This window comes from Sapajus apella, unplaced genomic scaffold, assembly GCF_009761245.1.
Source record: "Sapajus apella isolate SASKATOON/1434 unplaced genomic scaffold, GSC_monkey_1.0 scaffold139, whole genome shotgun sequence".
NCBI lineage: Eukaryota > Metazoa > Chordata > Mammalia > Primates > Cebidae > Sapajus > Sapajus apella.
Genome location: NW_022437079.1, coordinates 314,190 through 601,957, shown reverse-complemented (window position 1 = coordinate 601,957; position 287,768 = coordinate 314,190). Strand labels below are relative to the sequence as shown.

The 287,768-nt window shown below is 47.1% G+C and overlaps 2 protein-coding genes across 5 annotated transcripts; both read left to right on the top strand.

Annotated features, from left to right (window-relative positions):
• Nucleotides 1-28,439: 28,439 nt before the first annotated feature.
• ABHD17C (abhydrolase domain containing 17C, depalmitoylase) lies at nt 28,440-85,604 on the top strand. The gene is made up of 3 exons (XM_032263885.1): nt 28,440-29,336; nt 79,152-79,331; nt 84,146-85,604. Exons 1-3 carry the CDS (start codon nt 28,753-28,755, stop codon nt 84,363-84,365), a joined length of 984 nt encoding a protein of 327 aa, XP_032119776.1. The 5' UTR covers nt 28,440-28,752; the 3' UTR covers nt 84,366-85,604.
• Nucleotides 85,605-107,620: 22,016 nt separating this feature from the next.
• Nucleotides 107,621-283,018, top strand: CEMIP (cell migration inducing hyaluronidase 1). 4 transcript variants are annotated; one of them, XM_032263840.1, is made up of 33 exons: nt 107,630-108,854; nt 110,184-110,357; nt 111,019-111,232; nt 119,623-119,705; nt 199,912-200,199; nt 203,126-203,235; nt 207,619-207,765; nt 208,616-208,754; nt 209,784-210,020; nt 213,799-213,978; nt 217,114-217,184; nt 218,257-218,352; nt 219,031-219,152; nt 224,921-225,053; nt 225,800-225,991; nt 237,990-238,165; nt 240,640-240,849; nt 252,038-252,243; nt 252,944-253,013; nt 253,906-254,034; nt 256,603-256,688; nt 257,635-257,766; nt 261,273-261,308; nt 261,390-261,545; nt 264,142-264,322; nt 265,499-265,714; nt 268,821-269,032; nt 269,959-270,144; nt 274,614-274,818; nt 274,986-275,072; nt 275,728-275,885; nt 278,219-278,319; nt 280,082-282,909. In XM_032263840.1, the coding sequence occupies exons 6-33, from the start codon at nt 203,142-203,144 to the stop codon at nt 280,207-280,209; spliced, it is 4,086 nt and encodes a 1,361-aa protein (XP_032119731.1). In that variant the 5' UTR covers nt 107,630-108,854; nt 110,184-110,357; nt 111,019-111,232; nt 119,623-119,705; nt 199,912-200,199; nt 203,126-203,141; the 3' UTR covers nt 280,210-282,909. The 4 variants fall into 4 exon arrangements, with proteins under 4 accessions (XP_032119732.1, XP_032119731.1, XP_032119730.1 ...); XM_032263839.1 differs by having other exon boundaries at nt 107,630-110,357; XM_032263841.1 differs by lacking the exons at nt 110,184-110,357; nt 111,019-111,232; nt 119,623-119,705; nt 199,912-200,199 and having other exon boundaries at nt 107,621-107,873.
• Nucleotides 283,019-287,768: the final 4,750 nt, after the last annotated feature.

The following is a 287,768-nucleotide window of genomic DNA, read 5'->3' as shown; positions in this document are numbered from 1 at the left end:
GTCCAAGTCACCCATGACTGGTGTTGTTCTGTAAACATGGGAGAATCAGACTCCAGGGCTGGGTGTCTTGAAAGAAGGAATGGGCTTCGTGGATCTCTACTCTTCGCTGTAAGATTATGGAGGGTGGAAATCTCCCTTCCTAGAGTGCCCATTTCAAAATTAGAGCAGGAGCCATTTGTTAGCCATAAAGGAGAAATTTCTGACTATCCGTCTCCAAATACTGCAACACTTTGACAAGGCGAAACATCGACATTCTGTGAAATAGGAAACTGACACATGGCTAGGGAAGCATGTCCCTCAAGAGGATTGAGATTAGTATTTGTGTCCTGGAAATAGGGTGACCAGATCAGAAGGGCTTTCGATTGAAATTAGGTAAGGAGACAAACACCTAGATAGACCTGTCAAACCAGTTGCTGTGGAAGACAGATTGGACTTCTGCAGGAAGAGCCTTGTTTTCTAGATGATACGTGCAACCTCCACTGCCTACAAAATACCATGCATCTCACTGGTAATGATGTGGACTTGAGACTATAATATAGTATAGTACAAACAATCTTATGAGGATAAGGTTACTTGGTATGGTAGGAATTAAAGAGAGGAATATGGGAATTAAAATACATCTTTAGGTCAGGGGAGGTGGCTGAAATCCCAGCACTTTAAGAGGCCGAGGCAGGTGTGGTGGTGTGTGCCTGTAGTCCCACCTACTCAGGAGGCTGAGGTGGGAGGATCACTTGAGCTGGGGAGGTTGAGGCTGCAGTGAGCCAAGATTGCACCACTGCACTCCAGCCTGGGCGACAGAGTGAGACCCTGTGTCAAAACAAACAAACAAAACAGCTTACAAATACATCTTTAGGCCAAGAGAGGTGGCTCATGCCTGTAATCCCATTGCTTTGGGTGGCCAAGATGGGAGGATAGCATGAGAAGGCCGGGAATTCAAGACTAGCCTAACTGGCAACATAGCAAGACCCCATCTCTACACACACACACAGACACACATACACATACACACACACACACGCACACACACAGAGCAGGGCATAGTGGCGAGCTCCTGTAGTCCCAGCTCCTTGAGAGGCTGAGGCAGGTGGATTGCTTGAGCCCAGGAGTCTGAGGCTGCAGTGAGCTGTGATCACACCACTGCATTTTAGCCTGGGCAACAAAGCAAGATGCTATTTTAATATATTTTTATAAAGTAAAAGTACATTTTTTATAATGACGAGTGAGAAGGGAAACTGCAATGCACCACAGACCCACAGACCATGGCCATGTTTCAAGGGCCAGATGCTATATTGGGCCCTAGGAATGTGATGATAATGGAGACAACTATCCTTCCTGTCCTCGTGGAGTCTAATGGGGGGAAGGGTAGAGAGTGCGGCCTGTTTAAGGGATTGAGAGAAGGTTCTGATGAGGTGGGGAATGGCTAGAGATAAAGTTAGAGACAAGAAAGGACTCAGAGGCCCTGTAATGGAATTTAGACCTTACCTTAATGTCAAGGGGATATCATTAAAGGATCTGAAGCAGGAACAGGACGTGAACAAATTTTTTTTTTTTTTTTTTTTTTGAGACAGAGTTTCACTCATGTTACCCAGGCTGGAGTGCAATGGCGCGATCTCGGCTTACCACAACCTCCGCCTCCTGGGTTCAGGCAATTCTCCTGCCTCAGCCTCCTGAATAGCTGGGATTACAGGCACGCACCACCATGCCCAGCTAATTTTTTGTAGTTTTAGTAGAGACGGGGTTTCACCATGTTGACCAGGATGGTCTCGATCTCTTGACCTCGTGATCCACCCCCCTTGGCCTCCCAAAGTGCTGGGATTACAGGCTTGAGCCACCGCGCCCGGCCGACGTGAACAAACTTTTGGGGGAATAAGAATTGAAGCAGAGCCTAAAAGCTAAGACGACAATCTATGCAAGAAAGACTTGTGGCCTGAGCCCTGGCAGGTGACTCTCGCCTGTAATCCCAGCACTCTGGGAGGGTGAGGCAGGCAGATTGCTTGAGTCCAGGAGTTCAAGACCAGCCTGGACAACATGGCGAAATCCCATCTCTACTAAAAATACACAAAATTAGCCAGGCATGGTGGTGCCAGCTTGTAGTTCCAGCTTCTCAGGAGGCTGGGGTGGGAGGATCACCTGAGCCCAGGAGGTTGAGGCTTCAGTGAGCCAAGATCACACCACTGCTCTCCAGCCTGGGCAACAGAGTGAAACCCTATCTCAAAAAAAAAAAAAAAAAAAAAAAAAAAAAAAGAATTGTGGTAGGGATGGATTCAATTATAGTCAGGATTAAAATTAGCAAGACCCAAACCAACTGGAAATAGAGGGTGAAAAAGGAGAAGGAATCAATGATAACACCAACATCTCTAGCTCTGGCTTCCCGGGAGTGCCATTTGCTGAGCTGAGAGTGTGGGAGGAGGGCTCAGGTCGATGAGGTGGGGGCTGAGCTGAGCTCCATTGCAGAAATACTGAGTAGAAGGGGCCTGCGGCTCACTGGAGTGGAGATGCCTAGGAGGCAGGTGGAACTGCAGACAGAAGATGTGGGAAAAGAGGTGGGCGGGTGTTCAAGATTTACAGGTTGAGATTATCCAGGGAGAGGCCCAAGAATGAAATTATTCATCTGCACATAAATCTGTGAATGGTGTGGTGGCTCACACCTGTAATCCCAGCACTTTGGGAGGGCAAGGCAGGCAGACTGCTTGAGCCTAGGAGTTTCAGACCAGCCTGAGCAACATAGCGAGGCCCTGTCTCTACGAAAATTACAAAAAATTAACTGGGAATGGTGTGTGTGCCTGTAGTCCCAGCTACTCGGGAGGCTGAGGTGGGGGTATCTCTTGAGTTTGGGAAGTTGAGGCTGCAGTGAGCCGAGATTGCACCACTATGTTCCTGCCTGGGGGGTGGAGAGAAACTCTGTCACAAAAATCAGACAAAACAAAGAAAGAAAACCACACTAAATCTGTGAAAAGATACAGAAGGAAACTGCAGAGTACACACATATTTTTACATCAATCCCTTCTCTACTCAGTACACAACAACATTTAAAAAAAAATACGTTTATAATGTGGAAGTTTTAAATAAATAAATAAATCTGTAATCTGGAGGTTTTCATCTGTCAAATTAAAAACGTAATAGTCTTATTATGGGGGATCATTTAGGAATGCGGCTAACATCAAGATCTGAATGAAGAATGGGGGTTTAAAAAAATTATTCTTATATTTTTAAAGGTGGGATCCCACTATGTTGCCTAGGCTGGCCCCAAACTCCTGGGCTCAAGCAATCTTCTTCGCCTCTGCCTTATAAAGCGTTGGGATTACAGGCACGCACCACTGCACCCGGCCTCTGTTAGCATTTCAAGAAAAGGTAATGTCAGTATTGTAAACACTGGAGTCCCAGTTATTGACTTAGGAACTGTTTGACCTTAAGAGTGAAATCCTCATTCCTGATTTTTCATATTTTTTTCTCATCTATTCAGGTCAGAGAAAAACTTTTCTAGTTGTTTCACACTCAGATGGGTTTGCCAAGAGCCTGAGGTACAGCAGAGGACCCATTCTCTTTTAGAAGTGCCAGTTGATGACTGGGGTCCCATGCCATAACTTAGGCTGGTGCCTAAGTCGAACTCTTAAGAATGCTTAGCATCATTTCCTAGGTTACAGCTGTATCTTAGACGTTAATGGGTTGCAACATTATTTGACTTGTCTCTTTGCAGAAAAGATCTTTGCCATGCTTCAGGGCATACCAGACACAGTCACTCACTCCATAATTATAGGATAGCTGTCAGGACTGGCTTCAATTAACCAAGCTGCTTCTCAGCTACCACTATATTATCCATATTTATAGCATTTGACATTTTCACAGTGTTCTTTAATCAGATTGTACGTAGGTTGACTTAATCTAAATCTCTCACATACTTGGGATACCAGATGTTCCTGTTCTCTGGACCTTCCGGATGGAGAAATAAGGCATGAATCAGTTGTCCGATGACGGCACCTGGGGGTTACAGTCCCAAGTCACTTGGGCCGGTCAGTGGTGGCTGAGATTTCATACTAAAGCCAAGGCCTGCTTGGTAAGGTTGGGTAGGTCAATGAGACACTAAGACACTGTGCTAAAGATAAGAAGACCTTGTCGTGGGTTCAAAGGTCTGAGGACTAGATGAGCCCAGCTAGTTCAATGGAACCTCAGGAGCCTAGCATCCTTACCACTACCAGGCTACAGAGGCAATGAGACAGAGCAAGGTTGCCTCTTAGCGGCCTGCCAGACACCCTCTCACAAGCATGGAAGTCAAGGAAGATCTTGAGTTCTTTCTAGAGAAATCCCAGGCACCTAGCTCATCCTAAGAAGTAAGTGAGTAACGTGAGAAGCAAGAAGGTAATACTAACTTAAAACTGTGGCCAAGGAAGTTAGCATCGCGAGATGTTTGGTTCCCTATAAACTAAAGATAACATCTTACCATATGTCCCTGAGTTCTTTCAGAAACTTAGACCTCCAACAAATGGAACCAGTGGCACAAAGACCTCAGATAAAGGGGAACTGAGGACTGAACTCTGACAAGAGTTATTTTTTCTAAATTTCTTCCTGAAGGGCCTGGAGGAGGTCATGCCCACAAGCCAGAATTAACATTCTTTTCTGCCAATCACAAACTTTTAGACAAAGCTCTGCCTCCTGAACCAACTGCAAATCAGAAAATCTTTGAATCCACCTATGACTCGTGCCCTCCATGACCCAGATGTCCTGCCTTTCTAGGTCAAACCAATATAGAGCTGCCAGGTATTGATTTATGACTTTGCCTGTAACCTCTGCCTCCCTACCTTTAAAAACTCTTACCTGTAATCCATCAGGGAGTTCGTCTTAAGCATGAGCTGCCTGATTCTCCTTGCTGGGTGCCCTGCAATAAATCCCCCACTTTCTCTGACTGCCATCCAGTGCCAGTGTTTGGCTTTGCTGCACCTGGTGAGCAGATCCCAGTTTGGTTTGGTAACAGCAAGAGCTGTGAGTGGGCCTCTGCTACCACCATTTTAACTGAGCTAACTTTGGTTTCCCTGTTCTTTATCCCCTGGGTATAACAGTTTTCTAGGCTCTGCTGGAAGTTCCTTCCCTTGTGACTGGTTAGTGGCGATCAGGACACAGAATAGAAAGTTGTCTGAATCTGAAATAGTGAATATGGGATGCCATCAGCTTACGGGCATGGACTCTGATCAGGAAGATTCTGACAAAGTTTTATATCTATGTGTGAATGGTTACTTTTACCATTCTGATTGATAGCAGCCCCAAAGAAGTGCAAATCACAATTGCCAGCACAATCCCATCCCATGTGATTTCAATCACATCCCACGTGACTGAAAAGATAGCTGTACATATATTATGCTATCCCATAGATGCATAGCTATATATGTAGATACAGGACTTTTGTTGTCTTGCTATCCTGGAAATCTATAGCAGAATCCATATGGAAATGATAACCCTTTGTCATTCTATATCTGATTCATCTGCTCCTCCTAGCCCTCCAAGACGTCTTTCTTTCATTATAAACCATAAATCCTGTCCTCAAGTTTGTAGAGCTGGAAGTCATTTGAATTTGCTGGCTGGATTTATTAGAAATGTTTTTTTGAAGTACATATGAAATGAGTTGAATGTTAAATTGTGCAGTGTTTTTTTCTTCCTCTGGTTTAATGGTGAATATTATGCCTACATCTTGCTTTCTTTCATTAGATGAGTCATTTTAAAGAACAATGACCTGTCCTGAGATTCTTTTCTAAAGTTCCGTATTTGACCAAGCATGGCTGGTTTTGTAAATGTCATTACTCAGGAAAGTTCTTTTTCAATGAGTGGCTTTCTGGTAACTCAGCTGGGTCCTCGGTGCTGCTCCACACATGGTCACACATTGTCACATACTCCAAGACAATTCTCCAAACCTCAGCATTCCTGTTAACCCAGCCAATCTTTTCTACCTTCACTTACTCTCAGTAAATAACAGCCCACACAGTTCAGTGACCAGGCGAAAATTTCTTCAGCTTCCCTACTGACAACCTCACACTCTTGATGTCTTCACAACTGGCCTTGCAGGTGAAACGTTGTCTGTGGTCAAGCCTGGTCCTCTATTTGTACTTTTATTTCTCTACTGCCCTCCTTCTCTTCTGGGCACATCACACATTCCCTCCTGAAGTTTCCATTTCTTCTCATTGTCTCCTTTCCTGCACCTGCAAAGCCACAAAGTCTCTTCTATCTTATCAAAAAAATACTCTTCCCTAAAAACAAAATATAATCACATTTCTCTTCCACCCTTTGCCACCAAGCTCCTCTGAAACATTCTATACCCATGTAGTGAGCTGAATAGTGTCCCAACAAAGTTCTTGTCCACCCAGTGATACAGAAGGAGACAGGGAAACGCTGGGTAGAAGAGAGCGGTTCCCCAGCAGAGGCCCTACCCTCAAGGCTGAAGACTCGTGGCCCTAAATGAGGACAGGCACTTCTGTTTTCATGCCCATATCTTGCCTTTTGGCTTGCCACTCTCCCTATCCTGCTCCCGTATGAACCTCAAATCCCAAGCTCTAGATGAGCACCGCAAGTGAGGAGATGAGAAGGCAAGTAGACCAGCAGACCAGTGACAGCAAAACAACATGGCAAAGAAAGAGAAAAGAGGAAGGATGTCTGGACACTGAGGGGAGTTTGGTCAGGGGAGATCAGAGAAGAGTCTAGCCAATGGGTGGACTGACTCCAGAGGTAGATCACCTTCCCACTCCATCCCGCTTCTGGCTCCCCATGCATCTCTCTGAGAGCCACCTTCACCATTCAGTAAAACCCTGCACTCATCCTTGGAGCCTGTGTGTGATCTGATTCTTTCAGGATACTTGTAAGAGCTTGGGATACAGAAGACTGTCACACTAGCCCTCTAACCTTGCGATAAGGCAGAGGGGCCATTTAGCTGATTAACACACAAGCCATATACACATGGCAAAGCTAAAGGAGCGCAATGTAACACATGTCCACTTGGCCTTTGGGAGTCACAGACACCCACCCCTAGATGCTACCACGGGGCTGAGAGCCCAAAGCTCTCTCCCTGGCCTCTGCACCTGTCTGTCTGCATGCTCCCTCTAGGGGTTTGAGCCACAGGGTGACCAAACAATCAAGCCACACCCCTGTTTGGTGACTCCACACCCAAATGAGGGAACTTTCCCATTTCACTAGAGCCTCAGAATGTGAGCTTATTTGGAAATAGATTCTTTGCAGAATGAATTATGTAAGAATCATTCGATTTCAGTCATCACGGATCTATGGTGGGTTTTCAATCCAATGACTGGTGTCTTTATAAAGAAAGGAGAAGGATATTTTGATATACAGAGAGGCACAGAGAAAGTCGTGTGAAGACAGAGGCAGAGATTAGAGCAATGCAGCTGCAAGCCAAGGAACGTCTGGAGCTCCCAGAAGCTGGAACAGTTGAGGAAAGATCCTTCCTTTGAGTCTTCGGAGAAGAGTCTGATACCATTATTTCAGGCTCCCAGAAGTGCGAGAGAATAAATCTCTGATGATTTAAGCCACCCAGGTTGTGGCAATGTGTTATGACAGCCCTAGGAAACTAATAAAATGCTCTTTTCTCCTGCCTGCCAGTTGTTTGAACAGAATCATAACTGATTTTTTTTTTTTTTTTGAGACAGAGTCTTGCTCTGTCGCCATGCTAGAGTGTAGTGGTGTGACCTGAACTCACTGCAACCTCCGCCTCCGGGGTTCAAGGGATTCTCTTGCCTCAGCCTCCTGAGTAGCTGGGATTACAGATGTGCACCACCACCTGTAGCTAATTATTGTGTTTTTAGTAGAGACCGGGTTTCACCATGCCGGCCAGGATGGTCTCCATCTCCTGACCTTGTAATCCGCCTGCCTTAGCCTCCCAAAGGAGGCTGCTGGGATTACAGGCGTAAGCCACTGCACCCGGCTTCATCACTGAAATTTTATTGAGCACCTAATATATTCCTATTTCCAAGTTTCTTTTCTTTTTATTTTACTTTATTTTATTTTATTTTAAATAGAGACAGAGTCTTGCTCTGTCTTCCAGGCTGGAGTACAGTGGTGCAATGATAGTTCACTCTAACCTCAAATTCCTGGACTCAAGTGATCGTCTCATCTCAGTGTCTCCAGTAGCTGGGACTGCAGGCATACATCACCATGCTCAGCTAACTTCTTAAATTTTTGTAGCAACATGGCCTCACCTTGTTGCCCAGGCTGGTCTTGAACTCCTGGGTTCAAGCCATTCTCCCACCTCAGCCTCCACAAGTGCTGGGACTGCAGGCATGAACCACCGTGCCCAGCCTATTCCAACTTCTTTATACGTATATCTAATTTGATCTTTAGTCTCTTAGAGGTAGGGGCCATTATTATCCAAATTTATATAGATGAAGTAACTGAAGCTTACAGTGCTTACAAGATCACGCAGCTAAAGAGGAGAGTTTGGGTTCAGGCCCAAGTCTAGCAGATTCCATAGTTCAAACTGTCAATCATAATCACAACTGGCCACTATGTGATCCCCAATTTCTTGCACTTTGGGTTCCACTCAGAATATGACAATGGTTCCTTAATGTTTTTCTGGTCTACTCTAACATTTCAGGGGAATTCCACCAAGATGGCCGAATAGGAACACCTCCGGAGCACAGTTCCCAGCAAGAGCAACATAGAAGGCGAGTCATCTCCACATTTCCAACCAAGGTACCAGGTTCATCTCAATGGGACTGGTTGGACAGTGGGTGTGGCCCAAGGGGGGAAAGCCGACGCAGGGTTGGGCACTGCTTCACCTGGGAAATGCAACAGGCCAGAGGGCACTCCCTCCTACCCAATGGAGGCCATTGGGGACGTCCAGCCACTCCAGAGCTCCCATTCCGATGCTGCGCTTCTTCTGCGGTCTTTGCAGCCCACAGACCAGGAGATTCCCCCTTGCTGATGGTGCTGTGGGTTTCTAGGGCAAATCTGGGCAGCTGATTCAGCTGGCAACACGAGTTCCCAGCACAAATACCAGCAGCCGTTTTGACTGGTGCCTGGAGTGCCTGCAAGACAGAGTCACCCATACACCTGAGAGAAAAGGGGCTGAAGGTGGGGAGCCAGGTGATCTGGCTCCAAGGTACCAGGAGACCAGCAAACTGAATCCCACTGGCTTGGGTTTTTCGAGGCCAGCACAGCAGTTTGAGCTCAACCCTAGACTGTTGAGCTCTGTTGGGGGACAAGAGTCTGCCATTACCAAGGCAGCTCTAACCTTGCCTGTGTAAACAAGAGCCGTTTACACAGCAGCTCAACAATGCCTCTGCAGGCAGACTGAGACTAGAATCCCTCCTTGCTGAGCAGAGCATCTCTGAAAAAAGGCAACAGCTTGTCAGGGACTTGTAAATAAAGCCACACCTTCCCGAGACAAAGCATCTGGGAAAAGGATTGGTTGTGAGTTCCACTGCAGCAGACTTAAATGTCCCTGCCCAGCAGCTCTGAAGGGAGCAATGGAGCTCCCAACACAGCACTTGAGCTCTGACAAGGGACAGACTGCCTCCTCAAGCGGCTCCCTGATCCCTGTATATCCAAAGAGGCACCTCATACAGGAGAGCTCTGGCTGACATCTGGCAGATACCCTTCTGGGATGAAGCTACCAGAGGAAGGAATAGGCAGCAACCCTTGCTGTTCTGCACCCCCTGTGGGTGATTCCCAGGCAAACAGGGTCTGGGGTGGACCTCCAGCAGTCCAGCAGCAGAGGGGCCTGACTGTTAGAAGGAAAACTAATAAACAGAAAGAAACAGCCTCAACATCCACAAAAAGGACACCCACTCAGAGACCCCATCCGAAAGTCACCAACTTCAAAGACCAAAGGTAGATAAATCCACAAAGACCGGAATAAACCAGTGCAGAAGGGATGAAATCACCGAAAACCAGAATGCCTCTCCTCCTCCAAGGGATCACAACTCCTCACCAGCAGGGCAACAAAACTGGATGGAGAATGAGTTTGATGAATTGACAGAAGCAGGCTTCAGAAGCTGGGTAATCACAAACTTCTCTGAGCTAAAGGAACATGTTCTATCCCAATGCAAAGAACCTAAGAACCTTGAAAAAAGGTTAGATGAAATGCTAACTCAATAACCAGCTTAAAGAAGAATATAAATGACTTGATGGAGCTGAAAAACACAGCACGAGAACTTCGTGAAGCATACACAAGTTTCAGTAGCCGAATCGATCAAGCAGAAGAAAGGATATCAGAGATTGAAGATCAACTCAATGAAATAAAACGAGAAGCCAAGAATAGAGAAAAAAGAGTGAAAAGAAATGAACAAAGCCTCCACGAAATATGGGATTATGTAAAAAGACCTAATCCAAGTTTGATGGGTGTACCTGAATGTGATGAAGAGAATGAATCCAAGCTGGAAAACACTCTTCATGATATTATGCAGGAGAACTTCCCCAACCTAGCAAGGCAGGCCAACATTCAAGTACAGGAAATACAGAGAACACCGCAAAGATGTTCCCCAAGAAGAGCAACCCCAAAGCACATAATCCTCAGATTCACCAGGGTTAAAATGAAGGGAAAAATGCCAAGGGCAGCCAGAGAGAAAGCTCGGGTTACCCACAAAGGGGAGCCCATCAGACTCACAGCAGATCTCTCAGCAGAAACCCTACAAGCCAATAGAGAGTGGGGGCCAATATTCAACATCCTTAAAGAAAATAACTTTAACCCAGAATTTCATATCCAGCCAAACTAAGCTTCATAAGCGAAGGAAAAATAAAATCCTTTATGGACAAGCAATTGCTGAGATATTTTGTCGCCTTTTTCACGGCAACATCTGCTTAGCTTTCTTCTGCTTCCGCGCTCTCTTCTCCAGAGATGTGGGTTACCTCCACAGCTTCACTTGTCACTTCTACCTCAAAATGCTGCCCTCCTTTCAGGGACTGGCTTCAAACCAGCATTGCCACCTTCTTCCTCCAGCCCTCTTCCCTGAGGTCCTGCAGCAGCCTCACTCAAGTGACCGCCCTTGCAAAGGTGCCTCTCATTCTAGATTTGCTCTGATTATAGAACTCTCTCTACCCTGTGAGGCTCATGGCCACATACCTCCACTTCTGTGCTGTTCTGACAGATATATACCTGGTTTTCGTCAATGATTCCCAGGTCTCAGCCCCAGTAGCCCTTGTTACTTCCTAAGTGACTAGTATAATAAGAATATTTGTGTTAAAGTATTTAGACTTTTGGTTCCTAAAGTAGCTCCTGAAGGATAAAGGTGGAAGACAATCTTTAATTATTTACAAGTCCTTTCAAATACACCTGAGCTTATATTAATGAGGCAATGTTTGGAAAGTCCCTGAAACCACTGGATGGGGGTTAGTTGCCAGAGGAAGCGGCCTTGTGCCTGAGTGGTTTAACTTTCAGCGTCACCCACCAACCTGCAGGGAAGGGACCGGGCCAGTGGCTTTATCAGTCATGCCTACATAATGAAGCCTCCTGAAACACTCAAAAAGACAGAGTTTGGAGAATTTCCAGATGGCTAAACATGTGGAGGTTTCTGGAGGGTGGTGCTCCAGGGAAGGGCTAGAAGCTCTGTGCCCTTCCATACACCTAACCCTATATGTCACTTCATCAGTATTCTTTGTAATATCCTTTAAAACATGAAAGGAAAATAAATCTCGAAACGCCAAAATCACTAAGCCAAAGGGGAAAGTCAAGCTGGAAACTGCTTAGGGCAAACCTGTCTCCCGTTCTATTCCAAAAAAGGATAGCTACCGATGTCAGAGGTGTGTGAACTAGAGCAACTCCATCTCAAATAGGAACTAGGTAAGATGAGGCTGAGACCTACTGGGCCCTATTCCCAGATGCTTAGTTAAGGCATCCTAAAGCCATAGGATGAGTTAGGAGGTCGGCACAAGATACAGGTCCTAAAGACCTTCTGATAAAACAGTTTGCAGTAAAGAAGCCAGCTAAAACCCACCAAAACCAAGATGGCCACAAGAGTGACTTCTGGATGTCCTCACTGCTCCATTCCTACTGGTGCCATGAGAGTTTGCAAATGCCATGGCAACGTGAATGTCAGGAAGTTACCCTACATGGTCTAGAAGAAGGAGGATGAATAATCTACCCCTTGTTTAGTGTATAAATAAGAAATGCTCATAAAAATGGGCAACCAGCAGCCCTCAGAGCTGTTCTGCCTATGGAGTAGCCATTCTTTCACTCCTTTCCTTTCTTAATAAACTTGCTTTCACTTTACTGTATGGACTCACCCTGAATTCTTTTTCGGGCAAGATCCAACAACCCCCTCTTGGGGGCTGGATCTAGCCCCCTTTCCTGTAACACAAAGATTAAAAAATAAAAAGTTACAAACCTCTGTCACAATTTGTGGGCAAAGAACAGACAGAGCACAAAGTCATTTCTCTGCTCACTGAGATAAATACATGTCTGACTGCTTCCTTTGGAAAGGCTAATCAGAAACTCAAAAGAATGCAACTGACCTGGAAGCCCTCTCCCCTCTTCGAGTTGTCTTGCCTTTCTGGATTGAACCAATGTACATTTTACATATATTAATGGATGTCTCATGTCTCCCTAAAATGTGTAAGACCAAACTTGCCCCAACGAAGTTTAGGCACATGTCATGGGGACCTCCTGAGGCTGTGTCACGGGCGTGTCCTTAACCTTGGCAACGTAAACTTCTTAAACTGATTGAGATTTCTCTCAGATTCTGTTTGGTTTATGATAATAAACTGGTTATAGAGTTTATGAGCCACTCGAGCAAATTAATCAAAAGTAAGGAGGGGATCATGGGAATCCCAAGTCATAGCCAGTCAGTCAGAAGCACGGGTAAAATAATCTGGGGCTTGCAACTGGCGTTTGACGTCTTGTGGGACTGAGCCCTCACCCTGTGGGATCTGATGCTATTTCCACGTGGGCTATGTGAGAATTGAAGTAGACAACACCCAGGTGGGCCGGGTGCAGTGGCTCATGCCTGTAATCCCAGCACTTTGGGAGGCCGAGGTGGTCGAATCACAAGGTCAGGAGTTGGAAACCAGCCTGGCCAACATGGTGAAACCCCATCTCTTCTAAAAATACAAAAATCAGCCAGTGTGGTGGTGGGTGCCCATAATTCCAGCTACTCGGGAGGCTGAGGCAGGAGAATCGCTTGAATCTGGGAGGTGGAGGTTGCTGTGAGCCGAGATCGCACCACTGCACTCCAGCCCAGGTGACAGAGTGAGACTCCGTCTCAAAGAAAAAAAAAAAGAGAATATCTAGGTGGTGTCTGCTGCAGCACTGCCTGCTTGCTTGGTGTGGGTGGGAAATGTTTTGCATCATTTGTGACTTCCTCCCCGGCCCTTGACATTTGGTCACAGAAGTCTTCTGTATGGATTGTCGTGGGATGAGAAAATAGAAAAAACACATTGGGTTTGTTATTTCCACACTCCACCCCCACAGAGTTAGTGTATGAATCTTATTGTTGATTCCTCTTTCTCAATCTCTTTCTCTGCCCTATTGTCAATGGTTGAGTCTGGCTCTATCTCTCATGTGGTTTGCTGCAATGGCCTCCTACCTCCATTGCCTCCATCTCCAGTCCATGCTTCACACTATTGCTCCTGCCATATATCCAAAACACATGCTATTTCCCTGTGGAAAATCCCAAATGGGTCCTCATTGTCAAGAGAGCAGGTCCAGGTGCCGCCCCTGCATTTTCTTACTCCTTCATAATTTTGTCTCAATGTGTAATACCTATGTAAACCAAAAATAAAATTCTAAGCCCCCCAACCATATGAATGGACCCCTCCTCTTGTCAAGGGCATTCCAAAGCTAACTTGAAAAACTAGTTCAGGTCATGACAGGCAGGGGTGGTCAGACATGCCTCACTATACCCTCCTTCCTTTTGGAATTACTGATAAAACAGACTCTTTACGTCTGACAAATAACATTTACAATGTTTTCCCTCTGAAGCCTGCAACCTGGGGGCTTCACCTGCATGATAAAACTGTAGATTCCATATCCCTTTATCTTAACACAGACATTCCTAAGGTTTAGACAATAATAACTATTTCAACCAATTGCCAATCAGAAAATCTGTAAATCTACCTTTAACCTGGAAGCCCCTCCCACATCCCTCTGCCCCACTTTGAGTTTTCCCACCTTCCTGGACTGAACCAAAGTGCATCTTACATGTCTTTGATTGATGTCCCATGTCTTCCTAAAATGTAAATAAAACTAAGTTGTACCCCTACCACCCTGGGGACATGTTCTCAGGATCTTCTGAGCGCTGTGTCATGGGCCATTGGGCACTCATATTTGGCTAGAATACATCTCTTCAAATATTTTAGAGTTTGACTCTTTTCAGAGACACCTACCTTTACCTTGTAGCTCTTAGCCCCACCTTCAATATTCCCTAGGGGAATTTGTCAATCTATTTGTCATTACTGCCTTTCTATCACATCAGCCTCCTGTTAAGCCAAGTTTAGCCTAAAGCTGCCTCTGTACGTATTTTAAGTTCAGCCTAAAGGTTTTTCTGTACATTGTGAACTATGCCAAGCGGAGGTGTAAACAGGCAGCAACCTTCACTTGGGCCAGTCCCCTGGTTTTGGCCAATCAAATGTAGCCGACTGTTCAAACCATGTTCAAATAAGGCAACACCGCCCTGTAACCAGCCCAGCTGTTTCTGTACCTCAGTTTTTTTCTTCTGCATGTCACTTTCCTTTTTCTATCTATAAATCTTCCACCACATGGCTGTGCAGGAGTCTCAGAGCCTACTCTGGCTTGAGAAGCTGCCCGATTCATGAATCGTTCATTGCTTGATTAAACTCCTTTAAATTTAATTAGGCTATAGTTTTTCTTTTATCACTTCTTTGATATTCTTTCTCTAATTGTTCCTCCTCATGAAATTGTAATATAACAGCACAGATATACTGTCTATGTGTTTATGTTCTGTGACCCTCTGAAGGTCACAAACCCTGTCATATCTAAGATCATTTTGTACCCCCCAAAAACAGTTTTTGGCCAGGCGTGGTGGCTCATGCCTGTAATCCCAACATTTTGGGAGGCCAGAAGGAGGGCATCATTTGAGGCCAGGAGTTTGGGACCAGCCCAAATAGCATAGCAAGACCTCCACCTCTACAGGAAAACTTTTAAAACTTAGTGGGGTGTGGTGGTACATGCCTGTAGTCCCAGCTACTTGGGAGGCTGAGGTGGGAGGATTTCCTGAGTGCAGGAAGTCGAGGCTGCAGTGAGCTGAGATTGCACCACTGCACTCCAGCCTGGGTGACAAGGTTGGAGAAAGAAAAAAAGAAAAAAAGAACAGTTTTACACCCTTGAAGGCAGTGTCATTCCCTGCCCCCATATCTGCCATTAAGAATTCACATCCTGGAGAAAGAATGAACTTTGGAATCAGAACCAGACTCCAGTTTCTGCTCTGAGATGTGTAAGCTGTGTGACATGTGACATGAAAAAGTTATTCAGTGTTCTCTCTTATCTTCGGAGTTCCCTGTGCTGGCAGCGAAGACCTGCAGTGAGACCACATTACAGCGCAACTTTCCTTCCGCCCAATCCTGACTGCCTTCCTTCCTAACATCGACAGATGTCGATGCCAAGGTCACTCCCTGATAAACTTCCTGCACATTGATCTCCGGCTCAGAGTCTGCTTTCCGGGACACAGCCTTTCACAGTGCCCTGTTTGCCATAGGGCGAACCCCAAAACTGCAGTTCAGCCTGGGAGCCCATGCGGGTTCTTGGGCTTCGCGCAGGAAAGAATTCAAGAGCGAGCTGACAGAGTAAAGTGAAAGCAATTTATTAAGAAAGCAAAGGAATAAAAGGGTGGCTACCCCACAGGCCGAGCGGCAGCATGGGCTCCTTGATGGGGTATACTTACGGTTATTTATTGATTATATGCTGTATGCGGGGTGGATTATTCAGTCAGGAAAGAGGTGAGGAGCCCCTGGAACTGAGGGTTTCTCCCCTTTTTAGACTATATATGGTAACTTCCAGACATTGCCATGACCTTTGTAAACTGTCATGAGCTGGTGGGAGTATCTTCTAGTATGCTACTGCATTATACTTAGCATTTAATGAGCAGTGAGGATGAGCAGAGGTCACTTTCACTGCCATCTTGGTTTTGAAGGTTTCTGGCTGGCTTCTTCACCACATCCTGTTTTATCAGCCAGGTCTTTGTGAACTGAAGCATGTGATACCGGCCCTGCCCAACTCCTGTCCCATCCTGTGACAAGCAATGCTTCACCTCCTGGGAATGCAGCCGAGCAAGTCTCAGCCTCATTGTACTCAGTCCCTGTTCAAGATGAAGCTGCTCTCGCTCAAGCGCCTCTGCCATGTTTACTACTGCCTGGTACAGAGGTAGGGCTCCATAAATGTGAATTGTCTCCCTCCTGCTTCTGACCAAGCTTCCTGGGTTGCCACTTACACGGCTTGTCGGTACATTCTGAACACTTCCCTCTGCTCAAAAGTCACCTTTGTGAAGCCTTTTCTGACTGATCACTTTCCCAGGAGTGGAGAGTAACTGCTTCCTGGATGCCCCGTAGCATTTCCTATTTGCCTCAGTTAACACTTCACTGTGCTGGCGCAGTGCAGACATGGAATGATTGCTGAGTTGAACAGGAAGTTCTGCCCGTCTAGCAGGACAATTTTCTGTTGTCAGAAGCTGGGTCCACCCACCTGGTGCCCATCCCAGGACAATGAATATGTATCATTTCTGGATTCCTGTTCCTGCCCCACTTTGTTTATTATATCCCCAAACACCTACTTATGTAAGCAGGGCAAGGTTCCAATTTTATTAGAAGCTATTCCATAGAAGGCTTTGCATGCTAAGAGCGTATACCTAGTTGGTGACCAACAATTTCCAATGCTTTAGGAAAATGGAGCAGGATAAAGAATAAGAAGATAGTGGGGTGCAGTGCTCTTGCCTGTAACCCCAGCATTTTGAGAGGCTGAGAAGGAAGGATCCATTGAGCCAGGAGTTTGAGACCAGTCTGGGCAACATGGTGAGCCGTCCATCTCTACAGAACAATTTTTTTTAAAATTAGCCATGTTTAGTGGTGCATACCTGTAGTTCCAGCTAGCGGGGAGGCTGAGATGCGAGGATGGCTTGCACCCAGGAGAGGTAGAGGCTGCAGTGGCCTGCAGCCTGGGAGACAGAGCAAGACCTTGTCTCAAAAAATAAAAAATAAAAAAATGATAAGAAGAATATAACATTAAACTTTGCTTTTAGTGACCTTCAAGGGAGCACCCTGGAAGGGTTATGGCAGTCATTTCCAAACTGGTCCACACAATGGAATTACTTAGTTCGTCCTCCAGAGACTGGGATTTCTGATCTAGAGTATGACCGGGTGTATTAGTCTGTTCTCACACTGCTATAAAGAACTCCCTGAGACTGGAAAATTTACAAAGAAAAGAGGCTTAACTGACTCACAGTTCCTCAGGCTGTGTAAGAGGCATGGCCAGGGAGGCCTCAGGAAACTTACAATTGTGGCAGAAGGGTGAAGGGGTGGCAGGAGAGAGACAGAAGGGGGAAGTTCTACACACTTCTAAACAACTAGATCTTGTGAAAACTCACTTGCTATCGTGAAAACACTAAGGGGGAAATCGCCCCCATGATCTAATCACCTCCCACCATGTCCCTCCCCAATACTGAGAATTATCATACAATTTGACAGGGGATTTGGGTGGAGACACAGAGCCGAACCATATCAGCAGGGTTTGGGAAGTTTTGAAAGATACTCAGATTGTTTTAATGTGCAGACAAGCTTGGAAACCACTGGGTTTACTTGGAAACCAGTGGGATTACTGGGAACTGACAAAATGGTGATAGTGAGTATAGATGACCCTTCTCAAAACAGCTGGGCAATGAAGAGATCAAAGTGCACAGAAGGCAGGAGGGAGGAGGATACCAGGAAGGTGAGGGTTTATTTGTTTACGATATGGGTCAACTTGATAATCCTTATCAGCTGAAGGGAAAAATCCAAAAAGCAGTGGAGACTGAAGCTTCTAGAATAATCCCCGATGGGTCAGTGGCACTAATGGAGAGATTTATTTTATTTTATTTTCTATTTTTGAGTCAGGGTCTCTCTCGGTCGCCCAGGCTTTAGTTCAGTGGCACATTCCTGGCTCACTGCAGCCTTGGACTCCTGGGCTCAAGCAGTCCTCCCACCTCCGCTTCCCAAAGTTCTGGGATTACAGGTGTGAGCCACCATCCCCACCAATAAGCAGATGCTTTAAAAAGACACCTCTCCAAGGCACTGGAGACATCCCTCCCAAACCAAATAGGATTATTACCTTCCTAAATACCCCAATGTCTCTCTGTTGCCTACAAAATGAAATAAAAACTCTTTAGTGTAGCACAGAAGGCATGAACAAATAAAATGTATTTTTATTCTCCAACATGCCAAATGTAATTATGTTCATCATAGAAAATCTAGAGACCACAACAGAAGAAAACTTAAGTAGATAGACATTACCTACAGTCTTATAATCAAAGACAACTGCTCCCCATATTTGGAGATACTTCCAATATCTCTCCCCACTACACATCTCTCGTTGGTTGTAGATGTAGCTGGGAACATGCTATAAGCATGTCCAAGAAACCAGTGCAATTTTAGGCAGCATTAACAGAAGCTGTGCGGAATAAGGAAAAGAATGGTTCCCCTTTGCTCTGCCCTTGTCGGGTGCTGCTCTGTGGAATGCGAAGTTTGTGTCTGAGTATCCTTTTAAGAGGAGGACCAATGAAGTGGATCACATGGAGGAAGGGAACAAGCCATATGAGGCCTCTGTTAATTTAGCTCCAACTTCTGAGTTTCTTTTCATTTCGTGCCATATCTAGCTCTGAACCTGTGCAAGCCATTATCACCTGTTGGTTCCCCAGGCTTCCAAACATTTACACTCCTCTGTGTCCTCTGCACACTTCTCTTTGCTTTGAATTGCCCCTTCTTCCTTCGAAGTCCAGCTCTGGGAAGGCAGCTACCAGAGGCCCCAGAATGGAATAAATTGTTCTGTGTTCTCAGAGCACTTTCAGTATTTCTTATATTACTGCCACCATACAAATTACAGAATAAGCATAAGAGTTATTTTTGTATGGGTGATTCTTCCTGAGAGCCACACCGTGGCTGATTCAACTTTATGACCCTTTCATAAACCCTGCCCAATTCCCAGAAACTAGTCTATTTATTTATATTTATTACATTGTACCTTGTTATAGGAATAAGTTAAGAAAGCTTATAAGGAGACCTGAAATGTAAGCTCACATAAATTGTATGCAGGGTTTTTTCAGGTAAAAAACAGAAAGACAACAAAGTAAAATAAAGAGCAAGCTCTGACCGGAAGTGATTACAATCACACCAGCTTCAAGAAGGGCAGCGCTTGGCTCTGGGATTTCTAGCAGCTGAAGTGAAAGGGTCAGCTTCCAGGCCATACAAGTCACAATGTCCGTGTGGATGTGGGTAGGTGAGTGCAGGATGGCTAATTACTTAACGATTTTTGGCATCAAGATAAAATAGAAATTTCTCCTAAGAGATCCTAATAAAGAGGACTTCATGTGGCATGATGAAAAACATTTTTGTTTCAGTTTTCTATTGCTACATCAGAAACTGCTCCAAAGCTTCGTGGCAAAGACAAAAATTTATTATTAGTATTGATGGTTCCGAGGGTTGATAGGCTTACCTAGGTGGTTCCCACTGGGGATCCTTCATAAGGTTGTGGTCAGATGTCAGCTGAATCTGACCATTCACTTGAATGTCTGACACCTGGGCTGGAACAACTGAAGAATCTGGGAGGTTGATCAGACTCTCAATGCAGACCCTCCATTTGAATAACTTGAACTTCCTCACAACAGGCCAGCGGGTTTTACCCGAGGAAGCATATCAAGACAGTCAGATGGAAGCTGGAAGCTTTGTAAGATACAGGCTTGGAAGTCGCACAGAACCACTTAAACCACGTTCTGTTAATTAAAGCAGTCACAGGCAAACCCAATCTCATAAAGTAGAGGAAGAAAACACATCTGTCAATGGAGAAATTGCTTGTACAGGGAAGCACTTCGGGAGGCTGAGGCAGGTGGATCACTTAAGGTCAGGAGTTCGAGACCAGCCTGTCTAACATGGCGAAACCCTGTCTCTATTAAAAATACAAAAATTAGTTGGGTGTGGTGGTGTGTGTCTGAGATTTCAGCCATCTGTGGGGGCTGAGGCATAACAATCTCTTGAACCTGGGAGGTGGAGGTTGCAGTGAGCTGAACTTGTGCCACTGCACTCCAGCTTGGGTGACAGAGTAAGCCTCAAAAAAAAAAAAAAAAAAAAAGTCAGCTAACAAAATGTAAGATGAACAATTAAATTCTTAAAAGAAATATTAGGGGCATGGATGCAGCAAACCACCATGGCCTGTGTATACCTATGTAACAATCCTGTGTGATCTCCACATGTACCCCAGAACTTAAAGTATAATTTAAAAAAAAGAAAGGCAATATTTCCCAAAATAGAAACAATTTTAAAAAATTCAAAATAAAAAAATGAAGTATCTTAGAATAGCTGGAAGGACATTTTCATTATTCGTGAGTACTTTCCTCCTTTTCTGTGTTTCACATAAAATGGCCTTTATTATTTCAATGTTAATTATAAAAATAACACGAGCTTAGAACTTATAGAATATAGGCATTCATAAGACACAACCATCAAACCAGAACAAATCCTCCACAATCTCACTAGCCTGTGATATGGTTTGGATTTGTGTCTCTGCCAAAACTCATGTTGGAAGAGAAATGTATGCCCCAGTGCTGGAGGTGGGGCCTGGTGAGAGGTGTTTGGATCACGGGGGAGGATCCCTCATGGCTTGGTCCTCTCCTTGAAATAGTGAGTACCTGCAGGCTCTGGTTCTTTAAAAGTGTGGCACCTTTCCCCCAATCTTTCTTGCTCCTGCTCCTGCCACATTAGACAACGGTTCTCCCTTCACCTTCTGCCATGATTGGAAGCTTCCTGAGGCCTCCCCAGAAGCAGATGCCAGCACTGTGCTTCTTGTACAGCCTGCAGGACCATATGCCAATGAATCCTCCCTCCTTATAAATGACCCAGTGTCAGGTATTTCTTTATAGCAATGCAAGAATGCCTAATAAAGCCAGTGATAGTGTTTTGGGGGGCTTGAACTTTTAAAGTATATTTACATATTGTTGTAAATACTTTGTGCTCTGTTTTCACTCGGCGTATTATGGATATTTTCCTATCATAGTAAACACGGTTCTTCAATTTCCATTTTAATGGCATGTATTACTCTATTGTCTGAATGCGCTATTATTTATTTTAGTTTTTGGTGTTCTCAAGTTTTTTTTTTTTTTTTTGCTATTATAAACTATGCTGTCATAAACATCCCAGTATTTAAAATCTATGTGAGAAATGAGTTATTTCCTTAGACTAACTTTCAATCTGAATTACTGGATTACCAGAAGGTATGTTGTTAAGCCTTTAGATATATATTGTCAAATTTCCTTCCAGGAAGTTACACCAGTTAACACATCTGCCAGAAAGTGGTGCATGAGAGTAGCTGCATTCCAGCACCATGTCCAACAGAGCACTAGCAGTCTTTATCCCTTCTCACAAAAAGATCTTTTAGTTGGGTTCCATCCAAAGGGGCAAAAAATATAGTTTTTAAAATTTGCTTTTTTAAAACTAATGACTCTAATCATTTTTTCATCTGCTCATTGGCCATTTGTACTCCTTTTTATAAAATGCTTGGTCACTTACTCTGCCAGTTTTTCTTCAGTGGGGTGTTTGAATTCTTTTAAAACATGAATTTAAGGCAAATATTTTTGCCTAGTTTCTCAAAATCATGAAGAGTTAAAAATATGTAAATTATATTATGAAAATTTTCAAACATATATACAAGTAGAGAACAGTATATCAACCCCCATGTACCCATCAACCCCTTATTTCACAATTATCAACTCATAGCTAATCAATCTTTTTTCTAATCTATCTTCCTTCCTCACTCACTCCTCACATTATTTTAGTTTTCTTTCTAAGACAGGGTCTTGCTCTGTTGCCCAGGCTGGAGTGCAGTGGTATGACCTCTGCTCCCTGCAACCTCTGCTTCCTGGTCTCAAGCAATCCTCCCATCTCAGCCTCCCAAGTAGCCAGGACTACAGGCAAGCGCCACCATGCCTGGCTAACTTTAGTAATTTTGGTAGATTTGGGGTTTTGCCATGTTGCCCAGGCTGGTCTGAAGCTCCTGGGCTCCAGTGATCTGCCTGCCTCAGCCTCCCAAAGTGCTGGGATTACAGGCATGGGCCAGAGAGCCAGGCAGATGATTTTTTTTTTAAGCAAATCCTCAACATTATGTCATCTCATCTGTAAACATTTTAGTATAGAAAATATTTAAAATTTATGTTATCAGTTTTTTTGTTTTCTTAGACAAGGTCTCACTCTGTCACCCAAGCCAGAGAGTGCAATGGTGCAGTCATGGCTTACTGCAGCTTCCTGGGCTCAAGCGATTTCTCTGCCTCAGCCTCCTGAGTAGCTCAGACCATAGGTGTGCACCACCACACCCAGCTACTTTTTAAAATTAATTTTTGTAGAGATGGAATCTCATTATATTTGAACTTCTGGGCTCAAGTGATCCTCCCATCTTGGCCTCCCAGAGTGCTGGGATTACAGGCATGAGCCACCACCTTCAGAACCTATGAATTTTTATCTAAATTGGTTTCACTAAAAATATATCTTTCACTTTTTAATCCGTCAGAACTGATTTTTTCCAAATATTTAGCTAATTGAATATGTTAATGTATCCTCACTGATTGGAAGTATCAACTTCATCATATGCGAAATACTTATACGCTGCTAGGTCATGTCGATTTCTCTCTCTGGTCTCATGCTAGCGTCGCTATATTTTGGAACATGCATTTAATATTTGTTATTAAAAATTTCCAGGAATAACACTATAATCATTCATGTATATTGCGTTAATGTGCAACTATCCAAAATTCTAAAAAAAATCTTAAAATTGATGCCATGATATTGTTCATCATCTTAAAATTAGATTTGCAAACTCAGCATATAAGAGGCTGTTCCTTCCCACTTTCCATTTAAAAAATTACTGGTTAAGTAAAAATTGACTTATCACTTAAACCCAGTCTATTACATCTTTGCATAGTTTTTAAGTGTTCAGAAATGAGCAGAAATTTAATTCCAATCAATTGACAAATGTGTTTTGTGTTCCCATTATGTACTAGGGTCTGATGCTTGGTGCTGACTATGCAGGGGTAAACGGGGTGAGCACCGAGCCTATCAGGCACTTTACCAACTTGAAATTCTGTCATCAATTTCAGGGACTCTGGACCCCCTGTTAGGAATCTATGAATAGGAGATAGGATAAGACTAGTCAGAAATGCAGGTTTGAGGACATTATTATCCATGGAATGACCCTGGTCATAGCAACTGCGAAAACACCTTTCTGTGGGTGGTTGGTGTTTTATTTCTTCCAATCCTTATCTCTGCAGCGCCTTCTCAGTGGTTTGTGGATCTCAGAGCTCTCCCCGGCTGGGTTCCAGTGACCTCATTTACAACACTTTGGATAAGGCCTTCAGACTGAAAAAGATTCTGGGAAAAGATATTTTGTCTCCAAAAGTGTTTAGCTGAATGGTAGGCCTCTTACCCCAAGTAATGCCAGCATAGAACTTCTGGAATAGCCTCAAAGTATCATTATATCTTATTTTAAAAATTATAAGCTTTTCATTTTTTTTTCACATTTCAGATTTGTTAGTTTACTGGTTATCTCCTTAAAAAAAATTTCCCATCTGTAGTCAGTCATCCTTAAATAGTTTTCCGTGGAGAAGCAAGCAGGATTTAGGCATAGTTCCACTACTGACCAACACAGCACGCATTGTCCTTATTGAGAAAGCGGCTAAGAACAATGCCAGATCTTTGCTTCTGATTCCTGAATCAACAAATAAACCAACTTCAACGACATACAAAGACTTAGTTTTTTCACATAAGAAGCCTAGACAAACGCAGGCCAGATCTGGGCAGCTATTAAACCATGTCATGAAGGAACTGGGCTATCTTTCTGTACCACCATCTTCAGCTGTGACATTTACCCTCATGCTTGCAAGATGGCTGCCTTTGCTCAAAAAACAGTGCCTGCAACCCAAGCAGGAACAAAAAGAAAGGGTGAAGAGAAACATTGCAGCTGAGCCTGGCTCTGTTAAAAGTCTCTGCAGAAGATCCTCCAATATTCTGCGTTTAGGGCCTATTGGACAGAATCCTTTCATGTGGCCATCCTGACGGCAAGGGAGGCTGAGTGACTGTGTGTCTTAACTGGGTACGTTGTCACCAGAACAAAATCTGAGCTCTACTGGTAAGAAATGCAGAGAGAATGTCACAGCTCCTTAGCTAGAGGACGCAGGGTGATGCTGGCATTGGCTCTGGAACACTTTGTGTTTTCTTCAAAGCCCATAACTCCAATAACACTGCCCAAAACAGAAGGAACAAGCTTGGTCTCTTGTATGCATTCACTAAATCACTCATTCATTCTTTGACATTTATTTTATTATTGAGACAGGGTCTCGGTCTGTCACCAAGGCTGGAGTATGGTGGCATGATGACGCCTCACTGCGGCCTCGATCTCCTGGGCTCAAGTGATCCTCCAACCTCAGCCTCTGGAGTAGGTAAGACTACAGGCGTGCACCGCCACGCCTAGTTGATTTATTTTTGTATTTTTTATAGAGACAGGGTTTTGCCATGTTGCCCAGGCTGGTGTCAAACTGCTGAGCTCGAGCAATCTGCTTGCCTCAGCCTCCCAAAGTGCTGGGATTACAGGTGTGAGCCCCTGCACCTGCCCTCTCATTCTTTAATTTAGCAATCTAATTAACATTTCCTGAGCATCTTCTCTATGCCAGTCATGGGGGAAACAACGTGAATAAAATAGACATGATCCCTGATTTCACTGAGTACCTAGTCCTAAATTCTTAAAAACAATGTAAAATGGGGCAGTGTATCTTAGATTCCATCTAGACAACAAGATTCTGTTTTTAAGCATGAGTATCCTTCTCTGATGGTCCAAAGTCGGTTCTACTTTTACAAATGAAAGTGGTCTTGAGCAACTCCATATCCAGCTGACTAGCATGGAAGCCGAAATTCAGTGTGTAAAGGGCCAATATTAAGCAATAGAGAACAAGGTGTTTAGTTATGTGGAATATTGCTTAGTTCATCAATCCTGGCTGGCTTGGCAGGATATATAGTTACTTAAGAGACAGATCATACAATGCACTTGTATGTATTAGCCACTTGTACATTACCAAGTCAACTCAGTGACCGACTCATGGTAAGCACCCAGCAGAGTAAATGTCTGCTGACCTGCACTCAAAGTTAGATCCTTCTCTACCAGGATGATCAGAATGACATAGAAATTATTTAAGGCTGGGGTCCCCAAACCCCAGGCCGTGGACCTGTATTGGTAGGTGGCCTGTTAGGAACAGGGCTGCACAGTAGGATGTGGGCAGCCGGTGGGTGAGCATTACTGTCTGAGTTCTGCCTCCTGGCAAATCAGCAGCAGCATTCGCTTCTCACAGGAGCACAAACTCTGCTGTGAATTGTGCATGCGGAAGATGTAACTTGTGAGCTCCTTATGAGAATCGAACTAGGATTTTCATGGAAAAATTGTCTTCCATGAAACCAGTCCCTGTGCCAAAATGATTGGGGACTGCTGCTTTATGGTCAAACTGGACAGCTGGTAACCCCGATCTTCACATTTTATAGGGCAAATGCATTCTTTCCGTGCTGTATGTTAAAGTTTTCCAACCAATATGACAAAGCACACTGACACATTTGTCATCAGAGATGTTGGATGTTAGAGACGTGCTGAGACATTTCACCTCTTATCCCCCGGGCAGCACATCTCGTGTCAGTGGGCCACACAAACTCTACCACGGCTGATATGTGGCAGGAGATAAGAAGGGCTTGGTGGCTCCACTGTATGGCATATAATCTTAGGGTCCCAAGTGAAAATTCACAGAAACCTGAGCCAACCTATTTTCCTGGGGAATACGTGCTCTTTCAGCCCACCTCTGTGTAGCCTCCTAATAGGATGAAAACGAAAGCCAGGCTTTTATTTATTTGCTTATTTATTTATATTAGACTGAATCACACTCACAAAGCCTTTGTGGAATGAGATCGGGTATAAATAAACACATATCTAGCTTTTAAATTTTTCTGACAATGCTAACACTGCTGCCAGACCATCCGAAATACAAAGGCTGCTTTTCCACCGGCAGCATGAAGACGAGTACTTGAGATTCTCATCAATCCCCACTTTCATGAACTAAGGGCTATTCAACTCTTATAAAAGGACAGGTGAGAGGAGTGGTATCTGAGAAAGACGGACTGAGGGGGCTGTGAGACACCCTTTCATCTCCGTTCCCAAAGCTCTATTCTTATTCTGAATTAGATTAGGGACTAGTGCACTCGACTATAACCTTAGCTCCGCATAGAAATATCACCACTGAACCAGGATACAAGACTGTTTTCTTCGCTTTTATGAGGACTTGATTTTTTTTAAAGGTACATAAAAACTGTTTTGAATCTTCTGCTGATGTCCTGGACTGTAAGGGACTTGAAAGCAGGGACAGTCTTAGTCACGAAAAACATTACTTACATAAATGTTGAATACAATAAAGTAACCAAAGTATACCAAGGTGTAGCAGATTATAAAGTTTTTTCATTTTTTAATGTAGTTTTGAGACACAGTCTCAGTCTCCCAGGCTGGAGTGCAGTGGCACAATCTTGGCTGACTGCAACCTCTGACTCCTGGCTTCAAGTGATTCTCATGCCTCAGCTTCCTGAGTAGCTGGGATTACAGGTGTGTGCCACCATGCCTGGCTAATTTTTGTATTTTTAGTAGAGATGGGGGTTTCACCATGTTGACCAGGCTGGTCTCGAACCTCTGACCTCAAATGATCCATCCAATCAGCCTCCCAAAGTGGTGGGATTACAGGTGTGAGCTACTGTGCCCAGCTGTATAAAGCTTTTTTTTTTTTTTTTTTTAAAGAAAATGCAAACCTGCAAAACTAAAATTTGGCTTTATGTGAATAGTTTCACCAAGTGTGAAAACCTTCGAAACAAATTTTAAATATGCAATCTGAACAGGCTTTGTTACCAGGTTTTTAAAAATCAAGTTTCAATAGTTCAAAAACAACTAAAATTGTTTCAGTGAAGCAATGGCCTTTTAAAACCCAAGTCCTAGCTGGGCAAGGTGCCGTGTGCCAGTAGTCCTAGCTACTTGGGAGGCAGGCCAGAGGATCATTTGAGTCCAGCCTGCACAATACAGTGAGACCCTCTTGAAAATATAATAAAAGTGAGGTCCTGAAGGTTACTGAAATCAGTATGGGCAATTCATTTAGATGAGGCTGCTCAAAATACTCCTTCTGTAGAAAGCCACAACAAAAGGTAACATTCTCAGGACATCTGTGAGTTAAAACAACAGACCCAGTGTAGGGATTGTGCCAACCTCCCAGTCTCTAGCTGCCCTGCTGGCAGTCCGGGAAGGGTATCTCCTGTCAGTTCCTGAAAGGGAATTCAGCTGCCAAATCGGGCGGGAAAAAGGAAGCATAGAAGGCTCTGTGGAAATTGGCACCAGAGCACAGTTTCAAGGTACTGAGAGTTATATTTGAAAAATCATGTAAAGGTGGCTGCCAAGATTACAGTGGATTTAAAGCAGTATAAGAAATCGTTGATGATTAAGACCACTTAAAAATCTAGACCCAAAGCAATTCTAGAGACATAAATACTGTAAAGGATACCTAGTATCTACTTACTACTGGCAAATCTGCCACACGTGGGACAGAAATGACAACCTCTACATGATGTGTTGCTAAATACAGTACCGTTCTGTTCTAACAGCTGACTTTTATAGATACAGAAATACACCAAGGGTAAAACCATGCCCTCAGAAAGGCGATGCTGTTGCTATCTATGCAGAAACAGCCTCTCCTAATAGGAAACACGCTGACGAGCGCTCCACCCCACAACCCCGTACCCCTGACGGCGCTGAGTGCTTTATTGAGCCAGTTCAGAAAGCAGCACACACGAGAGCCAAATATTTGGGGTATATTCCAACTCTTGTCCACCCTTAGTTTCCTTTTCAGGAGATTCCCAAGAACCTCCATCCGCCGCAGAAACTTGGGTTTGGGGGAGGGAATCCCCGCGGGGGCAGGGGAGCGGTCCACCCCGGGACACCTGCAGCCCCTCCTCGGTCCCCTCTGCGGCTCGGCCCAGCTGTCCGGGTGCAGCGCCCCATTCCCGGCGCCTCGCTCCTCCGGGCCCCGGAGCCCCCGGAAGCCCCTGTCGGCCGTGGGTCGAGACGTGCTTCTCAGGCTGGGGAAGGTGCCCGCACCCTCGTCCGCGGAGCCCCGCCCCGATGCCCGGCCCTGCGCCGCGTCCCGGCGGGGGCGCTGCCGCGCGGTAACCCGGAAGTGGCGGCGGCGGGCGCGGGAGCGGGAACGGGAGCGGGGGGCGGCGCGCACGAGCCGGCCATGGCCGCCGCCGCCGGCTTTGTGTGCCGCGCGCGGGCCCCGGCCGCCCGCGCCTCGCCTGGGCTCCGGGGCCGCCGCTGACCCGCCCGGGCCCCGAGCGCCGCGCCCGCCGGGCCGGCCCCGCCTCCTGCCCTCCTCCGCCTCCGCCTCCTCCGGCCGCCGGGCGGGCGGGCTGCAGCCGCCCTCCGCGCTCGCCGGCCCGCTCCCTCGGCGCGCGCCCGCGCTCCGTCCTCCCGGGCCAGCCAGCCAGCCAGCCAGCCGGGCCGGCGGCGGGCACCAGGCCGTCCCGATGCCCGAGCCAGGCCCCAGGATGAACGGCTTCTCGCTGGGCGAGCTGTGCTGGCTCTTCTGCTGCCCGCCCTGCCCGAGCCGCATCGCCGCCAAGCTGGCCTTCCTGCCGCCCGAGCCCACCTACACGGTGCTGGCGCCCGAGCAGCGCGGCCCCGGCGCGCCCGCCCCGGCCCCGGCCGCCGCCGCCAACGCCAACGCCGCGGCCCAGCCCGCACCGCAGCAGCCCGAGGAGGGCGCGGGCCCCGGCGCGTGCAGCCTGCACCTCAGCGAGCGCGCCGACTGGCAGTACTCGCAGCGCGAGCTGGACGCCGTCGAGGTCTTCTTCTCGCGCACGGCCCGGGACAACCGGCTCGGCTGCATGTTCGTGCGCTGCGCGCCCTCCAGCCGCTACACGCTGCTCTTCTCGCACGGCAACGCCGTGGACCTGGGCCAGATGTGCAGCTTCTACATCGGCCTCGGCTCCCGCATCAACTGCAACATCTTCTCCTACGACTACTCGGGCTACGGCGTCAGCTCGGGCAAACCCTCCGAGAAGAACCTCTACGCCGACATCGACGCCGCGTGGCAGGCGCTGCGCACCCGGTGAGCCCGCCGGGGTCGCCGGGCTGGCCTTCCAGTGGGGGGGGCGGGGTGGGGCCTCTTGGGGCCCCTGGGCTGGCCTGCCGGGAGAGGGGCCCCTCCTCCGGGGCTCTGGGCCAGCGGACAGCCTCCTGGCTGCCGTGGATTCGCGTTTCTTGTCCCTCCGTGGCCTGCTCCCACCCTCTCCAAAACCCGCGCCAGCCTTCAGGTTCCTGGAGAGCTCAGACTCAGAGGGTTGTGCCTGCTTTGGCTCGCCTGGCCTGGGTGCCGCCGGTCCACCGGCTGGGTCTTTTGTGGCCTCGGTCACCGACAGTGGCAGCGTGTGGGTGCTGAAGTACCGGGCGGAAAGAAACAACTTTGTTCGTGTTTCGTTTGTACGGGCTGAAGTGACCTTGGGCAGGGCACATGGGTTTCTAGACCTCAGTTTCCTTCCCTGTAAAGTCAGAACTCGAGACAGTATGGCCTCTGAAAGACTTTCGGGTGGTAAAGTGCGGGCAGAACAATGTCTGGGCAACCTTGGGGGCAGCTGGAGGGTCGGGTGGAGCGGGGAGTTTGCCTCCTGGTGGGGCAGAGTAGTGGCACTGTGGGGCAGAAGTTAGCTGGTAGCTGTGGGCTTGGCACACGGTCTCCATAACAGCCCGAGTTCGAATCTTACAGGGGCTGGGAAATCTCTGACCTTGAATTAGCATTCGCAGAAGGACTGGAAAGTGTTTAGAGTGGGCCTTCTGTGAGCCAGGCACAAACTGGGGGCATGGTTTAGGGGTTAGACCTGGTTGGTTTATAACGGACAAGCCCAAAATCTGATTTTTATTCTCAATTAGACGAAAGCCTGATAAGTGGGCAGGTCGGGTTACCTGTTTGTGCTCCAGTTTGGGTATATGTGACCTTTCCAACCTGCCTTATAGCAGTGATAGTGAAAATACCTGAGGCCATGTCTGTAATGAGATTTGATTTCTTCCGTTGAAAGAGTCCCCAGAATAAGTACGCCAGGCGTTACTGTCACTATGGATCCTTCTGTAGTTTTTATCTAAAACCTGTTTGCTTGGCTTCTGCATATCATCGACATTTACGATTTTTTTTTTTTTTCATTCGTATTCATGCTGTTCCTAAGTGACTCCATAGCCTGTCCAACTGGGAAGTACTTAGTATTTTCGCTGTTGCGTGTTTATGCTTTCCTGAAGTCCTGAAGGGGATGCCCTCATTGGGATTATAGCTTTTCGAAAGTGGCTTAGGCAAATGAGAATGTATCACCTGCAGATGCAATGGGCCAGAGTCTGTAAGGAGGGGTTAAAAGCCACCTGTTCCAGTAAAGGGTTTCAAAAGCATGTGTCACACACAGTAGCTTGCTAGAATTTGCTGTTGGCAGAAGTATTAAAAATAAGGTTGGCATTAGATCTTTAAAAACTGAAACATGAAAATCCTGCCGTGGCAGATTTTTTTATTTAAGAATTTCCATAAAACGTTGTTCCTGTGTGTGCACGTCTGCATTACAATGAAAGCCTTTCACGTGGCTGACCCTTTGCCCCAAATATGCAGGTGTGTCTGTGTTACAGCATACGTGGAACGTAGTTATTTCCTGGAGACTTTTTTTTTTCTTTTGGTTATATTTAGTTGAAATAAGGGTCGTTGTTTTGGATAATGTTGATTTATCTGGACATCGTTTTGGATAATTTTGAATTATCTGATGGTATGTCTAAAGATTGCCCAAGGTTTGTTTAATATTATGCCAGAACTCTTAGCTAAGTTAATTTATTCAACTGTAAAATAGGTTAGAATTTAAAGGCTGCATGAGAATCTTAGAATTTGAAGGAACGTTACAAATCCTCATGTCCTGTGCTTTTCAAACTGTTTTGACTGTAACCTCACAGTAAGAAACACATTTTACATTTGGATCAAGCACACATACACATCTGTATCTACACACCTGAAGCACTGCTTCACAAAACAGGCATTTTTCTGTGGGCAATACATGTAGCAGAATATGTTGTTTTATTTCAGTTTTATAAAAAAAAAAAAAGAATGATGGTTGTGAATTGCTAAATTTATTTCCCACCTTATGCATGGACACTGCTCACAATGTCTGGCAGCAAATCAGCGGTAGCTCTCTTGACTACCAGTTTACTACTCTTGCCACGGGACTATCGCCACAGTGGTCATATTAATGAGATTCTTCAAGAAGTGCATTTGTGTGTCTTGGTTATTCTGCTGACATAGGAGTTACCTACTTCTGAAGCCAATCAGCCCCTCAACCACCTTCGCCTTAGAGTCTTTCCTCTCTGGTTGTTCAGTATGGCTCTTCTGCCATTACTTGCCTGGAGCATACCCTATTCTCTGTTCTTTTACAGGCTCATTCAGGTCAGTGCCACAGCAGGAATGCCTTCCACCCCATGTACCCGTTCTTCTGTTACTGGGTCAGACTGTTTTCCACCCACCATCCCCATGTCGTCTTTGGGAATCTTTATCTTTCTTTCCCTCCTAGTTAACCACACTCCCCAGGACACCGATTGGAGAGCTTGCCCTGTTCTGAGTCATGTCTATGTCTGTGCTTAGGTTATTTCCCCAGGAGGACTGTAAGGTGCGGTGCCCTGCAGCCCCCAAAGCCCCATGTCAAGACCTTGCCCCACAATTCTGCTCACACCTAGCCTTTTTTATCTGCCCTTCTGCGCTGGGAATACTGGGTCCTGACTGGATGTGAATTGGATTAGGAGATCCCTTGTGTTCCCTGTGTACCTGGTACTCAGCCCCTTTGCTTGAGTTATCGTAGTGTTGATATATCTGTTATTTAACTGTATCTCCACTAAATTGAAAGATCTCTGAGGGCAGGGACATTCTGTCTTCTTTATTCCTGACAGTTGGCAAAGTGTCTTAGATAATAGGCACTCACTGGTATTTGTTGAAGGAATTGCACATAATGAGTGCCCCACAGATAAGTGGGATACATTTAATGTTTTCTAAGTCGGACTCTTATTTTATCTTCAGGATTTAATATCCATAGGTACAACCATAGACAAAAAAAAGTGCCAGTTGTATTGGCTTCAGGCCTGGTCCATTTGTATTCACTGTGTTGGTGTTCTTGTGACGTTGAAATGTCTGCACTGAACAGAAGAGCAATACTAACCCATCGTTTGTATGTCTCTGCCTCTTTTATCTGTTATCTGTCTGTGCTAGCCCATGCGCGTGCTAGAGTGAGCTGCCCAGCCCTTGAAGCAGATGTAAACACTACCAGCGTGCAGACCCCTCATGCATGGATAAAGAGAGTGAATCCCCCCAGATGATGAGTATTAAGGTGGGCATGTGATCCAGAGTAAGAGTTTCAGGAGGAAGTAGATTTGGTAGAAAGGTGGTTGTTGTCATTTGGCCAATAGATGATCATTTTAAACATTTGAAAAGTTACTGAGTCAGAGTGTAGAGGAGAGGCAGAGTTTGAAGGAGTGAGAAAGAGTGGCATGAACAATGAGAACTCATTGAGCAGCGTGGACAACCCCGAGATCAAGACTTGTCTTATGTTTACTCATAAGACAAACATTACTTGTCTTTGCGTTACTCATAAGTAAAATAAATGTGTTGTGAATACAAGTAATTGAGGTAATGAATTGAAATCACTTAGACGTATCTGTGGAAAGGACACTGAAAATCAGGGTCACCTCATTGGAGCGTATTGTCACTTGAGTTGGGGAGGTAAAGGGATTAGTTGGTGCAGCAGAGAGGCTGCCTGTTGATTAAGGTGGGTGTGGGCAGATTCAGCCTCCTCAACACACATCCTTCCAGGGGATCCTCTTAGGGTCGAGCAGTTTAGACTGTGTGTGCACGAGTGGCACCATGACTCCAGAGACAGTGAATCAGACTGATTTGAAACTATAAACCCAAACAAACAAATAGCCCAAGAATGAGGTGTAAAGGAGGCAGAGGATTTTAGCTGAAATACTTTAATCCAGAGAAACAGGAGAGTGGGACATTTGTAATTCAGTTTGTTGTCTGTGTTTGCTGATGCTATCCACAGAAGTCGTCTTCGATCCTTCTTTTTGATGCTGGTGACAAAGGCTGTGGAGGAGAGAGGCATTTGGTAATGTAGGCAGAGAAACGTTGACACAGTCAGAGAAAGCAGATGCAGAGGGAAGAAGAGAACTAAGACTTTTCAGTGCCTTGAGTATAAAAGGCAAATTACAAAAGACTTAATATTTCATTTATTCCTTCATTTCACCAGTAAACCATTAACCATTAAACGTAGGCTGGGTGTGGTGGCTCACACCTGTAATCCCAGCAATTTGGGAGGCCTAGGCGGGAGGATCACTTGAGCCCACGAGTTGGAGACCAGCCTGGGTGACATAGTTGAGACCCCCATCTCTGCAAAAAAAATGTTAAAAGTAGCCAGGTATGGTGGTGTGTGCCTGTAGTTCCAGCTACTCGGGAGGCTAAGGTGGGAGGATCGCCCAAGCCCCAGAGTGTGAGGCTGCAATGAGCCGTGATTGCACCACTGCACTCCAGCCTGGGTGACGGACTGAGATCCTGTCTCAAAAAACAAGACAAACAAAAAACCCCAAGCTATTAGACACACATTTATTTATGCTCTGCTTGTGCCAGACCCCATACTGCTTACTTTGAAGTATCGTTAATCCCAAACTCTTTCTTTTAGTTGTAAAAGGATGGGATAGATTTCAGAGGCATTTTGAATACATAACTATGATTTGCTGTTTTGTAACTTTTGTGTCTGTGATTCACAGGATCCGTAATGGGAAAATCCGTGTCACTGCAAAGCTGTGGTGGCATCTTCTCAGGCCGTGGGGCCCTTGAACGAACACCTTCTGCTGGTTGTGAATGGTGTTCACGGCCAGCATGCTCAGGGTGGAATCCTCCTCGGAGTAGCAAGCTACTTTCCTGGGCGTTTTAATAACCTAATTTGTTTGTTCTCAGCGTTCCAGGAGGGAATACTATGATGTCATTAAGGGAAGAAGGCTTAGAATTTCTGCTTGAGTTGGACCGATTAGGGAATAGAAAAACAGAAATGTGCCTGGCACGGTGGCTCACACCTGTAATCCCAGCACTTTGGGAGGCTAAAGCGGGCAGATCTCTTGAGGTCAGGAGTTCCAGACCAGCCTGGCCAATATGGTGAAACCCTGTCTCTACTAAAAATACAAAGATTAGGTGGGCGTGGTGGCAGGCACCTGTAATCCCAGCTACTCGGGAGACTGAGGCAGGAGAATGGCTTAAACCTGGGAGGTAGAGGTTGCAGTGAGCTGAAATTGCACCACTGCACTCTAACCCGGGCAATAGGAGTGAGACTCTGTCTCAAAAAAAAAAAAAAAAAAAAAGAAAAACAGAAATGTTATGAATGCTGTTTGACATAAGGTGAAAGAACAATGATATTTCTAGAAAGGAAATAGAACGTTGATTTGCAATTCAAGGCAGCCCATATGTGAATAGGAAGAACCTAACTCTTTTTTTTTTTTTTTTTCCCATTTATTTATTTTATTGCATTTTAGGTTTTGGGGTACATGTGAAGAACATGCAAAATTGTTGCATAGGAACACACGTGGCAGTGTGATTTGCTGCCTTCCTCCCCATCACCTACATCTGGCATTTCTCCCCTTGCTATCTCTCCCCAGCTTCCCACCCCCCACTGTCCCTCCCCTATTTCCCCCCAACTGACCCCAGTGTGTAGTGCTCCCCTCCCTGTGTCCATGTGTTCTCATTGTTTAACACCCGCCAATGAGTGAGAACATGCGGTGTTTGATCTTCTGCTCTTCTGTCAGTTTGCTGAGAATGATGGTTTCCAGGTTCATCCATGTCCCTACAAAGGACCCAAACTCATCGTTTTTGATGGCTGCATAATATTCCATGGTGTATATGTGCCACATTTTCCCTGTCCAGTCTATCGTCGATGGGCATTTGGGTTTGTTCCAGGTCTTTGCTATTGTAAACAGTGCTGCAATGAACATTCGTGTACACGTGTCCTTATAGTAGAACGATTTGTAATCCTTTGGATATATACCCAGTAATGGGATTGCTGGGTCAAATGGAATTTCTATTTCTAGGTCCTTGAGGAATTGCCACACTGGGAAGAACCTAACTCTTAAGAACAGACCCGTTGAAATTGGAGTAAGCACAGCGTGGTTTGGGGGCCCTGTCAAAGTAGTGGACCTTCTCTTTGGTCTACCTTCGCCCGTTTTCCGAGTGCTCTTTTGCTATTCCTGGCTCTTCCGGCTTGCCTCACCGTGTGGTTCTGCAGGTTTTCTCTCTATCGGGACCAGAATCAGCTCTCGCTCTCCTCCCACCACAATTTACTTACTCATGGCTCTGTTTTGAGGGGCCTTGCTTTTCTCCAGTAATCCAGTTGCAAAAGATCTGACAGATGATTTCATTTTCTGTATTAATGGGCAGTAACTCCTTAATGTGTTCTCTTCCAAGCGCATGTATTTTCATTTAGGGAACTCTTAGAGGCTCAGTCTTCCCTAAAGCGCAGTCTAAAGTCAGGCATGGTGACACATGTCTGTAGTCTCAGCTACTGGGAGGCTGAGACAGGAGGATTGCTTGAACCCAGGAGCCTCAGACCCGCCTGGGCAACATAGGGAGACCTTGTCTCTAAAAAAATAAATTAGCTGGGCGTGATAGCTCATACCTATAGTCTCAGCTACTGGGAGACTGAGGCAGGAGGATCCCTTGAGCCCAGGAGTTTGAGACCAGCCTGGGCAACATAGCAAGAACCTGTCTTCAAAAGCCAAAATCAAGTCTTAAAACTCTAACGATGCCATTGCATATTGGTGCAAGCAGCATTCTTTTCCCCTGCAGAAGTCACTTAAATCATACTATCCTGAGATGACTTAGAGCTTGCCTGTAAGGCCATTCCCCACCTTACATTACTGCGTCTCTTCCTTACTCTCCAAATTTAGTAACAACTCTCTTCAGTGTTGATAATCCCACATAGGACTCCAAAATCTGGCTTTAGGAATTGCAGTGTTCATTTTGAAAGCAGCTTTACCCTCTCTACTGGATTTCGCTGAGGCTCGTGTTGAAACTCTAAATCTGCTCTACTTTAAGAAGCCTATGCACAGGAATCCAAAGTATCAACATATACATCTAGTTAGGAGATTATTATTTGGATAACAGAGTAATTTTTTTGTTAAGGCTGCTTTAAATAATAGGCTTTCTAATTTCATCTAAAAGATGTGATTCAAAAAAGACAAACAAAACCTTTGGACTAGGCAAATTAGTTCTGACTCCGGCACTCCCACTAATTCACGATGTCAGTTTTGTGCGACTGTAATGAAGACCCGAGGTTGGGTAATTATAAGGAAAGAGGTTTCTTTCCCAATCTCTGGAGGCTGGGAAATGCAAGGTCCAGGCACTTGCATGTTTGGTGTCTGATGGCCGCCCTGCTTCCCGGCTGGCTTCTTGAACCAAAGCAGGAGGAAGGCTGCTGCTCAGAGCCTTCCCCAAGAGAAGCCAAAGGGCAAGCAAGGGAGGGGACGGAGGCACAGAGTTGCTCGTTATCCGGAAGCTGCTCTGAGATAAGGCGTTATCTGTTCGTAAGGGTGGAGCCGAATGGCCTGATCACCTCTTAGGGTCCCGCCTCTTCACCCAGTTCTCGTGGCAACTAAATTTCAACATGAATTTGGGAGGGCACGAGCACTCAAACTGTGGCTGTCTCCTTCAACAAGACACGTCACGCTTTTGGGCTTCACATTCCACTGTTTTAAAACCTGGAATAATGAAATGTGATCCCCCTGCATGGCTTCTGAGGTGTCTTTTGGTGAGTCTGCGTTTTGTGATTTTCAGGGAAAGCACCTAATGTTTTTGAACTTGCATTTTCTTGACTACATGGGGAAATACAGTGGACTCTCTCTGGTCAGTGGATCTCCACCCTCGCTGTACTTTAGAATCTCCTAGGTAGATTTTTTTTAAGTGTGCGATCGATGTGTATGAGTGTGTGGGTGTGCACACACAGCCAGCGTTGAGATACACTAGCCTAGAAATGTCCAGGAGCCAGTGAGCATGTCAAGATCAGCCCCAATTATAATTTGTTAAGACTTGAAAAGACTGGAATGTCAGAAATTTTCACACATTTATATACAGTCATCCCCCCTTACCTGTGGGGGATACATTCCAAGACCCGCAGTGGCTGCCTGAGCCTTCGATAGCACCAAATCTCGTATACGTGATGCTTTCTCCTATGTGTGCATATCTACGGTAAAGTTGAACTTACAAATTAGGCACAGTAAGGCATTAACAATAATAGGTAATAATAAAATAGAACAATGATACCAATATACTGTAATGAAAGGTGAGTGAATGTGGTCTCTCACACAAAATATCTTGTTCTGTACCGTGGATAAGCAAAACTGCAGAAAGCAAAGCAGTGGATGAGGGAGAGTAAGGAGGATGGTTTCAGATGAAGATCTCTGGTGGCCAGGAACCCACTAGAGTAAACCATAGGAATGGGCAGTGCTTGAAAAGAAATCATCACATTCCTATTTGCGAGATTCCAGGGAGCCTGAAGCTCCTGCCCCCTTCCTCTCTCTCTCTCTCCAGCTGCTGGGCTCCTCTCATCTGTCCACGTGCCTGTCCCATTGCTCTTTCTTCACGCAAGCCTTTTCCCTCATTCACACCTGCTGTACGTCACTGTGCGCCAACCCACCTAGCTTCACTCTGACCTGGCTGCCTGGAGCTGGCCTCCTTCATGCTTAGTTCCCATCCTTGCTCCACCTGGTTGTACCCCGGGGTTAGCGAGGGCTGGTGCCAAAGCAGCGTAAGAAATGCAGCCACCTCTTGGTGCCTGCAGGAGGGCGCAGTCCTGAGAGGAGGGGGCTGTGGCCGGGCGAGCATGTGGACACCCCCAGCATGCTGTCACTTCCGTGCCTTCTGAGTCAGGCTCCTGCCCCTGCTCTGGTTGTGGATGGAGGATTGCATGGAATTATCACTGCTCTCCACTGAGCTCCTTGTGTGACAGAGTTCAGTCTGACAAGAGAGCATCAACCTTGAAGAATAGACAACAATTAATTCTTAAATCAGGTCATTAGAGCGGTGACATCATTGCCTTTTTGAGACCACATGTGTGTGGTGCCCACTGCAAGCCTGGAAGTGAAAGGCTGTCGAAAAATCGGCCTGTCCCTTTTGTTGCCTCTGCTGTGTCCTGTCCTGCAGCTGACACCATCCACCATGGGGCTGTGGGGCTGCTGAGGAGAAGCGGTCTGTGGTGTGGACATGATTCTGAACAACCTATGGGGCAGTGGAGGTCGGGCCAGGTATCAGGTGAAGAAGGTGAGAGAGAAGAGGCAAGAGGAGGAGAACAGCCAAAACTTGATGGTGCCAGCAGACGTCTGTGTGACTTCGGTTGGAGGTTCCAGGCGTGAAATGGTTTTATGATTTAATTCTTCATTTAGCTGGTTTACAACTGGAACTGATTCTGGCTTTTATGTCTGAGTCACACGGGCAAGGTTGTCTCAAGGGTAACCTGGGGGAAAATGTTCCCCGCAGTTCTGAGCTTCCTATGATTGTGTGTGTGCGCGTGTGTGCACTCACACGTGTGTGATTAGGAGGATAGATTTTAGAGTCCAACACAGCTGATTTTAGGTCTTGCCTGTGATTAGCTGCTTTCCCTCATTTCAAGCCTCAGTTAAAATAATGATGATGGTTACAGTAGCTGCAACCACCTTGTCAGGTGCTCAGCACAGCTTTCCACATAGCAAGAGCATGGTATTGTTCAGGATTATTGATCAAATTGCTAGAGCTGTAATAACCTAATGCTCAGATCATGCTGGAAACTTGGTGCTTAGATCAGAAAGAGTGTTAAAGAAATTGCTTCTTTTCCCACCCTGTGTAAATACAAATACCCAGGTCAAGCCTAGTTTGGTGGGTGTGGATATGGAGGAACAGTAGAGATGCATTAGTTTTATCTGTAGCTAAGGGGAAAGTCTCTTTGGAATTGCTGTTTGTGGCCCAGAGAGCTTTGGAGAGTGGTATGCATTCGTATTGTAAATCTGATAGCATTTCATTTACGTAGGTGTTTATATCCCCAAGGGAGAGCTTTAAAGGAGAGGAAACCCTACCTGTAATCCAACACCTGCAGTTACTTTGCAAACCATTCCTGGCTTGCTCCCTTCCCTTCGACATTCCTAGGCTTAGCTTTGCGGAGGTAGGCAGGAATCAGACATCTGAGCAGAGTCAGAGATGGCAAGGACCAGAAGGCAAAAGTGTGTATTGTGTGCACCATTCAGGACGTTCTGGTTGCTCTTTACTTGTGAAACGATCCCTAAAAGATAGTTAACTTTCCCCTTTCCTAGTTGGCCAAGGGATCTGAACAGCAAGCTTCCTTTTAAAATATGAATGCTCCCATAATGCCTTGCACCTCAGATTCATGTGGCGTTTTCACGGCTCTGTGTAATGGAGCTCATTGATAACTCCCACATTATTGATTCACTTTAGAGTGTTAAAGGACCATGGCTCCACGGTGAAATTGGACAAGTCTGTTTTTCAGGAAGTCTAGGTCATTCAGATTCAATGCTCAGACCGAATAGTTAACCACTGTCCATCAGTTACTTGCTGAATCACCCAGAGGAACCTAACGTCAAGCCTGCTTATTAACAGAGCACGGTTTAAATTTCCCGAGGAAAAACGAGCATAGAGAACCGCCAGTGCTGAATATTCCTTTGCTCCTTCACTTTACATTTTTTCACAGTTACAGTGAAATCTGGGCAGTTACTTTGGGGGAAAAGTTAAAGGAGCCTGTGTTCAGAATATAGCCACAAAAAGTGAGTCTCCAGATGTTGCGTATAACTCTACTTGCTAAATTCTCTGTGATTATGATTGATGATCAGATGAGAATTCTTACCTAATCTCAGACTGTTTTTAGAGATTGTCATGGACATAACTAATCCCCGTGCAGTGATGATTATATGGACTGCAAAGATCTATGATGCCAGAACAAGATTTTTGTGTGCTGATCTAACGTAAATAATTTGATTTATTCCTGTTGTCATAAACAACTCAAGGGTATTTCAGTTTCTCCAGTATTGATTGTTGCTGTGATGTTTAACTATCACTGTTGTCCTTATAACGTGTAACTTTATGCTATTTTAATTTTAATATAGATATTAGGAAAGGATGCATCACATGCTAATCACTTTGAAGCATATTTTATAGTATACAGCTAGACTGGATGAAATAAGTACCTTAAAAAATGAACATGCCATTGTGGAGGCCAAGGGAAAACTTCCTTGTTGCTGAAGGTTTGCTGAAAAATCACTTGATAAAAAGCAGATTAATGGGAGAAATGGCATATACATTTATCTGTGTGTACAGGGGAGAAATTACAGAATAACTACCCAATATCTCAATGGGGTACCTGCGTATTCTTATATGCCCCACTTCTTAGTGGAAAAGGAAATGGGAACATGTGGGTGATTTTAGAGGGATGGTAAATGATTTTTAGGGGAATTTAATGGACTTGAAGAACACACTGAGATAATGTTGGACCCTCAGGGCAGACAGTGGTTTCTGACAAAAGTCTATGTAGGTGTGCTGACAGACTGCAGGCTTTCTTCCTGCCATAGGAGTTCAGTTAATGAAAACTTAACAGAAGGGAAGAGAAGTAATTGTTTACTTCTTTGGTGTCCAATCTTTTGGCTTCCCTGGGCCACATTGGAAGAAGAATTGTCCTGGGTCACACATAAAATACACTATTCCTAGTGATAGCTGATGAGCCAAAAAAAAAAAAAAAAAGAAAGAAATCACAAAAAATCTCACAATGTTTTAAGAAAGTTTACGAATTTGTATTGGGCCGCATCATCCAAAGCCATCCTGGGCCGAGGGCTGGACGCTGGAGCTTAATCTAGACTTAAGGCAGATAAGGGAGCTTCAGAGAACAACTTCCTGCTGTGCTTTGGGAGGGTCAGAGTTTTGGTGGGGAGGGGCAGAGAGGCCTCCCAAGGCTTCTGCAGCTTAGCCTCTCAAAGTACTGTATTTGGGGATATCCATTTTTTAAACCTTAACACCGTCATATGTTTAATTAGAATAAATTAGTTTTTCCTACTAAAAACTCCAAGACAACCCTAAAAAGGTTAAGAAGGTATTAAACTAAAAGTGTAAATGGTTTCCAGTTCCTGTTTCCATTCCTGAAGCTCAGTGGGGCTTGCAGTACAAGGATTCCAGCTGCCTCTGGCTGCACCCAGTGGACACCCAGGCCCCTGGCGCTTCAGCGCAGCTCTTCATGCTGCTGTCACTCGCTTCTGTTTATCCAGGTCCAAGCCACAGAGTCCTCTATGGTCGCTTTCTCTCCATCTGAATATCTGCTCAGCCACACGTTTCTATTATGATTTCCTCCGTCTTCCTTCTCCTTCTTCCTTATTCTAGCCTCTCGATAGCTTGTCCCCGAATTGCTGCATGGGCCTGTTCTCCCCGCCTCACATTCTTCTCCATTTTGTTTTTCGTTTTGTTTGGTTTTGTTTTTTGAGACAGGGTCTTGCTCTGTCGCCCAGGCTGGAATGCAGTGGCATGATCTCAGCTCACTGCAGCCTCTGCCTCCTGGGTTCAAGTGATTCTCATGCCTCAGCCTCCCGAGTAGCTGGGATCGCAGATGTGTGCCACCACACCCAGCTACCTTTTGTATTTTTAGTAGAGACAGGGTTTCGCTATGTTGGCCAGGCTGGTCTCGAACTCCTGAGTCAAGCAGTCCTCCTCCCTCAGCCTCCTAAAGTGCTGGGATTACAGGCGTGAATCCTCCATATGTTTTGTGAGTTAAGCCTGACTTCTCCAGTGCAGGAGGCAGGCTTAACTCAGCATGATCAGCCTCACTCCCTCCTTCCTCTCAGCCGCCTGGACTAGTGCAGCCTGGCGGGTAATAGGTGTTCATTGAATATTTGTTGAGTAAATAAACAAGTGAGTTGGTAATGACAGAGTTCACAAACTTGTGTGTAAGAATTACTGAGAGGCCTTATTAAAATAGATGCCAGACCCCATCCTCGAAGACTCTGATAGAACAGGGCTGGAGCGGGCCCAGATGCAGTCATCTTAAACCCGCAGGTCTGCTGGGGAGGGTGGGTTGTCAGTATTTTAGGAACCCGAGGACATGTAATTCCCGAGGGAGGCGGTTGGAGACCCCACATGGTGACCGTGCTTGTGCAGTATTACCTGCTCCTTGGAAGTTTCTGCAATTCCCTTTTGCTGGACCAGTAATAGTCACTGGGAAACTTGCAGTGTATATTATACCAGGGCTTTCCAAACTTTTTTTAGCAGTAAATGTATACTTGATAAATATATGTATATATTATAAATATAAATATATAGGTTTTAAAAAAAAAGCTACTGGGGCCCGGTGTGGTGGCTCATGCCTGTAATCCCAACACTTTGGGAGGCTGAGGTGGGCGGATCACTTGAGGTCAGGAGTTTGAGACCAGCCTAGCCAACACCGTGAAACCCCGTCTCTACCCAAAATACAAAAATCAGCCGGGTGTGGTGGTGCACGCCTGCGGTTCCAGCTGCTTGGGAGGCTGAGGCATGAGAATCGCTTGAACCCAGGAGGCAGAGGTTGCAGTGAGCTGAGATTGCACTACCACACTCCAGCCTGGGCAACAGAGCTAGACTCTGTCTCAAAAAAGAAAAAAAATGATAATAAAATTAAATAAAAAAGCTATTGGTGGCTGTTGGCCTCCGGGTTATAGTTGCATACTCCCCAAAGACTCGCACACCTGGATCACCATTTTCTTTACCCCCGACCTTCTGCTTTCGTCCTGCGTGACGTGAATATCCTGGGCTGCGACAGCCTGTTCTGCAGCCCCGCCTCACGCAGCCCCGCCTCACGCTTCCCCGGCCTCTCCCTCACGGTTCTCCTCCTCCACTCCGCAGCAGCCCATACCCGTGGCCACACCTCGAACCTCCTGATCACCTGGACTGCTCTACCTCCAGGATCTGCATGTTTAACAAACATAGTAAGTGTCTACTGTGGGCCAGGCTTTCTTCCAGAAGAAAACAAACAAAAGCCCTGCTCCTGTGAAGCTTTGTTTCACAAGTGCCCATGGAACAGAGTAATCATAATGATTATGTAAATGACAGTTTAGTATTCAAATATGATAAATGCTAGAGGAAAACACAGAACAGGGCAAGGGGATGGGAGTACTAGAGGATGGATGCGTTGGTTGCAGTTTTTAAAGGGTGATTAGCGCATGCTTCGTTCAGAGAATGACACGTGGCCCAAAGCAGTGAGGAGTTAGCTCTGTGCAGGAACGGGCTGAGGGACCAGGGTCCTAAGATGGGGTATGGTTGGCAAATGCAGAGATCATCAAGGAAGCCAGTGGGGGGCTAGAGCAGGGCGAGTAAGGGGTGCAGGGGTAAGAGGAGGAGCAGGAGATGAGGACTGAGTAATAGCGGAGGGGTGAGGACATCGGTCAAACAGGGCCTTGCAGACCATTGCAGGGGCTCTGGCTTTGTCAGCAGGATTGGGAGCCATTGGAGAGCTTTCGGTAGAGATGTGACACGATTTGACGTAGGTTTCAGAAGGGTCACCCTGTGTTAATGACAAATTGGAGGGGCTGATAAGTCAAGGGAGGAAGGTGAGAGACCGGTTAGGATTCAGATGCAGTATTTTAGATGAGAGATGCTGGTGGCTTGGACCAGAGTGTTAGCAGCAGGGGTGGTGAGATGTTGGATGTATTTTAAAGGCAGAATCAACAACAATATTTGCTGATGCAGAGTGGGGAATGGGAGTATCCAGGGTAACTCTAAGGATTTTGGCTTGAGCGGCAGGAAGACTAGAAACTGAAATGGATTTGTTGTCTTTTAGTTTCATTAACTGAAACTTATTTTTCTTTTTGTGGAAATGGGGTCTCACTATGTTGTCCAGGCTGGAACTCCTGGGCTCAAGCAGTCTTCCTGCCTCTGCCTCTGCCTCCCTAAGTGTTGGGGTTACAGGCGTGAGCCGCCGTGCCTGGCAGAATTGCTGTTGATTGAGATGGGGAGGGCTGTGAGTGGCTCAGGATTCTGGGGCAGGGCGTAGACAAGGAGTGTGGTTGAGCTTGAGGCGCTCAGCAGGCCTTTAAGTGAAGATGCAGAGTAAGCAAAAGAAGAGTTCAGGAGTGAGGTCTGGGCTAGAAATAAATTTGGGAATTCTCCCTTCAAAGAAAGAAAGACAAGTAAGCCAAAAACAAACTTGAAAGAATTGGCAGTTTTTCCTGGGATAGACCTACCTCTGCTTCTGTGCCAGAGTCACTCTGTAGGAGCTCTGCTCATCTGGCTCCGTGGCATCTTTGATCAGCATTGCCACCATGCCTTTAAAAGAAGCCAGTGTTGAGGATCGGATGTGAGCATGAATCACTGAGTGACAGGTCGCTCCCTCTAGGAAAGAGCATCCTGACATCAGGCTGTGACATCAGGTTGGGGCTGTGGCTCTTTTGTCGCTTTCTGCACCTGGAGAGTGATCGCTGATTTCTCCCGAGGTTTCTTCCCAGCACCCAGAGGAGCAGCAGGATAGCGCCATGCTTGCTGTAGCACCCCCAGGCAGCGTGAGATTTCCCCCCGGAGGTTCTGTGCACTGCAGTTTTGCCAGAGGTCTTGTCATTATTGCATGCTTTCTCGCTTCCACTAGATTATTAAAAAAAAAAACAACAACAACAACAAAAAAAAACCCTCCTACTCACTCGATGTGGACTAGTGTTTCTTGATTTGTAAAATGTGAGAAAATCATAATTACTTTGGCAGGATTAAGTGTGGTGAAGATTACAGTTTTGATTTGCATAATGCCTCCTGCCTGTTTCCCTGTATTTCCTCTCTGAACTGAAAATGGGACCAGTTTTGGGGGGACTTTTACAGGCATTGGATCTTCTGAAACCTCCTCTTGTAGTATTTCTGAGTTATCTTATTGACATTTGCTAAAGAACTGCGAAGCTAACTAATTAACGCCAAACAATTGGAGTCTGTATTTCTCAGGACTTGTCCTTTCATTTGCAACTGTTTTCTGAAAAGTTCTAGGTAGAATGAAAGACTGCTTGCTGCCTGTGTATTTTTGAAGGAAGAAAAATGCCATGGCTTTGATCTTCACCTGCTTCTCTGCAGCCGTCAGACAGTGGTATCCATTAGCCCTCCTGCACCCATTCATGTCTCCCTGGCCAGCAAGACAGACTTCCCGTTCTCTGCCTCCCATAGTTCTGATTATTCCATTGTTCCAGCCCTTATCTTCTGGTCCTTTGGTTATGGATGACTATGCCTGCCTCCTCTGTTGGAATGTGATCTCCTTGAGGACAGAGGTAGTATCTAATTCTTTAGACTCACCCCGAGCCCAGTATGGTAGTTCTTGTGCCTAAGGACTGGGGGTGGAGTCACTGTAAGAGGTGGGATTTGTAGGGAGAGCACTTTCTTCTCAGGTTCAGGATGTGGGGCCCTCGTCTCCTTTGATTCTTGGAATGGAGGCATCTGTCAGGTGGCTGGTGCAGCCCCTGCTTCCTGCTGAGGTTCCCCTCTAGGCATGGGTGTGAATGTGTAGCCCATCCAAGGAGGGGTAGGAGCCATCTGGGCCCAGGAAACTGAGGTCCCGGCCTCAGCCTGCCATCGATCCTTCAATTACCTGGCCTTCTGTATAGAAGACAAAGCTTCTTTTCGGCAGAGCAGCCTCCTGTCTGCGGGTGAGGTCCCAGAAGAGCGATAAGAGTGCTGAGAGGGGACGTTTGTTGTTCTTGTCCTGTGTGGGGAGGAGTGTGTCCAGCTGTCGGCACAGCCTGTCACGTGGATTGACAGCCTCTCATTCTAGTATGTTTTTACAATACTTGGCCAAAGTGACTGTGATCGTTCTTGTTGAAGGATTTGCCTGTACTTCAAATGTCACTTAATAATGAGGAGAATGCAGAATGTAAGCAGCTTTTTCTAAATCTGTAGTTTTACTGACTGCCTGTCTATCGGCTTCATCTCCTCAGATCCATGAGACCTGTGCATTGCTGTCTTTTTGATACTTTGCCATGTTGTTTATTAAAAACAAAACTTTCTAATGGAAAAATCTCAAATGATGTGCAATGCACAGAAACTATTAAGATAAATTCCATGGCGCTCTCATGACTGCAGCAACTGTGAACATTGCGGCAATCTGTAGCATCTACAGTTCCACTCACACTCCGCCATCCACAGTCTATTATTACTACTTTGTAAATCTCTTTTAAGGAACTATGTGCATGCATTGAAATGCACAAATCATAGCTCTCTGACATCCCCGCAGTGTCTTCTTGCTACCCACAGCAGCTCTCAGGCAGTGATGAGCCGGCTGCAGAGCCACGCTGTCCTTGGCGTGCCATGGTGACGGTGGCCTGCCGTTTTTGGAGTGTGGATTGCACCATGAGAATAGAGTTAAGGGAGGCTGTGGAGAAATTTCATACCAAATACTTACCAAAGGAAAGCCACTGAGGTCTTGTTCTTTTTTTTTTTTTCTCTTCAAAATCAGTCTTAGAAAGGAAAACAGAAAGATAGGGAACTCCAGGAGTGTGTCCCATTTATCCAGAATTAGTGGTTTGCTTAAATAGGGCACTGGTCTGGAGCTGGGAGAACAGTGGCTTTCATTAACATTGAGATACACAGCTGTGTGGCCTGGATGGTCTTATATCTTTGGGTTTCATTGTCTACACACACACACACACACATTTTTTTTTATTTTTTATTTTTTATTATTTTTCTTTTTTGAGACATGCTCTTGCTGTGTCACCCAGGCTGGAGTGCAGTGGTGCAATTATGGCTCATCATACCCTTGACCTCTCAGGCTCGGGTGCTCCTCCCACCTCAGCCTCCTGAGTAGCTTGGATTACAAGTATGGGCCACCACACCTGGCTAATTTTTTTTGTAGAGAAGAGATTTTACCATTTTGTCTAGGCTGGTCTTGAACTTCTGGACTCAAGCCATCTGCCCGCCTCGACCTCCCAAAGTGCTGGGATTATAGGCGTGAAGAATTACACCCAGCCTGTCTCCATTTATAAAGTAGGAAGTTTGCATAAGGTTGTAGTTCTGGTGTAACCAGTGTTCCTTGAACATTTCGTTTTATGCTAAGCACATTTCACATATGACATGATTGTAATCATCTCACATCTGTGAGGCATGAACTGTGTCTCCATTTCACAGATCCAGAAACAAGTTAAAAGGTGAGCCAGGATTTGAACCCAGGCAGCTTGACCCTGGATCCCATGCTCTAAAATTAGAAAATATTCACTGCATGCATAGTCTTCCAAGGTGGCAGGGCGTGGACATCTAGAAAATGCTCAAGGCATACACTAGGGATACAGAAAGACAACACCAGAACTTACATTTTAGCTTAATATTTGTCATTTGTGTGTGTGTGTGTGTTTTCAATTTCTGTAGATTTTGTAGTGTTTTAAAATACACACACACACACACACACACACACACACACACACAAATCGAGAGCACATGCTCTGATTTTTATGAAAAAGGGCGCATAAGTTTAGACCCATTGTTCTCAATTCATATTGTTACTTAATATATTTTTGGATTTCTTTTCTCAGAAATACAGTATCAAGAGCATGACAATAAATTAAAACGTTTAGAGATTGCAGTCTTTCCACAAATCGAGTGCCTGGTATATGTCAGGTGTTGGGCTGAGTGCTATGTATAATCTTCTGCAGTAAACAAAGTACTCAGTTTGCATTTTATTACTGTGTATATCCCTAGAGAGATTTTCCCCCATGGAATTCTACGTTATCTAGCCATTTTCTGATGAGATAAAATTTCTCCTGAATCTTTGGAAATCAATTGAAAGAAAGGAAAGAATTGCAGTGGACATTCGGGTTCCACTCACCATTTGGATTGGGTGGTTCTGACTGCTTTACCACTTTTTATTGTGGATTCTGATAAGAGGAAGATGCCTAAGGATTAGTAAACAGCTGGATAACTCTAGGTGGGCCTGGGTTAAGAGCAAGGTCAGTAGAGCCAGACCACCTGGGTTCGAATCCTGCCTACATGGTTTAATCCCTGTGTCTCAGTTTCCTCTCCTGTAAAGTGGGGAAATGATAATTGTGAATATACTTGGATTGTTATTCATAGTAAATGAGTGTTTGCAAAGTGCTTACACGGAAGTTGGATAGAATACATTTTTTAAAAACTGAAAGAAATGAGGGAAAGATATGAATGAATTTATAGTAGTAGACAGCTTTCAAAGATTTGAAGAGTAGCAACCCACCTATTTCTAGGTGGGTTTGTGATCTTCAAAGCAGTTTCACATAGACTCTCTTGGTTCCTAAGAGCGGTTCTGTGCAGCCCACATGGGTGTTCACTAGTGAGTGCAAGGTTTCGACATATTTCTTTTGACTTTTGCGTGTTTTCAGTTGCCTGGATTCACTTGCTGCCATTAGTAGTCACTTTCATCATTTGCTTTGTAGTCTTTTGTCAGGCTAAATAAAGCAGTGTGTCCAAATGGTCTAGCAACGTAATCTTTCCCTATTTGACCTTAAGAAAAAATGTAGAGCAATTGAATTGGAATTCTTACAGTCTGCTTGTGGACATCACTGTAATTGTTTTTTGAGCCTTGATAACCTGTATTAAATAATCTGGAGCAACATTTTATTCCTGATGATTTAAACAAGGACCAGTTTTTCCCACTGACTTGCATCCTTTTAGACAGGGAGTCAGAATCTTCTGATGTGTTTACGGGGTCTCTCCAACATGCCTAACTCTAAAAGGTAAGTCAAGAAGGGAGTTCTTATCTGCCAAGAGCTTGGAGTATCATTGCAGGTTGCTTTCTGGAGATGTGCAAGCTCCAGGGATAAAGGATTTTGATTGTAACTAGCTGCTCAGGAGCCTGGTCAAGGCTCTTTGACCGAATCCCAGACTAGGCTCCGACATGCTTCTGTCTCAAGACTGCAGGGACAGCCACGTAAGGCAAGTCCTGTGACCTTGTGTGAAACGTCCCTGCTTCGTGGATTCTTGCCAGTCTGTAGGTCCTCCACAATTTCTACAAAGTAAGAAGGTCCCTTTAATCTGAAAATGAGAGGGCCCTGGCAATAGAAGGGCCATAACCATATCCAGAGCCTCTGTAGGTTTCTTGGTAGATTGGATCTCTAGTGTAAGATGCCATTAATAAAGAAATCATCTTAAATCTCTCGCCTCTTATTTCAGTCCACTGAAGTTTAGTCTTCTTGAATTATAGCCAGATAGATGAAGGAGTATGGTCTCTGCTTGCTTATATTGTGCCCTGTAAAGTCCATTATATTTATGAGTGGATTATACGGTTTTAGCTCCTCTATTGCTAGGGAAACCATTACAGTATACAGTCAGATGATCCTCGGAAGGGACAGTAGAGTTGAGGTAATCCAGTGGATCCTTCATGCCAGTGCATGGTGCATTTTTACTTATCTGCAGAAAAACAGGAAAAACGAAAACCACGGATTTGAAGCCAAATCTATTTAGCAGGTCCAGTATTCTGATATTTTTGCCTTTTCTGCTTTTGGTTCTTCAAATAGTCTTTAAAAGTATTTTATTTAGCAACCCAAATCATTTCCCTCTTTTTACTGGAGGGGGGACGGGCGGGGAAGTTTGCAAGTGTATGAAAACCAGAAATACAGGATTTACTCATTTAGTCTAACTCATACTTGATTCAAGATGTTTTAAATTCCTTTTTTAAAAAAATACTAATGTCAAGTGCAGAATTTGACTCTAATCTTAGGTTATCGATATAGTTTAATGGCCTGTTAGCAATTTATGTTTGTTTAGCTTTTGTGTTTATTTGAACGATGTAATAAATCAGCCTCATTTCTAGGGAAATAATAATTTACCTCTAACCCTATGGTCTCTGTCTTACTTCCCACCCCCTGGCCCCGCAAACTCCCTCCAATACCCAGGCGGCTAGCCACCGAACCCTGAATTTATCTTGGCCAGTAATTCTTTTAATATTATTAATAGTCATTCAGTCTCAATAAATGTCGTTTGAATGCATAACTGAATTAATATTTGAATACCAACAGTCGAATCCTTCTAAGAAGAGCAATGTTTTCTCCTAAGTTCCAGTCTGTCTTTTAATTTTCTCTGCAGTCCTCATTCTTGGTTGTCATTCCACTTTACACCCTGTCAGATGTTTGGAAACTGCTAGTTAGTAAGCTCCATGAGGGCAGAGGTGGCGTCTCGTTGGTATTTGAATTCCCTGCAGAACCTAACATGAAGTGCAGCCTCAGCAAATCCTGGCTGAGGTAGATTAAGTTCTTCTCCTAATCATCTCTTTTGCAGCCTGAACATTCCCAGTTCTCTTGACTATTCTCTGTCTAAGGTGTTTCCAGATTCTTCACCATCCCTGTCCTTCTCTGTGGGGACATCCCTGTTGAGCAGAATTTCTGAGACAGGCCTGTGGTTCAGGTGAGGTCTGACAAGGGACAGTGTAGTGGATCCGTTCCCCCATGGCCTCGTCTCACCAGTTAATGAGGGCTAAAGATGAACAAGCAGCCTGCTATTGTCATAAACACATTTCTAAAAATAGTGCTTGGAGCAGGATGCTAGACTTGTTATAGGGAAGGTTCCATTCACTGAAAGCTTACTTAAAAATAGTTTCCTAGTTACATTTTTATTGACAGTTTAAATGGCATGTATTTCTAGGTTTCCACACATGTGCTTTACATGTTTTTGTTTTCCTTTACAATTGAACATACACTCTATCAGCCAGAGGCCAGTGAGCATTTAATAGGAGAAAAAAAAAAAAAATCAGAGCTTTGGTGTAGCTAATACTTTTCATCTTTACCCCAGCCATATTGTTTGCATCTTGTGCTTATTATTAATTTTAGCACTTTCATTTTTTCCATTTTCCATTCATTTTATAAAATTACAGCAATTTTTTTTTTTTTGTTTGAGATAGACTTTCAATTTGTTGGGCAGGTTGGAGTGCAGTGGCGTGATCTCGGCTCACCGCAACCTCTGCTTCTCAGGTTCAAGTGATTCTCATTAGTAGGGATTACAGGTGTGCACCACCATGCCTGGCTAATTTCTGTGTCTTTAGTATTTTCATCACGTTAGCCAGCCAGGCTGGTCTCAAACTCCTGACCTCAAGTGATCCACCCACCTCGACCTCCCAAAGTGCTGGGATTACAGCTGTGAGCCATTGTGCCTAGCTACAAAATATATTTCAACAGTGGTTTTAAAATCTTTATTTGGTAATCTTTATTTTTAAAAATTTGAACCATTAGGTTCCTGAGGAGCTTAAGATGCTCTGAAACAGAATGTGGAAATAGTTGCAATAAAATATTCACATGATTTCACAAGTACTGCTGACTAAGGATGTTGCTGCTGGCCTAACTGAACTGCTAGCTGGCAGCCCCTTTATCATGGAATACAGAGGTCTGCCTGGGGAGTCTCTGTGAACCTGTTCCAGTTCAGGCAGGCTGCCTGATTCTTCAATAAATAAAACAAAACAGAAGCCCACTTGAGTGTCAGGAAGGCGATGTAGATTAGGGCTGTAGGGTTGTTTGAGATTTGAACGTTGCTTGTGTAAGCTTCTATAACAACCCCATCAAACTCCTGCCTCATTTTAAGCTTTTGATCAATTATAAGATCCGCCCTCAAAAATTCTTCCCCCACGTAAACTACTGCCAAACCAGCCCTCCAGCTTGCTGTTTATTTTTTTTTAAACTGACTTTGAAGATTTGAAAATATGTATCTTTATTAATTTATACGTATTTTGTATATATTTATATTTATATTCTTGTAATTTTATTTTATTTTTAATTTTCCTTTTGAGAATGAGTCACGTACTGTTGCCCAGGCTGGAACACAATAGCCCAATCTTGGTTCCCTGCAACCTCTGATTCCCAAGTTCAAGTGACTCTCCTTGGTCAGCCTCCCCAGTAGCTGGGATTACAAGTGTGTGCCACCATGCCCAGCTAATTTTTGTATTTTTTCGTAGACACGAGATTTCACCATGTTAGCCAGGTTGGTCATGAACTCCTGATCTCAAGTGATCCTCCTGCCTCAGCTCCCCAAGTGCTGGGATTACAGGCGTGAGCCACCACGCCCAGCCATTTCTTGTAATTTTAAACCCCATGCTTTGCCCATCAATATCTCCTTGCCACTGACCTTATTAATATTTAGTCTTGATTTTTAGATCAGATTCTTAAATGTAATTACTGCAAATTAGCATCTGGTGACTTGGTCAACGGAAGCATCATTCTGATAGAGTGGCGTCATTTTGGTACAGCTGAAGAGACAGGGCTGATTTATGAAGGGCAGAGTAAGGTAGAGGAGAGGTATAATAACTTTGTGTCACTTTGTGAATCAGTCTGAATAATGCCTGCATTTCATATCCTCATACAGTGATGACGGGCGACATACAGGGTAGTAACTCCCCCTTCTGTTTTTTTAAAGAAGGAATGCCCTTGGGGTATTAATGGAGAATATGCCTTGATTAGCACAGTAAGGTATGTCATTAGGTTCTAAGACATACCAGCTCTCCAGTGAGAAGACTTAGTAATAAGTGACATGAGTAACATTTTAATGATAACATTTAATGTTTTACTTAAATAATGTATGCAGACAGTGTAACAAGCCAAACAGAAAAGATGATGCTGAAAAGCAAGAGCCACCCCTCTTCCTCTTGACTCCTAATACCCAGGAGCAATTTTAGACGTTATTAGTTGACTTTCTGTTAGAAGTGAGGATTTTTCTTAGTTAACCAGTCTTTCAGACTTCCTTTTACTGTTTCCAGTGTTCGATAGTTACTTTTGGTTCTTCGTTGAGAGTGTGATTTTTAGGTAACATACACAGGCTTTATTTCTTCTTCTGTTCCCTTGCTTGAGCACACGAAGTCTCCCCCGTTTCCTCACCCCCAGCTCTCACTTGCTGTCAGCCTAACTTTTACTACGACAAGATCAAGGCTGCAAACATTTGCATTCTTCCTGGTAGTCACAAGTGACTTTCCATTGATTTCTATCAGCTGAATTTATAAGTTTAAAAAATCTGCAAATATCATTACTGTTGATATTGATATTACAATAGAGTAACATTTTTACCCCTACACGTAGTTTCAGGGCTTCCAGCCCACTCAAAGGTTATGTTTTGCAGATCTTTCTGATTTAGGGCAAATGTGTACCCCATCATGGCTTAAAAACTGCTGTATGTTTAATTTCATCTTTGAATCATGATTTCGCTATACTGCACTTTGCATTTCCTGGATTTTGTGATCACCTTTTCTTTTTCCTTTCTTTTTGGAAACAGAGTCTTGCTCTGTCGCTCAGGCTGGAGTGCAGTGGTCGGATCTCAGCTCACTGTAGCCTCTGCTTTCCAGGCTCCAGCAATCCTCCCACCATAGCCTCCTGAGTAGCTGGGACTATGGGTGCACACCACCACGCCCAGCTAATTTTTTTTTGTATTTTTTGTAGAGGCAGGGTTTTGTCATGTTGGCCCGGCTGGTCCTGAAGTCCTGGGCTTAAGAAATCCTCCCACCTTAGCCTCCCAAAGTGTGAGATTACAGACGTGAGCTGCCGCAACCAGCCTCCTTTTCTTTTTCTTGTTTAGAAAAGGACCATGGGCTTTCGTCATTTGCTCAGATGTTTCCATCTCCTTTGTTACACCACCTTTTGCGAGTGCTCTCCTTTGTCTTCTGGAAGCTTTCGCTTTCTCTCACTTTAATTTGCTGCTTCCCTGCCCAGGACTCAGGGATCACCTGAGGCCTCTCCCCTTTCTTCGTGAGCCCCCTGTTTTCCGGATTCTACGTGTTCTTTCTTGGCTCTCTTTCTAGTTTTGCTGGAGGAAGTTCTTAATATCTTTAAAGGAGTGGAAATGTAGGAGGTGAACTTTCTAGAAGCCATTTTGTGGATCCATGTCTGGATTGAAGGTCAGTAGACCTGAGAACATGCACGGTATTGTCTTGTAGCACCTTGGATGCAGAGACTGGCGTTGGACTGGTTCTGGCTTCTTGAAGATGGCCTGAGTTTCTCCTAAGGAAGCTTTTACAATTTTTTTTTAAAATCTTTGTGTTCTGAGGTTTTAAAAAAGTTATTCCAAGGAAGGGTCTTTAAATGATTATTAGTGGCTAGGCAGGGTGGCTCACACCTGTAATCCCACCACTTTGGGAGGCTGAGGCAGGCGGTTCACCTGAGGTCAGGAGTTTGTGACCAACCCGGCCAACATGGTGAAACCCCGTCTCTCCTAAAAATACAAAATTTGCCAGGCGTGGTAGCAGGTGCCTGCCATCCCAGCTACTTGGGAGGCTGAGGCAGGAGAATCACTTGAACCCAGGAGGTAGAAGTTGCAATGAGCCGAGATCACGCCACTGCACTCCAGCCTGGCGACAGAGTGAGACTCTGTCTCAAAAGAAGAAAAATTATTATGAATTTATGTTAAATACTTAGTGCGGTCCCTTACCAATTGAAGACTTGGATCCTTTGGCCTCAAAGATTTTCTTTAATATTTCTTTTAAAATTTCTTTTCCCCCATTTTCATAGGTCTCTTTTATTACGACTTTACTACACTGGTCTCTGGATTTTCCTTGTTTCTCATATTCTTCACCTTTTTGTCTACTTTGATATTCTGAGAGTTCTCTTCAACTTTATTTTTGGGACTCTGGGTTAAATTTTGTGTTTACCCATCCTTTTTTATCTTTTTTTAAAAACTCCTGACTTCACTTTTTCGTAGCATCCTGCTCTTAAGGATATATTTTCATAAATCCAAGGGTATACTTTACTTACTTTTTTAAAGCCCTGTATGCTGGGCCCTTAACTTCTGTATCCTCTGTGAAAAATACTCGGGTCTTTCATGCTGCTAGCTTTCCTTATATGTTGGTAGGTTAGCTTGGTGATAAAGAGCTTGGTCACTGGCTCTGATTTGGGCTGAGTCCTGGCTTTTCCATTTTCTTGTTGTAAAGTACTTTAACAATAATGATATCCACCTGCTATAGATATTGAACATTAAATGATTTAGTACATGTAAAACTTTTAGAATTGTGCCAGACAAATAGCACATGTGCCATAAATGCTATTGTCATTGTCATCACTTTTGTTCATCAGTTTACGCTCAGGACGACTGGGTAACCAGGTTGGGTTTCCTCTGTGCGGTGTAAGCAGGTATTCCTTGCCAGGCCTCTCTCCCGAGAGGTACGTTGGCTGGGGGCTTTCAGATACGGGCAGCCAGTAGGGCACTGGGGGCCTCCTTCTTGGTTCTAGCAGGCTTTGTTTCTGGGGGGAAGAAGGCCCCCCAATGACAGAATAAGGATGACTTTCCTTGAGAGCACCAACTGAAAGTCTTAGCTCACCCTGGAGGGCTTTATACTCTGCGCTGGGGAAGGAAGTCGGATTTGTATAACTTCCTGTTCAGACTTCCTGTAATTTACCTAATTTTAGTTGCATGCTAATTTTGAGTCAGTTTCCATCTTCCCTGCAGCCCTGTTGTGGCAGTCCTGGGCAGAGTTCTCCGCTCGGTGGTGTCTGTCGATTTGTTTCCATGCACCTTCTGTCACTGAGAGGGGCACTGAAATGCCTTCCGATTTTTCCCTGTCTTCTGTTCTCTCTGCTGTTGCAGATTTATTTCTTTCTAATTTTATGCTGCTTTTCCAGTGGTGTTTGGATTGGTTGAGAAGTGAACAGATGGGCTCAGGTGATCATTTTGAACTAGAAGCCAAAGGAATCTTTTTTTTTTTTAATGTTTTCCCTTTATTTTCACTATGAGAAAGGAATCTTTTTTAAAGACCTGCTTTGTTGAGCTGTGATTGACATACAAAAAGCTGTAGATATTTAATATATACAACTCAATGTGTTTGAAGTTTACACCTATGAAACCATCAAACTGTCATCACTGTCGTGGCCATGAATTTGTCCATCACTCCACAAGTTTTCTCCTGCCCATGCTTTTTTGTTTCTCCTTTTGTGGTAAGAGCACTTTACATAGATCTTCCCAGTTGGTAAATTTTTAAGTATACAATGCAGTATTGTTAATCATAGACTCTATCCGGTGCGGTAGATCTCCAGATATTTACTTCACATAACTGAAACTTGGTAACATTTGACCAACACCTCCCCATTACCATCTCACCTAAACCTTGGCAACCACCATGCTCTCTGCTTCAATGGGGTTGCCTATTTAGATGCCACATGTGAGCGAGGTCATGTGGCACTTTTCTTTCTGTGTCTGGCTTATTTCATGCAGCATAAAATTCTGCAGGATTTTCATCTCTCTAAGGGCTGAATAGTACAGTCAGCTTCTGCATCTACAGATTCAACCAACCTTGGATGGAAAATAACAGTATTTAAGCGATGCACAACTCAGGGATACAGAGGACCAACTGCTGACATCCTTACGTTCTGCAGGGCTGTCATCCTGGAACCAGTCCCCTGAGGATACCGAGGGATGGCTGTATTCCATTGTTTGTATGTATTACATTTGTCTGAATGACACAAAGGAATATTTTTAATTATGGTTTTACAAGCCTGTGTTTTCCATTGTGAGCTGCCAAGGCTGTTACGAGTGCTGGTGATCAGGGCATCCCATCCCATGACCCGGGGGATCACCGCTGACTTCTCAGCTATGTGAACGGTACTCCTAGAGTGGCTGGGAATGCGGCCTGCACAGTTGCAGGTGAACTTCTCCACAGACGAGACTGTCCTGTCTAGCTGTCCTGACAGCTAGATTAGTTTCACTTGGTGTTCCATAGTGAAGGAACTGACCAGCTCACATTGTGAGGGCCTGTGCTCATGAGCTCTTGCTGAATTACCATAGTTTAAGGGGAGCTTTACCATGGATTGTATTCGGGATTCCAAAACTCAGTCTTATCAGAGTTTCACAGTTTATTAGACTCAGCTAGTATACATTAAGTGACTCTTAATAGATAGTTTATTAGTTTACAATGAGAAATATTAGGTCAAGCGGATATTTGCATTGTTATAATCACATTATCTCTGTATAAGCATAAAGAAAGCCACATTGCCACAGCTTTCCTGGGGCACACGGAATCAGTGCAGGAGGAGAGGCCGCCGCTCAGCATGGCCAATGGCATCAGTCCTTTCTAATCCGACCACCCCCAGTGGTATCATCCTCCTGCAGCTGAGGTGAACGAGGTACTTCCATCTGCTTGTCCGTATGGTCTGCCTCCTGTTGGCCTTTGAGCAGAATGAACTTAACATCATCTTCAGGCCGGGCGCAGTGGCTCACGCCTGTAATTCCAGCACTTTGGGAGGCTTAGGTGGGCGGATCACTTGATCAGGAGTTCGAAGCCAGCCTGGCCAGCATGGTGAAACCCCATGTCTACTGAAAATACAAAAATTAGCCGGGCATGGTGGTGACCACCTGTTAATCCCAGCTATTTGGGAGGCTGAGGCAGGAGGGTTGCTTAAGTCTAGAACTTGAGGACCAGCCTGGGCATCATGGCAAAACCCCATCTCTACAAAAAAAATTTTTTTAATTAGCCAGGTGTAATGGGGCACACCTGTAATTCCGAAAACTTGGGAGGCTAAGGTGGGAGGATTACTTGAGCCCAAGAGGTTGAGGCTGCAGTGAGCTCTGATTATGACACTGTACTCCAGCCTGGGCAACAGAGTGAGACCCTGTCTCCTCCCACCCACCCCTACCCCCAGAAAAAGATAAAAAAACATATAGTTTGTGATGAACTAGGCCTAAAATATCTTGTGTATTTATTTTCCATCCTAAGCAGAAAATCAGCAATGTAATAATTTATTAATGACTCAGAGTCATCACCGTGGAAGTTGGGAATTATACAGTGCAGTGATTTTTGACTGATGATTGATTTACATCTCATCTAGAATGATGTATAAAATATTAAGGGGGATAAATTCCCATAAGGAAAAAACATAAATAAGGCTGAAAAAATAAAATGGAGGTACAAAGGAGGTTTAGACATGCCTCCTGTAGTCAGCCGCTGCCAGGTCTCTGGTGTCTGTACTGGGTAGAGTTGCCCCCCAGCTCCGTGGGTCTGTGAGGGTGATGGACGCTCCTGCACAGAAGTGCCCTGCACTGCTGTTTTCTCCCCGTCGTCCTCTTTCTCCTTCCCCTCTCCCCTCCTCCGCTTCCTCCTCCCATTCCGAGTTTTATCAAGGATGGAGTTTTCTGTTCCTGGTGCTTTCCTTTCTTGGAATCTTTTTACTTGTGGTGGGCTTCAGTGGAGGAAAACAAGGTGACGTGCCTTTCCTTTGACAATTTTTATTACAAATCCCATCAAAGGTCTTTTAATCCAGAAGTAGTCCTTCTATGTTATCTTCATTACATAACCACTGTTGTTATGTTTTGATACCCTAGTGTCTTACAGAATGACCAGAGTCGAACAAAGAATTGCAGGGACGGGGCATGAACACCCCAGGGGAGTGTGCCTAACCAACACGATTTCGTCTGTGGGATGGTTTTAGTCATGGGTGTGAACGCCTCTTGGTCTTCAGGGTCTAGTCTAACAGAAAACAAAAATGAATACAACATCACGGACCAAAACTTACTCCGAACACTTAACCCATAAATACAGAAGATTTTCTCTGCCATTTCTGAGTTAGCAGACCCTTGGAATGGAGATGATCTGAAGTCTCTTCTTCCTCAGACATTCTCTGAGAGTGATGGGCCATTGCAGACATGGGATAGCTGCGAATTCCTGCCATATGCCGTTATCTACGGGTTCTTTAAGCTCGAATTTCGCATTCTAGTTTAGTATTAGTATAACTTTGCTTATTTTGATGGTCAAGGTGACTCTCATTATATCACTTCTCAATACCTGGTGTCATTATTTTTATATTGTTTATGTGTTTATTTGTATTCATTATGTATATTTTTAGAGACAGGGTCTCACTCTGTTGCTCATGGTGGAGTTTAGTGGCATGATCCTAAGTCATGGCAGCCTTGAACTTCGGGGCTCACGTGATCCTCCTGCTTCAGCTTCCTGAGTAGCTGGGACTGCAGGTGTGCTCCACCACGGCTAGCTGATTTTTATTTATTTTTATAGAGATGTGGCCTTGCTCTGTTGCCCAGGCTGGGTTTGAACTCCCGGCCTCAAGCGATCCTGCCTCGATGGCCTCCCAAAGCTCTGGGATTACAGGTGTGAACCACTGCACCCCACCGTTTTTTGTTTGTTTGTTTACATAGGCAGTTGTTGCTGTTTTGATTTCTCTTGACTCACGAGTAGTTTAGAAAAGATTTTTCTGCATCTTCCCCTCCCACCCCAGTTTCAAGGATTTTCCCTTCTCTCTTGGTTAATTGCTTCTTTTTCTGTTCTTAACCTTTGCATTGTGGTTAAGGAATGTGCCATAGCTTCCATTTACTTTGATTCTTCAGTTGGTCCCTTTTTAACTTTATAAAACCTTTTTACATGTCTGTGGTTTTCCTCCGATTGTCTGTTCCTTCTGTGTGTCTCTAGCTGCCTGGTACAGGGAATTGAAATAAGTTCTGTCAGAGGTCGTACATAGCTGTATTCAAATAGGTTATGTCAGGGAGAAAGAAAGATTTAACTTAAAGTTCAAAAACAAAACACAGTTAACTTGTCTGAAAGTGTTGTAGGGGGTATGATGAATTCTTAAGGAGACCTAACCCTGATGTCTTTTCCATGTCCTTGAACAGCTGGACTTTCAGTCTTTCCTTCTCCCACATGGTGAGAGATCTGAATCACTTAGGGACACTCAGTAGTTTAGTGCATTTAAGCAGAGATTGAGGGCAATTCAGCCAGTGGAGAGGGCATGTTAGAGTATCTGGTTGCTAGAGAAATTTAAGGTGAGAAATTCGAACACTCTGGTTGTTCGGCAGGTGGAACGGCGTGGCTCCGTGTGTATCTGATGAGGAATGTTCTGTGTGCCCTCTCCAGCCTTGCTATCCCAGAAGGTTTGCATAGTCCAGATTCTTTTGAGCCACTCTCGATCCTTTGGCTAACAATCAGTGTCATAGCATAGCATTCTTTTCAAATTAGAATATAACCAGTATCTAGAAATAAAGACAATTTATTGAGTGAGCAAAAGGTGGGGAAGAAAGGGAACAGTGTGGGTGAGGACTGTGGGCCAAACCTGGATGTTCGAGGAGGTGCACACAGTGGGGTCTGTGAGCTTCCCAAGGTTGAGGGGCCAGTGACCAGTCTGGTGACATGTGTGCTGTTCTTTGGCCCGATTGCTGCAGCACCATGAATTCTGAGGTTTTCTAGTAAGGTTCTGGTTCTTCATCATTTAAAAATGTGAGTGTGGCCTTAGGGGAAGGGCTGGGGTGACGTCCATGACGGATTGTCAGGCCCCCGCACCCCTGACACAGCATTGCTGCTGCCACTCCTCCTTGGGTGCAGCCGTCGTCGGTGGCTCCGTGGAGACATGGCTCTGTGCGGAGGGGCTTAGCTCTGGAGGCAGGCATGGACTTGGGCCCACAGCCAGGCTGTACTGCCTAAGAGCGTTGTGGCCTTGGGGGATTTACCTACCTGGCAGGAACCTTAGTTTCCTCATCCGTGTAATGGAGCTCATGATACCACCCTACAAATGGGTGACAGGATGAGACAAAGGGCATGTAAAGCGCCATCATCACTTTATTATAGTTAATTCTGTTGTGTGCCAAGTACCTTCTAATAGTGGACAAGAGTGAGCCCCTGCTATTGAGGAGTGTGACTGTGTGAACACATGCATGCACACTCACCCACCTACAAACTCACCACAATGGTTCCTGGCATCTTCCTGGTGTTCAGGCCAGGACTGCCATTCACACGCAGATGAGACCTCAGTGCGTCCTGGGGAAATCACCTTTGGTCTGACCTGAGCAAGCATGCTTTATGACCTGGTAGGGCTGAGCTTTTAGGGGAAAGTGACAGTGACCAGCTGAGAAGGACCAGAGGAAGCAGATCCAGGCCTCATCCATTCCCCTCACTTGAGAGATGGGAAATCTAAAGGCAGGTAAATCACCTTAATGCCTATGGGCATTTTTATTGGGCATTAGAGTTAGGACTAGTGACTCGTGGGCTCAGAGTCCTTAACCTCACTTTCTTTAGTACATCTAAGTCGATGAAACCAGGTGAACCTCTAGACTGTAGGGCATTCTGATGTCTCAATAAAATTGAGACTTTTTAGGAGATAAAATAGCATCTCCTCCGAAGTCAAATTAGTTACTGAAAAGCACAGATTGGAGGGATGGATGGATGCATTGACTGATTGTAGAGATGTGGTTTCACTATGGTGTCCAGGCTGGTCTCGAACTTTTTTGCTCAAATGATCCTCCTGGCTCAGCCTCCCAAAGTGCTGGGATTAAGGAATGAGCCATCATGCCCGACCTAAAGCACAGATTTTCTAGAGTGTGTATCTTTCTCAAGAGTTGATGAGGCACGTGAGTGCCAGCCATATGAAACGAATTGGCAAGACTTTAAAAGCCGCCATTCTTATTTTAGGCTACAATTAGCATTTATCATCAGATTATTAGACTATAAGCCCATGAGGGCAAAATTCAGGTCTTCCTTGTTCATTATCGTATCTTCAGCTTGTGGGCACCAAAGGTGCATTATGGGTGCTTGGTAACCATTGGAGGAATAAATTCTTCCTTTCTCTGTTTCTGGTTCCTGGGGGGCCTCACAGAGAGAACCTAGCCAGCATGTATGTGTGTAACAAGCAGGGCAGGAAAAAAAATCTCAACTGAGGTGTTTTATTATGTAACACCCAATTCAGATATTCATTGTATTTACATAAATTGTGCTTTGTGCCAAAGAACTAGTGGATATGAAATCTTAGTAAAATCTTAATATTTTCATAAATATTTTGTTCATATTGTTTCACATTTTTCAATCTGAGGAATTCTAATATGTGGTAGAAAAGGGTGAAAAAATGCTTTTTATGATTAAAAAAATGCATACAAATGGAGTTATGTCATGGAAAGCATTTGTTAATACTGTATAGAAGATTATATATCATTCTGATTGCTTTCAAGTTTCGGGTGAAAAAACTGTTCTTGACTACCTTTAAAATTATATAGTTAAAACTCTCCTTTTCCACATTGCTTTTCTTTGATGGGCACTAAAAAAGCATGGTAAATTGTCAACAGGGAGTCAGATGTATTAGAAATAATAATGCAGGAACATTCTAAGGCCGAGGAAAGGAATTTGCACGTTTAATATGTTCAAGTACCTAATGGCATCACGGGTAGAATTTTAGAGAGACAGGGCTGTTTGAGGTCCAGTGAGTTTAGAAAGAGGAGAGAACTCAGCCAGGGAAACAGATGTGGAATGAAGTGACTGCTGGAATTGTGTTAAAAGCTGGGAAAAGAGGCCAGGCACCGTGACTCACACCTGTAATCCCGGCACTTTGGGAGGCCGAGCTGGGAGGATCATTTGAGGTCAGGAGTTCAAGATCAGCCTGGGAGCTGACATGGTGAAACCCCGTCTCTACTAAAAAAATACAAAAAAATTAGCCAGGTGTGGTGGCACGTGCCTATAATCCCAGCCCCCTCGGAAGGCTGAGGCAGGAGAACTGCATGAATCCAGTTGCAGTGAGCCGAGATCACACCACTGCCCTCCAGCCTGGGCGACAGAGCAAGATTGCATCTCAAAAAAAAAAAAAAAAAAGCTGGGACAAGGAAGGCCCAAAGTGAGCACCTAGGCGTAGACATATGGTGATTATGGATAAGTCTCGCCCAGAGAAATGGAGTAAATTTCATGCTCAGAACAACTCTCCCTTGAGCCCCTTCCTTTGTTTTAGCATCTTAACCCCAGTATCTGGGGACCACCAGTTAGGGTCCGGAGGTTCCCTGCCCTGCAGCGCCCATGGAATCCACTTCTGGAGGCCAGGCCTCCTCCACCCTCCCTGAGTTCCTGCTGGCTGGATGGAGAGGCTCCTTGGTGTGTATGATAAATGCATCTAGATGTTGTCATAGCCTGAATTTTTCGCAATGACAAAACAGTTTTATTTCGGGATGAAAACGCAGCTCAGCTTCTGTAGCTGTTTGAGACATTGTTGGTGTGCAAACTTATATGAGGTCTCTCCATTTCTGAAATGATTTAAATGAGGAGACACAGTATTGTTATGTTCTGCTAAAGAAAAGTCATTAGCATGACAGGATAAATGTAAGACAGCAAGGTTGAGAATGTGAATTGAAACGTGGACTTGCAGCACAAGAAGCCTGTGAAGTGCTGATTTCAGATGACACGTAGTACAGGCTTGTGTGGTCTGCAGAAGAAATGGAATCTGCTATTTACGCTGCTGGGTCTCTAATTATTGCATTTTACTCCAAAAACTGGCTATAAGGATATTGTCACTGTTAATAGTAAAGTGAATAGGATGGCATGTGGCTAGCTGGGATTTTAAATTATTAATGTCATGGTACTCGATGTTTTTAGTGGCCAGTAAAGGCTTCCTGTTGATGATAAATCAGGGTGTAGGATTTGCTTCCTTATGTTTGTACGCTGCATAGTATTTTAATTAAAATATAATGTTGAAGTTACTTCAAGGCCTGATTTTAGACTGACTGAAGAAGGAAATGGCAGAGTCCACATGGTAAGGCCTCTGGGTCATACAGTCCCGTCGACTGTGGAGGCCATGGGACTCATGCCAAACTCCAAATCCCATGTCCTTGACAGACGGGTGGGAGTGATGTTTTCGAATGCATTTGACCTCTGTAATAGCTGCCCTTGAGTGTTCAAATATAGCAACTGGAGTTCTGTTACTATTTTGTTCAAACGAGAGGCACTGCTAAAAGAAGTGTTTCTGTCCGCCTGCTGCACTGGCTTCCTTTGAGAAGTGGTGTCCCTCAGGGAATCCTTTCATCTCCAAAAGAGAAAAAGGATGGCAGACTTGTTGTGGTTTTCCAGGGAGTGGTTTTCCTTTGTTATGCTTTTTAAAAATCCAGGCAAGTGGGGAGAGGTAATGGAAGGTCTTTGTGATGGGGAGGTCACCGTCATGTTTAAATAAAAGAATTCTTACAAGACCCCGGGGTTGTCACCACCACCAAGCTTCCCTGAATCTTCTACCTCACCTGTGAGATAGATCACGACTAGAATGTTCCACCAGATTTGCTAAAGAACGGTATTAGTGACACACATATTTTTATAATGTTTTTGGTAAATTTTTAATGCTCTTGGATTTTAGCGATTTTACAGTAAAACACCAATTTTACTGTTTATTGTTTTTACTTTTATAATAAAATCTCATTTCGAGTTCAGGAGAGCTGGAAATTTCCGGTACCATCTGATAAGAAAATGATGAACATGAGCCAGATTTAAGAGGAATGCTTACTCTTTTTTTTTTTTTTTTTTAATTGTGGTAAAATAGACATAACATAAAGGTTACCATTTTAACCATTTTAAAATGTACAGTTCTGTGGCATCGAGGCCGTTCACCTTGCTGTGCAACCATCACCCTTATCCATCTCTAAAACTTCGTCTTCCCAAACTGAGATTCTCACCCACTGTACGGATGTTCACATTTAAAGCCCATTGACATCTGCGATGCTCAGGCTGGTGCTCTGGACAGACTCCTTCCAAATTGCTTTTCCCTGTGAGCTAAAGATGGGGCAGTGATAATGAACGTGACTAGGCAGCTGCGCACCAGCCTTTTTAGGTCGGAGCCCCATTCCACACATGAGAGAACAGACACCCAGAGCAGGACTGGACCACTTGCTCCAGACTTGTCAGCTGCAGCGGTGGCATTGAGACGGTTGTGCCTGACGCAGAAGCTGTGCAAACTGCCTCAATTCAGCGATGCGTCTGCCAGCTTCTGTCATTCACAGCGTTCGCCGCGCCCCTCCACGTTCAGTCCATGTCCCAGACTCTGACAGGCGGTTTCCATTCTGGGTTAAAACAGTAACCTCTCTCAAAGCTGTAGTTTCCTTCTCTATAAAATAAAGTGGACTATTGTGTGATTCTCTAAGGGCCTTTTCATTTCTATCCTGTGTTTGGTATATTTCCACAATTGATGCATTGAACTTCTTTGTTTTTTTGAGATGGAGTCTCTCTCTGTTGCCAGGCTGGTGTGCAATGGCACGATCTCGGCTCACTGCAATCTCTACCTCCTGGATTCAGGCAGTTCTCCTGCCCCAGCCTCCCAAGTAGCTGGGACTACAGGTGTGCGCCACCACGCCCAGCTAATTTTTGTAATTTTAGTAGAGACGGGGTTTCTCCATGTTGGCTAGGATGGTCTCAATCTCTTGACCTTGTGATCTGCCCACCTCAGCCTCCCAAAGTGCTAGGATTAGAAACATGAGGATGGGATGGGGGGATGGAAGGTTTCTGATTGCAGAATGGAAAGTAGGGAATAAAAGGAAAAAAGAATGAAAGACAGGCACAAAGAGAGAATTAGGCCCAAGAGAACAGAACTGAAGATGCCATCAAGGAGGGGCCAGAAGGCTGCTTCATGGGGTCTGCCCAGCGAAGAACGTCTGTCTAACTTACTTCCATTTTGAATGTTTGCAGAACACATTTAAGGGAATAAACAGCAAGAGTGGGCAGTGCTGAGCTGGGGCTGATGGAATAAATGGGCCAGCGATCAGGTTTCAGTTCAGATGTGCCCCTGTGGTGTCCCCGGGCTGCATTGGAGCCCACCGAGGCCCGCTGTTTATGGAAACAGGAAAGCGGCCTGGATGGGGGCAGGACGACAGGTGCAGGAGAGAAGATTAAGGCTGGCCTGCCCCGAGCCTGGCAGCTTCACTCACTGGCTGTTTCATTCTTGCAGCAGTCCCAGAGGCAAGCCTTACTCCACCCCTCTAGGGCTGAGGAGAGGGTGCTACAGGTGCAAGGCAGAGCTGGGTTCAGACTTTGTGCTGTGTGATTGCAGAGAGTACTCTTCTTTTATGTCTCCTACAAATGTCCACCTTCCCTCCCCTGTCCTTAGCCTCCTCATGGTCATGACCACATACTCAGGTTGCTTACAGAATCCCTGTTTTAGTCCAGCCTTAAGAGAGAGGACTCCAAGCTCACGTGTCTGAGTGCAGGGCCTCAGATGATGGCGTCAAGCAAGCTCACTCCATCTCAGCTTTGCTTTCTTCCTTGTAGTAGTACTCAAGGAGGCCTTTTCTGTCTCGTGACAAAGGTGTCACCTTTGTCCAAGCCCCAGGCTCAGCAGAAGAGGGTGCAGACATCCTAGGGAGGACTTGGAATGACCAGGCTTGGGTGCTAGGCTTATCCCCTAAGCAGTCACTCCGGCCAGGAGGGTTCAGTCCTCTCATTGCCCACACCTGGACATGCGTTCATACCTAGAGTTCAGGGACTGCGAGGCAGAGAGAGGCTCCAGAAAGACGGAGCAGGTCACACACGTTCTCTGTCCCCAGTAAGTCACTCTCCAAGAACTTCCTGGCAAACATCTCAGCAGTTTTAGTGCAGGAACTAAATGTAGTGTGGCTGTCTCGGATTCACAGTCATTTGCAAGTCAGTGTCAAGCAGGCAAACTCACCAACCATCTGTGTCTCCTCCAGTATAGCACTTGTATTAACTCATCCTACAAAGAGATGACAATTAGAAATGAGACACTTGAGTTTCTAGTTCTAAGAAATATTTTTCAGCCTTGGCCATCAAATTGATAATGAAATTCAATTTTTAATTTTTTTTTTCCCTAGCATAGAGAATTTATGAAATCTGTACCTTAACTTTTAGCTGGGTTTCTTGGAAGTGGAATAGTGAATTTTTTTTTTTTTTTTTTGAGACAGGGTCTGGCTCTGTTACCTAGGCTGGAGTGCAGTGGTGCGATCTTGGCTCATTACAACTTCCACCTCCCAGACTCAAAGCATCCTTCTACAGATGTGCACCACCATGCCTGATTAATTTTTGTATTTTTGGTAGAGACAGAGTTTTACCATGTTGCCCAGGCTGGTCTTGAACTCCTGGGTTCAAGTGATCTTCCTGCCTCAGCCTCCCAGAGTGCTGAGATTACAGGTGTGAGCCACCACACCTGACCTAGATGTTTTACGTAAGTCAGCGTGTGCAATCTGCTCAAAAACCCTGTGAGGGAGGTGGCATTCTAACCATTCAACAGATGTGTGTGCAGTTGTAGAGAGACAGCCGCATTTCCTGGCTTTTCCAACATATTAAATAATTACAGAATGCCAAGACAATCTCCATTATGAATTAGAACAATTTCATGTGCAATTATACTCAGATAAGTTCAAGCAAATTATTCTGTTTTACTTGAAGCAGATCCAAAGAGAGTTGGTTTTATATTTAGGACTACAGCTTTTCCTCTGAAAGATGATTTTTAAAAAATTGAAGTCATTCTGTCAGGTCTTGTGTATTTTTGCTTTGACACAGAGAAAGGGTATATGGTAGGGGAGAATAGTCTTGAATATCATGAAGAATTACATTCCTTTGAAGGTAGATTTTGACCTGACACAGAGAGCCCTTCCCTGCACCACTATTTGGAAAGAATTTCAAACATCTAGGATAGAGTGAAGCATCATAAATTAAGCGTGGATGCTGCTTTACAAAAATTAGATAAAGCATGTCTTGATCTGTATTGAATTGAGTGAATAGGTTTAGGAAGAGCTACATTGATTAGCAGGTATTCTACCACACCAAGCTGTTTCGTAAGTTATGTTTTCCCAAAATGCCCTTGTTACTCCGTGCATTATGTTACCATCATATCACACGGGACCTGGGCCTTCCAGAGCCTCTTCTATTAGCTCTGCTCCTGTCTCCTTGCCTGGACCGATGTCCCCCAGGCTCCTACTTCCAGCCACTTGCCTTCCCCTGCACTCTGGCAGGAGAGAGAATGAGGAGAACTCAGGGACTGGTGTTTCTTAGCATAGATATCCAAACAATTTCAGGGAGATTTTTCTTTATAATTAACCCTGAGAGGTTGACTTTTTATGCCCTGCGTAGCATGTTCCAGAGTTCCCTGAAACTCAGTATATTTCCAAACTAATTTCCTTCTGAAACAAATAAAATTCCAACTACCTATTATCTCCTTCCCAACCTCTCAGTTTGTGCCAGTTTTCTCCACATTTACCTATAGAATTGTCTTTTAATCTCTCCCTGCGCCCCTCTGCCTGCTACGTACATGTGGGATGTGAGCAACTCTCTTCTGCAAAAAACTTCTTCCCGCCTATTGCCCTTCTTCCCATTGCCACACTCGCCACCTGCCTCCACCTTGTGGGACCTTGGCACATTCCCAAGCCCTTCCACACTCTGGCTTCTCCTTGCTTTTACCCCCTGCTGCTCCCTGACAACAAACCCTGCTCCAGCCAGGGCAGCCTCCAGTCCCATGTTCACAAGAGACCCTCCCTCCTCCTCTTTGAGAGAGGTTACTGCCATTGCCTTTCTTCTCTTTATGTTTTAAATCTCCTCTCCTTTGACTTGGCTTCAAGTTCCACCTTATAACTGTAGTTTTTTTCTGACTTCGAGGTCCCTATTTCCATCATTCTCTTTGCGGTACTTCAGTGAACTTGACCATAATATTAATGTTGCCTACATTTATACTTGGTTTTGGTGTTATTTCTCGGTTTGAATCTCATGTCCTCCATTATTTTCCCAAAGACCTGTAACCCAAGAGCATGTGATTTACCCTCCTTACATCCAGTGTTACTTGAAGGGACTGAGCCTACGTTTAATGCTGTATTTGGTATGTTTTATTTTATAACCACTGTTGAGAGAATACCTGGACAGTGCCCAGGTTTTAAAACTTCCAGGGGTTATAATGAACGTGTTTATAAGTGTCCCTTTAAAAGGAAAAATATACAGCAGACATCACTAACCTTTCAATTTTTATGTTTTCTCAAATAGCACCAAAGCAGCATAATATGTATTTTCTTTGTTTTCACCATTGGAATGAACCATCGATAGACATGTGTTTGTGACATTTTAATTAATATAATGCTAAAAATTTTTCTAAATCTACAAATTTTTTTTTGCAGTTCCTCAAAACAAAGGTGTATTTTAAGAAAAATAAACACATTTTAGGTGATTAATGCTTTTTTCCTCCTCTTCCTCATAATTAAAATATAAAGCATGTTTGTTAAGTTTTGGCTAAAAGGTTTGCCTGAGGGCAAAAGCATTCCACATGGCTGACTGTGTTTTCTAGCAGGTCTTATTTACTCACTGGCTTCCCCTTCGTAGTCAGTCTTTTTATTCTGAAGCTTTGCTTTAGCTTACTTTTTATTTTTTAAATGTTTATCCAAAGTTTATAAAGTTATTAGGATTTCTCAATATTCTGAGACTTCATCCTTCAGTTAACATTCACGTTACCTTGTGTGTTTATCTTTGTCCTGTGTCTTAAGATAGTTCCACTAGGAATTCTAGCTCTGAAATATTTAAAATGTTGACTTCAAAGTTAGTGGAACGGTGCCAAGCGTGCTTCTCTGAAGTTAAATGGGAGCGCTCCTGACAAAGGACGAAGTCAGGGCCCATTAACTTAAACAGGATGCAGTGTGTCTCAGGGAGGCCAGGCTTGTTCATGGTTACAGGAGGAAAAGCCAGCCTTACATTAAAACAAAAACAAGCAGATTTTACCCTTATAAGTGATCGTTCCCATGAGACACCATCTCCTTGGCGCTGTCAGCCTCCATCGCAGGAACTTCCTGCCTCAGTGCTTCCTCTCGTTCCTGAGGCGGCTGCCAAGCCCTTTGGGTGCTCTTGGGGGCATGTCCCATATGCTGAGTGGGAAGGGAAACCTAAATTTGTGCTGATCCACCTGTACTCAGCATAGCCTGTGACTGCACAAGAATGTTAGACATTGGGAGAGGCTGAGAGCCAAAACTTGCAAAAGGGGTTGCTGCACACATCGCACTGCCCGTGACAAAGAGTGATGACTCAGGGTTATGGCTTCCCCTGGTAAAAATTGAGAGACTAATTTCTTCTGCTCTGTTTTAAGAAAATCTTACATCATGCTTAAAAACGTTAATGCCTACATGCTTAGTAAATATTATTACGGTCTTCATTTTTGCTAGTTTGCATACAAGAGATTCTGTTCCTATCTAGGCCCCAAGATGATGGTAAACTTTGAATGGATTATATATCCACTGGAATGATGACTGTGTCTGAAATTTAGTTTCAATTTGTTCAAAAGCAGCTTTTGGCTAGAACTACATTCTGTTCAAAGCAAAAGGTGCCTCCAAACTCACTGGTCCCCTGAGCTTGGAAATTGTTAACTTACCCAAAGGGAGATACAGTTTTATCTCCCCTTGTGGAGCTGACATCGTCATTGGCAGCGTAGGGCATGCTGTAGCACCATTCATAGCATCCACCTGCCTGTCATTAGGCATCCAAGTGGATAGCTCGGGAAAGAAAATTCTGTCTGTAGACTGGAGGGGTTAGGAAAAGGGAAGACACAAGGTAGGGCCGGAATGGACACAAAGGACCCGGAGTTGTTCAAGTGATGACAAGGAGGGAGAACATTCTGGGCGGACGGTGTTTCTGAGCCAGTGAGGGAAGAGCCTGCACCACAGGAGCAGAGAGGCCGCTTGGAGAGAAAAGAAAAGGTTGGAATAGTTGGACGACGTTAGATTGTGGACGTGGACTTTTATCCTAAGCATAGTGGTTGCCTACAGAGTTTGATGAACAAAGTAGCAAAACAAAAAGAAAATTTTTGTTATGCATAACAAAAGTTTTCTTTTTTGTTTTGCCTTTTTCTTTTTTCAAGGAAGATATATCTGTTGGGAAGGATGGATTGGAGTAGGGAGTGGCATGAGTATGGCAGTTTATATAGATAGAACTGGAAGGAAAGCAAGTCTGGGAGAGAAGAGAAGTCAGGTGTGGGCGTTGATGATGCCTGGGGGATTCCCAGGTTCTGCCTGGGAAAAAAGGAGAAGCTGGGATGGAAGCTGGTAGGCTGGCAGAGTGTATGCTGTTAGCATGAGTCAGGGTATGGTAATGGATTGAAACCAGGTAAGTAGTCAGGAACCATGACACCTGCTTCCTTCTCAACCATAAGCTGACACATAGAAATCAGCAGGGTAGGACAGAGCAGGTGGGTAGTTTGAGCAGCCAAGATCCCCGTGGGGCAGGCTGAGCGCCACGGAGAGGGGTGTACAGGCAGCAAAAGTAAGGATTCCTGAAAGACTCCGGGTAACAGACCCTGGACACCTGGATGGAGATGTTCTTCACTGGGCAAACTGCACATTCACAGACCAAACAGAAGGCAGATCATGATCAGTGGTCCAAAAGATGCTGCCATTTGTAGCCCACCACAAAGCAACAGAGGTGGTCTCAGAGAATTGATGGGTCTGGAAAACATCTCAAAGATAGAAATGGTGGGACTTAGTGACTACGAGTGTGTAAGAGCCAAAGGGGAAAGAAAGGCGAAAAATTCATCCTAGTTCCCAAGCCCATGGGATACAGGATGTGGTGATTGGTAGAAAAGATTGGGGAACGAATATGAAGAGTCAGGTTTGGGAGATGTTACATGTGAAGGGATGGGGTGCTCGGGAAGAAGCATCAGAAGAAAGGAAAGGGGTGGGGAGGCTGGAGTTAAGATGAAATACTGGGGGCGAATGAACAAACTCTAGAGTCTGGCCACCCATTTATTCATTTAACGAATATTTATCACATAACCACTGTATGTCAGCCACTGTGCTAGATGCTGGCATTGGACAAGTTCTATTAATACAAGGAAATCAATTTGAAGATAAAAGATTCCAGCAAGTGGCGAGGATTGAGCTTTGAGAGATGCCCACTTATTGTGTGGGAGAAGAAAGAGGCGTGACCAGAGGAAACGGAAGAAGTGTGCCCAGGAAGAGCAGGGTAAATCTAGCCAATGTGGTATTGGGGGAACCAGAGGAGAACATTTTCAGAATGACATGGTGTAGTCAATAGCAAACATTTATTAAGCACCTTTCTCTGATGCAGAAAATGCTTTTCCCTTCACCTCATCCCTTCAAGGGTAGAAAAGCCTCCCCTGGCAGCTGAACTCACAAGCTACCTGTGAGCTCCCTTTCATCCTGACTGCCATGTTCCACAGGGAACAACCTTTAACATGCCTTCGCTACTGCCCTACGTGTTGGATTATCTGTTGTATATGTATTTTGAATCAGAACGCTTCCTGATTTTGCCCCAAAGTGGTTTAGATATTTGTCCCCTCCAAACCTCTTGTTGAAATACGACCCCCAGCGTTGGAGGTGGAGTTTGGGTCATGGGGGTGGATCCCTCATGAATAGCTTGGCACCCTCCCCGTGGCAGTGAGTTCTCTCTGTTACATTAGTTCACATGAGAGCTGGTTGCTTATAAAGAAACTGGCATCTCTCTTACTCTCCCCCGCCATGTGACACACCTGCTTCCTCCTTCTCTTTGTATGAGTAAAAGCTTCCTGAAGCCTCACCAGAAGTGGAGCAAGTACTGGTCCCATGCTTGTACGGCCTGCAGAACCGTGAGCCAAACCAACCTCTGTACTTTATAAATTATTCAGTCTCAGGTGTTTCTTTATAGCAACACGAAGTGGACCAATACCGCCCCCGTTGCTCTGTGTTATTTGGGTATTTCTTTGAATGTACAGGTGGGCTGCTGCCTGAGTTCCCTTTCCCAACTCAAGTCTTGTCCCTTTTGGCCTTTTCTTCTTGCTTTTTAAACCTCCAGTGCCACACATCTATTCTGCAGGTGTTTGTGTGTTCTCACCTTCGGGCTGCACCAGCTCGCCATCTTACTTCCTAATCCCCACTGCCCGGTCAGTGCCTCGGTTTGTTTTCATGTTTTGTTTCCTTGCCCTACCCTTTCCACGCATGCTGACTTCCTGATTCTATTGCTTAACTAAGCCCTTGATACTGTGTCCGACAGCTTTAATCTTGCCACCTGCTCAGACCCGTAGTAGACCTGACCTCATTACTTCCTGCTCTGTGACCTCTCCCTGCTGGTCTTCACTTGCAGCAGGGCCCTGCCTGTTGCTACAGTGTTAGTATCCTTTCTTCTGAGCTATGTCTTGAGTTCCTTAGAGGGAAGAAACACAGGTCCTAAGGCTGAATGCATTTTGAGCCCTTACGATAAACTCTGATCAGAAATATCATGGATTCCATTTTCTAGGCTGTACTTGCTTGCACTGGTCATTTATGGGCCTGTGGTTTTGGTACTGGGAGAACACCTCAACTGTCGGCCTTCCTGCCTTCTCCCTCCGGCAAATCCCCTCACCTCAGCCACCTCCCAGGACTAGGAGTTGGCGAAAGTAGGTTGGTCAAGAAGTCAGAGGACTCTGGGGTTTATAACACCAAGGGCTGAAGATGATGGACTGTGCTAAGGTACAGAGACACACAGCTCCCAAGTAAGTCAGATACTTCTCATTTCGGAACCACTGGCATAGAGGTCACTAGTCTAATACTCTGATAGAAAAAAAAATCCTAGTACCACAGTAGAAAGAGCTGCCTCACCTGCCAAGAGCAAGTGTTAGAACAGAAGCCTCTTACCATTCTCCTAAAAATCCCGATACTTTCACAGAATTACCCACCTCCTTGGTTCCTCATTTGGTATCAAACAGTGCAGTAAAGACAGGAAAAAGCAATGGAAAAGTCCCTAACACAGTACGAACGAATCTGAGTATTTGACTTGGCACGCTCTTGTTTTCTGAGCCCTTTCAAAAACATAAATGCTGGCAGTGAGCAGCAGGCCTGCTGACTCCACACGAAGGGACCAGCGACACCGCTTCCCTTTTTTCCCGACAAGTCACTGCCTAATAAGTAAAGGAAATTGGTCATGAAAATTTGAAAGAAGAACTACTCAGTCTCACCACCTGAAGATAACCATTATTACCATGTTCATGTATTGCTTCCAAGTCCCTGTTCCATACAGAGGGTTCTTTTTAGAAATATAATTGTGACCCTGTTTCTGTCAGCTGCTTTTTGTGAGTGTTTCCCCATGTTACCTCTTTATGAGGTATAATTTTTGATGGTCTGATGTTTCCTTATGAAGTTTGTTTTTAGCACAAAATCAACCATGAGTTGTAACAGTTTGGTCAGGGCTGCCTCCACATCTGAAGTATCTGGTGAACTTTTAAAGAATTTGTGTTTGTCATGAAATGTAGCTGCCATACATAAAAGTTCATACAACACAGATGTCCAGCTTGATGACTTATAAAAGGAACACTTGTGATGTGACATAGACCCTCGCCAGCATTTACAGCCTCCATGAAGGACATGCTTCTCTCCAGTGATGACCCTTTTCCTTCCTGTCTGTAATCGCTGTCCTGACTTTGGTGATTCACTTCCTTGCTTTTCATCATAGGCTTACTACCCAGTGAAATATCCCGAAACAATGATGTTTCCTTTTGGTGGGTTTAAGTTTTTTGTAAATGACATCACATAGTGTGTGTTCTGCTGTATCTGCTTTTTTCTTTAACAGCATTTTTTTTTTTTAAGAGGGTCACCCAGGCTGGAGTGCAGTGGCACAAACAGTGAGAACTGCAGCCTTGACCACCCGGGCTCAAGTGATCCTCCCACCTCAGCCTCCTGAGTAGTTGGGACTACAGGTGCTGCCACTTTGCCCAGATAATTTTTTTTTTGATGTTTTTAGAGATGGGGTACTGTTTGTTGCTCAGGCTGGTCTCAAACTTTTGGTCTCAAGTGGTCTTCCCACCTGGACCTTCCAAAGTGCTGGAATTACAGGCATGAGCTATCGTGCCTGGCCTTAACAGTGTGACTTTAAGGTTCATTGGTGGTGATGGGTGCACCAAAATTACAGAAATTACCACTAAAGAACTTATCCACATAATGAGAAACTACCTGTACCTCCAAAACTATTGAAATACATGAATATTTTTAGCCACGTACCTATTCTACAGCATAACTATACCACAGTTTATTTACTCGCTGTTGATATACCTTAAGGCTGTCTCTAACTGTGTAGACATGCACACACAGTCTAGTATATGTTTCTGGTATATGTAAGCACTTATTTCTGTGATGAATTTATCTGGGAGTAGAATTGCTAGGTCCCTGGGTATGTGCTAATAAATCATGTCACTTAATATTGCCAAACTCTTTCTAAATGGATTCTATCAACATAAACCCCATCAACAGTGAATGAACATTCCTGTACACATCCTTGCCAACACTTAATATTGTTAGACTTTTGAATTTTTGTCAACCTGATGAATCTGTAGAGTATAACATGATTTTTAATTTGCATGTTCCTTTTTACTAATGAAGCTGAATAACTCTTCTCTTGTTTTCTCTCTTTTTCTTTCTCTTTCTCTCCCCTTTTTTTTCTCTAGAAAAAAAATTTGTAAAGAAAGAAAAAAAAAAAAGAAAAATTTTGTAAAATTCTATTTTTCTCATTTGGTCAGCTGTCTTATAGATTTGTAGTAGTTATTTACATATGTTAGATCTAGTCTCTGTGGCAAATGTCTTTTCCCATGTGGTGGTTTGCCCTTTCACTTCCTTCTGGGTGTCTTCTGATGACCAGAAGTTCTTGACTTTAATGTAATACTTTCTGTCATTTATTTATTTATTTATTTTTTTAAGACGGGGCTTCACCATGTTGGTCAGGCTGGTCTTGAACTCCCGACCTCAGGCGATCCGCCCGCCTTGGCCTCCAAAGTGCTTGGATTACAGGCGTGAGCCACCGCACCCAGCCTTTCTGTCATTTTTTTTTTCCCTTTATGACTAGTGCTTTTTGTGTTTTACCTGGTGACATTTTTCAGCGAAAACCTCGAGTTGGTTATCACGAAGGATGTGAGTCTGTTGGAATCAAAGGTGGGCTTTGTAGAGACGGGTACCGGGTGTGTCCTAGTGCTGAGAACTGAAGGCTAAGAGCTGAGAGTCCTCAGGCACAATAGCTCTAGCTTTTCCAGAAGGCGTTTAAAGAGGGCTGTGATCTCTGAGGATGGCTGGTTCGGGACACTCCAAGGAGACAGAGCTGTCTGCGTGATGGCCAGGGCGCTCCCCTCTGCCTCAGCTGCTGGGCTGTGCCTCCTGGGCCCGTGCCTGTTCCTTCCTTTATTCAGTGCAGCCTCTGAGCTTGTAAAGTCCCATGGTGTGTTGTATAGAAGACAGGATTTTGAAAACATGTTGGACTCGTCATAAGAAGTAAAATTAACACTTCCTCCTAACTGTGATAATGTTATCCTATATAATCCTCTCAGACCAGATGTTATCAAAGAAGGTCAGGGTTAGTCTGGTTGCCATTTTTACCTGGAAGTCTTTTACTTTATTTTTTGATATTCAGGATTAATCATCTCTTAGTCCTCTGTGCGTCATTCATTAACTGCCTTCAGTTTTCACTTTTCTTCTCCTCTTATGTTTTCTTTGATTTATGATTTTTAAAATTAATTGATAGCAAAATGAATGACCTGTCCACAAGAGTGGCCATTGCGAGAAAAACTCATCCCCAGGTGTGGACACTGCGGAAAGAACTCATCCCCAGGTGTGGACACTGTGGAAAGAACTCATCCCCAGGTGTGGACACTGCAGAAAGAACTCATCCCCAGGTGTGGACATTGTGGAAAGAACTCATCCCCAGGTGTGGACATTGGAGGCTGTGTCTCCAGGTGCCTGCAGACACCCTGTAGTGCAGTATCTCGTGCTCCATATGCTTTTTGGGGTCATAGAGCACTTTGAAAATCTGATGAAAATGGAGGAGGGAAGAGGAGACCCCTGATGTTATTTATGCTCTGCCCCAAAGACTCCTTGGACTTTAGGTTAAAAACTCCTCCGAAGTCCATGAAAGAAGGATCTTGTTGGAAACTGCTGCTGAGGAAGATCCCTGACTGCTTACCTTCAGCAGTGGGCCATGAGAGCAGCGTTCCTTTCTGACCCCACTCCCCATTTAGTCCTCGGGGCAGGTGTTTTAAAATCTGTGGTCTCTGGTGTGGATTTGGGCACAGGATGCTGCTGGGTCCGTTGTTTCCTCAAACCTCCCCACCAGAACTCCCTGTGCGGACCATTTCTTACTAACCTGTTAAACCAACGGGCGTGAAGCCCCAGGCGAGACCGTCAGGCAAAACCTGTCTCTGGGGGCCTCTTCCCTAGACACGGTTGTACTGGATGGTGTCAAGCTGCAGGGCCACACAGACACTTCACTTTAGAAAGCGAGGATGGGTGTGGTTTTTGTTACCATCTTTTATTTCCTCTCTTCTGCATGATTCTGAATAGTCCCCTGCCGGATCTCCCAGCTTCCTTTTCATGCTGTCGTCTCCTGCCTACCATTGTCATCTTGCCCTTGGATACTCCAGTGGCCCTCATCTCCAGGACAGGCCGTAACCCTTTAGCTTCTGATTCATGCTATCCTAGTACATCCCCTGCCGGCCAGCCCAGTGCTTTCCTGCTGCCACATTGGGTATGCATTGCACATCTCCCATAGAAAGTCCTTCTCACCTCTATGTGTTTAATTCCTGTCTCCATGGCACAGCCCAGGTGTGGTTCCCTCCATAAAGCATGTTACAATGCCCCGAATTCTTAAGGGCTTCCATTTTTCCATGGAGTTTCGTGGAGCTTGAAGGGGAAGAAGTTGGGCTGAGATCCTGCCGTTTCCATCAGCTGTGGATTGATAGTTCTTTTCACTGAAGGCTATTGTCAGAAAGCATTTCATATTGCCCTGTAAGCTACAGTACGTATTTATTCCGAAAAGGAGAACTGTTGGCTCACTGGCTTCAACTTTCTCAGATAATGTTGAATTGTTTCCCCAAGTGCTTGTACGAATTTACACAGTAACAGCGTTCCGCCTTTGCATGTCCTTGCCATCTCTCAGCATTGTTTGGCTTCTTCATTTTTGCCCATTGTTTGGGTTTAAAATAATAACTCATGGATTTAATTCACATCTTCACATTCTAGTGAGATTATCATGTCTTTCTATGTGTGTATTACGCATTCTTGTTTCTTCTTTGTGCTGTGTCTTTATTTCTTTCACCTATTTGTCTTTTTCATTTCTAAGCATTCTTTAGATATTCTAGATATCCCTTGTGGGGTAATAAGAGACCATGTGTTTTCCCGGGTTCCTTCTATTTTGTTCCACCGTCACATCTGGGGTGCTGCGTCCTTCTACATGTGCTGAGGTAGCTCATTGTGATCTACTTGCCATGACCAGGAAGGCAGAAGGGATGGGGAAAGCACACCATTTGCTTTAAAGCATGACCTGGGCCAGGCGCAGTGGCTCACACCTGTAATCTCAGCACGTTGGGAGGCCAAGGAGGGCGGATCACGAGGTCAAGAGATCAAGACCATCCTGGCCAACATGGTGAAACCCTGTCTCTATTTTTAAAAATACAAAAATTAGTCCCGCATGGTGGTATGCACCGGTAGCCCCAGCTACTTGGGAGGCTGAGGCAGGAGAATCACTTGAACCCGGGAAGCAGAGGTTGCAGTGAGCTGAGATCACCCACTGCACTCCAGCTTGGCAACAGAGCGAGACTCCATCTCAAAAAACAAAAACAAAAACAAAGCACGACTTGGAGGTCATGTCACTTCTGCTGATGTCCAGTGGGCTGGAACTTAGGTCTCTGCACACACCAGTTTGCAAGGGAAGCTGGGAAATGAAGTCTGTTTTCCACACAGCCCTTTATCTAGCTAACAATTTGAAGAGAATGGATCGGAGCCCGCTGACGGATTGAAAGACATGGAAGTGTTTAACCCTGAGACAGACTAAAGAAAATATAATTATCTTCAAATTAATTGTCTCCCAGTAAATCTTTTTCTGATAAATGTTCATATATTTTGTATTATGAAAACTTTGCTTCAAGTTTAATATTGCAATTTGCCAAACCTGCTTTTTTTTTTTTTTAACTTTAGAAGGGTGTTTGTGATTAGCAAAGAAAATATAAAGGGGAAATAATAAGAAATGAGATGACTTCTGTATCTACTGAAACAAAATTTATAGAGTTAATTGGCCAGAAAAACGATATCATGTTTATTATTTTTGCAAATGTTGTGGAAGACAGAATCTTAGTTTGTTTTTGTCAAGCTCACATTCCTCTTAAGGTGTACAAGTTAGATATGGTTTTAAGCTGGTGGATGTGGGAATTTTACGGGTTTACGACATGGGTTTCTCTGTCTCTGTCTCTCTCTCTCTTCATACCTTAGCTAATGGTGTACGACCTTTGATTTCTCCAGGTATGGCGTAAGTCCTGAGAACATTATCCTCTATGGTCAGAGCATTGGGACTGTCCCCACAGTAGACTTGGCCTCGAGGTATGAATGCGCAGCGGTCATTCTCCATAGCCCTCTGATGTCTGGTTTGCGTGTGGCTTTTCCGGATACCAGGAAAACATACTGCTTTGATGCTTTCCCCAGGTAAGTTTGTGCTTGTACAACAAGTGGTAAGTCAGCCAGTGGCCGTGTTCATATCCGATGCTCTCATTAGCTGTGTAAATATTTACTGAATGAAGCCTACGTCAGACCCTGCCCCGGGTGCCACAGGGCATGTGGAAGCAGATATGACACACACTATCCAGAGATTTTATCCTCCCTGGCCTGACTCACTTGTGAAAATCTCCCAGAGGATGCATAAGGACCTTGAGTCTACTGACACCTGGGGTTAATTGATTCAGCTGTAACATACAGGATTTTTAACACCACAGCACCTGTACATCCTAAAGGAACTTACAGCTCAGCACTCGCTCATTCTTTCTGAGACAGGTCTTGCTGAGGCATGAGCTGTATGCAACATGTGTGATGGGGCAGTTAGTGGTGTAGACACTCAAAAGCTACAGGCAAGCAAGCGGGTTTGAAATTCCTCTTACTTTTTCAGTTGGACAGTACAGGTAAGGGAAAAGGTACCATGCTCAGTCAATCTTTGTAAATAGAAGAATAAAGGCAAAGTGAGTTACTTGACAAGCCCAGGCTTTGATCTCCGGTAAATAGCCACAGAAATGGCATAAATGAACAAACTCATCTGCCATCCCCTATTCTGCTCTGCCAGTTTAACCAGATCTCACCCCTACAGAGGTGCCAGCATCCACCCCCGAAAGCTAAAAACGAGAGCGTCTGCTGCACCCCCGGCTTTGCCGCCAGCCCACTGGAGGGAGCAGAACAGCTGCCAGCCTAGCTGCTCCTGTTGTCCAGTTCCCAGTAATAGAAGCAAGAAGGATGTACTGTAACTACAAAGCAACGAGCACACTGGCTTCTTGAATTCCTGTTTGAACATTTCTACTTGTTTTTTTCTTTAAAAAACAAAAATAAAAACAAAAACAAACAAACAAAACCTAAGCCAAGATGAGGAAAATATTTTTAAATCAAATTTTTTCCCCCATAGTCCTTGCTAAGGTGGCCTAGAATTGTTCCCCCCCGGACTGGCCAGCTCAGGTTGCCGTTTTATAGAAAAACCCCAGCAGAAAGAAGACACAGTTTTAGGGTTTTAATTGACCCATTAATTGCTTTCATTCTGCTATTGCTGGAAAAAAAAAACATAAAAGATCACCGTTTGGTTACATAAACTTCTGTTATACAAACTGTCTCCTTTTACAGAAAGGAACCTTTTGTTAACACCCTGGGTGAACTTCAGTTTTGTGCAGTTTGTACCAGGATTCAATGAGATTCAACGTCATGGGAAAGTTGTACTGCAAATTTCTAGTGGTGTGGCTGGGAATGCTAAGTAGGGCTAATGTGCCTCTCAAGTGTGGCCTTATTTGTGCTGAATTGGTAATGAGAGGTCAGTTTGCTGAAAGATGGATACTTAGCATGTTTGTGGGAAGCAATCCCAGGAATTACCCTGGTAACAAAACTGATAGGTTGTTTTTTTTTCCCCTGGCTCGTAAATTAGCGTATATACCCTAAAAGACAGCCATGCCAACGAATTATTAATAACAAATGAGCAACTAATCTTATCCTGAGTTTGTCTGGTGTGGCAGGTAGTGGGCTATGCATTTCGTCTTCATGTTCCCCTTCACCTTCACAACAGTCTTAAGAAGTTTGTCGGCCGGGCATGGTGGGTCGCGCCTGTAATCCCAGCACTTTGGGAGGCCGAGGGGGGCAGATTGCCTGAATTCAGGAATTCAAGATGGCAAAACCCCATCTCAACTAAAAATACAAAAAAAAATAATAATAAAAGGGCATGGTGGTGCATGCCTGTAATCCCGGCTAATGGGGAGGCTGAGGCACTAAAATCGCTTGAACCAGGGAGGCAGCGAACCGAGATTATGCCACTTCACTCCAGCCTAGGCGACAGAGTAAGTCTCTGTCTCAAAAAATAAAAGATGTTTGTCCCATTACTATGCTCATTTTACAGATTAGGAAACTGAGACTTTGAGAGGTTAAGTAATTCATTGAATTAAGGTCGATGATTGGAGGACAGGCACAATGGCTCACACCTGTCATCCCAGTGCTTTTTGAGGCCAAGGTGGGAGGATCACTTGAGGCTGTAAGACCAACCTGGATGACACCATAGCAAGACCTGTCACTACAGAAAAAATTTAAAAGTTGGTCAGCCATAGTGGTGCACATCTATAGTCCCAGCCCCTCAGGAGGCTGGGCTGGGAAGATTCCTTGAGCCCAGGACTTTGAGGTCACAGGGAGCTAGGATTACACTACTGTACTCCAGCTTGGGCAACAGAGGAAGACCCTGTCTCTTAAAAATTGTTTTAAGCAGGCTGATGATTGAGACAACTAAAAACGACTACTCGTAATATTTATGTCATTAATTATTAATATGATAGATTTCAAACCATTAACGGTTGCATTGCCTTTCATCATGAATTGAATTTGGTAAACATTTTCTTAATATGTCCATTGCTGCCAAACGGCAGAATCATCTGCGTCTCTTCCCTTGAAAGAGGATACTTTCACGTTTCCTTTTAGTATTAAAACAAATTTTAAAAAAGGAATAGGAATCCAGATTATTATTTCATTTATAGTTTATTTTCTTTTACCTCCTTTATTCTTGGGATCAGATGATGGCATTCAACTTCAAATACACCCTCCAGGCAGTGGAGATTCTCTAAAACTGTGCAGCACGGAACATAGGCCCAGGTCCATTGTAACTGCTGAGTACATATCTTTTTAATTGAGTATACTTGAACTCTCTTAAAGGAAGTCGTTTTAAGTGGGAATTGAACATTGAAAACACATGGACACAGAGAGGGGAACAACACACACTAGGGCTGTTGGGAGTTGGGGACAAGGGGAGGGAACTTAGAGGATGGATCAATAGGTGCAGCAAACCACCATGGCACACGTAGACATATGTAACAAACCTGCACGTTCTGCTTATGTATCCCATTTTTTTAGAATAAAGAAAAAAATATGAACCTCCCAGTAAAAATAAAACCCACAGTTTTAAAGCTAAAAAAAAAAAAAAATTAAGTACAGAGGAAAAGGAGGTTTCCAAATAAGATTTCCAATGTGCATGATTGAATACTGCCACAGTGCTCTGATCTTTGCAAATTACATGGCTGATGAGGTTTTGCAATCTTTCTGAGATGTCTTGAAGTGGTCTGCAGCTCCTTGAGTTTTTAATAAAGGCTAGATGACAGTTGTTTGTAGATCTTTGGAATGTGTAATTGATGTTAGAGCTCTTTATTATCTCCGCGACCTCATTCCTGATATTTAATAGTCTCTCTGAGCTTCAGTTTTCTCCTTGATAAAACAAGAGATGGTCATTCCTTTCTCATTGTGCTTCATTAAATATTAAACAAGATTTTGTGTGTTAAGGGCAAAGCACCTGTCTATGGTAAATGTTTAAAAAATGTTAGCTGTTACTTTTACCAAAAAGATTCCCACAAATATTACAAATTGGTATCCTTTTGTAACTTCAACTAGGATCAAATATGGAAAGAGAAGTAAACTTTAAGAGGCCCTTTGGCAGGACAGAATGGAGAGAGATCCATTTCTCTTGATTCATTTGTGGATGAAATGAGTGTTATCCCCATCAGAGAAGTCGCCTACACACCCAGCTCAACCAGTGCTTGAAGTCTTTTGGATTTCTCTTTGGGATGTGCCTTTGGAGGCTGAAGCGTATTCTTTTAAAGATCCTCAAATATTCATCCTTTGAGAATAGATCTGATTTTTGTAGAGAAGTCATTTGCAATAAGATCTAGGCATTACTTGCTTCTGTGAAATGGGATGTGAATCGTTGAGTCGATTCTGAAGGTAGCTCTCAAAAAAGAACTCTGAAGTCTTGAATGGCAGCAGATTAAGTGTCCAGCTTTCCAAAGAGACCTTCATTTGATATGTTAAGTTCTGGCCCGTTTTTTTAATACTCTCAAAAAATATGAATATATTAAAATAGTAGTTACTTGTTTGCTAGTTAGATGCTCTGAAGAGCTCTGTCTTTAATAAAATACTTTAACAAACACAACGGCCAAATGCAGTGTTGTATTCTTGACTGGATCCTGGAACAGAAAAAGGACATTAGTGGAAAAACCAGCGAAATCCAAATAAAGTCCGGAGCTTAGTTCATAGTAATGCACCAGCGCTGGTGTTTTAGCTTTGACGGATGTATCCTGGTAATGTATGGTGTCGTACGTTGTACTTTACAGGAAGTGGGTTAGGAGTATGCAGGGGCAATTTTTTTTTTTTTTTTTTTTTTTTTTTTTTTGACAGAGAGTCCTGCTCTGTTGCCCAGGCTGGAATGCACTGGTGCCATCTCAGCTCACTGCAACCTCCCCGTCCCGGTTCAAGCGATTCTTCTGCCTCAGCCTTCCAAGCAGCTGAGATTATAAGCATGCGCCACCATGCCCAGCTGATTTTTATATACACTCTTATTATCTTTACACCTTTCCTGCAGTTCACAATTATTCTAAAATGCAAAGTTGATTTAAGAAAAATAATAAATTACCAGAAAAAAAGCGAAGCAAGGAGAACCCAACCTGTTATGATGTGTTAATGTAGGTTCATCAAACGTACCACTGTGGTGGGGACATTGGTAACGGGGGAGGCTCTTCATGTGTGGGGACAAGGAGGTAGACGGGAAATCTCTGTACTTTTCTCTCAGTTTTGCTGTGGACCTAAAACTGCTCTAAAAGATAAAGTCCTTAATATAAAAAACAAAACAAAACCAAAAGTACATGGTGTTATTTTCCTGCCTGTGGAGATGTATAAACTTATCATTCAGTGTGATGTGTATTATCTGTGAGCCTAACTCTTTCTGCCTCCCCCTTTCCGTTTTGCAGCATTGACAAGATATCTAAAGTCACCTCTCCTGTGTTGGTCATTCACGGTACAGAGGATGAGGTCATCGATTTCTCCCACGGCTTGGCGATGTACGAGCGCTGTCCCAGAGCCGTGGAGCCCCTCTGGGTTGAAGGGGCTGGGCATAACGACATAGAGCTTTATGCACAATACCTAGAGAGACTAAAACAGTTCATATCTCACGAACTTCCTAATTCCTGAAGACGACAACTTGATCTTACCTCATTTACTGTGAACAGAAGAGTCCTCTGTTTTGCACATGCTTTAACTGGGTAGCTGTAAAGGCTTGATAACCAAGAAGAAGTGCCCAACCTTTAGGGTGTTCTAATCAAAGAGCTGATGAAATCTCAGTCTTTTGTATCTAGAGGTTGTTCTGCCAACTCACACAACACGTTAAACTGAGCAGTTGGGATTCCCAGCTTCGTTACCTTGCAGGAATGGGAATGAGAGCTGAATGTAGGGACAGTTTTCTAGTGCTGTATAAAGTAGCCTCGCATCTGTTTCTCAACCTGACCCATCATTTCTGGTTCATTCATGCAGTCCTCACCCCTGTCTCCACCAGTGTTCTCAGTATTTGACATGAAGCTCTCTTTCTGCCACTGGATCCATTTGTGAAGCTGTGATGGTGTAACTGGAAAACTTGTGGTGAAATTCTTTTATTAATTTTTGTCAAAATGCTGATCTATCCCTGGACAAATGAACTGAAGGGTAATTTACTGGAACTGTTGTGTACAGCTTCATCCACTGTAACCATATAAATATAACTGGAATATTCTTAAACAAAAAGAAATGAGGGGTTTTTTTAAGTGTAAATTTATTACTAGCCAACAGAGTTTTAATATTTTGATTGTCTGGGTTGGTTTAACAAAGAGCCTAGCTGACTTTCCTTCTGTAAAGTCCTCCTTGTAGGCTTTTTTAAAGTACTGTACATATTTGCAATCACATTGTGCATAGATTCTTAATGGTAGATATGATTTCTTTTGTCAGGCTACAACAATGAACTGCAAATTCCTTGTTTGTAATGTAAATGATTGAATACATTTTGTTAATATGTTTTTATTCCTATGTTTTGCTATTAAAAATTTTATAACATTTCCAAGACAAAAATTCCAAGTTTATGCTTTGAAGAATTTATGTAATTAAAATTTCACTAAACTAATCTTTTTAGTTTAGGAATTATTTGGGTTTTGACACTGGAGTTGCGCCGAATAAGCATCAGAATTAGAAGATGCTTGGAATTGCTACACTACTTGTATTGGTCAGGGGTTTGGATTTGGGGGTTCTTTGGTTTTAATTTGTTTTTTCCAAATTTAAAAGCCTTAAATGTACTGTAAGCCTCAGATCGTTGTACAGCTGGACTGCGCCTGATCGCCAGTTTGTGTACTGCTGCTTGGATGCAGCACAGTGGTGGAAATGGAATAAAGGATGCATGGATCAGAATGTGTGGGCCGGTGCAGTGTTTTTCTTCATCTCTCCATCAAAGAAAATAGTAAATACGAAAACAATTTTTGGTCTTAATGTAAGAAGAAACCCTTGGGGCTTTCAAACTGCACCGTCTTTCTCAAGGTATATGTTTTTGTTCTATAAAAGGCCTTAGATTACTTTTGGAAGAAGCCAAGATAGAAAGCGTATGGCAGTGAAGTGCACATGGTATCTAAATAGAAGATGCAGTGGATTCTGGCTATGAAACAGAACCGATGAAGGTGACGTCCTTGCGACCTGGCTCAGAGGGAGGACATGCCTCTTTTGTCGGGAAGCCTGAAACAGGTGTGTTCCGTAGAGTTTTCAGCCCTTTGACCACCTGAGGAGAAAAGAGCCGCCGAGGGGTGCTAGTTTTCAACTCTTGGAACACACTCTCCTGAGCGTGCAGTGGGAGGAAGTGGTGGTCAGGAAGGTGTGAGGACATGGGAGTGTGCACCTGCCAATGTGAGCGACATGCATGTGCAGGCTACTCCTTACTGATCTTGAATCAGGTGGGTGGGACTGGCTCACACATGAGGAGGGTATTTTCTAGTCTTTTTCAGATGAGCCTGTGCAGAGACAGGATTGCGACCATATCTAATCTCTGTCTTTGTATCCAAGCTTGTGATATTGACGTCATTCCCTCATTTCTCTGGGCCTCTGATGCATTTTCCCCGTTTTCGACCATACTTAGGGCACATAAGCATTAAATGAAATCATGGCTATGCAAATACTGTCCATGTTTAGCTGTACTATATTTTTTACAAAGGGTTTAACTGTTGCCCAGGCTGGAATGCAGTGGTGTGATCACGGCTCACTGCAGCCTCAACCTCCCAATCCTCCCATCTCAGCCTCCCTAATTAGCCACCATGCCTGGCTAATTTTTATGTTTTTTGTAGAGATGGGGTTTCACCATGTTTCCCAGGCTGGTCTCAAACTCCTGACCTCAAGCGATCCTCCCTCCTCGGCCTGGCAAAGTGCTGGGATTACAGGTGTGAGCCTCCATGCCCAGCATTTAGTGCATTATAAAGCACTGTAAATTGTACTACTGACAGCAGAGCTTCTTGATTAAGATGAAGGTCTCAAAAGAGAATAGAGCAATAGCATTTGGTGGCAAAATTAATCTTGAAACCTCAAGGGATTAAAGCTTTAGATTTGGTTTATTTAAAATATAAAACTTTCATATTAAAAATAGCAACTCTAATGACAAATTTGCGGTAAAACATTATAAAGCATGTGCTAGATAACGTAAAAATACATTTAGTTATTCAATGATGAGACACTCCATGTGTAAAGAGCATAGGACATGAAGAGACTTCATAAGAGATTGTAATAATCACAGATTTAATTAAATAATCAAATAGCTACAGATTTAAATAGTAAAATTCCATTTTATATTATAAAGTTGCTATAAATATTTAAAATATAATGTCTGTTGGTAGTGAAGGTATGGATAAATGGGTTCTCTAAAATTACACTACTAACTTATATATCACATAGGTACAAACTTTCTTTTTTTTTTTTTTTTGAGACAGAGTCTCCTGCCTCAGCCTCCCGAGTAGCTGGGATTACAGGCGCACGCCACCACGCCCAGCTAATTTTTGTATTTTTTAGTAGAGACGGGGTTTCACCGTGTTGGCCAGGGTGGTCTTGATCTCTTGACCTTGTGATCCGCCCACCTTGGCCTCCCAAAGTGCTGGGATTACAGGTGTGAGCCACCGTGCCCAGCTGATAAAAACTTTCTAAAGTGTACCTTGACTCAAAATCCTAACAATGTTCAGGAATTTAATCTAACTAATTGTTTCTAGGAATTTAGCCTTAGGAAATAATCAAGATAAGATAGACTTCAATGGGATAATTACTGATCTACTGTTAGTAACAGTGAAAGCTCACAGTCTGTTGTCAGCCATAGGGATTTAATTATTGTGTTTATACAACAAATTACTCTGTAACCGTAATAGATAATACCATAGAATAGTTATTTAGTGACATGAAAATATTTTCAAGAGCCAGGTGTGGTGGCTTACACCTGTAATCCCAGCTACTCAGGAGGCTGAAGCCAGAGGATCACTTAAGCCCAGGAGTTTGAGGCTGCAGTGAGCTGTGATCATGCCACTGCATCCAGCCTGGGTGACAGAGTGAGACTCTGCCTCTTAAAAAAACAAAAACAAAAACAAAAAAACGAAACGAAAAGAGGCAATTGAATCTCATCAACAGAAATGTGACTCTGTTAACATTTGGTGTGTAGCCAGCTGTGTGTCCAAGTTTGGGGCTGTGGGGGAAGCGTGGGAAGCAGTGGGGGGAAATCACACACATGAACTATTTGGTATTCACTTTTATCACATAACAATGTATCTTGAAAATCTTTAAAATAATTTTTTTGGGGGAGATAGGGTCACGCTCTGTCACCCAGGCTGAAGTACAGTGGCATGATCATAGTTCACTGTAGCCTCAAACCCTTGGGCTCAATCAGTCCTCCTGCCGCAGCCTCCTCTAGCTGAGACCACAGGTGTGTGCCACCACACCCAGCCAATTTTTTTATTTTTCATAGAGGTGGAGATCTCTCTATGTTGCCCAGGCTGGTCTCAAACTCCTGGCCTCAAGTGATCCTCCTGCCTCGGCCTCCCAAAGTGTTATAATTTTAGGCATGAGCCACCACACCCGACCTTCTAAGTATCTCTTTAATATACTTTTACAAAGAGGAATGTCCAAACCCATTCTTCCGGATTCATGTTTAGTAGTTGTTATATAAAATGATATCAGTGAGAGCTTTTCTTATCATAATTTGTTCTGGAATACCACTGGATGGCACTACCTAACTCCCCCAGAAAATGTTACTTTTTCTAAAGAGGACGAGTATTCTGGGTAAATCACCTTCCCCTGTGTGTGAGGGTTATGCAGCCAATAAATGAAGTGCATATAAATATGGCATTTCACTCTGTCCAGCTCTAAGACCTCCTACCTGAGGCTTTGTCCACTAGGATTTCAGTGGAAGACATGGCATTTCCCATTGAAGCTTTCCCACAGCTTGCCCTGCCGGATGGGTTCCGGGCAGAGGACCACAAAGCAGCCCTGCAGCAGGAGGCCCGCCTGCTCCTGGCCCTGTTCCTTTTCAGCCAGAGACCTGGCCACTGCCTGGGCCTCAGAATCCTCATGTGTGAGGTGAGGGGTCCATTCCATCTGCAGTTCTTTTATGTGTGTATGGTAAGATATACATAACATAATTTACCTTTTAAACCTTTATTAGGTGTGCCAGTTCAGGGGCATTAATGCATTCACATTGACATTGACATCACCACTGTCCATCTCTAGAACTTTTTCATCATCCCAGACTGAAACTCTGCACCCACTAAGCACTAACTCCCCATTCCCTCCTCACTCAAACCCCTGGCACCCACCATTCTACTTTGTCTCGGAATCACCCGCGGGGGGTGCAGAACAGCAAGGGTTGCTGCCTGTTCCTTCCTCTGGTAGCTTCATCCCAGAAGGGCACCTGCCAGATGTCAGCCAGAGCTCTGCTGTATGAGGTGCCTCTGGATATACAGGGCTCAGGGTGCCTGAGGAGGCAGTGTGTCCCTTGTCAGCGCTCCAGTGCTGTGCTGGGCGCCCCGGTGCTCCCTTCAGAGCTGCTGGGCAGGGACGTTTAAGTCTGCTGCAGTGGGGCTCACAAGCACCCGTTTTCCCAGGTGTGTGACCCGGGAAGGTGGAGCTTTTTTTTTTCTTCTTATTTTATATTTATTTTTTATTGCATTTTAGGTTTGGGGGTACATGTGAAGAACATGCAGGATTGTTGCATAGGTACACACGTGGCAGTGTGATTTGCTGCCTTCCTCCCCTTCACTTATATCTGGCATTTCTCCCCATGCTCTCTCTCCCCACCTCCCCACTCCCTCCTGTCCCTCCCCTGTTTCCCCCAAGAGACTTTTTCCCCCCATTTATTTATTTTATTGCATTTTAGGTTTTGGGGTACATGTGAAGAACATGCAAGATTGTTGCATAGGTACAAACGTGGCAGTGTGATTTGCTGCCTTCCTCCCCATCACCTACATCTGGCATCTCTCCCCTTGCTATCTCTCCCCAGCTCCCCACCCCCCACCGTCCCTCCCCTATTTCCCCCAACTGACCCCAGTGTGTAGTGCTCCCCTCCCTGTGTCCATGTGTTCTCATTGTTCAACACCTGCCAATGAGTGAGAACATGCGGTGTTTGATCTTCTGCTCTTCTGTCAGTTTGCTGAGAACACTTTTACACTGTTGGCGGGAGTGTAAATTAGTTCAACCATTGTGGAAGACAGTGCGGCGATTCCTCAAGGACCTAGAAATAGAAATTCCATTTGACCCAGCAATCCCATTACTGGGTATATATCCAAAGGATTATAAATCATTCTACTATAAGGACACGTGCACACGAATGTTCATTGCAGCACAGTTTACAATAGCAAAGACCGGGAACCAACCCAAATGCCCATGGATGATAGACTGGACAGGGAAAATGTGGCACATATACACCATGGAATATTATGCAGCCATCAAAAACGATGAGTTTGGGTCCTTTGTAGGGACATGGATGAACCTGGAAACCATCATTCTCAGACTTTATTTTTAAGTCCCTGCCGGGCTGCTGCGTTCTTTCAGAGATGCCCTGCCCGGCAGGGAGGGAGTCCAGTCTCAGCCTGCCAGCAGAGGCGCTGCTGAGCTGCGGCGGGCGGGCTCCCCCAGCTGCGGTGTAGACGCCTTGATACCTTGTTTACACACGCAGGGTTAGAACTGCCCGGTCGTGGTGGACGCCTCCCGCCGCCCCGAGCTCCACCGTCCTGGGTCGAGCTCAAACCTGTGCAGGCTGCGAAAATCTCAAGCCAGTGGGACTCAGCTTGCTGGTCTTTGTGGGGCGGGGTCCGCCCAGCCAGGTCACCTGGCTCCCGCCTTCAGCCCCCTGTTTCCAGGGCGTGGGTGGTTCTCCCTCGCAGGTGTTCCAGGCCTGGCTGAAACGGCTGCCCCGTTTTGTGCTGGAAGCCGCCGCGCTGGTGGGGTCGGCCCTGGCGGGAATCTCCTGGTCTCTGGGCCGTGAAGACTATGGGAAAAGCGCAGTATCTGACCCAGAGTGCTGAAGGGCCCGGGAAAGTCCCCGCTGGCCTCCCTTCTTAAAATTTTTTTATTTTATTTTATTTTTATTAATTTATTTTTATTTTTTAAATAAAGACAGGGTTTCACCATGTTGGTCAGGCTGGTCTTGAACTCCCGACCTCCGGTTATTTGCCCAACTTGGCCTCCAAAGTGCTTGGATTACAGGTGTGAGCCACCACGCTCGGCCACCCCCGCTGGCCTCCCTTGGCGAGGAGGGCGAGTTCTCTGTCCCTTGCACTTCCTGGGTGAGGCAACCCCCACCCTGCCTCAGTGTGCCCTCCTTGGCCTACACCCACTGTCCAGCCAGTGCCATTGAGGTGAACCTGGCGCCTCGGCTGGAAATGCCCAGATCACTGGCCCTCTGCTGGGAACTGCGCTCGGAGCTGCTCCTGTTCAGCTGTCTTGGCGGAACTCTACTTTCTGTTTCCACAAATGGGACCGCTCTAGGTAACTCAGGTATGTGGAATCATTAAGTGTATCTATCCTTTTATGTCTGGACTATTTCCTCAAGGTTCATTCATGTGATACATTTCGTTCCTTTTTAAAGCTGAATGATTTTCCAGTGTATGTATATACCATGATATTAGTCCGTTTTCATGCTGCTGTTAACAGAGACTGGGCACTTTACAAAAGAAAGAGGTTTATTGAACTTACAGTTCCATATGGCTGGGGAAGCCTCACAATCATGGCGGAAGGCAAGGAGGAGCAAGTCACATCATACATGGAAGGCCCCAGGCAAAGAGAGAGCTTGTGCAGAGAAAGTCCTGTCTTTAAAACCATCGGATGTCGTGAGACCCATTCAGTGCCACGAGAACAGCCTGGGAAAGACCCGCCCCCTTGATTCAGTCATCTCCCACTGGGTCCTTCCCACAACATATGGGGATGATGAGAGCTATACGATGAGATTTGGGTGGGGACACAGAGCCCAATATATCAGCCATATTTTCTTTATCCACTCAAGTGTTGATGAAAACTCTGGTTATTTACACCTTTTGGCTATTATGAACAGTGCTGCTGTGAACATGAGTGTGCAAATATGTTGGAGACTCTGCTTTCAATTCATTGGGGTGTATACTCAGAAATGGAGTTGCTAGATCGTATGGTAATTCTGTTTACTTTTTTAAGGAACCACCATATTTAATCTGTAATTCTTTAAACATTTTTTTATTTTTTAAGTTCTGGGATACATGTTCAGGTTGTGCCAGTTTGTTACCCAGGTAAACGTGTGTCATGGTGGTTTGCTGCACCTATCAACCCCTCACCTAGGTATTAAGCTCAGCATGCATTAGCTGTTTTTTCTAATGCACCCCCTTCCCCACCGCCCTCCCCCAACAGGCCCCAGTGTGTGTTGGTACCCTCCCTGTGTCCATGTGTTCTCATTGTTCAGCTCCCACTTATAACTGATAATGTACAGTGTCTGGTTTTCTGTTCCTGCATTAGTTTGCTTAGAATAATGGTTTCCAGCTTCATCCATGTCCCTGCAAAGGATATGATCTTGTTCCTTTTCATGGCTGCATACTATTCCATGATGTGTATGTATCACATTTTCTTAATCCAGTCTATAATTGACAGGCAAATATGCAATTCTTAACAGGAGTTTTGGGATCTGTGACCCCCCTTTGAAAGTGCATGCCATACTTTGGATGTCTGTACCTACGGGCATTTTTCTGGGGAGAAAATCCACAGCTCCAGCAGAAGGTATCAATGATTCTGAAAGATTAAGAACACGGAACTAGATGATATTTACAGGTTCTTTAAAAACCACTATTTTTGGCTTCTGAGAACTGTGAGAGCAGATTATGTAGAGGTTAAGGAGCTTGAATTTATCCCACAGTCAAGCCCAGGGAGAGGCATGAATTTGCTGAGTAAGGAGGGGGTTTCTGGATGTACCAGAGTGGAGGGTAGAAGCATTTACAAGCCCAGAAGAAGACAAGACAGTAATGGAGTCCTAGATGGAGAGACAGCAGGTCTAGCTGGGAGTTTTTGTGCCATGGGAACCGTGTGACCTTGGGCAAATCCCTTAACAGCTCTGGGCTGTCCCTTATCTCTCAAATGGTAGTAATTTCTTGACTACACAGTCAAGTAAGGATCAGATGAAATTCTGTAGGTAGAAATAAATGCATTACAAGAGGTAATGGAGGCTTGGACCCAGTCATTAAATGGATGGGCGAAGTCTGGGTTTAGAACAAAACGGAAAACACTTTGAACGCTCTTGGGTAGGACAGTTTATCCTGTCTGTGCCCTCACTAGGTTGTTACTTAAAATCATTACTCTGCTGCTCAATGATTTACCATTTGGCTGGCCCCAGCTTGTTCACACCTGGCCCTGTCTGGTTATGTCTGGGTGTGGGTGGAGACGAGCCCAGGACCTCCAGACTTAGAAAGATACTGCCTCCTGTCTGAATCCCGCCCCCGAGACCTCCCTTCTCCAGGCTCCCACGTGTCCTGCAGATAGGTCTGTGAGCATAGCTAGCTTCTGGGCCCCTCCAGCACATTCCAGGATGGGACCTGGAGGGGGCCAGGGTCCCTGAAATAAAAAACCCAGTTTGGGAAAGGAGTGGACCCTTTCTATGCTGGTCTCAAAGCAAGCGCCGGGGGAGCCAGCTCAGAAGAGAGCAAGAGAAGGATGTCTGATGAAGCCTGAGTTACATTTAAGAAGGGGGCTCAGAAGAACTTACAGGAAAGATGCCCTTTACACAACTTTTTTAAATTTAAAATTTTAACATTTTATCTACGGGAGTGGATAAAAGATATTTTTACAATTTCAGGGGGAAAAAACCAAAAGCCCATATTCCCGCTATTGAACCTGAACCCCAGAAACTCACTTTCTCCCATTCTCCCCCATCACATTCTCTTTCCTCCTGCATTCCTGAATAGCCTCTATCTTGAATTTCTTCTCACTCCTTTTCTTTCCTTATAGTAAAAATGTGTGTGATATATGCATATGTGTATATGTGTACATGCATACATCACATGTATATGTATGTATATATGTTATATAATGTGCTCTTTAAAATTTTGTACAAAGATATCATCCTACTGCTGTACTTTCCATTTGCTTTCTTCTTTCACTCCACATGATGCCTTTTAGATTTGTCAATATTAATCCATACAGCTGTAGTTTAGTTTTTTTATATTCGTTGTTGTGTAGCATTGTATGAATGTACTCTAGGCAATCTTTTTTTTTTTTTTTTGACACAATCTCATTCTGTTGCTCAGGGTGCAGTGCAGTGGCCCCATCTCAGCTCAGCCACAGCCTTGACCTCCTAGGCTCAATCAGTTCTCTCACCTCAGCCTCCCAAGTAGCTAGGACTACAGGCCCATGCCACCATGCCTGGCTAATTTTTTTGTATCTTTATAGACACAGGATTTTGGCATGTTGCCCAGGCTGGTCTCGAACTCCTGGGCTCAAGCTATCTGCCCTCCTAGGCCCCCCAAAGTGCTGGGATTACAGGTATGGGCCACTGCACACGGTGTATGCAATTTCCCGTTGGTGGACATTCAGGTTGTCTTCCAGGCTTTTGCTATGAAAGATAGTTTTGTACATCATCTCATGATGTAAGAGACTTCTGGTTGAAGGTTCTTAATCTTGGCAACATACTGAAATTACCTGAGAGGCATTTACAAGGGCTGATCCCTGGGGTCCAACCCTCAAAGATTTCAATTTAAGCAGCCTGGAGGGGATTTTAATGGGCGCGTTGAGACTGAAAGCCACTGCTCCAGAAAGGGCTTCTCAATTTCTGGTGTGTATACAAATCACCTGGGGATGCAGGTTTTGACAGTAGGTTCATGGTAGGACCTGCAATTCTGCATTTGTGAGAAGCTCCCAGCTGCTGCTGGTCTGTGGCCCCATTTGAGTATTGCTGAGTCATTGGGAATCTGCCTGTTCAACTTCACCTTCATTTTCCAAAGGAAGAGCACCAATTTACCTTCTCACCAACAGAGGATGGGAGTTCTGGTCATCCACACACAGCATCCTCTAACTTTGTAAAGTTTTGCCTAAATAGTGGATGTGAAATGTTATGCTCCTCGTTATGCAGGAGAGTAAGCGACTTTTCAGAAAGCTATGGTCATTTGTAAGTTCTGTATTGTGAAATGTCTGTGCTTGACTCTTGACTACTTAGCTGATAGAGTTCTGTATTTTTCTTTTTTGACAACATTTATATATTCTGGAAACAAATCCATGATGTATATATTCTGTATACAAATCTTTTATATATGATGAATATATTCTCTCCATTTGTCCTTTGAAGAGAATTTTATTTACTGATTCAACCTCTCAGTGGTATCCCAGCTGATATATTAGTTTCTAATTAGGAAGGAACCTTGCCATTCCCCTATGAGCCATTTCAGCACCATCAGCTGCTCAGAATCATTTAAGAAAGGACATATGTAAAGAGCTGACTGAGGTCAGGCACGGTGCCTTATGCCTGTAATCTCAGCCCTTTGGGAGGCCAAGGATACCTGAGGTCAGAGTTTGAGACCAGCCTGGCCAATATGATAAAACCCCATCTCTACTAAAAAAATAGAAAAATTAGCCGGTCATGGTGGCAGGTACTCCGGAGGCTGAGGCAGGAGAATCGCTTGAGCCCGGGAGTCGGAAGTTGTAGTGAACTGAGATTGCACCGAGCAAGACTGTCTCAAGAAAAAAAAAAATTAAAAATTTATAATTTAAACATTTTAAAAGAGCAGACTGAGGTCACTGGGCAATTGCTTAAGGCCAGGAGTTCAAGACCAGCCTGGGCAACTTAGTGAGACCCTGTCTCTTGGTGGGGGGGGGAGGGGAAAAGACCATTCGGTGCATAAATAATGAAGAGCAAAAAATATAATACACATTCGTTCTCTTGAAATGTGTGTATTACATACATTTTGTAATTCACATACTTCATAGTGTGTATTACACACATTTTGTTTTTCTCAACAAAAACATGCTGAGAAAGTGATGAAGGGCATCAAATCCTTAGGCATTTGGGAGGATGAGTGTGTGGTGTTTTGACATGTGTCTGTGGCCTTTGTTTACCTGAGCTTGAATTTTAGCTCCACCTGCTCTTAGCTGTGTCATGGGGTCATTATTTAACATCTCTGTGCTTTCCCACCTGTAAAGTGAGCGTAATTTATTCCTTACCTCATGATATTAATGTGAGGATTATATGAGCCTAGAAGATACTGAGCTCTCAGTAAATGCTAGGTATTATCATCTGGAGAAACAGAACATTTTATTCTCTACTGAAAGGATCTTCCACATGAGCATGTTGATAGAAAGCCTCTTGGAAATGTATGGGAAAATGACATCCTTCATTCATTCTGTACTGAAAATGTATTCATTCCACGCCCTGAGTCATGCATAAGAATGGCTTTCGTGTATAACAGTATGCCTTCGTTTTTAATTTTTTTTTTTTAGTAAGAATTCTGTTTGTAAAAGTTGTTTATCTTTACAAACACAGGAAGTGTTTTCATTTCTCTTCCACATACTTACGAGGGGCCTCCCCTCAGCATGTCGCAATGCAAACACGAGAGCGCACGGCTTTTCTTCTGAAGACAGCATAGATTTCTCCAGCAAAATGGTTTATTTTAAAAGAGCCCGGAATGGCCTGACAATATCCAGCACTTCAAGTGATGTAAAGGGGAAGAGTTTTAGAGTCATTTCTTAAGTCAGTCTTTCTCACACACACAGAGACATACAGAAACACAAACGCCGTTCACCGATTGTTTTGTAAACGTGCTTACCTCCTGTGTTTGCAAATTACATCAGCTTATTGACGTGGCTTATAATTTGACCAGAAGAGTTCATGTGCCCAGGCAGGATCTGTAACAATACAGAATCGCAAAACTAGGAGATTCCTTGACAAATACCTGGTATAAGATTCCCCAACTTGGAGCCAGCCACAAATTTCTGGGGGGATAGGCAGGTGGTGGGAAAAGGAGAGGAGGAGAAGAGGGGAAGAATTTTTGCAATATAGCCTGGAATTTATATTTTCTAACCATTATCTGTAAATGAAATAACTATATTTATCTTACATATTGACGATTCATTTCTAATGTATATGATTAGTAAGTCATTCTACAGATTCATTTTATAGCATTTTTGGACTCCGTAGTATCCTATTTTGTAAATGTTTACTTAACCGATAATTAAGTGCAAATCCTATCATGCTGGATTCTTGTGGTTCTCAGAGTGTGGTCCTTAGATCAGCAGCATCACCTGGAAACTCCTTAGAAATGCAGATTCTAAGGCTGGGTGCGGTGGCTCATGCTTCTAATCTCAGCACTTTTGTTACTGGAAAGGGGCCCTGATCCAGAACCCAACAGATGGCTCTTGGATCTTGTGCAATCCGCGCGGTGGCTCACACCTATAATCCCAGCACTTCGGGAGGCTGAGGCAGGTGGATCACGAGGTCAGGAGTTCAAGACCAGCCTGGACAACATGGGGAAACCCTACCTCTACTAAAAATACAAAATTAGTCAGGCGTGGTGGCACATGCCTGTAGCCCCAGCTACTCGGGAGGCTGAGGGGAGAATTGCTTGAACCTGGGAGGCGGAGGTTGCAGTGAGCTGAGATTGTGCCATTGCACTCCAGCCTGGACAACAAGAGTGAAACCTCGTCTCAAAAAAATAAGAATAAAAAAGAATTTGGAGTGAATCCACAGAGTAAAGTGAAAGCAGGTTTATTAGAGAAGTAAGGTAACAAAATAATGACTACTCCATAGGCAGAGCAGCAGCCTGGGCTGCTTCACTGAACATACTCATGGTGGTTTAATCATTACATGCTAAACAAGGCGTGGACTATTCATGAGTTTTCCTGGAAAGGGTAGGCAGTTCCTGGAACTGAGGTTTTCTCCCCCTTTTAGACTATGTTCAATGACTTTTCCATGTGGCCATGACAGTTGTAAACTGTACTGGTAATGGTGGGAGTGGCTTTTAGCATGCTAATGCATTATAATTAGCACACAATGCGGAGCAAGCAGTGAGGAGACCAGAGGTCACTTTCACCGCCATCTTGGTTTCGGAGGGTTTTGGCTGGCTTTTACGGCATCCTGTTTTATCAGCAGGGTCCTTGTGACCTGTATCTTGTGATTCCAGTCCTGCCGACCTCTTATCTCATCCTGTGACTAAGCGTGTGTAAGCTCCTGGGAATGTAGCCCAGCAGGTCTCAGCCTTATTTTACCCAGCCCTGTTCAAGATGGAGTCACTCTGGTTCAAATGCCTCTGACACTCCTGAGGTGGGCAGATCTCTTGGGCCCAGGATTTTAAGACCAACCTGGACAACATAGTGAGACCCTGTCTCTACAAAAAATTTTAAAAATTAGCTGGGCATGGTGGTGTGTGCCTGTGATCTCACACCTACTGGGATCGCAGCTACTGGGGAGGCTGAGGTAGGAGGATCGCTTGGGCTTGGGAGATCAAGGCTGTAGTGAGCTGTGGTAACGAGCCTTCCCAGTGATTTGATTTGATTCAGGTTCTGTTTAAATAAATAAGGCATCCTGCTGAGAATTAATTGCTCTAGAAATAGTTTTTAGAAGTCATTCCTAGAAAGGAAAAGAGTGTCCTTCGGTCGTAGTGATAAGTGAGAACCGGTTTTAAAGCCGCCCCAGTCAGTGCACATGCTTCTGAAGGCCAGCCAGTCAGCAACAGCTTCCCTCCAGGGTTTGCGTCTAAAGGTTTTTCAATCCCCAAAGGCTCCCACGGCTGAGTCAGACAGCCTCTGAGTCCTGCACGTCCTCAAAGCGCTACAGAGCTCAGCAGCGTGCTGTGTCCACTTCTCCCATTGATGGCTGCTACAGAGCCGTGGCTTCTTCCTTCCACAACTCCAGGCAAAAGGTTGGGTTCAGTCCAGAGGTCACCCTCTGACACGTACAGGGGTACACATTGTAAACACATGAGGTGGGCCAGATGCGAGGCAACGCTGAGTAAATGTGCTGACCCGGAGAGGCTGTCACACGGCTGTGACACATACACACACCACGTGGGCCAAACCAAGCGCACCAGCAGCCCTGTGACGCACAGGTCATCCGTCCACAGCAACTTCCCAACTAGCGCAACCCTTCATTTCATACATTTAATTCATTTTAGGCAATCCAGGAATATTTAGGATTCTCTGGAGAGACAGAAAATTAAATATGTACGTAAAATACAATATAAACAAAAATACACATGTTCCTCATAATGACGTTTTAGTCAATCGCAAACCACAATAGTGGTCCCATAAGTTTATAATTATATTATTATTATCATTTTCCTTTTGAGACGGAGTTTCACTCCTCACCCAGGCTGGAATGCAGTGGCATGATGTCAGCCTCCACCTCCTGGATTCAAGCGATTCTCCTGCCTCAGCCTCTAGAGTAGCTAGGATTACAGGCACACGCCTCCAGGCCCAGCTAATTTTTTTGTATTTTTAGCAGAGACCGGGTTTCGCCATGTTGGCCAGGCTGGTCTCGAACTCTGGACCTCAAGTGATCTGCCAACCTCAGCCTCTCAAAGTGCTGGGATTACAGGCATGAACCACCGTGCCCAGCCAGATTATAATATTATGATTTTCCTGGACCTCTTCTATGTTTAGACACATTGCCTACAGTATTCACTACAGCCATGTGCTGTACGGGTTTGTACAGCACGGTCCCCGGAGGGAGTCTGTTGCTGACTGGCTGGCCCTCAGAAGCATGTGCACTAACAGAAGGAAGTTGTCACTGAAGGACTGGAGAAGCTTTAAAAACAGTTCTCACTTATGACTACAACCAAAGAACAGGAAGTCGTTTCCTGTCCAGGAACTACTTCTAAAAACTATTCTGGAGGAAATAGCTTAGAGGGAAGCGACTACCATATAGCCTAGGTGTGTGGTACGCTGGCGCATCTAGGTTCGTGTAAGTACATGCTGTGATAGCCACACAATGATGAAATCGCCTCAAAGTGCATTTCCCAGAATGCTTTCCCCTCGTGAAGTTGCTGCATGATTTGGTATAGACATATGAGAGGGGATTTATGACGGGGATTGGCTCACACAATTATGGAGACTGAGAAGTTCCACCACAGGCTGTCTGCAAGCTGGTGACCCTGGGGGGGGCACTAGGATGCCTCAATCCAAGTTCGAAAGCCTCAGAACTGGGGAGACTGATGGTGTAACTCTCAGCCAGGGACTAAAGACCTGAGGACCAAGGGACCAATGGTACAAGTCCTGGAGAGACTGAAGTTCACATCTGCAAGGGCAGGAGGAGGTGAATGTTCTAGGTCCTGGAGACAGAGAGAGAGAAAGAGAGAAGAATGCTTTTCTTCCCTTTTCCACTTTAGCCGTGCCCCCAGCTGTCTGCATGGTGCCCACCCACACTGAGGGTGAATCTTCCTCACTCAGTCCACTGACTCATATGCCAGTCTCCTCTGGAAACAGCGTCACAGACACATTCAAAAGGGATGCTTTACCAGCTCCCTAGGTATTTTTTAATCCAGACAAGTTGACACCTAAAATTAAGCATCACACAGGGGAAGGGAATTGCCTGAGAGCAGAAACCGATCTAGTCACAGTTTCAACTCAGCCCATTCCCAGGCTGGTGCACTTTGTATGCTTTGAAAAGAAGGCAGAGGATTTCATAGCATTATAAAAAAATAACAATTATGTTGTCACTGAAACCATGAGGCATGCTTGTTGTAGCTGAGGGTATTGGCAAATCTATTCCTTGCTTGTCTATGGATCAGCTAGCGTAACAAAACAGCATTTTACCCATCCGGATGGCCCCTGAACAACCTGAGTTTGAACTACATGGGTCCACTTATACATGGATTTTTTTTTCAATAAATATATTAGAACATTTTTTGGAGATTTCTGTTGATTTGAAAATACTTTCAGGGCTGGGCATGGTGGCTCACGCCTGTAATCCAAGCACTTTGGAGGCCAAGGTGGGCGGATCGCCTAAGGTCGGAAGTTCAAGACCAGCCTGACCAACATGGTGAAACCCTGTCTTTATAAAAAAAAAAAAGAAAATACTTTCAGATGAAACTTGTAGACTAGAAATAATGAAAAAATTAAGAAAAAGTTAGGCATGTCATGAATGCATAAAATATGTGTAGATACAAATCTTTTATCATTTACATCTGTAAAATATACACATATCTAGCATAGAAAGTTAAAATTTATCAAAACTTACGCACACACTTATGGACCATACATGGCACTATTCAAATTAAAAGAAATGCAAACAGATATAAAGATGCAATATTAAACCATAACTGCGTAAAATTCACTGTAGTCCACGCTGCGCTACTGTAATAATTTCACAGCCACCTCCTGTTGCTAGCGTGGTGAGCTCAAGTGTTTTGAGTATCCGCTTAAAACGCCCTGTGACGCTCATCATCTCCGCATGAGCAACTGTTTCTCCAGTAAAGTGCAAATCTCAATAAAAAGTAATCTCTTGTGGTTCTTGCATATCTTTCATCCTGTTTAGTGCAATCCTGTAAACCTTGAATAATATCATGCCTCTGCTCAAGCTGGAAAGGCTCCCAAGAAGCCAAGTCATGACATTACAAGAAATAGTTGAATTGCTTGATCTGTATCATAGGTTGCAGTCAGCAGCTGCAGGTTCCTGACATTTCAGACGGAGGGTTCATCTTGTAAACAGACACGTAAACTTACGGTATTGATACAGTATAGTACTGTAAATGTATTTTGTCATCCCTATGGTTTTCTTAATAACATTTTCTTTTGTGTACCTTCTTTTATTGTAAGAATGAAGTATATAATACATATAAAATACAAAATATGTTATCAGTGAGGATTCTGGTCGACAGTAGGTTTTTGGTAGTTCAGTTTTGGGGGAGTCAAAAGTTATACTTGGATTTCCTACTGTGCTGGGAGTTGGTGCCCCTGACTCGGCATTGTTCAGGGCTCAACTGTATTTTATTTTTTAAGCCGAGAGTTCCTCCTTGGGAGGATTGTATGAATTGTCGTGAAGAAATGTTTATTTGTGTGTTTACTGAGCATCAACTCAGGATGTCATTGTGCCAGTCTGGGAACAGAAAGATCGGTAAGATTCATCCCTGTTCTCCAAAGCCCACAGCTGGAGGTGCGCAGGCAGTGGAAGGCGTGCAGGGCTAGGGAGATCAGAAAAGGTCTCCCAAAGACAGCGACATTTGAGTTGAGTCTTGAAGTGTACCTTTGTATTTGCCGTGCAAAAAGAAATAACTCTTTAGCAGCGCCCAGATTTTCCTGAAAGGCATACCTAGGAGTGTTCAGAATGCTGAAACCAGTAACAGGGGAGTGATTATATACATTATGTCCATATTAGAAAATGGCATAATACTGTAAAAGAATGCTGAAAGAGATTTAAGGCCGGGCGTGGTGGCCCAGCCTGCAATGCCAGCACTTTGTGAGGTGGAGGCAGGTGGATCGTTGAGCCCAGAGCTTCGAGACCAGACTGGGCAACATGGGAAACGCTGTCTCTACCAAGAATACAAAAATTAGCCAGTCTCATCATCCAATTTCAAAATAAATAGATTAAAATTTAGAAACAAATAAAAAAATTTCTTTAAAATGCTAAAACGTGAATAACACAAAAAAAATGTTTTAAAGAGATTTAAAATACAGGGAAATGTGTAGGATATATTACTAAGTAAAGAAAAAAAGGGTTATTACCATATACGATTGTGTCATTTAAACATTATTTACATTTTTCCTTTTTTTTTAAGAGACAAAGTCTTTTGATGTTGCTCACGCTGGAATGCAGTGGCTACTTACTGGCCTGGTCACAATGCACCACAACCTTGAATGAGTTTTCTGCCTCAGCTTCCTGAGTAGCTGGGACTACAGGCTCATGCCACCACACCCAGTTTTAAATTTTCAACTAGGTCATAATTCACTTGGTTCAAAAAGAAAAAAAATTACAAAAAAGTACATAAAGAAAAGTTGACCTCCCACCCATCTTCCATCTGCCCACCCCTTACCAAAACTATCAATTACCAAACAGGAAACCATATTATTAGTTTCTTGCATGTCATTCTAGATAATTTCCTATGCATCCATAAATAATTGCTAATACAGGGTGTTTTTCCTCCCCTTCCTCTTTGCACAAATGGTAGTGTGCAAATGTATTCCATATATATTGCTACACACTTTAATTTTTTATTTTATTACATAGAATTTACCCTATTCCTGGCCTGGCACAGTGGCTCATGCCTGTAATCCCAGTACTTTGGGAGGCTGAGGTGGGCAGATCACTTGAGGTCAAGAGTTCGAGACCAGCCTGGCCAACATGGTGAAACCCCATCTCTACTAAAAATACAAATATTGGCCGGGCGCGGTGGCTCACGCCTATAATCCCAGCACTTTGGGAGGCTGAGGCGGGTGGATCACGAGGTCAAGAGATCAAGACCATCCTGGTCAACATGGTGAAACCCCATCTCTACTAAAACTACAAAAAATTAGCTGGGCATGGTGGCGCGTGCTTGTAGTCCCAGCTACTCAGGAGGCTGAGGCAGGAGAAGGCTTGAACCCAGGAGGCGGAGGTTGCAGTGAGCCAAGATGGTGCCGTTGCACTCCAGCCTGGGCGACAGAGCAAGACTCTGTCTCAAAAAAAAAAAAATATATATATATATACACACACACACACACACACACACACACACACACATCCTTTTTTAAACAGCTGCATAGGACTCCATCATATAGATGCAACATTATTTAATTAGTCCTACTACTAGGCACTTAGTTGTTGCTGTTGTTGTTTTAATGTTAAAAATAAGGCCACAATGTATACCTGGTGCTATTCCTTCCCCACAGTATAGCTTTAAGATAAATTCCTGGAAGTGGAATTGCTGAGTCAAACATTATGTACATTTTCATAAATCTTGTCAAACTGCACTCACAGGTTGTACCAACGTAAGGTTTCATCAGTGACAAATGCAAAGGTCTATTTTCCACCCTTACTGGCCTCCCTCCCAAAAAGGTAGTGTCAAACTTTCAGAGTTTTGCCAGCCTGACGGGTATTTCAGCATAATATTAATTTGCGTTTCTTCATGTATGTGCAAAGTTGAGCATCTTTTCAAATGTTTGTAAACAACTTGGGTCTCCTTTTCCACTGCATGCATGTTATTATTAATTTTTTTTTTTTGAGATGGAGTCTTGCTGGAGTGCAATGGCACAATCTCGGCTCACTGCAACCTCTGCCTCCCAGGTTCAAGCAATTCTCCTGCCTCAATCTCCTGAGTAGCTGGGACTACAGGCACGTGCTACCACTCTGGGCTGATTTTTAGTAGAGACGGGGTTTCATCGTGTTAGCCAGGATATTCTCAATGTCCTGACCTTGTGACCTACCTGCCTTGGTGTCCCAAAGTGGGATTACAGGCATGAGCCACTCTACCCTGCCATGTATGTTATTTTTATAAGAAATGCTCATTCATGAGCCGAGATCATGCCACAGCACTGTCACCAGGCTGACAGAGCAAGACTCCGTTTCAAAAAAAAAAAAAAAAAAAAAAAAAGAAATGCTCACTCATGTATTCCTTCATTGACAGTGGACTACACGTGGACTTTCTGTTGGACGCTATAGGAGACACTACAGGGCAGATGAGTAAACTTGAGAGACACAGCCCTTCCCTCTCAACATGCAATCTGGTGGAAGAGAAGAATTTTGAGCTAAGTATTAACATTTATGGAGCACTTACATGCATTTATCTATTTGTGCAACTATATATGCATCTTATATGTGGAAAAATGTTTGGCCCTATACTGAAATTAAGAAATCATTAAGAAATGATCTTTGAGCAGAAGCGACTTTTTTCTTTCTCGTTTTTCTGTATTTTTCAAGCTTTTGGTACATACATTATGTGTGATGTTAGATAATTTCTTTTCTCTTTGTTTATTGTGTAAGTTTTTCAAGGCTGGTTGACTTTCTTTTTACAGAGAACATGTATGACTTTTTGCAATTAGACAAGTAGGAAATAAATAATATGGAGACATCATACACACACCGTTTACATATGTTTTAGACATAAATAAAACACAGGAAAGAAGAGTTCTTTCTCTAGAGTGATGGTGAGTTTGAAGAGGAAGAGGTAGAAATCCACTTTCACGGCTGGGACTTGCCGTCACAAATTCCAGCACAGGCCTTCACTCACCAGCAGAACTGAAGACTTGTCTCTCTTCAGCTGGGCTGCCTCTTTTTGTGCTGGAAATCTGGCCTCAGGGCCCAGGCCTGGGAATTTCCCTTTTCTGATGCCAGCTTCAGGCCCAGTGTCCAAGAGCGACCCCTGTTGGTGGAACTTAAATATGCTCATTATTTACGAGCTGCTTCTCCAAGGGTGGAGATGCCCAATTCAGTTTTAATTTTTTGCGGGTCTGCTGGAAAGCTGGAGACCCACAGCCCACTCACAAATTACCCTAACTACAACCTGCTTGCCTTTTCTCCTTGTCTCCACCCACCTACTCCAGGTTTTCCTGGACAACTGGGTCTGGAGGCTTGGTGTGTGGACACACAGGTGTGGCCAACCCTTCAAACTGCTCGCAGGCAGGCTGCGTTAGGGGCAGGGGCTGGCTTTTCTGATCAGCAGGTGGCGTGTGAAGGCCCTTGCTTTAGGAAGCAGTCGTGGCATCCTGCCAGCAGACGGAGGATGCCAGACTTGGGCAGCTTGAGGCAGCAGTGAGCAGGCGGGCCGTTCTACTGCACAAGGATGTAGCTGAGGGGGCTGCATCTCACCTGAGAAAGGTGGGCTGGAGGCAAATTAAAAGAATGGAGGAAGTGGCAGGTCACACCATTGATGGGCATTTCCCTTCTCTCTGGATACTCTCTGCTGGGAGATTTCGGCAAGAACCAGAAAACCAACACAGCCTTTCTTGACCAGCACCTACCTGTCTCTGCATTTATAAGAGCAAGACCTTGGACTGGGGAAGTGTGGGTAGTAAATCCACCAGTGTAATTTTGCTAATATTGCTCCATAAAGAATTACCCGGCACGCCCCGTTCATCATTGAGTGCTGAATGGCAGTGCTGAAGGGAGAACTGGCTGGAGAATCTGGTTTTAGACATGCGGAGCCTGTTTGTAATTCATCAGCATTGCTCTTTTCCCCTGGGTATTGGTCTGTGATAAAGAAAACTGGATACCAGAGGAATGTGTTGGGCATTTCAGTGCTTTGAGAAAACATGACTAAGCACTTCTCAGAGCCCATCCCTAGACAGGGCTCTGCCTTTACCACTTCATCTCCCAGATGCCTGTGGAGCCAAACCCCCACCAGAAAGGTGCCTGGCTCCACTCAGGCCCCAAATCTACTGTCTGTGGATGGAAAATCCTGCATCATGTCGTGCCAAGCCAGGCTGATTCCAGGCTGACCTTTCTCCATTTGGGCCAAATGCCCAGCACCCCCAATACTCCTAACACAACTGTTTGTGGGTCTAGTGTCTGGGGGCTCCTTAAGGAAGAAAAAAATAAACAGGAATCACGGCGAGAACTGGGAAGAGGGGTCTGGGGGGAGGCTCCATTTTATTCTGCTGGAAAGAAAAGGCCGGGAAGGAGGGCTTGCCATTGGATCCAGTTTGTTACTTCCCAATAAGTCAAAGAAGGGCTGAGAGTCCTGACTGCCATCCCCAGTAAGGATCAACTTCAGCTTTCTGGAAAAGGCCTAGAGGTGGAATGCTGGATTTCCCCGGTTTAACCAGGTGACCAAAGCCTCCTGCTTCGGCCCAGAAGAGATGGTCACAGACTTCCACAGCTTCTGTCGACCACAGCCTAGCCTTCAAGTCCAGATCTAGATTCCCAAAACTAGAGGTATTGCACAGGACGGAGACCTTGCCTGAGGAGCTGGCTTTCAGAGAACACTGGCAGGAAGGAAGAAAGAAATGTGTATTCTAGGAGGCCTCTGCTAATCAGGAAAGAGGCCTGAGTCACACTCTAAAAAGCAGAAGCAGAGAGCAGGTATCAACGCCCTCAATTTAAAGATGAAAACAAAACAAGAAAAACAAACACTCCTCACCTCCCTGCAAAACAGACAGACAGACAAAAAACTACCCTGAGACTCAGACAGGGAAAGCAGCTGGCCCTGGTCACACAGCAGTCTAGCGGCAGGGTCCAGAGGAGACTCCATCTGCCCTTCGGGACTTTTCCCACTGCTACTGTTTCCTCCGGCCAGCCGCACCTTCTTGCTTGGACCCTTCGGGACTTTGGCCTGCGCAGTTAAAGAGGCACAGAGCCCTCCTACCCACAGGGAATGTCTCTAACTTACCAGCACCCATTATGTGCTTAGAACCTGGACTTCCCCGACCTCTTTTAAATCTCACCATTCTGGTGAGGAAGCATCACAGAACCCATTTTCCTGATGAGGAAACTGATGCCAGGAGGGTTTAGGATCCTGTACACAGTCGCAGCGGCCACATCTGAACCCAGTGCCAGACCAAGGTCGCCCTCGCTGCATGCGCGCTCATCTTCCTCTCAGGGGGCAGGCTAGGCGCCTTCCAGAATCTCTTTCCAAGGCCACTCTTCTGCTGCTGAGTTTGAGACTCTGAGACCTGGCCTGGGACCCCGACTCGTGGCGACTCTGCGGCAGGCGCAGGCTTTTCTCCTGCCCTCCACCGCGTCTTCGCCTGTGAGGAAGCCCGGGGCGCGAGCGGGGCCTGGGCCACCCCTGCCCCGGGAGTCCCGGGAACGCGCTGCCCGGGCGCCGCGGCGGCTCCTCCAGAACTGGCCTCCAGCGCCCTCACCTGGCGGCCGCGGGCTCGGGTCTGCGTCTCCCAGAGCCGCCGCCAGGGCCCGTCCCGGTCCGGCCCGGGCGCAGGGCCCCCGCCCGACTTGGGCAAGGCGGGGGCACGTGGAGCGAAGCTCCTCGGGGGGCGAGGGAGGGAGCTTCGGGGCCGCGCGGGCGTCAGGGGCTCCGCGGGGGAGGAGTCAGGAAAAGTGGCTATAAAAGCGGCCGCTCGGCGGACTGCCGGGGAGCTGGCGCGCAACGGAGCCCAGCGCGGTGCGATTGCTCAGAGCCCGGCGAGCGCAGGCGGCGCGGGGAACCAGAGGGGTTGAGCACTGCCGGGGTCGGAACCCCAATTTCCCACTCGGCTTGCCCACGCCCTGGGAGCTCGCGGCGCCCCGCGGTCAGCGACAGACACCTGGAGCCGCTGCGCTCCTGGCCCGCGAGGTGTGGCACTGTCTCGGCCACCTACCCAGAGGTAAGAGGGCCTGCCTGGGGGCGTACGGAGGAGCTGACAGTCCATGCCACGCAAGGGAGGTAGGAAGCGGGGCCCGCGCCTCCACCCGGCATAGGGTAAACGTTACCCGCCTCAGTTTCTGTTTGTCCACCCTGTGCTGTGTGGTCCTCCTCTGTCTGTCTGTGTGTCCATGAGTCTGTTGATGGGCACGCGCCCCTGGCACTGCCCTCTGTGGGATTTCTCTGAGATCCTGTGATGCTTTGCAAGCTGCAGGTGCCGGGGGGCACTGGAGTCCCCAGAGGGCATCCAGAGGGCAGACTCCTGCTTTCCGTAGGTTTTTCCCCTTCTGAATGGCACCGGTGGGTTGCGCCCGGGAGAGTGTTTCGCCAAGTAGGGAGTACCCCAAGGGTCAGGTCTTGGGGTCCTGCTGCCAGGGAACCAGCTCGCACTGAGCGCTAGCGGGCGTGCGCCTAGCAACAGGTCTGCGCCCTGCTGCTCCAGCCTCCGCACGCTCTTCCTCCCGGTTTCCCTCGCCTTCCCGTGCCTCCGGGACAGCGCTAGGCACCCGGCGACGCGCTGGCGCGGGGCCGAGCGGAGGCAATTGCAATGTCAGATGACCCTGGGGGCCTCTGCTGATGTTTAGACTGAGATTCCAAATGTGACATCGCTGGAAGGAGGTTTGGTGGTCCCTGGCAAAGGACGTCTGCTCCAAGAAAGGTCGCGTTAGGTTGAGAGGAAAGGCAGCGTCCTGGCAGAGCGCTGGCCAGGTCTCCAGCTCGCCGCTCTGGGGACGAGGGCCAGTGATGCCCTGGAATGGACCCCGCGGGATGCCTGTGCTCAAGACAGAGGAGCGCGGTGCGCACTGGGTCCTCAGCCGCAGACTCACTCTCCGCGACCGCCGCCGTTCCCCAAGGGTCGGGCGCTACGGCAGTCCCAGGAGCTCCGCCAGCTGCCGGGTTTGAGGTCTCGAGCTCTTCTCCAAGGAGTCAACGCTACCCACAGGTGAGAGCTCCCTTTAAAAACTAAGCTTTTGATGTGTGAGCCACTGACTGGCTGCAGCCCCATCCCAGAGACTGCAAGCCCCGGAGCGGGTCTCTCCATCCCTGTGGTCTGGAAAGTGATCTAGGGCGCGCCGGAGGGCGGGGAGCCGGCGGCTCTGCGTGCCCAGGCGCGACGCCACCATGGACAGCTCCCAGCCACTTCCTCCACTCGGGGTCTGTGGCCCTGGGTCTCCTGGGAAGTTGTGCGCTTTCTTCCCAGACCCAGGGCGCTGGGGCGCTGGGAAAGAGGAAAGGGAATGAGAGTCCGCGGAGGCCCTCGGTATTACCACTCAGGGGGCAGCCCAGCCCTCGGGAGTCTGTGGTTTTTAACCAGGTCCTAGCTGAGCCAGCAGCTGGCTTTCTACAGGACCTCCCGGGGGCACTCTGTGCTTCTCTGGCTTTTCTGTGACACCACGGAGACCCCTCAGAGCTGTTGGGAAAGTGCGGCCCCTGAGAATCCGACCCAGGCAGTGAGATAATGCCAGATGCAATTACGCCAGATATAATTGGGGATCCAGCTCAAACCGTTTTTGTGTAGGTTCATGTGTTCCATTAAATTATGTAGTAAATATGGTATTGGGAGGATACGTTAATTTCACAATTAACGACAGAATGGAGAAGAAATCAAATAGAACAAGTTTATAGAGAATGCGGTCGGATGCGTTTGCAAAAGCAACTATGCTGTCTTCCAGTCCTAATAGTTTTGTTCAAAGCGCATGACATTCTTGAAGCAATTTCCAAAGGCTCCTCTTTAGCCCAGCAGATGACTTTTCAAGTTGGTTACTTGAAACAGGGTGGAAAACCTGTGGGGTTTAATCTGTGCACCAAATTAAAGATCTCCCTCCTCTGGCAAGAAATACACTGGATGGGGGCTCTTTTTAGTCATTTCCACCCATACAGAACTGTATATGTTCCTTTATTTTAAAACTGTAAGAAACCCAGGTCTGCTTTCTCTTTGTAACTGGTAAAGGCCCATGAAGAGTAAAAACAATTAAACACCTCTTTATAAAATTTTTCTTGAGGTAGCATCTGTGACTTTGGGAAAATTGCTCAAATGTTTTGTGCCTGTTTGCTCATCTGTAAACCGGGAATAATGCAATCCCATCTTGCAGGGCTGCAGTGAGAATTGGTGTAATTGGTGCAATGTAAAGCATTTAATCCAGTGCTGAGCACAGAGAAATCTTTTAAAATGGTAGCAATTACAGGTATATTTTAAAGACAGGTGTGCATTTCTTTTGAACTATGTTCACCATCCTTTGCCCTCTCTCTTAACCTAGAAACTGTTTGATAGGGACGCCATCTTCACTTTATTTTTGCATCCAAGAACTTGATGGAATTGACGAAAGTGCCGGAGTCTATCACAATGCAAAAAATTTATGATTTAAAGATAAATGGAAGAAATTTTATGTGATAAAAATCAGTCAGCTGTTTCCCCCTACCTATACCACTTGGAGGAAAGAGAAAAGTAAGTCATTTTCAAAATATTATCACAGTTTTCTGGTTCAGGTGATTAATTCTTCCTGATTGTTCTCTCACAAGCATGCAAGATCGTCTAAGGGTCTTTTGTCTTTGTGGGAGTGAAGTACTCTTGGGTGTTGATGGGGAGTGACCTCCAAGGCCTGGTTTCTGGATCACTGCAGGATGAAGTGGGGGTTAGCTTTATGGAGTGAGACTTGGCCCAGGGGATCACTAAGTGGCCATTGCCAAGCAGAAGCACCTCACTTCATGGTTGAGCCTTGCCTTGCTTAGGTGTGAGATTCTGACTAAGACAATTGCTCTGTCCAGAGAAGTAGGCATTTATTTGATCCCAGCTAGACCGGAGGGTCCCCTCCAGCTCTGCATTTTGGGGTTCTGCATGGTAGACATCACCAATACATGACACACCACAGCAGTTTGGATAATGGAATTGTATAATATCCAATCTTCCAGTTTGATTTTTTTCTCAGAAAAGTGTGTGTGTGTGCATGTGTGTGCGTGTGTGTGTGCATGTGTGCATGTGTGTGTGCGCGTGTGTGCGCGTGTGTGCGTGTGTGCAGTGTGTGTGCATGTGAGTGCTTTTATCCTTGTCAGTTTTACATTCTTGTGCTCTTAGATTTTTATTCTTCCCCTCCTTGTGCTCTTAACAGATTAGAAGGAATCTTAGCTTCTTCCACCTAAAAGGATTGGAGCTGAAGAATACAGTGTACAGACGCTCAGAGTCCTTCTGTGACTTTCAACCACCGGTGACATGAACGGAGCAGGAGGACATGGGCCCTCAGATGACCTTGAATTCCTGGCTATCTTCTGTGCAGATTCCACTCCCATGCAGATTCCAGTTTCCAGCATACACTTGGCTTTCTGGTGAGAAAACAATTGAACTACAGAACACTCTTGGAGTGAAGGACCAGTGAGGGGAGGAGCAGTCATGTGAAGTGATAGAAATGAGCATTCCATCAGCCCCGTGCTATTCTGTTGCAGCAGTGTCTCAGTCCTCGGGACAGACACATCCAATGGCTAGAGTGGCATTCAGTGGGGAAGGCCAGCAGGTTGAAAAGGGTGAACTCGATTACTCGCATCAGCCTCCTTTGAAGCCTGCCACTTAAGTTACCTCTTTTTAGTATCTTCCGTTGTACTCACAGAGCATCCCGATTTGATGGATTAAATGCAATTTGTGTTTGCAGTTATAGCTCAAAAGAGAAATGCAAACATGTAGGTTGGGTTCCTAAATGGGAACAAAGTCATGTTTGTGAGCTGCATCCACAAGATTGCGTGTCTTTGAAAAGTCTGGACGACACGTCTCTTTCCACGTGATGGCACATACCCAGTTGTTGGATCTTATCAGGGTAAAGCATCAGCTACCTCTCACTGCTTGGTTTCTACCATTATCTGGAGGCAGTTTCAGTTTCCTTTGAACAGTGAATAGAAAAAGATCACTTTCTTACTCTCTTGTAACTGGGTTGGGTTGGGAGGAGGCTGGAAGCGGCAGTGGGTACTGGGGGAGACTTCTCAGTCCTGGGTTCCTTTCTGCTACTTTGCAAGCTATTCAGCTGGGCCTAAACCTCCTTTCTCTAAAGGCTGGTGTGTGGAAACTTCACTAATTTGAGTAGGATGGTGGCTATCATGGTGACTTTTATTAATATCTGCATCTCTGCTTTTGCCACTCTCTTCAGGGGCCATCTTACCCTTTCTGGCAGGCCCCGCAGTCCTTCTTTTTCCTCTGTGTGCCCTGGCACTAGGCTTTGTTCAAGCTTGGTTCGTCAGAAGGGAGGCTGCTTGCAGAGAAATGTCATCAAATATACATTTACTGTCTGCTTAGTTCCGTTGGTGTCAGGAAACACACATGCCCACAGAGCAAGGGGCGCTGCTACGCCTCTCTGCCCCTGTTATCTTTCAGGGCCCGTCCCTAGGCTCAGCTTGGCTCCAGGAATCCAAATCCATCCTTCCTTCTCCACCTCTGTAGGTGCGTGAACCCTGGGGGACACAGGCAGGCAGGCCTTCCTGGCATAGGTGCCCACTCAGAGCAAGGAGCTGGGCAGCCCGGCTCCTTGCATTGGGAAATCTTTGCATCTTTTGGAAGGGCAGTCATATCAGGGGTTTAGATACAACTTGAATTTAAAGTCCTTTGCCCAGACTTTGAAAACCTTTGAAGACCAGGTCTTTGAAAGCCTTGTGAATTTCTTTCTCTCCTGTAAGTAGGAGAGCTGCACCGTTAGACGTCTTCTGTTATGGAGAAGGCACATCTAGATAGCAGTTCTGGCATGGAAGGCGTCCATGCCCCATTGCTGTCTCGCCTGTTTCTAGACATCACACAGAACGGGGAGGGTCACAGGTTTCCCCAGGAGCCTGCTTCACTCTTTGGCCCTCTGTGGGGTGAGGAGTTCATGCTGTTCACTGGAGTCTTTATAGCTGTAAGGTACGCACCCAGCCTTTGGGGCGAGGAATGTGCAGCGCCTGGAGCACAGGCACCCTTATCTGTGGCTCTGCCAGTCAGGAAAGGTGGGACTCACTGGGGTTTTCCTTGGGGACTGCTTTACGGGTGCTGGTCACGGTGACACTGCTCCTTGCCTGGACTATCTGCTAAAGCCTGGACAGGTTCTCTGGCGTATCTAGTCTTCTGTTTAGGAGTTAGGTTGGACCAGAGCTTCTCGGACTTAAACTATGCCAACAAATCACAGGGGCGCCTGTTAAAGTGTGCTTTCTGATTTGGCAGATCTGAGTCGGGGCCTGAGAGTCCACATTTCCAACACTCCCCCAGGTGATGCTGCTGGTGCACAGAGCTCCCTTCAAGTCGCGGGGGTCCATGTCATGATGACGTTCATGACTGTATGTGATTCTGATTCTAATTCTTCTTGATATGATTTAAGTCAGTTTCTGTTGTCCGAGTAGAGGAAGCCCAGCTGGTCTGCACCTTCCTGATGACCTTCTAATGACCCTTCAAATTCTTGGAGATAATTATTGTCGCTCCTAAGCCATCTTATCAGCAGACTAAATGTCTTGGCCCCCTTTAAGTTTCCACTTTTCCCTGTCATAATAAATTTTCCAAAGCTCTCTGGACCAAGCTACTTTTAAGTGCAAGATCGTTGTGCAAATGGCAGTTTATCTTCGCCTGGCAGAGGCATTTGAATGTAATTTTGGTGGTATTAAGAGATCACTTGGGGAATTTCATCTAACTCTGGTTCCAGACACTGAGAATGCATGTTTACATTTAAACAACTTTTTTAGACTCCAAAGATCACAACTTCTTCCTTTTTGAACCTGAAAATAAAATTTAAGGCTCAATTATCTTCCTCAACTCCTTCCCTGTGGCACTCCTGGGAGGATGAACTGGTCATCCCCAGTGCATTCTGGGTAGCACAATTGCGTTCTGTCACCCCCACCATACTTGGAAGCAGAAACTAAGTTGTGTGCAACTTTTTGACCATCTTCTATGAGGCTGGCCCTGAATGAGTCACTGAGTCACTGAGAAGGAGTTGAATACATGGTCCCTGCTCTCAAAGAGCTAGGAGCCTGGTGAGGGGACAGACATCCAAGTCAGAAGTTGTCATACAGAATGAGGGGGACTAGGACAGATTAGTTGGGAGGAGTGAAGGGCAAGGGACCTGCTGGAGAAACGAAGATCATTAATTCAGCCAGAGGACATCCGAGGAAGCTTCACTGAGGGCATATGAGGAGAGTCAGAAGCTCAGAAGGCCCTAACCCCCTTACTTCCTGCAACCTCTGCATGAAGTTTCTCACCTGCCTCAGGTGCATAAGCTCCCTTACCTGTCCAGGTATATAAGCTCTCTTACCTGTCAGGTATATAAGCTCCCTTACCTATATCATGTACATGAGCTTACCTGTCCAGACTTTGGGATACACTGGGCACAAGAGAGGGTGCTTCTGTTAGGCTTCTTTCCTTTAGGAGACCTTTAGTCTTCTAGACTAGTAATGTAAAAATTACTTGGACCACAAAATGCTTTTTTTCCAATACAATTTTAGTAAATCCAATTTAAAAACTAGATAAGAAGTGGCTGTGGTTGGGATGGGAGCTGATTTTTTTCTTGAGCTCCCTCAAGAAGTTCCACAGAGCTCTGTGGATTCCAAGGAGCAGTCTGAAAAACCTCGGTTCTGGGTCAGTTTATTTTGCTTTTGGCAGTCATATCAATAGTGTTAGCTTAGTTTTATTGTGGTTTGTGTTGCTGTGTGTTTTTGTGTGTTTTGTTTAGTTTTTGTGACAAGGTGTCACTTTTGTCACCCAGGCTGGAGTTCAGTGGCGTGAACACGGTTCACTGTAGCTTCAACCTCCTAGGCTCAGGTGATCCTCAAGTCCCCCAAGCAGCTGGGACTAATTTTAGCTAATTTTGGACTAATTTTAGCATTTTTTGTAGAAGTGAGATTTTGTCTTGTTGCCCAGGCTGGTCTTGAACTCCTGAGCTCAAGTGATTTGCCCACCTCTGCCTCCCAAAGTGCTGGGATTACAGGAGTGAGCCACTGCACCAGCCTGCTGTGTCTTTTTAATCTTCTGGATGTCTTGCTCTGTGTGTGTGTGTTTGTGTGTGTGTGTGTGTGTGTGTGTGTGTGCTTGTCCATCAACAATTTGCAGTGAAAATTCAAAAACAGAATTAAAATTAAAAATGGAAATCTGGAATTATCGCGTGCATGATAATCCAACAAAGACGGGGTACATGCCATCAAAAAGTGGGCGAAAGATATGGACAGATACTTTTCAAAAGAAGACATTTATGAGGCCAACAAACATATGAAAAAATGCTCATCATCACTGGCCATTAGAAAAATGCAAATCAAAACCACATTGAGATACCATCTCACGCCAGTTAGAATGGCGATCATTTAAAAAATCTGGAGACAACAGATGCTGGAGAGGATGTGGAGAAATAGGAACACTTTTACACTGTTGGTGGGAGTGTAAATTAGTTCAACCATTGTGGAAGACAGTGTGGCAATTCCTTAAGGATCTAGAAATAGAAATTCCATTTTACCCAGCAATGCCATTACTGGGTGTATATCCAAAGCATTATAAATCGATCTATTATAAAAACACATGCACATGTATGTTCATTGCAGCACTGTTTACAATAGCAAAGACTTAGAACCAACCCAAATGCCCATCAATGATAGATTGGATAAAGAAAATGTGGCACTTATACACCATGGAATATTACACAGCCATAAAAAATGATGAGTTCCTATCCTTTGCAGGGACATGGATAAAGCTGGAAACCATCATTCTTAGAAAACTGACGTAAGAACAGAAAACCAAACACTGCATGTTCTCACTCATAAGTGGGTTAGGGACATCACACACTGGGGTCTGTTGGGGTTAGGGGGCTAGAGGAGGGATAGCAGGGGGTGGGGAGATTAGGGAGGGATAACATTAGGAGAAATACCTAATGTAGGTGATGGGGGGATGGAGGCAGCAAACCACTAAGGCATGTGTATACCTATGTAACAGTCCTGCATGATCTGCACATGTACCACAGAACTTAAAAAAAATGGGGTACTTGGACGATCAGTGGGAAAGGCTATATATCATAGGTGCTGGTCCAGAAAACTCCAAATTATAGCTGAGCATGGGAGGGACAGACAAAACTGTGAGCTTTCTGCAAATATAGGCTTCTTATTCACAACCTGGTCAGTTAATCTTGTTAAACCTCCCAATATTTCTTATATAAAAGCTGGTAAGAAAAAATAATCTTATTTTCAGGTTTTAAAATTTGGCAAATTCTATCCAGGATCTTGCATCCTTTTTCATTGAGGTCGAAAAGCTAAATGTGATCGCAAGATGTTTTGAAGGCGTGGTTTGAAGAGAGAAGACAGGTGACACAGATCATGGAAGAGCTCTGTGGGGAGGCGCAGGACGAGGGGCCCTCCAGCTGTTAGCTGTGGCTTCTGTCTGCCTCCTACGAAGCTGACCTTGAGGGAGAAAATGACACCCTGAGTGGGACAACACCCGAAAAGAGGCTGCCCCTCACTGATGGGTGGCCCCAGTCTTTAGAAAGGGATCTGAAGAACCCCTTCTGGGCCTGGAGCCAGCTCTCAAAACATAATCATATGAATTATTTAAGATGATGAGAGTAAGGCGTGTTCAATGTAGAGAGTTTTGTCAACACTTTTAACTCTGGAAGAACCCTGCTAGGTATATGAGGAACTCTAGCACAGGGAAGGGGCTGCCTGGCAGCTGGGTTCCCCTCCAGGATGGGCATTTGCAGTTGCCTGGGGCTCCTTTTGCCGGCCATACCAAAAACCTGTTGCCCTGGGCAGTGCTGTGGAAGGCTGGGTGTTGGTGGGTGATCAGCAGCATCTCTCTCTGGGGGGATCTGCCCACATCACCAGAGCAACTGGAACATACTAAAACAAAGACTGACTCCCAAACCTTGGGATTCAGCCTCTCTCTCTCCTACTTCCTAGATTTTTCCTCAAAGCCAGACTTAGGTTGGCTCCTTGGCTGTGCTGATCTCTTGGCACTGGTAGCCACAGATGCTAGTTTCTTAAATCCCATGGAACTGTCTTAGGGGGCTGGCCAGTGCTGGGCCTGAGCCATCCACTTGTGCACAAAGGCTCCTGCCTGGGTTCTAACCATGTGTGGACCCTTCTTCTCTCCAGCTTCCAGACCAGGCAGTGGTATCTGCAGGTGAGAGACAAAGACACTGGTGCCCACAGTTACAGAGGTGGCACAGGCTGGTGCCCTTGGGCATCTCTCTGGCTCCTAATCCAAAGCATTATTTGTTTGGCTTCTCTAGAGGACTGTTGGCACACCATGAGGGACTCATTCCCAGCTTGGTCTCCTCAAGCCCCCTAAAGGCTCTCCTCAGGAGTCCTCCTGAGACCTGGGTCTCCAGTGCCTCCAAGGCCCCTGTGGGTATGCAAAGTTGTGCTCCTTCTTGTAAAGAACAGTAGGAATAAGCCCCAAAAGCAGTGCATAAGGGAGCCAGTTTGGGTGAACCATTAAAAAAATTTTTTTAAGGCAGGTCATGTTGGCTCACACCTGTGATCCCAGCACTTTGGGAGGCCGAGGTGGGTGGATCATTTGAGGTCAGGAGTTTGAGATCAACCTAGCCAAAATGGTGAAACCCCATCTCTACTAAAATATAAAAATTAGCCAGGCGTGGTGGCGCGTGCCTGTCATCCCAGCTACTCGGGAGGCTGAGGCAGGAGAATCGCTTGAACCAGGGAGGTGGAGGTTGCAGTGAGCTGAGATTGCACCACTGCAGTCCAGCCTGGCCAAAAAGAGTGAAACTCCGACTCAAAAAAAATATTTTTTAGAAGAAACTGGTGGTTTATGACAAGCCTATTTCAAAGCTGATTGTGTTACCGGCGCTGAGTAATTCACTCTTATGCTAGTTTTCCAAAGGTTTGGGTTCAGGAAAACCTCAAACATAGTGGCTAAGTACTTTTCCTTTCCTTTCCTTTTAAAACCCTGTTTATTTTCAGAGCCATTTAATCCATATGTTTTAGATCCATTTCCCTATTACTCAGCAAAAGGTTGTTTTGCGCCAACATTGCTGACCCGTGAGTGAGCCCACTCGCCTCTCTACGGCTCCAACTGGTGCTCGCAGCTGAGCCCCATGCTCACGGCCAGACGACTCCAAAGCCTGTGATTAGACAGAAGGAAATGCAAGCACTAGAGGCAAAGTCAATAATATTGACCCTGTCTTTATTTAGAGTTTTGATATTTGGTTCATCATGAAATTTTGGGTGCTAATCTTGATTTTTGAAATGTTGCATTGCGCTATTCTTTATATGGATCATTGAGTTTTATGGTGGCCTCTTCAATTTTGCACCCAAGGCAAGTGCCTCACGTATCTCACTCTCATCCTGTCCCTGGTAAATCCCACCCACCTCCAGGGCTCATTCTAGTTAGAAGGCCAACATTCCAGTCGGCGTGGGTTCTGCTGTGGTCTCCCAGGCAGAGATCAGCACCAGAGGCAAGGCAGACAAGCCCTTTGGTGATGTTAAAGGCAACTCTGAGCCCCGTTGATTTGCATTTGGGGTGTGGGACTCCCAGAGAAAGTGGAGAAGAGAGGGACATGTGTCCTCTTCAGACTTGAGATCTGAAGCTGCAAAGAGAACCTTGCTTCCCTTTCTTTTTGGAGAGGGCAGGAATTGCAGGGTTCCACATCAGAGTGTTTTGCAAATTCTATTGGGCTGATGTGTCAGTAGTCTGTGACTTCTTAAGAAGCCACTGAATTCATCAATCCTCAATTCAGATTTCTCAATTCAGTTCCTGGTACTGACAGAGAAAATAGTTGGCTTTGGGACTTGCATATGCAGGGATTTCTTCTTGCTTAAATGATTTTTTAAAAATAAAACGGCATGACCATCTCAGGGGTGTCTGTTTGGTTGGTAGCTTTGAAGAGGCTTGGAGATTCCTCTGACCACATAATTGTAGGTTGTGTATATGCATGAACTTTCCAGGTGACTGAGAAACAGCTGAAATCTGTTTTACGTTTTAAAATAATGGTGTACTGTTACAAATCGTATCACATTAACATATCCTGGAATTTTCTGAGAATGACCATGTAGTGAAGTTCATTTTTACTTTAAACATCTCCATATAAAATTTCTTTAAATCAAAATCTATTTTTGACATACAGAAAAGATGATCGTTCCATTGAATCTTGCTTAATAGGCATGAACTCCAGCTTCTGCTCTGTTGAGGTTGTTTGAGGACATCACCCCTCTGAGCTCAGGGGAAACGAGGGGCAGAGTCACTATTTAAATAGAGCCATGCTCATGGAGGGCCCTTGGTGGCCACTGTGGGATACGTGGTGCAGAAGACTGTGGTTTCCCTCAATAGAGATGGCTCCTCATCTCAGCCACGTCCCAATACAATAAAGGGTCCTTTCTTCATTCAGAGACAGGACCCCTACTTACTTGCCTCGAAGGCAGAGACTTTTCATGTTCTGTTTTACTCCAGAGGGCTGGCACATAGTAGGTACTCAAATATTTTTAAAATATACAAATAAATGAGTCCTGCCTCTGAGCACCAGCCCCCGAGCACGTACATTTCTCGGTACATTCGATGTTGACTCTTGGGTATTCTGCGCTGATATTTGAATGAAACTAACACCTGCTAGTCAACTTCTCAGAGGTCTGTACTCCTGTGTCCTTACGGTTATTTCCATCATCATTATTAATATTCAGTGTTTATTGGCCACCTAAAACATTCAGACTGGTGCAGAGAGCATTGCGTGCATCATCTTATTTAAACTTCCTGACAACTGTGAATGAGACGTGGTCCTGTTTTGCAGATGGAGAAGACTCAGGGAAGCTCAGCTCCAGGTGGAGTCACTCGGCTCGAGGTGGTGGAGTTGGAACTCGGACCTATGTCAGTGTGAGTCCAAAAGCTCTTTGTGATCACAATGTTGCTCGAATCTTGAATTTTGAAAAAGCATGTTTAGGGGAATATGAGAATTCACAGTAGATCAGTTTCATCTAATTCATAGAGTTGAATTCACTGAGAGTAATCACAACCTGAGTGCATTCATCGCTGATCCACCAATTCTTTCTAAACACTTGGGGTTCAGAGATGACTCCACTGCATCTCCCTCAATGGAGAAGCTCACAGTTTAGATGGGGAGACTGACGGACATTCAACTACCTACAATCCATGCTGTTAAGAGAGACATAAACAAGGCAATACAGAAGCAGTACAAAGTCCTGGTAAACTACTTTGTTGGGGAAAGAGTCAAGGTGCCATGGAGGAAGTGATATTTGGTTGGTCCTGAAACGAGAGTTCAATTTCCCCCAGGCCAGAGAAGGGAGGGGTTAAGAAGGAAGGAATATCCTGAACCTAATGCAGAGGATCCAAAAAGTGGATATTTAGAGAAGAACTTTCCTGTGGCTGGAAATGAGATCACTAAGGTGGAGCAGGGCTGTAGATCCTTAAAAGCTGAGTCAGGGAGTTCAGCCTCTCACCTGAGTGAAGTGTGTGTTCAGCAGTTGGGCGTTAGGCCCTTGTTCCTGGTGGCAGGTGGCTGAGTTTGGGCTTGTCTTCCTCCCTCCCAAGGGTGGTGTTCTTGGTAGGAAATACATTCTAGAATCCCAATCCTCACTCTAGATTAGTGGATAATGTAGCTGCTAGGGCTCAGAAAATATCATTGAGCAAGAAGGATAACTGCACTGCCCAAAATGAATTGTCAGTACCAGGTTAATAGGGCCCAAAAGGCAATAGAGAGAACATTAAATTAGAGACATTTCAGGGGTCTGCTGGCCCGAGTCACTGCCAACATGAGCTCTCTTCCCTCTGCAAGTAGAGGCTCCAAGCCTTTGGGGAAATTTTTCCAAGGCTCCTAATCCCAGACCTTGGCTCACAATATCCCTTTGGACCGATGCGCCCCTGTTTCCTGTATCCAGCCTCAGGGCTGTGCTGAGGAGGGTTAATCCTGTGAGCTCTGCGCTGACTTTTTGTAAGCTGTGCAGATGTTGTGATTTTTTTCATAATTCTTCATCAGTTCTTGGGCAAATTTCTAACTGCCTTGTTGACTGTCCTGTAGCAGAGGTGGCAGAGGGAACGTGGGTTAAAGGGACAGCACTTGAAGTGAGACCCGCCTTTGGGAAGGAGGGAGTAGTCACCAAGAAGGTGACCCAAAGTAAAGGGCAGTGTTACCACTGAATGGTAAAACTCTGGTTATCAGAGCTGGGTTTCCCGCATGGATCTGATCTGCGTTACCCACAGATCAGAACAACTTATCACTAATTATGGTTTTGTATATGAAGCTTAGATGAACACTTCCTAAAATGCATTTCTCAGGAGCATCGCTTGTTCATGCTGTTACCAGATATTCTGAGGTCAAACATGTTTGAGATAAACTGAGCTAAACAAAGCCACCCTGTTTTCACTTTGCAAGGTCTTCTCGATGCCTTTGTAGACCAGCATGCGCCGTGACTCTCTGGGAGAGGTGCATAGTGTAAATGCACTACGGGAGATGCATATCCCAGATGTGCTGGTCTAGGGAGTTCCCTTTCTATTTTCACAGAGGACTTTGTGAGGCTTGGGTGCTGTGGGACCTATGTTGGGGAAACTCTGAGCTAAATATTCACGCATGGAATAGGATGAAAAACACACACCAAGTGCAATTGGGCATCCCCGCCAGAAATTCTTGATAGGTGCTCATTATGGTTTTATGAACACTAGGGCCATCTTTGAACTTAAATAGAATCCTTTTGTCAAATTCCTTTTGTTATCTTCAGGATTTTATTTTTGCGTTGATGTGTTGCCGAGTGTGTTCCTGGTTTTGGGGATTTGAAAAGTAGGACAACTTGAGGTCAAACACCCTCCAGCAGTTTATCTTTGCTTTTCTGTCATCTGTGACTTTTCTGTGGTTTAACCACAGATGACCTCGTCGTCCTGCTTGGCTTCCGGACAGGGCGGTAGCTTGTTCCGAATGGTTCCCAATCAGAAATTTCTCCTTCACACAAATTAACAGTGAGCTTACAGACTTGCAGTATCTCTGTTCCTATGACTGCTTTTTCTTTTTTTTTTTTTTTTTTTTTGAGACGGAGTTTCGCTCTTGTTACCCAGGCTGGAGTGCAATGGCGCGATCTCGGCTCACCGCAACCTCCGCCTCCCGGGTTCAGGCAATTCTCCTGCCTCAGCCTCCTGAGTAGCTGGGATTACAGGCACGCACCACCATGCCCAGCTAATGTTTTGTATTTTTAGTAGAGACAGGGTTTCACTGTGTTGACCAGGATGGTCTCGATCTCTTGACCTCATGATCCACCCGCCTCGGCCTCCCAAAGTGCTGGGATTACAGGCGTAAGCCACCGCGCCCGGCCTTATGACTGCTTTTTCAACCAGAAGTTTTCCTTTGCTTGTCTGACTCATTCACTCATTTATTCCCTCATCTAGCAGTTTGCTGAAGTCAGCTTACAATACTGCAGAGGCTGCTAGGCTCTGGGGATGCAGCAGTGACCACAATGAGCTGAGAGCTGCCTGCATGGAGCTTAAAGTCTAGGGCACAAGTGCGGGGTGGGGAGTTGGGGAGGGATAGCATGGGGAGAAATGCCAGATATAGGTGATGGGGAGGAAGGCAGCAAACCACATTGCCATGTATGTACCTATGCAACAATCTTGCATGTTCTTCACATGTACCCCAAAACCTAAAACACAATCAAATATATATCAAAAAATAATAATAATAAAGTCTAGGGCAGTGCTGTCCAGCAGCGGTATCATGGGTGACACATTGGGGATTCTGAGTTTTCTAGTAGCCCCACTAAAACAAAGTTAGAAACAGGTGAAATTAATTTTAATTATATACTTTATTTTCACCTCATACATTCAACATATTGTCACTTCAACAGGTAGTCACTATAAAAAGTAATGAGACTGTTTACATTTTTTTCATACCAAATCTTCAAAACTGGTATGTATATTCTGCTTACAGCACATCTCAATTCAGACCTGCCATGTTTCCAGTGCTTAATAGGGTGGCTAGTGGAACAGTGTAGGTCTAGGGAGAGAGACAGATATAAAGAAATAGATATGGGCTGGGTGCATGGTTCACACCTGTAATTCCAGCACTTTGGGAGGCCGAGGCGGGTGGATCACGAGGTCAAGAGATTGAGACCATCCTGGCCAACATGGTGAAGCCCCGCCTCTACTAAAAATACAAAAATTAGCTGGGCATGCTGGCACGCGCCTGTGGTCCCAGCTTCTCGGGAGGCTGAGGCAGGAGAACTGCTTGAACCCGGGAGGCAGAGGTTGTAGTGAGCCAAGCTTTTGCCACTGCACTCCAGTCTGGCGACAGAGCTAGAATCTGTCTCAAAAAAAAAAAAAAAAAAAAAAAGAAAGAAAAAAAGAAATAGATATGAAAAAATCATGGGTATATGTGATTCCAAACTGTGGTCAGTGATGTAAAGCAAAGTTGAAAGTTTCCAGGAGAGAAAACAGGGGATCTGGTGCACGTGGCTGGTGGAAATAGAAGTGGGAGCAGTGAGAGAAAGCCTCTTTTGGGAAGTAACATGTAGGCAGAGCCTAGGAGGATGGCGAGTAGAAACTGGAAAAACCAAGGGCGGGGGCAAGGATGTCCTAGGGAATGAGGATGTGGAGAGGACTCAAGACACACAGCAAGAGAAGCCCGTATTGGCTGGGGAAGGGAAGGTAAGGTGAGGAGCAAGGCTGGACTGAAGGGGAGGCAGAGGTGAGGGGCAAGGAGGCAGGGGTGAGGGGCAGGGAGGCAGGGGTGAGGGGCAAGGAGGCAGGGATGAGGGGCAGCAGGGTGATCATGCAGCATCTTGTAAACCAGTGCTCAGGTCTGTGAACAGTATCCTGAGAGCAATGGGAAGTCACGAAATGGCTTCAAGCAGGGGAGTTACATCGTCTGATTGATTGATTGATTGATTGATTGATTGATTTATGAGACAGAGTTTCGCTCTTGTTACCCAGGCTGGAGTGCAATGGCGCGATCTCGGCTCACTGCAACCTCCGCCTCCCGGGTTCAGGCAATTCTCCTGCCCCAGCCTCCTGAGTTGCTGGGATTACAGGCACGCGCCACCATGCCCAGCTAATTTTTTGTATTTTTGGTAGAGACGGGGTTTCACCATGTTGACCAGGATGGTCTCGATCTCTTGACCTCGTGATCCACCCGCCTCGGCCTCCCAAAGTGCTGGGATTACAGGCTTGAGCCACCGCGCCCGGCTTATTTTTTTGTTGTTGTTTTTGTTTTTAAGGGATCCCTGTGGCTGCTCCGTGTCTGGGTAGGTGGGGGTGATAGGCAATGGTTAGCAAAAATAAATGCAGGAAGATAACAGGGGGTGCTATGGTGCTGGGCTAGGGGCCTGCTGGTGGTGAGTTGGAGTGGAGGCAGTGGGGAAGAAGTGTGTGTGGATCCAGGTGGTGTTTGGGAGCGGCAGCGGATGGATGGAACGGTGCATTAGACATAGGGCGAGGGAGGGGGAGGTGTCCAGGAGAACTCCCAGGTTGTGAGATGAGCACCGTGGTGGATGTGAGGAAGACTAGAGTGCGTTTGGGCTTGAGATTAGACTCCAGGACACCCTGGGCACGGCCAAGCAAGAAACCTCGCATCTTTTTAACAGGAGTTATTCATTGTTCTTGAAATGCTGGTTTAGATGCAGCGGCTCAAACCTGTCATCCCAGTGCTTTGAGAGGCCAAGGTGGGAGGATTTCCTGAGCCCAGGAGTTCAAGGCCAGCCTGGGCAACATAGTAAGACCCCATCTATAAGAAAAAGAAATTGCCAGGTGCCGTGGCTCATGCGTGTAGTCCTAGCTACTTGGGAGGCTGAGGCAGGAGGATCACTTAAGCCCAGGAGTTTGAGGCTGCAGTGAGTCATGATTGTGCCACTACACTCCAGCCTGGATGACAGAGGAAAAATTTTAGATAATATGGAGTTTTTTGTTATTATCTGTGAGGAAATGATACAAAAGTACCTCTGATTCATTTTACAATTTATTATTGTAGTTATACACAGCTTGTACCAGAAAATATTTTCATAAAGAGGTGCCTTTTCCCACAACTTTAAACTTTGAAAATAGCATTTAATCAGAGCTTAGCTAGGATTTTATTTTGATTTATTTATTTGTTTTTGAGATGAGGTTCTCACTATGTTGCCTAGGCTGGTTTCAAATTCCTGGGCTCAAGCGATCCTCCTGAGCAGCTGGGACTATATGGGCATGCCACCGTGCCCAGCCTTAGCAAGTATTTTAAAGAGAGCTTTGAATTAGCTTCTCTTTGTGGATTACACTCAGAACTATAGAGTGCTTAGAAAATGGATAGGGTTGCATTGAAAACCACTGTCACTAATATGTGCTCTTCGTGGGTCCATTTTTCATCCTGGAGAGCTCTGATGGAGAACTTGAAACCCAAGATGTATTCGAAAGGAGACTGCGAGGAAATGAATGAGCAGACTCAGGGTATTCTGGATGAAATGTTCTTATCACAAGACTCTTGGTGCACGCTCCATGTCCCACTTATGTGTGTGATAAGCCACCAATGCATTTATGTCTGACCTGTTTACCGAAAACTATAGCAAGGCTTGAGAGCTCTGAGTCACTGCCAGGTAGATCAATAAAGCCATGAGATATTGCAGTTGCTTAGATCATTTATTCAGCAAGCGTTTATTAATCAACCACTCTACCCCAGACATGGAGAACGCAAAACCAACTAACTGATGCTCCTACCTTTCAATCTGGGTACGGGGTGAGTGAACCTACCTTTCAATCTGAGTGGGGTCATGTGAACACATGAGATTGATACATTTTATGTCCCTATAAGGCAAAGAGTGGGCAGAAAAGTGGGAGGACCTCATTATTCTTAGGGGAATTAATCTTTGCCTTGAACCTTACAAAGCATAGTAAGAATTTGTCTGCTGATTAGAGAAGGCACTTTAGGGAAAGGGCAATCAGATAACCGGGTACATGAAAGGAGCTATGAGTGGCTCAGTGTGGCTGGGGTGTAAGGATGAAGGCAAACGTGGAGAGAGATGGAGCTCTGGCATCAGCTGCCCAGAGACGTCTTATTAGGCGAGGCTTGGAAAGGCTCCTATGACGCTTCATGGCCCCAGTTTAACAAAATTGGCCAGAACTGCCTATGGGAATTGTGCACGGCAACTTGTGATTGTCAGAAATTGAGACGTGGAGGTGATTGCAGATAGTTGTAGGTGATTATAAATAGGGTACAATGCGTATTTGAATATAATCTGGGATCACGGCATCTTTGGGGTAGACACAACCTCCATTGCTATTTGATGCCACAGGAAGCACCTACAGTGTCCCGGTGCTTTGCCAGCCGTGAGCAGCGCTGGTATGCTGCAGTAGGGAGGGTGCAGGGAGGACAGCTGGGGTGCTTATGGTCTAAGGGGATAGAGAGACGTGTACGTATGAAAAGCAACAGTCACACCGTTTACCAACCTCCAGTTCCTCTGTATTCTGGGCACAAGGGAGGAGAATGTATTCCACGCTTCAGATGTTAGTTGTGGTCAAGTGTCTTGTTCTAGTCAGTGACACATGAACAGAAGCTGCGTGTATCATTTCTAGAAGAAATGTACAAAAAATAACGCATGATTCTTCAGCTCCTCTTTCCTCTGCTGCAGTGACTAGCGATGGTTGGGTTGGAGGGGCCAGCCTGGGTGCTTAGCTGCACATGACAGCCCAGGGTCCTCCACACACCACAGCGGACCTGGGGACCAGGTGAGAAGGCAGCCCTGCAGTTTGGGGTTCTTCATTACTATAGCAGGACATAACCCATCCTCACTAGTAAGCAATGCCAAGCAGTCTCCAGGGTGTTTTAGGCCACTGTGGAGAGAGGAAATGCTCCTCCATTAAGTAATTCATTCCACAAACATTTGGGTCTGTGCTCTGAGCACCGTGTGAAACCATCCTGGCTCTAAGACTTTTGGAGGAAGGAGCAATAACTAGGAGTTGGAGTGGTCAAGGGAGACATTTTATTACTTTTTTTTAAAAGAACGTACATGGTGCATGTGTATAGACATATTATGTATGTTTCCATTATTTAAGCCATGTAACCACAATTCTTTAGTTCCTCTTTTCTCTGCTGCGGTGACTGGTGATGTCCTGGATGGAGGGGCCAGCTTGAATGCTTCCTTATCACTTGGAAATTACAGAAATGAAAAAAGAAAAACCCATAATCCTACTACTTAAGATAGCCACTTTAAGAATTTTGAAGAATATTTTTCTAGTGTTGTTATTGTATTTTTTACATAATGTTGATAGAATTTTACCTTACACATAACACATTTTCAAGTTTTTTATAAGCATTTGCAGTTTTCAAAATCATATTTTTAATTGCTATAAAATAACATCAAATTTCTTTCTAAATTTTTACTATTTAAGATTTAAAATGACCATTTAATACATGTTTTTTTCCCCAAGTTTTGCTGATTTCCATAGAAAGATTTCTAGAAGTATAAGTAAATGAACAAAGAAAATGGCCTCCAAAGATTTATTCAAATTAACACTCTCAATAATTGTATACCACAGTGTTACTTACACTAATATCTGATATTACTAAATTTTAAAAATAATTTTAATAGGTAAAAAAATCATAGCTAGTAGGTTTGTATTTCTTTGATAACTGGGGAGGTTGAAAATCATCCCATGCATTAGTTTACTAGTTATTTTTAGTTTTCGGCATTGCGTATTCATATCATATGCCTATTTATGAGGTATTCATATTTTTCTTATCAGTATATCTGATCCTGTGACATATTTGAACAGTTTTCTCTCCTGTTCTTCCCTTTTGGTTATTTTGCAAAATATGTAAAATATTTTCATGCAGTTCAATGTGTTGATCATTTACATAGTGATTGCTTTTTTAATGTATAATTCTAGAACCTTCTAGAGGTCCTGTGGCTTGATTTTTAAGTTCTTTGACCTATCTCAAATTTATTTCAGTTCATGGTGCAAGGAGAAACTCTAACACAATTTTCCCTTCAATTTGCTAACTTGTTATCCCAGGACAATTTCATGGAAGAATCTTTCCTTTATTTGTTGATTTATGCTGCCAGTAAAAGCTTATTTGATCAGTTACCAGTGTGGAAGATGACAGAAATGAGATAAGCCTAGCACAGTGGGGATTCCGCCAGACATTGGATCTGGCTATCCAGGCAAACTTCAGAGGTTCCGTCTCAGCAGACCGGGCCTGGGTGTGTTTCAGGGCTCGCAGAGGCACGGCCAGCTGAGGGATGTTCTGGACTAAGGATTTAGTCAAGTGAGGATTAGCCTGGAGTGGCACGCTGGGCAGCCAGCTGCCTTGGATCCAGGCAGTCCCTGCACGGTGCTGGCTGGGAGAGGAAATAGACGGCTCTTCCCTAGGGTCTCATCTGTGTTTTTCTCAATCAGTTGAGGCCTGAGAGGGGCCACATTGGAACTCCCACTTGGGGCTTCAGGCTGGGGAAGGCCTGGTCTGGAGAGAAGTCACAATTTTGAGTGTCATATGTAGTCTCTTCTACAAAATGGAAGTTTATGAAAGGTTTAATCACAAGTAGTGTATGAAATAGACTACCCTGCACAATCCTGTTACAGAGCATCCGCCCGAAGGAAAAGAAATCAATATATCAGTATCAAAGAGATGCTTGCACTTATGTTTTTATCACAGTATTTTTGATGATAGTGAAGGTAATGGAATCAATCTAAGTGTCCATCAATGAATGAATGGATAAAGAAAAGGTGTACATACACAATGGAATACTATTCAGCCACGAAAAATAATGAAATCCTGTCTTTTGCAGCAACGTGGTAGTATAACTAGAGGTTATCATCTTAAGTGAAATAAGCCCTGACTTGATCAAAAATTTTGTAAGGAAATTTATTAGCTTTTATTTTTTAGAGACAAGGTTTCTCTTTGCTACCCAGGCTGGAGTGCAGTAGCATGATCATAGCTCACTGCACACTACAGCCTCAAACTCCTGGGCTCAAGCAATCCTCCTGCCTCAGCCTCCTCAGTAGCTGGGACTACAGGCACACACCAGCATGCCAGCTAACGTGTGTGTGTGTGCGCGCGCACGCGTGCGCGTGTAGATGGGATCTCATCATCTTGCAGCCCAGTCTTGAACTCATGGACTCAAGTGATCCTCCCATCTCAACCTCCAAAACTGCTGGGATTGCAGGCATGAGTCACTGCACCTGGATGGAAATTCGTTAATAGCCTATATTGAAGGGGTAGCTGAAATCACCCCACCATCCTCTGGGTTTCCGGAACACCTACATTCTTATAGCCCATGTGAGTTGTATGGTGGGGTGTGGTTGTATGTCCATTCTCTCCCTCTGCCTGGGACTGCCAAGAGAGCAGGGCTCAGGCCATTTATTTGTAGAGTCTCAGCTCCTGTTGCAGGATCTGACAGAGTCAATGACTGCTACCATTGTGGAATGAATGAGTGAAATCATTAATGACTGAACGTGGCTGGCTTTTCCACGTCTTCCCACAGCTGGGATACTTAATATTAGTTGAGGTAACTCCTTTTAAGCTGTTGGTATTTCTCTTTTAATAAAATCTTGGGAAAACCTTGATTTTCATGTCATTTTACTTTGGGACTTTTTTCCTAAATCCAGGCTTTATTTTTCATCAGACATGTCATGGTCTTGCTCTTAAGGGGTCTTTACAAACCATCGTCATGCTCTTGAGGGAGTCTTTTGAAAACCTTACTTTAGATCAGAGTTAGAGAAGAAATTCACATTCTAATAGATTTGCAAGGTAATTGACTTTCTCACCATCTCTTATTATATTTGAAATATTTCGGTACTTGATGCGGGGGCAGAAACATTGAGTTTACACATTCTAATAACTTTCCAAAAACCTGTTACAAAGTAAAACTGTCGATCTGGGGGTTTGGGGATCCCTGGGGATACAGCTCAGCCTTGGGACCCAGGGCCTACCATAGCTGGGCTACCCCTTCCTCTCCAGCTTCTTGTCTAGCTGCTTCTCCCTTTCATTTTAGACTCTAGCAACATCCCAGGATTGTTATGGTCCTCTTGATGTAGTGCTGCTTTTTGCCATCTTGCTGTTGTAAATGCTACTTTTTCTGTTCAGTCATCCAGCAAACTACTGTTCATTCTTCCTGACCTGTTGAGGCATCCCCTCATCTGTGAAGAGTTTCCTCTCTCCTTCTCCAATGTATCAGTAAGCTATGGCTGTGTAACAAACCACCCCGAAGGCAGTGGCTTGAAACAACTGGGTATTATTGTCCTGTGGGTCAACCAGCTGGTTCTGCTGATCTGGACAGGCTTAGCTAATCTCAGCTCCCTCCTGTGACTATGGGCAGGACAACTGGAGGCTGGCTGGTCTAGTATGGCCTCATTTACGTGTTCAGCATTAGGTGGCTCTCAATTCAGTGGATGAGGGTGACTGGACCATGTGTCTCTCATCCATCACCCAGTAGACTTGCCTGGGTTTGTTCCAAGGTGACTGATGCTGTTTGCAGTGAGAGAGAAGGAAGGCATGCGTGCCCTCTGGAGGCCTCGATCTCAAAACTCAATGGCACACCAGCACTTCTGCTGTATTCTTTTGGCTGAAGCCAGGTCAGTTCATATTCAAGGGAAGGGGATTCAGATTCTACCTTTTAATGGGAGAAGCTGCAAAGTTGCATTGCAGAAGACAAGGACCTGGGGGAAAGGAGGGAAGGATGAACAGAATGGTTGATTGATTTTTGTGATCAATCCACTACACCCACCTTTGATAGAGTTACTTACTGTGCAGTGCAATCGGCCTTCCATACTGCGGGCTCCATACGTATAAACTGAAAATATTTGAAAAATGTTTGCATCTGCACTGAACATGTACAGACTATTTTCTTGTCCTTACAGGATAATAATACATGATAACAACTATAGATGTAGCATTTACATTATATTAGGCATTATAAGTAATCTAGAGATGATTTAAACTATACAGGAGGATGCATTTAGGTTATATGCAAATACTAGACTATTTTATATTAGGGACTTGAACATCTGGAGATTTTGGTATCTAAGGGAGCTCCTAGAACCAATCTTCAGATACCGAGAGACCAGAATTACTCATACGGGGTCACATTGCATTGTTTCGTTGAGTCCTAATTCTGCCAGCATGGCCTGGTACTGCACTAATCTCAAGCTTCTGTCCTCTGAGTGCAGTGACAAGGCACAGGGCTGGCACTTGAGAGTGGGGGTACCCAGGAGGCAGGCACCCTAAGATGGAAAAGGGACATGTACACAGAATCGTGGCTGCATGTCCTGAAGACTGGTTTAAGCCATCAATGGCTGCCGGGCAGGGCCAAAGCCCAAAGGAAGCCCTGTTACCCATTTTGCCCTTCCTGATGGCTCTGCCTCTGCCTTCAGCTGGGCGTGGGCAGGCCCTGCCCACTGAGGCTCCAGCCCTTACCCACAGTGTCAGCAATGCAGCCCCCAGAGGGTCCACTCAGGCCCTGCCCACACACCCGGATGTTGACAGGGGCATGGCTCCAGCGCCAGCTCTAATGGATGGTCTCATCGCTTTTAAAATAATGACCATGGGGCGTGGGCTGGCGAGAGCAGTGACATCACTTTCCTGCAATTCTGGGTCAGCTCCTGCTGCTTTTCTCTGTATGTTTGAATGACTGAAATAAATCTACTGGTTGGGTCCATTTCCTGAAAGACTTATGACATGTTCACATGCCTGTCTTGGAATGTGGTCAGGAAAGCCATGGCTTTGGACTCAGATGTCCTGGGTTCAGGATTCTGTCACTAGCTTGCTGTATGAACTTGGACTAGCAATTTTAACTTCTCCAGGCCTGTGTTTTCTCATTTGTGCAATGGTGGGAGGATCACCCTTGGTTTGTAAAGGAAGGGTGAAGACGAGCTGGGGTCTTTTATCAGAGCCACAACCTTAGTCAGTTTGGGCTGCAATAACAAAGTTTCATGGATTAGGTAGCTTATTCACAGCAGAAATGTGTTTCTCACAGTTCTGGAGACTGGAAGTCCAAGCTCAGGGTGCCAGCAGGGTTGGGCTTTGGAGGGCTTCTAAACACTATTATTCTTCATTCATGCTTCTCAGAGCCCTAAGGAAGAGAGTGACTCCTCATCTCAATTGTGAACTGCTCCCACCGCTCTGTACTTCCTCATGTAAAGAGGCCAGAATTGACGTCATGGCTGACCACTCCCACACAGTTGTACAGAATCTCCCTTGGGGCTGCAGGATGGCTGGATTCTGTCCAGTCATCTGCAAGGAGGATATTGGGATGGCATTTCTTCCCAGAACGAGGGTGTATATTTCAGAAAGCTGTGGACTGCTTCCCATGGTCATCCGATCACCAGGCAGGAATGCTCCTCTCCTGATAGATGTATGGAAAGTATGCAATTCAATTTTGCCCCAAAGTTCTAGGCATTGGATTAGGAAATGCCAAACTCAAAACATTTAACTTTAGAATTTGTTTTTTAAAAATAAATAAAAATGAAAAAGAATCTCAGAAGCAGCAACATATTATAATGGAAAGTTCCCCGGACTGGAAGACAAGGTGGTAAAGGTGACAGTGATGATACTGATGGCCAGACACTGTGATGAGTATTTGCATTCATTATCTGCTTTAGGCTTCCCAACAGCTCCCGGCAATTGGTTCTAGACTATCCAGGTTATCTAGCTAAGAAAAAATGGGCTGAGAGAGGTTAAGCAACTGTCTCACAGACACGCAGCTATTCTGTGGTGTGGGAGAGGTCTGCTGTCTGAGCTCAAGTCCCTCCGCGCTCCAGACCCACAGGTCTCTGCTTTGCTTCTGATCCATTTCCCGTTGTGAGTAAATGGCTGTCTTTGGACAGCAATGATTCCATCTAGAATATAAATCAGTAGGACCCTGTATTCGTCTGTTCTCATGCTGCTAATAAAGACATACCTGAGACTGGATAATTTCTAAAAAAAAGAGGTTTAATGGACCCACAGTTCCACAGCTGGGGAGGCCTCACAATCACGGTGGAAGGCAGAGAAGCAAAGGCACATCTTACATGGCAGCAGCAAGAGAGCTTCGCAGGGAGCTCCCCTTTATAAAACCATCAGGTCTTGTGATACTTTTTCACTCTCAGGAGAACAGCACCAGAAAGACCTGCCCCCATGATTCAGTTACCTCCCACCAGGTCCCTTCCCGTGACACATGGGAATTATGGGAGCTACAATTAAAGATGAGATTTGGGTGAGGACACGGGCAAACCATATCAGAACCCAAGATCTTTTTTCAGCTCTTAAGTAAACTCTGATACTTGTGACTGGCATCTTGCAGAAGAAAACAAGGCCTTTTCGTTGCGTTATTTGTAAATAACATGGCTGCACAGTCAGAGAATATGAGAGACAATGTCTCCTTTATTTTGAAGACATAATTGTGCTTTGGTGGAAAGAGTTCTAGACGAAGAGACAGGAGGCCTAGGTTTTACTTTTAGCTTCAGTACCATGTGATCATGTGACCAGAGGAAGGTTGACTCTTCCGAACCTCAGTTTCTCTACCTGAGAAACGAGAGGCTTGCACTGGACTGGACTGGCTCTAGGCTCCTGTCGGCTCTGACATCTGGACAAGGGTGCCAGGAGCTTCGCCTGCTGTTCCAGATGCCCCAGGAGAGGTTTCCATGCAGGATTTCAACTTGCTGAAAGCACCTGTGTCTTTCTTAACGAATGACTGGGATTCCTTCACAGGTGAAAATCTCAGAACCTCTGTGAAAGTCTCTAATGTCAGAGCAAACTCGTCTTCCTTGTGTGATAAAACCAAGGTCTTTCCTCTGGTTGATACTAAGTGGAGACAGAGTTCTTGTCATAGTACCTGAACTAGGGGACGAGCAAAAGGGCCAAGTAGGAAAGTCTTTGGTTATTGCTTAATATAAACAACAGTACATTTTTGGAAAGGCTTTAACTCATCTCTGATGTAGGAGGTAGCCAGGCCTACATTTCTAGAAGATCCAAAGCTGGGAACAAGTCACGTGGCTGCATGGAGTGCTACCATGGCTACCCTGGAACTGCACGTTTTCCCCTTGTGCGTTTAGCTAGCATGAGAGCCCCGATTCCTGTATCAACACCTACCCTCCCACCAGGTCTCACAACCACATGAAAGCAGGAGAGGCGGATTTATGCCTTAACAGCCCAAAGAACAAGCTTTGTGCACTGATAAAATCAGTGGCTGACTTAGAGATCACACCAGCCCTGAAGAAACTGCTTCATGATTTGACAAGGTTGCTAAAGGCTGTTTGCATTCTGTGAGTCAGGTCCGAAGCAAAAGGAATACACAGGAGAAGATGATTATGGGTGTTTTGAAAACCTGCCCCTTCCTGCCCGCCCGGGACAATATTTACAAAGCAGACAGGCAAACAAGTAGACCTTCTTTTCAGGTTTAAATTGCCCACTGAGCCAGGCGGTTCCTGTGCTGGGGCGCTTTCCCAGCGCTAAGTTAGGTGTTTAAAAAACGCGTTTGCCAGGCAGCTGCCTGCCTTCCCTTTGGTGGTTACAGTGTGGTTAGGAAGCTGGGGAGCAGCGTGGCTCTTACCTGAGTAAAATACAGAATCTTTTTAAGGGAAAACATTCCCAAGGATGTCCACTGTTGACTTAAATTACCTTTATTGCTATGTTATTTAAATATATACAAACATAAAACTAGGTAGAATTCCTCAGTGTATAGTTCTTACACACCTATAAATCTAAAACAAATTTACAAATGATATGCAAACAAAACTCTAAAATGAATGAAATTTAAACTGTTAAGATAAACTTGATATGCCGAATCTGCCGATGTCGGCCTTCACAGGAAAAAGTTTTCTCTCTCCATTTTTCATTTCACCTTCTTTGGTCTTGGTTTATTTGATTTTGTGCATAAAGGACCATTGTTTGAGTCATTATGTGTCACTTTTTCCCACTTTTTAACACTGAACTCATATTGGACCACTAATGTATTATTTTATTAAGCTGGTTGCTCTAAAAGGAAATCTCCCAATACCTAAAACTAAATGTCAAATGCTGGTTAATGTAATATTCTACACAGTGTATTTACATCCTGGTACTGAATAATTGAATGCTGGTGAGGGCAAAGACAAGGTATGTAATATGTATCTGTGAGCAACCAGAATAGCCTATAAAACATTTTATTGGGGAGGCTGGCATGCCCATACCAATGTGTGTCACGTGTTGACTAGGTTCTTCTGCCACTTAATTCTAATTACTGTGAAAACTTTTAGGTGCCAGGCCGGGCGCGGTGGCTCAAGCCTGTAATCCCAGCACTTTGGGAGGCCGAGGCGGGTGGATCACGAGGTCAAGAGATCAAGACCATCCTGGTCAACATGGTGAAACCCCGTCTCTACTAAAACTACAAAAAATTAGCTGGGCATGGTGGCGCGTGCCTGTAGTCCCAGCTACTCAGGAGGCTGAGGCAGGAGAATTGCCTGAACCCAGGAGGCGGAGGTTGCGGTGAGCCGAGATCGCGCCATTGCACTCCAGCCTGGGTAACAAGAGCGAAACTCCGTCTCAAAAAAAAAAGAAAAACAAAAACTTTTAGGTGCCTAGACATTGTTTGCCCTTAACTTGGCCCAAGGTATTTACGAATGCAGATGGCACTGAACTTGTGTGCAGCACTTCATTACAAGAACTTATCCAGTTGATCTAAAATAATAGGCTTGTATGACAGTCCCTGAGACTATGTCCATAGGGGTCTTTGGACCCCAATTCTGAAAAATATTCTGGAGAGCAGCTCACAGTGAGTGCTCATAGAACAAAAAGGTCTCCTTGCAACGTGAGATGGCCCAAGAGAAGAATTTTCTACCAGGGACCAAGAAAGAGGAAATGGGGATGAATTTGTCCATTTGATCATTTATTTACTAAATATGCATGGAATCTCATCTTTTTCACATACCTAGCAGAGGACATGGGGAAAGGGTAGTGATAAAATTAAATACCACCATGTCCCTGGACAGCTTCTTGGGAGAGTTTAAAAGCTCTTTGCAATTGCCTTCTGAACTAGATTTTAAGCTCCAGAAGAAGATTAATCTCTAACCTTTGGAGTTATACCACCCTTTATACATAGTGTCAGACTTTTTGATCATCTGCTCACTTTGCAGTTTGCTTTTCAAGTGACCTCTGTTTTTATTTCCAGGAATTAAGTCCTAAGAAGGATAAAAATTGGCCACCTTTAAGAATAGTCTTGAGGCTGTGCTGAAGCGTTTGAGGTCCCTAGTTCCTCTAGAGGGTGTGGCAGATGAGGTAATCGTCTGTATGTCTAAGTTCTGCTGTGTTTAAGTTAGAAGAGCCTCAGTTTACAACGCAAAGCAACACAGGAAATGGTGCGTGGAAGTCGATTGGTGATCAATGTCAAATCAGTGTCAGAAACAAAAAGTATTGTGAGTTTGGGTGAGAGACTAAAATTGTGGGCTGGGCTTAAAGAAGAGGTGGGACTGGATGTAGGATAGGTGAGAATAGATCGTAGACAGTAGGGAAGGGGGCATTCAAGGTTCAAGTAGAGACATAGTATGTAGAGAGGATTTTTTTTTTTTTTAGACAGGGGCTTGCTCTGTCACCCAGGCTAGAGTGTAGTGATACAATCATAGCTTACTGCAGCCTCAAACTCCTGGGCTAAAGTGATCCTCCTACCTCAGTCTCCTGAGTAGCTGAGACTACAGGTGCACGCCACTACACCCTGCTAATTAATGGTTTTCACTCTGTTGCCCAGGCTTGTCCCAAACTACTGGCCTCAAGTGATCCTCCTCCCTTGGCCTCCCAAAGTATTGGGATTACAGACATGAGCCACCACACCCGGCCTGAGGAGAGAATATTTGTAAGAATAAGAGGGAGAGTAAGTCTGGAAAGGTAGACTAGACCCAAATTTTGGAGGCCTTGGAGGCCAGAACAAGAATGTGCATGACCCACTGCCACTGAGTGAGTCAGTGCAAGCCACGGATCAACTGCTGGTGGACACCAATAAAGGCATCATAGCTACAGGCTGTCTTAAAGCACTGAGTCATCGAACAGTTATCAGCCAGCACAGTGGCCTTCCTTTAAAAGTCTTTTTCCATTTCCATGTTTCTGTCAGTGCTCTGCCAATTTCATTGACATTTCTGTCAATTGCATTGACATTTCTGAAGATCTGTTTGTAGTAGGGATAGTTGATAGGTGGCCGAGATTGGGTCCTGGTGTTTGTAGGCACCTGTGTGCTCTGGAGAGAGCATGTGTCCAGGAGCATTTGTCTGCAGACTCCCGCTGGCAGCGCCCACTTGATCGTCCCTCCCTCTGCCTCCTCTCTTCTACCCATTGCAACCCCTTGCCAAGCTTCATTCTAAATATCATACTTAACTGAGGATTTGTAGGCAGTTTGTAGAAAACTCTTTGAAACTCATCAGGAGACTAGGCTAGGGATTTTTCTTTTTATAGATGAAGCTAAGTAAGGCTCAAAAGTGAGAGCTAAGTTATCCAAGATCACCATGGCCTGTTCAGTGTCTGGCATATTAGGAATGGTGAGTGGTGCATAGATGCTGACTGACAAGGAGGCAGGCCTGATGCTGGGGACGGCCTGTGGGCAGCCTTCCACCGATGAGACCCTCACAGCAGTCAGCGGAAGGTATCACATACAGCCCAGCTGCCTCTCATCGCCCTCACTTAGGTGGCTGCATCTTTGAGCTGGGAATGTAAACTGGCCTCGGCCAGCCTCTGTCATAACTTCAGGTCTGCAGGCAGGGTTCTAGCAGCACCCGGAGAGCTGATCCATGAGGTTCCGAGCCTCCACCTCTATCACACCTGTGAAAAATAACAAGCCAGGATACAGTGGTATCATCACAGATGAATACATTCTATAAAAAACAAAACACAAAACGTAGGACCATGAAAATGTTATGGAACTGAAAAGAAGGAAATAGCCACAGCATGGAAGAGGTAGGAAAAAAATATTTTAAAAATGCTACAGGAAGTAGAAGTGGTTTAGGTAGCGTCTGCTTTGAACTCTCTGCAATTAAAAAAAAATCAGTTCTGTGAAATAAGAGATAACAAGTTCAAACGAAATAACATGGGAAAGCAAAAGAAAAATACCCATAAAGAAGCCAACGATGGGCTTGGAGTGTTTAAAGCAGAAACAGAAACAATTAGAAAGTAGAACTGACTTTGCTAAAAATTGTCAGTGATGTAATCGATCAGCACCATATGCTGCTGTCCCGGAATTGCAGAGAAATATAAAGAAATGCCAGTGGTGAGGGACAAGCTGATAAATATGAATGCTTAAGGATGAAGATACAAGGGCCTGTTAACGATTTTTCTTAAATTACGTACTTGTGGTCAGATGTGGGGATTTGCACAGTTTCATATAATGCACGTGAAAATATCAATTGTATCGAAAGGTTTAAAAATGGGTACTGTATTAAAGCCAGCAATTTCATTTCTGATACCCGATGTGAAAGACTTTATCAGGGAAGAGCACAGGGAGGCCTCTACAGTAATTTTTATAATAGTGATGTTTATAGTAGTGAATGATTAGAAACCTCCCAAATGCCCAGCTGTAGGGAAAGGTTGAATCAATTATTGTGTCGCAATATAATGTGATCATATGTAGCTATTTAAAATCTTGCAAAGGATGTTTATTTATATGGGAAAATGTTCATATTATGAAGTTAGCATTTGAATCGATCTGAGACAGAATGCTGCTGTTAGATATTACTTCAATCAATTAGAAGAAAAGATAACAATTCCGTTTCTATCAAGTGGAATTTCCTTTTATGGAATTGTTCTGGATGAAACTGATATGTTAATTTCATGTTACTGCATAACAAATTGCCATACATTTATCAGCTTAAAACAACACCGATTTGTTAGTTCACGGTTCTGTGGATAGGAAGCATGTGTGCAGATTGACAGGGCTCTCTACTCATGGTGTCACCAGGCTGAAATCAAGGTGTTGGCCAGGCTCAGGTCTTGTTTAGAGGCTATGGGGAAAAAATTGACTTTCAGGGCCTTTCTTGTGGTTTGCTGAATTCATTTTCTTAACCTGGTAGGACTGAAGTTCATTTCCGTGTTCATCGTTAGCTGGGGCTGCTGTAAGCACATAGAGGCCATCTGTACTTCCTGCCATGTGTTCCCCTCATCTTCAAGCCAACAATTGTACAGAAAATATTGTTTGTGCTTTGAGTATCTAGGTTCTGTTTCTGCAACCAGCCAGAGAATACTTTGTTCTTTTAAACGGCCCATGTGATTGAGTGAGACTCACCTGAATACTATCTGTATCTTAAAGTCAACTGATTTGGGACTTCAATTACACCTTTAAAATCTCGTGACTGCAGTGCCTACATTAGTGTTTGATTGGGTGACTGGGAGCAAGTTGTGTGTGTATACCAGGTTCTGGGAATCTTGGTGGGGGGGAAATCTTAGAATTCTGCCTGCCACACAATTGATAAATTGATTTTTTCTTAATAATATGGATGTACAATATCGTGACATTATTGAGACCAGGCTTCATAAGACTTCACAAAGTCTTATGAAGCAAAAGCAGTCTTACAAATATAGCCTTCAACTATGCTTCCCTTTTGCTTTGGGGAAGGTGGGCTTTGGACTCTCCTGAATGACAACTTTCCATCTTCTTTCTTGAGTCACCTGTGTTCTTAAACTTGTACTTAAAATTGCTCACTGACTTGCTTCCTTGAGAACTTGTCTGCTCCTTGCCTATCCACCCACTACCACTAGTCTCTCCATCTACCAAATCACTCATAGTACATCCATCCATATCATCCATCCACCCATTCATCCATTCATCCATCCATCCATCCATCCACCCACTCATGCATCCACCCATTCATCCATCCACCCATTCATCCATCCATCCACCCACCCATTCATCCATCCATTGATCCATCCATCCATCCATCCATCCATCCACTCATGCATCCACCCATTCATCCATCCATCCATCCATCCATCCAGCCAGCCAGCCAGCCAGCCACTGTCACATTCAGCCATTCATCTAGTCTTCCAACCATCTGGCTGTCCATCCAGCAATACAATTACGTTTTCCCCATCCATTTGCCTACTTAACCTTCTGTCCATTCATTTACCTATCTATTTACCAGCCTACCCATCACCCAGACATCATGCTTCTCATTGATTTTATAAACTGCTTTGCACTTTAACTGCATGCTGGGCCTTATAGTAGACACCAGGATACTAAGGTAAAGTCTCTTCCCCCAACTTACTTATAGTCTAGTGGAGAAATGAGACAAAAAACTAAATAGAATTCACCGTGAAAAATCCTATAATAGAAAAATATGTCAGGTGGTTTAGGAGAACAAAGGGGGAAATAAGTTTCTCTGGAAATTGTAAAAAATATACACTGGCCCTTGAGGGTGAGCAGTTGTCCATTTCTGAATGAAAACCTCCAAGTTTTCACTGCATCTATCATGGAGCCTGGAGATTGCACGTGTTGTTAGTCTCTATGAAGGTGGCATTTTCCCAGTACAGCTGATGTACTGTGGGAATCACAGAGCACAGTCCTGGAGGACCGGATCAATGGCATTGATTTTATGCTCTTCTGGACATGGTCACATGACTATGACAGGGAAGACTGAGACACACCAGAGGCAACCTTGCCAAACTGACAGCGATGAGTGTCTCACTTTAAATCACACTTCCTGTGAGCCTGCTTTTATTTATTTATTTTTTTATTTTTTTCGAGACAGAGTCTCGCTGCCTTACCCAGGCTGGAGTACAGTGGCACGATCTCAGCTCACTGCAACTTCTGCCTCCTAGGGTGAAAGGATCCCCCTGTCTTAGTCTCCTGAGTAGCTGGGGCCACAGGTAGGTGCCACCATGTCCAGCTAATGTTTTGTATTTCCTTGTAGAGTTGGGGTTTCACCATGTTGCCCAGGCTGGTCTTGAACTCACTCCTGAGCTCAAGAAATCTGCACACCTTGGCCCCCCAGAGTGTTGGGATTACAGGCACGAGCCACCACACCTGGCCCATGAGCCTGATTTAAAGCCGGCCCGTGAAGACCTGGCTTTCTCTAGCATAATTTGACCAGTTGCTTTGAGTGCCAGAGAATGTACGTGGTTGTGCCTGGGAGCTCACACTCAGCATGGCTTTTGCTTTGACTCCATGTCCTGGTTTGTTGTTGTTTTTAGAGAAGGGGTTTCTCTCCATGTTCCCCAGGCTGGAGTGCAGTGGCTATTCATAGGCACCAGCATAGCACACTACAGGGCTGAACTCCCCGGCTCAAGCAAACCTCCTGTCTCAGCCTCCCAAGTAGCTGGGATCACAGGCGCATGACACCATGCTGACTTGATGTCCTGTTTTAACCCGGGTTGTTTGTAGCCAGCTTTGGCAGACCTCTCATGAGCATATTCTGCAATGTTATAATTAACCTGGGTGGTGGCCTGCATCTGGGAATCACTTAAATGCTTTCATCTTCATGTTCATCTAAGGATAATTTCAGTGAGAAGCTTCTAGTTCATTGCCATAGACTCCTCTTCCCCTCTTGTTTGTACTACAAACTTGTGTACAAGAAAAAGATTTTGGAGACAGAGGCTTGGATTCAAATCCTAGCTCTGCCGTTAGTCAATGACATGGCCTCAGATCTTGCTAAGCCTCAGATCTCTCACCTGTATAATGGGCCCAATAGTACCTGCTTGTGGGCCTGCCGTGAGGATTGCTGGAGCTAGTGAATGTGAAGTGCAAAGCACCCTTGTAAAGCACAGTAACACACTCAGGAAATGGGAGCTGCTTTTTGCTGTTACTGCAGTGATTCCCAGGGACATTTGATATTTTAAGTTATCCTGGAAGAATTCTCATATTTTTTCACAGCAGAATTGGCTCATGGATCAGACTAACCAGATTTATGGTTAAACATGTTTATAAAAAACATGAAGTCATGCCTTTTTAAATGCAGCAGGAAAGCAAATCATTAGGTCTAATTTGTTAGGCTGAGAAAACACTGGAATGTAAGTGCTGTTAACAAACACTTTGCATAGGCTGGGCAATAATCACATGCACTTTAGCGTGAAAGGTTCATGCGCCTATAGCATCTTCACGGAAAATGCAGAGTTGGGCATCGATATCCCTACACCGGTGTCACGCCGAAATCAAGGGGGATAGACTTGAAAAGAAATCTTGTGTTTCACATCGCTGCTGTGTTTCCCCTTTACAATGCATGATTTTAATTTTACTAACACATTTGTTTCTTGGAAATAAAGCCAGAAGATGAGGAATAAAAATAAGAGTTAATAGTAACTACCCCACTAGACCTGGAGCAAGGTACTCAATGGTTCTGTGACCAGAAGCTGGTCACTTCCAGGTTAAAAAAACGGGAGCAATAATAGCACCTCTTTCCAAAGGTTGTATTGAGGGTTAAATGAGTTCATGCAGATGTGCTTAGAACAGTGGTTGGCACATAGTCAGTGCTCAGCAAGTGTTAGCTGCCATCTCCTCATCATTCATCATAGGAACAGCAGTACTGTCTTTTCTTTTTTTTTTAAACGGAGCCTCGCTCTGTCGCCCAGGCTAGAGTGCAGTGGTGTGATCTCAGCTCACTGCAACCTCTGCTTCCAGGTTAAAACAATTCTCCTGCCTCAGCCTCCCAAGTAGCTAAGATTACAGGCACGTGCCACCACACCCAGCTGATTTTTATATTTTTAGTGGACTCGAGGTTTCATTATGTTGGTCAGGCTGGTCTTGAACTCCTGACTTCCAGTGATCCCCTCTGCCGTGGTCTCCCAAATTGCTGGGATTACAAGAGTGAGCCGCCGCACCTGGCTGGAACAGCAGTACTGTCTCAAGAGCAGGAACCTGAAGCACTCTAAAGGTGAAATGATTTCCTCAAGGTCCAGTGAGTGGCAAGTGGAATAGTAACAAATTTGAACTCGGGCAGATGATTTCAGAGCCAGCAGTCTGAATTTTGCTTTTCAAAAGATTTTGATGTTGTACAAGTAAGAATTAAAATTTATGTCAGTTACCAATATCTTTGTAAAAGGCAAATTTGATCATTTTTGTCTCATTTAAAATCCACTAGCCCCTGGGCTTCTCAAGAGTGGGATAGATGTTTCATTCACCAAAGTATCTCTAGGACCTGGCTCTAAATCTGTAGCAGCAAAGGTTTACCGATCAAAGCTGAGACACCCTTTCCCATCCATAAAAGGAAAAAGTCCAAGCTCTTTGGCTTGACACCAGAGCAACCCACGGCTTGGCCACCGTCTCCAGCTCAGCCTGGTCTCCAGCAGTTCTCTCTCTGCGCCAGCTAGGACAGCACATTGGTCATTGATTCCTTTGCCTTGAAAGATCCTCTTCAAACTTCATGTCCCTGACAATCTCCTACTCTTTCTTCAAGATCCAGCTCAATGTCACCCCTCTTAGACTTCTCCTGCATCTTCCCTATTCCCCAAATCTTAGGGCAGAACATGAGGGTGACTTGGAAGATTGCTCACTGAGGGTCTTCAGGTGGACCTCAAGGGCTTTGGGCCTGTGAAGAAGGCAAAGGTACCTCAGCCAGAGTGACAGCACGGGTAACATACAGACCTGGAGAATGAATGGCTCTGAGAGAGATTTCACTAATTCCCCCAAATCATTATTTTCTCCAATGTGAGTTGTATTATTTCCTCCTCCTCCTGCAGACTTAAATTCTACAGTTGTGCTTTTTTTTTTTTCTCCTTTTTTAAGAGCTGGGGGGCGGGGTCTCACTCTGTTGGCCAGGCTGGTCTCAAACTCCTGGCCTCAGCTATCCTCCCATCTTGGCCTCCCAAAGTGCTGGGATTACAGGCATGAGCCACTGTGGCTGGCCCAACAGTTGCACTGTCAATACAGGTGGAGAGTGTCCCTGCTGCTTTTCCTGATCCCTGAGAGGGTCTTTTTAAAGAGATCACAGTAGCAATTCACTTCTTTGGAAAAACTGGTCTAAGCAAGGAAAACCTGCCATATATACCCTACGTGTAAGACAGTAAAGAAGCTGCTGTCTGGGATGCCGGGAGAACTGCATTCTTACCTAATTCTGTTGCTCACTAACTTTTGGACTACAGGCAAATGCCTCAGCCTCTCTGTGATTAGATTTCTTCATCTGTAAAATGGGTGTCACGTGGCCTGCCTGGCCCAACTGTGGTGGTGAAGACCAGATGAGCAACACTCTGTCCCTATCTAGCTATGAGACATTGGGAAGGGCACTTAATTACTCTACCTTGAATTCTTTGGTCACGAAAACAAGGCCAAGAATACTTTCCAGATCATTTGGATGTGAGGGTTAGATGAAGTAACGTATGGAAATATATGGTACAGTGCCTGGTATAGAGTAGATATTCAATGGATATTCTTTTCTTTTTTCTTTCCTTCCTTCTTCCCGTTCTTCCCTCCTTCCTTTCTTCCTTCCTTCCCTCCCTTATTCCTTCTCCTTTGTTTCTTAGCTATAAAAATGAGGAGTTAGAATAAATATCCTCTCATTAAAGGGTCTAAGTCTGTGCCTTTTTAAAAAAAAAAACATTGAAGACCATGTTTTATTAGTAAGATATTATTTGGAAACCCAAAGAAATATGATATTTTCCAAGTGGGAAGGAAAAGATCCAGCTATTTTCTGCCCTGAGAGCTCCAGAAGTTAAAGGCAAAATGATAAACATGTCAGAATGGCTTCTTTATTTCTATTTATAATCTCTGCCATACAGCTCTGTGGATGGTGAGGTGCTTTTTCCAGCATAGAAACTTTCCTTGGCTGAGGAGAGGCAAGAATAAATACTTTTCCTGGGATGAGTCCATTACTGGTACCCTCTTTCCAATATTCCTCCAGATTGAAATTTATGCTTAAAAATCCGAGTTAAGAGACTGACTTTCTAAAGCAAACTCTTTTGCAGTGCTATTTTGCTGTGAAAAGTCAGCACTGTGTTTTTTTTAAAGTTGTGACGGCTGCATGTGGATTTCAGGGCCCAGTGGATATAGTGGGTGTATGGTAATCCCGAAGAAATATATCTGGCCAAGACCACAAGAGAAACTTTCCCATCTCAGCAGGGCCCCTTAAACCCTAAATGCTTCCCTTCTCTGCATCACCACTCAATGGTGGTTGAGGCAGGCTGGGCTAGATAACACTCAACAGGTTTCCAGGAAGTGGAAAGCTCTGAAATCAAAGAAATGGGTCTTCGAAGGAGGCAGGAAAGTTGTCTGTCTGGACGTTTCCTCCGACCCCTGTTTGCTTCCCACTCCGAGGCCTCCTGCAGGCAGGTGTCTATACTGATCATTAGGCTCATTGCTCCTCCTCCCCTCGCCTCATTTCTGCGCCACCTGGGCCAAGCCTCCTCCACTGTCCTACAAATAAGATACACTTCCTGGCCCAGGTCAGGCTGCATGTCCTCTGGGAAGCCTTCCCTGATTACTCCAGATATGAGAATTTTCTTTCCTGGAATCTTTTAAAGTCCTCCCCCCCGCCCCGTGAATGATTCCCCTCCAACACTCTAACCTGACCCCATCAGCTGGATTGAAACTCTTCTCGTAGATGTTTGCAAAAGGAAGGGCGGGGATGCGTCTCAGGACGGGCATCAGAAGAGAAGGCCAGAGGTCAAATGAGGGTGACAGGACGTTATGTCCTTGCATCTGCACAGCTCCAAGCCCAGCAATGAACACAAACCAGGTGAGCAATGAATACTTGTGATGAGGAGCCTTCGGTGTACCCTCCATCTAGGAGAGTAACTACAGACGAAGCAGCAGACGGGGTTCTCTCTCCTCAGGCTGCAGCACAGAGATCTTATTTCTATGCCTGAACAGAGTCAAGATAAGTCTATTATTATATTTTTATGTTTGTAATGTATACTCTGCTACTTCCAGAAAAGAATGGAGTTGGCGGACAGTAAAGAGTCTATAACAAGGCTATTTATGTAGAAATAGAAATGGAAAGCCGTGGTGAAGGAGGAAGGAGCTCAAACATTGGCTGATGTAATTATTGTGATTGTGCTCAGCGTGGAGCTGGGGATGCGGACGGCTGGGGACAGGCCGTCCTGGAACATGCAGTGTCTGTCATTTGAAGGAGAAGGGGGCAGAAAATGGCTCAAATAATTGGACGGTGCTTATAGGAGAACAGGATTTGCATAAGTAATGTGTGAGTAGGCGGGGCCCATGGCCCACAGCTGTAGTCCCAGAACTTTGCGATAGCTTGAGCTCAGGAGTTCAAGACCAGTCTGAGCAACATGGAGAAACCCTGTCTCTACAAAAACAATAACAACAACAAAGTAGCCAGCGATGGTGGTGCGTGCCTGTCGTCCCAGCTACTCAGGAGGCTCAGGTGGGAGGCTTACTTGAGTTTGGGAGGTAGACGTTGCGGTGAGTGGTGATTATTGCATCACTGCACTCCAGCCTGGGTGACAGAGTGAGACCCTGTCTCAAAATAATAATATGTAAGTAGAAGCAGAGAGGATTATGGGAACATTTGGGGGTGGGGCTGAATGTGAGGATCTTGCTGTAAAGATGAGCGGGAACCGTAATTTAGAAGGCTGTGGTGGCCAATTGTGGCTTTATTCTTAGGTGATTGTGTTTGGTGCTTCTAGGTCAATTTCCAGACAATATTTAATTTTTCAGTGAGATCTATGACTTGCTTACATGCCTCTTGTAAAAATTATGTGATCAGATCATATGTATTTCCCTTTTTGGTGATAGGTTGTTGGTCAGTTAATGTGAAAGGTTTCAGTGTTTCTTAATTATTTAACCTCTCTGGGCATTCGTCGTCTTATTTATATAATGTGGGTAATAGCATTTTTCCTATGTCTCATGGTTATTGAGAGAATCCGACGAAATGAGTAGTTGAAAGTGTCTGTAAAAGTCAGGATAAGTAAAGCAATACTGCAGGAACAAACGACCCCCAAATTTCAGCAGCTTACTACAAAAAAAATATGTATTTCTCACTCACACTCATGTCCAACATGGGTCAGCAAGGAGATACTGTCTCTCACAGTCATGCAAGGCCCCTTGCTTCTCCAGCCTCTGTATGTGCTTCCAGCCTCACCAGGGCAGAGGAGAGGGAGCATGGGGGATCCCACACTGGCTCCTACGACTTCGCATGTGTGACATATGTCACTTCTACTCATGTATCATTGGCCAAACCACGTCGCATGGCCATAGTCTCACTCGAAAAGGGGCAGGAGAAGTGCAAACTGACTATGGGCCCGAAGGAGAAGAGAATCAGAGTATTTGCGGACAGTTTTAATTTTGGCACAGACTTGAGAGTACTCAGAATTTGCTTCAGAAATATATGAATGTTTTTATTCTCTAACCAGCTGTGTTTGTGTCAGAACGGAAGTCCTGAAACTCTAAGCTGCAGGGAGCGTTACTGATGTCAGAACAGCTCATCAATGTCCCAGGTCAACTCCGTGATGTAGCAGTGGTCCAGACTAAAGCCAGTGTGCCACTTACTGGCCACTGCAGAGAGACTGAAGAAGTCTCAGCTTGTGCCAACTCCCGTCAATTGTTGGTGGCTTCTGGGAGACTTGTGTAAAGAATTGGGTCTGGGGCTTATAGAGAAAGTTGTAATTGATTAATAATGTCTGGCGTGGGAACAAGAAGTGGGGGTGGAAGCCGTTGCCAGGCTTTTGTCATCCTTGATCAATTGCATCGCTCAGAGGGCTTCACAGTAGCTGATGAAAGGAATCACCCACGGAAATCCACTGGGGAGTGACTTCCAAGCTCCTCCCCTCCCAGCATGCATTCCAGGGCCAGTCCACAGCTTGCAAAGGAGCGGGTCGTGTTTGCGTCATCCCAGTTTCGACGCCGGCTGGGCATCTTCATTCTTCTTTGGCTGTACCAGGTAACATGTCTTTCTAGAGACCCTGAGAGAAGGCCGTTGTCCGAGTTTCCACAGGCTAGCCAGAGAGGCTGTTAAATAACTCACCCAGCCAGTTCTTTCCAAAAATACCCAGTCCTATTTTTAAAATGGAGGATTATATAATTCTTCAACTGGCCTCACCCATTTTCCTGTCTGCTTAGATGCCGTGGCTGTCACTGTGTGGTTAGGATCTCAGGAAGCCACAGAGAGGCGCAGGATTTGAAATCTGGAGCCTCCTGAGACGGGAAGTTGATTCCACTCATGATAGAGTTGGATCTCACCTAGCGGATGGTCACTCTTAGGGATGGTTCCAGATGTCTTGCTGCGTTCAGCTTGCTTCTGTTTGCATTAATCAGGATGCCGGTGGTGTGGTTCAGACGTTGCTTTTCATCTGGGATCTGTGTCATATCCGTTAATGTCTTGGTCATGACAGAATGTGACCTGGAATGGGAACATTGGTAGAATTCCTCAAATTTATGTTCACCAAGACCAGTGACAGCACACCCTGTATATTCCCCGTGCCCTTCACAGCATTCATAAACAGAAATTGGGGACTTTAATCATTTTAAATGATGGGCTAGATTGCTTTCAGCCTATTTTAAAGAGGAAAGAAAGGATCTTCTCTTAGAGGACGGGGAAGGGAATGGGGGAACATTTATTAAGCACTTACTATGCTTTAGGCCCGTGTGTATTTCATATACATCATGTCATTGATCCTCATGAATGTCCCTGAGCTACTCGTCTCGGTAACCCTATTTTGTGGATGGAGGAAACCGAGGCTCAGTTAAGTTGGTTGACTTTGTCACTTGGCCACAATAGGACAAAATCAGGATTCAAAGGCAAGTCTGTCTGAAACCCCTCGACTTCTGCAGCCAGCCAGAGAATTGAAGTGTGGACATCTCAAAGTGGCCGGCATGATGAGGGTGGGACAGTGAAGCTCGACCCGCCCTTCTCTTGCCCATGTTTATCCTTGATTCTTGGCTAAGGTCACAGCTCGTGCTCTGGGCTGTTCCAGAATCCTGTGGGGCTGTGCAAAAACATGCCACCTCTTCTGTCTCTCTCTCTGAGTTGTACGCTTCTTTTCCCTGATTGATTTTCCTCTATTTAATCTGGAATTCTCCGGGGCAGTGGTATTCCATGGTAGTGCTGCTACCCAGACTGGTCAGAGGAAAGTGGGCAGCCTGTTCCTTATAAATACCGTGAGTCACATGTCTTCCCAACTGCCAAAAACATTCAAGCAAAGCCCAGTATTCCTTTGGCCTGCATAAATTTTCTGAGGGCTGGTAGCACAGTGCATCCTTTATATTCACAGATGTGTATGCTTTCCTGGGGTCTTCTTAGCTTAGGAACCTGGCTTTTGATGGGTTAAGGTTTTTTCCTTGGTTCATCCAACCTGAACCACAGTCAGGATCATAAGTTACAAGGGTGGCAGTGGAGCACAGCATAGGATGTGGAATTAGGAGGGCTGGCTTGGCCACTGCCTAGCTATGTGACCCTGGACTACGCCTTTCAACTTCCTGAGACTCAGTTTCTGAGTCTGTAAAATGGGGTGAGAATAGTTATTAGGGGCAGAGGCTATAGAAGCTGATAGATCTGGGTTTAATTCCCAAGGATGGTGAGAGCTAGGTAACTGTAGTTAAGTCCCTCAACTTTTGTAAACCTCAGTTTTCTCATCTATTATAGAAAGGAAATTATAATAATCCTTAACCCATTGGGACGCTGTACACAGTAAATGAATGTAAACATGGGAACACTTAGGACAATTTCCAGTATTTAATAAAGGTTAAATATGTTTTAAATATTACTATTTTATGTTATTTAGTTTACAAGGTTACGGTGAGGATCAAATAAACTAAAAATGTGGAAGTGTCTGATAGAATTTGGAACCCAAAAGATGCTTCAAAATAGTGAATTTGCACTTCATCATAAAGATGTGAAACCTTCGAGAAGGCAGTAGTTGGAAAGAAACTGTTCAAACAACAGGCTTTGTGCTGGTTGCTTAGAATTTAGAGATGAGCTTCACTCATCTGCCAGCGCTTTGGAGGACATAATCTCATGGGAAACAGCTACTGGCAGAATGGCAGTGTGAGGATGCAGACTACTCAGAGGAATCAGGGAGCATGGAGCATGGAAGACTCTATTCATTCCTGACTTATTGCATCCAGGAACCTTAATTTCTGTTTTATTCCCAGTGGTTTGATTTACCGGTGCTGTCAGCGACCAGAAAGAGAAGCAGAAGTCAAGTTATAAAAGGTCATGCTAGGAAGTTACGACCCATACATAGCCGAGAGCCATGGAAAGCATTTAGGCAGGAGAAGGGAGGAGTACAGGTGCATTCTAGGAAGACGGTTCCGGCAACTACATGGATTGGTAGAAGTAGGTAGATAAAACCAGAAAGATCTGCAGGGAGGCTGTTTCCATCAACCAGGTGAAAGTAATAGGGTCCAAAATCAGGAGGGCGTATTCAAGATGCCCGTGAGGGATGAGTAGACAGGCTCATCCAAGAAGACAGGCTGAAGGGCTGCCCCTCCGTCAGGGTGTGGGAGGGGATAGTGTGAGGGAGAGGGAATGAGGTCTTTAGGGAAGAAGAGACCTTTGTGTATGCCTTATGTCTCTTCCTCTCCATTGGAACTTCCTCTCATGGGTTACTTAGATGTGCCCATGGGCCATGGAACAGATTGGGACTGAAAGGAGGCAGGGGACCACCTGAAGGCACAGCTCTGTGTGGCGAATCGCTGAAAGGAACTCTCAGGACAGTGTCCCCTTGGGATTAGAAAGGTATGCATGTCAGGAGCTCTTGGAAGCACTTGAACTTTCTAGAGGCCGCCATGTAGAGCAGCTGCAGAGTGGAAGCCAGGGTGCCCCCAGCCCCTGGTGGGGCCCTGTGCACCGGCCTCTCCTGCTGGGGCAGGGACCCCCGAAAGGCCATCAGTAGTAGTGTGTGCTCATCGCGCAGCCTGGACGCCCAGCTGCTCACTCTGCTCCGCCATTGCTGAGGCTACACTCCACGGCCGCTCGAGGCGAACACCAGTTGCCAAAGCTCCCACGGTCTCCCTCCAGTGTGCTCTGGATTTCCCTCAGGACTCTCTCATCACTCAGCAGAGCACGCTCCATCGCCAGGCCCAGCTGCTTCTCTTCACTGTGACAAGTGACACAGCTGGTTACCTTTTCCTCCTGGTCGTGCCACCTTGAGACTGTGGTGCAATGATTGGATCAGTTCATCCTCAAGTAGAGCATAACTGGATGAGTGCCAGTGTGTCCCAGTCTTCCCTGGGATCTGATAGCCCCTGAAGCCGTTGTACATCCAATTGGCTTTGACAGAAGCTCCCAGTCGAGACTGAAACTGATGCTTCTTGTGCACAGCTCCCTGGCTCCCCCAGACGTGTCTCCCACTGGTCCCAGGGCTGATCCCAGAGCCTGGTTTTCTGCAGGCCTTCAGAGCATGGCCGCTGGCTGAATGCATGAGCCTCCCTGCTGCCTGCCCCTGGGGCCACCACCTCAGAGACCTTGCAGGAAGTGAGGGTGATTGATGCTTGTAATGACCTCACGGTGTTTTGACGGTCTTCTCATGTGTGCAGTCACGGCTCTGTCCCTTTCCAAGCCAAACCCAGCCTGTGCCAGGCATCAGGTCTCTGAAACGAGGGCCAGGTTCCCCTTGGTGTGGATTCACGAACCTCCCTCTAAGCTGTCACTGTCTGGTTCTTGCGCAGGCTCTGTTTTCACAAGACCCAGCCTTTCCCCCCGATTTTCCACATGAAGGACAGAAAAGATTGTGAATACGCTTAGAGCAGAAAGCTCTGATCTGATGTTAGCAGTGTCAATACCACATTGAAAACAGTGGCTCGTCCAGTGATGGGGAGCACTCTAAGGTGGCTTGGTTTTTGTAGGACCAAGCGCAGCTGCTTGCCTAACGATCTGGTTTTATTTCCTCTTCTCATGTTGTTTGTGGCATCAAATTAGGATATTTCCACTTTGAGAGTGTCCCTCCCCCCAGCGTGGTGCCATTTGGTTTCTGTGCCTTGATTGACTTCCATCTGCTGCCACATAGGACACCTCACTCTTGAGCCGTTCAAACAGATGGTCAGAAATGAGAGCCAAGTTTGAAAAACAGTCAAACCAAGTGAGAACATGGGGCCGAGAGTCCGGGGGCCAGAATCCAGGCTTGGATGAGCCACTGACTAATTGTGTGGTCCTGAAAAATTGCTTAACCTTTCTGGGCATCCGCTGTCTTGCACCTTAAAGTAACAAAACAACAAGAACCCACAATCCTTTCTTACGCTAAGATTTAAATGGGAGAGAACAGGGTTTCAGGAAGGGAACTGGGGAAACGGTTTGTTTGAATTTCTTATTGAAATGAGAGTATGCCTCTGTTTACTCTCCTGGGGAATTTTGGCCTGTGTGGTTTTTTCAGACATTTGTATGTGTTAATTCCCCTGGAGCTAAGTACAGGTAATTCCATTGATGGCAACTAGCTTCAGACACAGTTGGAGTCCCCAGAGGGTTGGCCAGGAGCAAAGTGTGTACCCGTGTGAGGCCTTTGGAGATCATGCCATCAGTGAGAGGAATCTGCCCTGGCATTCCAGGGCCAGAATTCATTGGGGCATGGATGGAGACTTGGGATCCTATTGGCAACCACAGGAGTCTCCCGATGCAGCTCTGCAGGGACATCTCGGCCCTAGCCCAGCTTTCCAGCAGGTCCGCTTTCTCCCCCAGACCCTGGGGACCCAGTCCCTTTCCCCTTCTGTTATCCCACACCACCCACAGCATCACCTGGGCTTTCCTGTCCTGAGACTAGATGGGAGGAAACCCCATTTTCCCAACTCAACCCTGATGGTGGGTTCCAGCCACACCAGGCATGAGTAAATCTTAACAGGTTTACTAATTTTTAAGATTGGGAGAGGTGATAAGAATGTTCTGTGACTTGTATATTTGGACTGAGGTCAAAACGAAGGTGCTTCCGGAAGGTGAAATGATGAATGCAAGAAAAAAAATATGATGGACCCTTCTTTCACATTTACCATATGCACAGCGGAAAGCCAGGTGTGGGAATTCTGTCATCCACCTGTGAACTCTCGCTGTCTCCAGATGGGGAACTGAGCAGAGCTGGTCAGTGGTAAAGCTGAGATTAAACCCCCAGTGTGCTGGACTCTAAGACCCTAGCACAGCACCAAGAAGGGGCCTGGCCAGTGTACCCCTGAACTTGGCGTGGCTGAAGCACTGAACTCTCCCTGCTGTTGGGGGCATCGTCTTTTCTTTAGCCTGGGATAGCAATTAGGCTTTGTCTTGCTTATCAACTCAAGTGACAAGGACATTGAAGGCACACTGGGGTCCCTGGGGGCAGGTGTTGTGTTTGATGAGTGACATCTGCCTGGAGTTTGAGAAGAGGAAGTGAGGGATGTTTGCTTTATGTTTCGCGGCTCTGCCCTAAGATTCGAGGCAGTCTAGCCCACAGCTGCAGCTCCCCCACTCTCTGCTGGTGCCCACCCATTAGTGCCACCTGCTCTTGGCCTCTGCCAGCACACAGTCTTTTCTTGTCTGGGCCTCAGATTCTCATCTTTTGGGCTTCTGGATGAAACTGCCACCAGGGCAGCCCCGTCTGTCGCAGTCTCAGCTGGCATACCTGTGTCTGCCCTCAGGAGTTCTGCTTGTTGCTCCTGTCCTCTGCTCCTAAGACCCAAAAGGACAGTCTCCACCATCCTCTGCTCCAGACCCGCAGCCTCCTGCCCCACGGGCATGAGGAGCCGTCCATGGCTCCAGCCACTACACCTCAATTCAACACACCTGGATATTCTGGCCTCTTTTTTTGTGGAGGGAGGGGGGTGGAGGTCTGCACCTTATTCCAACGTCAGCAGCCGGGCCCAACAGGGAGGCAGATTCTTTAATATTGCCTTGTTTCACTTATTTACATGTTATAAGTGGTTTGCAAGATGGTTGCTGAATAGGAAAGACTCATCGTCCCTTGTCTTTGATTCTTCCCACCAATTTGAGCTTCTGTTCCCGGTTCCCACACAGTAAGCAGACGGGTTGGGGCAGACCCAATAGGCCCACCTCTCTCCAGCTTAGAAAGCGGCCTCCCAGGGTCTGTGGCCGAAGCAGCGTTTTCCTACGTGTGGGCTCAGCCTTTATCATTCGATCGGACATATGATGTTCTGGAACATTCTTTAGCTGTTAGCTGTAAGCCTGAGTAAAACAGATTCTTTAACCTCCATTTGGGTCTGCGTGTATTCCGCAGCAGCTAAAGAGGGAGGAAGGGGTGTGATCAGCACCCCAGGCTACTCACGTCTTACCCATGACAAACCTGTGATGTAGGTTTGAGACAGTCATTAAGACCTAACTGTACCAGGTGGGCATTGTAGCACTATGAAGTGTGTGTGTGTGTGTGTGTGTGTGTGTGTAAAACTTATTTAATAACTCTCACGATGAACCTATGGTAGCATTACCTTCAATTTATAAATGAGGAAACTGAGGCTCAGCGAGGTTAAATGATGTGTCAATATGCACATAGTAGGGAACAGCTGAACTAGGATAAAGTGTGCTATTTCTAACTCCAAGGCCCAGGCCCTTTCCCCCGCCCTCGGTGAAGCAGGCATTTTCTCCTCTTATTCTTGTAAATGTTAATAAGAATTTCCAGGACAGGGCTGGGCTAGAAAGGCCTCTGTCTGACCTGCTGTTTAAACCACTCCAAATGCTGAGCAGAGGCCAAGCCACAGATACGTGGCCATGGTTCAGACAAGTTAGCGAAGCCATCGCGCGTTCTCATTAGCATCTGGGGGGAGAACACAAGCGAGCGAGGCAAAGTCTCTGTCAGCGGGTTCACTTTGAAACCAAGCCCCTGGATTTGCATCTGGACGTGTCTCTCAGATGTCATTTGGGGCACAGGAGGGGTGGCAAGATGCAGGATGCCCCCCCAGGCTTTAAGAATGCTCCCCTTTCCCCAACTAAGACCTGCAGAGAGTCCTCCCGTGAAGCCACGCCATTCTCCCACCATCCTCTGACCGTCACAGACTGCCTGAGGGTACATTTGTCTGTTATTGCCCAGACAACTGAAACACCTGAGATAAAGAGCAGATTGCGGGCACCGGGCCTTCTCTTGCTCGTACGCCATACAGACTCACCTTTTACACTCTCCCACCGATAACTGTACACGTTGTTACTTCGGAACTTCACTGCCTGCTCCTGTTTCCTTCTCTGCAAATCCATCCAATCACTTTCATGCACTGAGTGTTAACCCAGCACCTTCCGCGTCCTTAGGCTGCCTTATGCATGGTAAGGAATTCAAAATACATGTGGTCCTGCCTTCAAAGACCTTATATTTTAGATAGCATTGCATTTCCTCCAGATGCTACAAATACTGCATTATTTACAAAATTCATTTGCTGTCAAGTTACCAGTCTGGGCATTTTTGATTTCTCTCTGGGTTTGTTCTGCCTTCAGCTCGCTTCTCCCATTTCCCCCGCCGCCTTCCTGTGCAAAGTAACCTTTAGTGGCCTTGGCTTCTATCGGGCTTCCACGTCTTGCCTTAGGATGAGCAAAGGGCTATTTTAGAATAATCTGGTCAGTAGCATGACTATCACTTCACACTTGGTGGGGCTGTCTTTTGTGGCTGTAGTAAGGGTTGTGCTGGATTTTCAGTGTACAAACTGGGTTCTAGGTTTATGCGGCAACTCATGATCAGAGAGAGTCTGGCAGAGAACTGATCTGAACCTGAGCTGTAGTCTCTTGGCTTTTAGATTATGCTGGCCTCAAATTGCAGAGCCTTCACCTTTCACTGTTATAATCAGGGTATAATAAGCATTATATAATCATATGTGCCAGACTTGGGGCAGAGGCCACAGTCATAGGCAAAATGTGGCCCACAGAAGTCATGCATTTGGCCTTTCAGGGATGGATGCCTTTAAATGTGGCATTCCCGCTTCAGGGTGCTCTCCAGCTGGCTGCAGTCCTTACTGCTCCTTACTGCCTCTCACCCAGCCTCTCCCTTCATTTCTTAGCTACCTGTTCCCTCGTGGGTTTGAGTTTTCACCTCCCGCTTGGCATAACATCCTCATTTAATCCTCTTAATAACTTGACGAAAACATTTTACAGGCAAGGAAACTGAGGCCCATTTAGAGGTTGTGTGACTTGTCCCAAGTCCCACATTAAGAAGGAGGACTGAGGATGGGTTTAATCTTTCCAAGGCCACAGTCCATGACCGAATTTCACTCCACTGAGCTGCTTCCAACCTGCTTCTCTTCTTTATCCATTAGAAAAATCACTACCATGCACTGCAGTGGGCCAGGTCAGACCTGGGGAGAGGTGACATGGCCCCAGTGATAATTTTGTTCTACCATTTGAAGCACATGATTAACTCAGTTCTTTTTACCTGATATGAGAGAGAGAGAATGTGGCTCTGTGCCTTAGGTGGTCACCATGGGAGTGAGTAAAGGGAGAAGAGAAACTGACTTATAAACAGATACTGCAGATCGTTTTCAGCCTAAAGGCAATGATCTGCACAGAATGTTGAAATTCCCGAAGCTGGAGGATCACCTGGGGTCAGGAGTTCGAGACCAGCCTGGCCAACATAGTGAAACCCCATCTCTACTAAAAATATAAAAATTAGCCAGGCATGGTGCTGGGCGCCTGTAATCCCAGCTACTCAGGAGGCTGTGGCAGGAGAATTGCTTGAGCTCAGGAGGTGGAGGTTGCAGTGAGCTGAGATCGCGCCACTGTACTCTAAACCGGGCGACAGAGCAAAACTCCTTTTCAAAAACGAAACAACAAAAAACATCCCCCAGGAAAATCCCCTGCAAACTACCAAATAGATTATATTAGAAACGTATTCCTTTGCTGCTGACATTTAGGAAAGGATGCATCTACATACCTGGAGAAATTTTGTCAAAATCACGAGAGGACACTATCGTAAAAACTCTCCTCCCTCCAGCCCCCTCAAAACTGTGGAATTTCCAAGCTGGCAAAATTAGTTTAGGGTCAGTTTATCAGTTTGGCATTTCTAAAGTAAATCTAAATTGTTTGCATCTCCCCGTGTTCATCTCTGAAGATTTGGAACAAAGTTTGATACCACCTCTGTCAGAATCCTAAGTAGACAGATCCAGTTGAAATATTTGAATGTGAGGCATTGAAGGAAAAAAGTAATTATCAAAATCAAAGGGTTAAAAAAGGATTTCATATGAAGAAAAGTGCTTTGGTTTTCCCCAAGACTTCTTAAGAATGCAGGCCGGATGTGGTGGCTCATGCCTGTAATCCCAGCACTTTGGGAGGCCGAGGCAGGCAGATCACCTGAGGTCAGGGGTTCAAGGCCAGCCTGGCCAACATGATGAAACTCCGTCTCTCCTAAAAATACAAAAAATTAGCCAGATGTGGTGGCAGATGCCTTTAATCCCAGTTACTTGGGAGGCTGAGGCAGGAGAATCACTTGAACCTGGGAGGGGGAGGTTGTGGTGAGCAGAGATTGTGCCACTGTGCTCCAGCCTGGGCAACAAAGTGAGACTCCATCCCCCCCCCCCCCAAAAAAAAAAATTGCTGAATGCTGGGCAGCAGTCCCAGAGTCCAGAGGTAAGAAGTCTGGTCTGAATATCACATTGTCCAACATAATAAGACTATAGACACAGTTTGAATCATTTGATCATAGAGCTTGATTTGAAAGACATGTTTTGAACACTAGAAGGATTGTTCACTCCTTAGAATAACCCTACGGCTAATCATTTGTAAACTGAATATTCTTATATAATGAATATTTTTCTGGTGATGTAAATATATACTTTCTAGCCTATTTATGAATTTCACACATGGAGTTTTCTAAAATCAGGGCATAGTGGAATTGAATCTTCTAAGAAAAATAGCAGCCACTTGGAGATGATGGGAACTGGTTTTCTTCATCTTGTTTTTCTCAGTCTGTGTGGCAGGTGCTGTAATTAAAAATCAGGCTTTGGAATAGGTCAGTCTAATCAGCAGGTCTCCACTGGAGCGTCCTGAGTAGACTTACCAATGGCTGCAACGCTTCCAATGGCAGTTGGTCTGTGTGAGCCAGGAATGGGGTGGAAATCTGGGGGCCGGCATGTTAGTCGGAGTTCTGGATTGCTCATCTGCAACTGGGAACAATGGCCTCTTCCTCTTTTCCCTGCACAGAAAGTGGTTTGTGTAATTAGAGGACAGCTGCTAAGAGCCCATGCTGGGGACTCACAGTGGAGGCCACAGTTTGTGATTCCAGTGGGATTCCCAGGCCCTCCCCACAGCTGCTCCAGGCCTTATTCTGTCCTCCTGATCCCTGCCCTGAGGGAGGCCTGACGCATCTGGCCAGCATGCCTTCAACTCCCACCTGGAAATACCTGTCATTGCCCACATCTCTGGCCTTCCTCCGGACTTAGAGGTTGAGGGACTTGTCTTTCCTGCTTGGGCCCTTCCCTCCCACTCCTTCCGTCTCCTGAGTTCCTGATATCTGAGTGCCCTAGTGTGATTTCTGATCCTCGTTCAGCTGCTGCTGTGGCTCAGCCGATGCCTTCGGGAATAGGATGCCCGCGTCTGCCACCCTTAGCCCTCTGTCACCCAGTTCCTCATTACCTCCTGCTGTCTCACTTCTACCTTCGTGGTTCCACAGAGGCTCTCGTTTTAAAAACAACTCCCATTTTTCATCCTCTGGACCGCCCTGCCATGTTGAGCATGCCTTAGATCAGTTCTCAAACCATGCTCCATGGAAGCCAGGGATTTACATAGAGTTTCTCTGGAGTTTTGAGGAAAGGAGGTGATAAGCTTCCACCGTTCTCCAGCCAGTGCAACTGCAGTTATCAATTAACTACTGGGATGTTATGAAGAGTTTCTTAGAGCAGGGATCTGCTGCACAGGCTCTGAGCCCATGGTAGATGCACCTAGAAGGCCTGCTCTGGGGATGTGCACAGCAGAGGTGGGAATTTCTGCATGTTGGCCAAATACCTCTAAGGAGTATTGGGTTTTTATGGGGAGTATGGAAAGGCTGGGAAAGCAATGCTTCCTTTACGAGATTTCCCCAAATCTTACTGTGCAACTCTCTTGCCACAAATCTCCAGGTTATCTTGTATTGAGAGCCTCTTGGGATTGATGCCACTTGACTCAGCACCATAGAGGGGAGGAGTGTGTGTCGTGTGTGTGTGCGCGTCTGCGTGTGTGTGCGTGCACATCCTTCCCATAAGCAGCCAGGCCACTGCTCCAAAGGTTCTGGCCACTCCTAACCCAGTTTTTGTGTTTTAAGCGGATCTGGGGCCGCTCTGCACAAATGAGCCCTTGTCTCGCAATCCTTCGTGGGCCAAGTTTCCTGGTCCAGGCTGATGGCTGGTCCCTTTGACATCCACCCATAAACTTCCTTTGTTCAACCCTCCCGTTAGTCATTTGCTCAGTATTTTGTAATTTCCTTTTTTCATACGTATCTTTTAGCAACGAGATGAAATTCAACTTCCTGCAGTCATGACTGTAATTGGCATGAAGCAGCAGCCCATGACTTTGAGCGTTGCTTCCTGTGGTAGCCGGTATCCACAGGTCTTCGTCCCTTACAGAGTCAGACTGAGCCCAGGATGGAGTAAGAGCCAGGACTGGCATGCCCTGGGGGTGTCCTTCTGGTTCTAGGACTGTGATTTCTCTGAGCTACCTGTTCTGCCCATGACTAAGGACAGCCCCCAGGCCCGGAGCTTAATGGGACCAACCTTTCTCTCCCTTCCTTCCTGCCTCAAGGGTAGTTTGGGCAGGAAAGGTTTCCCCCTCCCCCCACCTCAGGTGATTCCCTACATTTTATTTCTTTCATCTTGTGAGCTCTTTGGAAGTCTTTGTGTTAACTGGAAATAAAATTATCTTTATTTTTTAGCTATGTTTTTTAGCTTCTAATCATGATCTCATGGGCTGAGTTACTAGGTAGCAAGGTGCGGAGGATGCAGGTGACCTGGTTCATGCTGGGGTTCTGCTACCTGCTGTTGTATAACTAGGCACGTCTGTTAACTTCTGTAAGGCTCAGTTTCCATATCTGTAAAATGGGGGCAATAAAATCTGCTTGTATCCATTAAGTTATTCAACATGTACTGAATGTTTTACGTGTATTTTGCGTATACTAATCATGAGCTGGGTCAAGCACTGACCCCATGGAGTTCACATGTAGGAGAAGTAAATCAAGAAGCAGTTACAGTGCTGGGAGATTAGGTACTGTTAGTTCTGAGAACACTGGTCTAGCCTTCCAACCAACCTTCCAACCCCAAAATTTGGGAGGTGTGGGAAATGGGTGACCTCAGGAGGCTGACAGAACTCTGCGTGCTTGAGAAAGACCTGGCTTTGGGTCTAGGTAGGAGGTAGAGGGCGCTTTCTGTGAAGGTGTTGAGGTTTAGAGACAGGGTGGTGAATTACGGAACAGGAGCTCTGGAAGGTATCATAGGAGAGGCACAGAGAAAGCACGGGGTGGCTGGGGGCTTGGCAGAGGACAGAGGGAGCCTGTGAGGATGTCTTTCTGGCATTGCCCAAGATCACCTGCCGAGCAGAGCTGAGTGCGCTCAGTGGGCCATGGCACTGCCCAAGCCGTTGATTCCAGTTTCCCAGTGGGCAACTGGAGTGCAGGTTAGGGCTAAGCTGGGAGACAGACTGTGCAGCCTGTTGGCTCCGGATCTCTGGGCACGGTGGCACCTGTGGCCCGGACTAATCATGCTACTTTCAGAGTCAAGCAGTGGCCAGTGGGTAGGGAAAGACCAGCCTCTCTGACTTGGGTTCTACGTGGAGATAACAAATACAGGGCACTGATGAGCATTCCAGATGACTCCAAAGCCCGGGCTGGCAGATCTGGGTTCCTGCTGTATCTCCTTACAGAGACCTGCAGCTCTGTGGGTCCAGAGGGCTTCATACTGGCCAACTGTGGTGGTGAAGGGCAGGTGTCCTCAAGCTGACCACAAGTCACTTGTGCTCACTTGTCACTTGCTGACCACAAGTCACAGCTTGTTGTCTTTCTTGTCAGAGGGCCTCTGGGTGCAGCTGCTGGCCACCGGGCTCATTCAAGGGCATTAGTGCCAAATTCCTTCTCCCTGGGCTTCCTCACTCTGATCTGTATACAAATGGAGCTCCAGGGGAAAGGTGGATTTACAAAAGGAGTGACAGAGATAGAAAGAACCTGTTGCAAACATTTCTCATCTATTGTCATTCGAATGGATGCTGCTTTGAGTGTCACCTGTTCTGGTCATAAAAGACAAGAATGTGTTTGTAGAAGCTTCTAGGATGCCTGGCATACACAATGCAGGAAGCACCCTTCCAAGTCTGTCGGCCTGCTTTTGTTTTGCAAAATCTGGTTTGAAAATTTTGCACTTCCCATATTTAGCAACATTTCAGTGGGTGTGAATTTATGTTGTTATAGTCATGGCCAAAAGTAATTCACTCTTTGATCTATGTTGCCTATATGTTACTATATCAGACAGGACTTCGGGACTATAGAGCTTCGGTTTAGAATAAACGGTGCCCATGTACGCGCACGTGTGTGGTGTGTGTGTGTGGTGTGTGTGTGTAAGAGAAACAGTCAGACACCAGGGTATTGCTAGTTCCAATTGGTGGGATTTGCTTGTGACCTGTTTGATCCAAAAGTTGGTCAAAACTATAGATTTGTGAATCTGCAGAATTCACTCCCTACTCACATTTTGATGTTTCAAACGAGTGCATGTTCTGCCTTTGAATTAGATCGGAATGAGTTTTGGGGTCTCACTGAGGCACGCATACATGCCAGGATTTGGCACTTTGGAAGCTGGAGGCAGTTAATGTGTCCATTAACCCAGGGTCTCAAAGTGGCAGCTCATGAGTCAGATCTGGCCGGCGGTTGTTTTGTTCAGCCCATGCAATCTTTAAAAAATCTGGAAAATTCACATTAAAATCCAGATATTCCAGGTATCTCTTAAGGTAAACATTTCCCATCTAACTTTTCAAAACTCAGTGACTTTAAAGAACAGCGATATTTATCTTTTTCACAAATCTGTGATGTGGTCAGGGCCAACTTGTCTCTGTTCTGCATCAGCAGAGAGGTTGGGGCTTGACGCACCTGGGGCTCACTCACTCACATGCCTGGCAGCTGATGCTGGCGCTCAACCGAAACCTCCCCAGGGGCTGCAGTGGCTTTTCCATGTGGCTTTCTCACAGCATGGTGGCTGCGTTCCAATGGTGAAAGTCTGCAGAGAGAGAGAGAGAGAGAGACCCCCGGTGAAGGCACATCACTTTTTCTAAAAGACTCTTGGAAGTTCCACTTTTGCTGTATTCTGGTGATTAGAAGTTAGTCATTAAAGTTGGTCCATACACACAGAGAGGGGAATTAGGCTCCACTCTTTTCATGAGAGGACTGTGAAAGAATGAAGACATGTTTTAAAACGAACACACCAATGTCTCACTTCTCTTGGGAAATTTGGGAACCCAGCAAGACATGGGCTGAGCAGTGGCTGCTCCTGTAGACAGAGCATGAGTCCTCCCATTTGCTGGGTCCCCTCCACCCACCGAGATACTCCCCCCATCTCTGTAGGCATTTGAGCTTGGGTCTGCCACTCTAGGCTTTCCATATCTGAGGGTTCAGACTCACTTTTCAGCTCCTTCAGTTTATAAGGAATTCTCATTTTGGAAAAGTAAGAACTCAGAATTTACTCAGAAGTAAATTTTTTCCCCCAAAGGAATCGGGTTGTATCCAAACAGGTCATTTTTCTGAGAACCAAGCAACTCATGACCCATTCTTCCTTTGGAGGGCTGTGTGGGGGGGCATGGGCGGAGGCAGCCAAGATGACTCCCTAGGTTAGTGGTAGACAGCACAGCCTCTCCACACCTGCAAGGCTGGAAGGACTGGCTGAATCCACATAGTTGTATGTAGCCAAGAAAAAAGTGAGTATCTATGTGGTGCTTTGTGTTCAGTAACTGAGATTATTCAAAAGAGGACATTTTAAATTGTTTGAAAAATCTTATAGGCAGATGTAGCATACATCCAAGTGCACAGATCATAATGCATAGCTCCAAAAAACTCGCAAAACGAACATTACCAGCTCCCCAGAACCCCTCTCGTGGCCCTTCTCTATCATGATCCCCTTCTTGCTCCTCAAGGGTCAACATAACACTGACTTCTAATACCATACTTGAGTTTCGCCTGTTTCCTCAAGAAACAGGCTGTACATGGAATACTACAGTTTGACTCGACTGTGTCTGGCCTATTTTGTGGTGGAAGTCTATGGTGCTCTTCTTGCTTGTATCTGTGGTTTGTTCATATTCATTGTCTATACTGTTCCCTTGTAGAGGTATACCACCACTTACTGATCCAGCCTGCTCTTAATGTGCATTTAGATTGTTGGCGCTTTTTGGCTAGCACAAACGTTATTGTCACACTGTGTAAACTGGTTTACATTCTCACCAGCAGCGCACGAGAATGCTGGTTGTTCTGCATCTTTGCCAACACTTGGCTGTTCGTCTTTTGAATTTTAGCCATTCAGAGTACATGTAGTAACTCATTGTGGTTTTAATTTATATTTTATTTATATTTTCCTGTTAATTAATGAGGCTCTTTAAAGGCCATTAGGATTTCCTCTTTTGTAAAATTGATATTCCAGTCTTTTGCTTAATCGGCTCACCGCAACCTCCGCCTCCTGGGTTCAGGTAATTCTCCTGCCTCAGCCTCCTGAGTAGCTGGGATTACAGGCACGCACCACCATGCTCAGCTAATTTTTTGTATTTTTGGTAGAGACAGGGTTTCACCATGTTGACCAGGATGGTCTCGATCTCTTGACCTCGTGATTCACCCGCCTCGGCCTCCCAAAGTGCTGGGATTACAGGCTTGAGCCACCGCACCCGGCCCTGTCTGTTTTTTGTTTTGTTTTGTTTTGTTTTATTAAGAACAGAGTTTCTGAGCTTTAGCACTTTTTTTTTTTTTTTTTTTTTTTTTTTTGAGACAGGGCCTCACTCTGTCACCCAGGCTAGAGTGCAGTGACGGGATCTCTGCTCACTGCAATCTCTGCCTCCGAGGTTCAAGAGATTCTCGTGCGTCAGCCTCCTGAGTAGCTGGAATTACAGGCTTGCATAACCACAGCCAGCTAATTTTTTGTATTTTTAGTAGAGACAGGATTTCACCATGTTAGCCAGGCTGGTCTTAAAGTCCTGTCCTCAAGTGATCCGCCCGCCTCAGCCTCCCAAAGCACTGGGGTTACAGACGTGTGCCACTGTGCTCAGCCTTCAGCGCTATTGATATTGGGGCTGGATGATTTTTGTTTTGGGGGGCTAGTCTGTTCATTGTAGGGTGTTTAGCAGCACCCTTGGCCTTCATCCACTAGATGCCAATAGCACCCATTTCCCATTTGACTTAAAAAATGTCTCCAGACCTGGCCACATGTCCACAGGGGAATGTCCCTCAACCCCCAGTTGAGAGCCACTGATTTCTCTATGTGTTCTGGATGGGAACGCTTTGTCAGTTAAATATTTGGCAAAGCTCCCCTCCCACCCCACAGCCTGCCTTTTCAGGCTCTTAAAGGTGTTCTAGATGAGCAGAAGTTCTTCATGTGGTCCAGTTACCAATCTTTTTTTTGTGGTAAGTCCTTTTTTATTTCTGTTTTACACATCGTTGCCTGTCCTACCTTTTCTTCTGGAAACTTTATTTTTGTCTTTCACACTTAGAACTACCATCTGCATTGGGATTGACTTTGCACGGGCAAAGGTAGAGTCAGGCTTTGTTTTTAAAATATGGCTGGCTATTCAATTGACTCAGCAACTTTATTGAAAAGATTATTCTTGGTTGGGGGTGGTGGCTCAGGCCTGTAATCCCAGGATTGAGACCATGCTGGCCAACATGGTGAAATCCCATCTTTACTAAAAACACAAAAATTAGCTGGGCATGGTGGCACGCGCCTGTAGTCCCAGCTACTTGGGAGGCTGAGGCAGGAGAATTACTTGAACCCAAGAGGCAGAGGTTGCAGGGAACTGTGATCGCACCATTGCACTCCAGCCTGGCAAAAGAGCGAAAATCTGTCTCAAAAAAAAAAAAAAAAAAAAAAAAGAAAAGAAAAGATTATTGTTTCCTCATGGCCCTGGGAAGCCACTGCTGTCATAACTCACATGTGCACAATCTGTGGGACTGTATTCTCTTTCACTGGTTCATTTATCTCAAAGACTTAGCTTTAGAATATGTCTTGATATCCAGGAGATTAAGGCCTCCCACATTGTTCTTCAAGATTGTCTTAACTGTTCTTGGCCCTCAACAGTTTCATACAACTTCTAGAATCACCTTGTCAGTTTCCATTAAGAGAAGTGTAGTGGGGTTCTGTTTGGCATTCTCCCTATCAAGTTGGAAAAAACCCAAATATTTACAATATTGAGTCTTCCAATTCATGAAGATAACATCTCTCCAGTATTTAGGCCCTTGAAAATTTCTCTCTCTCTCTCTCAAAAAAAAAAAAAAAAAAAAATTTTAAAAAAAGAGCATGTGGCAGCTTCTTATATTACTCAAGTGTTGTTATTTTTCAAAATAGGGATTGTTTGCATTTTTAGAAGATTATGTTTCTTGGACTAAAAACTATTCCAAGTCCTCATTGCAGAGAGAGAAAGAGAGAAAGCATGAAGCCAAATTTCTTAGCTTGGCATTCAGTGGATTTAGTGAGCTAGCTCCAGCCTGCCTCCCGCCCTCCTCCTTCCTGTCTTATGTGTCTTTTCTTTTGGCCCTGGGAAGCTACTCCAAGTTCCCCCAATTCACCATGCTTTTGCTCCTACTGTCCTCTCTGGCTGGAACATCAGAGAAGGTTCCGTGGAGAATGTAGTACCATCACTGAGTCCCAAAGTAGGAATTTTTGGGCAGAAACAGGAGAATGCCCGTCCACCATCAATGCCTAGCCAGGCTCAAGACGGGAGGAGCTCAATCAGTGTTTGCCCACTTGGGGTATTTGTCAGGTGTTGGGCCTGGGTGATAGGCAGGGGCCCTGCATGACCACTCTTCACCCTCCGGGGCAGCCAATCTCTGCTTTTCTGGTCCACAGAAGGAACCAGTTTGCCTCAAACATGTGGAATCTACCGGCCTGTCTTTCAGGAGTCTACATCTATGGGGTGCCCTTAAAGTCTGAAAACAGATCATATTATTTTGTCCTTTACAGGTTGGAGATACCCTTGAGGACATTGTGTACGTTCACCTGTGTGTCCAGTTTGTGGGCACCTGGGATTTCCTAAGGGTTTCCTCTTCCTTAGGGACCTTGCCGGTTAGGCTACAGTCATCCATAGTCTCTCTTTTCCCACAGTCTGTTTCTCTGCACCTCACTGTTGCCACAGATAGTCTGGGCAGATTAGAGCCTTGCCCCAACTTGAACCATGGCTTTTTCTTTTTGGAAAAAAAAAATAATAAAATTTAGGTGAAAATGGAAATATCTACATGTTTACTTTTAAGTGTTTTTGAAAAATGTTAAGTTTTTTTATTGGTTGGGAAACATCAAAATAGGTCATGTGTAACTTGGTTTGCTCATAAAAGAGTGGCTCATACTTGGTATATTTAGAGAGGAGACGGAAGTAATTATTTCTTTTTGTATTCAGTTTTTTTTCTAGTTTTCTTTTTAAACCAAAAAGTACTTGGAAAATGTCTCCACCCTCTCCACTGCTAGTGGATTTTCCTGGCCTTAAAATTCTGGTATAGGCAGAATTCTGTTGCCCACATCGAAGAGTTAAGTGTGCTGAGCTTGGCTTGACCTTCACTTCTGCCTCTCTCTCCAGGAGCAAAAAGGCATATTTTTCAGGATTGGTGGTATTAATGGGCTGAGGAGGGTAGAGTTCCGAAAGGCAGAAAAATGCCTTCCTCTCTGAGAAATTAAGGCAGAGATTTCAAACAAATTGCTCTCGCCAGGGTCTGGCATCCCTGCAGGGTGTCTCTGCTTTTTATCCTCTTGTACCAAATGCATGCATGGGCATGGCAGACATTTTGCTGAAGATCTCAGGGGGAAGGTGGTCTGGGAGACCCACACTCTGCTAAAAACAGCTTGAAAGCCTGCCTGTAACGTGTCTGTTCTCCACAGTTCCTTCCTCCACAGTGTCCAATCAAGCGAGGACCTTTGCTTTTCCTGTTCCTCCTGGGTTTTCTGCCAGCCTTACCCTCTACCCCCATCACATCCAAAGGCCTCTCTGCTTATTATGCAGAGAAATTTGGTCAGGTGTCAGCTTCCATGCCCAGATTTTAATTTTTTATCCAACAGGGTATTCAGCAAATAAAGACTCTGCAGTTACCAGAACCAGAGCAGTGGAAGGTTGTAAGTGACACTTTGCAGCAGGGCAGAATAATGTGATAGGATTGGACGGGCTACGCAGGGGAGTCCTAGATGTTCTGAGCCCCCGGCTGCCTTGAGTTCTAGTTCAGAAAGGTTATTTCTAATTTCTCCCCAGCCCCTAGCTCCCAACTTCCAGAGCTGCCCTCAGAATCACTCTCCCCTTCACTGGGAACAGACCCACACCCAGCATCCCTATTCTGTCGGCAGCCATCTGCTGACTGTGGTCTAAGCGAGGTGTCTGGCCCCCAGCACAGCCCCTGAGGCTGAGGAGATGAGATTGCTAAAACTCCAGGGCACTACCAGGCCCTCCTCAGGAATCTGTGGCTGCTCAAATGATTTGCTTCCTAAGCACTCCGAGATGCACAGATGGGAAAGAGTGAGGTCATGCCAGACTCCATGCTTGGCAGACAGACAGACGGATGTGCAAGTGGAATGAATGGGAGAGATGGGAGGGGTGTAAATGATGGTAGAATCCAGAATCAGGTAAGCAGAGGGTTTCCCAGGCTTCTCTGGAAGAGGAGTTCAAAATGGCAAGACCTAAAGCACCCCATTCTTCGTGGCAGCCTGGTACAGAACACAGGCACCAGCTCATGTCTGTCCTCCAATACCCTTGAGAGGTCACTGGAGCCGAGGAAACTAGGAGTTGCCCGAAACATACAGTCAAAATTCAGATTCTAATGCCAGAGTTCCCGCCTCTTCACCAGACTGCCTCTAAGAAGTTGCCCCTGGTTGGCTGGAACTCTTGTTCCAGCTACTATCTGGTGGCGTTTTCCTTCTTCCCCATCTGCCTTCCGTCGAGAGGAAGTACCCAGATGTTCCAGAGCATCTGAACCACGCATCCTTGCATTTATCTGGGGCCATTATTAGTGCTCATTTCTTTTCATTCAAGATGCCAGCTGTTGGGGGCAAAGTTGCCCAGCTGAGCTCATGGTATAGACACGGATGGTTGCTGACGTCACCCCACCCCACCTGGGGTCACCCTGCATCCCGAACACCACCCCTGCACAGATTGGGGTCTCTCATTGCTTTCTCTTGTGCCCTCCATTGGGCACGTCCACTTCCTTGTTCACCCATCTTAGATGAGAACACCCTTTCTCCCAGGGACTTTGCCCAATGCATTTCCCACTCTGCCCTCTGGCTGCCCCAAGTATGCTATGCTGCAGCTCCTCCAGGTCTCTACGCTGCTGTTCCCTGCCCCAGACTCTCTGCTTGTCCAACCCCTGACCTTGGTGCGATGTGGCAGTGTGATAGGAGAGGGAATTCCAGGCAGAGTAAGAGCGGAGATGATCCATCCACTCGCGTTGCATGTGGGGAGTGGAGGGTGGGAACGAGTCATTCATGGGGACTCCACACTTAGTTGGCTGGAGCAGCCGGTCTCGCAGGTCAGCCCAGCCTGTCAGGACCCTCCTTCTTGGCAGGGACCCTGCTGGCCCATAGGCGATGCTTTTCTCCTTGGCACTGCCTCCAGAACTGTGGTGAGGCAGCCGTTTTCAAATGTTTGTTTGGGTTTTCTGGAAGCTCCTTGAAGTTGGAATGAAAAATCTGCTTGGTGGTTCTGAAATCGCCCCTCCGGCTCTGCAGACCTGGCTCCCGCAGCATTCCCTGAAGAAGTTAAACAGGCCTGTGCACTGGGAGCTGCAGGGGCCACACTGCTGGATTGCTGGGTGCCATGGCCTGATGCGTGGGAGGCCGGCCCTAGGACCTGCAGTATTTGCCCAGGTGCCCTGGATACACCAGCCTGGGGCGCAGAGACCACGGCCACCTGACAGGGAGTCCTAGGGGGTCCAGGCCAGGAAGCCAGAGTGTTTTATGTTACATTAGAAACACCAGCAGGCTTCCTGGAGAGGACTGAGCCCAGCGGTGGAGAAATAGGCAGGCTTGGAGGCTGTTGGGCTCCCCACCATGTGGCCACCATGCCTCAACTTCATTAGCTGACAAAGCAGTTCTCTGTCCTGACCAGCCACAAGGGGAGGAGGACACAGCTTTTGGAAACCTCCAGGCTGCTATCCCGGAACCTGGGGCCATGGCCAGGGACAGCCTGAGCGTCCCCTCCCCTCTCATCTTGTCCTCTGAGGGGGAGGCTCTGCCCCAGCCAAAGGGGGCAGCTGTGGCTTCGCCAGCTGATGGCTGCCACATGGGAATTTAGGCCTGGGTTGCCAGATCTTCAGATTTTCCAGCAGAGTTGGAAATCCAGATGTTTTTATGAAACTTCCCATTTTAAAAATATGTTTAAAAACACTATGCAGAACGACCTATACACATCTGCAGGTCTGACTCGGCCCCTAGACAGCCAGTAACTGCTACTCTCTGCCTTTAGACACCCAGGGCCAGCTAAGCAAAGGGCTTCCATGACAGTGATGGGGTGGGGGTGGAGAAAACGCTCTAGGAGGGACCCCAGAGTCCACAGCCAAGGAGAGCATGGGACCATCCTTCCCCTACTCCACTTCTTGGTTCCTGTCCACTGTATTGGTGCAGACATGGGAACAGGGGGCAATGGGTATGACTTCTAGCATTTGGACCTTGTTTCTCTCTCAGGCATTTCCACTTGCCCTTGGCCTGATCTCCTGCTGTTCAGTCCACCTGATGGTTTATCAGGAATCCCTTTCTTTCCCCTTCCTTCTCCTCTGTCCATGGCTTTCCCTCTTACGGATCCTTGTAGCTGCCAGAGCCCTCCCTTCAGGGGTTGCTGGCCAATGACAAGGCTGGGAGGCCAGGGCTGACCAATCAGAGCAGCTGGCTATATTGCTGGGAATTCATGGCAACATGGCAAATGGGGGAAAGCACGAGCTTTGGGATCAAACAAACCTAGATTCAACTCACAACTCCTTCCCTCACTGGCCAAAAGATCTTGAGACAGCTGCACAAATGTCCCGCAACTCTGTTCCTCATCTGTACAATGGGGATACTAATTCCTGGCGAGGATTACATTCAAAGATGCGTGGAAAGTGCCTGGCACAGTGCCTGGGATATATTAAGAGCTCACCAGTAGTCATCACTGATCTGAGACAGTGATGACGATGGGTGAGCCTCATTTCTCTTTATCCTCAACCTTGCTGCAATCCCTCACTAGCTATCAGCCCCTCAAGAACAGAGAACGTTGTGCTCAGTAAACACGTGTTGACGGATGAATCAGCAAACACAGGAGACATTGATGAGCTTCATCCATGGTTGTCACTGATCTAGGGCAGTAACAACGATTGAACTCTCAATATATTCTTGAATTGCACGTCCATCAGAAGATGCGATGCCAGGTTCTCAACAGTCAACTTAGAAACACGCTCTTGGAATGGAAACAAGTTGAGTACCATTTGTACTATCTTATAGATGTTTTTCCTTTTCAGCTTTTACCTATTCTCTCTTAAACAAAATCATGGTGGATTAAAAGGTAACAGATTTTGCACAAAGTAGCTTCTCAGCCCCGCTGCCTCTCATTCTTCTCCTACTTGGCCTTTCTCCCCCACCTTGACCTTTACTCTGGTCTCCTGTGTTTGCTGATTTATCAGTCAACAAATGTTTGCTGAGCACAAAGACTCATTCTTTGTTCTTGAGGGGCTGATAGCTAGGGAGGGATTGCAGCAAGGCTGAGGATAAACAGAAGTCCAGGGTTGGGCGTGGTGGCTCTGTGGTGACATACCCGTAATCCCAGCACTATGGGAGGCCGAGGTGGGAAGGTGACTTGAGGTCAGGAGTTCAAGACCAGACTGTTTAACATGGTGAAACCCTGTCTCTACTAAAAATACAAAAATTAGCTGAGCACGGTGCCAGGCCCCTGTAATCCCAGCTACTGGGGAGACTGAGGCAGGGGAATCACTTGAACCCGGGAGGCAGAGGTTGCAGTGAGCCATGATTGTGCCACTGCACTTCAGCAGCCTGGGCAACAAAAGCGAGACTGTATCTCAAAAAAAAAAAAAAAAAAGAGAGAGAGAGAGAGAGAGAAATCCAGGGGTATGGGAGGGGCCTGGAGTGCAGAAGACATCTGGAGATCTTGGAGTGAGGCTTTACGTTTGAGAGAAGATAAGGGTCGTGGCAGCAGGAATGAGAGAAGGATTCATGAGACCTGTAGAGGGACTTTCCAGGAGGCCCCAGGGGTCAGGGGATGGGAAGAGCCAAGAGGAACTCCCCATTTCTGTTTAGATGATTGAGTGGATGACATTGTCAGTAAGAGCAGCTGAGAACATCTTGCTAGTGAGAGGTGATGAGCCAGACTGTACAAGGTGACCTTTAAAATGCTGGTGGCACCTCCAGGTAGAACTGCCTTGTAAGTGATAACAGTGAACCCACTACATGCCAGACACGTACGGAATGTCTTAGGCGTGGTATCTTATTTAATCTCCACAATGGCCTTATGAGGGAAGACATCATCGTTACCCCCACTTTTCAGGTGGCTATTTTAAGGATCAGAAGTATGAGATAACTCACTAGTCAGATGGTAGCGGGTCCTAGTGAGTCAGAGCTAGTCTGACTCCAAAGCCCATCTTCTTGCTTATTTCATGTATTCAACTTTTATTGAACACCTACTATGAGGCCGGCACTGTTTAGATGCTTTGAATGCATCAGTGAAGAAGACCTGCCTTCACTCAGCTCGGGCACATCGCCTCTGCTTAGAGACAGCTGAGGATACGGGATGGCAGTTCTGGCTGGAGGGGTAGGGGGGCTGCTACGCCCACCCCCGCTCTGAAATCTCACTTCCAGGGTGGGCGACAAGTCCTTCCTTCACCCCCCCACATCAGTCTATATCCCCATATGAACCCTTTTGCTTTGAGCCAGGCCAGGATGCAGAAGGAAGGACAGACACTTGGGAAGGACAGACATGGACGGTTCCTTCCAGTCTTTTTGTGTCATCAGTCTCAGAGGGTTTCTATATGGAGCTGGACGTGTCCCTCTATCTCTATCAGCTCGTGGTGGAGACCATGTGTTGAGATCGTGAAGGGGCTTTTCCTCTGGGCCTTCTGTCATCCAGCCCCCAGCAGCCCACCCAGGTGCCAAGAGGCCTGCCCCTCACTGCAGAAAAGAGTGAGGATCCTGGTGGCATGGCACTTGGGAAAGTATGAGACCCCTCCTTGTTTTACAGAGGAAGAAACTGAGGCAGGGAGCAACCAGTCACTGCCCAAGGCTTCCTGGTGAATTAGTGACAGAGCCAGCTGGGAATGCAGCCCCTGTTTGTGTCACTTCAACTCAGCTGCAGATCCTTAGCTCTCCATGGGCCCTGCTCCTGGGCAAGCCAGCTTTGCACTGCCACTTCCCTGGAAGGCAGGGCACTGAGGTTGCCACCCAGCAACCACTCAGGCAGGTCCACACAGCCCTGGGCCAGCCTCCCTGGCACTCACACCCAGCATCCGGAGCAGCTGGGCAATGGGTGTGGAGTTCCTGCCTGTGTGCCCCCAGCCTCATTGCACCCTCCCCCTGCCTGGGATGAGCTGCAGCTGCCTCGGGGCCTCTCTGCCTGTGCCCCCCAGCCCGCCTGTGCCCCCCAGCCTGCTGGTGCCCTGCTTTAATGTCTCCTGGGGAAAATAGCTGGCAATGCTCAGGAGAGGAGCAAAGGCAATTAAAAAAAAAAAAAAAGCCTAATGCCAGGTTGAGGGGGCAGGAGTGGGTGGAAACAGCTGCAGGCCCCTCTTCCAAATTTAGCCAGGTGACTGCTTTGCCCCACACCTTCCTCTCTGGGGTTCTCGGTGGCCATTGCCTCCATGGTAGGACTGTGTTCCTGAAAAACAGCCCCAGGGTGACTCACGGAGCTGAGGCAGCTCAGAGAGGAATGTCTACTCATCTCAGCTGGGGCTCTTTTAAGCCAGTTGGACCTGACCAGCGGCTCCATGGTGGCAGAATGGGGCTGCCTCCCACTTCCAGTGTCCTCCCCACCCAGTTTCAGGGTCTACCATCCCCAAAGTGACAGATGATAGCATGGAATGTGGAAGCCATACCCAGGTATCTGGGCTGCTGTAGAAACACCGCGACGACTGGGGCATGGAGCGGGAGCCGGAGAGAAGCCAGGTGGCCCGGCCTTGGGTTGGAAGAGCAGGGCACGGCCCCAGCCCCAGGGTGCCCGTGGCAGGGCTCAGAGCCCCAGAACCCAATACACACCGTATCTACTCCTCATTTATTCTTTAATGTTAGAAGGACCTTCAAATCAGCTCATCCAGTTGCTCCTAAGCATAAGTGATTTGTAAAATGATTTTAGCTGGGCTCCGTGGCGCGTGCCTGTAGTCCCAGCTACTCGGGAGGCTGAGGCTGGAGGATCGCTTGAGTCCAGGAGTTCTGGGCTGTAGTGCGCTATGCCGATCTGGTGTCCGCACTAAGTTTGGCATCAATAAGGTGACCTTCCGGGAGCGGGGAACCACCAGGTTGCCTAAGGTGGGGTGAACCGGCCCAGGTCAGAAACGGAGCAGGTCAAAACTCCCCTGCTGATCAGTAGTGGGATTGCACCTGTGGATAGCCACTGCATTCCAGCCTGGGTAACATAGCGAGACCCCGTCTCTTTTAAAAAATAAAAAGGAAAAAAATTTTTTAATTTATAACTAAATTAAAAAATGATTTTAAACTAACATATGGATAAAGTTAAATTTTTCTGCACAACCAGTGATTTGACAATTATGTGTTGGGAGATGAAGCTAATATCTGAGGAGGAATGTATTTCAGAAATATATTGAGGCTGGGTGTGATGGCACTTTGCGAGCCGAGGCAGGAGGATTGCTTGAGCCCAAGAGTTTGAGACCATCCTGGGAAACATAGCTAGACCCCGTCTTTACAAAGAATTTAAAACTTAGCCAGGCGTGGTGGTGCATGCCTGTGGCTCTAGCTACTCGGGAGGCTGAGGCAGGAGGATCTCTTGAGCCTGGGAGGCCGAGGTTACAGTGATCAGTGATCACATCACTGTACTCCAGCCTGGGCAACAAAGTGAGACCCTGTTTAAAAAAAAAAACCACCCAGAAATATATTGAGCAAATACTGTGCTACATACAGGGTGGATGATGCAGGTAGTATGTGAACATGGCACTAAAAACCTGTCAGCGGAGCCTAACTGAGAAAATATGAGAAATGCTCATCATCGCCTTCCTCTTTGTCCTGATTTTCTGGTCTTCTCTGACCTCCTTCTTGGTCTTCATCCAGGGAAGACAGACAGTGCCGTGAACTGATTTTGGCGTACTGGAGCCTGGGACAGCAAGCATTCCAGCCTTTAACGCTCCCTCAGTGACTCGGGCTGTGACCTGGGATGAGGCGGGCAGGCCATAACTGAGTGGAAAGTCCTGTCAGTGAGCTAGATCGAGTCACTAGGCAGGGCTGGATGGGACCAGAGAAAATGGGAGCAGGTTCTGACCCTGGCATGTCGTACAGAGACACACCAGGTAATTAGTGAAGCCAGCAGACACGCAGAATCTGCCCTCCTCCCTCCACCCTCTAGATTTGGGAAACTCCTCCTGACACCCCCATTCTACCCACCTCATCCACTTCAGCCTGACCCTGTTCTGGGCACGCATGCCCTCTGCTACACCCACTCCCGCCCCGAAACCTCACTTCCAGGCTGAGAGACGGGTGCTTTCTTGATCCACCCACCTAAGTGTTAATCTCCATACAGATCATTTTGCTTTGGGCCTGACCAGGTGGCAGAGGGAAGGGGGACACTTGGGAAGGGGGGACACTTGGGAAGGATAGTCAGGGAACACTTCCCATCTAACCCTTTGGCCGTATCAGGCCCAGAGGGTTTCTGTTATGGAGATGGACATTTCCCCCATCCCCATTAACTCACGCACACAGGTCTGTGTGGGACATGCATTGACTTGTTCACTTGCAGTCACTCAACAAACCAGTGCACTCTTCCCCCCGCTCTCTCTCTGAGTCAGTCATGCTTGTCTTGAAGGTCTCCAAGTATCCTGAGACAGCCCTTTCCTCCCCAGGAAAACCTTTCCTGTGCTTCACCTGCTGGGTGGATCACCTCTCGGTAGTCCTTAGCCTGCACTAATCAGAGTTGAAGGTCAGAGGCCTCTGGAGCAGCTATTCATGTGCCTGGCCATTTGGGTCAAGGGAACTGATGTTCAAATAGGATGTGTGCAAGCCCAGGAAACTAGCAAAGAGTGAACTTGGTGACTAACAGCAGCTTGGAGACAGTGTCATCTTTTTTCTCAAAGCCGTATGGAAGGGAGAAAGGCCTTCCTGCCAGTGGCCCGATGCCACTCGGTGGGGAAGAATTTGAGTGGTAAGCTCAAGATGGGAAAGATCAAAGGTGACCAAAATGAAAAGGAAGCTTTCTAAGCATCAGTGTGAAGTCCTAATTCCTGGCTCAGCAACTCAGCTGTTGATGCTAGAGCCCAATAATCCCTCTTGTTCTGGTGACAAGGTTTGGGGGCTCCGGTCAGTGGTTTCCATTTGCTGGCTGTGTGTTGGAATCCGTGAACACATTTTTAAAAGATCAAGTCCTGGGTCTCATCCCAGAATGACCAGAATGAAGATCTCCAGGAAAGGACTTAGGAAATTGTGTATTTTAGAAGTTCTCCAGGCAGTTCTTATTTAGCTTTTGGTTATTTTGGGGGTGGGGTGGGAGGGACAGGGTCTCTGTCTGTCGCCAGGCTGGAGTGCAGTGGCGCAACTTTGGCTTACTCTAGCCTTGACTTCCCCGGCTCAAGACATCCTACCACCTTAGCCTCCCAAGTAGCTAGAATTACAGGTGTGCACCACTGTGCCCAGCTAATTTTTGTACTTTTAGTAGAGATGGGGTTTCACCATGTTGGCCAGGCTGGTTTTGAACTCCTGGCCTCAAGTGATCAACTCACCTTGGCCTCCCAAAGTGTTGAAATTGCAGGCGTGAGCCACTGTACTCAGCCCTGATGAAGCTTTTGGAAACTAGTGAGGAGTAAACTTAGGGCTTTATGGGAGGCATCAGTAAATTACACCAGTAAAGCAAATGTGAGTCAACAGAGAGCTTCCAGGGTGGAGTGCACTCAGGGCTCACGGCAGCTCCAGCAGCGACTCAGGACCATGTTGTGAAGAAAGTGGAGATCAAGTCCCGTCACTGCTGTGCCACCTGGGAGTAGGACCCCAGAATCGGATATTCCAGGTATTTCATCCACTCCAGCAAGATGCCTTTGACAAAGAGCTGCAATTTGTGTCTGTGTGATGATCCTAGTCACCAAGGGCAGTGGCCAGCAAGGCTACTGAGAAAATAGGTCCTCATGCCATGGGATCAGGAAGCTGATGCTGGAACCATCTTCTTTCATTGTGGCAAAACCATGGACTTCTTCAGAATGTCAAAGTAGAGAAGGGCACTGTGACAGGATGCTTGCTGGCCAGGCAGCTGTGTCCCTCCCCCACCGGGAGGAGCCCGGAGCAGCAGATGAAACAGCGAGCTGTGGAGGTGCTCAGCTCTTCCTGAGATTCCTTCCATGATATTCAGAGACGGTGCAGTCATGAGGCACAGCTCTCCAGCATGTGCATCTCCTCAGATGCCTTCTGCAGGGACAAAGAGGACTTTATCCTCAAGAGTGGGACCCAGAGCACTGTACTCAAATGTGGCAGGGTGAGTGGAGAGGATGATCTTCAGAACTTTAAGGAGGAGATGACCCAGGTAAAACAGAAATTGGGTGATTTATCAGAAAAAGCCTTGGAAAAAGTCTGAGACGGATCCCTGCAGGAAACCAAGGTCTGGAAGGGCTGAGGTAGCGTATTCTTATTCTGGCCTCCACAAGCCACATGGACTCCGCCTATCTGGCCTCATCACCTGGCCTCCGCCAGCCTTTTTCCTATAGAGAAGCCACTCACGCGCCACAGTTCTGGGAAACAGACTGATGAGAGATTTAGTTCCTGGACAGCCGCCCCTCAGCTGTTTCTGCTCCATGCTCTGACACCTTGGGTTGGCCTCACAATCCACTCGACACCTTATAATACATTTATAGACCGGTGGTTCAGGAACAGCTGTGGGGAAGGGCAGAGCCTTAGCAGGCCAGCCCCAAGCCTGTGGGGTCTTTTCTCCCTGGCTGGCACTCAGGCGGTGGCTGGCATTTCTAGGGAGAGGGCTGAAGTTCGGTTCACATCATCCCATTTATGGAGGATCTCTCTTGGGGTTATTCTTCCAAGAAGCATCAGCAGGAAAGGAAGGAAACCATCTCTTGATGGCCTGGGGCACAGCCTACTCACAGATGAGAACGGGCTCCCAGGTGGAAAGAAGGGGTACAGGAAGCTGTACCCAAGAAACCAGTTTCCCCAGCTTCTGAAAGCAGGGCCAGCTCTGCAATGTGGAGTGCCGCCGCTAAGAAGGGCAAAGTGAACCTCGCAGAGTCACAGGTGATCTTTTCTGTGCTCCCAGAACTCAGGCCTCAACTTCCTCACAGCCAGCGTGTCCTCTGATGAACACACACACACACAGGCTTCAGGGATCTCTTTAAACCATTTTTTTGGTTTTGTTTTGAGAGAGAGAGAGAATGAGAGAGAGAGCGAGTCTTGCTCTGTTGCCCAGGCTGGAGTGCAGTGGTGCGATCTTGGCTCACTGCAACCTCTGCTTCCCAGGTTTAAAGTGATCCTCCCACCTCAGCCACCCAAGTAGCTGGGATCACAGGCGTGCACCATCACACCTGGCTATTTTTTGTAGAGATGGGGTTTCACTATGTTGGCCAAGTTGCTCTCGAACTCTTGACCTCAAGTGCTGCCTTAGCCTCCCAAAGTGCTGGGATTATAGGTGAATGGGCCACTGCACATGGCCAATCTCTTTAAAATGTCGAGAGGCCATGCCTCTCTCTTGATGTCCAGACCCGCCTCTGCAAGTGCCCACTGCACCCCTGCACTTGGCCACCTGAAGGCATTTCCAATTCAGCAGGAACTTCCAGCCAGCTGGGAATCTGCTACCCATTGTCTTGGCGGGGAGCCCACTCTCTGCTCCAGCCCTGAGTCACCCTGGCCTCCTCCCTCTTGCTCACCCACTTCACGCCGTGGGATCGGTTATTGGCTCTGCCAGTGACCTGAGAACTCCCGGCCCAGTTCACTCCTTAGGCCCAGCTCCAGTTATTCGTGTGCTGGACAAATGAGGTGGATGAGGATACTCTTAATCTGAATGTCCCATGTGGTTAAGCAGAATGAACGAGAGAGAGAGAGAGAGAGAGAGAGAGGGGGGGGGGGGCACGTGCAGTTGGTTAACAAGGAAGCTGGCTATCAGTTGATGTTATCAGAGAGGTTCTTAAAAATGAGGCCAGATTGAAATATACTGAAGGAAGTGAAATACCTGAATGAGAGGGAAGGAATTCCAGGCAGAGGGGCGGAGCAAATGGAGGTAGAGATGCTCAAGTGTGACCCAAGAGAGAATGCATGGCCCACAGTGCCTGACACACGCTAGAGATGAGCCGGCCCAAGTGTAATGAGTTAGGTAAGAGCCACCCTCTGCTAAGCCATCCAGAGTTTGTAGGCGGCGGTGGTGGTGGGGAGAGGGCAGCGCTGAGCTTTAGAACAAGACTGGAGCATGCTGAAGACGTGTCTGGGGAAGGTTCCGTTGGCAAAGTGGTCTGCGGGGAGAGGAGGCTGTTTTGGCTGTCCAGACAAGGAATGTGTAGAGAGAGGAAATGTCAGGGTCAGGGGTGGGAGAGGTGGCAGGTGCACATCGGAGGGGCCAGAGGGCTGTCTTTGGTGGGAGCTGGTCAGGGGAGTGATTCCTAGTCCGGGGTTTTGGGCACGAGTAGAAGGACAGACTGGTGGGAGCTGCTTTATTGTCATCATCATCGTAGTCTTTTTTTTTTTTTTTTTTTTTTTTTTTTTTTAAGAGACAGGGTTTCGCCATGTTGGTCAGGCTGCTCTCAAACTCCTGACCTCAGGTGATCCGCCTGCCTCAGCTTCCCAAAGTGCTGGGATTACAGGCATGAGCCACTGCACCCAGCCTCTTTTTTTTTTTTTTTGAGATAGAGTCTCACTCTGTCGCCTAGGCTGGAGTGCAGCGGTGCAATCTCAGCTCACTGCAACCTCTACCTTCCAGGTTCGAGTGATCTTCATGCCTCAGCCTCCCAAGTAGCTGGGATTACAGATGCATGCCACTACGCCTAGCTAATTTTTTTGTATTTTCAGTAGAGACAGGGTTTTACCATGTTGGCCAGGCTGGTCTTGAACTTCTGGCTTCAAGTGATCCACCCGCCTCAGCCTCCCAAAGTGCTGGGAATACAGGTATGAGCCATCCCGGCCAGTCATCATCTTTTTATTTTTCCAAGGAGACATGTCCTGTAGGGTGGATGAGGAGAAGCTTTGTTATCAGGGACTTTGCTGCCTCTAAAGTTGATGGTGGGGAGGGAAGGGGGCCGCTTCTCACTGCAGTGATTTCCACGGACTCAGCTATAGCCTGGCTGAGTTTTCTGCCAGGTCTGTCAACAAAGGTGTGTGCTTGCCCCCTTACTTGTCAGCATTCTGGGATTGCCAGTGACAGAAACGCAACTCCAATTAACAAGCCAACAGAGAGGGTGAAGGTGCAGAGAATCTCAGATAGGATTGAGAAATGAAATTCTGGAAAGACCGCTGGGGGAGGCAGACTCAGGGATGGCTGAAAGCAGGGATGCAGGGCTCTAGCGCCAACAGGGAATGGAGCAGCTGATGGGGCTGCTGTCTTGTACTGAGTAACTTGAACCACAGCAGTGAGACTGACTTCAGACTCTCTCTAGCTCCAAGCCCAGGATCCTAGGGAAGCAGCCCATTGGTCTGGCTTGAGTCAGGCATTCACCTGTGGACCAGTTGGCAGGGACCAGTGCCAGGGTGGTGCTAGCCCTCATGGGAGTCCCTGGAGTGACTGTGTGGGAGAGGGAAAGGCAGGGCATAGAGGAAGGGAGGTGGTCAGACAGTTCTGGGGCTACCCCAACTCCATAGCAGGGAGAGGAAGTAAACAAAGGGTGAACAGGAGACACGGACATGGCCGGTGATTGGCTGACAAATCTAATCCCACTCTAGGTGAGGTTCTTTTTGGCGTTAACATGAGTCATTTGGTCATTGATCTGTTGAGCACTGATTCTGTGATTCATCTGGCAAGCATTTACTGAATCCCTATTCTGGGCCAGGCCCTCAATCAGAGACAGAAAAGCCAAGAAAATAAGGTTCCCTGCCCTCCAGTAGTTCATGTTCTAGCATGGAAAATCCACGTAATAAAATTCTATAATAATAAGAGACCTATGCTGAATAGAGATGGGAAGTAAGAAAGAAGGTGATTCATTCCCCTTGGAAATTTATTAAAGGCTTAATGGGTAGTAGGCTTCCCCCAGGCATTGGTGCTGGAGAAGAGCCTTCCAGCAGAAACAGCAGTGTGATAAGAGGCACAGACCACGTGCTCACGTCGGGCATTGGGTGGGCAGGAGGTCGTCTGGTGTTCTAGTATGGCCAACGTGTAAGTTAGAAGGTGACGTGGGGCCTGAAGAGAGGGAACAGGTGAGGTTGAGTAGACAATCACCTAGGGGCCACTTCTTGGGAAGCTCATACAGCAACACAGGTTTTGGAAGGGTGTAGAATACAAGATTTGCCTTTGAGAAACAGCATCCTGGCAGCAGTGTAGGCGATGGATTGGAAGGAGGAAAAGACTGGAAGTGGCTATCGGGAGGCCCCGTGGATGTCAGGATAGGGAGATTCTGCACCGAAGAGATAATGAGGAAGAAGAAGGCTGTGGTAGAACTTTGAGGGGACAGGATGAGTTCAAGAGCAAGTGTGGCAGGAGGTAAAGTTGGCTGGGAAGGAAGGAGCACTTGATTGAGAGTTCACTGCTCTCTTCGGGTGGGACTGTTAGTTCTTGGAACAGCAGAGTGGCGAGAAAATGCAATGGCTTGAAACTCCGATAACTTGGACCCTGGAACAGACGTACACCTTGCCGGTTATGTGAATCTGGACAAATCACTTAACCTCTGAGATGTGGTAGGAGTTAAATCGTGGAGTGAGTAAATTGCCTGACGGCTGGCACAGAAGGCCGTCAGAGTGTGTCACTTACATCAGAACCGGAACCTCTTTGGACTCTGCGGCAACTTCCAATGTGTTTTTTTTAAATTGGAGAGGTATAATTAATAACTAATAACAGCAACATTATTCTAGGTTGGTGCAAAAGTCATTGCGTTTTTGCCGTTACTTTGAAGAGTTTCATGTCGAAGACGGCATTTGCTTTTATGGCATTGGAAACGTTCTGACTCGGCTACTGACATTTCCTCTGCCATCATCTTCTTTCATACTGACGCATGGTTTAAAATATCCACCTATCGTTTCTCCCCATTCAAAGAGGGGTTTACGCCTCTGTTTTCATGTCCCAACATACTCTGAGGGATAGTCTCACCGCCTCCCTGTCTCCTGTTAGGCCAGGACCCTGGAGAACAGCCAAGGAAGGTGGTGCGTATCTCATTTTCAGTCCTGAAGGAGGAGGAAGACAGAGTGTGTGCAGTGTTAAGTGTCTGGAAGGCATTTATTTGATTTTCAGCTTGTCTTTGTTCCAACATGGACTGAAAGGCAAACACACCAGAGCAGCTCCCAATAGGCACCTGCATAGCTGAGGGGCAGAATGTCCCGGTGCCCCACACCCGCATGCACCACCTTCGTGAGTCCTTCAAGCCTGCACAGCTCACTCCCGTCTGGCCCTGGGATATCACCGGGTGAGTCATGAGAATGACTCCCTCTGCTCTTACAAAGTCCTGGCCATCAGCGATGGGACTGTCAGCGCAGGAGGGACATTGAGAATAGGGTAGAAATCTGTGCAGAAAAGCGTGTTTGTTGTGGCTGGAAGTTCCAATGCCCCTTTAAGATGCTGGGAGATAAAAGTCAGATCACTCATGTATGGGCTGAAGAACTAAGACTTTTGGTTGCAAGGAAGATAAACCAAGTTGAGCTACATTTAGTCAAATGGAAAGGGAGGGAAAAGCACGGGGCTTGGATTTATGGTGAGGACATGGGGAGTGTTTCCTAGCATCGAAGGCAGGAATAAAGCCAGGCCACAAGAAGGGACTGGAACCAGGAGAGAAATAATCTGCCCACCTTGGATCCGTCGTGCGCCCGGTCCAGTCTGTTTGACCTAGAAGTTAGAAAGCTTGCTAAGCAAGCGTGACTCTAGGGGGTCCATCTTGTGAAAGGGCAGATCACAGAGAGGGCGCTGGAACAGAGTGGGAACGCTGGCTCGAGGCAGAGCTTTGGGAAGACTTGCAATATGGTAGTCTTTGACGCCCTAAGAAGGGAATTGACCCAATTCAAATGGCATGGCTCTCACAGTAAGGGTGGGACTGCTTGAGAAAGAAAATCAGAACAGCAGAGAGATTCGATTCCAGGGGGTCTAGAACAGAAGCTGTAAGGGCAAGCGTTGTTTTCTCATCTCTCTGCTCCCCCTACCCCCCTCCCAGACTTAAGGACAATGGTGTATACATAAGAATGACTGTTGCCGGGCGCGGTGGCTCACGCCTGTAATCCAAGCACTTTGGAGGCCAAGGCAGGTGGATCACCTGAGGTCAGGAGTTCAAGACCAGCCTGACCAACATGGTGAAACACTGTCTTAAAAAAAAAGAATGGCTGAATAAACATATAGGTTGACTTGTATAGAACAGGCATTTTTGGGGATCAAGACTGTTGAATATGGACAATTTTGTATGGTTCAACCTAATATGTGATGCACCAGCATTGAGTTGAATCTTGCTTTGAATCTTTGTTATGGGACCTTGGGGCAAGTCATGGGCTTGATGTTTTAAGATTATTTCTTAGACCCAGGTGCTGGAAGCGCAATTTTCAGATTTAATACCCAGAAGGAAACTGACAGAGGCAGGACCAAGTTGGAGTCAGAGAGATCTGTGTTCAGATTCCAAGCAGGCACCGTCCCCTGGGCCTCTGCAGGCCGTCAGTGAGCCAGCGAGGCCTGCCCTGAGATGTGACAGTTCCACCTCCTCTCTCTGCCACGACCACTTTCTCTCATTTTACGGAGAAAAGCAAGGAATAACTTTTTCCAGCGGAAGCCTCTGGAAGATCTTAGGTAACAAGGCCGACTAGAGCTGAACCTAGGCCAGCATGCTGGGCCACAGCTCAGCTCTGCAAATGTGGCCAGAGCCTGAGGCGGGGGCTCTGCTCACTGCCTGGCAACTTCCCCTGGCTATAAACCAGGCGTGGGCTGCAGCTCCTGGGAGACCAGGCTGAAGGCCCAGGAGATGCTTCAGGCAATTTGCAGTTGCGCCTTGAATTCCGTTTGTAATAGCATCTGTAGGGCAGGGCGGGCAGGGCTGACCTGTGAGCCTGGTGTCCTGATTTCTCAGGGCAAGACTCTCTCAAAGGTATTCCTTGAGCATCCACGTTGGTTTTCAGCAAATCAGTCTCTGCCCTGTTTTTTTGGAGAACGCAACTAACAATGCAAAACAACTTTTATATAAGAGAGCTAATTGCAAACCAGGTCCTTCCCTAAACATCCTGTATACATCATCTTTTTGAATCTTCTTGAAACCTCAGTTAGGCCGAAGGTGGACAGGAATCTTAGCCTAAAAATGTCGAAGGGAAGTCGGGGGGAGGGAAAGGAGAAAACCAGAAAGAGGAAAAATAAATCCGCGAGATAATGTTATAATACAGAATGAAGCCACGCCTGCTTTAAAAAGAACGTACAGAAACTTCCAAGACTTGCAGAGCCACTAACTGGTACATGCAGGCGTCAGACTCTGTCTTTTAAAAGTCAAAGTTCAGCAGAGCGTGGTGGCTCATGCCTGTAATCCCAGCCCTTTGGGAGACCAAGGCAGGAGGATCACTGCAGTCCAGGAGTTCAAGACCAGCCTGAGCAACATGACATAGAATAAAAAAAAATTTTTTTTTAATTAGCTTGGCGTGGTGGTGTGTGCCTGTAGTCCCAGCCACTCGGGAGGCTGAGACGGAAGGATGGCACAGGGGTTTGAGGCTGGAGTGAGATACGTCATGCCACTGCACTGAAGCTCTTGGAGACAGAGTGAGACACTGTCTCAAAAAATAAATAAAAATAAAAGTGAAAGCTCCTCCTCACCAACGTATGGTAACATTTATGGAACATACCAGAAACTCCCTGATCCCTTCCAGTGCTTTACCTCACACTTCCTCCCAACTGCTGTTTGAGGAAGGTCCTGTTGTCACCAGCATCTTTTAGATGAGGAAGCTGCAGAACAGAGAGGTACCAGGACTTGCCCAGGCTCACACCGCAGGTGAGTGATGGAGCTGGGAATTGAGCTGAGGACATCTGCCTCCACAGCATCTTGTTGGTTTGGAGGGCAGCAGCAAACACAGCTCCTCCTGGCTGCATTTTGGTAGCAAAGTTGTGCCTTCTTTTGTTTGTTTTTTAGACGGAGTCTCTCTCTGTTGTCCAGGCCAGAGCGTAGTGGCATCATCTCTGCTCACTGCAACCTCTGCCTCCTGGGTTCAAGCTCCTACCTCCCGGGTTCAGCTCCTGTCTCAGCCTCCCAAGTAGCTGCGACTATAGGCACGCGCCACTACGCCTGGCTAATTTTTGTGTTTTTAGTAGACGGGGTTTCACCATGTTGGCCAGGCTGGTCTCAAACTCCTGACCTCAAGTGATCTGCCTGCCTCAGCCTCCCAAAGTGCTGGGATTACAGGCATGAGCCACAGTGCCCCGCCCGTGCCATCTTTTTACTCCCAAATCCCATTTTGTTGGCCTTCCCTGAAGCAGTAATAGCGAGGCAGTTGTGTAGCAGAGTATATTAATGCAATTGGATATTCCTTAGCAGTTCTAGGAAATGAACTACTCATACACACAGCAACGTGGGTGAATCCCAAAACAGACTGAGTGAAAGAGCCTTGTACAAAGGTCGGCATACCGGATCATTCCATTTACATGAAGTCCTAGCAGAGGCAAAGTGAATCTATGGAATGCTTCTGGCATTTCTCACCTAGAAGAGTGGTTGCCTCTTGTTGGAATTCACTGGGAAGGGGATGAGGGAACTTTCTAGGGGGACGATAATGTTCTGTGCCTTTCTGGGGATCTGGGTTTCAGAGACATATGCATTTGTCAAAACTCAGCAAGTGCACAGTTTAAGTTTGTGTGTTTTATTTACACACACAATTTTCCCTCAAAAGATGGAAAAAAAAATATGGAACTCTGATTAAGAATATGCAGGTTGACGTGTTTAAGGGTAAATGTGGTGGTGGTGGTGTCTTTAATTTACTTTGAAATGGATCCGAAAATGAAGATTGATTTCTGGATGGATAGACAGATATGCAATAACGCAGCAAAATGCTACTGGTAGCATCTAGGTTGTGTTGTATTCGTGTTCACTGTGAAATTCTTTCAGCTTGGCTGTGTGTTTGAAAATTTTCATAGCAAAATGTTGGGTTGGAGGGAAAAGCAATTATGTGGAGCCCTGGGGTCCCCTAGTGGTGAGTCAGGGGTCCCGGAGCTCAGGATTGCGAGCTGAGATTATGCAATCAGGAACTGTCATCCCTGCATGTCTCCCTCACAGCTCCCTGGCCCTGAGTAAGCACTAAAATACGCATTTCCCTGGTTCTCGCTTTACAGAGGGAATACTGAGGCCCAGGGGAGGCCTGCCAAGGTCTCCCAGGCCTAGAACCCAGGGTTCCTGTTTCTGGGCACTCTTCCCGGCTAGCTTTATCAGAACCCATTTCTTCCATAGAACAGGGGCTTTTGTTCTATAGCCCAGGGCTGTAAATTTCACCTGCGAGCAGGGATCCAGGTGACCGATCCCGTCACAAGGAGCTGGTGCTCCCAGGGCCGTAAAACAGGCCTGTGCGTTAGCACCCCACCTGCCAGTGGCTTCGTGTAGGTGTATTTGAAGTCACAGGAAACCAGAGTGGTTTCTACAAATAAATAACCCAGGAAAAGACAAGCCTCTCAGATCAAAGGAGGACTCTGGCCCGAACTTGAACTAAAATCAAGCCTGCTCTTTCGACTCCACTCTGGCGGGGCAGAGGGAGGAGTGAAAGTCGATCTGCTGTGCAAACATTCCCTGTCTCTGCCCTTCCTGGGTTTGTGTGAGCCTGAGAACAGGAGCCCAGGGGGGAAGGCTGCACTCTCTGAACCGCTGCCAGGCCCTGCCTCATGGCATTCCAGCCCGGCTTCCAGGCACAGCAGGTGCCAGCAAATTGGCCTCTTGTTGTGTCCGAGCCGAAGGGGCTCATTCGTGCGCTGCACGCCTGTGTCGGGGCTCTCGCATAAGCCCGCCGGGGCCCCCAGCTCTTTGAGAAACTTTTCATGGCATCCACTGTGTTTGGTGGCCCCACTGGGTAATATTAATGCTACTGGGGGAAGGGAAGGGGAATGGAAGGAGATGCACAGAAGCCGGGAGATCCAACTCCTTTCCCACTGGGGGAGGATGAGGGCAGACGGTGTCTTAGAGTAGAGGAAGGACCCTTAGAAGTTGAAGTTTGCAAACTTCACTGTGCGCATTAGTCACTGGGGATTGCCAATCAGTGTCCTGGGTCAAGACGCCTGGTTTCTAACAGGCACTCAGGCGATGCTGATATTGCCGGTCCCCCGACCACACTTCCAGCAGCATCACCGAAGGCCAACTCCCTCCCCTCATGAAGTGTATGGACAATAAGCAAACTCGTTAGCGAATATAAGATTATAAACTCTGTGAAGAAAATAACCAGGATGCTACAAAGGGCATGGATAGAGAAGACCTTCAGAGGGGAAGAAGAGGGCAGGAAAAGCATCTGTAAGGACAGGACTTTAGACTGGGACCTGAGGGTGAGTGAAGTAGGGAAAGCATTCCAGACTGTAGGAACCACATGTAAAAAGTCCCTGGGGCAGAATCAAGCTTGGCATCTTCAGGGAAACAACAGGCCCCTGTTGCATGAGTGCAGACTGCCATGAGATGAGGCTGCAGAGGGGTCGGGCCACACGGGGCTGGATAAAGGGCTCTGACTTCATGCTAGGTGGGACAGGAAGCCCTTGGAGGGTGTTAAGCAAAAACGTGCCGCCATCCGTGCCGGTGGGTCTGTGGAAGACGGATTGGGATGTGGTGGGGAGTAGCTGTTGGTGGTTCCTTCACAGGTCTTCATGCAATAGTCGTCAGCCTTAGTGGTAGTGATGATTTTCATTCTTTCTGTTGTGGGTCGCATTTTCTAGGGACGTGCCTATTTTGGGGACACCATACAATTGAGGAAAAGAAATATTCTTTTCCAATAAAGTAATGGAGGCCTCACTAATTAAATAAACATTTTATGAGAGCAAAAAGCCTTGTAAAGAACTAACCTTCACCTTTCCTTCCCCTTTTGGCTCCTTATTAGTTAGGATTGTTTCCATAGTGAATGTCAAAAACACAACTCATATTGGCTTAAACGAGAAAAACTGTATTGGCTCATGCAGCTGAACAGTCCAGGGATAGTGGTGGCCTCAGGTGTTGTTGGGTCTGGGTGCTCAGGTGTCAGCTTTTTTCATCTCTAGGCTCCACATTCCTCTGTGCAAGCTTCACCCTCAGGGAGGCTGCCTCAATATAGAGGCAAAAGTGGCCCCAGTAACTCCGGGCTTGCCAACCGCAGTGGGATGGGATCCAGCTTTCCCAGTAGCTCCAGCCAATGTCCCTTTTCTTTGACTTCGGTCATGTGAACATCCCTGTGCCAGTCACAGCAGCCAGGGAATGTAGCTATCCATTGACCAGGCCGGGTCACTCATCTACCTTAGGAGCCAGGTGAGTGGGTCAGCCCCAGTTAGCCGCGTGGACTGACAGTAAAGGGAGAGATGGCGGCAAGGGGAGATCGAGGTGCTGAACGCGGGAGCAGGGAGTGAAACCCGCAAACACCCTGTGTGGGCTCCTCAGTCATTCTGAATACAGCACATTCTCCCATCCGTCATTAAGGATGGTTCCAATCCATCACCTTTTGTTCTAAACCTTGCCTCTCCTGAAGACACCAGCTCTGGGAGCAGGAGGCATCTTGCTGGCATTGGAGCCCTACCTGTCCCATCTCTCCTGCTGCTCTCAGAAGAATATGCCTTTGCCCAGGTCAGAGGGCCGTTGCCCCCGAAGACCCTTGTTTCCGGTTTGAAGGATGCCTCTACTTCACAGTCCACATGCTGGAAGGCAATGGTGGACTAACCCTAACCCTAACCCGGCTCTAAACACAGATCTCAATCCATGGCGTCTGCGCTGACTCCTGGTAGACAGTATCAGAGTCGAATGGATGGTAGGGCACCTACTTCTTGTGCACCGAGAACGGGAGAATTGCGTGGGATGAAAATCCCTTACACATTTAGTGGCCAGATGTATTGGAGTAGTGAAGGGAAAAAGTAGTTTTTCCTTTAGTTGGTAGAAGAAAATATATCTTCCCCTTCCCAATGTGCCTCTAGAAGATTCTTTACAAGAATCTTTCAGGGTATCTGGCTGGTGTGCAAATTCAGATTACTAATACTGCTCCAAACCTAGAGTCAGAACCCTAGGGGTGGGGTGGATCTGCCTGCTTGCCAAGCTCTGCAGAGGAATCGCCCTCTCTCTCACTCATACGCACGCACACATGCATGCACACGCACACACATACACACGCAGACACACACACATTCCTCTGGACCTTTCCAGCTCAGGCTGCTGGCTCCCGCTGCTTTCAAGTCCTCTGGGTGAGTCTCTCCAGTGCTCTGTTCCCCCGTTCCTTCCTTTAATTTGGAAAGTGGGTGCTTTAGAATTACACTTCTATCATACAAAAATAGTTCGAACGCACAGAAGAGAGCCACACATAGAACAACTCCAATAATGTTTTCCAGGGCCTTCAGGTTTTGAGGACTTCTTTCACGTCAGGTGTGTATGGTGTGGCCCACTTAGCTGGAATCCAGCCTTCTTGGACCCTGTCACATTACCTGTCTTCCGTCTGGGCACTAGAATCTTAATGACAGTTGGAAGTCGGGCCCATGCAGTCTGCGATCATGGGCTTGCTGTGCTGGGAGCATCACTCCAAAAGGATTCGTTGTCAGTGTGAAAGCCATGATGGGGTGAGAACGGCACAGAGCTTGCTGCAGGGCTTATTTAAGCCAGCACTGCAGCACTGCAAACACCACATCCAGTGGCGGGGTCTTCAATGCCCTTCTCACCTAACAGCTAATCAATGAAGCACTGAGCCACGAGTGGGCAACTGCTGCAGAGAAAGGCATCGATGCTTTTTTTTATTATTTTATTTATTTTATTTTTTTAAATTGCATTTTAGTTTTTGGGGTACATGTGAAGAACATGCAAGATTGTTGCATAGGTACACATGTGGCAGTGTGATTTGCTGCCTTCCTCCCCTTCACCTGTATCTGGCATTTCTCCCCATGCTCTCTCTCCCCAACTCCCCACCCCCCGCTGTCCCTCCCCTATTTCCCCCCAACAGACCCCAGTGTGTAGTGCTCCCCTCCCTGTGTCCATGTGTTCTCATTGTTCAACACCCGCCTATGAGTGAGAACATGCGGTGTTTGATCTTCTGCTCTTCTGTCAGTTTGCTGAGAATGATGGTTTCCAGGTTCATCCATGTCCCTACAAAGGACACAAACTCATCGTTTCTGATGGCTGCATAGTATTCCATGGTGTATATGTGCCACATTTTCCCTGTCCAGTCTATCATTGATGGGCATTTGGGTTGGTTCCAGGTCTTTGCTATTGTAAACAGTGCTGCAATGAACATTCGTGTGCACGTGTCCTTATAGTAAGGCATCGTTTCTATAGCATGCCCGGCTCCAAACACTACACACATCCCTCCTCTCCATTCCCACCTCCACCCCAGTTTCAGCCACCTGAGTGTTGATGTCTTATCAGCCTCAACTTCCCCTACCCCCAGCTATGCTGCCCCCTCTGCCCTCTGACCTCCCCGCTCAGCTCCAGCCCCTGCTGCTGTACCCTTCACACCCTTCTCTTGCTGTGTCCCCTTGCCTGGATGGTCCCATGGCATCTCCTAACCCCATCGTCTCTTGCTTCCGGTGCCTGCTCCAAGGTCACTTTATCAGGGGGGACTCCTCTCCTCTGCTTGATTTCTCTCTGTAGCTCTTTGTATGATCCGACATATGTGGGATGCATTTCCTTGCTTATCGGTTTCTGTTCTTCCTCCTGCAAACCCTCTCTCCAACAACTGGACCCTAAGCTCTAACCTAATCCCAGGCAGGGTCTTTTCCTGGGTTGTCTCCTGCTGTGTCTCAGTGCCTAGACCCATCACGCAGGAGGCACTAATAATAAACATGGATTGATTCATGAAATTCCAGCAGGGACCTCCAGGCTGCACCCCTATTCCCCTCCCATTCCTCCTCCCTGTCCTTGGCAGCATGAAAGCACACATCAGCTCACTCCTCTGGCTCCTCCTGTCTGACAGTGCCCCCATGCCCACGCTTTCAGGATAAAGTCTGGACTCCTTAACTTTGCACTGAAGGTGCTTCATAAATGAACCCTGCACTACGCTCATCTTTGCTGATCCTTGGCACCTGCTGTATCCTCCAGGCATCCTCAGTCTCCTTTAGCACGGATTTTATCCACTTCGAAACAGCTCTTCCTGGGAATATGAGCCTCCCTTCCTGCATTGGGCCGGGAACCCCCCAGCGGGGAGAATGGGGAAAAGAGAGCCATTAAATAACCCCGATGAGGAGGGATGTGGGTCTTGACCCTGGTAGGGGTGATGGGAGAGGGCAGGACGCATCTGGCAGAAATTTTTCTTGAGCTTCAGAAGCAAGTAGGCACACATAGAATAACTTCAGGCTAGAAGAAATGCCAGGCCAACTGCTGATGCTAGTATTTTCAGTTAAGAAATATGATTGATGAAGTGTTTACTGCTACAATCACTTACCAAGCCAGTACAGTGCACACAACCAGCTGGGGAGGTGTGTGGCCCAGTCAGTAGGCTTGGGTATCTCCAAGTTCTGACTCAGAGTCTCAAGAGAGGCTCACCTTACCTTTGAGGTCCTTGAACTCTGTGATCTGGCTGCTCTTGGCATCATTTGAGCTTTTAGCTGCTGGCTCTGGGGAGCCAGCCCACACCACTTTTGCCCAGGGAACTGGGAATAGAAGGCTCGTGGTGGGGCAACCTCCTGGGCTCCCCTGACCCTGACGGACTTTCCCTGCCTGGAGGAGAGCCAGCTGGCACAGCCTCCTGTGGGTGGTGCCTGGGGAAGCCAGAGTTGGGACTCAGGTCAACTTGTCTTTGACGTCAGGTGGCAGCTCCTGTCTCGAAATACCTACTGCATCCAGTGATTTATAAGGAGGCTGAGGAGCCCGGGTGGAGCTGGTAGAACTTCAACTGTCTTTCCAGATGAGGCTCACTTGTTTACAGACCATCTGATGGGCTGGGAAAGCCAGACAGATGCTCAAATTCAGGAAAGGACAATGGGGCTTCCGCGAGCGGAATCGTATCATGGAAGAAGCGATCCTGTGCCATGCAGACTCAAAGCTGGAGCCGGAGGGACAGTCGGGAGAGGTTTAAGGTGGAGAGTGAGCCAGCTGCCAGAGCAGCGTTCATTGCCAGGACCTGTGTGTCCTGAATGAACCTCTCTGTTAGCCTCTCTAATACCGTGGGAGCCAGGTTGCCTGGCTAGGGAATGTGTAACTAAGCACAGACGCTCCCTTTCCATGCAGATAAGATGGGCCGCTTTCAGTTGTGAGGCAGGAGGCGGCTTCCAGGGCGGGCTGGGCTGGGGGAGGATCCTTCCTGTGCCATGCACGAAGATAGCAGCAGGTGGATGAGGAGCAGGAGTGGAGATGGACCTTAGCTAAGCTCCCAGGGAGAGGCTGTGGCTGTGAAGGCCTGGGATATTTGTAGCATGAGCTGGGACAGGATTTGTGTAGGCACCCATGGGGAGTCCCAGAAATACCTGGAGGAATCATGCAAGAGGCCTGTCCTATGGGAGTAAGTGAATTTCAGAGGTGTTGGGTGTCTATGGCCTGGGGACTGAGGGCAGGGGAAATTGGGACATTTGACTTACTTTTTTTTTGAGATGGAATCATGCTCTGTCACCAGGTTGGAGTGCAGTGGCACTATCTCGGCTCACTGCAACCTCCGCTTCTCAGGTTCAAGTGATTCTCCTGCCTCAGCCTCCCGAGTAGCTGGGACTACAGGTACGTGCCACCACACCCGGCTAATTTTTTTTGAATTTTCAGTAGAAACGGAGTTTCACCATGTTGGCCAGGATGGTCTCAATCTCCTGACCTCGTGATCCACCTGCCTCAGCCTCCCAAAGTACTGGGATTACAGGCATGAGCCACTGCACCCGGGCTTGGCTTACCTTTTCTATTGCGCAGTGCCCTCTCCAGAGAGTCCTGGGATTAGCGGGAGAGGCCAGGACCCTTCCTCGCTGCAGCCTCCAGTCACTCCAGACTGTAGCAGGGGCAGGCTGGCCTTGGACTTGCTGAGCCTGGGAGCACCTGTATCAGTAACAAGACTTCCCCTCTTGCTTTATGATGCTGGGAGACAACTGACTTTCACAGGGAAGATACTCTTTTTTCCCCAGTGGAGAGTAATGCTAAAATGACAAAAAAGAGTAATATATATATTTTAAAATCTGCTTATTTTAATGTCTCCAATTTCTACTTCAAAATATACCCACCTGTTTTGATGGAGGGCATTGGACAAAAAGTTCAAAGTTGCAGAGCTAGCAAAGAGCCAACTTCACTTGGCAAACACATTCACTCAGTCCAGTGTTGACTGGGCAGCCTTGGTGTGCCAAACTGCTGAACTAAGGTCTGTTGGGAAGAAAAATGTTTTCATGGAGTCCCTGCTCTCAAGGAGCCCGCAGTTCAAGGCGGAAAATGTTCAGGAACTCCAAAGACAGAATGAGATAAGGTAAATAAGGGTTTGATGAATCCGACGTGGATGCAGAGGGAGAAGAAATTGACAGGAAATTTAGGGCCAGAGAGAACGCTCTAGGGGAGGTAAAAATTATTTTATTTTTTAATTAAAACAAATTATACATTTCAGAAGCTGGAGCATGGCAGCTGGGAGGATGGTGGGGAAAAGAAAAAACACTGATGAAAAGGAAGCAAACATCAGAGCAGGGCAAGGCCTTTGGGGGCCAGGAGGAAGTTAGTGGGACTAAAAATAGATCCGCTCCCTGGGTACTGCATTTCCTGCACCCTTTCCCCTCTGTCACAGCCCCTCACCCAGCAGGTGCTGCGTTTTCATTCATGGAATCCCCCAAAGGGTGGGGATTTAATACTGGGTGGGTAAACCAAGTCATATTTTATCTCTCTCTTTCTCTCTCTCTTTCCTCTCTCCCTTCCTCCCTTTTTTCCTTCTTTTTTTGACAGAGTCTCACTCTGTTGCCCAGGCTGGAGTGCAGTGGTGTGATCTCGGCTCACTGCAACCTCTACCTCCTGGGTTCCAGCGATTCTCCTGCCTTAGCCTCCTGAGTAGCTGGGACTACAGGTGCCCGCCATCACGCTTGGGTCATTTTTGTACTTTTAGTAGAGACGGGGTTTCACCATATTGGCCAGGCTGGTCTCGAACTCCTGACTTTGAGATCTGCCCGCCTGGGACTCCCAAAGTGCTGGGATTACAGGCATGAGCCAGCGCGCCCAGCATATTTTATCTTTTAATCCTTTTCCCCTCCCGCCCCCTCCCTTCCCCTTCTCTCCCCTTCCTTCCCTTCCCCTCCCCTCCACTCTCCTCCCCTCCCCTGTTTCGGGAGTTGTGCTTTGCTTGAATATGAAAGACAAGCAAATCCCCCTGAAATAAAACAATGAACCGGGCTGCAGAGCAGAAATGACCTCCTCCCACACCCTGGCCCTCTGAGGTAGCAGGCACCTCCCTTTATCTGCTCCTGAATTCTCTGCTAGGAGGCTGTTTCGGGACAGCAGGACTCTGGCTTGGTGCATCTGCCACACTTCACATAATCCAGGCAAAACTTTCACCCAGAGCCCAGTGAGGGACTCTGATTAGGTCATTTTTGGGTTTTTTCCCCAGGTCATAAATATATTGCTTGACAGGGGTGAGTTTCCTGCATTAAGCCCTCTGTGACAAGCTTTCCAGAAAGCAACTCTTGTTTAGATGTACCTCTCATCTGATGACGCAGGGCTACCAATTTGCTACCAAAAAAGCCCATGCAGTAAGCCGATCTGATGGCAGCTGCATCCGTCACTGCCCAGGAGGCAGACCTGGGTAATGGAGACACACTGACCTTTATGGAGCCTTAATTCGGGCCGGCCCGTGTGCCACACGCATTGCAAGCATCTCATCCCATCTAACCTCTAAGACATACATACAGCTAGTGCTCGACTTACGACCACGATTGGTTCCGACAGACTGGTCGTAACACGATTTGGTCGTAAGTTGAGTAGACTATATGCACGCGGAGATGGTAGTGCTGCCGGAAGCTGGTCCACACTGTCGTACGCCCAGCTGGGCAACGTTTGCGCTGCCAGATGCGGAGCAGTCGTGGCTAGCGATTGTGGTCATAAAGTCGAATGTTCGTAAGTTGCATAGGTCCTAAGTCGATCAATACCTGTACTATTATTCCCCTACTTCACAACTGAGCAGACGCAGGCTTAGATTGTTAAGTGATTGGCCAATTACACATACAGCCCTGAAGTGGCAGGTCTGAGACTTAAATTCGGATCTATCTTGTGATAAAGCCTGATACACTTTCAAATATTTAGGAGGTTGACACTTAACTGATGGCTGACAAGTGTCGTTTTGGGATTTAATGAATACTCTGTAACTAACGGTTCTCAGACTTAAGCATATATCAGAATAACCTGGAGGGTTTGTTACGCCAGCTTTTGGGGCCCCACCCCCAGATTTTTCTGAGTCACTAGGTCAGTAGGTCTGCAGTGGGGCTGAGAATCTGTGTTTCTGACAGGTAGTGTGACGTTGCTGTTTGGGAATGCCACCGTGAGAACTGTTGCTCTGAACTAGGTTGTAGCTGTGCCAGACCTTCTACCCTGCTCTGAGCACTGAGGCTGTAAACTAGAGCTGTTCAGTAGAAGTGTCTGCAGTAATAAACATGTCCTCAACCTGTGATGTCCAATACAGTAGCCCCTAACCATATACAAGCTATGGAGTGCTTGAAATGTACCTAGAGCAACTGAGGAATTAATGTTTGATTTTGTCTAATTATAATTAAATGTAAATGTACGTAGCCACATGCGACTCATAACTACCGTACTGGACAGAATGCAGCTGTGTCCAGCCCTTCGAATGGGAGGACTCTTTTTGCTTATCTGTGATGGCAGCTATCATGAAAATTATGCACAAACCTTTTTTTTTTTTTTTTTTTAGCTCATTAGCTGCTGTTCGTGTATTTTATGTGTGGCCCAAGACAATTCTTCTTCCAATATGACCCAGAGAAACCAAAAGTGTGGACACCCTGCCAGATTTGTCATTGTAGCTAAATTATTTACTCTTACGTTTAATCTCAAATGAGTCATTACGGGTTGACTTTTCATGAGGACGTATCTGGTTTGTGGGAAGGGTCATGTGCATTATTCAGATTTCTGGGCCTGTTGCATAGGAGGGTGGGACTTGGGGGATCCTTGAGGGTGAGGATCTTACCTGCCTTTTCCCCCAGCACCAGCACAGCTGGTGACCATGTGAGTTGAATGAATAGGGGGATGAAATAGTTTCAGAGCTGCCTTTCTCCCAACAGCAATTGGCAAAGGCTTTGAAACCATCCCTCCCCCATGGCTGATTTGTGGGGTGAGGAGGAATTTGTATGTGATGGCACTGCGAGATCAAACAAGATTGACTCTGCTTTACTTGGGGATGGGTGAGCCCACGAGAGTGAATTTGTTACCACAGAGAACAGTAGTGTCTCTCCTCTTTGGCTCTGCATGTGGTTCCCCAGTGGGAATTTCCCATATCGACGTTTTTTGGGGGAAAGATAATCTAAGACTCTTGGCTGGTCGCAGTGGCTCATGCCTGTAATCCCAGCACTTTGGGAGTCCGAGGCAGATGGATTACTTGAGGTCAAGAGTTCAAAATCAGCCTGACCAACATGGTGAAACCGTGTGTCTACTAAAAATACAAAAAATTTAGCTGGGCATGGTAGCGGGTGCCTGTAATCCCAGCTGCTCCAGAGGCAGAGAATTGCTTGATCCCAGGAGGCGGAGACTGCAGGGACCTGAGATGTGCCAGTGCACTCCAGCCTGGGTGACAGAGAGGAAAAAAAAAAAATAACAGGGTGTGGTGGCAGCACATGCCTGTAATCTCAGCTACTTGGGAGGCTGAGGGAGGAGAATGGCATGAACCCGAGAGGCAGAGGTTGCAGTGAGCTGAGATCACACCATTGCACTCCAGCCTGGGCAACAAGAACAAAACTCTGTCTAAAAGCAACATCAACAACAACAACAAAAAACAAAAACCAAAAAGACACTATGGATAAAAGGTCCCCAAGGGATGCGTTTACTATCCAAATAATGATTTGGAGTGTTGCCTCAATAGAAACAGAAGAGGGAATAAATGGGCCTAGCCTTCCCCTCTCTCACCCGTCCTCCCAGGCAAGCAGAGTGACAGAGAAGATGATATGCGTCCCATAATTTGAGCCCAGACGGCAATTCCCCTATCAGGTACTGGTCAGGTTTCCATTTAGTTGCTCCTAATCATCTTGAGCAGCTCCCTTCTCTGTGGGCCTCAGTTTGCATATCTGTAAGATGGGGAGGGTGGGGGTGAACTAGATCTTTGCTGCTTAATGCATGGTCCACCAACCAGCAGCAACAGCCTCCCCTGGGAGTTTGTTAGAAAGGCAGCATCAGACCCTACCCCAGACCCGCCCTATCCGAAACTGCATTTTAACAAGTCCCCTCCCTTAGAATCGGTCTTATTCCTATCAGCTCCTACCTTCTGTGAGCCTGAAGCTAAACTGTGAGTTGTTTTATTTTTAGGAATTAGAAGCACAGTTTGTGGAAGAGACACCAGGCTTTAGAGGGTCTCCGGGGTTTTTGGTCTTTGCAGCAATGGGAGTGGTCTGGGTAGCTGTGTTTTCAAAAGGTGAAAGTAACTCACGCCAGAGAAGCATGTTTCACACAGCAGCCTGGGATGCCCCGATTTGCAGAAGCAGAGGGTTTTCTAAGTGCCTCTCTCCAAAGATGCAGGCTAGGGCACCCTGTCGCTGGCGTCCCAGCACAGCGGCCCCATACATCCTGTCTAAGGAGACAGTGCTGACAGCAGCGTCTCTGAGAAAGGGCTGGCAGGAGGGAGATCGGGGCTGCTGGGAGTTTCCCAGGATTGCGACTTTCCTGTGTTTATCTGTGATCCAGAGGGGTGCTTGGACTATTCTGTCTCCCACCTCCTTCTCTCTAGGGATGCTGTGTCTGAACCAGGTGACCAGAAAGATGCATTTCTGTGCCAGGGGAGAGCTGGGCCTGGGGAGGGACAAGTGGCAGGTGGAGGCAGTAAGGGATGGGGGGTGTTTGGCTGCCCCTTACCTGACCCAGGAGAGGAGGACAGGGTCCTTACTGAGCAATGTCAGAGAAGGATTTCTGCATCACAGTTTGTCAGCGGACACTCCTGTCCTGCAGGAAGATCTCTGAGTTCTGCTTTCCTGTTTCCATGGTTTCTGGTGTCCACGAGGATAGACTTGGGTCCTTAGCCAGAAAAGGAGCTAAGTGGACCCTGTGCAGGTGATCCTGCAGGAGCCATGCATGGATTTAAAAGTCCATGGACAAGAACCCTAGGTCATAAAGGAAGAGGGCAGCATGGGAGCTTCCCTGACCACGAGAGAGCTGGAGGGGGATTCTTGCCCACCTTCCCCCAAGCTCACTCAGGCTTGATTTCAAGATCATGATTTTGTCTACCAGGGGCAAAGAAATGGCTTAAATCAAGCATTTACTCCTCCCAGTAAACTGGGTCAGATAAGCAGGGCGTCGTTTATGTTCCCTTTTTATAGAATGTGGCTTCTGGAACCAGACCGCCTGGGTTCGAATCCTGACTAGGCCACCTGCTAGTCCTGTGACCCTCTGCAGAACCTTTTTAAGCAAGTTTTCTGGGGAAAACAGGTGCACACTGAAGGTTGAGAAGTGTGGACTGTACAATACCCCACGCTCCTACCAGCGCCTATATTCTGAGATCCTGAGATAAGAATGCAAATCATTTCATCCTTAGGAATTAGAAGCACTACTTCTGGAGAAGAACTCCAGAAGTTGTGCTTCTAATTCCGGGCAGGCTTTGAACTCCGTCACTTATGTCCTGTGTGACCTTGGGCAAGTTATATGCTTTGTGCCTCAGTTTCCCCATCCATAAACCAGAGATAACAACTATACCTAGCTCAGAGTATTGCTTCGAGACAGTAAATTAGTCAACGTAAGCAAAGTGCATGAAGCAGTTCCTGGCATCTCACAGGGTCCCGGTAGTGTTTGCTTTGATTGTTACTGTCACCGTTACAGATGAGAGACCTGTGAGCTTCAGAAAAGCTGGGTAATTTGCCCAAGGGTGCCGTATTAGTTTGCTAGGCTGCCATAATGAAGTAGCATGGACTGGGTGAGTGCGACAACACAAATGTATTTGCTCACAGTTCTGGAGGCTAGAGGTCTGAGATCGAGGTGTCAGGAGGGCTGCTTTCTTCTGAGTCCTCTCACCTTGGCTTGTAGGTGGCTGTCTTCTCCCTGTGTCTTCACCTGGTCCCTCCTCTGTGTCTGCGCCCTAGTCTCCCTCTTCTTATAAGGACATCAGTCGTATTGGATTAGGACCCACCCATCTGACCTCATTTTACCTTAGTTACCTCCTTAGTCCTAAGTCCAAATGCAGTCACATTTTGAGGTACTGGGGGTTAGGATTTCCACGTATGAATTTGGGGAATGCACGATTCACCCCATAACAGATACATAACCATTAAGTGACATATCAGCGTAAACAAAACTGTGCCCAAGAGAAGTCACAAGGGTGTGGTTGATTCCAAAGCCTGCTACCTCTCCACAGGATAAAAAGTGACCTGTATGGGCCAGGCGCGGTGGCTCACGCCTGTAATCCCAGCACTTTGGGAGGCTGAGGCGGGTGGATCACAAGGTTAAGAGATCGAGCCCATCCTGGCCAACATGGGGAAACCCCGTCTCTACAAAAAATACAAAAATTAGCTGGGCGTGGTGGCGCGCACCTGTAGTCCCAGCTACTTGGGAGGCTGAGGCAGGAGAATTGCTTGAATCCAGGAGGTGGAGGTTGCAGTGAGCCAAGATCACACCACTGCACTCCAGCCTGGCGCCTGGCGACAGAGCAAGACTCTATCTCAAAAAAAAAAAAAAAAAAAATAAAAAAAAAAGAAAGTGACCTGTATGTTCTCATGTGTTTTTTTAAGGGAAGTGTCCAGTGTCATTAGCTCAAATAAAATATTTCCCATGAACTTTGCTAAGTGAAGCAGAGTGACTGTCTAGATTGTTCTATCCTGTCAATGGTACCATCTCTTTATCTTCCTTTGCCTAAGAAGGTAGCAGCTTACCATTCGGGAGTGTAGTTCCTTGCGTTCTTGCCTCTCTCTCCTCTTGCCAGTGAGATACTCAAGAGGCAGGATTCACAGCCGGTTCCTCTCTGTGCCACCCAAAGCACCTACTCCAGAGACCAGTGATATCTGAGAGTTGACATTTTTCAAGTCAGCATATCTCAGTTAACCCTCACAACAATGACGACTGGTTACCATAGCATTCTTGTTCCCATGTTGGCGACAAGAAGGCACAGAGAGATTGAATTGTCTGCCTGAGGTCACATGGCTGATGAGAGCCAGAGTTGGAATTCACACCCAGATTTTCAGGTCCCATCTCCCGTCTCTTCTCTCATGCCACGGACTGTCCCTGATACCAAGAGCCTTCATGGCTTGCGCACTGACAGTGAGTCCGTGTCTCCTGATTCTCACAGTGACCCTGGAATTTATGGCACACCATCTCAGCGTTACAGACTTTTAAACGGGGCACAAGGGGCCACATGGCACCCTCCGTGTGAGCTACGTGGCTGGGATCGAAGACTCTGCAGTGCATGCTCCTGGCTACCCCACTGTCCTGTAGTCACTGAGCTGAACCTTGCCTAGGTTTGCCTGAAGCAAGAATCGCCTCCTGCGGGGTGGGCAGGGAGGGAAATGCCTCTCTCTGCCATCTTATTCCAGGAAACCAGCTTCCAGGTCACCCTGCCAGTCTTATCTCACCTCCTGCCTCACAGCTTAAACTCAGTCTTTATCTTACCTCCTCCTCCCTCTTCTTCCAAGAATCCCTAGAGAAGATCCTGGCTCCCTATGAGGCTGAGGGTGCCATTGCTCCGTGGCCTCTCTGGAGGCTCCTGTAACAATTGTCTCCTTTCCCCTGTCTCCCCTTGCCCTGCAGGTGACGAGCCCTGGATCCGCTGACGCAGAGAGCGACGTGAGCAACCAACGCCTCCTGCTCCCGCTTTTCCTCTTTTGTCTCCTGGCCCTGAGAGGTCCAGCCACCACGGAGACTGAGCAGCAGCTGGACCTGGGGACAGCTGAGCTTCTGGAAAACCTTAGCATGTTATTGTGAAGACTTGCGGAGTATCTCAAAGTGCTGGCTTTTGGGAAAGGATGCCTGCATTTTCTTTTGCAAAGGCTCTGCTGAAGGAGTTTGCTGCACCCTTTAAGGGACAGGCCAGCTCAGGTCCTCATGGCTCAATCTCTGAGCAGCCCTCTAACCCAGTGAAGACAGCGGTCAGCTGGTCTCCAGCCAAAAGCTTCCTGCAGAGACTTCCAGCATTGTTAGCTAACATGCGCTCTTCCAATGCCTTCAACAGCTGGGAATTGTTTCAAAACGATCTTGCCAGCTAAGAAGCAGAATCCCAGTTCCTGTTGCCAGGAAGCTTTTAATGGCCAGTGGAGAATGCTGTCCTTTCGGTGAAAGAATTCCCAAGTGAAGTTTGGGAATCTTTTAGGATTCACTTCAACAGAACGTTTCTCAGGACATGTGTCTTCAGGCATGGGAAGCCACTCACGGGCAAGAAAGCCCAGATGACCACTTGCTCTGCAATGTGGGATTGGCCTCCGTGGGCAGGGCACTCTCCCTGCCCCCAGTGGCTTAGACAGCTAGGCCTGAGACATAGCAGAAGGTCTCACAAATGTTAGGAAAAGGGAGTTGAGCATTATTCCTCCATATGGAATTATTTTTGCATTTATCCAGAAGGTGACTTTTTTTTTTTTTTTTTTTTTTTTTGATCTTCGAAATCACCTGTGATATAACCTGAAGATGTCAGACCTTCAATGTCCAAGTCACCAACCTCCCCACTCTGTACCTGGGAAGTCTGAGGTCCGCAGAAGGAAACATGTTAATGGGGGTTACCCAACAAGTTAGGGCAGGAGGGGTGCCCCCACCCAGCCCACCACCCATGCCCTCTCACTTCCAACCTTGCTGTCTGTCATCTTCCTTGACCAAGGAAGGGTTCCTCAGGGCAGCCCATGATGATCGGGACCCTTTGGTAGCAGACAGCAGTCTATTATTACCTTTGGTTTTTCTAAACTGGCGGAGATCTGAGACCAGGGTTCTGGCTTTTCCCTGAGGACCATAAAATGCTCCTGTTCCTGATGTCCCCTTCTTTCTATTGCAAGGAGTGCGAAACGGAGCACTCCTCTTCTGGGGGCCATGGGAAAGGCACCACTCCCAGATGCTGTGATGCGTGACTTCAGCAATCTGGCTGAAGTGACGAGAATGGGCCCTGTTGTTCTCGGCAGAGCAGGCTTGGGTCAGGCGGGGTGGCGGTTAACAGGACACGGCATTGATTCTGTGAGTATCGTTTCCTCTCTCCCCCGGCCTCCCAAGCACACCTGTGTGGGAGGTACCAGGCAGAGGGCCCAGTGTCCTCTTTTCAGACCACTTGCCTGTCCCAACTCACTGAACTCACACAAAGAGCTTCACTTTGAACCAAAAGGTTGGGGGTGATCAGATTTGTCACTGAGCTGGTTTGCAGGGAGGAGCCTGGGCCGGGTGAGATAGATTTTGGCCCTTTTCTCAGTATGGGAGAGTATCTGTGTGTTTCTGGGCACAGCTACGGTCATATTCAGAGGAGGAATTGGGGAGATGGCATAGAAGCTGGAGCTGGCCACCCGCAAAGCCTGTCTAAGTTCCCTAGCTGCACTACAGAGGACTTGAACAAAGACTTCTCTCCAGGTGACATTATAGCCGGAAAAGGAAATCTCACATCTTGTCTTTATTAAGTTCCTGTCTTGAGGTTTACCTAGATTCCCATATTAACCTTCTGCATGAGCAAAAGGGGGAAAAACAACAATAGCTTCAATAAATCTGAAGTTTAATAAACTAGAAGTTTCATTCAGGCCGGGCATGGTGACTTGTGCCTATAATCCCAGCACTTTGGGATCACTTGAGGTCAGAAGCTTGAGACCAGCCTGGCCAACATGGTGAAACCCCATCTCTACTAAAAATACAAAAATTAGCTGGGTGTGGTGGTGCATGCCTGCAATCCCAGTTACTAAGGAGGCTAAGGCAGGAGAATTGCTTGAACACAGGAGGTGGAGGTTGCAGTGAGCCAAGATCTTGCCACTACACTCTAGCCTGGGTGACAGAGCAAGACTCTGCCTCAAAAAAAATAGTACAATAGCTTAATTCTCTCAAAATAAAACAAGTCCATCATACAGGGCTATTCTGGTTCTACGCAAGGTCAAGGCCTAAGTTTTCGCTCTACTTGCACTGGTATCCTCAGTGCATGCATGGCTCCCACTATATGGCCCAAGATAGCTGCTAAAAATCCAACTATCACATCTTCCTTCCAGCTAGCAGGAAGGAGAAGGGAGAGAAGAAAATCTCTCTGTCCTTCCTTTAAGGGAATTTCCTGGAATTCAGACACCATAGTTCTGTTATATTGGCCAGAGCTGAATTCCAAGGCCACAAGTAATGCAAGGGAAAGTGAGGAATGTAATCTTTATTCTAGGTAGCCATGTGCCCAGATAAATACCAGGGGTTCTGTTACTGAGGAAGGAGAAAATGGATACTGGGGACAATTAGCTATCTTTGCCACACCTTCCTCCTAGATAGATAAGAAGAAGGTTTACAACATGCGGGCATCTATATTTATTTACGTTTTCAATATTATTATCCAAGACTGATTAGACACATAGACTGATAATGTAAAGGCTAGAAAGCAGCCAGTCCACACCCTCAAAGATTAGAAAACTAAGATCCAGAGAAATTAAACAGATCGTCTGAGATCACACAGTGAGTTGGTGGAATCTAATTCCCAGCTCATGTTCAGTGGGAGTACTTTTGTTCTGTGCTGTTTCTTAAGAAAAAAGCTTCATTCTGGAGGGGAGGGAGTTTGAGTGCCAAGGATGAAATTCCATCCATCACTCAGCCTCTGAGCCACAGGACACGGGCAGGACAGTGGGAGGGTTTTCATGCCCCGATCTGCCCTGGAGGTGAGGCCGCTGCACTGGAGTGTGGGCTGGCTGGCGTGTGCCCATTCTGGCACTGCCTGTCCTGTGTCTGTGTGTGTGCATGTGACTCTGTCTCCATGTTGGCCCTGTGTATGGATTCCAGCCTGCCAAGGCTGCATGTCTGACTCTGTGTGCTTCTCTTTCAGGGAGCACGCTGCCAGGATGGGAGCTTCTGGGAGGCAGGAGTTCTCCTTCAAGGCCATGCTGACCATCAGCTGGTTCACTCTGACCTGCTTCCCTGGGGTGACATCTGCAGGTGAGCACTGCAAACACCTGGACCTCCGCATCTCAGCATGCAAGGCACGGCCCCTCACTGCTGCAAGGCTGCTCTTGTGGGAGCCAGGAGGAGGAGCCGTGGGAGTGGGTCAGGGTGACTGGGCCCCGGCCCAACCTTCCTCAATTCCTTGGTCCCTGGCACGATTCATCCTGGGCTTCAGTTTCCTCGTCCGCAAAATGAAGGCGTTGGACCAGAATCAGGGGTTGCAAACTCAGTGTCTGCAGGAGCCAGGCACCTGATACAAATGAGTGAAGCTCACCAGGTAGGGACAGTGGTCAGATGGAGAGCTGAGGCCCTTCTCTAGGGAAACACTTTTCTCCTTTCTAGCCAGTTGTGAGAGACAGGGACAATTTTACAATTTCAGAAGGGGTTTAGTACTGTAATCTTATCACCATTGATTGCTCTTTTATTGATGCTATTTTTATGTTCATTGAGTTTGATGATTTTCTATAATGAGAATAGAGAACCTTACATTGAATTTATATTTTGGTTTTTTCGACCCACTGATAGAAGAAAATAATCGATAACTAGTGAAATTCCTTCTTGAAGAGCTTTTCTGATTCTTAGGAGACATAGCAAATAGCACATGTTTTTTTGAGACAGGGTCTCTCTGTTGCTTAGCCTGAAGTGAAGTAATATGATCATGGTTCAGTGCAGCCTCTACTTCCCTGGGCTCAGGTGATTCTCTCATCTCAGCTTCCCTAGTAGCTGGGACCACAGGTGCATGCCACTATGCCTGGCTATTTTTAAAATTTTTTGGAAGAGACAGTGTCCCACTATGTTGTTCAGGCTGGTTTCGAACTCCTAGGCTCAAGGGATCCTCCAGCCTCGGTCTCCCAAAGTGCTGGGATTACAGGCGTGAGCCACCATGCCCAGCCAGTGGTCAGTATTTTAACTTTCCAGGCGATGATTGGCTATATTACCTGAATTCATTCATTTATCCCTTTCTCTTTTATTGAATTAACAAACACAAAGCGGGTATTGACTCTGTGCCAGGAACTGGGTTTGGGTCTATCTTTTAGGGTGGCATACCCTAAAGGTGACCCACCTTGGAGAGGTGCCCTCAGGTACTTCCCTTGATTATTTCCTCCCACGCCCTGGCACCTCTTTTGCTGTTTGCATATCAACCTTGTGGAAAGGGGCTGAGCCTCTGGTTCCGTCTGGCCTGTGCTTTTCTCTGACATCAGAGGGATGTAGACGCCAGCCATTGCCGTTCATGCTCCAAGTAGGTCGGGCTTGCACTCCTTCTCAATCCTGCTTCAAGTGGCCCCTCCTGGGAAAGTGAGGGTGGTTGCCATGGCGATATTTCAGCGAAAGCCCTGGCCCTCTTTAGCCACTCACTGATTCATACAAATGAAAAACCACGGACACTGGGCTTCACCGACAGCAAAACGTCCAGCTGCAAAAAAGGAGTGTCCGTTCAAGGCCAATCTTACATCTGCTGTGCTTCAGCCGTGGTATCAGAGCTTCTGGAAAGCGGGGACATGTGCTCACACAGGTCAGACTGACCACCTCCAAATCCAAATGCAAAATCTATTCAAATTCCTGCACTTGGAGAGTGAAAAGGGCCATCAGGATTGTCCTGGCGGATGTGGACTATACGACCTCAAGGCTTTGTCCAGTGGAGTTGCAATGGCTCCTTCCCAGCATGCTCATGGCTCCTTGCCTGGACCACTGGGATCCTCAGTTGGCTACATATGTTTCCCACATGGCTGGAAATTCACCACCTTCAAGCCTGACACTCTTGTCCAGGACTTGATGGAAGGAAGCCCAGTGCCTCTGACTGGCCTCTCCTGGAAGCCAGCCAAGTACCTGACCCTGTCTGGAGACAAAGCCAGCAGTGGGCTTCACAGCACAGCCCTCATGACCACCCTTGGCTGCTCTGTTTCACCGCAGAGAGCCCAGCCCACCCCCCGCTGGCTAGTCTGCTCTTACGTTAAAATGGAAAGTCCACTGATGAGCAAGCCCACAATTTTCCCGTTTTTTCCTTGTGTAACCACTGCTTGAGCCCCTTGGTGTTTACAATAGCTGGAAGAGCTACACTGGTGAAACTCCAAAAAATATGAAATTCTTTTCTTAATGAAAGAGATCCAAAGCCCGCACTATGGCTGACAGCAAGGCAGAGGGAGCCTAGAGGAGAGTTGTTATGGGGCTGGAAGCGGGGATGGGGATGAGACCCAGCAAGCGGACACTAGGATCTATACTCCGCTTTGCAGGGAAGAGGAGGGCCTTCAGGCGGGCAGACAGGACAACTCAATGTGGGTATGGGGTCCATATCTGGTGCTGTTGAGTGCAGATGAAGGGGGAACCCCATTCTAGATTTCCTTGACACCTATAAATATTGGACAGACACCCTTACTCTGGAGATGGCTGAATACAAACAAGAAACATTTGAACTGACCTGCCCGTAATCGCACTGTATTAGTCCATTTTCATGCAGCTGATAAAGATACTGAGGCCGGGTAATTTATAAAAAAAAAAAAAAAAAAAGAGGTTTAATGGCTTCACAGTGCCACATGGCTGGGGAGGCCTCACGATCAAGGTGGAAGGCGGAAGACACATCTTACATGGTGGCGGACAAGAGAAAACGAGAAGGAAGTGAAAGGCGATTCCCCTGATAAAACCATCAGATTTTGTGAGACTTATTCACTGCCAGGAAAAAAGTGTGTGGGAAACTGCCCCCATGATTCAATTATATCCCACTGGGTCCCTCCCACAACACGTGGGAATTATGGGAGCCGCAATTCAAGATGAGATTTGGGTGGGGACACAGCCAAACCGTATCATGCACTGATGCCAGAATCTCTCCCAGGGTTTGTGGCACTCTCTTTGCTCGAGAGACATAGCCTCTCCTAGGCTCCCTTCTGGGGGCCTGAGCTGTGAGTTTGCTTCCTTTCCTTCTAGCACCTGCCCCAGAGCTTCTCATCTGAAACCTTGTCTTGCCATGGGCTTACCTGCCCATCACCTTCCCGCCTCCTCATCCCCACCCAGGGTTATTTTGAAAGCGACTGTTTCATACTTCATACCCTTCTAGTCACAGGAAAAAGGAGGACACTGGGGCTTGTTCTTGGAGCCAGTTCATTCTCATCTTGTTTCGTCCATTGCCTCTTCCCACCTGTTTCCCCCTGGATTTTTCCATGCTGTTGATGGAGGGTGTTCCAGTTTCTGTGACAGTGCCGGTCCTCCTCACTCAAGTCCACCTCGGGACACTGCTGGATCAAACCGTATTAGCCATGTGAACATTGTGACTCCTCCCTGTGCCTCTACAGAGTTCAGGGAGAAGTGTCTCTGCAGTACCTACCCTGGGTCTTTTTAGGCTCAACTAAACATTCAGACTCATTAGGTGACCGTATGTCATACTAGTTATCAGACTTTCTTGGAAAATATAGAATGGGACACACAGATGCCATCAGAGCAGCATCAGGTACCTCTCTTCCATGGGAGTGGTCCTGACAGTCTTCCAGACAGCCATCCAGAAGCTATTCTCTTTGGTTCTCCAGGTGACAGCTCAGGTGAGAGGAAATAAGACTGTCACTGGACAAGTGTGGGGACCACTGTGTCTTAGAGACTTCATGCCCCCTGGAGACAGTAGCAACTCCATAAATGTAACTTCCAGGATTCTCACAAAATGTCCCATGATAAGAGTCACTGCTCTCAGGGAAGCCTAGAGTGTGACATCTCCACCAGGTATAAATATAAACTATTGTTCCTCCCAGTTTAGATGCCATTCACCAATCAGGGGTCACTTTTGTTATAAACAATGCTGCTAGGTAACAATTTACATAATGCTATCTTTCTCAGGTTTCCAGTGGAACGGAGCTAGAAAATTAACCAAAGGTCTAATTCTCATGCAGAAAGGGAAAGAGCTTTATTAGCTACTCAAACACTGCTTTCTGGAGGACAGAATGTCTTAGAATCTGAGTAAATCTTTGCGTAACTTTAGAGCTATGAATGTCCCGAGAAGTCGTCAGGTCTACCCTTTATTTTGTAAATGGGGAAACTGAACCCAGGAAAGGAAAGTGACTTATTCACAGACATGTGATGAATATAACTTCAGAGCTTGGGATGTCCTGAGAAGTCATCTGGTCTACCCTTTATTTTGTAAGTGGGGAAACTGAACCCAGAAAAGGGAAGTGACTTATTCACAGATACGTGATAAATATACATGCAAAATATATGACTGGTCGCCAAAGTTCCGGCCTCCTATGTCAGGTCTCTCAGCTCTCTAGGGTCTTGCTTTTACCTCTAACAGAGAGGAGGCAGGGTTCTTAAAGGTGCGTGGGAGCCCCCCTTTTGGCCTGTAGCATTCTTGCGTGGTGAGGCTGGTAGATGGGAGCAGTGACATCTCTCTGTCCTTGGCAGTGGCTGCTGGGTGCCCTGATCAGAGCCCTGAGCTGCAACCCTGGAACCCTGGCCATGACCAAGACCACCATGTGCATATCGGCCGGGGTAGGACACTGCTGCTCACTTCTTCTGCCACTGTCTCTTCCATCCACATCTCAGAGGGAGGTAAGCCCATCTCTCTCTGCTGTTCCCCCTTCCCTCCACTCCCCAGAGCTTAGCAGGTAGGATGCAGGTTGCCATGAGCTCAGATGGACAGAATAAACATCACATGCTTGGGGTTCATGTTGGCATTCGGTTGTTTGAGATAACCATCAGCTCTGAGCTGTTAGGAATGGCTCCTTGGAGGTCCAATCTTAGTGAAAGGAGCATTTGTAGAGGAAACTCCTTATTGGTGTTTTGAGTAATTTTGTTTATCTTATCTTTAGAGGCCTGGTCATTGAATGTGGTACATGCAGTGATGGCATTTGACCAGATAGGCATTATTTACACATTGCAAAACAGAGAGCAAGAAAAGTAATTACAGCCGGCCTCTATATCGGTGGGTTTTGCATTCATGAATTCAACCAATCCCAGCTTGAAAATATTCCAAAAAATCTGCATCCTTACCAAACATGTACAGACTTTTTTCTGATCATTATTTCCTAAAAATACAGTTTAACAACTATTTATACAGTATTCACATTGGATTAGGTACTGTAAGCAATCTAAAGATGATTTCAAGTATACGGGAGGATGTGCATAGGTTAGGTACATATATGCAAATGCTATGCCATTTGATATCAGGACTGGAGCATCCATGGAGCTTGGTATCTGTAGGAGGTGCTAAAGTCAATTCCCTTCAGATACTGAGGGATGACTGTACTTGTAAACACGCCAAGCATAGGAATGTTTGAAAGATGTGCCTTTTTGCCTGCCCCAGGGAGATGAGGGTGCTTAGGGAGTCTGCCCTGGGCTCTGATATAAGCTTACCCTTAACACGGTATTCTTAACCCTCCCCTCAATGCTACCTCTTCAGGCAAGCTAGTTGTTAAAGACCATGATGAGCCGATTGTTTTGCGAACCAGGCACATCCTGATCGACAACGGAGGAGAGATGCATGCTGGGAGTCCCCTCTGCCCTTTCCAGGGCAATTTCACCATCATTTTGTATGGAAGGTGGGTAGACCGCTCCTACAGGTCAATTGCTACCCGTGGATCTCACAAGGGGGAGGCTTTCCAAGACGGAGGGGGAGGCAAGAGGGCAAGGCTTGCCTGTAAGTTAGGAATCCTTCCGTTGTGTCAGATGGGGATCGTGAACAAGAAAGACGTAGTGACTTGGGAGAGCTGAAGTCCATGAGGCATATTACTTATGGTGGCCTGGGTGCTGTACTTGTTTTAGAGATGGGCCTGCCATCCTTTCAGCCACCTTGCAATCATGTTATGTTCAGGGAGGCTCAGCAAGTGTTTATATAATAGACTATGATGGACAAGATACAGGAAATTTCATGTGGTACCTGCCCCTGGCTGTGTTCCCTCTTTAAACAATTGAGAGCGCTAAGAAGTGATAGCCAGGAATGCACAAGGGGGTGCAGTGCATGTCCAGGTGATTCACATCTGATATGGACCAAAACATAAATCACTTAGAACTGAAAGGGAAACACGCCAACTTGTGAACTAATCATTGGCACTTCTGCTTGGCCCTGAGGGCTGTATTTTGGTCTGGCTTAGATAGAGTGGGTTGCTAATGTTTTTGCTGTTGTTGTTTTGAGATGGAGTCTTGCTCTGTGGCCCAGGCTGGAGGGTAGTGGCATGATCTCAGCTCACCACAACCTCTGCCTCTCGGTTCAAGCAATCTGGTGCCTCAGCCTCTGAAATAGCTGGGACTACAGGTGTATGGCACCTCACCTGACTGATTTTTGTATTTTTAGTAGAGATGGAGTTTCACCGTGTTGGCCAGGCTGGTCTTGAACTCCTGATCTCAAGTTATCTGCCCGCCTGGGCCTCACAAAGTGCTGGGATTACAGGTGTCAGCCACCGCGCCCAGCCATTAGTATTATTTTTACTGACCTTAAGTGATGAAAATGTGACTGGCTCTATAGTGGCCACGGTGGGAGTCAGGGAGGTGTGACTCCTAGGTTCCCTCTGGGTTCCACATCCAGCAAAAGGATGTGCCAGCCAACTTTGGGTACTTGTTTTCTCTTGCAGGGCTGATGAAGGTATTCAACCGGATCCTTACTACGGACTGAAGTACATAGGGGTCGGCAGAGGAGGCACTCTTGAGTTGCATGGGCAGAAGAAGCTCTCCTGGACATTTCTGAACAAGACCCTTCACCCAGGTGGCATGTCAGAAGGAGGCTATTTTTTTGAAAGGAGCTGGGGCCACCGTGGAGTCATTGTTCATGTCATCGACCCCAAATCAGGCACAGTTATCCATTCTGACCGGTAAGGTTTGCCTTCACTTAAATATACACTCATTCATTCAGAGTACACTTACTGAGTGTGCTCCCTGGCCAGGTGCCACTCTAGGTGTTGGGAGAACAGCAGTGAATGATACAGATGGGAATCTCTGCCTTCAAGGAGTTCTGTCCTTCCCCAGGCGTTTGCCTAATGATGCTGAATTGAAGAGGAGCAAGCATGCACACATATGTACACACAACATAGTTTCAGATCGTGATCATTTTTTTTTTTTTCCACTCAGACCAACAGGGAGCCAGGCCCTGCAGGGGCTTTATTTTGACATCACTTCGCTTCAATACAAACAGTCCAGAAAGAAAGTCATGTCCCTCTGGGGGTAGGGCAAGGGGGAAGAGTGGTCTGTGTTGCTTGGGAGCCCAACCTACAACCCAAAGGTGGGGGCTGGGCCGAGACTGCCAGCACAGCAGGGGAAGATGGCACCAAGAATGACACAGCGCATGGCTCAGCTCCCAGAGGGTGAGGCCCACAAGCTGTCACTGGCGGGTGCTGTCCAGGCCCCCAAGCCCAGAATGATGCAGAGGAAGGAGCTGAGCCCGGGAGCCTGCCTCTGCCCCTCACACCGTCTGCTTCCCTGGCCAGCATGAGCTCACAGCATCCAGGGTTGACACACAGCAGACCAGACCCTCCATGGCCACCAACTAGGGGAAGAAGGGACACAGAATGTCGCAGAGGGTCCTGTGGCCCACAGTAGATGGTACAGAAGGACCCTGAGACTCCTGGAAGTCATCTTCCAAGTGCTTACTGCGGAAAGTGGTGGTGAGACGGGAGACCACTCAGGCCTCCAGTTATGCTCCAGATGCTAAAGTGTAACTAGGGAAGACCACTTTGGTTAGGGTGGTCAGGGAAAGGCAGTGTAAAGAAGCAACATTTGAGCTGAGAAATGCAGAGTAAGGATGTGTCAGGGAAAGAGTGTTCAAGACAGACAGCAAGTGCAAAGGGCCAGAGGTATGAAAAGGTGTGACATTCTCAAAGGATGGGAAGGCCGCCAGAGCCACGGAGCACAGCATGTAGTGGAAAAGCAGCACACAGTCACATGGGAGTCACAAATTCGGGCAGGGCAGGACCTTGTAGGCCGCAGTAAGGAGGTGGTTTTTCTTCAAAGTGGAAGCAAAGTCACTGAAAGGCTTTAAGAAGGGCATGATCCGATTTAAAAGGATGTTCTGGCTGCTACATAAAGAATGGTTTTAATCATGCAGGCAAAAGCAAAGACGTTGCAGGGGGTTAGGAAGCTTCTCCTGTGGTCTAGGCAGGACATGGTGGTGGTGAAGACCCGGAAGCAATGGCAGTTAGTGGGTGTACCAGAGAGATGTTTGGAAGGAAACATGGGCAGGTGTAAGCTGGCAGATTCTGCCGAGGCTGGACCTGTCCTGCAATCCCAGGGGCTTTCATCCTGGCCCTGCAGAGGGGAGGACAGAGATGGGGTAGACAAGTAGATCCAGAGCTATCCTGGGGCTTCTTGGGGAGGGAGTCAGCTGCATTCCTCAAGAGCAGGGTCCAAGCCATGGGTGTCACCATGAAGGCAGCAGGAGCCAGCTGCAGTCAGGGGCAGGGTGGGCAAGAACTGAAGAGCTTGCTGGTGCTCACAGACACCCAACCTTGCCGGTAAATATTAGTAGCTATAATGCGGTCACTAGACTTTCTCCCCGCAAAACACTGTTCATCACTTCACCTGTCAAATGTACTTTGATCTTCATCAAAATTCTGTGAGGAAGGTTCTGTCATTATCCGCCTTAAACAGATGAAAGCACTGAGGCTCATGGGGCTAAAATTACTCAGCCACAAGGTTGGAAAATATTGGAGATGGGATTCAAACCCAGGTGTGCCCGTATCGCCTCCACGGGCTGCCTGGTGACAGCCATTTGCCTTGGCCTGAGCCTGAGCTAGCCTGAGCCTACAGATAACAGCTGACTCCTTGATTGACACAAAGTATGTCAGGGAGCCCTTGCTTTCATACTAGAGAGGATGGCCTCTTCAATTATGTGCTGATCTTTTCTGTGCTGTTTTTTAACTAAGTACAACACTGTGACTTGAGATATCCAACTTAAAGTTTATGTACTGGCCTGTTAATGAGAAGTGATCTGGACAGATGCTGTGGAGACTGCACGGACAGAATGCCTGCTTATTGCGAATATCTTTTGCCTAATGTATGTGCTGGAGATCTCAATAATGTGATAGATAAATGTGTATGAGTAAAGATATTAACAAGCACATACACACACACAGGTAAATGCAGGCAGAAGTCATCTGAGAAGGTTACAGGAGGGCCGGGCGCGGTGGCTCACGCCTGTAATCCTAGCACTTTGGGAGGCCAAGGTGGGTGGATCACCTGAGGTCAGGAGTTCAAGACCAGCCTGGCCATCAGGGTGAAACCCCATCTTATAAAATAAAATAAAATAAAAAGAAGGTTACAGGAGCGGAAGCTTAGGTCAGCTCCTGAAAGGTAGTAGGTGTTTGATCAGGTAGACAAAAGGTGGGAAGGAATGATGAAGGCAGAGTGGGCGAGTGGGGTGGTCACTGGGCACTGAGAAGCACTTGGCTTGCAGCAGGAGCTTCCTGGGGAGGGACAATGGAGGGTTTGCAAGGTTACGTGGGGTCGGACCAGATTGTGCCAACAGTTGAAAACAAGTGTGAGGACCCAGGAGCACCTATCTAGCTACACCAGTACCAACACTGTTTTTCTTTTCCAAAAACCTCCTTAAATTATTTTTCCAGATTCACTTTAGAAGTATGTTCCTTAAGTTCCAAGACATATTCTTTAGGAATTTCCACTGTAATTGCACAAAATCTTTATCCTTACATGGGGGAAAGTTGGAGTCATTACAAAATCGTGTCTTTGCTTTGTAAATTCTTCTCACCAGGGGTATAGATTTTCTGTATATGATTTTTATTTTGTGAATATTTTATGTGTCTGAGCATAGGTTATCTGTTAATTTGGTGATGATCAGTTCTTGCTATTATAAGAGATCTGCTCTCTAACATTGCACAATACTATATAGTACACTTAAAATTTTAAGAGGGTAGATCTCAAGGTAGGTGTTCTTACCACAATAAAGTAAAATAATTTTTAAAAAGTAAATGGGAGAAAATAGCAATGCAACAACATTTGCAATACTCAAATATTGCGTGACTGCTACTGTGTGAATCAGAGATTACATTTTAATGATTCTAAGATGCATTATAATAAGAATCCTTAACAGGTCAATAAATAAACTTTACATTGGATCTCTGCAAATAACTCTCTGCAAGCTGCTCTGGGGTGGGATAAGGGATTTAGGATACTCTCCATGTCATCTCCAGGAATTCTGAGATTGGTGTTTTAATCTGGATCAAAGATACAAATTCCTAATGCCCTAGCTATCTGAACTATCTCTAAAAGCCAGGCTCTTGCAAGAGGCATGATCCTCTGCCTCCAGGATGAAAGGGGAACATCAAAAGTCCTAGACCTCAAGTATGTGACCCACTCAACACCCTGGAGCTTGAAGTCTCCACTGCTGCAATCATTTCTTTGGCATTTTACTCAGCGAATAAACATTGTGGTCAAATCCCTTCTGCTTGGATATCACTGTATGGTATGCAAAATAATTAAACTTACTTGTTCTTTAAAGAAGCGGCTTCCTTCTTTAAGAATTGCAGATCCTGGGATCTCGGATAGCATGTTAGCTGTTGCAGCACAAACATGTGCTTAGAGCTCTCTTTTTTGGCTGCTGTCAAGACTATTCAAATCTCTTCTCTCTGCCCTTTTTAGGTTTGACACCTATAGATCCAAGAAAGAGAGTGAACGTCTGGTCCAGTATTTGAACGTGGTGCCCGATGGCAAGATCCTTGCTGTTGCAGTGAATGATGAAGGTTCTCGAAATCTAGATGACATAGCCAGGAAGGCGATGACCAAATTGGGAAGCAAACACTTCCTGCACCTTGGATTTAGGTACTGCCCCTCACTTCGGTCGCTACTGGGCTCTGGAATACTGAAGCCACCCTATCCCACTGAGAATGTACCTTTCCCATCTCCTGTCCCCACAGCCATACCATCCTGAATGACGTAGTGGATGCAGGGATTTACATTTGACATCTGCATTTCATATGTTTGGAAATTGTTCTTAAAGAAAGCTTGTTTTTTCTTACAAGCGTAGATCACTCATAAAACACAAAAGCTCTCTGTTTATATGAACTCATTCAGCCGGCCACTTACAAGATGCTACGTGAGCACCTACTGTGTGCAAGAGCCATGTCTCTGATGTGCAGCTAATATTCATTTTCCCTTTCTTTGGGAAAGGGCTCATGTCATGGCGTGGGGATTGGCAGACAGTTTTTGAGAGGTGATGTGAAGTGTCTCTGCCGAGCCAAATGCCCAAGGAGAAGCAGCCCTTTGCCATGTTCTAGGGTGTGCTGTGTTTGCCTTGGAATGCAGCATCATGTCTGACATCGGCAGGCACGCACATCGGCACCAAGAGGGGGCTGTTGGTCCCATAGTAAGCATGCCTTTTTAGAAAAATCTAATTCAAAGTTCCGGGCTACATGTGCAAGATGTGCAGATCTGTTATATAGGTAAACGTGTGCCATGGCGGTTTGCTGCACCTATCAACCCATCATTCAGGTATTAAGCCCAGCACGCATTAGCTGTTTGTTCTGATGCTCTCCCTCCCTCTGCCCCACTCTGCCAGGCCCCTCTCAGTGTGTTGTTCCCCTCCCTGTGTCCATAGTGAACACGCCTTTTTATGATGTTGAATCAAATCTCAGCTCAGTGGAAAGTTGAGGTTATCTGTTCCATGGCCGTTTGGAGATTCTGATGCTCCTCCCTTCAGCTTCCCACTTCCGGGGGCAAGATGAGAGGCAAGACAGAGACTTTTCTGGGCTTGGAGCAAAGCAATTTTGCTGGCTAAGCAGAAACGCCCTGGGCTAGGGAGGGCTGCTGCAGGTTCCGGTGTGCGTTCCGACAGCCCAGAGGCAACTTCTCCTGGAAGGAAACTCGAGCAGGAAATTTCAGCAGCCAAAGATGACAGTAATACCTTGGAATCGTAAGGCTCCTTTGTCGGGAAACAGTAATTGCACTTCCATTCTGTTGTTTTATAAACCAAAAGGCCAGCCTATTAATTTACAGTGAGCTAGAAACACCAGGGAACTGACTACTTAGAGCCTCAGCAGAAGAAAGTGGCTGAGGACCCAAGATCTGGCATCCAGTGGCCTGAGTTTGAGTCTGGGTTGCACCTCCTAGGAGGTGTGATTGCAGGCAAATGACTCATTCTCTGCCTGGTCCTACATCTGTAAAATGGGATATACCAATGGGACAATTAAATGTGATAATATGAGCAAAATATTTGTCATCACGTCTGGCACAGAATAAGCACTCCAGAAATGTTAGCAACTATTTTCTCCTTATAAACAAGAGCCACTGGAAAGATGGGCACTCACCATCTTTTGCCCATCTGTTCATATGGATGAGGGAGATACGTAGGCAGAAATCACATTTCCACGCCTCATTTGTATAGAGACACTCTTTGAGTGGGAAACTTAAGGTGTCTAAAATCCATAGGAGAACTGAGACCTGGACCCTTCATTTGTTCGTGCATTCGGGAAATGGTTATTGAACACATAAGGTGGGAGGTACTTGGTTAGACCAGGTGTTCTGAGCTCTCGGGGGAAGACAGATGTGAATGGAAGTTGGTGATGAGGCCTGAGAGAGCAAGAAAGTGGGCAAGGGGAATTTCGTGCAGACGCACATGTGAGGACGAGGCCCAGCCGGTCCCATAGAGAGACTGGCAGCTTTGGAGGCCAAGGGGCAAAAGAGTGGCTCTCCCGAAGGTGAGGTTGGCCAGGCCGACCTCAGGTGATCCGCCTGCCTTGGCCTCCAAAGCGCTTGGGTTACAGGCGTGAGCCACTGCGCCTGGCCGATTGACAGCTTATAGTAAGCGAGGGCTACTGTAGAGGAGGAAAACCTCTTTCCTTCTACTCTTCTAAATCCTTGGCTGGAGCGCCGGTAGCAAATCGCTGATTAACAGGCAAACAGCACACAAATGTATTTCAGATGGTAAGTTTCACATGACATGGGAGCCTTCATAAGGAAACAAGGACCCAAAGAAACAGTTAAACTGAGTGTCGGTACACAGGTTTGGTGAAGTGGAGAGCTGTGGGGAAATGTGATAGGACAGAGATTTGGGCCAAGCACGGTACACGGGGAAAACTTAGCACGGTCTGTCCCTGCAGATTCCTCTTGGCTTCCTAATGCCCTTGGAGATCGGAGACTATGCTGTCACGACTATCCTACCGTGACTGACTACCCTAGCCATCTGCCTTTGGGGATAAGGACGCTCTTTTCCTGAGAATAAGGAAGGCCCCTCTCACATAAGGGTCTTGGACCTGCTTCAGGGGAAAGTCAGAAACTCCTGCCTGCCATTTCTCAAATTCCGTCAGCTTGAAATATTCAATATGCCAAGCTGCCATTTTTGGGGGTAGCATCTCCTGAACCCCATTACTGCATTAGGCATGATACAAAATACCTAAGACAAAATGGGGTAAGAAAACCTTCCTGCCCTAAAGCAGCAGATGCTTGCATGAAGGAAAGATGGGTGTACAATTTTTCAAAACCTTAGATCTTCTTTTTCACCTTCCCTCTCCATTAAGAAGAGACATTCCTTTCCAAGCCCCAAGGCAGATGGTTCGAGTGGTCAGTCACGTTAGCCTCTGATATTTTCCTCGAGCTCAACTCCAGGGGAGCTGAGCATGTTCTCTCTTGGAACGTGTTTTCCTAAAGGTGTCCAGGCACTTGCTTCAGGACATAATTGGGCTTGGCAGTGGTGCGGTAGGTCTGTTGGCTTGTTTGTTTATTTGTGATTCATACTCCCATCTTCTGCCAGAATGGAACTGAAGAGGCTCACAAGAAGCAGACACCAGGCAGGCCAGGCAGCGGCTTGCAAAGAAAGGTGCTTCTCCTTCTGCAGAAGAGAAGCCCAGCAAGTGAATGAATTTCCCCCAAACAGCAGGGAGGGACGGAGGGAACCCACACCCTGTGCAGGTTCAGATCGTGAATAACTTCACTTTTTGTTTGTTTTTTTCTTTTTTTCAGACACCCTTGGAGTTTCCTAACTGTGAAAGGAAGTCCGTCTTCTTCAGTGGAAGACCATATTGAATATCATGGTAATTAATAGCTGACTAGAGGCCTGATTCCCTCCAGTGTTTCTCTGACCAAGAGACGCAGGGTTTTTCTGAACAGCCCACTTTTCTCCGAGCATGAGTGCCCAGCTCCCAATGCCTAGATGAGTGAGCAGATGCTTAACTGGCCATCATACATGGAAGTGGCAAAGAGCTGGCCAAAGGCCCAACACATAATATTTACCTTTTCATGGAAGTCTTCATTGACTTAATCTAAAACCTAGAAGTGGCATAGAAAAGATGAGAACTGGGATAGACCCAACAAGGGTGGTACTTTAAAACCAGGCTGGGTGCATTGACTCATGCATATAATCCCAGTATTGTGGGAGGTTGAGGCGGACGGATCATTTGAGGTCAGGAGTTCGAGACCACCCTGGCCAATATGGTGAAACCTGGCCTCTACTCAAAATAAAAAAATAAATAAAAATAAATTAACCAGGCATGGTGGCAGGTGGCTGTATTCCCAGCTACTTGGGAGGAGATCACGCCACTGCACTCCAGCCTGGGCAACAGAGCGAGGCTCCGTCTCAAAAAAAAATTCTAAAAAGAGCTAAAACAACACTTTAGATGGGTTTTCAGGACACAGTGGAGCCTCCTTTGCCCAGCACAGGCTGCGGGCAGTGCTGCAGCTCTAACGCCCAGGAGGAATTCAGCCCGTGAGACATGCTAGAGCTCTACAATCTGAATTTGCTGGGAGGCTGGAACTAAACTTTCAAAACTGACACAAAAGAATGGACAATAATGTGTTTCCCAAGTGAATGAATGTCTTGATTTTCTTTTGTTTACTTAAAAAATATTTGTAAATAAGGCCGGGCGCGGTGGCTCACGCCTGTAATCCTAGCACTTTGGGAGGCTGTGGTGGGTGGATCACCTGAGGTCAGGAGTTCAAGACCAGCCTGGCCATCATGGTGAAACCCCATCTTTAAAATATATATATATATATTTGTAAATAAATGAGTCAGTGTCCATGTGTGTAGGGGGTTTCCTTGCCTTGGAATTACAACTTTTTTAGTCTGGGGACCTGTCCAGTTCCTAAAGGATCTGGTTTCTCTGACAGGACACCGGGGCTCCGCCGCTGCCCGAGTATTCAAATTGTTCCAGACTGAGCATGGAGAATACTTCAATGTTTCTTTGTCCAGCGAGTGGGTTCAAGGTGAGGCGTTTCAGACAACTTGGTGACACCTAACAGTGGGATGGAAGACCAGAAATCACTGTCTTTGCAGAACTAGATTTGCCTTATACCAGTCGGACCACTATAACTTTTGCAGGATCAACTAAAAATGTGCAGCTGAAAATTGTCTTTAATTAATCAAGCCACTTTAGCCCGTAACCCAAAAGGGTGTTCTCCCCTGGTTAAGATTTGAATTTCATCTCAGCTGGGGCCTGTGACATTCAGCTTAGTTCACAGAATATCTTTGATGTGCCAGGCAGTGGCACTGAACAGGAAACACAGATAGGAACGGAACCTGACCTTCAAATAGCCTACACCACACACAGGGACTGCAGAAGGCAGCAATCCTACTTGCAGTCCTTGGATAATGGATTTACAGATGGGTTTTCTTTCTTTTCTCTTTGTTTATTTGCTTTTGCAATAACCCAGAACATAAATTGCTTTTACAAAAGTAAGAAACCTCATTAAGAGAAACTCATTTTTAATTAAAACGTGGGAGAATAGGCAGATTGTTGAGAGCCACCCAAGCCCCAGCCTGGTGCAACCACGGACAGATAATATTCAGTTCCCGTGGTGCCAAGGATGCCGGGAGACCACACTGAGTGTGACTTGCCCTCACAGGTAACTTCTGTCTGACTCTGCTGTTTGCTTTTTGCCTAGATGTGGAGTGGACGGAGTGGTTCGACCACGATAAAGTATCTCAGACTAAAGGTGGGGAGAAAATCTCAGACCTCTGGACAGCTCACCCGGGAAAAATCTGCAATCGTCCCATTGATATACAGGTACCAAACTCACAGCAAAAATAGAAAATAGAAATGTGCTGTTTTGAAGAACACTCTATAGATCACGGACATTCTTGTCACTTGGGTGTTGTGATTCTCGTGGCCTTCCTGTGAGGTAGGTCAGCCAAAGAGTCCCGTACCCACTTTAGAGACTGAAGCAGAGGCTTACTCTCTGCCCAAAAGCGAGGACTGGTTCTCTCCTGAGTCCAGCTTCTGAGTTCCTTCTCTTTAACTTGCCTCTTCAGCCATGGCTGAGAGTGCCCCCACTGCAGGGATGGGTTTGGCCTGCCCAGCCTCACTTCCCAGTTGATTTCCTTAGGGACCTTGAGTGCATAGGATGCAGCTAGGATTTGGGGTACAGGCCAGGCCAGCCCAGATGGAGAACACACACGTGGCCTTGTTCTCGACTGAGCTAAATCAAAGCCAGCATTCATAGAATGGACAGTGTTTGCTCAAAATCTTCACTTGGAGTTAATTCCATCTGAAGGGGACCTTGATGTTCTCAGTTGGCTGCATCAAGAAAGTGTTGAGTAAATACACAGGCCTCACAATTCACCAGCTCAGCCAGTGGGGTGCTGAGCGTTGGGCACCACAGGAGGGGCAGGAGAAATAGGCAAGGTCAATGAGATTCACTTCCTTATGCCCAGCCTTGTTCCAAGACAAGATCTGAGGCTGCTTAAATGCTTGATGGAGAATTAGGAGCCACTGGAGCTGGGCTCGGTGGATCATGCCTATAATCCCAGCACTTTGGGAGGCCTAGGTGGGCAGATCACTTGAGGTCAGGAGTTAGAGACCAGCCTGCCCAACCTGGTGAAACCCCCTCTCTACTAAAAATATGAGAAAAAAAATCACCTTGGCATAGTGGCAGGTGCTTGTAATTCCAGCTACTTGGAGGGCTGAGGCAGGAGAATTCCTTGAACCCAGGAGGTGGGGGTTGCAGTGAGCTGGGATCGCGCCACTGCTCTCCATCCTGGGTGACAGAGCGAGACTCCAACTCAAAAAAAAAAATAAAATGGCATTTGAGAAAGGCCATCCCCGCCCATATTATCCTCCTTTAATATTATCCCATATTATCCAATAAAAATAGGGACCACATGTGTACAACACTTTTTCTTAGAATCTTGAAGCTCAAGTCCCAGGTCAGCTCAGGTCCCAGGCCGTCTGTCTGTGCTTTCAGCCTGCTGCACCATCCTGGGCAGAACTAACTTCCACCCTCTGTCTTGCATCATAGGAAGGACCACTTATCCAAGGGAGGATCCTCTGTTCTGCACTTAGCAAAGGCTGGAGAAAACTTTCTCATTCTTTGGCTAAGGCTCTTCCCTTCACATGGCTTCAATGTTATTGAGAAGGATTTGCCCAGATTAAGTTGCAAGTCGCAGATTCTCCTTGGGTCCAACAGAATCAAAAAGCACTGATCCCCCATAGCACATACTTTCCAGATTTAATTTTAATTTTCTCTCATAACCTTGAATGTTCCAGCTTTAATTCTGAAATAGCCATAATCTTATCCCTCCAGTTCACTTGACCACAGGAAGTCTAGCTCTTTACCAATATCCCCTCTCCAAAGCCTTCTGGAAATGCTCAAGGAATGCTTACATGGTCTACAAATCTCTCCTGGTGTTTGCTCTGCCAGTCGTCTGGCTCCAGACACTGTTGATTGGAAGACCACCTCTCAGTGCCAGGAAAACAGCATTTCTTAGACATTTCCCATTCTTGCATTTACTTTGCCCCTAGCACAGATGCAGGCGCTTCCTTGAGTGTCTCAAAACACACAATTAAACCCAGGCTGAGAGTTCCGTAAGCCAAGACCCGTCGTGGGGACCCAACTCTACACTCCGTAACTATTAATCTGTTGCCATATTGCAAGGCCTTCTCTTCCAACGAAAAGAGTCCACTTGGCGAGACATTCCCCGAGTTCAAGTTCTCCATTATTTGAGGTTCAGAGAATAAAAGACCCAACAGCAGTGCGGTCCCCTTACTCAGAAGCTCAGGCCAGTCTTCCCACAATGAAAGCTTTCAGAACTCCCAATTCCATAATAAGACCCTTGGATTTTTCTTGGCAAAACCATGGTCTACTGAGTTGGTCATCTAAAAGGTGAGAGTCACGTGCCTCCAATGGTGAAGTCAAGCCTCCATCTCTACTGAAGAGAAGGTGCTGTCGCGCTGGAGAGATCAGGCTTATTCCTAACTCTTGCCACCGATCTTTCACCAATGAGCATCCCCAGACTTAGCTAGAGGATCTCTTTACATCCATCAAAGGTAAAAATGGTGATGGAGAATATGATCCTAGATGTTTCCAAAACCAGAAAAGCAAAGCCAGTCTTGTCTAGGCTCACAAGAGGTGAGAAAGGCAGGATTCCCTCCTTTTTAGAAGGTGACAAATGTATCAGCCAAAAGCTGAATGCCCTTGTTAATTAATCCAGGGAGAGACTGAAATGAAACAGAACTTCCCACGTGCTCATTTTTGCTACAATTGCTAAAATGCAGTTTTCTCTGGTCAGCTGGTGCCCCCACCTCCCCGGTCCTGAGCTCTTACGTGCTCCTCTTCATGCTAGTGCCTGCCCCCAGTGCCCAGCTCCGTGCCATACACAGTGGGTCCCGGGATACCTGCCATGCGCTGACATAGTCAGAGCCTCTGGGCCGGGGAGTGTCAAGGACATTTGCAACCTAGGCAAGATTGGAGGAGGCAGGTTGGGAAGAAAGAGGAAGCAGGAATACTGCACAGCTGACCTCAAGAAAAGCTTTTCTAAGATCTGATATTTTGTGATTCTGAAAAAAAAAAAAAAAATAGCAAAAACACACTGTTTCTATGTCTTGCCTTTCGTTTAGTTCTCCTTGGCTGAAAATCCTCTTGCCTTTTACCTTCTCTGTTAAAACCCAGCTACCCTTCAAGGCCAGTGGGATCTACTGGACCCAGATTTCCTTGGGGGACATCAGGCAGTCTATGTGTCCCCCACAGCAGCCAGTGCAGTGGCTGGGGGGCAGCCTGATGGTAACAAAAACATATTTTGAAGCCAGAGAGATCTAAGTTGGCCAAAGAGATCACAGTGCTACCACTTGTGAGCTTTGGCATGTCAGCAAGGTGTCCACAGTGCAGAATTTAAGAAAGCCCGCTCCCTCCAGTGCCAACTCTGCACTTTGCATGGCCCTAAGAGTGGATTTTAAATTAAATTTGGTGCCCTGGGTACCTCACTCACAGTCTTGTTACTTAGTGTCTCAGTTTCCTCACATGTAAAAATAGGGATAATAATTGTTTCCTCATGGGCGTGTTTTGTGGATTCAATGCAATGAAATGTGCAAACTGAGAGTGGCCCATAAATGTTTTATTATTTAAAATTAATTTATTGGCCAGACACGGTGACTCATGCCTATAATCCCAACACTCTGGGAAGCCGAGGCAGGTGGATCAACTGAGGTTAGGAGTTTGAGACCAGCCTGGCCAATGTGGTGAAACCACATCACTGCTAAAACTACAAAAATTAGTGGATGTGGTGACAGGTTCCTGTAATCCCAGCCACTCGGGAGGCTGAGGCAGGAGAATGGCTTGAACCCAAGAGGCGGAGATTGCGGTGAGCCAAGATGGCTCCACTGTTCTCCAGCCTGGGAGACAGAGTGAGACTCTGTCTCAAGTCAATAAATCAATGAAATGAAATAAATTTATTAGTTATATTGATAATTATTTTGTTATTATTATTATCAGAAATAACAGTAAACTCAGTCTACTTAAAGATCTGTTTCTGTGAATTATGGTGGATTCCTTTCTACTATTCTCCAAAACTGAGGTCACTCTTTAGGATAGAAAAAGGAAAAAAGGAAAAGCAGCAGAATTGGGTAGATGTTCTCGTGAGATTACTGTTGGATGTAGCACCTGGAGAAATCTCCAGCCCATTCCGTGGTACTCTCAGGCTCGGTTCTCAATCTTGTGGCATCTCCCACTGATGAACATGCTTGCCTCAGGGGAACATGTCAGGAGGCTTACCTTAACTGACCTCGAGCTTACACCTGAATCCCTCTGAGCATCAGCGTTGACCTCCATCTAAAAGCAAGTTTGCAACCCTGTCTCTCTGGCTGTTGCAGAGACCATCTGAGATAGTGGGTGTGAGTGTGTTTTTGCAGGAAATGGCTGAGTTTTCATTGTGGCTGAACTCACATCCACATGGCTCTCCTTCTAAGCCAAAGATAACGGATCTGCTGGGTTCAGAACAATGTTTCCTAAAAAGTCTCTTCTTTTTTTTTGATCGGCTGTACTGTCCTTCCTTATTACCCCCGTCTGGTCCCTTTGGTCTCTATGCCAAAGATGACAACAGCTGCAGCCTTGCTCTAAATTGCATGTCTCTGAATGACAGTCACGGTCAGGATGCAGACACACCCTGGCTCTGGGATGGGCCCCAGCTGGCAGGGATCATGCCCTCCTGGTAGGGAGGAGAATTGCTCTCTAAATTCTCCACCTGGCCTTATGGCTGCTCACCAGCCAGCCCTCATCCACCGAGACCTCACTGTATGCCAGGCCCTGGGCTGAATGCTGGGGACAAGGGGGCAAAAACCTGCTCCTTGCCGTCCCAGGGCCCACTATGTAGTGGGAGGAGGCAGACATTTGAACAAAGGACAGTAGGTGGCTAGCGCCTTAGGGCAAGAGTGGGTGGGGCTTAGAAGTATTGCATTGTAGTTACAGAAGTCTGGGTTCAAGTTTTAGCTCTGCCACCACCTGGCTATGTGATCCCGGGTAAGTGACCAAGCCTCTCTGAGGATCAGTTTCCTTATCTATAAAACTAACAGCAGCCTCATAGTTTTGCTATGAAGATGAGATGACATGATATAGGTAAACATCTCGCCTTATAACTACAAAAGTGGTTCTCAAACTTTGTTGCCCATTAGAATCACCTGGGCAACTTTTAAAAGTCCAGATGCCCACCAGGCACGGTGACACGTGCCTGTAGTCCCAGCTACTCGGGAGGCTGAGGATCGCTTGAGCCCAGGAGTTCTGGGCTGTAGTGCGCTATGCCGATCAGGTGTCCGCACTAAGTTCGGCATCAATATGGTGACTTCCAGGGAGCGGGGGACCACCAGGTTGCCTAAGGTGGGGTGAACCGGCCCAGGTCCGAAATGGAGCGGGTCAAAACTCCCGTGCTGATCAGTAGTGGGATTGCACCTGTGAATAGCCGCTGCACTCCAGCCTGGGCAACATAGCGAGACCCCGTCTCTTTAAAAGAACAAAAATTATAAAAAATATAAAAGTTTAAAAAGAATGAAGTAAATTTTTTAAATGATAAAAAAAAAAAAAGTCCAGATGCCCATGCCGCACCCCAGACACAATCAAATCTGAGACTCCAAGGATGGGGCCTGGGCATCAGCATTTTTTAAAGACGCTTTCCCATGGGATGCAGGGAGATACATTGGGTCCATTGGCCACTGTTCATGGTGCTGCAGCGGTGGTGCGCATTGTAAAACGTGGTCAGCCGAGATCCTAAAAGAGCACCTACTTATTCTAGATGCCCTGTAAAGTGTTCACCCAGCCATAAGCAGTAAATCCCTCATTTCGATATACTGTAGGACCTCAGGCCAGGCGTTTATTCCAAGACTTTAGGCTGTCTTTCTCATAACAAAGCCGATGGGGGTGATCACTGGGATAATCATCTCAGGCCATCGTATATAGCGTTGCGGCAGGGACAATTTTAGACTTCTGAGTACATGTTTAGAACGTGAATCATCACCTTCCTTCTTGATTAAATAAAAATGACTTTGCTCTGTAATTTCTGTACCACTCCCAGGCCACTACAATGGATGGAGTTAACCTCAACACCGAGGTTGTCTACAAAAAAGGCCAAGATTACAGGTTTGCTTGCTACGACCGGGGCCGAGCCTGCAGGAGCTACCGTGTGAGGTTCCTGTGTGGGAAGCCTGGTAAGCAGCCCCTTGTCGGGGACGGAGGTGCAGCTGCGGCTCGGTTCCTTGAACTGGCAGCTAGGCAGGCAACCTCCAGATGTCTCAGTGAAACAGCGCTCCCAGAGGAGAGTACTTTTGTGACACAGAAGCAGTGGGAGGGGCCTTGGAGTTGGCAGAAGACAGCAGAACCCCACCCTGCCCATAAGTCTTTCAGGAAGGGGAAGGGCCTGGTCCAAGACAGCCAGGGTGCAGATGGAGAGAGCTGTCCTCCCCTGCAGAGAGGTGCAGCTTTATGCTTTTTTGGGTGCTATTATTTTAAGCCCAGTTCCAAAGGTGCTTGTTAGAAAAGATTGGAAATGGTCGGGTTGTTCTCGGAGGCACTTGGCCATCTCCAGAAGGCAGTCATTAGGAATGAAAGTTTAGGGGGAGAGGTTTATGGCTACCGAAAATAATAGTTGAGAGGAACTGTATTTGTTTTACATCTTTAGCAAAGTGGGTGGGGTGAGGCAGCCACATTTAACTCCAGCTAAGAAGTTAGTGGAAAATTCCTCTGCCCGGAGCTAATGAATGACTCTTTTCTGGTAGGATTTTTGTTGACTTCAAAAACCTTTACCAAGAGTGGGATGGAGTAAGCTAGTGATTTGGGTTTTGGATAGGCAAACCTGGCATTTACTTATTTAGGGAGGGGAAGGGAAAAAAGAGGTAGCCAAGCGTTTGCCAAGGGCAAAGGGCTCTGTCTCAGTCTTTCCTGTTTTGGGTTGCAGTGAGGCCCAAACTCACAGTCACCATTGACACCAATGTGAACAGCACCATTCTGAACCTGGAGGATAATGTACAGTCGTGGAAGCCTGGAGACACCCTGGTCATTGCAAGTACTGATTACTCCATGTACCAGGCAGAAGAGTTCCAGGTGATCCCCTGCAGGTCCTGCGCTCCCAACCAGGTCAAAGTGGCAGGTAGGACTTTTACTAATCCCTCCCTAGACTTGGAGATTCTGAAAACTGTTAGGCTTAAAGTAAACTGAAGCTATGACAAATCTGTATCAGTCAGCTACGGCTGTAATGATGCTGCATAACAAAAAAAAAAAATCTTGAAGCCTCATGGCAAGCCTTTATTTCTTACTCATGCATCTGGAGGTTGTCTAGAGTTCAGCTTCTCTAGACTGAGCTTGACTCCAGGCTGAGAGTTGGGTTCGAGTCACTTCCATATGACTCCCATTTTTCCCAAAACATGTTCTTCTCCTGGGGGAGGTTGCAAACTCCTAGGGGTGAGCAGAAACACAGAACTCTTAAAGCCTAGGCTCAAAGATGGCACATTCTCGCACTCACATTCCATTGGCTACAGTAAATCACATGCTAAAGTGCAACACAAATTGGCTAGAGAAGTATGTGTCTCTCTTCAAGTTTGAGGGGGAGGCAGTGGATATTTGTTAGACAATTATTCAATCTACTACAAAACTTTTATTCTCTTCTATCTGGGGGTTTGAGGTTTTTCTTTTTTTTCTCCTAAATCTCGATTTAGATGTCCTGTAATTTATGTTATGTGAGGTTGCTGGAATCACAGATTGTTAAAGGTAAAAGGAGACTTGAAATATAATCCAGATCAATAATTCTTAGTATGGGGAGTTGTGTTTCAACTAGAGTTCTTTGGTTGTAAGCAACAGAATCCAACTTGACTATCTTAAGCAAAACAGAAATTTATTGAGAGGCTATTCAACTTGGAGAACTAAAGGAGAAGCTGAATACCCTGCAAAAGTGCAGAGAACAAGGTAGCCTCTGGGGTCTGGGTGGCAGGAACTAATGGATGCATCCTTAAGGCATCATCTTTAAGAACCATGCTTAGGAGCCGGGGTGCGGTGGCTCACGCCTGTAATCTTGGAAGGATGGATGGATGGATCACCTGAGGTCAGGTGGGTGGATCACCTGAGGTCAGGAGTTCAAGACCAGCCTGGCCATCATGGAGAAACCCTATCTTAAAAAAAAAGAAAAGAAAAGAAAAAAAGAACCATGCTTAGGTTCTGGGACATAGTGCTCCAAAGTCACCTTCCAGGGAGAGAGCAACCACTTGGACTGGTGGCTCGTGTACTCACCCTTTGGCTAGGAAAGGCAGGAACCTTCACCAAAAGGTCTTCTAAGACTGCATCAAAGGGATAAATGGTCATTCCCCAAAGGAAAATTGGGATGTATCACCAGAAGAAACGGGAATCAACGCTGGGCATTAAACAACGCTGCAGTGGGGCTGGGAGAAAGACTGTGGATTGAGAAAGCATTTTTAATATGTTCGCCATATCCATTTGGAAAGAAACCCACGGAACATAAAATTCAACACAATCTTTGGCTGGCTGAGATGTGCTTGAGGAAGAATCTGTGGAGGAAAAGTTTAAAAAGTCTGAGAACATTGATGGAATTCAGTCCCCTTATCTCACTCATGGGGGAAGCAGACCCTAGAGGTCCTGTGGCAGAGGCAGTCCACAAACACTGCAGCTGTGATGCCAGGGTGCCCATCATGCATCATCTCAGAACCTGAAAAAGAAGGCTTACATGCTTGGGAGGGGGATGGTAATTTGGCGAGTGTAGCTAAAGGGAGGGAACGAAGCAGCAGCTTGTGGGTAGAGGCTGAGAGGGCTGGACATTTGTTCCTGCCCAGAACAAAGTAACAGAGTCTGCTTTTTAAAATGATGATGTTTGAACCCCTACATTATTTGCAAAAGGTTTTGGGGTATCTTACCATAAACACAAGTCCAGGTAAATCTGGCACCCCGGGAAAAAAAGATAGAAGGAGAATAAATTCAGCGAAAGCAGAGAGGGAGGTGACCGAGATTAGCAGGAGAGCAGAAGATACTAAAATAAACAATAAGCTTTATCTCTGAGCTTCCTGGCAGCCAGAGGAAAGAAAGAAACTTCATGAATTACTTAACTATCACTATCCACTGAAAGGAAGGAGACAAGAAGCCTAGAAGACCAAGAGGGTCAACTTTCTCTTAGCTCTGAGCCACTGAGGAATTTGCCGCAGGGGTTTTCATAAGAAAGATATTCACGACAGTGTGAGCAGTCATGCTGGGGGCAGTTTTATGCAAAGGTGCTCTGTGTGGCTATTTGCAGTTGAACTCCTAATAGTAGATGGGGAAAATGGAGATAATGATTATGACGACTTCCTGGGATTGTTGTGAGGGTTAAAGGAGTTTGTGTATGTGAGGCGCTTATAATATTGCCTGGCACACAGTAAGTGCTCAATGAATGTTAGCTCTTATTATTACTATTAGGTGCAGTAATTCAGCAACTGTGCTTAAAGATGGGAAAGGAGGAAGGGGCATGGCTAACAGCATTTTATAGCTGACCAATTCTGCTTTTTTGGGACATGCAAGTGGAGGGTGTTGCAGTGACAGGGAAGCAAATTATTTATTATTATTATTTTGTAGAGACAGAGTCTCACTATATTGCCCAGGCTGTTCTCAAAATCCTGGGCTCAAGTGATCCTCCCTCCTCAGCCTCCCAAAGCGCTGGGATTACAAGCATGAGTCAGCGCACCCGGCTGTCATTATTAATGAACACCCGAGGTCTGTCATAGGCCTGCAGCTATTTCTCCACATGCCTCCAGTGCCTCAAGGTGTGGATGCCATTTCTGTGAGTGTGCATGTTGCACGCTTCCTCCATCCTTAGGCTGGGCAGGTGGCCTTGTCCACCCTTTCTTCACAAGGAGGTGGGCAGGAGCATTTCATCATTTATTCACCAAGCCATTAGAAAGCATATATAGGCCGGCGCAGTTGCTCACGCCTGTGAACCCAGCACTTTGGGAGGCCGAGGCGGGTGGATCACGAGGTCAAGAGATCGAGACCATCCTGACCAACATGGTGAGAACCTGTTTCTACTAAAAATACAAAAATTAGCCAGGCATGGTGGTGCGCACCTGTAATCCCAGCTACTCGGGAGGCTGAGGCAGGAGAATCGCTTGAACCCGGGAGGCAGAGGTTGCGGTGAGCTGAGATCACGCCATTGCACTCCAGCCTGGTGACAGAGCAACACTGTCTCAAAAAAAAAAAAAAAAAAAGAAGAAGAAGAAAAGAAAACACATATATATGCCAGCCTTGCATACGCTGTGGTGAGCAAGATAGATGTGTTTCTTGTCCTCAGGGAACGTGCAGTCCAGCAATGAAGATAGATATAATTCCAAAATAGAACAGTGACAACCGCTATCAAAGTGGAATATGGGAGGTGCTGGGAGCATAGAAAAGGGAGATATGGCAAAGACTGACAGGCATGGGCGTCTTCCCAGAGGAGTGAGCGACTGAGCCGAGACAGCGTAGAAGCTACCTCGGGAGAGGTACTGCCAGAGGGGAACATAAAGTTGAGGGGAACATGGGGCGTTCCAGCTACCAAGAGGCCCGGAGTAGCTAACATGGAGAATGGGAGAGCTGCATGGGGTTTCAGGGAGAGGGAGGGGCCGTGGCGCAATCTGGGGCTTTATTTGAAGTGCGCAGGGAAGCCATTGGAGAATAGAAGCCTACTGAATTTCCCCTGGCAAGGAAGCACTGTCTCAAGCTGTGTCTAGAGAAGGGTGCCCGGAGAAGCACGTTCCTAATGATTATTAAATACTTACGTCTTCACCGAGTGACTGTGTGTCACCCAGGGACAATGCATTTTGAAGAAGCTTCTGGGAGGTCAGATGTCCCCCTGGACTCTTGGCGGGAGTGGCATTCAGATCGCCTGAACCGATGTCACTGCTCACTATGAGCTGGTCCACGGGCCTGGGGTGGCACATGGGCTGTTTAGGAGGGTGAAAGCCTGACTGTGAGCCCTTGCCTGCATGGAGCGGGGAGGGCATTCCAGGGAGAGGCATGCGGGCTTTCTTCAGACAAGTCCCCGTCTGTGCCCCAGGCTGGGTCACCCCGAGGGCTGCATGGGAGACCTTACTGTGAGCAGGTCCTGTCCAGGCAGCTGTGGTGCCCAGGGTGGCCCTGACCACGGGGAACCTGTGTGTGTCAGAGCATTTCTGGCTCAGCCTACAGTGCGGTTGGGGTGTCCCTGCAGGAGAGCTGCTCCTCTCGATCACATTTGACCACCAGAGTCAGCTGCTCCTGGGGGCCCCTGGGGGCCCCTGAAGGCTGGACAGAATGCAGTGAGGCTGCTCCAGGCCCCAAGTACACAGCGGGATAGGATAAGTGGAGAAGATGCTGGGCCTGCCTCAATGCCCTCCACTTCCCTTGGGTTTAGCCCCACCTACACGTGTTTCCCCATCAGCCCCACCCCAGCTCTCCTCCCCTCCCCTAAAGATGTTCCGCTTAGAGCGGCCGCCTCCTTTGCTCTGCCCAGGAGCTGTGGGGCCCCCATGAAAACAGCATCTCCTGGTGAACAGCACCAGAAAAGCCCCAGGTAGGGGTGCCCGTGTGAGCATGTGTGTGAGTGTGTGTGTGTAAGTGCATGTGTGTGTCGTGTCTGTCTGTCCTGGAGAGGCTCAAATTCATCCTATTCATCCCCAAGCCCATTCTCTGGCTCTCCATCTCCCCATTGACAGGGATCAAGGACTCTACCCACTTCTCACTTTCCTCTGAGCGCCCCCCCATCCTGTGCCGTCTCAGGCTTCTCTCCCCCAGGCTGGCTGCACACGGGGACACATCCTTCCTGGGTCCTCCTTCCTCATTGCTCCCAGATTCCATTCAACAGGACCGTTTGCATTTTAAGGCCTTTCTGACGGAAAACAGATGGGAGTAATGAAGTAATGAAAATGCATGAATCATCAAAAATATGTTTCAAAATTTTGTCACCCACAGTATGAATCTCAACAGCTCACAGTGTGGCAATTGGAACTCCCCTCCCTTGTTTCCTGCCCCCTTGTCTTTACCACCTCCCCACTTTGCCCGTAAACACCCTCCATACCTTTAAAGAATGCCACCATTAGCTAGAATTAACATGAATTTAGTTTTCTGTGATATTCGAAGTACTTCACATAAGCCATCTTGTTCACTCTTGGCAAAACAGTAGGGGCTGTTGTTTTCTTCATGACACGAATGGGAAAACTGAGGCTCATGGAAATTGAATGTCTAAAATTATATTCTGACTGGGCAAGGTGGCTCACGCCTGTAATCCCAGCACTTTGGAAGGCCAAGGTGGGTGGATCACCTGAGGTCGGGAGTTCAAGACCAGCCTGACCAACACAGTGAAATCCGGTTTCTACTAAAAATACAAAGTTAGCCAGGTGTGGTGGCACATGCCTGTAATCCCAGCTACTCAGGAGGCTGAGGCAGGAGAATTCCTTGAACCCGGGAGGCGGAGGTTGTGGTGAGCTGAGATCCCACCATTGCACTGCAGCCTGGGCAAAAAAGTGAAACTCCACCTCAAAACAAAAAAACCTATTCCTCAGTCACAGCAGCCGGGTTTCATGTGGCCAGTAGCCACCGGTGACTACTGGCTACCCTTCTGGATAACCCAGAATAGAGCATTTCTTTCATCACTGGAAGTTCTAGTGGGCGGCAGTGATACTAGGTTAAGCAAGTCAGCAGCTGAGCCAGGATTCTAAGAGCCATCTGGCTCCAAGGCTACGTGCCCTGCTTCACCCTCCCTCTGTAAGGGCCCTTGTTCCCGGAGTCTCCCGGAGTCCTGCTAGGTCTGAGCTCCAAGTGCACACTGGCTCCTTCCATCGGAAGGTCCTTGATGATGTTCTCTTGACCCCAGGGTGCCTAGCTCCCTGTGTACCCTGTAGAGAGGGTTCTGGGGGTTGTGGAACCTGGACACCTGCAGAGTAAAGATGAGAGAAGGTCAGCATCTGCAGGCCTGGGTAGGGCAACGGTGCAGAGCCCCCTGCTTCCCAGGCCTCTTCCCCTTCACCTGGGTGCTCGTGCACTTCTGGATTATTTGAGATAAGGCTGGTTTGGCCAAGTCTGCTTTTCCCTGGTGAGGCTTCATGTATCAGGGCTTTGAGGAGGAAGGGAGGGGTGAAGACTTGGTGGGAGAATTCTGAGGCAGGATGGAGGGCGGGGGAGTCAGGCACACAGTGTCCTTCGTCTCTCGGATAGCAGCCCGGGAGTGGCTAGCGAAGGCGGCAGCAGGACAGATAAAGTGGCTGCCACAGCTAACAGCCACAGCCAGGTCTTGTACAAGGTCTTGATAGGAAGCTCTGCAGCCGGGGAGGCGGCTGTGGGACCGAAACATGCCTGCAGCTCCCAGCTTGACTTATATTTCCTTGGCTCACAGGAGTCTGATAAACACAGTGCCTTCCCCTACCTGACAGCCACTCCTCCACCCTGCCCAGCTTCCCCCACAGGACAAAGAAAGATGCCAAATTTGCCATCTACCAACTCCCGTCATTACAGGTGTGAAGCCAGCGGTGGGAGCCTTGGGGGTGGTGCCGGTGACAGCTGCAGGTGTCAGTTCTGTTACACTGGCCTCCTCCCATGTGCCAGGGCCTTCATTCCCAAGCACGTCCCATAGATTCATTCATTTAACAATCACAGCCCCCTTTTGAGGTATGTGCTATTATTATCTACATTTTACAGATGAAGAGCCTGAGGTTCCAGGAGCTTAAATAATAGACTCAGGGACTCCCAGCTGTGAGCTGAGTTAGAATCTGCCCCTCACAGCCTGACCCCAGAGTCACAGTCCCCCATCACACTATCTTACGTCTATAGCCGCGTTCAAAACTGGATCCCTGGAGAGGCTCTCTGGCCACCTACAAGAGCCGAAGCAGAAGCCTCTGATTAGTGTACTTCCTGGACACCCCTTTTTTTTTTTGAGATGGAGTCTTGCTCTGTCCCCTAGGCTGGACTGCTGTGGCAGGATCTCGGCTCACTGCAACCTCCACCTCCCAGGTTCAAGCAATTCACCCGAGTAGCTGGGATTCCAGGCGTGTGCCACCATGCCTGGCTAATTTTTTGTGTTTTTAGTAGAGACGGGGTTTCACAGTGTTAGCCAGAATGGTCTCGATCTCCTGACCTCGTGATCCACCCGCCTCAGTCCCCCAAAGTGCTGGGATTACAGGCGTGAGGCACCACACCCAGCCCCTGGACACCATGTTTTAAGGTGGATGCTGGCAAGCTGAGAGAAGTACCCAGAGCACCCGGATACATGTGCTGTGAGGGATGGTTGGAAGGCAAGGGATGAGCGTCCTGGAGGTGTGGAGGCTTGGCTGGTTTCTTGGCTCTGCCAAGCACTGTGGGAACTCGCAGAAGATACGGCTAATGCTGACTGTGGTCAGAGAGGGCATCGCTGAGAGAGAGAAACGAGCTGGATCTTGAGGGAAAAGTGGAGAAAGCTGCCGCAGGTGGAGGGAGGCACACGGGTGAAAGCTCTGGCATGTCCAAGGAAGGATGAGGGTCCGGTCTGGCTGGAACAGAAGACGGTGTGTGGGAGTGGGGAGAGACGAACCCACAGGAGCTGGGCGTTTGGCTGTGTCCGTCCCTTAAACTGGTACGCAGGGAGCTGAGTTTTGCATGGAGACCTCCTCGCCATCCCCTGCCTGGCAGGACTGAGCCTCCTGCTCTCTGCGCAACGTTTCCCTCAACATGCTCAACCCTTTGGGGAGTTTGGGAAGTCTGCTTGCTTCCCTTTGCAAAGTTCGCCCTGTGCTCTCAGGACCCACCCCTGGGGCTCCCCGTCGCTTGGTAAGTTCGTGGGCTGCTGTAAGATGCCTCTAGGGCACTGGCAGTTCTTCCTTTGCACCCTAAGAACAGCCCAAGCCAGCCCCACTTGGTTGGAAAGCCTCTGGGAGTTTCTGGGTACAGACACAGCCGTCCACGGGGGCGTCCACTAGCAAACAAAGGAACTTCCAGATCCAGCGTGGCTGGAGGTGTAGGGCCTGGAAACCCAGGCTCCTGCAAGGCCTAAGGGAAAGATACTCCAGCTCCCTGAAAAGAAGGGCCCATTTTTACTGTCCTGTTTGTCTGCAGGGAGCATCTTGACCTGGGGTAGTTTGGGAGAGTAGGAAAAACAGGGAAGGCCGGGCGTGGTGGCTCACACCTGTAATCCAAGCACTTTGGAGGCCAAGGCGGGTGGATGACCTGAGGTCGGGAGTTCAAGACCAGCCTGACCAACATGGTGAAACCCCGTCTTTATTAAAAAAAAAAAAAGAAAAGAAAGAAAGACAGGGAAGCAGAGGGTGCCAAAAATCGTTTGGTCTCTGTGTTGATCCTCAAGCTCTTCCACAGGTGAGGAAAAAGCAAAGGAGGAAGATGTGTCCAGGCAGATTTCGATGTGCAGGTGATAGACGGCGTGTAGGACCCAGGAGAGAGGGGCAGGAGTAGCAGAGGGAGCCTGCAGGCTGTGAGGAGCTCCTTCACCTTTCCATCCTTCCTTCAGACCTTCAAATGCAGGTCTGAAGCCTGGGAGGGGAGAGGAAGGAAGGATGATTCGGAGGAAGGAGCTCAGACTGCAGTGTGGCTCTAAGAAAGCTTGAGTGGCCAATGGGAAGCTGGGGAGCAAAGGCTGCCTGCTGGGGGCGTCTCACCCGGGGCAGGAAGGGCCTGACTCTAGACTCTAGTACCTCTGTGGAGCTCACTCACCGGGGAAAACGCACGTGGATCCTGAAGGTGCTGCTGGAGGCTGTCCGCTCACCCACGTGGCGGCAGGCCCCCTCCAAGAGAAATCAGAGCAGGACACTCCTGTGGCTGCCGGAGAGAAGACCTGTACGTGGGAATGAGGTGATGCGTCAGTCCTTGGAGGAAGAGGCCAGGGTGCGTGGACAGTAAAGAGGCTTCGGAAAGACAGGACTCACGCTCTCATGGGGCATGCCCATCGAGTCACAGGTGGAGGCATTGTGTTGAAGGTTGCCTTTGTGGGAAAGGTCCCGCAGTCCCACGGCGCTTACTCCGTCACAGAGCCAGGATCTAGGGGTGAAGAGAAACAGCCCAGACCCCGTGTCAGCTGTGGGCCCACATTCTCCTCCCCACTCACCATCAGGCCCTGAGCACACTCTGACCTTCCATTTCCTCAAATGGAAAATTAAGTGACTGCAAAAGCCCTTCTGTATCGGGTTCCTCATAATTAGATCTGATTATAATCCATTTCAGTATGTCCTTCAGTGAATCCTTCACTGGACTTGTGAGTCTCTCTTCTCATCAGACATTCTGCAGGTCCAGCCCTCTGTCTGGTTCCCCTGAGGCACTCGTCACTCAGAAGCCAGTGCAAAGTTCTTTTTCGGAAAGATTCTGCTCCCCCACACCTGGGAAGGCTCCATGACTGAAGACCACAGAGCCGATGGATGGGAGATGAGTCAGAGATGAAAGGAGAGGTTTTTCCATGGATGGCCAGCAGGAGCCCTGCTTCTGGATCTCAGAACTGCGAAGACACGTGGCCCTGTAGCATAAATGTGAAGCCACGTTCAGTGGGATACCCTGGAGGAAGGAGCTCCCACATTCTGCAGAGTTAACTCATTTCATATCATTTCCCCTGGTTGGTGTCAGAACCTTGGATGAAACCAAAGGCCTGACAGCTTCCACGTGTGGTGTCCACTCCTCACCCCTTTTGCAGGGCACAGACCTTTATGGCATCTGCCTATCAGGGAGTGAGAGTACATTGCAGTAAATGAAATCTTTCTAAGGCTTTTTTGATGTCTGATACTTGTTTAAAGAAGGACTCTGTGCTGGGTGTGGTAGCACCCACTTGTAGTCCCAGCATTTGGGGATCCCAGGCAGGAGGATTTTCTGAGCCTGGGAGTTCAAGACTACAGTGAGCTATGATCACACCACTGCACTCCAGCCTGGGTGACAGGTCAAGACCCAACCCAGTATCTGAGAACAGGAGGACTCTGTGATAGATGGAATAAGGACCCCTAAATAATATGCGTGTCCTGATCTTCAGTACCCCTGAATGTTAGCTTATGTGGTAAAAGGGACTTTGTAGATGTAATGAGTTAAGGCTCTGGAGATAGGAGCTTATCCTGGATTATCTGGGTGGGCCCAGTGTGGTCACGAGGGGCCTTATAAGAGGGACACAGGAAGGTCAGGGTCAGAAGAGAGTGACGTGGTGATGGGGCAGCGACTGAAGTGAGGTGCGTTAAAGCGGACCGAAGGGGCCATGAGCCAAGGAACACAGGTGGCCCCTCAAATCTGCAAAGGGCAAGGAGCAGATACTCCTCTGGAGCCTCCTCAGGGAACCAGCCCTGTTGACACCTTGATTTAGCCCCATAAGACTCATTTCAGAATTGCGACTCTCAGGGCTATAAATTTATGTTGTTTTAAGCCACTAAGTTTGCGGTGATTTGTTACAGCAGTGGTAGGAAACTGATACCAACTCCACAGGAGATATTTTCTCAAATTTGCCATGAGTCAATTTCACATCTTGAATAAGATACTTCAGAGAACACCCACCATCTCGCTGAGTCTGCAGAATTCCAAAACAGTAAACATCCCTAGAAGCACTGCAGGCACACAGGACGTGCCGGGTGAAGGGGCAGGCAAGGGTCAGCTCTTCCTGCGGAGAAGACAGCAGGGCAGTGCCACCATGGTGGGTGTTGCTCGGGGCTAATTATAACTGTGGACTTCACATGTGGACACTGGCTGTGTCTGGGGGCTGAGGCCGGGGCCCCATTGCTCAGTCAAGATCATAGTGAAAGCCAAGAGGTGAGGTAGTGTGGTTCAGGCTAGGAATAGGAGGTTATTGCTGTCTGTAATTCATCCTCAAATGGAAGAGAAAGCATCCATAAGCCAGGTCAGCAATCTCAGTGACGAGCCAAATGAATTTAGAGCTCGCTTAAGATCTCCTTATTCCATAAAAGCATGTGGGATTGTTGTGGAGAAAGGATTTGGGGCTGTAAATCAAAAGCAGTTCTAAAGTTTGAACTCTCGTCACCCTGCAGCATTTTTGAGATGCATTTTCTGCACAGAGCAGGGAGGAAGGGACTGCATTTGGCAAGAGATTGGGTGGAGTGGTGGGAGGGGGAGAGTGGAGAGAAAATGGAGGGGTTAGAGGCAGATCACAAGTTCGGGGTCTCTGGGTATGGCAGGCGAGAGACTCGCAATTGCTAGGCAGGGTAGCAGAACTGGAAAAGGTCTTTTGTATGTATGTTAGTTTTTTAAGGATGGGAAAGTCTAGAGAAGTTTGAAGGCAGAATATAAGGAGCCCAAATGAAGGAAGAAATGAAATTGCTAGTGGAGGGAGTCCAGGGCCTTAAGGACAGGAAAAGGGGTGGCCTGGGGGCCAGTGCACAAGTGGAGGGAGCATCCTGTCCTCTGAGGCCAGAGGGAGGACGGAGGATGGTGAGGAGCTCAGTACAGAGTAGGGTGGAGGCTCTTCTCCACTGCTCTACGTGGTACCATGGAGGCATGCAGAGCCAGGCCACGGTGGTGAATGTGGAAGCTCCAGTCTGGCTCTTTCTAGAGCCCCAGGCTGTAGATACACATTCTGCATGAGGCTGAGGTAAGCAGAATAGGGATTTACCTGCCTTAACAGATCGTGAATTTGCACTGCTCTAAAGCAGAGGCTTTAAAGACCGGGGATCTGTTTTATCTTCCTAAGGTCAGCAATCTGCAGTCTCATCTGGAGACCAGTTTCTTCCCTCCTGTTGCTCTGCTGTCCCTGGGGCATGGCTCTTACCTGTGTGGGTGAGGCTGACCCACCAGCTCCCAGGAAAGAGCAAGAGGAGGGACGTCTGGAGGTGGCGCTTACCACTTCTCACATCTTACAGCCGCACCTGACTGCAGGGAGGCTGAGAATGTCATTCCCTTGGATGGCCCTGTGTCCAGCTAAGATGCAGGAGTCCAGGACTGAAAAGCAGAAGAGGAAACAAATATGAAGGGACAGTTAGCCATTTCTGCCAAGGGCTTGAGACTGGAGCCTGTGTAGCTGTGAGATCTGGCTGGGCGTGCGGGCGTGTGCCTTCACCTCCCTGACCTTCATCCTTCTGTAACATGAGACCACTGCGTACACCGGGCCTGGTGGTGAGCAAGCAGCAGCCATGGAAGCAGCTGGCTGGAACTCAGTGGGCATGCGGGATCTGCTGTCGTTTACCTGCCTCTTTCTGCCCTAGGGAAACCAATGTACCTGCACATCGGGGAGGAGATCGATGGCGTGGACATGCGGGCGGAGGTCGGGCTTCTGAGCCGGAACATCATGGTGATGGGGGAGATGGAAGACAAGTGCTACCCCTACAGAAACCACATCTGCAATTTCTTTGACTTTGATACCTTTGGGGGCCATATCAAGGTATGTGTGTGTCTGGCAGAGGCTGTCAACCCAACTAGGAGAGGCTCCATGATGTCACCCTCTAGGCAGGGCTTCCTGGTAGGGATGGGGATGAGGGAACAGGAGGTGGGATCAAGTGGAGGGCACCTTCTGGAAGTTTGAGGAGTCTATGTATTACCCATTGGCGTGCAGTTTCCCCCCACTAATCATTAACAATAAGAGAGATGATACCGCTAACTTGGCAACAAATAGCTCTCTGCTCTTGGCCACATGGTACACGTCACACTGTTTCAACATTGCCTTCATTCCTTGTCTTCATTATTTCATTATTCATTATTGCTCTGATCACTTCCTAAAAGAACTAGCATTCATCTTGCAAAAAGTCACGTTTATAATAGATCCATTACCGTATAGATAAAACAATAAGCAGGTGAGAGGACCTAGAAGTTGTAGCATTGGCCAGGCGCGGTGGCTTACGCCTGTAATCCCAGCACTTTGGGAGGCTGAGGTGGGCAGATCATGAGGTCGGGAGATTGAGACCATCCTGGCCAACATGGTGAAACCCTGTCTCTACTAAAAATACAAAAATTAGCTGGGTGTGATGGCACATGCTTATAATCCTAGCTACTTGGAGGCTGAGGCCCAAGAATTGCTTGAACCCAGGAGGTGGAGGTTGCAGTGAGCTAAGATCGCCCCACTGCACTCCAGCCTGGTGACAGAGGGAGGCTCAGTCTCAAAAAGAAAAAAAAAAAAAGTTGTAGCATTGAATTTACCTGTGAGTTTCCTGGTTAGAGTCAAGACAGAGGAGACATAGTGAGCTGCAGGGTTCTTACTGCACAATAGAGAAAAATGATACTAGTTTATTGGTGCCTATGTTTTCCTAGTATGAAGCTCAAGAGGAATTTCTTTTGTATCACAGTGCAAAGTGCCTTTTCCTGGCGTATTATGTTCCTTAAGAGACCCAAAATGGCTTCATGTGGTAATTGGTTTCAATGTCGATAGCACAATATTATCTCAGAGTTTTGTGAAGACAGTTCTCTTAAAGCTAACATCATGCACTTTAAGGATAAGACTTTTTGGTAGTATAACTGAAGAGACAAATGGAGTGAAACCTACAGCGTTCACAATGGGCGCCCTACTGGCATTTTATGTGAGATCATTCTTTGCCACACAGGCCTATATTACCGCTAGTGCTCTACTTACGACCACAATTTGTTCTGACAGACTGGTCGTAACACGATTTGGTTGTAAGTTGAGTAGGCTATATGCACGCAGAGATGGTAGTGCTGCCGGAAGCTGGTCCGCACTGTCGTACGCCCAGCTGGGCAACGTTTGCGCTGCCAGACGTGGAGCAGTCGTGGCTAGCGATTGTGGTCGTAAAGTCGAATGGTCGTAAGTTGCATAGGTCGTAAGTCGATCAATACCTGTATAGGATTTCCATCATCCCTGGTCCCCACTCATTCAATGCTAGCAGTGCTCCTCAGTCATTGTCACCACCAAAACACTTCTACACATATCCAGTCATCTGCTGGGTATAGGGTGGGGCAGAGGTGATGGTACTGTCCCTCAGCTGAGAAACTCATTAGTGAGACTAAAGCAGTAACAGCAGGTCTGTATTATACAAGCTGCCGTAGCCCCTTTCCAATCCCAAGAGCAGTTCCTGAGTGATTAGGGTACTCTTTCCCACTGAGCTCAAACTAGCCCTCAGAATCATTCTCAACACAGCTCTCCAGGGCAGCCACTACTGGAGCTGGCACTCCGATCGACACTGATTTTTGGAAGAAATGGTTAGCATGCCAATATTACTCTTCTCTCTTAGAGGTTGGCTGAGCCTGACTTTTGACAGGAATCCTTTTCGGACTGTGCTTTCATGGTGAGCACCTGGAGGGCAGGTGTTCCGTCTGGTCAAGTGGTTTTCTTGAGCCCAAAAGGAATGGCTCTAGGCATATTGTGAAGTGATTGTGTGGTGTCCCCTCCACTCACACACATGCCACCAGAACATGGGCTCATGAAGATTCCACAGTCAGCATTCCCCTTTCCTCTGCCAGGAGAAGGTCTTAGGTGGGAGACAATGGCCAAGACTGTTGTCGCTCCTTGGTCCACTGTCTTCTGGATCCCCCATGCTCATAGGGCATGCTTTTGGCCCCTCCAGGTTATCTCAGAGTTATCCCTTGTTCATAACACTTAGTGGCTTGGGAGACAGGAAAGGAGGGTCAAAGTGAGCCCAGGTATAGCACAGCCCTTTAGAACATCTCATTTCCAAGCAGTCCATTTCCTCACAGTGTCCTCTGTCATTAGCAGCACCTTGCCTGTCTTCCTCAATATAAGAAGGGCCAGACATTCTAGTCCATTTGCAGAGAATATATTTGATTTACTGAGTACCGAGTGGGGACTGATAAAGAACAGTACCACTGCATCTTTGGAATATGGGCACCAGCCAGGGAAATCCAGAAGCATCTCATGGTCTCCTCTCACTCTCCGTTCTTCTCTTCTAGTTTGCTCTGGGATTCAAGGCAGCACACCTGGAGGGCATGGAGCTGAAGCATATGGGACAGCAGCTGGTGGGTCAGTACCCGATTCACTTCCACCTGGCCGGTGATGTGGATGAAAGGGGAGGCTATGACCCACCCACATACATCAGGGACCTCTCCATCCATCATACATTCTCTCGCTGTGTCACAGTCCATGGCTCCAATGGCTTGTTGGTAAGCACCTTCTTCCTTCAGGGAACTCTGCGGATGGGCCATGGATGGTTAGCACTGAAGGGGTGTTCGGATGTAGATACCGAATCTAAGGTCTTTGGGGGTTGAACCATCCTTATCTTAGATTTTAGAAAGATATCAACTGGGAGCAGATCACCAACCAAACAGGAAGGAGAAAATTGAGGTTTGTCCTTATCAAAGGTACCAAGCAGAGATGGGAGAGTGATTCGTTTGGAGTGGTTTCTGGGAGTCTGTTTTCTCCTGTGCTTCACTGGCATAACAGGAAATCTGGAGATCATTTTGTGGCCACACAACATGACAGATTTGTTAACTGCAGACAGGGGGGTCATGCCAGGACTTGGCTGTGGTATCTACCCAACAGATCTGAGATGGTGACAACAATGGGCTTTTTTTTCTTCTGTTGAACCAAGTGTTCTTTCAGAGCAAGTGCTGCCGGGAGAAATACTCTCATTAGCAAATTGGCATGTGTATCAGAGGCTTGTCTTGATTTCCACAGATAATTTTTACACTAAATTGACCTTTCTCTAAGTGAACTACATTTCTATCCTCTATAAATTTTAATGCTGGACATCACAAAATGGCACCCTGCAAGCTGAATCTAGCAACCAGATGTGTTTTGTTTGGGTTGTACTGTGTTAGTGAAACATTTGAACATTTTACACTAAATTGATAATTTTACACTAAAGGGACTTTCTTTAAATGAACTACACTTATATCCTCTATAAACTTTAAAACCAGATATCACAAAATGGCACCATTCACCGGGCGTGGTAGCATGGGCCTGTAGTCCCAGCTACTCCGGAGGCTGAGGTGGGAGGACCGCTTGAGCCCAGGAGTTCTGGGCTGTAGTGCGCTATGCTGATTGGGTGTCCATGCTAAGTTTGGCATCAATATGGTGACCTCCCAGGAGTGGGGAACCACCAGATTGCCTAAGGAGGGATGAGCCAGCCCAGATTGGAAACGGAGCAGGTCAAAACTCCCGTGCTGATCAGTAGTGGGATCGTGCCTGTCAATAGCCACTGCACTCCAGCCTGGGCAACATAGCAAGACACCGTCTCTTAAAAAAAAAAAAAAAAAAGGCACAGTTCAAGCTAAATCCAGCTAAACGATGGGTTTTGTTTGGTTTAAATAGTGGTTAAAGAAACATTTGAATTAGTTTCCATCATTTAAAAATTAAGTGATTCTACATAAAAATCGGGATTCTTGGCTACTCTTGAAAAGCAGGATGGGTTGGCAGTGCCTGCCCGTGCTGCCTCTCTGCAGGGCAACAATGGCTTACAGCAAAGTCGAGGCTGCCTCCACCAAGACAGGTGTGCATTCTGTAGTGTGCAGCAGGCCCGCCATGGCTGTTACAATTACTGTAACACCCCCCACCAGGCCAGTGCTACTCCTTCATTGCCTGCTGGTCCCTGTGGACATTTGAGTTTGTAACCCCAGCTTTAAACCAAGCAGAGTGAACCTCACCAATGGGCGTGTGATTATGGGAAAATGAGGAGGATGTCGGTGTGGTTCTATTCAACTACTCTTCTATTATAAAGGAGTGTCTGTTGTTTCTATGTTTTAAATGCTCTGATTTAAAACCTCCCACTGAGTAAACAGGAGAGATCATCAGCTTTGGAGTCCTCAGGAGGGCCTGGATTCAAGGGCTTGATCCACAGGTTGTGAGCCGTGGAACCTTGGGCAAGTAGCTTAACCTCTCTGAACCTCAGTTTCCTGCTCAGTCAAGTGGAGAAACACTACCAAACACATAAGGCTGTTGTGAGGGTGAATGAGATGCAACTGGGGTTCATGTGGAGGTCCTGGCCACACATGAGGGCTGATTCTCCCCAGCAGGTGGTAGAGGACTGTGCTGGACCCGTTGCTGGAAGATGTGGGAATTTTTTCTGGCTCAAAGCATAAGGAAAGGAGAATGTTTTCTGGCTGAAGCTAAAAGACATCAAGATGTATTATAATTCAGAATGTCAGGGATGCTCTATTACACTAAGCATGGGCTCTGGAGCCAGACTCCCTGCGTTGCGGTTGGAGTTCTGCTACTTAGAAGCCATGTGATCTTGGGCCAGTCATTTGACTGCTCTACGCTTCTGGAAAATGGAGAGGACGGCACTGCTTATTCTCCATGGTTGCTTCCGGGATTGAGCAAACAGAGAACATGAAAAGCATGGAGCGGAGTGTGTGGCCCACATTTTGTCCGGGGTGCAGGCCTCGGGTCTGTCCTGCTCCCTCATGCGATTCACAGAACCAGTGCAATGGATGCAATCACACCTTTCTCACGCAGGGCAGTGATGGAGGTTAGGACACGTGATGAGGAGAGCAATATAGGATCGCTTAGGAAAGATAACAGGCTTCGCTGAGTCTTTGGAGCTTTACTTGTTCTAAGCATTTTTGTTGAAGTTCTATTTGTAAATTTAGCTTACATTCACCTACATTTCACTTTACTAAAGAGAAAGATATTCATATTACTGGAAGCCTGGAATTATAGATCTGCAGCAGTTTGAGTGGAAGCTATTGTGACTCTCAGGGAAAATACATAACACACACACACACACACACACACACACTCACACTCATACACACACCCTGGAGTGTGGACGTCTGGCTGTGCTTTCTCACTTGCTGTGTGACCGCTGGCAAGCTACCAGGCAGGTCCTCAGTTTCCTCACACGTGCTGTGGAGAATGTGATGGCTTCCTCTCAGGTGGTTCAGTTAGAAAATGCCTGTGAAATGTTTTTGGCTGTCTTTGGAATAGCAAACCTTTCTTAGACCACTCAGCTGCAGCAATGGACTCACGCAGGGGGAAGTGGCACAAGAAGTTCCGGTGGCAGGGGTAGAGGCCTTGGGCACTCTAGGACACCCGCAGGGCTGCAGGGTGGGAGGGGTTGGGAGAGCTGGGAGAGGCTGGGAGAGGGTGGGAGAGCTAGGAGAGGCTGGGAGAGCTGGGAGAGGCTGGGAGAGGGTGGGAGAGGCTGGAAGGGCTGGAAGAGGCTGGGAGAGGGTGGGAGAGGCTGGAAGGGCTGGGAGAGGCTGGGAGAGCTAGGAGAGGCTGGGAGGGCTGGGAGAGGATGGGAGAGGCTGGGAGAGGGTGGGAGAGGCTGGGAGGGCTGGAAGAGGCTGGGAGAGGTTAGGAGAATGGCATAGGCCTTGAGCCAGGAGTGTGAGTTCATGAAGATAGGCTGAAAGATGCATGGGGCAAGAGTGAAGGCAGCAGATCAGGGTAGCCCACGGAGCTGTATCTGGAGGTGGACTCTTGGAGCCAGAGCCTTGGACAGCCTTTCAGAACCAGAAGACCCTTGCTGCCCTGTATGCCAAGGTCTCCCTACCACCTGGCTCTCAAGGATGCCAGCTGCCAGACTCGGAGGGCCATTGTCCAGACATTAGGTGGCTGAGACACCAGCTACAGCCTGGTCCTGGTGGCCACATAGAACTCCAGCCTCACTCAGCTCAGGGCTGAGCTTGATGGCCAAGCTGGTGGGCTAGGGTTTGGAGTCTGCCGTGCTTGAGGCCTTCCCAAGGTGAAACCAAATTGTCCTAGCTTAGAATCTAGATGAAGTGCAGGCCTCTAACTCTCTAAGGCAGACAGACAGCAGGGCAACAGAGAGCATTCCAGTGCCCTTCCCTAAGATCCCCAAGAGCCATCCCCCATGTGGGAATTGGATTTTGTGGATTGGCACCTCACCCTGCAAATGCTCCGCCACTGGGGCAGAGAGTTCCGCATTCGGAGATGCTGCCTTGGGAGCTGGATGGTCTCCATAGGCGTTTTACATTTGCTGCTTTCGTTTTGGCTTGAAGGATTTATTCACAGCTGACTATGTTTGGAAACATGCTTTTAGCTGAGGGGACGAAAGAAGGCCAAATACAGACAAAGACGAGATCCTATTTGGAATGCAGAGGCCACTCAGCAGCATCGCAGTACCTTTTCCCTAACACCACCCCTGATCTGAAGGAGGAGTAGATTCCAGACAAGCAGATGCTGGCTTGGGAGAAAGAGGGGTTCCTAGTTGTGCACAGCCAAGAGGGCCTTAAAGCCTGGCCCCGGGCTGATCCCACAGTGCCCTGGGAGCCCCTTGCTCGTGAGCCCCTGTCTCCCGCTGCCTGTAGATAGGCTCTGGTATCCTGTATCCTTACTCAGCTTCCCTCATCCCTAATTCCCCCTTCACCAGCCATCTTTGCTCTTTCCCTTTCTTTACCGCCAACTCTTTGGAAGGGTGGTCTGAAATTCCACCAGCTCCTGCTTCTCACCCCTGTCCTCACACAAATGTGGGCTGCTCAACGTTTGCTCCCTCTGAGCCTTGGTGATGGTTCTCAACAACGTCATTCAAAATGTCACCACCAAGCTCAGCAAACCCACTGCTGTCTCTCCTGCTTCATTCAGCTCCTAGCTCTTTCTTGATGTAACAGTTACTGTGGGCTTCAGTAGAACATTGAGAAAGAAGAGCATAGAGTCGCAGAGACCTGTGTTTTAATCAGCCAGTGTGGCCTTGGGGGACTGATGGCAATTTTCTGGGACTCAGTTCCCCTCTATGTAAAGTGAGGATGATGGTAGGACTAACTTCAAAGGGTCTTTAGGAAGATTAAACCAGATGTGGCATCGCAATGATATTAAAAGAGTAGTATGCTATTAAGTAGGGTCACTCTGTACCTCCGTATCTGTGTTCTGTGTAAACATCGCTGGTCCCGTGAGATCGCAGCAAGTATCCAAACAAAAAGAGACTAGCCTCTGTAGTTAAATGACCTTGGCAAACACCGCCTATGCGTCTTCTCTCCCTGTTTTGGAAATTCACAACGCGCGCTTGCTCGCAGTAAAAACGCACGCTTAGCTTTGGTTATCCTAGCGATGCCTAAATTCATTTGCATCGCACAGAGCTGGTGTTCTATAACCCAGAGTCTGGAAAATGCTTCTCACTATATTGATATTGTCAATGGTGTGTTTCTCGAAATGCAATGGTTAGCACCAAAGCTACAGGGTGCAGGCAGATGTGGGGTGCGGTCTGCCTTCAAAGGAAGGCTCTATGGCACAGTATCTGTAGGCTGGATGGTGGGGGTGGGAATGCAAAATGGGCCCCCACTTTATGTTAACATGTGTTTCTGAACTCTGAGGCCGGACATAGGGGGAATCACCTTCCTGTTTTCCCTGGAGGAAACGAATTCATTCCAGTGCTTTTGTGGAAGAACAAAATGACTCCAATGTGGGATCTGCTTGTCCCCTCCGTGCCCTGCCTTCTTTTCCACCTCGTGCATTGCTCAGAAGCTGCTATCTTCGACATAAATGCTTCCAGTAGCCACAAGATGCTTGAAACCAGGATGTCCCCAACAGGCTGCCACGTGTGGCCCCGCAGGTTGTGCCCTGACAGCTCCATGGGTACCATCTGTACGGACTGCAGCCAGTCCCCAAGCGCCCCAGCCTCAGGGACATATCCTCCCTCTGGCATTCTATGAAAGATGGCTGAGCGCCATGTGTATTTGGCAGGAGACCCGGTGCCCTCGCTCCCTGACTCGAAGTTCTTGGATTTGTGGAAGAGGCTTCTGTTTTTCCTGGTTACCTCCTGTAAGGGTTATTAACGAGTTTAAAATGAGGAAACTGAGGCCAGTATAAGAAAATTAAATGCCAATTTATTAAGCTCCCGGGTGAGGTTCTCTGGTCCAGGTAAAGGGGGCCAGAGACATCGCGCTGACTTCCTGGGGCGTGGGTTTTTATGGCTGTGAGGCACGAGCCACAGCTGGGTGCTCTGATTGGGTCCAGGGGCAAGGGATTGAGACGGGGCGGGCCGCTATTGGTTGGCGGGTTGCTGGGCGGGTTTTCTGGTGCGAGAGCCGGCCAGTAATGCCGGAGCCTTCCAGGGGAGCCATGCGGCAGAGCTAGGTGCCCAGTGCAGAGCCGGTACCGGGTGCAGAGGTGGATGTGTCCGGCCTCCCGGCGATGCAACCGTCCTTACACCTCCCTCTTTCAGTTTCTTGAATTCGCATTCCCACTCACTTCTTCATTCACATGGCTGCTCCCATCTTGGAACCACTCAAGAGGCTCACCTTGTCTGCTACCCAGACAGAGCCAATTAATCAAGACAGGGGAATTGCAACAGAGTTTAATTCATGCAGAGCTGTCTGTATCGGAGACTGGAGTTTTGCCACTGCTCAACTCAGTCTCCCCCACAATTGGGGGATGGGGTTTTTAAGGATAGTTTGATGGGTAGGGGGTCGGAAAGTGGGGAGTGCTGATTGGTCGGGTTGGAGATGAAGTCACAGGGAGTCAAAGCTGTCCTCTTGTGCTGTGTCAGTGCCTGGGTGGGGGCCACAGGACCAGATGAGCCAGTTTATCATCTTGGGAGGCACTAGGAGATCCATCGAGTGCAGGGTCTGAAAAATAAGCACTAGTCTTAGGTTTTATAATAGTGATGTTGTCCCCAGGAGCAGCTGGGGAGGTTTAGAATCTTATGGCCTCTTGCTGTATGACTCCTGAACCATAATTTCTAATCTTGTGGCCAATTGTTAGTCCTACAAAAGCAGTTTAGTACCCCCCTCCCCAACAAGATGAGGGTTTGTTTTGGGAAAGGGCTGTTACCGTTTTTTGTTTCAAAGTTAAGCTATCAACTAAGTTCCTCCCAAAGTCAGTTTAGCCTACGCCCAAGAATGACCAAGGACAGCTTGGAGGTTAGAAGCAAGATGGAGTTGCTTTGGTCAGATCTCTTTCACTGTCATAATTTTCTAGCTCTTATAATTTTTGCAAAGGTGGTTTCGATCTCTCCTTTCCGCGTGAGCCCAAATATGAAACCCAGACTGTTTTCCTTGATTTCCCGAAAAGTTTCATTGGTCCAGGGCTTTTACTGGTGGATTGGGGTAAGAGATGGGAGGGAGAGGGAACACATTACAGATCAGCACCACAAGCAACAGTAAGAAATGGGCGTGGTGGCTCACGCCTGTAATCCAAGCACTTGGAGGCCAAGGCAGGCAGATCACCTGAGGTCGGGAGTTCAAGACCAGCCTGACCAACACGGTGAAACCCCATCTTTAAAAAAATAAATAAAAAATAAATAAATAAATGGAGTAACAGGTCCCTCCGTAGACCAGAGGCTTCCCTCCAGGGTACTTCCTCCTCACCCCTAACCTAGTTGTTGAGTTCTAGTCCCCTCCTCCTCCCCTCCTCTCCTCGGCTGCCTTAGAAACTTATTCCTGGCAGAGTAATTTGGTTGTCCGGGTTTTTTTTTTTTTTCTTCCTCCCAGTTTTAATTTGCATATTCAAAAACTCATTAACACAGTCTGTAAAACAAATGACCCACTACCCTACTCTATGCAGCCTCCTTTTCAGCAGTTCAAAAGAAATTTTAAAAAAATAATAATGGCAGAAGATTGGAAATTCCAGTGCTCTTTAGAACATGACTGTATTTGTTGTCGAGTTTCTCTCTTTTTTTTTTTTTTTAAGATGGGGTTTCACCGTGATGGCCAGGCTGGTCTTGAACTCCTGACCTCAGGTGATCCACCCACCTCGGCCTCCCAAAGTGCTGGGATTACAGGCGTGAGCCACCGCGCCCGGCCAAGTTTCTCAATAACATAAATCATATCATACCCACCCTAGAAGGCAGAAACAAGTAAAGTTCACTTTTATCTGTATTTGTTTTAAACAGCAGTTTCTTTTACTTGCTGTATACAAGTTGATGGTAGAAATCATAACACACAGATATGTCCTGATTTGCACAGAACGGTCTAGTTTAGACCTGTTGTCCCAGCTTAACTGCTAATCACACCTTCTTCACTTCAAACGTGTCCTGGTTCAGACCATAAACTAAATAAAATGGCCACCCCCCACTGAAGCAGTCCACGCTGGCTGTTTGTAGCTCTTTGATTGTCAGGCAGAGCCCAGGAATTTTCTCCTTCACTTAAGAATGGCTGAAGACTTAAAACAGCATTTAGCAATTGCTTTCACGACTGCCAGCCATCAGCAGGGAGGAAGATATCCCGAAGATCAAAGGGAAAAATACAATTTGTGCAAGAGAATGGCAGGGAACTTACATATTACTTCTGATTGGCATACATAGGGACTGAATGGCCACCCTTAAATCTATATGCATGTTTGTTTATGCATGTGCTATCTGTCTATCCATCCATCTACCTATCCAAACATCTGTCTACATCTATCATCTCAAGCTGTGTCACAGTTTAAATATTTAACTCTGAGAAATGATCTAAGGAGGAACAAGCCCAGAATGTTGGAGCTGGAAGAAACTTTAGACGTCATCCCATCGCACAGGGGCACTTAGGCAAGTCACACACAGCTTGAGACTTAGTAAAGACCTGAACTTGCGCCTTCTGCCCCCACCCAGGGCTTTCCTCGGCCTTATGCTTCCCTCTTGATTCTGTGTGCCATCCTCATGCCACTACGAAGGAGAAGAAAGAAATGCAGCCCAAAATGAGAGAGTCCTTTTCTTTCTGGCAGTGTTGAGTATTGATTGACACACAGATTATGGAATCAGACAGATGAGGAATCAAGTCCTAATTCGGTCCTTGCAAGAGAAGTGACTTGGGGCAACTTTCTAAGTCTCAGTGTCATTTACAGAGTTGTAGTCGTGATGAGGTTTAGATAAGATAACATGTAAAAACATTCAGCATCCGATAAACACTGGTCATTTTTCTTCCTTTCAATGAGGATTTTTCTCTCACATCTCGATGGTCTTGGAGGGAATTTCTTTCTCTGACATTTTTTAGAGTAAGAATGCACCTAACTCATTATTTGCTCCTATTCAAAGAAAGACTACCCAAAGTGTGATCCACACGGCAGGGCAAATGGGTCCCGAAGATTTAGAAAAAGCTATAGGCAGGAGGCAGGAAGCCAGAGGCCTGGGTCTGAGCACAGCTGCAGCATGAGGTCACTGAGTGTCCTGGGACACTCCATGTCCCTTCTCTGGGCCTTGGCATCCTCCTCTGTAAAGGTGAAGGCATTTAACTTGACCTCAGATGTTCCTGCCAGCTTGGGAAGCCCACATTTCCTCGTCTTTTTCGTTCCATGCTTGTCTGCCCTGGCTATTTATAACAACCTTCCAGGGCTTACTAGAAGAAAGGAAAGCAGTCCCATTGGCTGACCACGATACTGACTGACTTATTAAACAAATGAATAGGATTCAAGATCACACCCTTGCCTGTTACCAAAGATGGAGGGAAGGAGGCTTATTCAAAAGAACAGAGAGCTTGCCTGGACCGGAGCCACTCGCATGTTGGGTCCTCCCTTATGAAGTGAGTGGACACAGAAAAACATGCTTCCAGCCATGACCTTGTACATATGGCTTATGTGACCTCTAGCAAGTCAGTTGCCTTCTCTGAGTCTCATTTTCCTCATCTCTAAAAAAATAAGAATTGAATAGAGGATGGTGTGAGATTTCCACAAGATTGAAAGGTAGAAGGGACCCGTCCAGCACTGGGGTGTGGAGCGTGGTTTGAGAGTGCTTCTAAAGGACAGCTGTCTGGGGCTTGAGGAGTAGGCAGCTGTCGTATGAAAGACCTGGGCTGGGCGCAGGGGCTCACGCCTGTAATTCTAGCACTTTGGGAGGCCAAGGCAGAAGGATTGCTTGAGCCCAGGACTTTGAGACCAGCCTGAGCAACATGGTGAAAGCCCGTCTCTACCAGAAATACAAAAATTATTTAGGCATGGTGGCACACGCTTGTAGTCCCAGCTTCCCGGGGGGCTGAGGTGGGGAAATGGCTTGAGCCCAGGAGGCAGAGTTTGTAGTGAGTCAAGATCGCACCACTGTACTCTGGCCTGGGTGACAGAGCCAGACCCTGTCTCAAAAAAAAAAAAAAAAAAAAAAAAAGACTGGAGGGAACTGTGGTGTTTACATCAGGGCCTCTCAATCAGTGATGATTCTGTCACCCTTCCTCCTACCCACTGGAATGTTTGGCAATGAATGTCTGGAGACGTTTTTGGTGGTCACAACTGAAGAGCTTTTCCTGGCATCTAGTAGGTAGTGGCCAGGGAGGCTGCAATGCCCAGGACAGCCTCTCGACATGCTCACAGTGCCGGGGGGCGGGGAAGAGGGGAAGGGTTGTTGCTGGTTGGTATGTGGATTTTCCAGTGCTTGGCACGGTGGCAGGTACTGAATAGGTGTGGGTTGCATTGATGTCATCAGGAAGCAGGAACTCCCTTGTTGGATGACATCATCGGGCAGTCTGTACCCAGGGGCGAGGATGAAGGAAGATAAGTGAGGCATTTCTCGCCATTGCCTCACTGTGGAACACGCCACCTTGCAAGGAAGTGAACATCTCTCTGGAGTGTCTGAGCAGAAGCAGGGTACCTGTTTGCCCGTTATGCTTGGGAATGGAGTCTGCCATTGGACAGGGAAGTGGGTCTCAGGCTAGGGGCCCTCTGAAGGCCTGAGTTCTGAGGTTGATGAGTTCAGACCCAGAAGAAGCCTCAGAGATCATGGAGTTTAAGTCCTTCATTTTTGCGGTGGAAAAAAAGCTCATGAAGAGAACACAGGAGGCTTGTCTGAGATCCCCGCGCTGCTTGGATGTGCTGCTGAAACTGAGTCCCTGGTATCTCAATATCCACGCAAATGTTCTTCCTGCTTTCCCCCTGACTCTGTGATTCCAAGAAGGAAACCAAAAAGCTGGAGTTTGCAGCCCATTCTAGTTCTGAAGCCAGGCGTTGCAAATGTGGCTTGATGCACAACCTGGGCTAACACGTTGGCTTGGATTTCTGGATGAGGGTACAATAAGGAGCATGAATACTGGTCTCAATAATAAGCGCACCTGCTCCAGCTCAGGGGCTGCTCCCAGATGGAGTTCCCTCTTCCACACTTACTCAGTGGCACCTCCTCTGTGGAGTCCCTCCGTGGTAAGTCCTTGTACACAAGGCACTCAGCTGTGTGCTCATCAGCGTGGGTGCACATGGTCCAGTCCACGGCCTCGCTTGGATTCACTTTCTCACTTATGATATATTGCCCTCTTTCTTACCCTATAGAGCCTCACCCCAACTCCGTCAGCCAGAAAGGAATTTTAAAGGTCGCCATCCCATCCCCTGTCCCACTTTCCCCGGGCCCATCACTTCTTGTCATATTCATCTCCAAACCTGCAGTGCCCCTCCCAGGGCCTGGTGTACGGGCGATACTATTCAGTGTTTGTTGAATGAATGAATGAGTGAGTGCATCAATGACTGGATGCCTGGTGAGCCTCCCTGTCTTGGCCCCTGCAGATCAAGGACGTCGTGGGTTATAACTCTTTGGGTCACTGCTTCTTCACGGAAGACGGACCAGAGGAACGCAACACCTTTGACCACTGTCTTGGCCTGCTTGTCAAGTCCGGAACCCTCCTCCCCTCAGACCGTGACAGTAAGATGTGCAAGATGATCACCGAGGACTCCTATCCGGGGTACATCCCTAAGCCCAGGCAAGACTGCAAGTAAGTGCCTGGCCCCTCTCTGTGTGTGGGGCAGGGCGTGTGCATGTGTGAGCATGCATTCACTCAGCTCAGCCCAGCACCAGACTTCTGCACTGCAGGGCTCTGCACAGCTTGAGCCTCACAGCCCTTAACCACCTACTGCCCCAGCTTCCTGCAGAGCAGGCAGGAGGGCGTCTTCTCCCTTCTCAATTTGCCTCATGTGCATTTTTCTTGTCCAAAGAGGGCCCCTGTTCTCATCTGTGGGGCTTCTCCTGATCCACATGGTGCTCTTTGATGAGAGGAAGTGGCTGCCACCTTGGCTGCCACAGAGGACCCCACCACACAGACCCTTTTCTAGATAGAAGAGAGACAGACAGACGCAGTGCAGCTAGCCTTCTGAGTGCAGGACCCTCGCTTAGAAAGGGATATGTTCCGGGGTCCTTCTGACCTACACATATTTTAGAGCCACCCTGACATCATTCGCACACGGCTTCTATTTTCAAGACCCATGCTCTTTTTAATTTCTGAACATTTTAAGTGCTTAAACTAACACCACACTTTAATGAGAAAAGTGGGTTTCAGATCAGCAAATCAATGATTTCTCAAATATCTGACGAGACTCTCAAGCCAATATCAGAGTGCCCGACCTGCACCCACTGTGAGGCAGGGTGACCCCTGGTGGCCCTTTATCTGACCTCAGGTATCTCTGCCCTCCCTGCAGCGCTGTGTCCACCTTCTGGATGGCCAATCCTAACAACAACCTAATCAACTGCGCCGCTGCAGGATCTGAGGTGAGCAGAAACATCCCTTCTCTGGTAGAAGACGAGGGTAGGGGCTGGAGGCAGGGAGACAGCTGAGGTGTACCCCGAAACGTGTGCTCTGAGCCTCAAGTCCAGACATCCACGTAGACAGGCTTAGCTGCAGTGAAGGAAAAGAACAGACTGGGGTGGTGGGTCGGGGGCGTCCTTTGGACTTGGTTTTAAAGGACAGCCCTGTCACTTCATAATACTGGTAACCACAGTTAGCCCTGAACGCTTTATGTATAATAAATCATATTAGAATGCCATGGTTTAACTTAGAATGGTACCTGACACATCAGTGTTGTAAGCTCACATAATTTGATTTTTGCAAGAACCCGGTGACGTAGGTGCTATTATTAACCCCTATGATGTGGGAGGAAGCTGATCTAGGAGCGATGATGTGCCTGGGGACAGACACAGCTGGGAGGTGGCGGCCAGGGTGGCAGCACAGCATTCCATCCACATAGCCCTGCTGTCACCCACCCCGCCCATCGCCTTCCGTGGGACCCTGACCTTGACCTGGGACTCAGCTTCCTGATCTGTAGAATGAAAGGGGCATGCAGAGAACACTCCTGAAATCCTCTCATTGTGTGTAGAGAGGAGGAGTTTGAGCCCTGCCGTGATTGACACACGTCAGTTCTGAGCCGTGTCTGATAGAGCAGGAACCCCTGCAAGACTTTAACTGTCATGGTGGGCTCTCCTGTGCACCGTCTTCCTTCCAGACCGGACCGCATGGAGGTGTGCTGGGGTGGGCATCGAGGGCCTGCGTGGGTGCTGGCGCTAGGTACTAGACCCACCCTTCAGGGTGGGCTGTGTGGCCGCCTGGCTCAGAAGCTCTGTGGGGCTGAACACTGTGGCCTTCCCCTTGTGTCCTTCCCCACAGGAAACTGGATTTTGGTTCATTTTTCACCACGTACCGACGGGCCCCTCTGCGGGAATGTACTCCCCAGGTTATTCAGAGCACATTCCACTGGGAAAATTCCATAACAACCGAGCACATTCCAACTACCGGGTAAGTCTTTCCAGACTGCGCCTCTCTGGCCAGCCTCTCAGTCCCCTTCCCAGGCCTGCAGATGATTAGAGCCGGGGTGGCCAGTTGGCGACAGCTGGGAACAACTGCCTTTTTTTTTTTTTTTTTTTTTTTTTTTTTTTAATAAAGACAGAGTTTCACCATGTTGGTCAGGCTGGTCTTGAACTCCTGACCTCAGGTGATCCACCTGCCTTGGCCTCCAAAGTGCTTGGATTACAGGCCTGAGCCACTACGCCCGGCCACAACTGCCTTCTTAATGTTAGTCTCGAAGAAGATGGAGCAGCCATGTGAGGCCTCCCAGGCCATTGGCCACATTCTTCACACGAATCTCCTGTGGTGGTTCCCGTACAGGCATGGATGGACTTAGCACATGCCCAGAGCAGAAGGAGCAAGTCGTGCCTTCGCTCACGTTGACAGGGGAGAACTGCCTGAGCTGGGCACCTGAATTTGATTTGCAATTCGCTTGGTGGTGATGGATGCGGTCTCAAAGATGAAAAGTTAGCCTGATCTATAAGCAGAAGGAAATGGAGACGTGGTTCTGAAGGGCGGGGGAGGCAGCGCTGGCATGCTCTCTGCTGTTCCCTCTTGTCTTGTTTCTTGGGAAATGAATGAGCTGCTGCATCTGCACAGAGCTGAGTGGCCAGGTGGGACACAAAGTCCCCAGTCATCTTCCTTTGCTCATCAACATGTCCTAAGCACCTGCTATTGTGTCTAGCACCAAGCCAGGCACGGGGGGACAGAGGGCATCCCAAGATGACCGGGATCTTGAGTCTGTCAAGGACATCCCAGCAAGGACGGCAGTCAAGACCAGAGTCGTGGGGCCTGGGAATGGAGCTTGGAGCACAGCTGAGACCAGAGATGCTGTTTGTGAGGGCAGAGGTAGCCTCAAGGATGCCAGGGCAGTGTGCAGAGAGGCTCCCAAATGCCTAGGGTGGTGTTCTGGTTGAATCCCTAATGGCACCGATGAAGAAACTGACACACCTCAAGGGGAACAGATACATTCAGAGTCAAAAAGTAAAAAGATGAAAAAAGCCCAACCAGAGACGAGACCGAAAGGGAGCATGTCTCAGAATAGACCTGTGCTCACACCTACGAGATGGGGCGAGCAGGGGGGCTAGGTGGCAGAGACAGAGGAGTCATCTCTGGGCAGTGTTGTATCCCAGGAACTAGGAAAGCAGGCAGTGTCATAGGGCAGGGGACAGAGGTGGGGAGGACAACAGTCTCGCCCTGATGGAGGAGAATTAGAGCAGGGTATCAGAGAGGGCGTTTCTGAGGCTGACACGGACCTCAGAGAGCTGTCTTCATACAGAGGCAGGTGCAGGGGCGTATCGCTGTTGGTGGCAGGGGGAACAGTGGAGAGAATGTGTTGGCTGCTTGTTAAGACATGCCCCACACCAACCGCTTGGGAAGGCTTCCCATGAGCAGGGAGTTGGGCCACATGGAACCTCGCAGGTGTGGAGAGGCTGGAAAGCGGGGAGTGCATGTGGGTGGATGGTTTCCAACATGCAGGCATGCAAGGGCTCACGGGTGCGCGTAGGGACGAGCCTTGAGGAAGGCAGCAGGTCTCAGTCTCTGAGATAGGGACGGAAGGAGCGAAGAGGAAGCTCTAGCTGCGTTGATTCCATTGTCAGAGCCAAGGAGGAGGCCCCATCCTTGGTGTTTATGCCCAAAGCCTTGACTCCACATCCACACTGAGAGTGACCTGTCTCAGGAGGTGTCGCCTGGGGTCTCTTATCGGGTCCTGGCAACCATCACGTGATATAGGTGTTACTAGCCCATTTTGCAGATGCTATGACTGAGGCTAAAGAAGGGAAGGGACTTACCCAGTCATAGTAGGAGTGGAGAGCTGCGAGTCAACCCCACATCACCTGACTCACATCACCGCTGCCGAATGATAAGCCAGTTGGAGAACGAATGGCCACAGTGCCCGCCGGTTATCTAAAGAAGAAAAATCCGAGTCTGAGCATTCACAAGAGGCCAAGAGGATCTGGAAAGGAGTGAAGACTGAATGGTGGCCTCCCTGGGCGGCACCATGCCATTTCTCCCTACCCCACAGCTGACAAAGGGGACATGTTTGGAGTCAAACAGGAAAGCCAGATTCTCTCTTCAAGTCAGGCAGGAGCTAAAATGAGACCGTAGGAAGGTCATTGACCCCTGCCCAAGGTAAAGACAGCACTTAGGTTCAGCGTTTCCTTTAAATCACAGCCGATAAATTTCCTAAGCGTGAACACCTGTTGTTGACCTGAGGCCTGGGCTAATAACTGTCCAAAGCAGTGTGGGTTCCACACATGAACTGTGCTATGTGGCCCTGGACAAGACGCATGCCTGTCTAGACTGCAGTTTCCATATATTCCAGATTTGGTCTGAGCCATGCAAATAAGGCAGCGTCTTCACCTCCCTCACTGTAGATCCTCTACTTCTGTTGATGCAGCCTGAGAACCGAGCTGGTTCTCCTGGAGCATTCAGAAGTATGCAGTGAGGCTGGGTGTGAGAAGATGCCTGCAGCCCGCAGTAGAAGCTAATGTGCCCCTGAATGTCTCTTCGCTGCAGGCTGGCATGATCATAGACAACGGGGTCAAAACTACCGAGGCCTCTGCCAAGGACAAGCGGCCCTTCCTCTCGATCATCTCTGCCAGGTAATCAGCCATTGGGAAGACACAGTCCAGGGTGACCTTGCAGTCCCTTCTGCCTCCCTCTCCTTCAGCCACTCATTCATTCATGGCATCTGTTGAGCTCTTGGTTTGTGTTGGGCATTGAGCTAGTTGCTGGGGGTACAATGGTGAAAACTTGAGCAGGGTAAAGTCTGAATTAGGATTCCAGCCCCAGTAGCCAAAGGAAGATAGAAATTCCCAGAGGTTTTTAGATCCCGCAGCAAAGTGAATACCTGGTGAGTCGGCAGAAATGAGCACCGCCACAAGAGGTTGGGGCCAGGATGAAAGGGTGAAGAGAATAGAAGGGAAGAATTTCACCATCAATTTAATGGGAAAGAATGTGCAGGTCATTCCTAGAAATAAACCTGCTGTTCAGGCAAAGGCCAGGGGCAACTTTTAAAAGGTACTTTTGAAACCTCAAGGTAATTAGCAAAAACAATCCCCTTTAAAGAGACAAGTTGCTTGGTCTCCATCAAAAGTGAGTAACGCTGGCAACACGATAGTGCACTCCATTTTGTAACTAAGAAGTCCCCAGAAGAGGCACTAGTTCAAGGTGACCTGCCAGTTAGTGGAAGAGCTGGGAGTCCCCAGACTCTCCTGCTGGGCCACGAGCACTGTGTTGCTATGCGCTGCTGGAACTGGCTGGCTGAACCTTCCTCTGTGCTTTGACTCCCCTTGGGGGCAGGCTCTTCAGTGGTACTGACGAACAAGAAAGGTGCCCTGTTTATGGCCCGCATGGGCTGGGCCATGGAGGAGAGACCTCTTGCTTCTCTGATAAGCTCAGAAGGTTCATTCAATGAGAATGGGTTTCTGTGTAGTCAGTGCCTTCCTGGGCACTGTGAGTAGAGAGAGGCTCACAGAGCCCAGAAGGGAGTCAGCAGAGGCGTGCCCCCCACACCGCCACCTGTGCCCTCCCCATGGTGTGCTGCAGATACAGCCCTCACCAGGACGCCGACCCGCTGAAGCCCCGGGAGCCGGCCATCATCAGGCACTTCATTGCTTACAAGAACCAGGACCACGGGGCCTGGCTGCGCGGCGGGGACGTGTGGCTGGACAGCTGCCGGTGAGTCAGAGCGGCGTGTGGCTTTGGCACCAAGTGGGCATGACGCGTCTCCCCCAGCACCCCACGGAGAGAGGAGAACAAAGCAGAGAGGGGAAGCCAGACATACTGATGTTTGGCCTTCTGGTCCCTCAACCAGGCAGAGGCATAGAATGGCAGCAGGCAGTGACCAAAAAATAAAAATCAAAACAAAACCTAAAAGCAGCATATTGGCTTCAGCCCACAGTACCAGGTGCTGTGGGTTGTGATTTGCTTCCAAGTCGTCACTGGGCTTGGCGCTCTCAAGGTCACATGGCCCATCAGCTAAGGGAGGGAAGAAGAAAGAAGCCAGAATATTCCAGGCACTTACTGCGTGGAAGACTTGGTTGCGTTTGTTTCTTACCATGTTTCTCAAACGTATAAATTATGATCTCCATTTTAGAAATGATAACTGAAGTTCAGTTTAGTGAATTTCTCAAGCTCATGCAGTTAGCTAGTGTTTGAACTGGAGCTTGGAGCTACAGTTCACTGGACTGCAAGACCCAGATGAGAAAGGCAGGGAATGCTGAGCTCTCACAGAAGTCCCTGTGTGAGTGACTGGCACACGCTGGACAAGTGGCACACGCTGGGCACGGACCGGAAGGCGCAGGCAGCGGAGGGGGTTTGTTTACAGGGAGTATTGTGAAATGTCTCCTTGTCTGCCTTTTGTGTTAAAAAATGGGAAATCAGAAACCCTGTTAGGAAATAAACATATTTCTCTATTTTATTGTGACCAATTAAAGGAGAAATAAAGGTGAAAGGGAGCAAGAGAAATTGAAAAGCGTGTGAGGAGAAAAGCAGAGGCACAGCATTGGCAGAGTGCAAGAGCGAGGGGGAGGGAGAGGGAGGCTGCTCAGAAAGGCGGAGACCTGAGGAGAACCTGACTTAGCGATGGAGTCCCAGGAAGACACGTGGAAGACAGAGACGGGGAGCTGCAAAGGCCTTCGGATCCCCCAGCCAGGCTGGGGCATAGCATGCCAGCAGGCAGTGACCAAAAATAATAGAAAAAAAGAAAAAGTCAACAAAACAAAACCTAAAAACAGAGGCAGAGGGACTGAGGGCCTTCAATTTTTTTTTTTTTTTTTTTTTTGGTGAGATGGAGTGTTGCTCTGTCACCCAAGCTGGAATGCAGTGGTGTGATCTCAGCACACTGCAAGCTCCGCTTCCTGGGTTCAAACGATTCTCCTGCCTCAGCGTCCCAAGTAGCTGGGATTATAGGCATGCACCATGACGCCCAGCTAATTTTTGTATTTTTAGTAGAGATGGGATTTCACCACATTGGCCAGGCTGGTCTCGAACTCCTGACCTCGTGATCTGCCTGCCTCAGCCTCCCAAAGTGTTGACATTACAGGCGTGAGCCACTGCGCCTGGCCGAGGGGGCCTTCATTTTGCACAGGAGAAGAGAAGTCATTCATTTTAAGAAGAAGGGAAGGGAAAGAAGAGAGCTGATTCTGGGTTTCTGAAGGGCATTTAGGGGAAGGGGGCAGGCTGGTTCTGATTGGCTCTAGGGGGCAGAAGTGATAGGTATGGGGCTGGTGTCCGCTCTGGAGAAGGAAGAGCCTTCCTACCACTTGAGAGACCAGTCCATAGGTAAGCTGCCAGGCTGCTCATCCCTAGAGCAGACCCTACAGCATCCTTGGGAGGGGCACTATGCAGAAGGTGGGTGGAAGCCCTGGGCTGAAGAGAAACTAGATGATGTCAGTGCTAAAATTCTTTGCAATATCCTAAGTTTGGTAAATTTCTTGGTTCTGGTTGTTGGGCATCTCAGAGTTTGGGTTCCTAAGGAGATGGTAAATGCCAGATTTAGGGCAGCAAGAAAAACTGTGACGACCCCTCCTGCCAAAGTGGGTGTATCTTTTAATCCTCCACCAGATTCATTCCACGGTGGCCCAGGAGCTGGCTGGCACCAAGGCTGTGGTCCTACACATGCACAAGGTTGGCACAGTCAGGGACTGACAGAGGATCGGGATCCCTTCAAGGACTGGCGTGTTTGGCCGTTGTAGCCATGTCAGGAAGGTCACCCTATAACATACACTGACTGCAGGCAGGGATGGGAGGGGCACTCCTGGAGGCAGGAAGGCCAGCGAAGATACTACTGAGAGAGGATTGCAGGTCATGAGAGCTTGGTTGGAACTGAGCCTTTGGAATAGGGAACGGGCTTGGATCGAAGATAATTGTGTTGTTTCAGACATGCCAAGTTCAAGATGCTCATGAGACATTTACCAGGAAGGTCTCAAATTGGGGAAGTGCAGGCAGGAAAAGTGCCTGATTTTGGAGTCATCAGTGGGTCGGTGGGCATGGGAACTATGAGACTCTGTGACATTACCAGGGACACAGTGGTGAATGAGGGGACCAAGAGCTGAGCACTGAGGGACAGAAGCAGTGAAGAAAAGCCATGGAGGAGTCTGGAAGACAAGACTCAGGAAGTTTTGGAAATAAACGGAGAAGATGATGCCCTAATAATAGGCCTGGAATGATGGATTTGAACTAAATGGGCTTGGAAGAAGAAAAAGTTCCATGTGTCCTGAAAGAGGGTGGGCAGGGTATGAAAACGCACACTGGGCACTAGAGAGCAGCCTGGCCACTGGGACCAGCCTGGTGCAGCTGGGTGGATTCACCCGGCCCTGGAGCTTGGGTCTATGGAGGATAAAAAGCCACAGAAATTTTAGGGAGCAGAAAGGTTGGTGAGAATGGTACTGAGATGAGCCTGGCAGGGTGGACAGGACAGATGGGAGAAGCAGAGGCGTGGAGACCAGTTAAATCTACCCCTGGACACAGGCAGTGAAGGTGGCCGCTGTATTTGGCTCTAAAGTCTGTGGTAGCACGGACCGAAGGCTCAGATCAGGATTCTGTGTAAACCTTTGTCCCTCACAATCACAAGGCCCCCCGGAGCATGCTCATCTGACCCCTAAAAAAAGGTGAAAGGGAGCTGATGAGATGGCCCCAGTGCAATTGCAAAATGATTTCTGCCCTTCTCAGGGCCATCATCTGCCTGACTTCCTGGAAACTTGAAAAGTAGCTATTGGTGCTTCTCTCTATGGCTGAAACAGCAGTGAAGATGGTAAAAGAAAAAAAATAGAAGTCCAGTCTCATATTCCACTTTCTGTGGTGCTGGTCCTGAGAGCGGAAGGCCCTTGAAGGTCTCCTGATCCAACCTCAAACTAAGGCCTGGAGTCATAGAGGATGGGGGCTGCAGAGGGAGGCATGTGAGCCCAGTCTGCCTGCTGTGAATACCATTCAACGTGGGGAGACGCCGGGGTCACTCTTTTCTCTCTAGAGTCAGAGTCGGAGTGGGAGGGGACCCAGAACATCCCCTTCCTGAGCAGAACAGGGGAGTCATAACTTCCTGAGCAACCCCTCTGCTTATGTAGAGACTCCTTCCTCTGCACCGTGTTCAGTATGACTCCAAGGACAGGGAAGAGTCATCTCCATGACTCCACTGAATGTGAAGCCACGGCATGCTCTGACTGTCAATCTGCTCTCATCCACAGGTTTGCTGACAATGGCATCGGCCTGACCCTGGCCAGGTAAGGGCAACTGTCATTGTGCTCAGCCCTCTGTGGGACCTTGTCTCTGGACAGCTCACCTCAAACGTTTTCTCTCTACAGCGGTGGAACCTTCCCGTATGATGAAGGCTCCAAGCAGGAGATCAAGAACAGCTTGTTTGTTGGCGAGAGCGGCAACGTGGGGACAGAAATGATGGACAACAGGATCTGGGGCCCCGGCGGCTTGGACCACAGCGGAAGGACCCTCCCTATAGGCCAGTAGGTTTGCAACCCTGCCAGCTCCTTGTTCTGCATGGCTCAGCCTAAGCGGCTGTGATGGAAGGGAAAAAGTTAATGGGTAGTTTCTACCTGTTGACTATGAATTCTTCTGTCCTCTACCAGCCAGGGGAATCACTGAGGTGACTGAGACTAACAATTAAGGGATGAAATCAGAAGTGGGGAGACAGAAGTCAAAAAACTGTGTTGAATATGAGCAACGGGGTGATGTGGCCATCAAAATGCGTAATGCGTTCCTGGGCTTTGTTAATGGGAATTTGGTGTCTGGGATCAGGGACTGTTGAGTCCTCTTCTGTGACAGCAGACTCACTTGGAGTGTTTCATCCACTCCTGAAGATGGCACAGTGACAGAGTCAGGACAAAGCACACTTAAAGGAGAATAACCAGGAGGGTGACAAAAGCCAAAGCCATGTCACATGCAGATTGGGGTCTTCAACCAGGAGACGGAACATCACTTTAGGGACCACATGAGGGATGTTGTTATATGTCCTCAGAGCTGCTGTGCACATTGGGGGTGAGACTCATTCTACATGGCCCTGTGGGTTAGGGTTGGTTTCGTGCAAGAAGGATGGATCTTTTTAACAATCAGACATCCTCAACAACAGAAAAGCAGACTGTCCTAAGGAGTCCTGGGCTCTGCAGCTGGGGGAGTTTAAATGAAGGTCAGACGTTAAGCACAAGGGTGGAGAGTGAGTGGGTGACGTGGAAAGTTGATGAGCAAACAGGGAAAATGGACTCGGTCAATTTCTTGGAAAGCCACAGGCTGGGTCAGTGGTGAGGAAGTTTTCCTTCTTCTGCTCGTGTTTCTGCTCAGATGTGAATTCAAGCCGGAGAGCAAGGCTCAGAGCCTGTGAGTAGCACACTGGCCCCTGTGCTTCTGGTGATAAGATCAGCCCTTCTTATCTCCCTGAACTTCCTACTCTTCCTCTAGGAAGACATAATTTCTATCAGAGCCAGGACACTAAATACACATAGACCTAAAACTCCCAGCACAAGTGGACGTGGAAAAGACGTTGCAAAGGCAAAATCATGATCTCCTTCAGCGCAAGCTGGTGAGAAGCCCTTCCTTCTGTGTGACCTCAGTGATGGAGCAGTCCCTTTCAGCATTTGCATGCGTGACCCTGCATGTTCAGCACTTCTTTGCCAAGGGTTACCAGTCTCCCAGGGCCAGAATGCTCCGATGACTTCCAGAGGTGACCCTGTTTATGGAAGCCTGTGGGACAGAGGCAGGTTCCTCAAATCACATCTGCAGTCCGAATCCTGACTGATCCATCTTGTACCGAGCTGAGTGAGGGCCTGAAGTGCAAAACCTAAATATAGAGCTAGTAAAAATGGACTGCCCCTAAAATCTGTGAAATGAAGAAATGCATGGAGCCACCCCATGAGAATCAGGATTCAAGGCCATGATGTGAATCAGTTATAAACATACAAATGTAGAAATGCAAAGAGTCTTTGGTGCCCATGAAGGCATGTTACCGTGACTGCTGTGCCTAGGACTTCATCCAGGAACCATATTGGAATGGAAGGGAGCGCAGGGGTGAACATCAGGGACAGCTGGAGTGTGGCCTCTCCCTGTGGGCAGATACTTTTTCTGCTTCTTTTTCCATTATTCTACCTTTTCTTATTTATATTTGGTGTGGAAGAGAACGGGCCTGACCCAGATGTAGAGACACCAGCACAAGCATACATGTTGGATTTGGAGAAGGAGCAAGCCTAGACTGGGGCCCGGCCCAAGAAGGGCCACCAGGAAGCCCAGCCGGCCCTGCAGACCCTCGCTTCCCGTGCCGTGCTCGGGAGTCTGAGGCAATGGGAGAGAGTGCCTGAGCTACCTACTCTGTGCTAGGCCAAGGCAAAATCTTCAAGTTGCCAGCTCTTGTCCAGTCTCTCCTGCCTCCATCTCCAAGCCTGTTGCCTCTTCCCACCTCCTTCTGGGTCTCAGGGCCTTCTTGGGGTTCTCTGTCAGTCCATAGCCTTGCTTTCCAGTGGGACCTCCCCTTTGCCCAGGGGTGCCGAAAATGTTGCCTTACAATTACTTTTAACACGTTAATCACCTTCCATTCTGTGTCCTTTCCCCCCGTTTCCCAAAGCCAGCACACTGCCAGTGTGAAAGGCTTACTCACAGAGGAGAAACTCATGTGGTTCTTAATCTGATTAAATTGTTAAAGCAACTGGAACTAAGGCGATAATGACTAACAGCTCTGCCTTCCCAAGAAACACAATATTGGTCGTGGTATTTACAGTATTTACCCAATGACTCTTTATATAATTGAAAAATTGGGGGAAATGTTGAAACACAGGACCATTCTCCAAACTCCAAACCAGCAACTAGATGGATATTCATCCACCCATCCATCCACTCATCCATCCATCCATTCATCAGGCAGTCATCCATTGACACTGTTTATATATGCTTTCAATTAATGAATAAATTAATAATGAACTAACGAAGCAATCATGATCTGGGTCAGAGGCAGTTGCTAGAGGTGGGGATCAGGAATGGCTTTGCCCAGGAAGTCTCTGCTACGGTTCACCTCAAAACAACATGGCATTTCGACTGACATCTTACTTAACTCCATAGGAATTTTCCAATTAGAGGAATTCAGTTCTATGACGGCCCCATCAACATCCAAAACTGCACTTTCCGAAAGTTCGTGGCCCTGGAGGGCCGGCACACCAGCGCCCTGGCCTTCCGCCTGAACAATGCCTGGCAGAGCTGCCCCCATAACAACGTGACCGGCATTGCCTTTGAGGACGTTCCGGTGAGTGAGGCGCCAGGGCCGACTCCCGGCAAACCCAGACTTTGGATGGTGATTCACAAGTCTCCCGGGGCCCAGAGTTTGAGCTACTGCCACCACCACAGGGGTTGAAAAGCCTCCTCCAACTAGGCTGGGCCATGTCCCAGTTTGCTCTGCATCCAAACTGGAAAAGTACAAGCATAGGTTGCCCCACAGGTCAGGTCTGGGTAAATGCCCGCTTGCTCACTCCCTGCTGAAAACCCAGGCGGGCCTCAGGAGGGAGCCGACGTGCGGGTTGAGGTTCCTAGGCCATTCCTCCAAGGGTCTTGACTTTGACAAACTGAGTCTTCTGACCAGGCCACCTGTGTTGGCACAAAGAATCTAACAAGCCCCACAGTTTCCAAGGGAAGTCTTAACTGATGGTGTTCTGTTTAATCTCTCCCCAAGGGCAGACTATAAACAGAGGCCTCCTTGCCCTAGACAGAGAGGGCAGAAGACGAGCTGAGGGTTAGATCAGGACCAAGGGCTGCCCCGTGAGACCAGGCGGGGCCAGGCCTCCTGAGCACTTCCTTCGGGTTACGGATTCCCTGACTTTCCCCTCCTGCTCCTCCCTGCTCTTGCCTTTTGCCTGTTTGCCCAGTTCCTGGCAGGCTCAGGGAGAAGATGTGAAACTGAAATTACTTAATGTCTTTACTCAGGAGACTGAGGGCCCGAAAGAGGTCAGTCATGGAAGTCTGCGAGGGCTCATGTGACAAAACTGTCTTCCTGCAACATGCCACACACACATTTTCTCTTGCACACAGATGCCCCCGTGTGTGTGTGTGCCCTTTCTCATACATCACTACCACCTCTCTCTCTCACACACACACACACAGTCCTCAGTCCCCCTCCTCCATCCTAGCCATCAGTGAAACCTGTGTTTCAGAGCAGGCTCCACGCTCACCCACAGCAGCCAGCCCACCAGTGAGCAGAGGCCAAGAGCATGTGCTAGGTCTGGGAGTTGAGGCACGGTGAACCTTTGACTGTTACTCTGGCTGCATCGGAGGGGTCAGCTGTGCGGTTTCTCTCTGTGCCCGAGAGCATCTTTGCTTTGGCTGGCTTGTAATGTCAGTGGAAATCGGAAACCTCGCCCTGGCCTGATGACGGCTGCAGTTTCCTTTCACCTTCCAGCCCTGCCTAACTTTCCTGGGCTCTGTTTAGATTACTTCCAGAGTGTTCTTCGGAGAGCCTGGGCCCTGGTTCAACCAGCTGGACATGGATGGGGATAAGACATCTGTGTTCCATGACGTCGATGGCTCTGTGTCCGAGTACCCAGGCTCCTACCTCACGAAGGATGACAACTGGCTGGTCCGGCACCCAGACTGCATCAACGTCCCTGACTGGAGAGGAGCCGTCTGCAGCGGTCGCTATGCACAGGTGGGGACACCTTTCTGGGGGCCGGTCGCTCACTCATTCGCTCATGCAGCAAGCGTTCAGTGAGTGTCTACTGTGTGCCTGGCTCTGTTTCAGGCCAGAAAGATACAGAATCTCTTTTTTCTTTCTTTTTAACTTTTCCTCTCACCCAGTAGGATTTTTACAAAGTTCAAGTCAAAACACTCGGTAAGCAAAATGCTTAGAGAAAAGAACCCTCTGGGTCCAATGCCTAGATTCAAGTCAGGCTCCAACACTTACCATTGGACCTTGGGCAAATTACCCAGACTTGTGGAACCTCAGTTTCCTCATCTGTAAAACTGGGATAATCATTGAACTTTCCTAGTGAGATTTTGGGGATGGCTTCAGAAGATGCACGTAAAGTGTTTGACCAGCCCTATCCCAATAGAAATGTAATGCAAGTCACACATGTATTCTTAAATTTTCTGGTAGCCATCTTAAAAAGTAAAAAGAGGCCGGGCGTGGTGGCTCACACCTGTAATCCAAGCACTTTGGAGGCCAAGGTGGGTGGATCACCTGAGGTCGGGAGTTCAAGACGAGCCTGACCAACATGGTGAAACCCCGTCTTTAAAAAAAAGAAACAATTTAATTGTAATAATACTTTAATTCTATTCAGAATACTATCATCTTAACATGAATCAGTGTAGAAAATCATTAAACCCTTCTTGTTTTTCCTAAGTCTTCAAAATCTACCGTATGTTTTATACTCAGCCCAATTTTCAACAAAGGGAAGTGCAGTCCTACTGAAACTAACGTTGTGTTCAATGCGAATGTTTTATTTTTAATTTAGTTTTCCATTTTTATTGCTATATCATAGTCTATTCTCTTGGAGCATGCGTGATATTTTGATATATGTATATAACGTGTAACGATCAAATCAAGAGTAATGGGATAGGAAAAATACATTGCTTTTGTTTTGAAATTTAAATGTATTAAAGTTTAAAATTCAGATCCTGAATCACACTGGCCACATGTCCAGTGCTCAGTGGCCACATGAGGGACAGGGCAGGTCTAGACGGTGCCTAGAATGGGACAGAACTGAAAATATTAGTTAGCTATTGTTATATTGTTACTTCTAGTATTTTGATGAATGACTAATGAATAAATGGGTAAACGGAGAGAGGCCTGAGAGAATGAACTGTCAGGTTCATAGTGAGCCATGTCATCTCAGGGAGTGAAAGGAACATGTATGAATGAAGACACTGTCTTCACAGCTATGCTACAAGGCGGGCACTGTTGTCACCACCGTGGACGTCAGGAATTGGGGTGCTGGAAAAGAGCTGAATGGTAGTTTGGGGTGGAAGAGTGATAGGAGAGGGAGATGGTGTCAGGCTGAAGGAAGGGGGCACAGGGTGCAGCTGGGGGAGGAGGTGCCAGAGGAGGTGGCAGGGCTAGCATTTAGCAGGAAGGAGGACCAGAGGAAGATGGGGCAGAGGGCAGGAAGCTGAGGGCGTTTCCCTCTGCAGTAGAAGGTGATGTCATGTGCTGAGAATTAGGGGACTGGGCTTGAGAAAAAGCCTCCAGAGAGTGATACAGATTTGGAAGAGCTGCTGCAGAGAGCGGAAAATGTTGACAAGAGGCTTGTGGAAGGAGCGCCTGGCAGTGTTGAAAGCACAGTGGAGACTGGAGACGGTGCATCTGCAGAGGCAGCTCTCTCCCAGGCTGTGGGGTTTTCTCAGCCCTGCTCAAGAGCCCTGGGAGAGGTGGAGCTGTGTCATGAGCCAGGGCGAGGCGTCTGCGGCAGGTGTGCACAGGGGAAGGGCCAAGGCGCTAATGGGAGTGAGTGGCGGATGTGATGGTCTGAGGAAGGTAGGAGTCAGAAGAGAGCTGATGGAGGGGAGTCATGCCCTGAGTAATTGCAGGATGACCAAACCCTCAAGCCCGGCATCCACACTTTGAGCATTACGCAGCCTCAGCTCAAGGTCTGGTATCCCATAGGGAGCCGAGATTTTCCTTCCCACACTTTCTTTCTGATATGTTGCTTATCTTCTGTGAAAAAACCAAAACATTGTTAGAGCTTGCCAGGTTATCATAACTGGCAACTGGTTAATATTTTTCCTTCACTTTACATCTTTCAAAATGCTTCAATGGGCCGGGCGTGGTGGCTCACGCCTGTAATCCAAGCACTTTGGAGGCCAAGGCGGGTGGATCACCTGAGGTCGGGAGTTCAAGACCAGCCTGACCAACATGGTGAAACCCTGTCTTTATAAATAAGTAAGTAAGTAAATAATAAATAAAAATGCTTCAATGGACCTTTTACGTCTTACACTCAGGACAGTTTCCTCAGATGGGCAGGGTTGAAGCTTCTCTTTTAATCTTACATGCGATAAAACTAGAGGGGAAGAGAACCACTTCCTTCCGAAAGCACGACATCATGGCACATGGGTGTGATTGTCGCTCTTGGCCACAGTTAAGGGGATGTTGTCTTATGAATTTAGGATGTGCCATAAAACAGGACGCAGTGTTTTAAACCAATGCTGGGCTAAAGCATCCAGGCTCTAAGGTCCCTGGAACTCAATGGCTGGCAGTCTGGCTTTCAGTTTTCCCTCTGAAATGAGGCACCTTTTATTCATCCAGTGTGTTGTGGCACCACAAGGACTGGCCTCAGGGGCCAGAGACTGAGGGGGAGTAGAGGGAGAAGCTGGCCGACACACCCAGGCACTCCCTGAGAGGCAGGCACAGCAACTGCCAGTTACAGGAGAGCTGCATTTTAGGGCAGAATTATAAAAGTTCTCCCTGCCTCTGATTCCCTTCCTCCCCCGTCCACATCTCTGTCCTTTGTCCAGAATTTGCCGTCCGACTATTAGGCAGACTCTTCTCAAATTTCCACTGGAAACTCAGCAGAGCACTTTTATGAAGATGCACAGAAAACATTAGCTACATTACACAGCAAGGCTGGCTCTGCCTCTGCCAGCAGGAAAAGATGTCCCCTTATTTGGCCTTTCTTTCATTCAAGCCTTCTAAAAAGGGTTCTGTAAAGAGAAAGTGGCTTTGAAAGTGCAGTCCATAGTCAGATATTAACCAGACACTCTTGGAATAACCCTTCGTAATTAATAGCCTCATTGTGTGTTTCCTTTTTGGGTTTTAAAAGATGTACATTCAAGCCTACAAGACCAGTAACCTGCGAATGAAGATCATCAAGAATGACTTCCCCAGCCACCCTCTCTACCTGGAGGGGGCGCTCACGAGGAGCACCCATTACCAGCAGTACCAGCCAGTCGTCACCCTGCAGAAGGGCTACACCATCCACTGGGACCAGACGGCCCCTGCTGAACTCGCCATCTGGCTCATCAACTTCAACAAGTGAGTGGGTGTCCGGCCAGGCGCAGGGAGATCCAGGAGCAGCTGCTCTGGCTGGTTTCAAGGCTGATACCGAAGGCTTTTTTGGCAAAGTCCTGGACTTGCCTCTCACAGAACCATAGGCTAGCCCGTGTGATCTCTGCAGGAGCACCTAGAGGGGTTGACATCACCCAAGAATTAAGAATTAAAGGACACAGGCCAAGCCCCTGCGCCAGCATGGGTGACCTTGGGCAGGGTTGACCTCTTGAGCCCGAGTTCCTTGATTTTTGAGTTGCGGATAGTGTTACCTTGTAGAAGTGCGGTGAGGATGGAGGGAGATACTGTCTGACGGGCACGCAGCACCTGGCATTAGCAAGTGCTTGATAGATGGCAAAAATATCTGGGTATTGCTGTTACCATTCTACAGAGAGGGAAATGAGGCTCTACCAAAGTGATGACACCGAGGGCATCTGGATAGGGCTTCACATGTTTAGATTCAATATTTTCTATGCATGTTATTTACTTGTCACAGTATTCCTGTGAGACAGACATTTATCAGTTGTGGGAAATGAGATGGAAGAGATGAAATGGGCCCTACAATCAAGCTGGACCCGGAAGGGGCTGAGCCTAGGTCCTTCGGATCCTGTGCTCTTTAGCTACAAAAAGAATGTCTTTTTCCCAAACTTCCACAGGGAGCACCCCGGGAGTTGGCCCTGGAGACACATGAGTGAAACATGCAGACTCTCTGCTCACGGGCAGACACTGTCTCGTTCTCTCCTTGAACACTGCAACTTGGTCACCACAACAGCAAATGTTCTTTCAAAATTTCCCATACGAAAATGGAGGTGTCATTTGGTGGAGATTTTTTGGTCTCTTTCTCTGAGGCATGTCCCAAAGGCCCCGTGGCCTGGACACCCTTGCTTGTAACCTGACTCTACTTCCCATCCTAGGGGCGACTGGATTCGAGTGGGGCTCTGCTACCCGCGAGGCACCACCTTCTCCATCCTGTCGGACGTTCACAATCGCCTGCTGAAGCAAACGTCCAAGACGGGCACCTTCGTGAGGACCTTGCAGATGGACAAAGTGGAGCAGAGTTATCCCGGCAGGAGCCACTACTACTGGGACGAGGACTCAGGGTGAGTGGGTGGCCACGTGGCTGCAGGAAAGCGGCTGGACCTCACCTTGTCCACCTGGCCTTTCCAGCAATCCTAAGAACAAGGTAGTTAATGCCAGTTAATGTAAGACACTTTTCTAGGCATAAGCCACTGCATCTGGCCAATATTTTTAAAGCTCTGAAGCTTTAAAAGTGAAATAAACACTCTATTAAATATACATGTGAATTGTGGGGAATTTATGTATTTCAGGAAAAAAAGTGAAGGCAGTAAATCTTAGAATCCAGAAAATATGGTGCATTATCTCAAATCCTCACAACCCACTTGGAGCAGAGGATTAAGAGATTAGGAGCTGGGCACGGTGGCTCACGCCTGAAATCCCAGCACTTTAGGAGGCCGAGGCGGGTAGATCTTAAAGTCAGGAGATCAAGACCATCCTGGCCAACGTGGTGAAATCCCTATTAAATCCCTACTAAATCTCTACTAAAAGTACAAAAAAGCTAGGCGTGGTGGTGGGTACTTGTAGTCCCAGCTACAAGCTGGGACTTGTAGTGGGTGGATCAGGAGTTCGAGACCAGCCTGGCCAACATAGTGAAACCCCATCTCTACTAAAAATACAAAAACTAGCTGAGCGTGGTGGCACGCACCTGTAATCCCAGCTACTCAGGTGGCTAAGGCAGGAGGATCACTTGAACCTGAGAGGCAGAGGTCTCGGTGAGCTAAGGTAGCGCCACTGCACTCCAGCCTGGGTGACAGAATGAGACTCCATCTGAAAAAAAAAAAAATGAAGAAGAGATGGGCAAAGAAGGCACAGGGAAAATAGGAGACTTCCTGAGACCGGAGCATAAAGTTGACCCAGCTGGATCTGTCTTCAAAACCCTCACCCTTTTGCTAACCTGCACTAGGTTCTATTCAATAGAGATATAATAGAAACAGAATATCTGTTCCTGGGAGTTCTTTGGTCCCCTCTCTTAAAAAGAAATTTAGTCTAATATCTTTTTTTTTTTTTTTTTTTTAAAAGACGGGGTTTCACCATGTTGGTCAGGCTGGTCTTGAACTCCCGGCCTCAGGTGATCCGCCCGCCTTGGCCTCCAGAGTGCTTGGATTACAGGTCTGAGCCACCACGCCCGGCCCTAGTCTAATATCTTAAGAATGCCAACCCAGCTTCACAGCCATGAGGCTATTGATAGCAAACTGTGAGGAGTAAGGATCAAAGATCATTTCATGGCCAGCTTTCTATTCTAATCTGGAAGTCAATGATAAGGAAATTGATAACAGGTGATGTGTCTTATTTATGGCTCCATCAATTTGCTTAAGGGCAAATTAAAATTTGAAAATCAAAAGTATAAGTAAAATGTTGGGATGGAAGGGCATTAAAAAACATCCCAAAAAGCACCACTTTCCCCCCACAAACTCGAAGCCAGCGGGGGGCAGACACGCTGGCAGGTGAAAAGGAAGCGATCCATTTCATTGATGATAAAGCTGCTGGAGAACAGAGCTTCCCAGTATGGTCCCCAGCTTTACCTCTCCAGCCCCCATAGCACTGAGCAATGACAGGCTCCCCACGTAGGGACCAGTCCCACAACCTCAGAGCACGGAAGGCAGACCAGAGTGCCCCTGCTCTACGGGCTGAGCCAAATACCCAAAACTAACCAATTATATGCGACACTTACTTCCCTGGGAAGAAGCAGATGAGGGGAAGGACCAGGGGCCAGGAGAATTTAGGAAAATCCTCCCAAATGAAAGCCAGAGGAGGAGCATGAGATGTGCTGCACATACCACTAGGAAATATTGTGGTTAAAAAAACAGATGCTGATAAGGTAAAGTCCCTGTGATACCATCCGTGCATATTTTCTGAAATGTTCAAAAGATGCGAATTTTTCAAATGGAAACTTCCACGAAATACGTTGAACCTCTTTGATCAAAGTCTTAAAAAATCTAAGGCTTGTCCGCTTGTCAACTTAAGCGCATTTTGCTGCATAAGGCAACCTTTTGGTTGGCAGCTTAGCCTAGCCCTATGCCTCCTGATCATTAGGTTGTGTTTCAATTCAGCCATGCTCTTAGGAACTAGGAGTTCGGTTATAGGGAGTCTGTTTCTTATGGAGAAGGGCTGCAAACTCTTGGGCTTTTAAACATCTTTCTGCCTTATGCATTTGTTATTTCTTAGATTCAGAGCACCTGCCTTTAGCCGCTACCTTCTAATAATCTATGGACTAGGATAGTTAACAACCAGTTTGCTATTATTAGGGGGAAAATTAAGTCAGCTAAAAGGGAGGGGGTTTCAAAGTGTGAAATATGTAAGCTCTGAATCATCTCTCAATTTTTCCAAGTTAAAAAAAAACTGTTGGCTGGGTGCGGCGGCTCACGCCTGTAATCCCAGTGCTTTGGGAGGCTGAGGCAGGCAGATCACAAGGTCAAGAGATCGAGACCATCCTGGCCAACACGGTGAAACCCTGTCTCTACTAAAAAATATAAAAACTAGCTGAGGGTGGTGGCAGGTACCTATAGTCCCAGCTACTTGGGAGACTGAGGCAGGAGAATTGCATGAACTTGGGAGGCGGAGGTTGCAGTAAGCTGAGATCACGCCACTGCACTCCAGCCTGGTGCCTGGTGACAGGTAACAGAGGGGGACTGTCTCAAAGAAAAAAAAAAAAAAACCAAAACTGTTAATTGATTGTAGCTGTGTTCTGGATAGCTAAGTTTGCTTAACACCATCTCAGTGAATTATTATAATGATTCTTACTAAATTATAAACAAGTATGTTATTTAAGGTGCATGGCCATCAGGAGCGCTGCTCTGTCACATTACCTGGTCATAGCCAGGGTCTGAGCACTGGGCTGGCAGGTGCCCAGCCCCTGCCCCTTTCATGCCTCCCAGGGCCTTACAGTTCAGCCAGCTGGCATGCATCCAAGTTACAAGTCAGGATTAGGGAAGGCAGCTGCTGTCTAGCATGGGCTGGATGGTCGTGTAGGTTCCTCCCAGTTTAGATTATCTGATATATAATGGCAACAAGGAAACCTGAATACTGTTAAGTTTTGTGCGGAAGGCTCAGGACCAATCCCATGTCTGTGCCTTGGTCCCAGGAATGGTTTGGATCATGTTGGGGGCCTCCAGCAAGATGTGACCATGGGTGGCAGTGAACTGCCTTCCTCCTAAGCTGTTCAAAGTGGGTGCTCACCTGCCTCCCCAGCATCCCCACCATGCAGGGCATGGAACGCAGATGGGGCTGCTCTGCTCTCAGCCCTGGGCAGCAGCCTCTAACTCAGTATGTCAGTTTCTGCTTTATTCTGAGATCACTTGTTGTGGATATCTTGAAACATACAGCCACTCAAGGAAGCTCAGAATAAGTGGAGGTGCTACAGAGAGAAAACCAAGGGGCCCTGAAGACATAAAAACCTACCTGGACCTCAAGGGCTCAGGTAGTGGAAACAGCAAAGCCAGCAGGGAGGCAGCGGCCTGCCCACCCCGGCGTCTCCATCGCCCACCTTCACGCACATGCGCACACATGCTTACACATGCTTGGCCTCTTGTTTCAGCTCTTTGCTGCGAACTGCCTTCCTCTCTCGATTTCTCAGCAGCACAACAAGCTTGTCAGCCCCAACTCCATGTGGTCTTTTAGTTCAAGCACCAATCAGTACTGGACAAGACCTGCTGGGTCCCATGAGAGCGAGGATCTTGGTTACTGGGTAGCCAATCCACAGCCCCTCTGCGAGCCCAGTGTGTGCCCCTGGTCTGAGCAGCTGTGCGGCACAGGTTTGGGGGTGATGGCATTGTGATGCAAACCCAGCTCCCTAGTCTGACTGGGCTCAGTGCAGGCTTGGTTGCCAGAGCAGGATGGGTGCTAGACACCCCATATCATTTCTTCCCACGTTTCAGATGCAGGGTTCAGCCTTTTCTGCACTGAAAGAGCAATAACGAATCCCAAGTGGGTACTGTGTTTTCCTATTAATCTGACTTCCTATAACACTGGGTTAGCTTCCTTTACAATAATAATTACTATTTTTAATAAAGTATAAAATAATGTTTGTAATAAATGGAGAAAAGTAGAGTAAGGAAGACGGAACATTTCCTTACCAGGCGCGATGCGGGTGCGGAAAACCCAGCTCTGTTGCGTCCCAGCTGTGTGGTCCTGGGCAAGTCACTTTGCTTCTCTGAGCCACCATTCTCCCATCTAAGAATTCAGGATGACAGTAGTACCTACTGGACAGGATCGTTTGAGGATTAAATATGTCAATTTACCACATGTGCACGGCCTAGCACCTAAAACGTGCTCAGAATAGAACTGCCGTTCTTACCGTACTTTTCTTCAATGCGTTTGTTCCTTATTTCTCCAGCTACATACAGCCCTGTGGTAGGTAGGCGTGGTTCCATGCTGTAAGGCCTCTGGGTCTACCTGCCATGCCCAGCTTATGGTAAATGTCTCAGTGGGTGGGAGGAGAAGGGGGTGGTTCTGAGTGCCCACGCAAACGTCCAGCAGCGCTCCCTGTGTGCAGGCTGTTGTTCCTGAAGCTGAAAGCTCAGAACGAGAGAGAGAAGTTTGCTTTCTGCTCCATGAAAGGCTGCGAGAGGATCAAGATTAAAGCTCTGATCCCAAAGGACGCAGGCATCAGTGACTGCACAGCCACGGCCTACCCCAGGTTCGCCGAGAGGGCTGTCGTGGACGTGCCGATGCCCAAGAAGCTCTTCGGTTCTCAGCTGGTGAGTGACTGACAGCAAGCCTGGACCCCTTTGCCACCCAATCTGGCCCAGACCCAATTAGGTCTGCCACTCAGCTCCACAAACCATCTCCTGTGACTGGGCATGCGGGAAGAGGAGGGGAAGGACCACCCAAACCTGACAATTGCATTGGGGTTGATGTTTTCCAGAAAACAAAGGACCACTTCTTGGAGGTGAAGATGGAGAGTTTCAAGCAGCACTACTTCCACCTTTGGAATGACTTAGCTTACATCGAGGTAAGCGCCCCTGGCCCCGGGAGGATTCGGGTTTGCTCATTGAGAGGTGACACTGTGTCCAGGGGCTGCTGTATCAAATTACTACACACTGGGTGGCTTGCATTAAACAAGCAAAAGTTATCCCCACAGTTCAGGAGGCCAGAAGTCCAAGAGCAAGGTGCTGGCAAGGGTGGTTTCCTCCGGGGGCTCAGGGGAGAATCTGTTCCCTGCCTCTTCTCACTCCTGGTGGCTGCCAGCACTCCTGGGCATTCCTTGGCTTCCAGACACATTAATCCCTGTCTTTATGTGGCCTCTTCTCCTGTCTGAGTCTCACCTCTCCCCTTCCTTTCTTTTGCAAGGGCACCTATCTTTGGATTTAGGGCCCACCTTAAAAATCCAAATGGTTTCATCAAATAATCTTTAATGTAATTCCATCTGCAAAGATTCTATTTCCAGACACCTTCACTTTCACTGGTTCCGGGTGGACATATCTTTTGCAGGGCCATTATTTCACCCACTACTGAGGCTACAGGGAGTGGAGTGATAATGGAGTTGATGCTTCGAACAGCAGCACAGGCGGCTGCTGGCTGCAGGGTCTGCTTAGGAACCCCCCAGGCAGGAGAACCTTTGGGGCTTCGGCACCCCGCCCCATACCTGGGTTGTTCTGGCTCTGCAGGTGGATGGGAAGAAGTACCCCAGCTCGGAGGATGGCATCCAGGTGGTGGTGATTGACGGGCACCAAGGGCACGTGGTGAGCCACATGAGCTTCAGGAACGCCATTCTGCAGGGCATACCATGGCAGCTTTTCAACTACATGGCAGCCATCCCTGACAAGTGAGTCTGTGCCTCTGTTTCTGGAACCGGCTGACCCCTGGGCAAGGGCCCCCTCCCTGTCACAAAGGCCTTCATCACAGATCAGTCTGGAAAAGCTCAGGTGGTCTCTACAACCTGCCCACAAATCATGGGTGCTGGACGAGAGCTTCCACGCCTCTGGACTCTGGGGCTGGAGCCGGGCTGCAGTGAATGTAGGTCAGGCGGAGGCTGACGGGACAGCCCCGCTGCACATGGGAAGGCTGCCCTGTTCCTCTTCACTACACTCCCGGCGTGATCTCATCCCCTCCCACACCTTCAACATGATCCAAGTGCTGGTGGCTACTATCTCCAGCCTGGATCTCTTTCCTGAGCGCCAGACATTCCCACCCAACTGCTACTTGGAGAACGCCACCTGGACATCTTATAAGGAACTGCGTTCTCAGCCTTTTAAAGTGTTCAACCTCCCAAACCAGCCACTCATCCTGCTCCTTCAGTTTTGATTAAATCATCACCATCCACCCTGATAGTCAGACGAGAATCTGGGCATTCCGTTTGACTCCTCTCTTTCCTCTGCACGCTGTCATCACAGCCTGTCAATTCCACCTGCATTACGGCTCGCCTACTGGTTCCCTCCACAGCGTCCTTCCTCCTGCTGCTCGGCCCAGGCCTTTGCTGGTCATCACCGGCACCACTGGCACAGTCTCCCCAACTCCCACCCATCTTCCATATTGCCTGCTGGTTTGAACTTCTTAAATGTAGGGAAAACCTGTGTCCCCCCTCCTTAGCAACAATCTTTAATTCCCCACCACCTTTGTTGGCTGAGCTCCAACAAAGGACCATTAGCTTTTGTTCTGAAATGAAACATCGCAGAAATAGCCTCCTGAGAACAGATCCTGAATCTAGAGTGGAGGATGTGTTTCCGATGAGCTGTCTCTCCCTAAGGGACCTCACCCCACCAACCCTTTGGGCCTCCCTCTCCAGCCTCCTCCAAGGCCTGAGGCAGCCCCAGCTCTCTTCCCAACTCTCCTGATTGCACACAAGCCCTTAGCATCTTAAGATCTTTCTTGCTGCTCCCAGTGGGACACAAATGGGGGTAACAACGGGTTCCAGATTCCGTCACAGTTTTTCCATGTCTGGACTGTGGTCTGTGGTTAGAGAGTTCCTTTGAGATACGAACTGGATGCCCCACTGAGCTTCTGCCCCATTCCTAGTCCCAGGGGAGGTGCCCACGTGCTCCCGTCTGGCCCAGCGTGCTGAGTCTGCCACTGTGACGGCTGTGTTCCCAGCACTTTGGACTGAATCATCCCATGCCAGGGAGTAGACACTCCTTATTTCCAAGTCAAACTTTTGAAATTTGGGACCTTCAGGCTGGGCACGCACGTTGCTCCAAACCTCTGCCTCTTTCAAGCACATTTCCCTTCGGTAGGTCCTCTGAGATAACTTGGTAACTATTTGCTTCCATTTCCCCATTTGCAAAATCGAGGCAGTAACCTTGTTCTGCCTGACCAGAGAGAGGTGATGTGAACATGAGAGGTCAGTCTGAGCTCTTGGTATAACCTGAGTATCACGGTAACGACATGGTGTTCTCCCCGGAAACACTTCCAACCTGGCCATGCTCTTCCTGCAGCTCAGAGGAGGCTAGCTCTGAGCTACACTAAGCCTGTGTCCATCAAAAGAAGACAGCAAAAGAAAGATGGGCTCCAAGAGAAATCCTCTAGCCTGGGGCCTCTTGAGCTTTAACATATACACAATCACCTGGAGATCTTGCAGAAAGGCAGATTCCGATTCAGAAACTCTGCAGTGGAGGAATTCTGTGGTTCTAATGAAATCCCAGGTGATACCAAATGCAGCTGGTTTCTAGAACCTTCAGGCGCTCCTAGATGGCTTTATGATATGACAGATACTCCCCTCCTCCTTCCCTCGCCTCGTCCTTCTCATCCCTTTCTCCATCACCACTTCGATCTGGTCCTACCTAACTGGGGTTGACAGCATTCAAGGGAAGAAATGCGTATTGAAGTCCTGCGTGACGAGCCCTGGCATGCTGTGCTCTGCCTATATTCTCTCCTGTGTCTGGAGAGAGACTTGTAAACGCGGCGAGCAGACTCCAGGCTTGGAGAAGGCCGTGGGCACCAACTGTGGCCAGATGCGTGGGAGGGAGCTCAGGATGTCTGTCATCACATGGAAAGAGCCGGTCAGCTCGGCACACAGCAGAGGCTGCCCTATCCTGAATTCCTGGCCAGGCATCTGGGCACTGCCAACTCCAGTCCCACCATGCACAACCCAGCATCCCTCCCCATGCCCACTTGCTCCAATTTGCAATCTCTCTCCGGTCTAATCGGTTTCTTCTTATACAGTTCCATAGTGCTCATGGTGTCAAAGGGAAAATACATCTCCAGAGGCCCGTGGACCAGAGTGCTGGAAAAGCTTGGGGCAGACAGGGGTCTCAAGTTGAAAGGTAAGCGTTTGAACTGGGGTTTAAATTGACCCCAAAACCAGAGAAGGCAAATGCCTGGCATGGAGGTTGCTTTCATCTTTTGCTGAGTTGAGAACGTGCTTTGTGCTAATTGGGTACAAGCTCAGAATCCCCTACACAACCAGTGGTCTACTGGAATGGACGGGAAGATGACACCTGTTTCCCACCCTGCACTGCCGCAAATGTAGTATAACTTGCTGCCAGACACTGAAAGAAAATTGCTAGAGTTGAAGGTGGCCATTTATCCAACAAAAGTATCATGAGAAAAGTGGCTTAGTCCAGCCCTCCTACCCAGCTCCCGCTCCTCAGACTGGCCGGGGTCCTGCATCTTCCTCAACATCCCAACTGATGCCTAGCATGTGGACGGTCCCTGGCAGCTTGCAAAACTCTTATGTGCTCCTCTGAGATAGGTAGATGAGAAGAAAATTAGAGCCCAGAGAACCCACATGGCTTGTCCAAGGCCAGGCAGCTCTCCGGTGGTGAAGCCTAGCACAGGCTTGCTGGCTGGGCTGGAAAAAGCCATCCAGGAGGGACATGTCAGCATGGCACCCATTGTCATCACACAAACTAGGTTCAGGGACAGTCCTCAGGGAGGCTGTGTGGGAGGCAGAGCAGCTCCACGGGCAATAATGACCATGACCATTACTGCTGCTATTTAATGGTTAGCCTTGCACTTTTGCAGAACATAAGTATCTCACTTATTAATTAATAAGTAATACTTATGAATAAGTATTACACTTATTAATAACCTGTGCAGCAGGTACTATTACCATTTAAGATGAGGACACCCAGAATTTCACAGCCAAGCCACTTGTTTAAGGTGAGGATTTGGATCCTAATCTTCTTAACCCAAAGCTGGGCTTTTTAGTTAGACACCGTCCTGACTATGGAAAATATCAAAATCAGAAGCCCATCTATGGGGTGATGGGAAAAACCAGAAGCAATGCAAACCCCTCAAACCAGCCAAAGGAGAACATAAGGAAAAGAGAAGCATCCTTTCCAGCCAAGTCCTGGAATCATTTTGGAGCCTCTGTCTTTTAAATTAAGACCCTGGTTGCCAAAAACTGATGCATGTAAAGGGACCGAAGTTGAATGGCACTTTCCCGATGGTGATTAATGCACGTTGCCTGCCAGGATGGACTGAAGGTGGATGTGGATTCCCGTGCCCCTTGAATAGTCAAGCTCTGAACTGCAAGATGGAGGTGCTGTGTGGGGTTCGGGGGCTTCGAGTTCTCATCTGGGCTGCACCACTGCCTCCACACTCTTGGTCAAATTCCTTCTCCTCTCAGAGCTCCTTCAAAGCCACAGAGTGATAGAGAGCAGAAGGAGATCTTGTAGATCAATGCCATCATTTGATGGATGGGAACGCTGAGCTTCAGGGAAGGGCAGGGCCTTGCTGGTGATCCCGGGGGCAGCTCGAACGTAGGCAGGTTCCTAGGAAGTCTCCTCCCTCACACTTTGCCCCATTTCCTGCTGTGCATGGCTCCCCTGTCTGTAGCAAAGCCATCACCCTGTCTAGTGGCCATGAGGCTCAGGTGAGCCCCCGCATACCCCATACAAACACATGTCAGGTACCAGCAGTAGCCGAACACAGAGCTCTTCCCAAGGGACCACAGTGCAGTGTGTCTGGGGTGGGGTACGGTACCTGGTGCAGGCAGGGGCTGGTGATGGGAACCCTGGAACGGGGTGGGGCAGCCGTCCTCTCACAGGGCGTTTACTCAGGAAGCTCATTGTTGCTTTTCAGAGCAAATGGCATTCGTTGGCTTCAAAGGCAGCTTCCGGCCCATCTGGGTGACTCTGGACACTGAGGATCACAAGGCCAAAATCTTCCAAGTTGTGCCCATCCCTGTGGTGAAGAAGAAGAAGCTGTGAGGACAGCTGCCGCCCGGTGCCACCTCATGGTGGACTATGATGGTGACTCTTGGCAGCAGACCACTGGGGGATGGCTGAGTCCCCCAGCCCCTACCAGCAGCTGCCTGGGAAGACCATGTGTCGGCCCTAATGGGCCAAGGGAAGGATATTAGAGAACCCGGTGCTGCCACCTGCCCCAACTCAAGTGTCTACCTGCAGCCCCTGGGGCGGTGCTGGAAACCTTCACTTTCCTGCAGCCTCTTGGGGGCTTCTCTCCTATCTGTGCCTCTTCAGTGGGGTGTGGGGACCATATCAGGAGACCTGGGTTTTGTGGACAGCAAAGATACACCTTGCCAGGAGCCCCAGCCCAGATAGGAGGTAGCCTGGAGGGCTGGTCATTTACAGATCCCCACGATCTGCAGCAGACAAGTGACGGTGGTGAATGTAGGTTCCTTGGCCTTGGGGACATCTTCACTCCTGTGAGCAAGAGCCAGCCCCACAGGATTAGGAGCTGGGACGGAACTGGCTACCCTCGGGGAAGAGGCAAGCCCTGCCTCCGGCCGTGTCCACCTTTCGGGAGACGGGGGCAGATCGGGATTTGGACCAGATGACTCCCAAAGGCCCGAGTAGCTGTGAGAGCCCTGAAATCTGCAACATTTCACATGGTACCTGAAACCCAACAGTAGAGGAAAACATTCGTTTCCTCTGCTAGCCATGATGCTGGGTGCCCCAGGGCACATGGGATGGAGAGGTGAGAACGAATGCCTAGATCGAGGGGCCTGCCTCCAGTGGGGCGGGCAGTCAGGTCCACGTGCACTGCAACGCCAGGCAGAGAAATCACACAGGTAAAACAGAGACCGGTGCCATCTCAGAGGGGAGGGTCAGGAAGGCTTCTCGCTTGCAGGAATGAAGGCTGGGCGCATTTTGGTTAGGGGAGAGGTAGCCTCTGGGGTGGGTCGGGGAGGGATTGGGCCCTCCCTGCTGCCACCTGCTGAAGCTGATGCACTGTGGCATTGCCCTTTGCCCACTCCTTGTCGGCCCACTCATGATGGAGAAGTGTGGTCAGAGGGAGCAATGGGCTTCGCAGCTTATGCCCAGAGCACGGAGGAACTCGTTCCCCACGCAGCCCTGCCTCTGACTCCGAGAGAGTGGAGTGAAGGTCAAGGAAGTGAGCTCCTGCCTTGGGGCCTCATTTGCTCTTCATCCAGGGGACTGAGCAGTGGGGGCTCCAGGAGACCTTAGATGTGCTTACACCTCCCTCGGCCTGGGATTTCAGAGCTGGAAATACAGAAAGTATCTAGTCCAAAGCCTTCATTTTAACAGATGGGGAAAATGAGCCCCCGAGACGGGAAAGAACCACACAGCCAGGGGAGGGCCCGGGGAGCCCCCCCCACCGAGCCCTTGCTGCCACACCACACTGCCTCAACAGCCAGCCCATAGTGCCCAGGGGCTCCTGAAGCAGCTTCCGGAAATGGGGACAAGTCCCCTCGAAGGAAACAAAATGATTAGAGTAGAATGACAACGAGCCGCCGTCTCCCTCCTGCTCCCGCGCACACACACACAAACCCGCCTTCCCCTTGGTGTTGGCGGTCCCCGTGGCCTTCACTTTGTCCACTACCTGTCAGCCCCGCCGGGGTGCACAGCAACTGCCATCGGTGCTAGCGTCTCTACAGATGTGGCCCAGCAGATGGGGTAGGGCCAGCCGTGTTTCTGGTCAGCCAATTTGGCTGATCTTGGGTGTCCGAACAGCTGTTGGGTCCACCCCAGTCCCTCTGAGCTGCTGATAAATGCCCTTCTCTCTCCCTAGCCCACCTTAGAGCGCCCAAAGAGCTCCTGGAAGAGGGAGAACTCTGTCTGTGGTTTATACTCACAGAAGGCGATGGGGTCTCCCTGGGTCTTGTGATGAGGAACTACGTTTATCCCCTTTCCTGCCCCAACCACAAACTCTTTCCTTCAAAGAGGGCCTGCTTGGCTTCCTCCACCCAGCTGCACCCATGAGACTCAGTCCAACAGTCCATTCCCCAGGTGGGAGCCAACTGCCAGGGAGGTCTTTCCCACCAAACATCTTTCAGCTGCTGGGAGGTGACCATTGGATTCTGCTTTTAAAGATATGGCCGATTCAAAGGCCAGAATCACAGGAAGGACCTCTTCCAGAGAGATTAGCAGTGACAGAGGAGAGTTCCAATGACCTCATGTCCTTCTTGTCCACGGTTTTGTTGAGTTTTCACTCTTTTAATGCAAGGGTCTCACACTGTGAACCACTTAGGATGTGATCACTTTCAGGTGGCCAGAAATGCTGAATGTCTTTGGCTCAGTTCATTTTTAAAAAAATATCTATTTGAAAGTTCTCAGAGTTGTACATATGTTTCACAGTACGGGATCTGTACATAAAACTTTTTCCTAAACCATTCACCAAGAGCCAATATCTAGGCATTTTCTTGGTAGCAATTTTCTTATTGCTTAGAAAACTATTCTCCTTATTGTTTCTGTTTGTAAGATGTAAGTTAGGTCTTTAAGGAAAGCAATGCTCCTCTGAAATGCTTGTCTTTTACCTGCTGCCGAAATAGCTGGTCCTTTTTCGGGAGTTAGATGTATAGAGTGTTTGTATGTAAACATTTCTTGTAGGCCTCACTATGAACAAAGATATATTTTCTATTTATTTATTATACGTGCACTTCAAGAAGTCACTGTCAGAGAAATAAAGAACTGTCTTAATTGTCACGTTTGGAATGTCCTTTGCATTGCTTGGAAGGGGTTCGCCTAGAGCCAAGGACATTGGCTCTGGTTTGGAAAATTTTGCCATATCATAGTAAACATGCAAAGGATGTCATCATCTTGTCTTTTATCTAAGGATAATAAGTTATCTAAGAATAACCTAAGTAACCAGTTACCTGGGGATAATAAGACTGATGAACTCACCCCATGTGTCTGCCTTACATCCATGGTCTCATTCCCAAGGGCTAGTTGCATGTCAAGAGCCTACTTTGCCCCGCCTGAAGGGGGTGCCCATAAGGGCAGGTGGGGATGGTTCAAAGAAAGATGTCATTCATATGGCCGGCCCTGTCCAGAACATGCTACATCCTCCACATTTCTAAGCCATCAGGAGGCTGTCACGTCAACTTCCCTCCCAGATGAGGAAGCCAGGCAGAAGCTGGACTCTCTCTTCCTCCCAGGCACTGTTTAGCCAGAGGCCAAATACATGTTTGACAACAGCATGGGGGCTGAGGTGGGAATAACGGGTCCAAAGCAAACTGGCAGACGAGAGAGGCTGACACAGGTAGAGGGCACCTCGGGCAGCGCTGGAAGGAGCTCAGGGGTCTAGAGAGGAGACAGTGAGGGGCAGCGGTTAGAGCAGGTCCAGAACTGCCAGTCTAGGTGGGCAGCCACTAGCTTCATGGGGCTACATATATTTAAATTAATTTAAATTAAATGCAATTAAAAATTCTGTTCCTCAATCACATTGGCCACATTTCAAGTACTCAATGGCCACATGTGTCTAGTGGCTACCATATTGGATAGGGCTGATATAAAACATTTCTGTCATCACAGAGAATTCTTCTCTTGGTGATTTCCAAAGAGCTTCTGGGACTTACACTTTGGGCTTAAAAACAGAACAACCACGTCTCGTGTGCGCATGTGTGTGTGTTTGTGTGCATCTGTGTATAGTCAGTCCACTTAAAGAGGCTGGCACCAGATTGGTGGCATTAAGCTGTCAATAAGCTAATATATTTAGCAGACTAGCTTTGGATATAACATCAGCTGTGCAGTAGAGAGTACATGGCCCCTACCTTCAGGAAACTTTGCCAGGAGAAAGAGATCACATTTGCACACTCAGTCAACAGATATTTTTGCAGCCCTGCCCTGTGCCAAACACCGCACACACAGAGGAGCACAGAGTGACCCCGTGAAGAACATGAAATTATCTTCCCAATGAGTGGTGTGGCAGGGTTCTAGGGCAGGAAGTGCTTGTTGCCTGGAGTGGTCAGGGAAGGTCAGTGAGTGAAAGTAGGACAGGAGTTGGCCTGAGAGCCAGGGATGGGTAAGAGAAGGGCCTTTTGTGAGAGGCACAGTCTAACAGAGGGGCAGCCATCGGGGTGTGGGCTTGAGGACACCTGGGCATAAATTGAGGATCCGTCATGAGAGGCAAAGTGGAAGGTGGGTTGGGCAGCTTCTAGGGACCACTGGCTGTGATGATGGGGAGTGCGGGGTTACTAGTGACTTCTCAGCTGCAAGTGTCACTGCATGAAAGAGAGCACAGCCCACTGGTTCAGTAGGTGCAAAGAAGAGGCATCTGGAGGGGACTAGGAAAGCAGGCGCCAGCACAGAGCTGGCAAGCAAGGGGACACTGCACACGGCTAGACGCACAGCATAAGCAGCCAGAGGTCGAGGTGGAGGGACGGGCAGGCGCTGCAGGGTCCTTCACCATGTGTCCCTGCAGTAGTCAGCAGACCCCAGAGGTAGTCACTGTGCCACACGGCAGGTGACCAGTGGGCACATCCAGTCCCCGTCCACAGGATGATCTGCTCTGCTGACCAGCCCGGGAGCGGACAGGTCAGAAAAGGGTGGCAGAGGTTTTGCAGAATACTCAGGAATGAACTAAGTGGAGAAGGGCAAAGAACATTCCTGGAGAGGGAATGCTGCGGAAAGGCCTGGAGGGAACGCACGGAGATGCCAGAGGAAGCGGGTGGGGCTCCTCCCCGCAGACTGGAGGGGAGAAGGCATGGGCGGTCACTCATGGAGTCGGGGTGGCCTTAGAGGTCGGTGCAGTGACAGCTAAGAATATCTGCCTAAACAAGATGCCAACAGCACAAAGCCAGAAGCAGGCATTTGGGGGAATTCTGTCCCCATGCCCCCAGGCACACAGAGTGTGGCACACAGGCAGTCCCTCAGGTGGCATCTGCCTGCATCTCCAGTCTGCTCACCCATCCCTTCCTCATCCCCAGTCCCCAGACACGCCCTGATCCTCAACCCCTCCACTGGCTCAAGGATCTTAGAGTCCTCACAGCACGGTGGGTGACCTGGTGCAGCCGCCCTCTCTCGGCGTGGCTGACATCTTCCCATGTTCCAGGGCGGAGCTCCACACAGCCTTCTCTACCTGTGCCTGGCAGCTTCCTCCTTCCTGGTCTGGGTCTAGGGCGTGTGCCTCGATATTGCGCCCCCTGTGGCAGGCTGTCACTCACTCCTTCCCCCAGACTGCAGCCTCCCGCAGAGCAGAGGCCACTGACTTTCCCGCCTCTGGCAGAGTTCCGCTGGATAACGTGTGCTTGGTGTGTTGAATGAAGACACAAAGCCAGCCCTGGTGCCTCCCTCCTCCCTCTAGCACTGAAGCCAAAACCCCGATGCCCTCTGACCCCATCCCAGCCGTTTTAGCGTGGGGGCTCGGTGGGCGGCAGGGATTTTCTCCCCAACGTCAGGGAAAGGAGTAGGGCGTGGGTGGTGGGAAGGCCTTGATCCTGGGAGGGTCAAGTGCACAGGCACCTGGCAGTGCCCTCATGTCCTCAGGGCTGGGGTGGGGTGAGAAGGGGGGCAGAGGTAACGGTGAGGTGGGGGGGGATGGAGGAAGGGAGGAGCTCAGTGTCCCAGGACCCACCCTCCCTCACAGAAAACAATCAGGAGCACCAAACAGAATCAACAACACGCATGACTCATCTTTGAAAGCTCTAAAGCAAGCTTGTAGGCTGCCTGCAGCCCAGGATGGCTTTGAATGCAGCCCAACACTAATTCCCAAACTTTCTTAAAATATTATGAAATTTTTTGCATATATATATATTTAAAGCTCATTGGCTATTGCTGGTGTTAGTGTATTTTATGTGACCCAAGACAATTCTCCTTCCAGCGTGGCCCAGGGAGACCAAATGATTGGACGCCCATGCTTGGAAGCCTGCTACTCCGTGTGGTCCACGGGCCAACAGCATCAGCCGGGCCAGATGGTTTACACCTGTAGCCCCAGCACTTTGGGAGGCTGAGGCAGGTGGATCGCTTGAGCCCAGGAGTTCAAAACCAGCTTGGGCAACAGAGCGAGATCTCTCTACTAGAAAAAAATTGTTGTGAAAAATCAGCATCACCCAGCAGTATAACCAGGAGCTGGTCAGAAATACCCACTCTCAGGCTCTCCCAGATCAGCTGAATCAGAATCTGCATTTTAAGAAGGAACCCAGGGTAGATGTTTGCACAGTAAAGTTTGAGAAGCGTGGTTTTTTGTTTGTTTTGAGACAAATTCTTGCTCTTTAGCCCAGTCTAGAGTGAAGTGGCAGCTCACTGCAACCTCTACCCTCTGGGTTCAAGTGATTCTCCTGCCTCAGTCTCCTGAGTAGCTGGGATTACAGGTGCCTGCCACCGCACCCAGCTAATTTTTGTATTTTTAGTAGAGACAGGGTTTCACCATGTTAGCCAGGCTGGTCTCAAACTCCTGACCTCAGGTGATCCACCTGGCTCGGCCTCCTAAATTTCTGAGAGATTTAGAGTCTCTCAGAAATCAGGCACAGTGGCTCAAGCCTGTAATCCAGGCACTTTGGGAGACCAAGGCAAGAGGATCACTTAAGCCCAGGAGTTCGAGACCAGCCTGGCAACATGGTGAAACCTCATCTCTGCAAAAAAAAAAAAAAAAAAAAAAAAAACACAAAAATTAGCCAGGCGTGGTGGTACACACTTGTGGTCCCAGCTACTCAGCAGGCTGAGGTGGGAGGATCACTTGAGCCTGGAAGGTGGAGGTGGCAGTGAGCCAAGATCACGCCACTGCACTCCAGCCTGGGTGACAGAGTGAGATCCTGTCTAAAAAAAAAAAGGCCCTAAGAGCCTAGGCAGCAGGTTTAGAATGGATTTCATATAAAGCTGTCTGGCCATGATGACACCAAGTGTGGTGGACAGAGAGCTCCGCGCCAAGAATCAGAAGGCGTCCGCCTGCTCCCCTCGACTCCAAGATTCCTTCTTTCTTCCCCTGTCCCCACTAATTCTTGAAAACAAGGAACATGTCTACAGAAAAGTTGGGCTTAGGTGTTATTCAGGGTGAGAACCTAACAAAACAATTCTCTGACACACAAAGGCTTAGAGAGAGTAGCACTTGGGTGCTCTGCCAGAAGACATTACTCTAAGGTATTCTCTAAATCGGACAGAGAAACAAAATTACGAATTTAAAATTGGGGTAAGGGGAACAGGAAAAAAAGCCAGCAGCCAACCCTAAAACCACAAAGATATTGCAATAAATTTTATAAATATAAACACAGAATTGGGTGCAAAGCCAAAAGCAATTTTGAGATAGCCGATTGTTAATATTTACAAAAGAAAGGTGGATTTTATAAACCCAGGACACGCAGTTATAATGAGCACAACAGATACAAAGAGGGAGCATGCAAAGGGGGTGATTGTGTTAAGTTCTTCATCTCTCTTTTTTTGTTTGAGACAGGGTTTTGCTTTGTCAACCAGGCTGGAGTGCAGTGGCATGATCCTGGCTCACTGTGGCCTCAACCTCCTAGGCTCAGGCGATCCTCCTACCTCACCCCCTGAGTAGCTGGGACCACAGGTACATGCCACCATGCCCAGCTATTTTTTTTTTTAATTTTTTTGTAGAGATGGGGTCTCAC

Excerpts from the sequence above, each read along its gene's own strand:
- ABHD17C (XM_032263885.1), top strand. The coding sequence starts at position 28,753 with ATGCCCGAGCCAGGCCCCAGGATGAACGGCTTCTCGCTGGGCGAGCTG. Across the intron at positions 29,337-79,151 it reads TGGCAGGCGCTGCGCACCCG|GTATGGCGTAAGTCCTGAGA; the intron begins GTGAGCCCGCCG and ends TGATTTCTCCAG. Across the intron at positions 79,332-84,145 it reads TGCTTTGATGCTTTCCCCAG|CATTGACAAGATATCTAAAG; the intron begins GTAAGTTTGTGC and ends TCCGTTTTGCAG.
- CEMIP (XM_032263838.1), top strand. The coding sequence starts at position 202,941 with ATGCCCCGATCTGCCCTGGAGGTGAGGCCGCTGCACTGGAGTGTGGGC. Across the intron at positions 256,689-257,634 it reads CTCTCGATCATCTCTGCCAG|ATACAGCCCTCACCAGGACG; the intron begins GTAATCAGCCAT and ends GGTGTGCTGCAG. Across the intron at positions 274,819-274,985 it reads AGCTCTTCGGTTCTCAGCTG|AAAACAAAGGACCACTTCTT; the intron begins GTGAGTGACTGA and ends GATGTTTTCCAG.